The sequence below is a fragment of the Mus caroli genome, unplaced genomic scaffold (genome assembly GCF_978045245.1).
Source record: "Mus caroli unplaced genomic scaffold, Mus_caroli_1 scaffold_14, whole genome shotgun sequence".
NCBI classification, from domain to species: Eukaryota; Metazoa; Chordata; class Mammalia; order Rodentia; family Muridae; genus Mus; species Mus caroli.
Window position 1 is genome coordinate 26,259,076 of NW_028227269.1, and position 245,544 is coordinate 26,504,619.

General features: G+C 44.3%; 2 protein-coding genes across 2 annotated transcripts; both read right to left on the minus strand.

The window, feature by feature from the left end:
* Positions 1-87,886: 87,886 nt before the first annotated feature.
* Positions 87,887-186,448, minus strand: Dcdc2c (doublecortin domain containing 2C). The gene is given in 16 exon segments (XM_085830126.1): positions 87,887-88,855; positions 92,057-92,104; positions 98,808-98,953; positions 101,400-101,517; positions 103,094-103,157; positions 138,592-138,636; positions 139,125-139,166; positions 145,129-145,197; positions 159,382-159,482; positions 161,437-161,560; positions 163,351-163,393; positions 165,040-165,177; positions 170,090-170,218; positions 175,419-175,495; positions 180,942-180,993; positions 186,096-186,448. Coding segments are annotated over 16 exon segments (2,163 nt in total). The 5' UTR covers positions 186,383-186,448; the 3' UTR covers positions 87,887-88,175.
* A 7,389-nt stretch (positions 186,449-193,837) lies between these two features.
* Positions 193,838-236,003, minus strand: Allc (allantoicase). Its single transcript, XM_021179230.3, has 12 exons — positions 235,920-236,003; positions 225,845-226,052; positions 222,326-222,376; positions 219,754-219,841; positions 217,373-217,501; positions 216,213-216,292; positions 215,338-215,470; positions 201,681-201,836; positions 201,027-201,100; positions 199,145-199,253; positions 195,231-195,355; positions 193,838-194,120 (listed from the first exon to the last, which is right to left on the minus strand). Exons 2-12 carry the CDS (start codon positions 225,932-225,934, stop codon positions 193,911-193,913), a joined length of 1,245 nt encoding a protein of 414 aa, XP_021034889.1. The 5' UTR covers positions 225,935-226,052; positions 235,920-236,003; the 3' UTR covers positions 193,838-193,910.
* Positions 236,004-245,544: the final 9,541 nt, after the last annotated feature.

A 245,544-nucleotide genomic window follows, 5' to 3' on the forward strand; every position in this document is an offset into this window, starting at 1 on the left:
AACCTACTCTGGGGGGAAGATGAGAGAAGATAAGCATTCATGAACTGCCTCCTTGGGAGAACATCTAGCTGCCTAAACATGCCTGCCATAAGAGAGTTCATGGCAGATGGAAATTTTACAAAATAACATGATTCCACAGCTCTGTGTAAGGGCAACTGCCATAGGGCAGAACTGTGTCCCTCCATGCCTTTCTACCTGCCAGAGTCCCTGATCTCTGCAGTGTCCCAGGGAGTAGGACTGTTAGTGTCTCTTATTGATATCATTTTATTTTGATATTATAAACTCAATGCATATACATCTTGTTAATTTTTTGAACTTCTTTCAAAGTAAATCATGGTCAATATAAACAAAAAATTATTTATTCTAAGCACACACACATACACACACACACACACACACACACACTACTAAGCATTACATGGAAACAAAACGTGTTTTGTCAATAAGGATGTAGTCTACACAGGAATGGTTAACTTCCAAGTAGATAATTATATTTGGATTGCAAGTCAATTGGACATTTGTCTTCTGGAGAAAGGAAATCTTTTCTGGGAAATCTCAGCCAATTCTAAATTATACCTTGGTTCACAAAGTTTATAACTTACCGGATGATTAACAAAATGTAAAGCTGGATCTCGGGCCTTCTTTGTGGGATACAGATCTCTTGAGCTCCTGAGCTTGAGATTCGGCTCAGGAACATTATTTTCCAATGTTTTTTCTAGGCAACAATATTCTTTCTCACTGTGCATTCTGGAAATTTTGTTAAAGGTCCATTAGTCCCAGCAAAACCTAGAGTGTCAGTCACACATGCTGACAAAATTCCTAGTGGCATTTTATGATCCTAACATGGCATTTACCACAACCTTTCCATCTCTGATGTATTGCACACACACATCAATAAATGGCTATCACTGATAGAAACTTAATATGTAGAATCCCCCCCCCTGCAAAGTCCATCTTGTCACCCAGACTTCTCAGTACTTACCAAGTACTGAGGTGATGGTGTACAATGGGCTGTCTACCCTCCACTCACTTTCTAGAGGGTTCCGAGACATCTGATCACTCCTTCCCAAGTTCTCCAAAGCCATTGTCACTTGAATTTTCTTTCATCTCAACTGAAGCAATAAATAAACCTAGTTCCCAGGAAGGTTTAGAAGTTGAATAAATAATGTAGGAGCACTTATCAATAAGAAATTCTTTTAAAAACAAAGTGTCTGTAGATTTCCCTCCAACAAACAGGACTTCACTAGCACTGAGAGGTTAGCTAGGCTTCCAGCACTAGATGCAGTCTCCCTCTTGTTGAGTGGATCTTAAGTCTAATTAGACAGTGGTTGGTTTCTTCCAAGGTATGTGTGCCACTACTGCACCTGTGCTGTGCTGGTAGTTGGTTGGGTCCACAGATGTCATAGCTGGGTAGGACTGTTATTTGCCTCTCTCTTTTGGAAGTGTGCATGGCACCTTTGGACACGGTGAAAGTTAGTCCTCGGGGAGGGGACTGTCCTTGTTCAGCCCATGTTTGGCAGTCATGTTAGTGAAACTTTATAGGTGCAGTTTCAAATGTTACTAGCAGACAGAATATCACAGCAAAGTCTGGTCCTCTGGCTCTTCCAATCTTTTTACTCTCTCATTTCCAATGTTCCCTGAGCCTTAGGTACATAGCATTTTGTAGATATATCCATTTCAACTGGGCTTCATAACTCAGCATATTGATTGGTTGTAGGGGGTTTTTGTAGCAATCTCTATCTGTTGAAAAGAGAAGTTTCCTTGATGAGGAGTAAAGACTACATGTATCTGTGGATGTAAGGACAAATATTTACAGATTGCTGTTAGGAGTTACGATGAAAACAGAGGCCATGAATTTGAAGAGTGTGGGTGTGATGCATGGAACAGTTTGGAGAAAGGAAAGGGAAGGGAAGGGAAGGGAAGGGAAGGGAAGGGAAGGGAAGGGAAGGGAAGGGAAGGGAAGGGAAGGGAAGGGAAGGGAAGGGAAGGGAAGGGAAGGGAAGGGAAGGGAAGGGAAGGGAAGGGAAGGGAAGGGAAGGGAAGGGAAGGGAAGGGAAGGGAAGGGAAGGGAAGGGAAGGGAAAGAAGGGAGAAATGTTGTAATCAAAATACAATCTCAAAAATAAATAACAATAAAGTATCTGGACTGGCTTAGAATAAAACCTGCCTTCCTAAATCCCCTACCTTCTTGCTTGCCTTCAGCATTCATATGGGGCTCCTGACCACTTAGAATACTTATAATGTAGATTTTTGGAGGCCTTGAGGACAAGCCTAAAGCTTGACCATTTTTAGCCGCTTGTCACATCTCCCAGACTATAAAGTGAAGGCTGACACTTTTAAGACTTAGAGTTATGAGTTGCTAAGAATTGGAAATCTGAGAACTAATCTTTGAAATATATGTAATACTATAGGAATTGGTTGTTTTGCTTGTTGTAAAAAATCCAAAAGGAGCAATATAAGGTTCACAGCTCAAGGGTTCAGTCCATCATGACCGGGAAGGCAAGACAGCAGGAGTCTGAGGATACTGTTTGGCTCATCCTCAGTCAGGAACCAGAGAGACAGACGAATGCTGGTAATTAGTTCAGTCTCCTCTTTCTATAGAGCCTGCAACCCTAGTCCATAGAATGGACCCACCCAACTTTAGGGTGGGTCCTCCTACTTAAACTAACTCTCACTAGAAACTCCCTCATCGATGTCCCCCAAGACCTGTCTTCTAGGTGATTCTAGATCCTGTCAAATTAACAGTTTTCACTATCACACTTTTATCTCCTAATTCTCCAAAGAGTTAAGTGGGACGTTTCAGTAAAGAGTGATAAAGCAAGAGTTGTTGTTAGCAGTGAATTAGAAAGCATGCATCAAATATACTTTGCAAACTGTACAGCATTCTATAATGTAACTTATTTATATGATGTGACATCCCATGTGGTCAGCACAGTGGAGTAGATAAAGATCTGACCTTCTAAGACAGCGTAAGGAGTGTTGAGCAGTGTCTTCTGTATGTATTTCTCTTCTGAACACAATGCTTTTCCTGGTATTATAAAGAGAAAAGCATCCCTCCTATGGACTCTGACTTATTTCTACAATTAGTTGGTTCTGATTCTTATAGCCTGGCTAACAGGGAGGGGAGAGCCATGGATCTGGGCATGCTTTTCAATGCTCCAAACTATCTGGACCATTTAGACTCAGCCACCTTGCCTTTCAAATGAAGCCTGAGAATGGTGGATACCCTCTATGTGAGAGAGAGAGGAGAGAGACCAGCAGGTCAGTTGCACTTAAGGACATGTGTCACTGTGTGGAAGGGACATCGAGGCATTTGCTGAAGCTGAATGGAACAGTGATTAGAAAGAACTCCGATTCTCATGTATTCACAGCCTTGCTTGTGGCCGCTCTCCAGCCATTTAATCTGGCATTCAATCACAAATAATAGTTCTATTGAGTTGTGTAAAGTCGATAGTTCTTACGCTCTTTAATTCAGGCAAAGCTCCAGGACACAGCACTCTGTTTGTTTAATGCTTTCATGGGCTATTCAGGGAAATCAGATTTACAAGGTTCCACTATTCCCAAGCCACTTCCCAGCACGCTCTTATCTCGCATTCTCCCTCCACTGAGGAAATATGCCTGTCAACCTAAGTAGCATTTTCTTAGAGGAATAAAAAATTAATTGGGTACAACGCTTTCACTCTGGGACCTCCCAGGGCTATCACTAAACATCTACATCACTGGGCCACCCAGGAGTCAGGCCACAAGCTCCATATTCTAAGTCTTTGCAGAATCAAGGAATATTAAGAAAACGGCATTTTAGGATACCTCCATCATAAAATCAGCAAATAGGATACAAACGTTAGTTGTCAAGTTATATGAAGGCAAACATCAGTCTTTTTTGTTCCTGGGTGTTCAGACTTGGAGAGGAAATCTTATACTTATGATTCTTTTCACATTATTTTAAAAAGGGGGGTACATTCACATTATAGAAAAATATAAAGGCAAGCCAAGCAAAGTTAAATATACACCATACCAGATATGACCTATGTTGGCTGTTAGTGTGTGTCCTTTTGGATTCACACATAATATGTTCTTACCAAAGCAAGACTATAATGTAAATAGTAATTTATACTCCATTCTACCTTTGCTGAACATGTGAACAAACATATCAGTAAATGTTCGTCCATAAATTTTTCAGTGATTAGATAGTGTTTCAGCACAGAGGTGAATCTGTGTTTCAGCACAGATTTATTTAATCAGTTCCATGTCGCTGGATACCCAATTTCAAATATTGTATACAGAATGTTCCTGGATGTCCAGAATCGTCCAGAATGAGACAATGACTTCCCTTTAAGTGTTCCTTACTTCCCTGGGATATCACCTTAGTCATAACTCGGCACACACATCACTAACACTTCTGATAAGCATATTGTTCGCCAGCAGATTTGAACCTCTTGAGAGCCTGTCCGACAGAAAATGGGTCCTAGCAATCCACAGGAGATGATTCTGGCCACAGTTGCCAGTGTTGTGAGTGAGGAATGCCAACCCCACTGGCTTGATTTTCATTACTTTAATGAGTAACCGGGTTCAACCTTTCTTTCCTGTTTTTCTTAGCTGGTAGAATTGCAATGGAGCCCCATTGCCTTACATATGCAAGTTCAGGGAGCATGAAGCCTGAAAGGTATGTCGGTGATCTTTGCTACACGTGGAGAGTCACTGAAAGATAAGTTCAGAGTACTTGCAGGGCAGGTCACTGGATCCATCGCTTCCTAAAACAATGAAGGGAGTTAAAAATTTAGCTAAATATTTGAGGACTGTTGAATGAATAAGTGTCCTTAACCAGCTCTCTGGTCAGAAGCATATAATGCAACTGCTATGGGTTGACTTGTACTGCCCCCACCCCCAAAAATAATACATATACTGAGAAGGTCCCGAGCTCAGGGGTCAAGAGGACTTTTTAACCTGAACAAAAGGTGAAAGTTTTTGTTTTGTTTTGTTTTAACTTAGACACTGCACAGACATTAGCTGCTATTACTAACTTTCTGCTATTTATTTATCAGCTCTGTCATGATGCACCTATCAGCCTGCAATGAGACAGTGCGCCCTGCCTCTCCAGATCTTGATGACAGGATCCTTGCCTGTCCTTGCAGTCAGCCTACATTCAGTCTGGTTGGCACAGGTGCAAAGGTTGGCTTTTCTACAGAGGTAAAGGAAGCAGGTAGATAGGAGGGTCATGAATAGTCACGTGTGGAGCTCAACCCAAAGACAGCAAAGCCATTTGTGCTGTCAGGTTGTATGTGGAGGGAACTGCAGGGGAGCATGCATGTGGAGGCCAGAGGCCAACCTTGGGTGTCCTTCCTGAGAAGCTATCCATCTTGGATTTTTAAGGCAGGCTCTCACACTGGCCTGACCCCTCCAAGTGACTAGCCTGGGAACTCCAGGGACCTGCCTGTCTCCACCTCACCGGTGCTAAAACTGCAGATGTATTCCACAAGGCCTGCCTTGGTTTTGATTTTGTTATTTTTGATGATGAGTTTTAGAGGTTGAACTAATGTCCTTTTGTTGACAAAACAAGCATTTTAATATCTGCACCCCATTGTCAGTTTCAAAGAAGTCAAAAAAAGTTTGCTGTAGCTTTGCACACTCTCACTCCCTCTTAATTCTCTCTCATACACATGCATTCTCTCTCTCATAAACACACACACACCTGAATCCACCATCAGTGCATTGTAGAAACTTTAAATGCATAAATAAAATATATTATTATTAAGCATATTATAAAATATATTTAAATATATCACTATAGATGAAACACATTATCTATGTACTTTTAGATAAGGTCTCACTCTGTAGCCCAGGTTTGACTTGGAATTCCCTATGTAACTCAGGCTGGCCTCAAAATTTTAGAATTCTTTCTGCCTCAGCCTCCCAAGGGCTGAGATTACAGTTGTAAACCACTGAAGCTAACTACACACTTATGGTTTTAAATATATACCTCATTCTGTGCTTAATCTTCTTGAGTTTTCTGCTTTCCTGATTTTCTTTATAATAATTTTTTTCTGAATAACAAAACCAAGCAAGAATTATTTTTTTTAAAAAAAGTTCATTTAAACTAAATACTTGGTGGGTTCACATATTATTTTAGAATCAGACATCAAGTAGGCTTATTTCAGTCTCCACTTTCCTTCCTCCATCTGTTCCCCATATGCACTCATGTGCACGCATATGCACACACACATGTACACATACATGCACACACACACATATGTGTGACAGTCGCGTGCTCACCTCTGTTCCCACACCAGGTCATGTCACCTAGGATCTCTCCCATGCTTCAAACTCTATCAGAGCAGATGTTTTCCTTTCCCAAAATGGTCTCATTGTTCATGCTTTGAAGGTGAGTGTTTTGTCTAGTGGGAACCACTGCTTTCTTTCAAGGTAACCCCGGGCACATTGCCGTTGTCTGCAGTTTTATTTATTTGCTTTGGTTTTCATTAGCTGCTGCTGTTTAAGATATTCTTGACATCTGATTTGTACTATTTCAGCAGATCTTAGCTAGCCAAAAGAAAAATAATTCATGTATAGACCAGTCCAAAGAAAATGTGCAGAGCTCCAGCTCTGGGCACTTGGACCAGGATAACAGGGGAAGAGCTGTTTAGTCTGTGATGGGGTTTGGGTCTAACAGGTACGTAATGATGCTGAGAAGGGAGGCAGACACTGGTGATAGGGAAGGGCTAGCAGTGGGGGTTCAAAACGAAATGATGTAGTTGCTTTTACAGGAAGCCAGCCAATATGTGTGGGACAGACCACACAGGAAAAGCAAACAGTGGGTGATGGTCATCCGAAGAGGCAGGCATTAGAAATGCCCATGCAGGGCTGTGCTGGTGCTCAAGGATGAGGCCCTGGCATGCAGCTCAGTCTTCTCCTCTACTCCTTGCTAGAACACTGAAGAGCTTCTGCCTGGATGGAAGATTGTAAAACTTTGTGCTTCAGAGTCTCCCGTGGCAATTAGAAACCCCATAGGACCCTGAGAAGATATGGGGAAAGATAGGACGTTCTGACAAACTCTCTTGGCAAGGCCCTGTTGGCAATCACCACTGAGCACACTACTATTCCTTCTCATCAATATTTATGCATCGCTTTTTGTGTTGTCTATGATGACATCAATAGCATGTTGATGTATGACCTACACTAATGCTATACACTAATATAGTTTAGGTACTACATTGTTCATGATTTATATCTTTAATATCATGTGTATTGAAAGTATATATGAGTGTGTATAGGTACTGTGTTCTATATGTGCATATTATACATCTACTGATTTCACATATGCATATATAAAATCTCTGCTGTGTCTTAATGTATGATGCCACAGTCACACTGTGCTGGACATTGGAGGCTGCACACCTGACTCCAGTACACACCTGCCTCCAGTGTATACCTGCCTCCAGTGCACACCTGCCTCCAGTGCACACCTGCCTCCAGTGTACACCAGCCTCCAGTGCACACTTGCCTCCAGTGCACAGCTACTTCCAGTATGTACCTGCTTCCAGTGCACACCTAGTGTACACCTGCCTCAATATTTTGTCATACATACTGTTTTAGACAGTCTTGTGTCAACTTGATACAATCTGTAGTCATTGAGAAGAGGGAACCTCAATTAAGAAAATGCCTTTGTAAGACTATGCTATAGACAAGCCTATAGAGCATTTTCTTATTTAGTGATTGATGGGGAAGTGCCCAGCCCATTATGGGTGGTCTCATCCTGAGCTGTGATCCTTAGTTCTATAAGAAAACAGGCTAAGCAAGCTATGGGAGCAAGCCAATAAACAGCACCTCTCCATGGTTTCTGCATCAGCTCCTGCCTCCAGATTCATACCTGGAGTTCCTGTCCCAACATTCGTTGATGTTGAATAGTGATGTTGAAGTGTAAGCCAAGTAAACCCTTTCCTCCCTAAGTTGCTTTGGTCATGGTTTTCATCACAGCAATAAAAACCCTAAGACAAGCACTATTGTGACTAAGTAAGAATTATTGTTCATTGACGATTATTATGGTTATTGATATTATTGCAAATCATACTGTTTAATGTTTTGTCCCAATGTAAGGAAATGATACAGATGCTTATGAAAAAGGGCCAGTTTAAATATTTTTAACTCACTAAATGTCCCCCATGCTGTCTCAAAGAGCAGGCGACCCACTATGTTCCTTCCCCTGCAGACCTCTAGTGCTCACAAAAATGTCCAGGGGCATAAAGAACAATAAAATAAAGCAGTAAAATAAAGGCTACCAACCCAGTTACAGATAAGTCAGACAGTAAAAAATCATCCTTCAAATAAAAAACAAATCAATGTGAAAATTCAATTTCATTCATGAGGGAGACTGACACACATGTCTATTGTGTGTCCTGAAGCAGGCAGCTGGTCAGTGGAGATGCGGACACGGGGTTCAACATGGGTGGAGGGGGGGTAGAAAATATAACTCCGAATGTAACTAAAAAGAATTATACAACTAGAAACCTGGTAGAGACAGTGTCTGCTATCAATATATAGCAAATGAGTGATTGCTTAAGCACTTTCAGGCTGAAGGCCACTTCCTATAGACATGCCTGAGGCCACATGTGATATAGCCAGGAGAACAAAGGAAAGAAAATGGTCTCCAAACTCTCTTTCAACCTAAAGCCCAATCAGCAGATTTGGTTTAGGTTTGTAACTCTATTAAAGTGCATACCTGCCTCCAGTGAACACCAGTCTCTATGTCACACCTATTTCCAGTATTTACCTGCTTACAGTGCACATGCGGTACACACCTGCCTCCAAACCACTCATGCCTCCAATACACACCGGCCTTCAAATCACTTCTAACTCGAACACATACCTGTCTCTAGTGAACACCTGCCTACAGTGTACACCTGACTCCAGTGCACACCTGCCTCCAAGGTACATCTGCCTCCAGTGAGTCACAAAAGGGTTCTCAGAGTGTTCGGAATGCTGAGTATGGTTTCACATGATTTAGACATCATCAGAGTGACTAAGATCTGAGAGCAAAGCTAGACTGCCTTGTTGGCAGGTAGACAATCAGAAGATGAGCCAGCCTCCACAAGCTCCTGGCCTTCAACTCGTAGATTTGGGCCAGGCTACTCCTCCTGGCCCCTTGGGAGTGTTAGAGTCCATAGTCTGAGTCTCAGATTGATTCTTCACAGTTAGGTTTAAATTATCCTCATTTTAATAAAAACAACCATAATTCAACTTTATCTGCGTTTTTTTTTTCCCCACAATTAATAGAATTGATCCCATGGAATCATTTCTTCTCCCTTGGAACCAATTATTAACAATGAAGTCATGGGCCATAACTCTGAGCACCTCCTAAATCCTGCATTGTGAGTTGTGAAAAGTATTTGTGTGTACATGTATATGAGTATACATGTGTGCATTCATGCATGAGCACATGTATGCACGTATGTATGGAGGCCAGAGGTCAACTTGAGTTGTTTGTTTCAAGAGATCAAACTCAAGTTTCAAGTATGTCCAGAGAGTCAAGTATGATCAATTGGTCTAGAGTGTGTGGCAAACTAAGCATTGCGAAAGACACACTCAAGCCTGTGGATAAATGCTGCATTTCTTTGCATTCCAGCACATAGCTGTAATATAGAGAGCTTTAGGGACTAATCTAGCTGTGTGAGGTTTTTGTTTGTGATTTCAATACTATAAAGTAATTTTTTTAAAAAGCCTAGATTTGGTGAGAGTAAAAATATACCATTTTTAAGTCAGGACTCAGTATAAGCAGCCACACTGTGTTTAGTGCCTAAGGCAATGTGGCACCTGGTAGGATGGAGAAGGAGTGAACACTGGAGGACACGTTAACAGGATACCCATAGGGGAGTACCACTGAAGAGGACCAAAGCCATCAGTGTCAACTGAAGTGACAAGGAGAGGGTGACTGGAGAGAGGTCAAGGGTGAGCCTCTCTGGCTTAGATAGCCTGGGAGCTACTCAGAGCCCTGCTGTGGTGTCAGTCTCTTTTCCCTTCCTCTGGAAACTACTGTAATCTTGAGTAGAACCTGCTGGCCAATTACCACACTATCAAAACAGTTTCCGTAAGAGCAGAAGGCAAACAAATCAATAACTTCCAAACAAGTTTAATATGCAAATATTTGAAATGTGTTTATTAAAACTCGTAATTCAGTCTCTGGAATCTGCTGCGGCCTTTATTAAAGACGTTTCTCAAGGCCTTGGTGGTATATTGTGTGGAATATGAAGCGATGATGTTCACAGCCCTCTCTGAGAGCATGTCTCCTCATGGAAGGACACTGAATATTTATATTTTAAGGAAAGGGATGAGTTATGCAATATCACTTTTCAATAATTTTATATGAATCCAATAAACACATTATGAATATCATAAATCTCAGTTTATTAAAATAATGATATCTGTGGGGTAGAGTGGCAGGTTATTCAATCAAAGAAGGAAAACACCCCATTTGATAAATCAGTCCTTTTTCATTGACACTGGGTTTCCATTTGTTTTAGCATCTGTGGCCTTTTCCCTAAAGAAGGAATATTATAGCAAAGAGTGGGATTCCAACCTAAGAATTACAAGAAGAACAGCATAAGCCATTGCATTACTTAAAAAGGCACAAATGATAAAAACATCATTAAAAAGCATGTGGCTGACACACATCTAACTGTGATGCTGTTCTGGGGTAGCTGGAGTAGTATAGATGGAGCACAGACACCAAAGGAAGCAAGATCTTGCCCCTACATGATAGATATGCAGGCATTCTTTACAGTTAGTGCTTTATGTGAGCATAGACAGACAGACAGACAGGCAGGCAGAGAATGAATAGTCATTAAAGACATAGATAGTATTTGCTCAGTGTGCTCAGGTGACTTATGCTTGCTTAAGGGGTACATTTTACAGAAGAAGGTTAAGCCAGACACACAAAAGCATATAGAGATAAATGCATTAGATCCCCAGCAGAGCAAAGCTGTCAGAGAATAAAGTAATGTTAGAAGGAGAAGGGGAAAGAAAATGTGAGAGAAAGAAGAGGAGAAAAGGCAGAGTGTTGTGAGAGATCCCCATGAAACATCACTGGACCTTTACACACACTAAGTATTTTTTTAAAAAATCATCCAAGCAAGGGAGAAACCCAGGGAAAGCAGATGGTGCTGTGGAAGTGGCTTCCAGTCACTAAAAGAAGCACGTGAGATTATGAATGTGCTCAGGAAGGCTTGGTTCTGGCTCTCAGCTTCAGGGGTTCTGGTCCCGCATAGGCTCAGGCTGGTGCTTTGGGCTATGGCTAGCCAGAAGCATGGCCAGGAAGGACAAAGGACCAAGAGAGACTGCTCCCATTGTCCCCTTTCAGGCCACACCCCAGTGACCAAAGACTCCCCATAAGGCTCCACCTCCAAAAGGTGCCACCCTAGGGAGCAAGCCTTTAGCACATGAGTCTTTGCAACCTGCAGAACTCACAAAGATGTGTACCGCTCAAGACTGTAGTAAATAATATATGCACTTTCATTGGGAGAAAATCCCAACATGGGAAACAATGCTATTTTAGACACTGAGAAAGGACTGTGGCATCTCTTCGGGAGCTAGATTCCCATCTGTTGTGGCAAGACCCCAATGAGTTATGTTTACACTTAAGCAGCAAACACCTATGGCCTGCCTATTCTGCCTGCCCTGCCTGCCTGTTCTGCCTGCCACTCTCTGGTCTGTGGTTTCCTACCTATGTTTGTTCCAGTCTGGCCTCCTGACAGCCAACAAAGCTCTGCTTTAATTCAAACTCTTCTTTAAGCATCACTCCCTACTAGTTGGAAATTTTGATTCAATGACTCCAAGGACTTTCCGTCGAACTGTCCCCCTCCTGGGCCCTCCCTAGATGCAGCAGAGTGTCAGCCTCCTGCTGCAAACTCCACTGACACATCATCCTCATCTTTGTCTTCTCCTAGGAGTCAATATTTTTAAAGACTTTCATAAATATGTTTCTAAATATGTAGTGTTCCAGAGTTGGTACATTCCAATAATCAGATGATGCTAGTTCTCAGACCAGAATTCCCAGCAGTGCTGTCTACACTTGCAGAAGTTGAAATACAGTCCAGCCTTCAACTTCCAGTAAGTACTCCATACATCACCAACCAGCATGTGACTGTGTGGTTCCCCCACTGGGGGGAAGGAAGCCCCTGGATGTGCACAGACCTCACCCACCCAGTAATGGCAGCAGCAAGTCTAGGACTCAGGCTCCTGCTTTCAAGCACTCAAAAGCCAGGCTCAAGGCAAGGTGCTGGCAGCCCTCCTGCAGAGAGAGGATACAGCTCGGTTTCCACTCTGTTCCACTTAGGAAAATGAGAGGCTGAGATGCTGGTGAGATATTCCGGAACACTAATGAGGAAGGATAAAACAGGGGGCATTTGCTTTGCTCGTTTACTATGCAGCAACTGCTGGCACAAGGTTACCACTACACCCCAAAGGGAAAAAAAAGGTGTACCCTGTCAGCCCAGAGACAGCAGCTGCCTTCCTGGAAGGGTGGAAACGGACTCCCTGGGGAAATTAAACCAGCCAACTTCAGCAAATCTTCAGCAGTACATGCAATTAAAATGCCATTTTTAAGAAATGGCATTTCTACCTCTCAGCTTTGCAGAGATTTCTGGAATAGGCCCTCTAGGTAAATCTGCCCCCTTCTGCAGGCCCGAGCTTGCAGGGGAATCACAGCTCACTCCAGAGAGGGAATAAAAAGCCAGAGACATTTTCTACGGTCAGACCTTTGAACTCAGAAATAGCAAATGTCATTAAATCACCAATTAAAACAATAACTATTAACAAACTCATATTTTTCCCAGGATCAGAACCCGTCGAAGCCACAGAAAATGAACATTCCGATGTTTTGAGATGTTATGTAAAGATCTTCAGTCCTGAGGAACTTCAAGAGAGTGGTAATTACAGTGAATTGCCCTATTCAGGGAATCTGAAAGCTGGCAGTGACTTAGCTGAAGCCCAGAGACTCCAACGTGATACCATCTTGATGCCTGTCAGAGCATAAGGGAATAAGAATAGGGACAAGCTGGGACTGTGCATGTTCTACTCAAAGCTAGCTCACTCTCTAACCTGCTTCCTTCTCCTCTCTCTTTTCCTCTTTCATGTTTTTCCTTTAGTCAGATTTTAGCAAAATCATTAGTTTGACTCTCAGGATACAAAGGAAGTGGCTGATGCGTGTGTCAGTGAAAGTCTTAGAGATGGGCGCAAGGGGTTGAGAGCTGTCTTGCAAACTTTATCATTCTCATATCTGCCCTAGTTTCTTAATCCATTCATTTCGATTCAGATACTATGTATTTGCACAATTGCTATAATTAAGTCTAATTATATAATTAGCATAACATATGTGATCACGGAGTTAGAATGTGTAATTACATAATTACACTGTGTAATGGCATCGGGTGTAAATATCCTTCTGAAATGTCAAGAAGAAATATCCTCCATTTGCTCAAAAGGTAGATTTAAAGTTCAGTTTCACTTTTTTTGCCATGGTAGAAATTCAAATATTATTTCAATCAAGCACCTTAATTATGCTTGAGAAAAATAAGTTTTATTTTTCTCTTCTCATATCTTTTCTAACTGTGGTACAAAGAAAGAAACTTTGTAATGTACCAAGGTCACTTATTTAACAAATCAGGAAAATAAAATATTAGAGATCCTAACCAAACTAGCCAAACATGGTAGTTCACTTGTAATTCTAAGACTTGAAAGGCTGAGGCAGGAGAATTGACATATAGACTCTAGTTCAGACTTCACAGAAAGAAACCATATTAAAACAAGACAAATGAAGTGGGAAGGAGGGAGGCAGTAGGAGGAAAGGATAAAGAGGGAGGGAAGAATAAATTCTGGCCAAATGAGCACATCCATAATGGTAACAAATGTACACCTAAAACTGTCATATTTCCCATAATACACATGAAAATGACCGCCTGATTCTTCACATACAATCCGAATCCACAAATACACACTATCAAGCACATTGAATTTTCTTACCCGAAGTTGTTCTTTTACTCATATTTCCTAACTTGGAGGTATTGGGCTCCAGTATTAACCAAACTGTGCTGAAGATATGTGAACACAGAACCTCTGGAACTCACTCTGGGATCTCTGGGTAGACAGACCTGGAATAAGTCACCATGCATCTGCATGCATCTCCATGCAACTCCATTGCTGCTGTTCCAGGCAGAAGGCTGGAAAGACTGTCTCACGTATCCTCACTATCTCAAGTGAGATGCCCAATTCCACTCTTGACTCTTCTGCTCCACTTCTGGCATCTCATTTCAACATCACATCAATGGATTCTGCCCCAGGAAACTTACCTCCCAAGTTAACACTCTGCTTGTCCCCAGCTCCTCCAGATTAATTCAGTTCTCATCTGCCTGCGCTCTGCACTCACCACTGAGCTCTGCAGCCCTTGCACAGGTTTAAGAGTTCAAGGTTGAGCTCTCCCAGGAATCAAGAGGTTTGCAGATCAGGGTTTATAAGACAGCATACAGTTCAAAGCAAAGCAATGAAAGGATACAAAGAGAGGCAGTCATAAATATAAAAACTCAATTACTAGAATAGGGCCATCATTTGCACACTGGCTGTCCTGCAGCATGGAACCCCGGTTGTTGCAGCCCTGCTGCTTGCCATACTGGGAGAAGAAGAAGAGTGAAGGCACCCTCGCTGCCTGAAGGCAACAAGCACATCAGTCATTCCTGGTGAGCTGAGGGTGGCTGGCATGGAGGACGGGGAGGTGTGCAGTTACCTGGAGTTCTCAAGGATCCTGCCCACAGATTCTCTGCCTAGCTGCATGGCCACCCTGACTCTGGGAAACAGCAGGATATCTGAGACTACTCTTGGTGATCATCCAGTATTTATGGTGCTTCAGACACCAGAAACCTTGAACCAAACAAAGGTCTCATTGCAGTGAGTATTTGAATGTAAAGCTGCTGGAGCAACAAGTAAAGTGTAACACACTGTTGGGAACCACTTCTATGGTAGGTTGAAGTCTACCATGCCCAGATAGCTCCACTAAGCTCTCTTTTAAAATGGAGGACTCCCTGTCCCAGCAGGACTTCCTCTTCGCTACCTTAGCTGGAGAGACCCACACCCATACCCTCTACCTGAAGAATGTCAGGTAAACCTTGGCAAAATTACAGGTTCAACTTCTTGGAATGCCTGTCCAGGAAAATGATATATCCCCAGTGTCTTAAACCTCAGCCAAAGAAACTTCACCCTGAGAAGAACCCCTTCCCACTTTCCAAGGTTCATATAGTCCGTGTTCATCCCCAATAAAGAACACAAGCTGGTTTGTTGACTGTCATCTAAGAGAGCTATATTCTAAAAGAGCTGTAACACTGAACTCTTCAGAGAAGGTGGCCACCCCACCCCCACCAGCATTCACTTCTGGACCAGGATCCTGCTGACTCACCTGTTCCACACTCAGCTTCATCCTTTCCTGCCTGCTATACACAGGGTCCAGACACCTCAAGGGAGAACACAGACTATGAAATCCAGCTCTGCTCCATTCTTCCCAGCTTGGTGTGCAGCAGTGCCCGGACAGCACAAGAGAAGACACAGTAGATGGAACCACAACACACTCAGTTTGCGGTGCCACTTTGATGAGTGAATATGTGATGGAGAGATGGGAATGATGGAAGAAGGAAGCAGCCCTTGTGTGGTAGAGAGAGTTGCCACTGAAGGCAGTGACAGGTGTGATAGAAGTCTGCTTTGGATTGGGAAACATGGCATTGCCAAGTAAGGCTTGCAGGGTGGCGTACAGCACACTGGAACTGGCACAGGCTCTGACTCTGAACACACTACCTAGCCACATGATCACATTGGTTCTGAGAAATGACAGAGCATCCGAGATGGAAAACACTTCATTTTCTGGACTGGGCTTCCTCATAACATCTCCATGGTTCCCCCAGAGGCCATGTTGGCGTCTTTTATCCATGACACAGTAGGAGGACATGTCTGTGGTCTGTGCTGCCACCTGAGACAATGTTGATGCCTGTAGTTCATGTGGATGTCCATGGTCTGTGCTGCAGCTGGAGGCCATGTTGGCATCTGTGCCCTGTGCTGCCAATGGAAGCCATGTTGATGTCTGTGATCCATGCTGCTGACAGAGGGCCATGTTGATGTCTGTGGTCCAGGGGCCATTGTGATCTCTGTGATCCATGCTACTGGTGGAGGACATATAGATGTCCATGGTCCCTGTTGCCACCTGAAACCATACTGGTGTCTATGGACTGGGCTGCCACCTGAGGCCATGTTGATGTCTGTAGTCCATGCTGTCACCAAGACCATGTTGATATTTGCTGACGCTGAAGGCCAGGTGGGCATCCATGATTTGTACTACTGCTGGAGGCCATGTTGATGGCCATGGCCTGTGCTTTCACCACAGGCCATATTAGTGTCCATGGTCCATGCTGCAGCTGAGGGCTGTGTTAATGTCCATGGTCTGAACCATCACCAAGACTATACTGAGGTCCATGGTCTGTGCTGGTGCTGAAGGCTATGTGGATATCTGGTCCATCCTGCCACCAGAAACCGTTTAAAATCCACAGTCCATGCTGTTGCTGACTGTACAGGGAAAGGAGGTGTCTTTTGCAGTGGTATCAATAACTGCAGACTCATGAGAATGAGAGACATAGAAAGCTTCCAGGACAAACTCTCCTCCCAGCCCCAGGCCCTACCCACCTCCTTCCTCCCTAAAAAAAGAAAGAAACACTCTAGACATGAAGCCATTGAAGAGAACCAGCCAATGCAGCTGTAATGTGGAAGACATTTTCAAACACACTAAAATTGGGAGTGGCAACCTGCTTAGTTTACTAGAAGAATGTTTTTTTTTTTTAACAAGAAAAATAACCACAACAGGAAGAAGATATCCGAAGTGTATGTCTATAACACCGGCTGTGTTTGGAGGTTGAGGCAGGAGGATCATGAGTTTGAGGTGAGCCTGGTCTACAAAGATCCTGTCTCAACAACAAAACAAAACAAATCATAAAAAGCTTGAATGAGACCTTCATCTGAACCCCACTCATCAGGAGGCAGAAGATGGCTGAATGCAATGTCAGCCTGAACTACATAATGTCTCCAATTGTGAGCCCACAGCTTCATAACTTATAACCTACATGGCTTAAAAAATTAAATCTGTGTTTAAAGATACAATGTATAAATAATAATAACCAGTGTAATGGGGAGTGTACTTAATAAATAAAGCTATGTTCTTTGCATAATTTGGAAAGACTATAAAAACAATAAAAAAAACTTTAAAAATAGTTAATAAACTTAGATATTGTTAAATTGTAAGTTAAATGTAAAAGGCTAGAAATACATTTTAGAAAATATGGTTGAACTATGAAAAAAATTTAAACCTATAGCAAAAAATTGCAAAGTGAAAGGCTACACTGTAATGTGGTTAAAATGTATTTATGAAAAATAAAATCTTAGGACTGAGTCTACTGATGCCATTAATCACAACATAAATAGTAAAATCTGTAATTTTAAATTTTAAAAATGAATTTTACAATTCATTTCAACCTTCAATATGTTTACCCAACATGGTGGTTATTCTGACAGATACTGTGTCCTGAGATAGAGTTTAATGATATTTTGGATTAAATTTGATAAAGAGATGAATTTTAGGTATTTCTTAAATAGTTCAGATGGCCACCTGAGTGGCTCAATTTGAATCAGTCATAACATTTCCCACCAATTTCCCACCAAATATCAGCCCTAGCTCACTATATCCTTACTTATCCCTGGATTTCACCTAAAATATGAGGCTTTTTTTTAATTAGGAAAAAATAAAATAAAAGAAAGATGAAGTAGAAAATTCTAGAGTAACCAAAGTAGTCTAGGAAAGCCCCGGCACACCACTCTCCCTGTTGGAGGGCATATGGAAAGGCCAGCCCAGTGTGGCCTCACTCCAGGCTAGACGGGGCTCCGATTTGATACCCTGTACCCAACATCAAAGCCGCACAATGGTTACCTGGGAGTGATGGATGACATCACTTTAGGTATTTCACAACCCGGAGGCGGTGCCTCCCATGGCAAATACTCTACAGATGAAGCCCTGGAGAGTGAAGGAAGTCTTGTACAAGAACAAGGCTCTCCAGTCCTAGAGGTTATCGGCTCCAGATGTGCCCCATGGAACAGAATGAAGGGATAATTATTTGCATGTGTCAAATTGGATGTTGTGAGAGCAAACCTGGGGAGGCCTCTTTAGCCACAAAACTCTCAGCTCTGGATCATTATCCAATTTCTGATCTTATCCCTTGGTTACTAAGTCATAGCAATGAGGAAGGACTTGGAAGCCAGGTTCACAGTTGTGACAAACTGTGAAGAACCACACAGTTGCATGTTCACACTGACTTGCACTACCAACTCTGCAGAGAGAGGGTCATGCGAGACACTTAGGTTGTGAGGGAGGGCAGGCCACAGATGGCTGAGGGAGCTGAGGAAGTGGCCCTGCAATAGTGCCAGGAAGGAAGGGGTTGTGAGACAAGGAGAGTCTGTGTTAGAGGGTCAGCAGGGTCCCAGGCACTGCCTACAGTCCTGACTCTGCTAAAAGGCCTGCATTGTACTTGTGCCTGACCCTGTCTTGGATGGTCAAGGAGCCATTAAGAAAATTAAAGGGATTTCTACAAGTTACCCCAAGTTGGTCCCAGCAGTTAAGAAGGAATGGATATAGAGCATCCTGGGTGGCAGGCTGAACACCCACAATGGAAGCTTCAGGGTCCCAGAGATGCCCTGCCACTCCTTGGCAAATAAATATCCTCCCCCTCAGATCCCTCCCCTCCCCAATTCCATCTTTTTTTCTTGCAACCTCTTTCTTCCACCCTCTTTCCCCTCTTTGCTTTCCCTCTCCCTCTACCTGTGTCTTTCCTCTTTCCCTTCCTCCCCTTCTCTCCCCTTCCTCCCTCCCTCTCTCCATCCCTCTATACATGGGCACCCTCTCTTCATCCTAAACTCCTTCAGGCCCTCAAAACTAAGCCATAGCCTTGTAAAGCTGAAATACAGGCGAGGAAAATTATTCAATAACAGATGACTAAGAGAGTGAATGAGTGGATGGATGGATGGATGGATGGATAGATGGATGGATAGTAAGAAGTAAATATACTGATATAATCTTGCAACATGTTTTTTAGTGAAAATAAATGAGGCCCATGTGAATAAGCTGAGCACACATATGGGAATGACAAAAGAAAGAGCACAGATGGAAGGACTGAGAGGCAGAGAGAGGAGAGCCAGTGTGTCAAGCCTCCCTTCCTCTGCTGCCACCCACTTAGATCTCCTACAGCAAAGAGGCTGTGCCCCCAAGTAAGAGGACGAGTGCTGTGGGTGACAAACTGGAAAGGAAGGGGCCTCACCCACATCCCTGAGGAAGCATGAGGCCCAGCAGCATCCAAAACAGACAACGAGGCCCTGCCTAGTTAGTTCATAGGAAGTGCTCTGAGAGGACAGAAAGGACAATGTGTTAGTTGTTTATTTCATCCATGTGACCAACTAGCCTAAGGGAGGAAGCACTTATTTGAACTTGTTGTTTGAGTGGATTTGTTGTATCATGATGAAGAAAATAACAGAAACAGCTGTGTCCCTGCGGCAGGTACGTGAATCTGCTCACTCACACCTTGGGAGACCGAGAAGCAGACTCAAGCCTCTCCCCTCTGCCCAACCTAGTTTGACTGAAACTTCAACTTCTATCCCGCATCCCAGCACATAAGCTGGAGCTGGTCAGCAAGGGAAACCCAGGACTCTACAAGAGTTCTTGACCCTCATTTACTTCAAAGGCAGAGAGTGACTGCCCCTACTTCACCAAGGAGATCCTGAGAGGATGGAAGAACACTAGAACGGTACTGAAAGAAAGAAATAAGAACACTACCTACAAATTTTGACACAGTCAAGAGTTCTTATATATACTAAACCAGAAGAATTACCGTAATGTCAGGTAGATAGACATTGTAAGAAATGGAAGAAGAAGCCCTTCAGAAGAAGGAGAGCTATGTAATGTTTATGTGTGGACCAGCACAGAGAAATAAACAGAACTGGATATTTTAACATCTCATAAAACATTATAGGATGAAATTTCTTTGTACTTTAAGCCCCTTCAAGTAACTATTGCTTGATAAATGCAAAAATAATAGCAATGTGTCATGCAGTGTTTTGGTTACTTTACTCAGCACTGTGATAAAACACTTAGCAAAGACAGTTTCGAGAAGGGGATAATTTTGGCTCAGAGTATGAGGGTTCAGTTTTTCATGGTAGGAATTCAAGACAGCATGAGCTTGAAGCAGCTGGTCCCACTGTGTCTGCAGTCAGGAAACAAAGGGAAATGGATGCTCATATTTGACTGCATTCTTACTCTCATGCTGTCCAGAAGCCAAGCTCAGGGAAAGGTACCACCCTTCTATATGGAAGGTTTTCCTTCTTTATTTAACTGAATCAAGATAATCCCTCACAGGCATGAATCTAAATAACTCCCATAGGTGTCTCTGAAATCTAGCTGATTTCACATCCTGTCAAGTTGATAGTATTAGCCATCATGTGCAGCTTATAACATGTGAAGAAGAAGAATGCCTGAAAGATATAGCAAAAGTCAGGGGAAAGGTGGGAATACACCTTCAGAAAATTCTTTTACTATTTCTTGAAGTTAACTAATATGTGAAGCTATACTCAGTTAAAAGTGTATAATATAAACTCTAAATTAACCGCACAAAAATTCACCAAGTTCTAAGTAAGCAATAAACCAATAAAAGAGAACACATAGACTATAAAAAGAAATAATGAATTGTTCTAAAGCAGTTGAAATGGAGAAAAACTTTCAAAACCAATTTTAATAACAAAATGGTAAATTTAAATAAGACCATCAACAATCATCACCCTAAATATAACATAAAGACACAATTAAATGGTTATGATTATGAAGGTGGGTGAAAAAGCGAAACTCCAAGAAACCACACTGTAGGGACTTGAATGAGAAAAATCTTCCCCACTGTGTCTCACACAGCTGAGCACTTTGTCCCCAAGCTGGCAGCCAAACTTTTAGCACTGTTTGGGGAGGTTTGGGAGGTGTGGCCTTGCTGGAGGAAGTATATCACCAGGCGGGGGCAGGAGAGATTTTGGAATTTAAATACTTGAGCCACTTCTGGTTCATTGTCTCTGCTTGGTGTTTGCAGTTCAAGATGTGAACTCTCAGCTTCCTGCTGCCTTATGTGCGGATTGCTGCTGTGCTTCCTCGCCAAGAGGCTCTGGAAACACAATCCATATAGACCCTACAAGTTGCCTTGGTCGTGGTGTTATATCACAACAACATAAAAGTAAATAGTACAGAAGTTGGTAAGAGAGTGGTTATTGATGCGAAGAACCTGACCATGCTGTTTTCTGGGAAAAAAATGTAAAAAGACTAATTTGGACTCGTTTTGAAAATACTGGAACTCTATAAGCACAACTTAAAAGGCTACCCAATAAGAGCTTAGAAGGCAGTATTGAGAGCAATGTGGACTATGGAAGATATTTTGGCAAAGAATCTGACTTCTACCCTTGTCCTAAGAACTTGCCTCAGGAAAAATTAGAAAGTCATGTGCTAATTTCTCAGGCAGAGGAAATTTCAAGACATAATATTGTATTTGTTTTGTGACCACTCTTTTTTTGAACGGTGGGGTCTCTTTTCAGTTTATTTCAGGGGTTACACTAGTCCAAGTTTTTTTTAAAGGTACCCCAAATGGTTACATTATACAAGCTGTGAGTATCTCAGTCTTGTGACAGGGGACAGAATGGAAATTTTACCCATTGCTTAGAAATCTTCACTTAAGATCCAGAGACCTACTGAACTTTCAGCTGATCATCTTTGGCTCATCCAGTCTCTATCAGAACTGGCATGTTCTTTTGCACTGGTCAACCTGTAACTGAATTGCATCCCATATTCTGAATGCTCAATGATACTGCTGTTGCAGGAAAATTTCCCGCTCATTGCCTTCACTGGGTTCTTTTTTATAGTAATCATCAGCTATTTTGGAGAGTAGCAATAAGAGGCTCTTTATTAAATTCTTTTTTTTCAGTCTTTTTTTTAATTGTGTATTTATTTCATTTACATTTCCAATGCTATCCCAAAAGTCCCACTCGCTTCCCCACCCACTCCCACTTCTTGGCCCTGGCATTCCCCCGTACTAAGGCATATGAATTTTGCACGACCAATGGGCCTCTCTTTCCACTGATGGCAGACTAGGCCATCTTCTGATTCATATGCAGCTAGAGACACGACCTCCTGTGGGGTACTGGTAAGTTCATATTGTTGTTCCACCTATAGGATTGCAGATCCCTTTAGCTCCTTGGGTACTTTCTCTAGCTACTCCATTGGGGGCCCTGTGATCCATCCAATAGCTGACTGTGAGCATCCACCTATGTGTTTGCTAGGCCCTGGCATAGTCTCACAAGAGACAGCTCTATCTGGGTTCTTTCAGCAAAATCTTGCTAGTGTATGCAATGGTGTCAGCATTTGGAAGATGATTATGGAATGGATCCCCAGATATGGTAGTCTCGAGATGGTCCATCCTTTTGTCTCAGCTCCAAAATTTGTCTCTGTAACTCCTTCCATGGGTGTTTTGTTCCCAATTCTAAGAAGGGGCAAAGTGTCCATACTTTGGTCTTCGTTCTTCTTGAGTTTCATGCGTTTCGCAAATTGTATCTTATATCTTGGGTATTCTAAGTTTCTGGGCTAATATCCACTTATCAGTGAGTACATATTGTGTGAGTTCTTTTGTGATTGACTAACCTCACTCAGGATGATGCCCTCCAAGTCCATCCATTTGCCTAGGAATTTCATAAATTCATTCTTTTTAATAGCTGAGTAGTACTCCATTGTGTAAATGTACCACATTTTCTGTATCCATTCCTCTGTTGGGGGCATCTGGATTCTTTCCAGCTTCTGGCTATTACAAATAAGGCTGCATTGAACATAGTGGAGCATGTGTCCTTCTTACCGGTTGGAACATCTTCTGGATATATGCCCAGGAGAGGTTTTTTCGGGATCCTCCGGTACTCCTATGTCCAATTTTCTGAGGAACCACTAGACTGATTTCCAGAGTGGTTGTACAAGCTTGCAATCCCACGAACAGTAGAGGAGTGTTCCTCTTTCTCCACATCCTCGCCAGCATCTGCTGTCACCTGAATTTTTGATCTTAGCCATTCTACTAGTGTGAGGTGGAATCTCAGGGTTGTTTTGATTTGCATTTCTCTGATGATTAAGGATGCTGAACATTTTTTCAGGTGCTTCTCAGCCATTTGGTATTCCTCAGGTGAGAATTCTTTGTTTAGCTCTGAGCCCCATTTTTTAATGGGGTTATTTGATTTTCTGGAGTCCACCTTCTTGAGTTCTTTATATATATTGGATATTGGTCCCCTATTTGATTTAGGATAGGTAAAGATCCATTCCCAATCTGTTGATGGCCTTTTTGTCTTATTGATGGTATCTTTTGCCTTGCAGAAGCTTTGCAATTTTATGAGGTCCCATGTGTCGATTCTCAATCTTACAACACAAGCCATTGCTGTTCTATTCAGGAATTTTTCCCTTGTACCCATATCTTCGAGGCTTTTCCCTACTTTCTCCTCTATAAGTTTCAGTGTCTCTGATTTTATGTGGATTTCCTTAATCCACTTAGATTTGACCTTAGTATAAGGAGATAGGAATGGATCAATTCACATTCTTCTACATGATAACCACCAGTTGTGCCAGCACCATTTGTTGAAAATACTGTCTTTTTTCCACTGGATGTTTTTTGTTCCCTTGTCAAAGATCAAGTGACCATAGGTGTGTGGGTTCATTTCTGGGTCTGGGTCTTCAATTCTATTCCATTGGTATACTTGTCTGTCACTATACAAGTACTATTCAGGTTTTAACACAATTGCTCTGTAGTACAGCTTTAGGTCAGTTCATGGTGATTCCACCAGAAGTTCTTTTATCCTTGAGAAGAGTCTTGGCTATCCTAGGTTTTTTATTATTCCAGATAAATATGCAGATTGCCCTTTATATTTCGTTGAAGAATTGAGTTGGTATTTTTATGGGGATTGCATTGAATCTGTAGATTGCTTTTGGCAAGATAGCCATTTTTACAATGTTGATCCTGCCAATCCATGAGCATGGGAGATCTTTCCATCTTCTGAGATCTTCTTTAATTTCTTTCTTCAGAGACTTGAAGTTTTTATCATAGAGATCTTTCACTTCCTTAGTTAGAGTCACGCCAAGATATTTTATATTCTTTGTGACTATTAAGAAGGGTGTTGTTTCCCTAATTTCTTTCTCAGCCTGTTTATCCTTTGTGTACAGAAAGGCCATTGACTTGTTTGAGTTAATTTTATATCCAGCTACTTCATTGAAGCTGTTTATCAGGCTTATGGGTTCTCTGGTGGAATTTTTAGGGTCATTTGACTTCTTCCTTTCCAATTTGTATCCCCTTGATCTCCTTTTGTTGTCTAATTGCTCTGGCTAGGACTTCAAGTACAATGTTGAATACATAGGGAGAAAATGGGCAGCCTTGTCTAGTCCCTGATTTTAGTGGGATTGCTTCAAGCTTCTCACCATTTACTTTGATGTTGGCTACTGATGTGCTGTAGATTGCTTTTATCATGGTTAGGTATGGGCCTTGGATTCCTGATCTTGCCAAGACTTTTCTCATGAATGGGTGTTGGATTTTGTCAAATGCTTTCTCCGCATCTAACGAGATGATCATGTGGTTTTTGTCTTTGAGTTTGTTTATATAATGGATTACGTTGATGGATTTCCGTATATTGAACCATCCCTACATCCCTGGGATGAAACCTACTTGGTCAGGATGGATGATTGTTTTGATGTGTTCTTGAATTCGGTTAGCGAGAACTTTATTGAGGATTTTTGCATCGATATATATAAGGGAAATTGGTCTGAAGTTCTCTATCTTTGTTGGGTCTTTTTGAGGTTTAGGTATCAGAGTAATTGTGGCTTCATAGAATGAGTTGGGTAGAGTACCTTCTGTTTCTATTTTGTGGAATAGTTTGTGAAGAACTGGGATTAGATCTTCTTTGAAGGTCTGATAGAACTCTGCACTAAACCCATCTGGTCCTGGATTTTTTTAGTTGGGAGACTATTAATGACTGCTTCTATTTCTTTAGGGGATATAGGACTATTTAGATCATTAACCTGATCCTGATTTAACTTTGGTACCTGGTATCTGTCTAGAAACTTGTCCATTTCATCCAGGTTCTCTAGTTTTATTGAGTATAGCCTTTTGTAGAAGGATCTGATGGTGTTTTGGATTTCTTCAGGATCTGTTGTTATGTCTCACTTTTCATTTCTGAATTTGTTAATTATGATGATTTCCCTGTGCCCTCTAGTAAGTCTGGCTGAGGGTTTATCTATCATGTTGATTTTCTCAAAGAACCAGCACCTCATTTGTTTGATTCTTTGAATAGTTCTTCTTGTTTCCACTTGGTTGATTTCGCCCCTGATTGGATTATTTCCTGCTGTCTACTCCTCTTGGGTGAATTTGCTTCCTTTTGTTCTAGAGCTATTAGATGTGTTGTCAAGCTGCTAATGTGTGCTCTCTCTAGTTTCTTTTTGGAGGCACTCAGAGCTATGAGTTTTCCTCTTAGAAATGCTTTCATTGTGTCCCATAAGTTTGGGTATGTTGTGGCTTCATTTTCATTAAACTCTAAAATGTCCGTAATTTCTTTCTTTATTTTTTTCCTTGACCATGTTATCATTGAGAAGAGAGTTGTTCAGGTTCCATGTGAATGTTGGCGTTCTATTATTTATGTTGTTATTGAAGATCAGCCTTAGTCCATGGTGATCTGATAGGATGCATGGGACAATTTCAATATTTTTGTATCTGTTGAGGCCTGCTTTGTGACCAACTATGTGGTAAATTTTGGAGAAGGTACCATGAGGTGCTGAGAAAAAGGTACATCCTTTTGTTTTAGGATAAAATGTTCTCTAGATATCTGTTAAGTCCATTTGTTTCATAACTTCTGTTAGTTTCACTGTGTCCCCATTTAGTTTTTGTTTCCATGATCTGTCCATTGGTGAAAGTGGTGTGTTGAAGTCTCCCACTATTATTGTGTGAGGTGCAATGTGTGCTTTGAGCTTTACTAAAGTGTCTTTAATGAATGTGGCTGCCCTTGTATTTGGAGCATAGATATTCAGTATTGAGAGTTCCTCTTGGAAGATTTTACCTTTGATGAGTATGAAGTCCACCTCCTTGTCTTTTTTGATGACTTTGGGTTGGAAGTCGATTTTATTAGATATTAGAATGGCTACTCCGGCTTGTTTCTTCAGACCATTTACTTGGAAAATTATTTTCCAGCCTTTCATTCTGAGGCAGTGTCTGTCTTTTTCTCTGAGATGAGTTTCCTGTAAGCAGCAAAATGTTGGGTCCTGTTTGTGTAGCCAGTCTGTTAGTCTATGTCTTTTTATTGGGGAGTTGAGTCTATTGATATTAAGAGATATTAAGGAAAAGTAATTGTTGCTTCCTATTATTTTTGTTGTTAAAGTTGGCATTCTGTTCTTGTGGCTGTCTTCTTTTAGGTTTGTTGAAGGATTACCTTCTTGCTTTTTCTATGACGTGGTTTCTGTCCTGGTATTGGTGGTTTTCTGTTATTATCCTGTGAAGGGCGGGATTCGTGGAAAGATAATGGGTGAATTTGGTTCTGTCGTGGAATACTTTCGTTTCTCCATCTAAGGTAATTGAAAGTTTGGCTGGGTATAGTAGCCTGGGCGGGCATTTGTGTTCTCTTATTGTCTGTATAACATCTGTCCAGGCTCTTCTGGCTTTCATAGTCTCTGGTGAAAAATCTGGTGTAATTCTGATAGGCTTGCCTTTATATGTTACTTGACCTTTTTCCCTTACTGCTTTTAATATTCTATCTTTATTTAGTGCATTTGTTGTTCTGATTATTATGTGTCGGGAGGAATTTCTTTTCTGGTCCAGTCTATTTGGAGTTCTGTAGGCTTCTTGTATGTTCATGGGCATCTCTTTCTTTAGGTTTGGGAAGTTTTCTTCTATAATTTTGTTGAAGATATTTGCTGGCCCTTTGAGTTGAAAATCTTCATTCTAATCTACTCCTATTATCTGTAGGTTTGGTCTTCTCATTGTGTCCTGGATTTCCTGGATGTTTTGAGTTAGGATCTTTTTGCATTTTGTATTTTCTTTGTTGTGCCAATGTTCTCTATGGAATCTTCTGTACCTGAGATTCTCTCTTCCATCTCTTGTATTCTGTTGCTGATGCTCACATCTATGGTTCCAGATTTCTTTCTGAGGGTTTTTATCTCCAGCGTTGCCTCACTTTGGGTTTTCTTTATTGTGTCTACTTCCCTTTTTAGGTCTTGGATGGTTTTATTCAATTCCATCACCTGTTTGGTTGTGTTTTCCTGCAATTCTTTAAGGGATGTTTGTGCTTCCTCGTTAAGGTCTTCTACCTGTTTAGCAGTGTTCTCCTGTATTTCTTTAAATGCATTATTAAAGTCCTTCTTGATGTCCTCTACCATCATCTTCAGATATGCTTTTAAATCCGGGTCTAGCTTTTTGGGTGTTTTGAGGTGCCCTAGACTGGGTGAGGTGGGAGTGCTGGGTTCTGATGATGGTGAGTGGTCTTGGTTTCTGTTAGTAAGATTCTTACATTTACCTTTCGCCATCTGGTAATCTCTGGAGTTAGTTGTTATAGTTGTCTCTGGTTAGAGATTGTTCCTCTCGTGATTCTGTTAGCCTCTATCAGCAGACATGGGAGACTAGATCTCTCCTCTGAGTTTCAGTGGTCAGAGCACTCTCTGAAGGCAAGCTTTCCTCTTACAGGGAAAGTGCACAGATATCTGGCGTTCAGACCTCCTTCCTGGCCGACAATGAAGGCCCAAAACAGGACCTGTCCCAGATGCTGTGTTGCTTTGGCCTGTCACAGAAGCTGTTAGCTTCTGTAGTCCACACTCTCGCCTGCACAGACTAGTCTTGGAGGGATCCAGGAACCAAGATGTCTCCTGCTGATGCTCAGGCAAAGCCCTTCTGGGCCTGGTGGACAACTATCCTCTGGCCGGGAAGGTGCCAGGATGTCTGGAGCCTGAAAAGGGGGTTGCCTCAGAAGCTCTGTGGCTCCCGCCTGTCCAAGAAGCTGTTAGCTTCTGTAGTCCACACTTTCACCTGTGCAGACTACTTTCGGTGGAGTCCTGGAACCAACATGTCTCTCACCGATGCTCAGACAAAACCCTCCCAGGCCGTGCGGACACCTATCTTGTGATCACTCTTAATGGCTGTTATTTGGGTTTACAACAAAAAAGATTACATAGAGAAGAAAGAAACACAAAATGAACAGCTTGAAAAAAATAGCTAGAAGAAGCAATATGGCAGTCAAAGGTTGTGCTGAAAGAGACGAGATTCTCTTTCATAGTGTCATTATAATGGCAGAAGCCTCTAAATCCATACTGAAACAAAGGAAAGGGTGTCCTCAAGGCTGAGACTTCACACAGTTAAGCTTCCAACTCATGAAAGAGCAAAAAGTGTCTTCTATCATGTAAAAAGTGCTGCTAATGTGACTCGGGGGGCTAGGGGTCAGCCAAAGTTGATAGCCATACTTGGCAGTGTTGTCTACATGGAGCTGATTTTAGAGGCATGAAGGATTCGATGGTGAGGGGATCATGGGTTCTTCACTATGATTTCAGATACCTGGTGAGGCCAGTCAGCCTATAGCCAGGGAATCCTTGCATAAAAGCTCTGAGGGCAGAAGTTTCTGAGGGACCACTGCATGGGAACTGTGAAAGAAGACTTGGTTGCATTGTATGCCCCAAAAAGTTGGAAATGCCAGGGCCATGAGATATTTGCCAAGGAGAGTTGAATACTGGGAGTGGAACCAGCCCAAGAGAGACCAATGTTTCAAGCAGGAAAAATAGAAGGGCAGAATTATCCAAGGCCTTTGACATCAGTCATGACGCTACAGGATTTGATGATTGCTGTACTGGGTTTCATTCTTGCTTGGATCCAGTGTTTTCTCATTATGCCTCAATTCCTCCTTTTAGGAAGAATGTGTATTGTGTACCATTATACATTGTAAGTACATGATTTGGTTTTTGTGTGTGTGTGGTTTTTTTTGTTGTTGTTTTTTGTTTTATAGGAGATTAGAATTAAGAGATTGCATTGAGTCTCAGTAGAGATTCTGGAGTTTGAATTGGTAAACTGTGTAGACGCTGTAAAAGACAATAGAGGTGTCTAAGGTTGGACTAAGTACATATTCATTTTCACATTTATGCTGAGGCTGTGAACCTATGAGGACCAGGGAGTGGAATGTGGTGGTTTAAGTGAAAATGGCCCCCATAGGCTCAGATTCTTGAAAACTCTGTCCCCAGTTGGTGGTGCTGTTTGAGGAAGTTTAGGAGGTATGGACTTGCTGAAGGAAGTACATCACTGAGGGTGGGTTCTGACAGTTTAAATCCTTGCACCACTTTTAGTTTGCTCTCTGTGTTTGGTGTTTGTAGTTTAAGATGTGAACTCTAAGTTGCTGCTTCTGACACCACAATTTCTGCTTGGTGCCATAATTCCCTACCATAAACTTCTGGAACCATAAGCCTGAATAAACTCTTCCTTCTGTAAGGTGTATAAGGTGTCTTTGTTACAGTGTTTATCTCAGCAACAGAAAGGTAAAACTTCCCAGGGTTGCCGTGTGTGTGTGTGTGTGTGTGTGTGTGTGTGTGTAAAGACTGTGCTTTTTAAATTTATTTTTATCTAATATGTATCAGTGTTTTGCCTGCATGTATATGTCTACTTCAAGTGTGCAATCCCTGTGGAGGCCAGAAGGGGACATCAAATCCCCTAAGATTGAAGTTAGAGACAGTTGTGAGCTACCATGTAGGTGCAGGGAACCAAACCTTGGTTTGGAGAGCAGACAATCCTTTTAGCAGCTGAGCAATCTCTCCAGACCCTTTGATAAAGATGCATCAATATACTTTCTTATTAAAGTGAACCAACCCTACTACAGTCCCAAGAACTTTTATCCTGAGATTCCAATCATTATCAGCTGGTTAGTATTTCCTTTACTTTTTCTAGGCACAGAACCACTGTAGCATTTCTGCTTCTAAGAGATGAGCAGTTTTATGCACTACATATAAGATCATTCAGTTTCTGCCCCTTTTTGTCTAGCTGACTTCATGTCCTTGTCACCCAGGTTTACTTATGTTGAAATAGATGATAGGATCTTATTTTGTTGTTGTTGTTTTGTTTTGTTTTGCTTTTAAAAATAGCAGAATAATATTCAGTTGTCTATAAACACAAGTTTTCTTTATCCCATCTTCCACTGATGAATATTTAGGTGTTTTTATATCTTGGATATTGTTATTAATGGAATGGCCATAGGAATTCAAATATGTCTATAAGACCCTGACTTCCTTCTTTGCAGACAGAGAAGTGAGACTTCTAGATTGGATAGTTGTTCCTCTTTGTTCATTTGTTTCTTTGTCTCTTTCTTCCTTCCTTCCTTTTTCAATCTTAAAAGTGTCATTGTTTTCTACTATTGCTGTTATCAGTTTATAATGAGTAGTAATGAGTAGATTTCCTTTCCTTGTACTCTCTTAGACACTGGTTATTCTAATCTCTTAGGTGACAACCTTCCGACAGTTTGCAATGGCATCTCCTTGCATTATCCTGATGGTTTTCTATCTCTCTGCATTCTGTACTAGTCCCCAGGGAAGGGAGATCCCATCCATTCCTACTTTGCTTTCGGTCAATTTTAAATTATCTAAGTAGGCTAAAGTATCTCATTCTGTCCTGTTACTGGGTAGATGTTTATATGGGTATAAAAGTCTAAGTCATCATCTTCGTGTGTTGAAGCCAATGTCCTGATCCTCCCTGCTTCCTTCTGACACACTGCTGTGAATCTAATTGTCCATGTTTTGACTAGTCCAGAATTGCCTCTTTCTGCACTGACTCAAAAACTAACTTTTAAAAAGTAAAATAAAATTAACTGTGTTGTGAAAATAACAAAAATTTGTGAGGAAGGGTATCTTTCTGAATCATACTTTTTGTTGTTGTTGTTTTGTTTTGTTTTTTATTGCTTGGGACTCACTGAAATCATTGAATACAAGTCACCCTGGTCTCTGTATGCTGTATGTTCTATTATCTTCCTGTTCTGTTTGAATCCCATCAGAAATGCACTAAATCTCCACTCCCCCATCTATTCTATGATGCATTCTTTGTCATTTGCTTGGCTTTATTGTTCAGAGCACTGACCAATGTCCACATTAACAAACCTAACCTTAGTTTTTGTTTTATTAAGGTCACATTTCATGTATAGCCTTTTTCTTATCTGGGAGTTTTGTTTTCTTTTGTTTAGTTTTGGTTTTTTTGGTTTTTGGTTTTGGTTTTTGTTTTTGTTTTTGTTTTGTTTTGTTTTGTTTTTTGACACAGGGTTGCTCACTGAGCCTGGAACTCATGAACATTCTCGGCTAGCTAACCAGCAAGCCCTGGGGATACTCATGTCTCCTCCTCCCCAGTGCTGGGACTACACACCATATCCAGCCTTTTATGCACATTCTGAAGATCCAACTCAGGTTTTCATGGTTCCATATGACCAGCTGAGCCATATCCCCAAATCTCAGCATCCTCAGAATTTTTAACTGAGAACTGTGCTTTTGACTAGCCTTTATGGTCAATGCGGCGGGTGGGGGGACTGTTTGACCATACAATGTCTTCTCCTAACTCACACCTTCCCTCTTTACTTCCTTTCCATCATCTTTCCCTCTCTGCCAACCTTTCACCCCATCAGACTAGCTGTGGTGGAACTCACTTGCCCTCCCAGACATGAAGGGGAGGAAAGAGGATGAATAACTAAGAGGAGGAAAGTCTCGTGTGGGTGAGCGAGGAGAACACCCACTGACACGACTCATTCATGCAAGTCCCACCAGATTTCCAGAGCTGCACACGGGTGTGTGGGTGACACAGGCTGAGAACATAAGTGGAACCAAACACAGGCTGAAGGCAGTGTGATGACTCCAGCCTGCCAGCTGACAAAGTGTCTGACATGGTGCTGTCAAAATGAGGGTGGTGGTGAGCATGCCACAGGCGAGAGCGACATGGACTCTGGTTGGCACAGAAGAGCACACTTTTGCTCCTGAGTGTTTGGGTTCTTGCAGAGTTTGGACAGCTTCCAGGATAAATTCAAACTAATCGCTTTCTAAAACAACTTATTCTTATGGGTGACTATTTAATGGATTTGATATAATAACGTGAAATGTGAGCTGTTTGCTCAACTCCAATACTTGGCATATCAAAATTAAGAATTTAAAGCAGACAACTATGGTTTGTCAAACAGCCACTCTCCCAAGTTCTGTCATCATGGATACTCAAAGGCCCCACTGCACACTCATGGGTGGTACTGTCCAGGCTAACTCGGACAGACACACAGAAGTTCACAGGAGCCAAGAGGGTTTCACAATGTTTAGGTAAATAACCAGTAAGTAGGGGAGTCCAGTGTTACACAATATGCAGCCAAAATCTGCACTGCGCTGAGCCCATGCCTCCTTCCTTCATCAACCCTTTCTCAACAGCACTGAGATTCAGGCCTTGGATATCCTATTGTGCAACAAACCAGGAAACCCTTTTAGAGCCTCCGTTTGCTCCTCTGCAAATGAAAGAAAATGAACCCCTTCCCTAGCTCAACCATGGGTACCCTCAAGAAGCAAACACTATTGAAGTCTCAGAAATGTTAGACAGTACTTTCCTTGGGACTCTCTATAACATTGAAAGAAAAAAACAGCTAGTCAGAATGGCGTGATCCAGAGAAGGTAACAGGCCAGTCAGTGGACCCAGAAGAGGTGAATCACAGCCTAAAGGTCCAGCAAGGCAGCAGTTTCTATAGATGTTGGATTTACAAATCATTAGACGTAAGAGCAAATATTAAGCCGAAGTGTCTTGCCAAGATTGAAAAACCAGAGAAGGATGGCAGCATTGTACTGGCCTGAGTGCCCATTATCTTTGGCATTGTGTGGAAAGCTGGTATATGATGGCTCCTGCTGAGTATCCACCAACAACAGGTACAGCCGCTTACTGACTCAACATTGAAACATGGACACCTCTGGTAGTCAGAGCCAAAGAGATGCCAATAAAAGCCCAAAAAGCATAAAGAACACCAAATAGGATAAGAAAAGAAACTTGCCATAATGGTCAAAATAGCAAATGTGCAGAAGAAAGAAAGAATATTAAAAGCTGCAAGAGTGAAAAAAAAAAAAAAAAAAAAAAAACAAGTCACACACAAAGGCAGGCCCATCAGATTAACACCTGATTTTCCAACCATGAAAACGAGAAGAAACTGGGCTGATTTTCATTTTGTGTTAGCCATCCACTGCTAGGCATGGGGCCTACCCTTAAGAATGGTTTATTTCCTCAGTGAGATTCCCTTGGAGAAAACTAATTTTTCATTTGCAAGAAGCTTTCAATTGGAGACAGCTTCTGGGGTAGGAATGGGTGCATGAATCCAGTTCTCCTTTCAGCTTTGGGACCCCTCTGGTGCAGACCTACGCAGGCCCTGCTGAGACACAAATATTTTAACCCAACACAGCACATGGCAGTAAGCCACTTTGTGAAGCCCAGTGATGATTACAATCATATGAGGGAGACACTTGCTCAAGTGGATGCTACCTGCTGGCCACTTATCAGGGAATTTGATATTGTATACCAAGTTCTGTGTTCACAATGCTGACAGATTCGTCAATTTATCATGTTCTGTGTATTGGTCATCGGTTAATACGTGGACCCATCATCTTTCTACTTGCCTATCATTCATCCATCTAATATTCATCCTGTGCATAGGATAGTGTTATAGATAATATGGTATAACTAATGTTCAAAGATGAAATTTAGTCAACACCTCCCCCCTCTGGAATGTGAATACACTGACACCAAAGCTACTGTATTCATCATTTCACCACAAAGCACGGCACCTACCCTGCCCCTGAAGAGGCTCTCGGTATGTTTCCTGATTAGAAAGTGCTGGACAGAGTGTGGTAGCTCATCCGACAAGTTTCATCTCTGTGCAATGAAACATAAAGTTGCTTGCTGGGGCATCGTGACCTGTCTTTTCCTTGGAACAAGTCATAAAACCACTAGAAGTCGGCAGACCTGCAGAGTGTTCTGGCAGCTCCTGGGGATTATCCCTGGTGTCAGCGTTACAAAAGCGAATCAAAAACCCAGCAGACAGTACATCATTCATTACAATTATAATTACAAATGTCACACTTAGGAGGACATCTGACGTTCTAAGGTTCTGTGTCGGTGACCAAATGCTTCTTTATAAGGCTACTTACCCCTCATGTCTCTTCGCATGTAACAGCCAGCCTGAGTGGGGTTCTCACACAGCAAATACTGCACAAAAGTCCTCCTGTATCCTCCCAGCTCCTATACAGGAGAAGAAATAGCATACAAGCACACCGTATGTCTCTATTTAAATACCTGGGAAGCTAGATGATGACAGAATGAAAACTCAAGAAATTCAGACAGTTCCATCACCCAGGGAACACATGCAGACAGTTCCACATGCAGAAGCACCATCACATGATGAATGCATGCAGACAGCCTTGGAATGCACAGCCCACTCCACGAGCTGGATGAGCTGGAAATACTTCAAAGGAACAAGGCAAGAGTCACCTCATACCTGCCACCATGTCTCTGTCTCACATCTCGTCTCAGGCCTTAACTAAGAGATTCGCAGTCAGACACCCTTTTTTTATTCTTTAGGGGTTTTTTTTCTTCAAATAATTTTTATTAGGTATTTTCTTCATTTACATTTCAAATGCTATCCCAAAAGTCCCCCATCCCCTCTCTCCTACTTCCCTCCCCCTCCCCCTCCCACTTCTTGGCCCTGGTGTTCCCCTGTACTGAGGCATATAAAGTTTGCAAAACCGATGGGCCTTTCTTTCCAATGATGGCCAACTAGGCCATCTTCTGCTACATATGGAAAAACTTACACTGGGGAAAGGGGCAGATTGGCCAAGATTGCCAAGGTAGCAGACTGTCAGTGTAATTCTTACTCATGTCTTCTGGTTACAAAGCCTGTTATTTACTCTCCCCAACATCCACCACCCAAAGGACTGGTCAGCAAACTCTCAAAGGACTTAAGAGAACACAAGGCCAAGAATGAGGTGAGCTGCTGGTAAGAAACAGCCTTCCAAGAAGGACCTGGAGGACCTGGAGTGTACAAGGTGACCGAACCAGAAGTACCAGAGAAATATCAACCCAATTGGTCCTTCCAGAGTGTCCAGTCTCCTGACTAAGAGAAGCAATCCTGAAAACATTCTGTGAGGTCTCCAAAGGGATCCTGAAGATTCTGTGTGAATCAAAGCTCTGTGTTAACCTGTCTGAGAGGGAGCATTGGCCTCAACTTAAAGGTCAAGACACCATTTAGCCAAGGCTACTCAGAAGACACTCTGGTGGGATAGTAGGGTTTTCCTACACAAACAAAGGTCATATAAGGGTCAGAAGACACTTAGCCAAGGCTACTCAGAGGAAGCCCTAAAGGGATTTCAGGCCTTTCCCACACTAACAAAGGTAAACGAAAGGTCAGCTACCACTTAGCTAAGGCTTCTCAGGGGAGGCCCATTGCTGGGTTCAAGCTAGACAGTTCCCATAATCCTTCCTAACTAAGGAGGTTCAGGCACAGTACATTCAGTACCTGGCCCGCCCAAGGTCACAGGCAGAGAGGGACAGTGTCTGAATGCAGTCTAAGAAATCTGCTCAAAATGGCCAAGCCATCTATAAAACTCAAGCTCTGGCCAGAGATGCAACACCGGGCCCAGAAAGCCAGTGCATTCTTAAGTGGTTTAGGCTAGCTCTGCAGACCACACATGGTAGAAGTCAAACCAAGAAGAAGGAAGACCAAAGTGTGAATACTTTGCTCGTTCTTAGAATGGGGAACAAAATACCCATGGAAGGAGTTACAGAGACAAAGTTCAGAGCTGAGACGGAAGGAAGGACCATCTAGAGACTGCCCCACCCAGGGATCCATCCCATATACAACCACCAAACCCAGACTCTATTGCATATGCCAGAAAGATTTTGCTGACAAGACCCTGACATAGCTCTCTCTTGTGAGGCTATGCCAGTGCCTGGAAAATATAGAAGTGGATGCTCACAGTCATCTATTGGATGGAACACAGGGCCCCTAATGAAGGAGTTAGAGAAAGTACCCAAGGAGCTAAAGGGGTCTGCAACCCTATAGGAGGAACAACAATATGAACTAACCAGTACCCCACCCCCAGAGCTGTGTCTCTAGCTGCATATGTAGCAGAGAATGGCCTAGTCAGCCATCAATGGAAGGAGAAGCCCTTGGTCTTGTGAAGATCATATGCCCCAGTACAGGGTAATGGCAGGGCCAGGAAGCAGGAGTGGGTGGGTTGGGGAGCAGGGCTGGGGGAGGGTATAGGGGGCTTTGGGGATAGCATTTGAAATGTAAAGGAAGAAAATATCTAATAAAAAAAGAAAGAATAAAAAGAAGAAGTCAAACCATTGCCTCTGGAAAGTAGCAAGCCATATAAGAACACTGTGAAATTCAGACCAAAGTAGCCAGGACTTAAGCTGTAGCTCACAGCCACCTAGATCTTGCCCTTATTTCCAACCAAGAAGCTACTGAGTAACAACTATTGACTTATCCAGGACCGTGTGATGACTCTGTCCTAATAACCATCCTGACTCCACCAGGCTGACACCCTCCTTAAGGATGACCTAGAGCCTTTCTTACTCACTGGCTGTGAGTCTCTGGTAAACACAGGTGGCAATGGCTCTTGTTTCAGGTGACAGTGGCCAATCCTTTGTCTTTGGCAACTCCATATACACAGCTTCTGTCCATCCCACTCTGGGGTCCCCATTTATTTCTGTAAGTCTGAAACTGTTACCCTGCATTCCAGCCCTTTCATATGAAGGGTACACAGCCTAGCCCGCACTCACTTCACCAGGAGCTCCCAGAACACAGTCATCCACCTCCTAGTATCCAGCACATACAACTCTAAAGCTAGACTTCCGTTTAGCTACCTAGTCACCCACACAGCTTAGACATCACACCTATGCAGTATACCACTCATATACACACCACACAGGTACACCATACACGTGTGCATAAACATTCATGCATACTTCATATGCATGGCACTCTTAAACACACACCCTAAACATTTACACACTATCCCATGACCCCACCCATCCTATGACAGCCAGTTTGGAAATCACACATTTTGTCCACTTACCGACATTCCAACTTGCAGCATTTTCTGGAAAAAGCAGCTCCATGAGGAATCATATAGAAAAGAAGGGAGAACCTATAGCCATATAGTGAAACCTCTGACTATTTTCCCTGTTTAGATATGTGTTTACATTGCAGCACACAGCACGTAGCCTCCTCTGTGCTTACCCAGAGGCTCTGTGCCTGCAGGCTGGCCCGACATTCATCCACAACACAGCAGTCAACAGAAGGCCTGTGCAGAATCAATTTCTCAAGGATGTTTCAGACAATATGGCAAATTGGCCCAGCTTGAAAAGAAGATAGAAGTTAGATAAAATGCCTCATGTCTTTAATCCTAGGTAGAGGCAGGTGGATCTCTGAGTTTGAGGTCAGCTTGGTCTACAGAGCAGAGTTCCAGGATAGCCAGGGTTACACAGAGAAATCCTGTCTCCATAGATAGATAGATAGATAGATAGATAGATAGATAGATAGATAGATAGATAGATAGATAGACAAGAAACAAAATAATATCAAAAATCCAAACCTATTCTGCATGATATATAACCTCAGCAGACATGGGGGAAGGGCATCTTTAACTTCACATCTTTCTGGGAGATTTAAAAAGACCCTATTTGAAATGGATGTTTGTTTTCTTTTATTTATTAACTTGGAACATTGAAAACACCAGAGAGAGGTAAGATAAGGAACTTCCCCACCCTCACCTACACGTCAAGTACCAGATAACCCATTGAGGGCTATCCCCGTACCATCTGTAAGTTGTACTTTGTTGGTAGACGTTTCAAGGCCAAGTTCATGAACTATGACCCTTCCTCACATTAGAGAGCCCAGAAAGACGAGTATCTGAATAGACAGATCAATGCGTGTCAGAAAGACAGGGCCAATGTGATTGTCTACGTTAATGGAAAGAGCCACACAGATAAAGTCGGAACCACCAAGCACTCAAACACTGTTTTAAGGTTATGTGTCTCAACTTTCCTTCCATCAATGTTTTTCAGGAATTGCTTGAAGGGAGCAGGAGAAAACAGAAATCCTGCTGTCAATTTGTAAGATGCTCAGCTGCTCCCTTCAGCCCACCAGTACTGAGACATTCATTGACATTGTGGAGGCTCATGGGTCTGATTCTAGTCTCAGATGAGCCACTGATCTAAAAGCAAAGCCCTGAGTTCAGACTCTTTTTTCTTTCTCCAAATAAAAGAATAATTACCCCACCTTCCAAAACAGGGGTATCATCAGGCACAGGGGAGTTACGTATCTTAAGACAAACATGTGACCCTTACCCCATCCCACATGTGTGTAGCCAAAGGGGGCCAGCTAAGATTTGATCTAGTCAGACTAATAAAAATCAAATAAACTGCCTCCCTATAAGCCTGCATCCTCATCACAACCAAGTCCATCATGAGTAACAAGTTGGTATCTTCCCTCTCCTTCTTCAACAATCTCTGCTCTCTTAAGAATCTCTTGCATCCAGTTGTTCTTGCCTTGACTAGACTGAGCTTGAATGTAGACAGAAAGGCCCATTAGTTGCACTCTACCTGAGTCAGCTCATCATGGAAAGACTTCTTTGGAAATGATGATGATGATGACGATGATGACGACGACGACAACGACGACGATGATGATGATGATGTGGGTACAGAGGGTCAAGAGACCCTTGACCAAGTCCAGATGGTCTAATTCCTGCTAATTTCTGTTCACACTTGGAACTTCAGTTTCTCCTTCAGCCTGTGGGTGTTGATAATCTGCACTGTTAAGGGCATTTTAATTTATGTCACAGGCACTGAAGTCTGAACAATGTTGCTCTGTATCTTTTATGTAAAAGTCTATGAATCTCTTATCACATGTGCAAGCTTGGACAATATGTTCTACCTTCCTGAGCTTCAGTATCCCCACTGGGGATCCCCATTCATGATTACATTGCTATAAACACCAACCGGTCTGGTTGGGTGGTGATGAGGGCTCCTTGGTTGCTGGTTATCATTTGTGATGCCAGCTTCCATGATCACAGTGAGTAGATGAGACAACCCCACCGATTGTGCTGACCTGGGACATCATGGAGTCCAAGCCCAGAGTCTGAATGCAAACTCCAGATCAGTGTATCTATCAGCCCTTACCTGACCCTGGTGATATGGGTGCAGGAGAGCTTGCAGGCTGACCAACTCAGCTTCTACCGAGGCCCAGATCTGGGGCTTTGAGTTGGCCCACCCCAACATCTAACCAATCTATAAACTACTCACATGAAGGGACCTGTCCTGCAAATTTAAAGCAGCAGGGTTTCTGTGACACAGAGCATCAACAGGATATACAAGAGGACTTCTGGTGAGAATTCAATATTGATAGAGTAGCAGAAGCCAGACCAATAACTCATTGCAATGAACATTTGCAAATAAAGAAATCTAGACAAGAGGGTATTCTTTGTAACACACCACAGCTTCCATAATAAGGAGGGGTTTTGTTTTGTTTTTTATTTTGTGGGGAGAGGTTGCAAGGCCAGAAAGCAGATAAGAAGGGATGGGGAGATGAGTGGGATTGGGGTGCATTATGTGAAGTTCACAAAAATCTATTAAAAGTTTTAAAGAGAGAGATAAGTGCAGAGAGAGAGAATGGAGAATGGACACGAATTGTATAGACAGGATAAGAGGCTATGGGGGAAGATGAATATAATCAAAATACATTGTATGAAATTCTCAAAGAATTAATAAAAGTATTCTTTTAAAAAAAACGTAATTAAGCCATACAAGACAAGAAGAATCCACACTGCACCTGGCTCTGGGGTGGGTGGACAGTCTACTGCAGGCACCAGTCTCAGTGTTACCTTTCACTACTCCTGTCCAGAAGTAGCCACTGCAAAAATTGCATCGTGGTTTCTCCATCCCAGCACTCTCCTTCCAGGGAAGCTGCAACTGGGCTGAGGAAGTTCGGACCTCCAGACTAGGCAGCCACAGAGGGCAGGACAGCAGCCTATAGACCCCCTTCTTCTACCCAATGAAACTCAGAATGAGAGGGCCACTGTAATGCTGACAATCCCATCGGGTGTCCTCAAAACACTGCTGGTTTGAGTGTGGCCTGGCTCAGCAGCTGTGTGTTTCTCTTGTGCTTGCTATCCTCCTTGCACTCTTGCCTCTTCTCTGCACATGTGGTGAGCCTCTGCCCCTCACGGTCTTCCTCAGACTTTCTGTTACTAGTGTTCTTCCATAGCTCCTTGCCACCTACCACCACAGATCACCAATGCATTCTGGGACTTCACCTTCTCATACTTTGTGGCTCTTCTCTACCTAGTGTGGCACTGCCAGAAGGTAGAATATGGCCAGTCAGAAAAAGAACCACAACACAGGCAGAGGATGAACCTGAGGTTGCAGCTCTAACCTGAGGAAATCGGAGCTCTATCCTCTGCCACTTGGCCAAGTCAGGACTCATGGCTACAGCAGCCACGGGAATCAATAGGAAAAGTGTAGCTCTTTGTGTGGACAAAACTCTCTTAAGACTCCTAATCCTAGGGCTGCTTGGGGAAGGGAGAGATCCCTAGTGACCCATGGCCTTAAGAGGATGGAGATGAGCACCTCACCATTCCAGATTATCATGAGTAATGGCTCCTGCCAAGAAGTCTGGATCATTTCTTTAGGGACAAGAGTAAAGTAATGAGACTTCCCCAGTGGAAGGTGAAGGCATTGAAGTCATGGACTTAGCCCCAAAAGTCACCATATCTCACCACCTAATGGTACAAGGCCAGTCTCCCTGAGCCTTCAGAGACTTAGACTTTCACACTGAGAGAACGTTATTCAACTAGATAAGAATGTTTTCCAGGGAAGGGGGAAAACCAAAAATCAGTGCAGCCACTGAGTTTCGGTGAACACTAGCAGATCCAGATATCACCTATAACAGGTCGGATACTCTGGCCAATTAAATATCAGAAGAAAGGCTGAGGCAGTGGCTCAGTTGGTAAAGTGTTTGCTGAGGAAGCCTGAGGACCTGAGATCAATGCCCAAAAGTCACGTTTAAAAGCCAAGTGTAGTGGCACTAGTTTGTTATCTCAACACTGGGAGTCAGAAATAGATGGATCCCTGGGCCAGCCAGCCTAGCCCAGTGTAGCAACTTCTAGTCCAGTCAGAAACCCTGTTCCCCACCACCACCAAAAAAAAAAAAAAAATGAATGGTATTCCAAAGAATATACTCAAGACTGACTTCAGGCCTCCACGTGCATGGTATCCGTGTGAACCTGACCATCCACCACACTGTACTGCACAGTGAGGGACTGACCCGGAGGTTAGTAACTAGATTACTTCTGCAGCCAGACTTGTCCACAGTGACACAAAGGTGAGGGAAAAGAGGCCGCTCTAGGGTTTGACTCCCACATGCGGATGCTCTGCATGGGTACCAGCTTGCTCCTTAGGACTGTCTTCTTGGATTTGAGGAAATCTCATCTCTGCGTTGTGATTTGGCCCATGGAGCCTGCTGCTCTTAGTCTGGGCCAGACCATGGAATCATGATGTAAATATCAGCATCAGAGGAACACAGGGAAACCAGGCAGACCTTTACAACTGCCTTGTTCCCCCTAGAACACAAGGTCCCACCCAGATAGGTCAGCGCATGGCATACTTGTCTGTCAGCCTTCAGGTCTTCCCCAGCCTCCACTCACACATGGAATACACAGCTCTTTAGAATTCCGTTTCTAATTACTCTACTATACAGACCCCAGAATGATGGTGAATTGATAAAACATGCAAATGAGGCAATCATGGAATGTATTAAATTTTCCATTTAAACTGTTAGTTAAGCTGCCCACATTTGTGAATGTAAACATTAGCCCTCCAGAAAAATATTTTTTAAAACTACAGTATAATTGGAAACTCCACAACCATGTGCAACAGAAGAGGGATTGTCACACAAAAGGGTCTCCTCATCATCATAAAAAAAGAGCAAAAAAATCTGAAGCATGGGTGCTTCCTCTCAGCAACTCCAGGAAACCCCCAGTGGGTCTGTCCTACCACTTCCATCCTTCTGTCCTCCAAGAAAAGCACACACATCATCCCCCTTCATTAGATATCCATGCCCTTAAGGACAACTGTCCCACATCCCCCAGACTGCACAGTGCCCAGTCTTCCACCTCCACTGGGAGGAGCTTGCAGGAATCAGTTAAATTGATTGACACCAAGTGACACATAGATGGATAAAGTCAGACCATACTATGTTGTTGCATGGGATGCTGTGGAAGTCTCAGGATTTGGTCTTAGAAGCTGTCCATACATTTGTATATTCTCCACTTACACCCATCTTCAGATGGAGTCCTCAAGCCAGCACACATGAAAACTGGGGTTAGCGCAGGATGACAGTGCACAGACCACGTGAGCAAGGATGCTGGGAATGACATGTACTGACGTGGGCACCCTCTGCCCCCCTAGAATGTTCTCTTCTGGTGAGTGGGAATGTTCTTAGAGACACCCTTAGGTAAGACAGAGAAAATCAGAAGCCTGTCTGACGTGCTTACTGGAGTTTGCCTGAAGAGCTAGACACTTGCACTAAAGAGTACTCTTGTCAGGAATAGCAGGAAGACCTTGCCGAGACGGCTCCCAGTTGTGTGTCACTGGGGTTATCCCTGTGAGTATGCTTGCCCCTTCCTTATTCCCACTCCTTTTCCCTCTATTTCTCCATTCTTCTCCTTCTTCCCCTTCCCTCTCCCCCTCCTTCTCCCCATCTTCTTTCTTCTCCTCCTCCTCTTTACTCTCCTTCTTTTACTGTAATTTCTGCAGGTGATCCCTGGAAACAGCTTCAAGTTCTTTTGGAAGTATGGAAGCCATGGATAATAACTCATCAAAATAGAGTGTGTATCTGACTCTCATTAAAACCACAGAGCAAGAAAGCTGTGCCACACATCCACATACTGCAGTAAAGTCCATCATTCCTTTGCTTTTGCGGATACTAAACATATGCAAGGGGTTATATTAGGAAAATAACATTATGATTTAAGATGAAGAATGAGAAATGATTTGGAATGGGTTATCAGTGATGTCTCCAAAGGCTGATATATCAACAGCCTCCAAATGGGAGATGAATCTCCATGCATCACTGCGGACTCCCATCTCTCTCTTCAAGAGCCTGGCAGTTAGTAAGATCAGTAGGAAAGAAACTACATCAGGCTAACACAGACTGCGCCCCAAAGGCTTAATGTTCAGCATCTCACAGACAGTAACCCAGAGACTGTTTACAGAAGTTGGACAAGACTGCTTTTGTGCTAGCACAAGAATAAGTAACCCCAGTATATCACAAATCTGTGGGGAGTACTGAGAAATCCACTGAATGATGTCACAAGTATCTTGCTCTGGCAAGTTCTTGTGCCCATTAATAACTGTGTAATGCTTTCAAATATTCATTATCAAATTTCACTCTTCCATTAATCATTAGAAAGGGACCCTTTTTGAAAGTGTTGAAATTGGGGCTATAGGGCCACTCACTTCATTGAGTCACACTCAGGCTCTGATCTGTCACAACTGAACCATGATCAAGGCCCCTCCACCATGCCTGAACTCAGCTTTCTGACAGTGCCCTGTATGGGAGAATGTTGTGCCCCTGTTAGGTCCCTTGCAGCTTGTTACTGCAATACAATGGAAGGGGCAGAGATCCATTCTATGAGGCTTCAAGCATCCCTGTGAGGGTTCATGTTCTTTCTTCCACTGTAGAACAGCCCAACATTCATGAAAGAGCTCTGCTAAATCCCGGGGACAAATCCAGAAACATTCCCAGTGCCACAAACACAGCCCCAGTGATCAAATATGACATGATAACATTAAGATTCACACAGTAGCCTGCCTCTTGCCATTCATAAGAGAGTGGGGTTAAGAAAATACTAGCATTCATAGAAAGAAGTTAACTGGATATCTGTTGGCCTCTAAGAAGCAACTCAGACCTGAACACAGAGTCCAAGTCCACTGAATCAGTTCAAGCTCATTATTCCCCAAGTCCAGGAAAGCCTGTGATTCCTCCACCCCCAACACAGATGACATATTTCCAATGTGGACAGTGATAGATATTCGGTTGGGTAAATGCCATCAGCATTACCTCAATCAATATAAATGGAAACCCTAAGGCAATTGATACGCAGAGGGCGAACCTTTTGGGATGCGGCTGGCTATAAATGGCAGCAGCCCTCGATGGAGTTTCTGACATAGCCAGGGATTCATAAGCTCCCTTGCTGGACAAATGCAACATCTTCACACCACGTGCACAGGATGACTATCCCTGCATATGTATAACACTCTCTGAAACCGGTACACCTAGGCTTCAGTTCAGCAGTGAGCTTGGTTCAAGTCTTCCGAGTGGCACAAGCTATCAGGCTTCGTCTTTGGTTTAACTGACTAAGCAGCTCTGCTACCACTAATCCCACCTCATAGGGATAAGAATGTGAGGAATTGTAGTCTCCATGACACAGGATACTAAAGGAGTATTGAAGGATGGATGAGGGAGGGCTCCTTCAGCAAACTGCTCACTACACAGCCATGAGGACCTGCGATGGATCCCCAGTACCTGCATAAAAATAAACTGGGAATTTATGGTTTTGCTTCTTCCCTTGGGGTGGCCAGGCACTGCTACATACCAGGCAGGGATGGATGGAGTGGAGCTGAGTTCTGAGGTCTGCTTATGTCCAAGGCCCTGAAGCACACTGACAGGGAAAGGATGAAGCGAAGTGTGGAACGGGTGGGTCAGCAGGATCCCAGTCCAGCAGTGATTGCTGGTAGGGAGGTGGTCTCCTCTGAAGATTTCAGTGTTGCAGATCTTTTACAAAACAGTTTTCTTAGATGACAGTCAATGAAACAGCTTGTGTTCTTTATTCAGGGTGAACCCTGGAGAGGGGGAGGGGCTCTTCTTAGTGTGAAGCTTCATTGGCTGAGGTTCTGGGATACTCCATTTGCATGGAGAATGAACCTGTGATTTCACCAAGGATTACATGACATTCCTGAGGTAGTATGGGAGTCAGGCTCCCCAGAGAGAGTAGAGAAGAGAAAGCCCTGCTGAGAAAGGAAGCCCTCCATTTTGCACAGAACTTCGGGGAACTCTCCAGATATGGTAGACTATGACCTTTAAATAGCTGGATCTTCCACCAGGAGTTGTATGCACATTTGCTACCTCATAACTGAAGGGAATCGAGATAGGCAGAACCTTGGGGCTCACTGACCATCCAGTTTAGGCCAGCCAGTGAGGCCCAGATCCCAGTGGGCGAACCTGCCTGAGAGGACGTGATGTATGGCTCCTGAGAACAACATCTGAGACTGACCTCTTGCCTCCACACAGATTCACATAGGGATCTATACACATGTGTTGGGATGGACACTCAAACACACAAATGCACAGAGAAACACAAGCTATACCAGAGATAACTCCTCAAGTTTTGCAGCTGGTATTTAGGTCTGGTTCTGTGCAGCTCTGTACCAGTGCCAGGAGTGAGGTGTAGGGCTGGACCAAGCATCAACCCCACTATCCTAGTGAAACTATAACAGTTTAACCAACTGACTGAGTTGTAGACCCATTTAAGAGGCAGGGGAGTCAGGAAACTGCAGTTCAAATGGGCTTGGATGAGACTAAGTGGCTTCCACGCACTATTTAACCTCTCTTTGCTCCCCACTTTTCTTATCTGTAAATTAGGGATAACTCAGGGTGTCTTGCAGAGCAGAACTGAGGATTAAATGAAATTGTGAAGATAAATGGCTTAGCCCAGGCCCTGTCCAGGGAGAGGATTCTGCTAGAGGTGGCTTTCATTATTCACTAGTTTAAAATGTGTTTGATCCCAAGGGCTCAGCTGTGATCCTTCTCATCCCCATTAGAGGACAGGAGCTGTGGTGGGTAGCAGGTGGCCATATGTGGAGCAGGAATGGAAAGACTGGAGGGCAGCAAGCGGGTCTTCAAACTAGACTCCAATCACCAAGCCTGTAACACTCAGCCCGCAGATCTTATCCTGTAGTGAGGTGTTAAGAAAACCCTCCAAGTATGCCAGGTTTGCAGGCTGTCCTTGGGATGCCAAAAACATTTCAAAAGAAGATGGGTACAGGTGCTTTGCAGGCTGCATGGGGAGAGAAGCCGTCAACAGTCTTAACCATCTGTGCCATTCTGTGAGCTAACAAGAGCCAACCCCGGAAAGAAATGTCTATGACCGAAATAGTGGTACAGATGTTGTGGGGGTAACCAACATCTTTCCAATCCTAGTGGACTTAAATCTTGATCCACAGGCGTAAACTGATGCTTCCTGGTGTAAGCCTGGCCAGTAGCCTGTGGGGAGGTAGATCTTAAGCGCTACTGCTCTTTATTTTGCTAAAGGGACATCACACTGTTCTATAAATACTTTTACTTATTCATATAGACCAGGGCAAGTCTTCATCACAGAAACATCTTTATGCAGCCAATGACGTTTAATTCTGAGACTCATATCTGGTCAAAGAGTATATGTGACTGCGGAGAACTCAGTCCTGAATGGAAAATCTGTATCATACCTTCAGCCCCAAGGCTGAGGGAATATCATGGAAGAGGAAATGGAAAGATTTTAGGAGCCAGAAGTCAGGAATGATTTTTGTGAAATTTTGTCTCCTGGACATGACAAGACCACTCCACTCATGAACTCACAGCAGTTATGGTTACCTGTGTAAGACCAGTACAAGAGCAAGTCAACCAACATGGAGTGGGAGGGGCTTATGAGCTCCTCATCCTAATGGAGGAGCCGTAGGAAGGTGAAGGCCACTGTGGGAAGAAGAATCAGGTTTCTTCATCAGTGCAGCCATTGCTGGTAGTCCACACTCCAGTGGAAGGTACCCCATACTCTTAAGAATGTCAGCAGTATGTGACATGTAACTTGTCGTAAGCATGTGACAGTAATTGTACTCAGTGGGTGAAGAAGAGGGGAGGAAGGAGGAGAAGGCGAGAAGGAAAAAGAGGAGGAGGAGGAGAGGGGAGGAGATGAAGTTTGTAGGGACATTGGGAGATGATATCTAGAATGATTGGAGAGGGGAATGGGGGTATATATTGTTGCACAACATTGTTTAGTGTGTTAAATTGCCAAAGAATGAAGTTAAAATGTAAAACTCAAAGGACCTGGGGCTGGGAAATGGCTTGAGTAGGCTCCGTTGCTTCTGCAAGCACGAAGACCTGAGCAGAAATCCCAAAACCCAAGAAAACACTAGGCTTTGCTAAGTGCACCAGTAAAGCCAGCATTGTAGGATCCCAAGGATCCAAAAGAAGAGCTGTCAAGACAGCCTGAGCTTCTGATTCAGTGGGAGGCCCTGCCTTAATAAAAGGTGATAGCTATACAGAGAGACCCTGTCAGAAAGAAAGAAAGAAAGAAAGAAAGAAAGGAAGAAAGAAAGAAAAAAAGAAAGAAAGAAAGAAAGAAAGAAAGAAAGAAAGAAAGAAAGAAAGAAAGAAAGAAAGAGGAGGGAGGGAGGGAGGGAGGGAGGGAGGGAGGGAGGGAGGGAGGGAGGGAGGGAGGAAAAGGGAAAGGTGAGAGAGGAAAACAGCCAACTGTTCTGGCATCCATATGTGCCTGCACACACATTTACATACCCACATACATGCAGCACACACAATGGAGCTGAAGTGGCTAAACTCTCAAGCTCCTTCCAGTCTTTAGATTGTCCTTTTCTAGGTCCCAAGGCACTGCATGAAAACCACAAGGAACATGCACAAGCATAGGCAGTCAGAGCAAGGCTCGGCCCAACCCATCTTTAAGACCCCTCAAGCTACCTTAAGGTGCCCAAAGCACAAAGGGAGGAGCCGAGGGGAAGCCGCGTATTCCGGGCCATTTCATTAGCTCAGACTTCAGTTGAAAGCTCTGAGGCATTAAGGAATTTCGATTGTGACTTAGAATTCCCCAGCAACTCTACAATAAGGATGGGAAGATTGTCTGGGTGTCCACATGTCATCTGGAAATCTCAGAAGTAACCAGCAGTTTGGGCGGCTTTTAGTATCAGGGTTTTCACTGCCTCTTCCAGGAGCCTCCCACAGCACCGACCACAGGTAGGGATCCTCCCCAGTGCCTACCGTCGCTTCCTATTACAGAGGTGTCTGAAACCGTGCTCTCCTGTGGACCAGCGTCCAACAGAATGTTCTGTTTCTAAGGCGGAGTGAAAATAAATCTGTTGGTGTCAGTGAATAAAAACTTCTCTAGGCGAGATTTAAAAAAAAAAAAAAAAAAAAAAAAAAGGAAATAATAAAAAAGAAAGAAAACACAAAAGCTCTGCATGTAGATTACGGAAAGGAGAAAAATATTCTGAATTGTGAGACTTCTGGGTCTTCCCCTTCCCAGGAGGAAATGGGCTACTTAGGAGAAAGCTCCTCAGAATGGCAGCACCTGGACCACTTTCCAGCCGCTTTTGTCCTCAGTAGGAAGGGGGCGGGGAGAAGATGCGTTCGTGGGGAAACATTGCCATCCAGTGGTCAACTTGTGCATTGCCCGATAAAAAACGGGAAAGGAAAAAAAAAAAACAAAAACGCTTGGTGACATTTTGTCAGTCAACTGATAAGTGCTGAAAAGAATACTTGTCAGATGTCAGGCCAGATCATTGATACCACCCTTCAAACCTATAGGAATTCACACACACACACACACACACACACACACACACACGGCACTCTAAAGTGTGAATAAAAGAAGCAGAACTCAGAGCTGCTCTAGGACTCATTTGCCTGGCCATGTCCCAGAGACAACTGCTCCCAGTCACCCTGAAGGGTTGGTGCATTGTGATCCAGATGAGGTGTCTGCAAACAGCAGTTTCCACAGTACACAGAAATGGGTTTTCCTGATTTCTGTTTGTGCCATGTAGCCTCCCACCATCGTGAAGAATAAATATGCTTCCCTAGTTCCTTTATAGATAGACTTTGGGACAGAAGTCCAAGTAGAGGGATGGATAGACTCACTGTGCCTCTTGGGCGGCTGACCTCGAATCCTCAGCCAAGTCAATGACCTTACAGAGGACCGGAGACCCACCTAGCTTATCTTTTCTTCAAGCTCGGCATGAGGGCTGAATAAGACATTGACTTTACTCTTTTTCACTTGGGGTAACTGACCTCTCAGACCAGCCTCCAGGTTTGGATGTCTCATCTCTTGTAAGCGATGGGTTTTTGCCTCCCTCCCCCCAGCCCACTCTCTGCAGTTAGGACGGTACAGTTCCCCTTGATGACCTGGATGTAACTCCCCCATCTACACCTACAAGTTATCATATGGTCAGAAGTCAATCTTTAAGATCATATCAACCACCCAGACCCCCCAGAACTCCCAGGGACTAAGCCATCAACAAAGGAGTACACATGGCTCCAGCTGCATATGTAGCAGAGGATGGCCTTGTCATGCATCAATGGGAGGAGAGGTCTTGGTCCTATGAAGGCTCGATAGATGTCCCAGTGTAGGACAATCAAGGGTGAGGAACTGTGAATGGGTGGCTGGGTGGGTGGCTGGAGGAACACCCTCATAGAAGCAGGGAGAGGGAGGATGTGATAGGGGGTTTCCAAGAAGGAGAGAAACCAGGAAAGGGGATAACATTTGAAATGTAAATAAAGAAAATATCCAATAAAAAAAAAAGGATCATTTGTTCTCGCGTAATTAGTCAACAGCTTAATTTACAGTTTCTAAAGCTTTGGGGTGTGACCCCATGTGGGGTCACATGGGTGAACTAAAATGTTAGCAAGAGGTTTCTGAACACACAATGCCTAAAATTTAATTGAAAACCACATTCAGGTGTGGATGGCGGAGTTTCCCAGACAGCATCGGGAGACTTCACTTTTCCCTGCATGTGTGGTCCCAGCAGGCAATATTCATAAATACTGCGCAGGTGGGTGTGAGACAGGGTCTCACTCTTTCAACCAGGCTATCCTCCTGCCTCTGCCTCTGCCTCCCTAGTAGAGGGATTAAAGGCCTGTGCCACCACACCTGGCTCCGATTCAAGGCTGTATTGGTAATAGAGATTTGAATTGAGCTGCCATGTGTTTAACTGAACATACAAAGTTTCTTCTGCTTGTCAATACACAGTGCTTCCATTATGGAAAACAAAGATTGGTAACATCCCCTACCATTCTTTAGCATGCATCGAGTGACTGTATCTTCAGGTTGCGTTACATTAGAGAATTTTACCTGAAAAATTGCTTATCTGGGTTGCTGACTGTAGCTGTGAATTAGTTAAACTGCTTCTGCTCCCGGTGGGTCAGGCATGCGCTACACCCATGAAAGACACATACATACACACACTTGAGTGGGCCAGCTAATTTTGATATGCCTTAACTAGCTCAATAGCTGGGCAATTCTAAATTTCCCTGTGGCTAGCAAACACTCCTCTCCGGTATTCCTGTGTTAACATCTTTTAGAATCTATATTTATCTCTGCTAACCCACACCCTGTTGGGGAGTGGCCACTTTCCCAGATCCTTATATGCCAGCAGGCCTCTAAGTTCCATCTTCCTGCTTCCCCCATCCCTCCTGTCTCTCCTGGCCCCTCTCGCCAGTGCAATCTAAAAGTCCAGCCCATGCAATTCTAAAAGAATTGGCTGTATGGCAAATCTTTATTATCAAAGCCAGCTGGGACAGGGACCTCAGGTCTGGAAGTGTGGCTTTTAGGAGCTGAAATGAGACGAAGCATTAGAACCCATGCCCAGCAACTGACCTGAGTTTCTTTACCTTCTTACAAGTTATTCTTTGAATCTGGGCTTGCTAATAGAACAAAATTCCCAGCTATTTCCAAGAAGAGCCTCAGCACACTTCCACTCCTTCATACTGCATGTTTAGGCAAATCTGTGCTCACCATTGGTGACCACAAAAGCAAAACTTCCATCTACTCTGAAAACCATTGAAGATGCCCCATGTCCTGCAGCATCAAGTATTAAATTCTCTGTTTAAAAATAAATAAACACATCCACCTCTAATATGCAAGTTTGCTTTTGTCATCAATAAATGTTAAAGGTATATGTTCTCTAAACAATTATTTAAAAATAAACATATTATAATAGATGTTTTATTTTTACCTACTTTATATGGCTATATATCTAGCTTTGTGTAAAAACTTTTCAGTTAACAAGGGGAAGTCTGAGAAGCCTTTAGGGAACCGCCCTGGCTCTTGGAATGTCTCCCTGTCCTTCTGTAGTGTGGCTGCCCATGCAGGAGCTCAGTCTGACCTCTTCTCCCCATGGATGGGTGTTTCACTTATCAACTAGAGAAGCAGAGAAGAACACAAAAGATTGAATATGAATGATATTTGTTTATAATATAACCTCGCTATTAACTAAATAGAAACATCTGTGAATTAGTAGAATCGTCATCTTTGAAAATGTAGCAATACATTCTTAGAGGTCAGGGCCCACAGATGCTGGATTCCAACCTGTGTCTACTTAAACCTATACTCTGTTAAGACAAGCAGTTGTTGCTTTCAAATAAATTCCTTAACTAAAGTGAAAGTATTAAAGACTCATGCTATGTCTTATATTTACCAAATAGGAAAATCAAGTATGGTCCCTTCAGATTTCAATGAAAAGTGTAAAGAAAAAAATTTCTCTTTAGCCAATTACCCAAATCCATGATCAGGAATCCCACTGTTGAGGATGTCGCTGAAGGGGATGTGCAGGCCCATGCACTGCAGCTCTGCTGACAATAACTAACCCACATATCCATCAGCAGTGACGGCATAAAGAAACGGCGGTGTATCTACAAAGTAGAATAGTATTCAGCCCCACCAAAAAGAAAAAGCAACGAAAAAAGAAAAGAAAAATAAATATCTGTGACATCCTAAAAGGATTCAGAAGGTGAAATAAGCCAATCACAGAAAGGCAGCACAACATGGCCTCACTCCTAAGCTAAAGCTCCAGGTTCCAGATGAGAAAATAGAGGCCCAGGAGTCAAAAGCCAGAGTGGAGAGCTGGTCTCTGAACACACAGTCATCTCTCCTCATCGGGGGGGGGGGGGGGGGGGCGTGTCCCAAGAGTCCTGTTGATCCCTTAAACTGATGACAGTTACCAAGCAACCCCCACCCAAAGAGAGAGAAAGCGAGAGAAGAATATAGAGATAGAGGGAAAGAGGGGCAGGGGAGGAAGAGAGAATTTAAGAAGACTCCAGGGCATAAAACCTGTTTCTGTGTGGCAGTGTCTCAGAACATATAAGAACAAGTATCACACATGTACCCATGCACACGCACACATATGCATACACATAACACACACACATATGCACACACACATTGGTATATTTAGTTGATTTTTTAAGTAATTTCACTCAGCTGAAGATATTAAAACAACAGAAAGAAGGCATGTCCTCGGAGGACTTCTCTGAGGTTCCTTTACCACCACCGAGGTCTACTCAGCCTCTACTCACTTCTCCATATTTAAACAAAAGCCCTGGGCTGCCTGCTTGCAATATTCGCTCCCAGCCCGGCCCGGCCCAGCTGGTACCTTCAGTCCTGCAAAGCCACAAGCTGGCCTGACTCAGCCAATCAGGTGAGTAGAGCAGTCCATGATGGAATGCTCAGCAAATGCTGGGTGTCAGAGCAGAGCACAGCCCCATGCTGGCTGCTGCTGCCATGATCTGGGATATATGAAAAGTGGGCCCAGAAGTGTTCCACCCTCTTCTCTGTTTTTAAATCTAATTGACAAAAAGCCCACAGAAGCGCTGTAATATCTCCTTTCTAGTAAAAGGGTGGAAATGTTTTTGTTTTGTTTTTTTTTAATGTGAGAACTATCAGAAGGCTATAGACAGAAAGGAAGGGGAATGGCCTGGCAAGATCTCAATTTAAGAAAATGGTGGCGCTATTTATTGAAAAGGAAAGAGGAAAGGAAAGAGGAAGAGTGGTCTAGAGAGCGGAGAGGGGAGAGAAGGATGAGGTCGTCCACATTAGACTCTGAACTGGAGTAAGTCTGTCATGAATGGGTGTGATTACAGCTCTCAGTTGACTGCTGATTTCTGAAAAGCACTTTGAACGTGTGAGGGGTCACCTTGGTTGTTCAGTCTGTGCTTCCATGTCCACCTCTTCAGACATCCACTCAGCTCTTAAGATGTCCCCATGTCCATGAGGTAGACACGGGTCCTTCACAGGGTGATAAAAAGTTGACCACACAGAATTTAAAGACATACTGTTAGCTATTGAGGAGAATAAGGAAGTGTTCCTGTGTTCTCACAGTAAAAACAGGAGTCAGGAAATATTCTTGTCCAGCTCTGGGAGAGATAGTCTTAGGAAGCTCAAGAGAGGAGCTAGGGCAGATGACAGCTCAGCTCTACTGCCTAACATTCCTGTGGACATTGTTAACCTCTGCCCCAAACAGAAGCCGCTGTGGTGGTGGCGTACGTGTGTGAATGGGTATTTGTCTCACAAGGTAGATCTTGTGGCCCCTGGAACAGCCCAGCCCTCTACCCAACATGTACACAAGAAGCTTCAACGGCTCCAAATGGTAGTGCGTGCTTCCACACTGGAAGAAAGTTTCTCTTTCAAGTGCTTATTTGTAATAGAAGGGTCTTTATGATCAACCAACACTCTGAAATACATATCTCATTTTAAAAAGCCAATGTCAGCAGACGAATACTAAAATAAATCTGTCCTTTCAGCCCATGTAACACATTAGGAAGGAGTGCTACCCTCCAGCATCTCACTTGTGTGTAGATATGAATGAAGCTATGCTAAAGAAGGAGAAAAAGACAGAAAGAAACACTTGTGAGGCCGAAGCTCCAGGAGGTCTGGAAAGCCAGCTGGAGAAGACACTGTGAGCAGCCACAGGTATATGTTACATGCTATCTCACTGCAGGCGAAGGCATCCAAGGGCATATTTATATTACATTCCCAGAGGAACGGCTACATAACAGATTACACCACTGCTAACTCTGGGTCCTCCAGTGCCATGGTCCCCTGGATGCCTACTGCGAGCCTTTTTAGGACATTCAGAGTATCCAGAATGGCATCATGGTGGACAAACTTAATTGGCCTGTATGGCCTTCCTTCCCCCTCAATGTTTTATATTTTCTCAAACCAAAAGAGCATTTTCTTCTTGGTCTATGGTAGCTAGAAAATAAAGACATCACTGGGCCCCTGCAGCACCTAACTCCATGTTCACAAAGCTTGGCTTTGAAACTGAAGGAAGTTCAGGGGCTTCCTCAACATCTCTATTCCAGGCTCTATAGAACCTGCTGGGATGGTGGACAGCGCACTTTAGACTCTTCTACAGAGAGTGAAATTAACTCCCACCACTCTCTTCAGTGCTCCCACTGCTCACAACAGTGCTCACATCACTCATGGCAGTGCTCCCACCACTCATGGCAGTGCTCACCACTCACAACAGATACTCCCACCACTCATGACAATGCTCCCACCGCTCACGGCAGTGCTCACACCACTCATGGCAGTGCTCACACCACTCACAACAGATGCTCACACCACTCATGACAGTACTCCCACCGTTCACGGCAGTGCTCCCACCACTCATGGCAGTGTTCACACCACTCACAACAGATGCTCACACCACTCATGACAGTGCTCACACCACTCACGGCAGTGCTCCCACCACTCATGACAGTGCTCACACCACTCACAACAGATGCTCCCACCACTCATGACAGTGCTCACACCACTCATAGCCACTCGTTATATGCCACATTCCTCATGGTAATCTTTATGCCAACCCAGAACCAAATGGCAACTTCTGTTACAAAGTCTCTCTTGCATCGAATTCCCAAGAAGGAGAATGTCTCCTTGGGGATTGAGCCCTGCAAGGGGTGGATCTGACTCCGGATCAGAAGAATCCAGCAGCAGCATCTTCTTCTCTAAGTGAAGCACTCTTGGGACAGTGTGTAAACAGCTCCTGTAACAGCACAGCCATGGCCTGGAGTTAATGAGGTCAGGCCACACATCCAAGGAGGGGAAAAGTCTGCCCCAGCCAAAGTGTTCCATTGTCCGGGAAGTTTTTGCACATTTGTGGAGTAGCAGACCATGATAGCAGCCCAGCATGCCACATGCTGGCTAGAGAAGCCATGGGTACCATTAGGAGAAAGGAGATGCCTTGAGCTCATGGCTCTGGCCAGGAAAAACAATCTATTCTGTGTGAGGATTCTGCACTGCTGTTGGTTTAGAGAGCAGCATTTCTCAGGCGGAAAGTTTCAAATGGCTTAACCAAAGTGAATAGATACAAGAAAGGCAGAACAGAGGAAGTGTTCTTGTCTCCAGGGACACAGCCTCTGCTGTTCAGAACATGGGCCTTCTCACAGCTCTTTCCAAGAAACCTAGGAAATGCTGAGTGCCACTGGTGTTTGCTTTCCTGGATGGGAATGGATTGTTTCACTCCAGAGGAACAAAAGAATGAGTCCCAGGAGACAGCCAACAGAGTCAGGATCCAACCATTCCTGGGAGAGGAACCTCCATCCCAAAACTACACATAGGACCAATTCTCTTCTCAGCCCCAGGGTCTAGTCAACATGTGAGTCACCACTGTGGTATCACTGAGTTGAATTAGAACTGTAAATCTCAACTTTTGGCCTGGAAGATATTGTTACAATGTAATGGTAATGTCTGTCACCTATTGGCAGCTAACCCATGCCAGGCCTTGTCTCCTTTAGGCACATACCACAACCTAGATTTTACAGGTGACATGGGAACGTGCTGATACCCACAGGCCTTCAAATTGTCAGGCCTCTGTCCCTGTGCTGCATGCCACCAGCAGGCCACTCACCCCAAGAGTGTGTTGTCCTTGAATGGGTACTGTATGCCTTCCATCCAAACAAAATGATGCCTTTTTAAGTTGATATACAAACAGAATCATGTTTCCATCACAGAGTAAAATCCCAGTCAGATAAGAACAGACCTATAATTTCAATATGCAAGGTGATGAGATTCGGAATGAACTTACAGACAGGCCTCTGGGTATGCCTATTAGAGAGTAAATTGATAAAGTTAATTGATGTAAAAAGACCTGCCCACTTTGGGTAGCACCATTCCCTAGGCTTGAATGCTAGCCTACATAACTAGAAGAAAATGGTATGGTGAGATAACTTAGTAGGCAAAGATGCTTGTGTAAAAGGCTGATAACTCGATTCTGATCCTTGGATCCCACCAGAGGCAAGAGAGAAACAACTTCTAAGAGCTGTTCAGTAGGACACCTGTGTGCCCGTGCAATGAGTGCACACATACACATACACACACACACACACCAAATAAGTAAATACTTTCCAGGCATTTCCACAACTCATCTGGCAAGAACTCTGTACTGGCTATTTTTATGTCATCTTAACAGAAGCTAGAGTCATTGGAGAGGAGAAAGTCTTAACTGAGAAAATGTCTCCCTAAGATGAGGCTTTAGGCAGGCTTGTAGGACATTTTCTTTCTTTCTTTCTTTCTTTCTTTCTTTCTTTCTTTCTTTCTTCCTTCCTTCCTTCCTTTCTTTCTTTTTCTTTCTCTCTCTCTCTCTCTCTCTCTCTCTCTCTCTCTCTCTCTCTCTCTCTCTTTCTTTTGTTTGTTTTTTTGGTTTTTGGTTTTTGGTTTTTGGTTTTTGGTTTTGGTTGTTTTTGTCTTTTTTTCAAGACAGGGTGTCTCTGTGTAGCCCTAGCTGTCCTGGAACTCACTTTGTAGACCAGGCTGGCCTTGAACTCAGAAATCCACCTGCCTCTGCCTCCCAAGTGCTGGGATTAAAGGCATGCACCACCACACCCGGCATGTAGGACATTTTCCTAATTAGTGATTGATGTGGGAGGGCCCAGCCCCCAGCCTAGGCTGATAGTTCTGGGGTCTATAAAAAAAAAAAAAAAAACAGGCTGAGCATGACATGAGGAGCAAGCCATTCCTCTATGGTCTCTGCATTAGCTCCTGCCTTCAGGTCCTTGCTCTGTTTGGGTTCCTGTCCTGATGTACTTTGATGATGAAGAATGATATAGAAGTATAAGCCACGTAAATCTTTTCCTCCCTGCGTTTCTTTGGTCATGGTGTTTCATCACAGCAATAGTAACCCAACTGGAACAAACTCCAAGATGATAATTGCAGCTTCATGGGTAGACTTGGGAGTGTAAGACACTGGAATGAGGAACGGTCAAAGTCTCACGTCAGCCTCTACCTGGTGCTTATTTGGTAACCTCTGCTAAGAAAATGTTAAGAGCCCTTCCTCTTCTGCTCATACCATCATGATATTATCAGAAACTGGCAATGCATAAATGAAAGAACAGGCGCTTTGAGCCTCTGTGTTCATTCTGTTTATTCAAGGCACAGCTGTCTTTTAAAATAAATTTTATCACTTGACTCTGTCTGTTTAACAAAACTGAAGCAGAAAGTTAAGACCTTGAATGTGCTACTTTCTTGCTTACTAATAGTAAGCATGGGAGATAGCAGGGATGTGGCCCCATGTGGTCAGTGGCTGTGTTCCTCCAGCATTTACAAATGTCAAACACCACCAGGCCTCCATCAGAAAGTATCCTAAGGCTCTGGGAGTCTCTGGCCAGCATGTAATATAACAGAGCTGTGCTTCTAACTCCAGAAACTCAATGTCCCCTGAAGGAGGCAGCAGAAGAGTCACTGTGCACCAGTCAATGAGAGAAAGTGGCTTACCCAAGAGTTATTCAAATTCATCTTTGAACTTCTATGATTTTAAAGCATTGACTATTGATTAGTCAGCAACTCTGATCCAGGAGTCCAGAGGCAGAAGCAAGAATCAGCCTTTGCCACAAACACCTAATGATTCCCTATTGGCTTCACATGCCAGATTCTGACCACTGTGTACTGCCACGTGGGGTCTTAGACAAATGTGGGAGTTAAACCAAAGCATCTGACCTTCAGTTCCAATTTCCCAGAACCTACTGTCTCCATAGAACTATGCCCAATGTCATGCAAAGACACATACCTGGGGGGATGGGGCACGCAACACTTCCCATTGTTACTAACTAGAATCTAGCAAGGCAGATGTAACCATACACAAAGGAAGAAAAGGGGAGTGGAGATTAAAAGTCAAGGCAATGGTAAAATTGCTCAGACCACTAGGGTTAGGAGGGACTTTCATCACTTAGAACAGCTCTGCTCATCTCACTGCTTCAGCCCCATCTCCTTCCAACTCTTCCCGCTATGATGGATTCTCTGCATAAAACTTTCTCTAAATCTGTCATTCTCTTCCTCAAAGGCACCCATCATTTTCTGTCCCTTAGGAGACAAGGTAATGAGACTGTCGAAAGACTAACAGGCCTTCCTGTTTCCAGAACATCTGCTGGTCCTGAATATCAGTGCCTTCAAACCTGTTTCTGCTTATGCTGCTTCCTTCAGTCAATTCTGTACACTGTCCTCCTCCACCGGGGCCTTCTTGTCAACCTCAAACCCTTCTATTCATACCTCAAAGCCATGGCAATCTTTCTCTGGATTTTCTCATGAAAATCCTTCTCTGAAATCTTCTCTGTCTTTGAAAGCATGGTTGTACTATTTCCTTCCTGGCTTAGCACCATGCCATGGACACATGAACATCTAAACCACGGTGTGTCTGCTTCCCCTCTAGAGAGCATGTCTACTAAGGTGTAGTTTTTCACTTTGTTTTTCCAACATGATTGCAGGGCTGTGGGTGTGGGGGGAAGAGGGAAGTGGGAGAGAACCTGCGTCCTGCCAGAGTTCTGGTGCTCTGGGCAGCTGACGCGGGAGGAATGCCGCATGCTTTTCACGTGGCTCCTGGTGGGTGTCTGGCTGTGTGAAGGAATTGACCCCACTCGGTGGGTGGTGGACAAGGTCCTAGGCACCGGGTTCCCAACCTCCAGCATCCTATGGTGGATACTGTGGAGGAGCTGAGAACAGAATTGGGGCTCGGGGGGTGGGGCTCCTCAGCCCCAGAACTGGAGGAGGAAGGGGAAGGGGGGAGAAGGGGTGTTGTATGGTCCCCACGTGGGCAAGAGTCCTTGCTCAGGTCCATGGCTGGAACACAGGATGGCCTTCTGGTAGAAAGTTAGACGTGGCTTGTTAGGAAAAAGCTCATCAATCATTCAAGCATGGCGGGCCTTGATGATCAGAGACAGTCTATGGTTTTAGAGCTTTATTGTAGAAAGGCAGGGAGAAAGAGAGAAGGTAGAAAGAGAAAGAGACTGGCCATGGCCATGTGGAAAGAGGGGGTAAGGAAAAGAGAGAAGGAGGGCTAGAGAGTAAGAAAGGTGAGAGCTTAAAGAGAGCGAGGAGGGACCAAGCAGTCCTCTCTTATAGTGGGCTGGACTATCTTGATGTTACCAGGTAACAGTGGGGAGGAGCATACCTGGCTATAGTCAGGTAACTGTGGGGTGGAGTCTAACCAGAATGCCAGAAGCTTGAGACATTGTCTGTGTGACTTATAGTCACAGAATTATGGAGTTGGGGGCTCTGTGGTGTCAGGCACCTGTCTTTGGGGAATGTGGCTCGCGTTTCTGTCCCTTGTAGAATTCTCTACTGGGCCACTGGAGCAAGCCCCATTCAACCAAAATAGGCTGCCTATCACAGTCCCACACATGATATAAACTAGGGTCATCATGAAAGAGAAATCTCAATTAAGAGAAAGTGATTCCATCGTATTGGACTAGTGTGTGTGGCATTTTCTTGATTAATAATGTGGGAGGCCACAGATCACTGTGTGTGCAGTGCCACCCCTGGGTAGGTGGTCCTGAGCTGTAGAAGAAAGCAGGCTTAAAGATCTAGCAAGCAGCACCCTCCATGGCCTCTGCTTTAGCTCCTGCCTCCAGGTTCCTGCCTGTCTTGGTTAGTGTTTTACTGCTGTGAGCAGACACTGTGACCAAGGCAACTCTTATAAGGACAACATTGAAGTTGGCTTACTGGTTCATAGATTCAGTCCATTATCATCTAGGTGGGAGCATGGCAGCATCTACACAGGCATGGTATAGGAGGAACTGAGACTTCTATATCTTGTTCTGAAGGCAATCAGGAGAAGACTGGCTTCTAGACAGCTAGGGTCTTAAAGCCCACATTGACAGTGAGATACCTACTCCAACAAGGCCACACCTCCTAATAGCGCCACTTCCTAGGCCAAGCACATCCAAACTATCACATTCCACTCCCTGGCCCCCCATCAGCTTGTTCAGACATATGAGTCTATGGGGGTCATACCTAAAGATGACATAATGCAAGATACATTTAGTCCAAAAGTCCCCAAAGTTGATAGCAGTTCCAACAATGTTACAAGTCTAAAGTTCAAGGTCTCTCCTGAGATTCATCCAATCACTTAACTGTAATCCCAAAAGTAAGCCAGGAAACCAGCTGGGCAAGCTCCAAACTTTGCATCTCCACATCTGACGTCAAAGCAGTCTTCAGATCTCCAACTCCTTTTTCATCTTTGTTGACAGCAACGAACTTCTTTCTTCTGGACTAGATCTACTTCCTGTTAGCAGCTTTCTTCAGCAGATATCCCTCAGCTCTGGCATCTCAAGCATATTGGGATCTCCAAGGCAACTTCAGTGTTACAGCTTCTTGTTCCAATATCATCCAACTCATGATCTTCTGGGCTCCTCCAAAGGGTTTGGGTCACATCTCCAGCTCTGCCCTCTGTAGCACTGTAGGCTCTAGTTGAATCCACTCCACTGCTGCTGTTGTTCTGGGTGATCACCCCACAGTACTAGCATCTCTAGTACACTGGGGTCTTCAGCTGCAACTACATTTCATCAATAACCTCTCATAGGCTCTCTTTATGGTGCGGAGACTCAACTTCTTTGGATGACACCTTCAATCCTAGACCAGCAACTGCAACTGAGGTTGCACCTTCACCAGTGGCCTTCCATGGCCTTTCACAGTGCCAAGCCTCAGCTGTTCTCCATGACCCCTGCATACCTTCAAAACCAGTACCACCTGGGTAATTCTTACACATTACCAAGTCCATCACAAGGTACAACCCTAACTATCTCTGGAACACAGCTTCTTTATGTTCTCAGAAAACACTTCCCAGGAGATATAACCTCAGTACTGCTAATCTCTTCTTAATCACCACTAATTTCTTAGCTCCAGCATCAATTGTCCCAGTAGTCCTTTCTATTCTTGACTCTAAAGCCAGAGCCACATGGCCGAAGCTGCCAAGTTCTGCTACTTGTTGGGGCTGGAACATGCCCCTCCCCTCTTATTCTATTACCAGCTTTCTGTTTCCAACTCCCTCACTGCCTAAGCTTGGCTGTCCTGGAACTTGCTCTGTAGCTTTACCATGAACTCAGAGATCTGCATGGCTCTGTCTCCAGAATGCTGGGATTAAAGGTGTATAACACCACACCTGGATTTAAGCTTTTCTTTACCTAGAACCTGCTTTGTCATAGGCTGGCCTTAAACTCAGAGATCTGCTTACCTTTGTCTCCTGAGATTAAAGATGTGTACCACCATGCCTAGATCTAAATTTAGCTGGATAGGATCTTTCCCCAAGGTCACCACTCCCTTAATTCAATTTAATATCCTTGAACACAGAATTTAGCTCCATTTCACTTCCTGGTGCCCCTTTAATACCGTATACTTTATATTTTTCCTTTCTAAGCTTGCTATGCTTGTTCAAAATGCTCTTCATCACCTGAAAAAATGTTCAACATCCTTAATTATCAGGAAAATGCAAATCAAAACAACCCTGAGATTCCACCTCACACCAGTCAGAATGGCTAAGATCAAAAATTCAGGTGACAGCAGATGCTGGCGAGGATGTGGAGAAAGAGGAACACTCTTCCATTGTTGGTGGGATTGCAAACTTGTACAACCACTCTGGAAATCAGTCTGATGGTTCCTCAGAAAATTGGACATAGTACTACCGGAGGATCCAGCAATACCTCTCCTGGGCATATATCCAGAAGATGTCCCAACCGGTAAGAAGGACACATGCTCCACTATGTTCATAGCAGCCCTATTTATAATAGCCAGAAGCTGGAAAGAACCCAGATGTCCCTCAACAGAGGAATGGATACAGAAATTATGGTACATTTACACAATGGAGTACTACTCAGCTATTAAAAAGAATGAATTTATGAAATTCCTAGCCAAATGGATGGACCTGGAGGGCATCATCTTGAGTGAAATAACACAATCACAAAAGAACTCACACAATATGTATTCACTGATAAGTGGATATTAGCCCAAAACTTAGGATACCCAAGATATAAGATACAATTTGCTAAACGCATGAAACTCAAGAAGAATGAAGACCAAAGTGTGGACACTGTGCACCTTCTTAGAATTGGGAACAAAACACCCAGGGAAGGAGTTACAGAGACAAAGTTCGTAGCTGTGATGAAAGGATGGACCATTTAGAGACTGCCGTATCCAGGGATCCGTCCCATAATCAGCTTCTAAATGCTGACACCATTGCATACACTAGCAAGATTTTGCTGAAAGGACCCAAATATAGCTGTCTCTTGTGAGACGATGCCGGGGCCTAGCAAACACAGGAGTGGATGTTCACAGTCAGCTATTGGATGTATCACAGGGCTCCCAATGGAGAAGCTAGAGAAAGTACCCAAGGAGCTAAAGGGATCTGCAACCCTATTGTTGGAACAACATGATGTACTAACCAGAACCCCGGAGCTCTTGTCTCTAGCTGCATATGTATCGAAAGATGGCCTAGTCGGCCATCACTGGAAAGAGAGGCCCATTGGACTTGCAAACTTTATATGCCCCAATATAGGGGAATGCCAGGGCCAAAAGAATGGGAATGGGTGGGTAGGGAAGTGGGGTGCACTGTGGGGGACTTTTGGGATAGCATTGGAAATGTAACTGAGGAAAATATGTAATAAAAATATTCAAAATTAAAAAAACAACAACAACAAAAAAAAAAAAAACAAAATGCTCTTCATGAGACTTAACCAGAGAACAGAGTCTCTGCTGAGGGTTGTTTTGTTTGTTTGTTTGTTTGTTTGTTTGTTTGTTTTGGGGGGGTTGAGATTTTCTTTGTCAATGCAATTAATATAAATCTTTTTACCTTAGCCTCAGCTAGATTCTTCAGACAAGGGCAAAAATCAGCCACATTCTTCACCAAAATACCATAAAAAACAGTCTCTAGACCATATATTGAAATTCTCCAGTGAAACATTTTGGACCAGGTCTGCACAATTCAAATCACTCTCAGTAACAAAATCTTCCATATTCATACTAGGATGGCCCATTAAGCCCCATTTAAAGTGTTAGTCAAAAGACCCTCACTCACAAAGACCACAGAGATCACCATTGTTGCAAACTGCAAAAGGATTTTTATTGATTCAACATGTTGGGGGCCCTCCTCTCAGCACACAGGCCAGAGGAGAGACCCAGAACAAACAAAGAGCACATTTTTTATACCTTGTAAGGGGTAGATTTTAGGTAACATGGCTAACTGGCTTATTCTCATTGGTGCAATAAGTAACCTTTTCAGGCATTGGTTGCTTTGCATAGTGACTACCTCTGGCCTAGTGACTCACTCTGCCTACCCTTATGGTGGGTTATCAGCAAAGCAGCAGTACATTTTGAACTTATGGGTCAGCTATTAATGTCACAGCTATCAATGTCATGGGAATTCTAGCAAGGTCAGGGTGGTTTGTGGTTTTTCTCAGAATTCAATGTGGAATTTCTCTGGGAACTGCTATCTTGTTATGGTTATTTTTCTGAGAACAGCTCATTTTGTTTTGGCAGCTGTAGACTTAGTCATTTTGACTTCTATGTTTCTGAAAATCACTTCAGAGGGGAAGGGGCTAGGTGGTCTTGAACTTATTTTGGATTCTACAAAAGCATCCCACTGCTTTCCAAATCCAAAGTCCCAAAATCCAAATTCTTCCAAACAAATGCATGGTCAGGCCTATCACAACAATATCCCAGTCCCTGGTACCAACTTCTGTCTTAGGGTTTTACTGCTGGGAACAGACATAGGTAACTCTTATAAGAACATTTAATTCAGGCTGGCTTACAGGTTCATAGGTTCAGTCCATTATCATCAAGGTGGAAGCATGGCAGAGTCTAGGCAGGCATGATGTAGGAGGAGCTGGGAGTTCTACATCTTGTTCTGAAGGAAAACAGGAAAAGACTGACTTCTAGACAGCTAGGATGAGGGTATTAAAGCCCACACTCACAATGACACACCTATTCAACAAGGCCACACCAACTCCAAGAAGGCCACACCTCCTAATAGTGTCATTCCCTGGGACAAGCATATCCAAACTACCACACTGCCTTTCTTGAGTTTCTGGTTTGGCTCCACTCGATGATAGATTGTTCTTGGGACGTCTAAGCCAAATAACCCCTTTCTCTTCCTTGAGTTGCTTTTAGTCATGATCTTTATCACAACAACAGAAAACCAGTCAGGACAGCCAGGCACATCATTAATGTTCACCTGTTCAAGGTTGTTTCTTAATGGATTTTTACTAGAGGGAATCTCAGAGAGGTCTTGGAGTTTATGCCCATGCTAAGGGAAGAGGGAATGATGTACTGCCTACAGCTCAGTAAGGGTGTGGATCGCTAACTCCTCAGCTTGAGGTAGGTCAGCTAGGGGAGATCTCCTCCAGCACAGGGGGGCTAATAATAAGCTTGCAAAACTGTGTGTCCAGCTCTGAAAAGCCTATTCTGGGGTGGGGATAAAGCTTAGCATCAGACCGCTTACCCAGCATATGTAAACCCCAGGTTTGATCCACAGAACCAGAGGGGAGAGGGGGGAGAGAGGGGGGAGGGAAAAGGAGAAGGGAGAGAAAGAGAGAGAGGGAGAGAGAGAGAGAGAGAGAGAGCACTGTGGAAAGCCTGTCCTGAGGAAGATAAGAATGTCATCTTCTGGAAGGAAATGCCCACTAAGCATTTTGAGCAAAGGTGTAATAGTACAGCTCTACAGAGCACAGACTGTGTGGGGCATCACTGCCAGGACAGGAGCTGGAGATCCAGGGAAGAGAGACTTCAGGAAATTAGGTGGAGCTCCTAGCACTGGCCTTGAGAGCAGTGTTCAGCAAGGAGCATTTCTACCCACCTAGAACCCCTCGGTTGGCTGTGGTGAGATGCTGGCGACAGAGCCAACATAACATAGCACATGTTTTAAAGGAAAGAGGAAAAAATGTATCTATGATAAAAAAAAAAAATACGGTTGTTGCCACACTACTGTGGTTCCATTGATGAACCACTATCAGACAATTTCATTTTATTTTCTTTCCTGTATCATCAAACCCCTTCCTTATGTATCGGCCAGCCTTCTTGGTGTGCTATTGCAGTGCATACATTTCCATTCTGGACACTTTGATGTTGACGGGAATGGTGTTTGTGTTTGTTATTTAGAGAGGGATCTAACCATTGTGTGACAGAGGGATGGGGAGGGTCCTGTTGATAGGAGAATATTAGAAACAAGTGTGTTGCACATGGCAGTGACACATGCTGGGCTCTGACAAGGTGCTGGGCAGGCATTTTCTGCATGAAAAGTAATCACCATGAGCCAGCGACTGGATTCAGAAGACTAAAATATAAACATCAAATTTATGTTGTGTGTTTAAGGTTTCTCATAACAGAAATTATTTACATGTCAGGTACCATCGAGTGAAACACTGAACATTTAGAAAACTTCTTAGATGAATACTGGCCTCCTGGTAAAGACTACTTTTTAAATGAATGGCCTGTCTCACATGGCTGAGGCCCAGGTGTCTGGGGGGAAAAGCAGTGGGTGTCACCTGCAGGGACTAACAGAGTAGACGCTGAGATTTCCTGGTCTGTCCTGTTAGTCCCTGTAAATCCGTGTTTAGCCTCCGCCCCCTCATGAGGCATCATGACAAAGGCACTATGAAAATAGGATCCACTCTGTAACACAACTATCCATCATCAGCGGGGGCAGACACCACTTCACTTCCTGTTGCAAAATCATATAATGGGAGCCCAGCTTGTCAATTATAGCTTCCTTTTCAGAAAGTCCCCGAGAAGGCATCTGACCCACCACCCCCAGAAAGAAGATGCGGTTGCTCTTCATGTTGCTTGAGAAAACAAAGGACTTGAGAAGATGTGAAGGAACCTGTCAGAACAGAGAAGCAATCTTTTCTCGTGAACTTTGTGTCTGAAGATTCCTGCCTAGGGGTTCCCAGTGTGTCTGCACGAGGGAGCACTAGAAACACATTTTGGTTGTCTTCATTTATTCATTAGTTTAGACTTCCATAGGCAATGATAAAGACCTCTTGTCAGGTGACTAGAGCAGTGACCCAGTGGCCACAAGCATATACTGCGCTTGCAGAGGACCTGAGTTCAGTCCCTAGCACGTGCATTACGTGGTTCACAACTGCCTATAACTCAGACCCAGGGGTCTGATGTCATCCTCTGCCTCCCCGAGCCACTGAGGATACAGGCTGACTTTTTTCAATCCAGAATGTCTGACTGTCATAGGCCATAGGGGTTGGTGTGATAGCATGGATGTTAACATTGGATTCGTTCATGTATAGGAGCATTTAGAAGCAATGTCTTGGATTCTGCCCCCTTGGCTGTGACAGCTCCCAGGCAGTCAAGCTATAAATCTTGGCAGCTTCCCAGAGGAGAATGGAGAAGAGGAAGGGATGAGGCCATGCCACTGGAGAAGAGAATGGAGAAGAGGAAGAGAAAGGCCGTGCCACTGGAGTTAAGTCAGCACCGAGGTCAAGCAGAGTGGTGGCTAAGAAGCCACAAGGTGGGGAGGGGACTTTAAAGAACACATGAAGAAACCCAAAATATTAGGGAAAGCACACTTGGAGCAGAGATAGAAAGGAGAAAATGAAAAGACATGTGTTTCTGAGTAATTCCTAAAAAGCCAGCAGCCTATAAGCCACCACCCTGGAGCAGGAATTCTGTAGAGAGAGAAGGTTCTGTCCCTGGCAGGAAAAAAAAGACAGACACAGACTGGAGAAAGGCCTGAGACACCACCACCACCCCCCAGCTCCCAGTGGCTATTATCTGGGAGGCAGCACACTCTGCAAGCACAGTCACAGACATAAACAACAACAACAGCAAAAGACTAAAACTCTGAGGCGCTGGGGGTGTCAGACTCCTGAACCTCACATGCAGCAACCTGTCCATGTGCCAATGTCTCTGGAGAGTGGGCAGTGAAACAGATCATTCTAAGATGTGAGTCCTAGGAAGCTTCCAGAATCTCTCCTTGTCTACAGAGGCTCTTCTAAACCCCAACAAGACAGCCTTACTAGTTTTACCTCAAAACCATAAGAATGAAAACAAGAAACTTGTAGGCGATCTGTGCTAATAGCTCTTTATGTTAATAGCTCTTTGTTAGCATTAGGGAAATGAAGAGATTCATCTTCTACCATGTGTGGGATAAACAGATTGTTAGCAGCTGCCCAAGGGCCCAGGACCATGGGGATGATGGCAAGGGATCCTGTTTTTTTCTTCATTTGGCTACAAAAGAGGAAGACTCCTCAGAAGTACATAATCATAGTTCTATAATCAGTGACTACCCACTAGCGAATCACAAAATTCTGCAGAGGGATATCCATTTATATCATCTCCTATGCATCTTGGTAGCTGTGTTTAAGAGCCCATCAGGTATCAATATGAACAAGATGGCAATTTTCAGAGAGACTGGGGGCAGCAAGGAGCACAGAAGACAGAATTGGTATTTTTGTGTTCCTCTATCTTTCACACTACTATAAACACAGAAGCGAAAGTCTTTGGCAAGTTATTAAAACTAAAGGAAAAAAATAACTCATAAATTATTGAAAGCAGCAGCACATTTGATCAGCATTTTTTCCCCTTTGCAACAGCCAGAATGGTTCAACTATAAAATGACATCATCCATTAACCCTCCACCCTCAGCTTACCCATCATGCTTCAGGGGAAGTCCTGTCCTCTGACCTCACAGTAAAACCTTGCTGATCTCAAAGAGGCTAAGTCATGGGCCCTGTGCTTTGATGGGAGCCAAGACCTAAACCAGCAAACTCTAAAACTGTGTGGGAGGCACAAGCTGGAGGCAGGCACCTCTGTGAGCTGCCCACCCAGTGACAGGAAAGGCTGCCCTACACGCTGCCTCTGTCTGCCTTTCAAAACTGGCTTCTGAAGTCTCAGGTGATCTATCACTATGCAACAAATAGATACTCCTGATTTTCTTTTATTGTGCCATGCATCAGGATGTTCAGAAGTGTCCAAAAGGCATCGCAGGTGAACCATAAAACTTTGGTTACAGTGGAAGTCAGATCTTCTTCTGTACACTTGACCAGGCTTGGAAACTCGTCTCCCCTCACCCCAAAAATCTGGAATTTCCATTATAACACGCATGGAGAAACCAGACAGAGGACAGAATGAGACACTCAGTTCTCACCTGCCAGAACCACCCCAGACCCTACCTTGGTCCCCAGTGCAACTGTCCAGAAGGTAGGTAAAAAAATATCTGCCAGTGATTAGGTTTTCTTTTGGCCACAATTCAGAAATGCTAATAGAACCATGAGCTACAGTGGCCATCCTGAGGCTTGGAATGACCCCTATGTCACAGAATTAAATCATGACCCAGAATACAGAGTTACTGTGTAATATGATGTATTCTCTATGAAGACCCCAAAGAAATAAATATCCCAAGCCTCCTGGCCCAGGCTAACCTATTGATCGAGGAGAAAAGGGCATTTTTAAAAATTAACGCTGCCCAGAGGCACCATAATGCTTTCAAAAAAAAGTTTTCAGCAGATGGACCATCAATCTTGAGAGCTGGGTTGGGGAAAAACAGCTCATGATGGGGGGATGGGCATTTAGACATTTCACACCTTGCCATGCCTGAATACTGCCTCATAGGAAAAGAGGGAAAAGAAGAAAAGAGAGAACCCAGGCTTCCTTCAGGGATTACAAAGGTCCTGGGGTCCTGTGAATCCTCAAGTCCCACTGTGCTCTTAACACTGGAAGAGGACAAAGCCAGAGGTCAGCCATTATCTGGGAGGTCAATGCCTCCTGTATCAGCCCCTCCATAAATAACACAGGGGAGACAGGACCTGTTTGTATCTTGAGAAGTACAAACAGTCATATTACTGTGGGGGGAGCACAGGATACTTAGGGGGTGATCACAGCAGAGGGGCTGACAGGAGAGCCAGAGGGGCATCTCCAGAAAGACAGACCTCTCAGGATGTGGGGCAGACAGGCTGAGTTGGCTAAGGGTCACAGTAACAAAACCCTGCATCTCAGGAAGACAGGAAGAAAGAAAGGGGCAGACTTAAAGTTGGTTGGGTAGAGAAATGGGGGTTGAGTGGGTGAATCTTGACAGTTGGGGGTTGAATAATCAAAATACATTGCACAAAATTCTCAAAGATTCAATAAAACGATTTTATAAAAGGAGATAAAATACATGTAAATTTAAAAGCATGAAGGTTCAAGTCTCTGTGTCTTTTCTCTGTTATTGAATAGCGACCCAACCTATCACTGGGGGCAGGGGTATTTCCTGTTTATGAGTTCATTCTGCTAAGGCTCCACCTCCAGTGCAGAGGGATCAAGTTTGGAGGACATAAAAATCCCAGCTAATATCACTGTATCCACTCTGGGAGGATGAGTCCCTTGTAACATTCTCTGCCTCATGATGGCCCCTGGAACATTGCTGTGATTGTGTATAAAAGATATGTTATGGGCTCTCTCAGTTCTACAGGTGCTATCTGTATTGGAGAAGAGCATTGACCTTCACCAGGGGTCTTTGAGATACATGGCCTGTTTTCAGCATCAAACATTAGCCTCCGATACAGCACTGCTTTACAGTCAGCTCAGTTGGCTGCATCCATTCAGGAGACGAAGGCTGGATAGAAGATGAAACTTAATGACAGTTAAACCACCTATCCCTCATGCCACAACCAGCTAGGAGATGCTGGGGGCACCTCAGGCCTACCCTGAACTCACCCCTAAAAGACACAGAGTACCGAGAGCTACTCATGATAACTTGATGCTCAACCTTGTAAGTGCTGATTCTCAAGAATGTGGACATGAAACTTCTGCTTCTTCCAGGTTCCTGGCCCAGCACAGCAAGCAGGACTCCTTATCCTGTGGTTCCAGAACCTTCTGAACACAGTTACCTCAGCATGTACATAGGAGTAAGCTCACAGAACATTCTAGACCATACCTGTGCAAGGACTCCACCTTCAACTTCCTGATCTTTCTATCCCACCTTGAACATCACCCAACAGGGAGCTGTACTGTATAATTAGTACTTAGTGACTGAGTGAATGAGTCCATGATAAATTCTTCCCAGAGGTAAGGCAAAGAAGTCATTTCTGGTTTATGAAATAGAAGACTACTTAGGAACACTGCTTTCAAGATGAAAGAAAGAGGAGAGAGAAAAACACTGAGGAGAGAGAAAAACACTGAGGAGAGAGAAAAACACTGAGGAGAGAGGGGACTGCCACACAAGGTCCAGTCCAGAGGCACCAATCCAGTCCTCCATGTCAATCTCTCTTCCCCATCCCCCAGTCCTATCTCTCCCCCCACCCCCCACCCACCCTGTCTGTCCTTCTCTCTCATAATTTGCAAGGTACAGGGCAATGTTAAAGCCAAGCTGAGCTCAGATGGGCTCCCTCCCCACACTGCAATTCTCCATGGCTGTGAATGGATGACAGGGCTGAGGACAGACATCCAAAATGGATCACAGAAGAGGAGGAAGCAGGAACAAAGGAAGGAAGGAGGAAGCAGAGAGAGTCCTGTCTCAGAGAGCTTTTGGCTGCAGCCTCTAAGTTAGAGGAAACTATAAAAGTACCCTAAAATATTACTAACTAATCAAAATACAATGTAAACCACATGACAGAACTTTTAAATTATCTAATAGTTAAACTTTACAAAGCAAAAAAAATGTGAAATTAACTTTATTAATATATTTAATACTAGACACTACTTGAGTGTGTCATCAATATAAAACATTAACAAGACATTTTAAACATCTTCCCTTGGACTTATGATAATCCAGATAAAATCAAAGCAACATCTTAATCTTTTCCTTGTGCCTCTTGACTCTACAATTTTTGCTCAGCTCTCACTGGATCATAGATTATATTAGACTAGGGAGGTCACGGCTTTCTTCTTAATCATGTTAGATAGATTGCCACTCACTTCCACTGCGCTGTTGAAGGTGTGACTCTCACAACTGAGTGCCCCGTTTGGAGAGACCTCTGCACAGGGCTCACTCCTGTGACTACCGAGATGAAGTATGAAGAAGACGGTGGGTGCTCTCCTGCGTCCCTCCTTCTGCTTCTCAAATCTCTGGGCAATTTGGGGTTGGTGTGCTTCTTTCCCAATTCACAGCCTCAATTTCAGATATTATTGCCTCCCAGTGTGCTTACAAACACAGCAGTGGTGAATGGCTTTGCACCCAGCCTCTCAAGCTGCCTCTGAGGCAGGAGGGGCCTCTGGCCTATCAGAATCTCAAAGAGGGAATTCTGCACCACATCCACCTCTGTCTAATACCAGCCACTTGAGCTGTTGAGCTGAAAACCCTCTGCTAGGATTACCATCTACATTCCAACAGTGACCAAAGCGTTTACACTTCCATCAGATGCACATCTGCCGAGCTGTGTCACAGAGCTCTGTGAAGGCCACAAGAGCACAGGCTTTCAAGAGCGGAGAGCAATCTGAAGAGAAGCCCACCCCTGGCACCCACAGGGGGAGTGTCTTTCCCTACTTTGAACATGAGAAGCAAAGAGAAAACAACAGCACTGCTCTGATAATCCACTGTGGTGGTCACCCACAGCCCTCTCACTTCTATGACCTTAGCCCATGCAAGAAACTTGATGTTCATTAATTAAATGATTCTAATTGAACAGAGCACACCAGAACCTTCATTCTATCCCTTGGCTCTCCAGATACTGTCAAAATCAATGCCATTGTTTGGAGCTGCCTCTAAGGGTTGCCTTGTACATAAGCTTTACAACATTAAGAAGAATCCAAACAATTTTTGGTATCCCAGCTCTTCCATATCTTGAGCTAAGGTTTGAGTTTTCTTCTCTAATAGGTAGGTCAAATGCAAGGTCATGTTTCTAACATGAACGGACAGAGAGAGATAGGGAATCCAAATGCTGTCTTAACCAATTAACCTTGGTAGCATCTCTCAGCAGGTCAGTTGACCTTAAGAAGCCAAAAATCAAAGCCCATGAAGGTCAAAAATCACCCTATGAGCTGTATGTACTCTGTTTAAGGAGAGGCATCTAGTTTTACTTACATTCTGCTTCTTCGGTGGTGACTGTATAACCAGTGTGGTTTATGTGGTAGGGACTTGGATGTACTTCTGAACTTCCCCAGGAGAGTCAGATCTGTCATTCAGAGATGCTTGGTTTCCATAGAATACTCATTCAACATATTGTCATTGAACTTCACGTCCAAGGTGTCAACACACCTTCCATGAACACTCTCCACATGCCCAGGACTAGATACCAGATACATCTGGGTTGTCATAGAAGCACATCTTCTTTTTCTTTAATCCAGTCATATTTTAATTTATAATTGTATTCATACAGCATTATTATTATAAGTTCCAAATGGAACAAGGAGATAGTGGGAAGAGAAAACCATGTCTGATCATTATTCATTGGGATCCAAAGGCATTAGTCAGTTATTTGCCTTGTTCTTCGGAATACTTTAAACCAAGGTTGTTTGTTCAGCAACAGAGGTTTGTGTAGTGATGCAGTCTACTCTGTAAGCATTATCTCTGAGTGATAGGGTGTGTTTAAATCTGCCTTCATACGTTACTGAGATGCTAAACCGGGGGTGTGGATAAGTGATCATGATGGCCCTTGATCATGATCATGTGAATTCACAGACTCCCAGAATGCACTGCAATATGACCAGACTATTTGCTTTTCAGAATACTACATGACAAGCCAGTTCCTAAAGGACATGTAACATGTGACAAGAAATATTTGCAGCACAGGGCTCAACTCAGGGTCTCAGTATTATCCACCCACCCACCCTCCTGGGGTAGTGCTCCTTGCCCAGTGGCTCACATAGGGATAGTCCATCTCTGCATCTCTTGCAAAGGGACTGCTACTTCTGACCATCCTATGTCCCTCCCAGTTCCACTTGGATGAAAATGAAGATGAACTTCCTTCCCAAAAGCTATAATGAGAGCTCCAGGCTCTTGTGAAGCACCCCTCAGAATACTATACCCCTCCACACAAGAAGAAAGCAGCTATTGATGAACTAGAAAGGAAGATACTTCAGGAAGAACAGATCTTCATAAAGAGACTATTATAGACTTGGGCATTTTAGTGTACCTATAATTTAAGTGGGTAATGCCAGGTGACTTCCATTATTACTAATCACCTTCTGACAGGTATAAATGGTTTGCTAGCCAAGGCTCTTATGCTGTCTCACATTACCCAGGCTTCTGAACAACTGTTTCCCCTAAAAGAGTATGAGAGTCAGTCTTCCTAAGAATGTACCCTAGGAACTTACAGTCTTATTCTTGGCTATTATTATCCAAATTTGAGTTAATTTGCATAACCCACTTTCCTTTTAGGGTTTTCTTTAGCATTGTTTGAGATAGACAAATAGCAAAACCCACCATTTAAAAGTATACATTTACAACAACCTGCCAGACAGGATATACCCACTGGTGCAATGTTGACATAACTGTTATGGGGACAACCAACTGCTCTCTGATTTGAAGCCCCTTCCACAAGAGCAAATCCCCACCACTTTATGGGAAGTGGTATGCCCCGATACATGATGGTCCCCAAGGGTCTCAAACCAGCCAATCTATATGGAGAGGCTTCAGAAGACTAAGTAGAGTTCAACCTTGAAAAGGTGTTCATGAGTTCTCCCTGATATGCACAGTCTCTGGAATAGATTCCTCTAGAAGTTCACAATCAGCAGCATGTGGTAGAGACAGGAGCTTGGAGTTTTCCCTGACTAGGAACATGGAGTTCTGCTGCACATTATTCAGTAAGTGTGGTCCCTAGTATGTCAGTACCCACACACTGTCTTCTGAAAGTGTACAGCCTCCGCCACCCACTTCAGCACCATCCCCTAAGTGATGCAACTACTAGCCACTTGAGACAACACACAGCACATCCTCTCTGAGCCTGTCCTTAGTTCCCATCAGCCTCTGCATGAGTGGACATGACAGCCTGCCTCCCATGAGCTATGGACACTGTAAACCCAGAGTAGTTGTCTTTAAACATACTGAAATTTTCATGGGCTCAAATATAGATCTAAACCATTTACTACCTTCATATGTAGTTCAGACAGGAAAGGGAGAAATGTTGACTATGAGTTGTTCACACTTGCCTAGTTTCTAAAGAAAAAAAAATTGTAAAAGGAATATCTCTGGGCACTTGAAAACGATTACCATGTATGTCCAACCTCGTGACATGTATTACCACATAATTTATAAAGTTCACAGTTGAGAACCAGAATTTTTCAAATTAATTTTAATTTTTTATTTCTTTATAATTAATTTAGGGTTTTTTATTAGATATTTTCTTTATTTACATTTCAAATGTTATACCCTTTTATAATTATTTTTACTGAATACTTTATGTATTTACATTTCAAATGTTATCCCCTTTTCCATTTTCCCCTCCAGAATCCTCCTTCCTATCCTCTTCCCATTAATTTTTAAGTACAATTACATGATGTTTTAAATACAAAATTTTGTGTTGGGCCACATGCATAGCTGTTCTCAGCTGCATATGTCCCATGATCAGCAGGTTAAACATGCCTGAAGATGGCCATCCTCATTTTTCCAGACACAATGTGTACTTGTGTTCTATTTTAAAAGCTTCTAAAGATAATTTGAGTGCACTGCAGTGTGTTGCATAGCTTAAGAGATTTGAACACAGAGTAAAGTCTAGGGGCTGGAGAGATGGCTTCACAGTTAAGAGTGTGTACTGCTCTTAGCACTTGAGTTTTCTCACCAGCATTCACATCACCAGCTTATGGCTACTCAAACTTCAGCTCTAAGGGAATCTGATGACTTCCATCCCACACATACATATACACAATTAAAAATAACAAAAATAAATATTCTTAAAGTCCAATATCCTTTATTTTTATCAATCTGATCTTGCTCTTTGCATACCTTTTTTCTTTTCTTTTCTTTTTTGTCATGAAGTAAACAGAATGATCTAGTGCTGCTTTTGAGGAGCTGACCTTCCCTCTAGGTGGTCTGCATTTATTCAGTGGCATTTCATAAGGAAATAGTCTTTTCTTCCGAGATACTGTCTCTAACTGGGTCAAAAGAATTAACACTAAACATGCTTCAAAAATAACAAGACACTGGGCTAAACTCTGCTGTGAGATATATGGCTACGCCCTTTGCTGAAGCCAGCAGGAATGGCATCAGGTGTACAAGCAATAATCTCAGCCAGCAGGTGTCACCTCCATGGTCTGCACAGTGTCCTGGGGGTTGCATTAATCCAGGGGCAGCAATTGCTGTCAGACTTCAAAGAAGTTTCCTCACATTTCCACTATTCCTTTACCTAATATGCAATCATCCCTCATCCAGTCTAGAAACAAGTGACGCTGGGGCTTCCAAAAATGGACTCTGCCATTGATCTTTCGCTGGCAGCATTCTGGGTGCACAGAAAGCCCCTCCTGCTTAATTGCCTTTCCAGAACATGCGAATGTTGAAAGAATGAACACATCAACAAGCTCACCCTGTGCAACCTGCCCTGTCCAGGTCACACAGGGAAGAGGTGGGGACACGCAGAGGGCTGGCAGTCTCTCTGCAGCTGTGATCCTGTCTCTAATGAGGATGGTAGAGAGAAAACCTCATCAGCAGTTACCATGACCTAGCAAGGTAACACATCCCAGGAAAAAGGAGTCAGGCATACATCCCCAATCACTCAAGAAGTGATCTCTATTCTCTCTGAAGGAAGCCCTGGCTGCTTTCTTCCTCACACCGATGGCAGAAGCTTCCTTACCCTCATCTCATCAGGAGAGATCATCCAACAGCCCCGCTCCAGCTGGTAGGGCTCTCTGGGGTATCTCTACTCTCCCCTGAGCTGTTCATGATCACCTTCAGCATCATTAGCCGCCAGTGTCTCTCAGCCTCTGGGCTAATTTATCACTCATTTCTACACATTTTCCCTGAAGATAACAAGAAGACTCCCTGCTGAGCCTGAGCGTGTGAAGTCAGAAGCAGAATGATTCTTCACTGACCACAAATTGCCATGAGCCCATCAAACCCAAGATTTGTCATCCTCCGTGAATGTTTATAAGAAAAGTAAGAAAAGTCATATCTAATGTGGAAATTAGTATTTGTAAGTTAAAGGCAAGCATAGGATCACAGAAGGAAAGCCAATTCCGTGCAACTCTTGGAACTCATTATACACATTTTATTCGGAAGGGTCAGGACGCTGCAAATGGTTTCACACCACTTACAAGGAGGTCTAATACTGAAAATCATTAGCTTAAGATCAGAGAAGGTAAGACTTGAATCTTAAGATGTTAAGCAATTTATGTGAATAACCTCCACATCATTTGTGGGTATGTTGCATGTATGCATACACATAATTTCGTCTTCGGAAGCAATAATCATTGACAATAAAATGCCAAGCGGGACTTAGGAAGCATGAGATAACACGCCTCCACAGAAATTTCTCAACATATGGACTAGCAAAACAGCAGCTGTGGACAGGCTTTTAATAGACCTAAAATCCTGCAGGAAGTCCCTAACACAAACAATCTTGCATTTAACCACCCTTCCCTAAAGAAGCTCACAGAACTCAGTATCCTGTGGAAAGGATGGGTAAAAGTAAAGTTGTAAACACCAGTCAGAATTTTCATTTCAAAATAATTTGTAAAGAATAGTAACCATGGGGCTGGAGCAATTGTGCAACAGTTAGAAGCACATCCTGCTCTTGTGGAAACCAAAGTTACTTCCCGGCACCCACATCCAATGGCTCATAACTGCCTGTAACTCCAGTTAGAACAATCTGGTGCCATCTTCTGGCCTCCAAGTGTATCTGCACACACACACATGGTGCACATACCCACACAGAGATACCCATGTACACATAAAGCAAATTTTTAAATAAATAAAAATCGAGACTAGTAGCCCTTTGGCTAAAGATAGACCTCAGCAGCAGAGCATTTGTCTGGCTTGCTTGGGCCCTGTGTTCAATTCCTACACCAAAACTCTAGTCACACAAAAGACCAAAGAAGTGACAGACATCATGCTAGCTAGGTATGAAGATGACTTCTGAGCATCTTCTAGAATCTCCAGACCTATCTTGTGGATAGATTTCTTCATTTGATCCCAATGAAGGCCTGAGACCTGTACGCTATAATTGCTTCAACTTCCAGATAATTATGTCTATGGTCTGGAAAATCACCTCCTGTCTTTAACCCCCACAGCATCCTCTTTGTGCTCTCTACCAGACCCAGATTTACAGACAGATTTACTGTCATCCCCACACTCTTGGTAATCTGCAGTTTTCACATTCTCATGGGGAGGATAAAATGAGAGGACAGAAGACAAGTGGCCCCTGCGCTGATAACCACAACACAGGTGGACAGAAGAATTGAGATATGCCAGGCTATTCTCAATACCATCATCAGCTCACTTGGCCAGGATGGCCCTCTGACACAGAACTTTCTCACCCAATTCCTACCCAAAACCAAAGGCTGGCCCAGCTAGATTCAAAGATAAGATCTATGGTTCAGATCTCCTCTCTCCACCTCTGAACCATGTAGCCAAGTCCATGAAAGTCCCAGGATAAGACCCGTTTAGAAAATAAGAGAGCTGTTTCTGTCCTTTCCCATCAGGGCATGTTGCCTTTCAGACATGGTCTCAGTCAGGGTTTCTATTACTATGATAAAACACCATGACCAAAAACTGAGTTGAGGAGAAAAAGGTTTATTTAGCTTATATTTCCACTTTGTAGCCCATCATTAAACAAAGCCAGGACAAGAACTCAAAGCAGGGGAGGAACCTGGAGACAGGAGCTGATGCAAAGGTCACAGATAGTTACTGCTTATTGGCTTGCTCATCATGGCTTGCACACCATGGCTTGCTCAGCCTGTGTTCTTATAGAACTCAGGAGTGGTACCACCCACAATGGGCTAGGCCTTCCCCCCATCAATCACTAATTAAGAAAATGCCCTACACTCCTATAATCCAATCTTACGGGGGGCATTTTTTTTCCATTGAGGTTCCTTCCTCTCAGGTGACTTTAGCTTATGTCAAGTTGACATAAAACTATCACTACAGACCTGAAATACCCCTGAAATACTTCCCAGTGATTCCATGGAGCATCCAACTGCCAGACAGGCGTGATCCTCAGCAAGTTTTCTCTTTAGATTATCTTTACAAGCAGGTCCTGCAGTCGGATCTGAGTCTTCTCCTTGGGTGAATTACATCGTGCCTATCATCCCTGGGAGACAAGGCCAGAGGGATGATGTCTCAAATGTTACCCTTTTACAAACCACTTACACAATGAGCACGGCCACTTTAAAAATGTTTTAATTTCAGAGAAAAAGAAGAGTCCAGTATTTGAAAAGAATATCCTTTCTTCCTTTCTGTCACTTTCATTTCCTTCTTTGGGTTCACTCACTCAGCTGTGTGGTTTGTAAGGTCTTCAAAACCTTTTATACTTGACTGACCTTCAATGAAACCTAAATACAAAAGACTTTTTGGTGGGGTTTCCATGGAGACAGAACAAAGCTTCCCTCCATTCACAGCGTACGAGGCAGAGCTGTGGGTTTCTCCTGCGCTGAAAATGAGAGAGATGTGGATCAGATCCAACTTCTGAGAAGGCAGAGTATCTCTGCCCTCAGCCATATGGCTAACTCTGGCCATGGGTGGCTAGCAAATTTCAGTGTCTCCATCTTTTGCTCGATGACTGTACTGAAAGGAAGGGAGAAAATGGGAGGAGTGGCAGTAACAGGGAAGAAGGAGGAGTAAGTTACCCAGTCCAGACTCAGGCAGAGACTGGGCTAGGAGAAGGAGAGATCTGGGTAATGTGTGAAAAACAGCTCACAGCCAGGGCCTCCTCACTGCCAGGAGCTGAGCCTGCCCGTGACCTAAACTGCTCACCCTCCCCTGGAAAGCCAGGGTGTACCAATTCTCAAATTCTATGGAGCTACGCAAACCACATTAACTTTACTGATGTTGAAAGGAGGCTATGCCTACTCCTTCATAATGTCAAAACCTGTGGTTTTCCAGGCTGTGCCTTACTCTGAGAGACTCCACTTTACAAGCAAGTTTTTTTTTCCTTCAGTTTGAAGTAGGGGAATGACCGCCACCTCCTTGGTAGACCCACAGAACCACAGATACCACCTCCTGCTGAGCACAAGCCACATGGAGCAAAATGATGACCCGTTCCTGGGAGTAGAAAGGCTGCTGCCCTATAAATGGATCTGGAGAATTGAGACTGCAGGAGAACAGGGGCTATTAGAATTACATCAAGGGCTGAGCATCGTGGTCCACTCCTGTAATCCCAGCACTCAGGAGGCAGAGACAGGTGGATGGATATCTGTAAGTTCCAGGGCAGCCTGGTCTACAAAGAAAGTTCCAGGAGAGTCAAGGATGTTACACAGAGAAACCCTGTCTCAAAAAACAAAAACAAAGACAAAAGTAAAAATCAAGGGAACTTAGGACCAATAACTTAGCACTTTGTGTCATTCCCTTTTCTAGACCCCATACAGTGGTAGATACTTAGCATTGTAACAACAATGGCCCCAAACCAACCTATCACCTGATATTTGTTGATGTGTCAAGGGCTGACAAACAGAAGACACCTGTCTGTCACTGGCTGCAGCTTGGCTTGGTCCCTGAATGTTGGCACAGCCTGCTTCTGAATGTCTACTTGCTTGCTCATCTGGACCTGAACCAACTGTTCTCTGATCAGTACTAGCTTGGATTCATTTGTCCCTGCAGCTGCCTCCATCTTCCCTCTCAAAATGAGGCTTATCAATGCAGACTCTGTTAACATCTCTAACAGCCCACTTCTGAAACCTTGGGAACTCCAGGCTAGATCTATTTAACTTATATTCATGTAAACCACACATATGCAGATATCTAATAGATTTACTGTGTGCTGTGTGATATTAGAGTTAATATTAGTAATTAAGATTTGAATAAAAAGCTAGAGGTGGTGATGTAGGTCTTTAGTCCATGTACTTGGGAGGTAGAGCCATGCAGATCTCTGAGAGTTTGAGGCTAGCCTTGTCTACATAGTGAGTTCTAGGCATGGTAAGGCTACACAGTGAGACCTTTTTTATAAAACAAAAATCAAGCAAGAACTTCCATTTACCCCAGCCAGATTGCAAAGGTAGGAGGGATTACCTGGTAAATTGCAGACACTGAAAGGGTTGAAACTTAAGAATTTTTAGTTCAATAAATTCTGGCACTATGGAAAGACACATATCTGTTTATCTATGTTTGTTGGCATAGCATGGCCACGGAACATTATTTTCACTCTTAAACCTCTTGGTCCCAAAATATGTCTGTCCTTGAGTGTATTTCATCCTACAAATAAGCCTTCTACACAGACCAGGGGTTCTGAGTGCACAATTTTAGCCCAGTACCTAGCATGCATTTAATGATGGCAATGCTGCAAATGAACTACATGAAGAAATAATGCACTCGATATGGATGAGAAACCAGTGCTGTTTTTTTTTAATAAGTAAATGATGTGTTAGATCATTTAAATCAAACTCAAGAGTGGTAGTTGCTTTATCGGAATGCACTTACCTGGCTAGAGCACTGTCTTCAAACCACCTTCACACCCGATTTCCTAAGCAAAACTTAGAGGGCTCATATCCAGAGATCCATCCCATGATCAGCTTCCAAACGCTGACACCATTGCATACACTAGCAAGATTTTGCTGAAAGGACCCAGATATAGTTGTCTCTTGTGAGACTATGCCAGGGCCTAGCAAACACAGAAGTGGATGCTCACAGTCAGTCAGCTATGGAATGGATCACAGGGCACCCAATGGAGGAGCTAGAGAAAGCACCCAAGGAACTAAAGGGAACTGCAACCCTATAGGTGGAACAACATTATGAACTAACCAGTACCCCGGAGCTCTTGTCTCTAGCTGCATATGTATCAAAAGATGGCCTAATAGGCCATCACTTGAAAGAGAGGCCCATTGGACTTGCAAACTTTATATGCCCCAGTACAGGGGAACACCAGGGCCAAAAAGGGTAGGGGAGTGGGGGGGGGGTATGGGGGACTTTTGGAATAGCACTGGAAATGTAAATGAGCTAAATATCTAATTAAAAAATGGAAAAAAAAACTTGGAGGGCTCACAGTCCCAACACAAATGTCTTCAAAGGCATCCACACTCAGGTAGGTGTAGAGTTTGGGGGTCAGGGAAATTAAATATCAACTGTATTTGAGCTTCTGCATAATCAGAAAAGCCCACAAAGGGAACTAAAGAACCCTGATGGGAACAACCCATCAGTGAACTAAAGAATGTTTTCTCTACTGAACGCTGGGATAGAACTGACAGAAACGCAGCTCATCGTGTTGAAGCAACTGAGAAAAACACATTGAAGAGAAAGAAAACAACATCAAACATAGCTGGGACTTGGGGGAAGAGAAGCAGCTTATTTTCCTATCGCACCATATTGGATAGCAGAGGAGAATGGCATCATTATTTTATTATTTATAACTGCTGGGACTTAGCCATATGAGACTTGGCGGAGGTAATCTGGATGGCGGGCTACTTGTTTTATGCTTTTATCATTAGTCACTCCTGAAGCCAAACACCAAAGCTATGAGAAGGCAGAATCTAAGCTCACAGTCGCTGTGAGTGAGCTTGGAAGACTTCCTGCTAGATCTAACATCTCACGTGCACCACGGGGCCAAAGGTGATATAAACACCTACATCATAGTGTCAGAGTGGGCAAGAGCACCGGAAGTCATCTAGCTCTACCCCCACCTCATGTTTCAGGTGATGTGGGGCCATGAGCCTCTGTCCTGTCCTCATCACCTCCTTGAGGCATGATTTCAGGGGAGTAATCCAGATGTTTCTGATGGGTTTCCTCATTTGAAAACCTTTGTCCTTCACCCTTTCCCTGATCTTCACCATCACCAACAGAAATCTGGCCTGTAATGACTAATATGGTTTTCGATTTGAAATCTCAATTGAATCTGGGGCCAACTAAGAACACACCTCCATGCAGATATATGAGGATAGTTCTTGGAAGAATTTACTAAAGGGGAAAGACCCTCCACTAGAATGGGTAGCACCTTCTGTCTGGAGTCTACATACAAAGAGGTCTGAGGGGCAGAAATACTGCTTTTGCCTGCCAGCCTTTGCTCCCTGCTTGTCAGTGAATCTGCTCTATTGTTGTTGTTGCTGCTGCTGCTGCTGCTGCTTCTGTTTTTGCTGCTGCTGTTGCTGCTGCTAATGAGGATGGTGATGATGCCATCCATTCTTTGCTGACATCAGAACCACCTGATTCAGTCTTCCACCATGGTCTGGACACCTGAAGCTCTCCAGGCTCCATGCAAGCCTTCAGCACCAAATTGGAACTACTGAGACATAGAGCAACTACTGGGGTTCCAGCCTCTTTACCAAAAAAACACTGTTGAACTACCCATCCCAAAGTGTGTACCCCAATCTAATCAATCTCCCTTGTTGCCTATATTTATTCTGTAAGTTCCACTACCCCGGAGAATCTTGACTGAAGAGACCCTTTCAAGTGGTGCGTGATATGACAGACTCTGTGCTGCATGCTTTGCAAACCATACATCCTCATGAAGGCAGACTCAGCCACTCAGCTCTACCTCATTTGGAACCTGCAGCTGATGCCCAAACATGGCATTACCCAAGATCACAGAGGGCTGGTGTAACAAAGTATAGCCTACTATGCAGCCATTGACCATGTGGCTCCACAGTTAAAGTGAGTTGTGCTGTCAATGTAAAACCCATAACATATTTGAAGGCTTAGTACAGAGGGGAATCAGAGGAGATAACCTATATTTTTATTCTGTATGCACATCCAAATAATATTTTGGTCTGAGGAGTTTACAAAAATGTTATTAAAACTAATTTATCTGTTTCATTTTGGCTTCTTTTTTTTTTAACATGATTGTTGAATATTGACTGTTGCCCTCCCATATCCTCTTCCTTTTGGTCACTGTGACTTGTTAATGTCCCCATCTTAAAGTCTTTGGTATTACCCTATGGCAGGAGGTGGAGTCTTTAGGAGGTATGACCTAATGGGAAAAAGTGAAGGCACTGCAGTGTGTCCTTGAAGGGGTATTCCCTTCCTTCCTCTGTTTCATGAGGTGAGCAGTCACTCTCGGATGCACTCTTCCCATAATGCACCATGATGGCATAAGACCAAAGAAACAGGATCAAATCACAGACTGGATTCTCTGAAAGTGTGAGCCAGAATAGCCTTTCCTCTTTTCAGTGGATTAGCTTAGGTGTCCTGGAAGCAGCAGCAGGTGACCAGCATGTACACCCCACCTCTCAGACCTGCTCCATCTCTCACAGTGCTATATGACAAGGGAAAGTCAAGGAAAATGCCTGACTGTAAACAGTCGAAGCTGCACCAGATGCATTGTGGGTAAAGAAGGTGACCTCTCTGTAACGTAAGACCCTCTGTGAATCTTAGGAGGGTGAGGACAACAGGGGAAGAGGAGGATGGAAAATGGCGAGCAAACTTAACATACTCATCTGACTGCTAGCCTGTCAGAGAATGTTAATGGCCTAAACCTTTCTCCGTGAGAATGCCATGGTGGATGCAGAGCTGCTCAGACTTGGTGTGGTCATTCTCGGGTGATAGTTCTAAACACCAAAATGGTGGGGAGGAGTGTGTGTATGTGTGTGTCTGTCTGTGTGTCTGTTGTATATGTGTGTCTGTGTGTGAGTCTAGTGTGTGTGTGTCTGTGTGTGTCTGTGTGTGAGTCTAGTGTGTGTGTCTGTTGTGTATGCATATATGTCAGTGTGTCTCATGTTTATGTGTATATATATGTCTGTGTGTGTCTCATGTGTATGTGTCTGTGTATATATCTGTGCATGTGTCGTGTGTGTATGTGTCTCTGTGTGTCTCTGTGTGTGTCTATCTGTGTCTTTTGTGTGTGTCTGGTATATGACTATGTGTCTGTTTGTATGTCTGTGTATGTGTGTGTGTGTTGTGTATGTATGTCTGTGTGTGTCTGTGTGTGCATGCCTGTCTGTGTCTGTTGTGTGTGTCTATGTCTTGTGTTTGTGTCTGTTGTGTGTATATATGTCTATGTGTGTGTCTATGTGTTGTATGTGTGTATATGTCTATGTGTGTGTTTGGTGTGTATGTGTATGTGTCTGTGTCTGTCTATATGTGTGTCTGTGTATGTGTCTGTGTATGTGTAGTGTGCATGGGTCTTTTGTGTGTGTCTGTGTGTGTTGTGTGTGTTGTATGTATATGTGTCTATGTGTGTATCTGTTATGTATATATCTGTGTGTCTGTCTGCCTGTGTATCTCTGTGTGGTGTGTTTATGTGTTGGTATGGTATGTGTATGTGGTGTGTTTGTGTGGTGTGTGGTATCGTGTACACGTGTGTGATGTGGTGTATGTGTGGTGTGATGTGTGTTTGTGTGTGTGTGTGTGTGTGTATGCGCGCGCACACGTGCGTGATGTGTATGTGTGATGTTTTAGAAGGAGCTGAAGGGGTCTGCAACCCTATAGGTGGAACAACAATATGAACTAACCAGTACCCCCAGAGCTCATGTCTCTAGCTGCATATGTAGCAGAAGATGGCCTATTCGGCCATCACTGGGAAGAGAGGCCCCTTGGTATTGCAAACTTTATATGCCTCAGTACAGGGGAATGCCAGGGCCAAGAAATGGGAGTGGGTGGGTAGGTGAGCAGGGTGGGGGGAGGGTATAGGGAACTTTCGGGGACAGCATTTGAAATGTATATAAAGAAAATATCTAATTAAAAAAAAAAAAAGAATAAGAGCAACAACTGAAGCTCTCTTGCAACCCTGGAAAGATACTGCTTTAGTTTTACTGTAGTCATGTCATCTTAAGTGACACGTGTTTGAGCAACTTCACATTAGAGTTATCAATATTTTGATCAGCCAAGGGCCATCATACTTCCAAATTTCACCTAGGAGCTCACTGGCAGCTGTTCTCCTGAGTTATTTTTCCTAAGGTGTCACCATGCCTCTCCAGCATCATGCAGACAGTACTGCAGAGGGTTCAGCCAAACTCAAGAGGTTTGTCCTTCCCATACTCCAGGATTCTCATCTTTCTATCCTTTCTGAAACTGGCATGGCAATCTTGTCCACTCCCAACAGAGAATATTAATTCCAAGGGGAAATTTTATCATATTTTATAAAAGATCACTTTAGAATATATAGAGAGAGGGTGTGCAAAATGTCCATTTCTTTAAAGATTTTGGATCTTGTCAGGCATGGTGGGAGAATTACAAGTTCAAGACCAGCCTGGAAAACTCAGTGCAACTCTTTCAAAAACTTTAACTGGTTAGAAAGCAAGGTGGAGCCGAGGACTCACAACCTCAGGTGATGATGACAGAGCAGAGGCCAGGAGCCATGCAGAAATGCACCCTGAGAATCTGAATCCAGCTGTGGTGTGGTGACCTGCCCACCAGACTCCAGCTGCTCTGAAACCTGCCCCATGCCTCCGCTCTTTCCTTACTCTTCTCCCCTCTTGACCCTGGTTCTAGATTTGAAGTATGCTAAGACACTATGGCTCTTTCAACTTGTGCTTTTTGTTCATCTAAAAAGGAGTAACCCTCTTGAGCTTCTTCTCTGGACCCTCCCCCATACTCAGACCTCTCTAGAACTGAGCCCCAGCAGGACACAGTAGCTCTCAATTTTTTAAACAAAATATCCACTAAATTAAAATGACTATAACTGGCCTTCGTATGTGCTTCATTTCAGTAGACTTATTAAAGACTTGGCATTAGTACAAACCTGAGATGAAAACTTGAAGAAAAGCAAGATGTCCAGCTCAGTGACCGATGGGACTTCACACAAGCCCCATCCCTGACCCATGACCCTAAGGCACAATGACAACAGAGAACTATGTAGCATCTTGAGGGAAGGGAAAGGCTCTGGTCCACGTGGTCAGCTATGGTGGGGCACATGCACTCCCAGTCATTTTCTTTATGTACCTCCTTCCTTAGGCTCATATGCCAGTGTCTATCACAAGACAACTCTAGAGAATGGTCACTAACAAGAGCAGTCCTGAAATGGAGCTAGCTCAGATAAAACAGCTCTCTACCAGAAACTTAACTGTTAACCAAAGCCAGACAGCCATAGGATGAAGATGGTTTCCATTTAATTACTAACTTCCCCCTGAAGGAATATCAGATGTTACCATGGAGTCTAACACCAGGACACTGAATACGCTGAAGCAATAGCTTACACTATAGCTAATGCAGATGAAGGACTGACTATCCTTAAGTATCCTACAAGTGGGTTTCAGGGACAAAAAGATGGCTTGGTAAGTAAAAAGGCTTGCCACCAAGACCAATGGCCTGAATTCAGTGCCAGGAACCACATGGTAAAAGGAGAAAACTGACTCCAGCAAGTTGTCCTCTGGCTTCTAGAGTTATTTTTAAAGATATAATATAAAAGCTGTGTTTCCATATATATTCTACAGTAAAGAAGAAGAAGAAGAAGAAGAAGAAGAAGAAGAAGAAGAAGAAGAAGAAGAAGAAGGAGAGAAGAAAGAAAGAAAGAAAGAAAGAAAGAAAGAAAGAAAGAAAGAAAGAAAGAAAGAAAGAAAGAAAGAAAGAAAGAAAGAAAGAGGGGGGGAGGAAGGAAGGAAGGAAGGAAGGAAGGAAGAAAGGAAGGAAGGAAGGAAGGAAGGAAGGAAGGAAGGAAGGAAGGAAGGAAGGAAGGAAGGAAGGAAGGAAGGAAAAGAAACCCCTAGTTCACCAGAAGAACCAAATGTAGTAACTACATTAACTAGACAAAATCATCTGCTAATTTTCTCTAGTGAACTAACAAAAAAGACAACTACATGTTTGGTGTCTGTACTGGCTAGTTTTGTGTCAACTTGACACAGCTGGAGTTATCACGGAGAAAGGAGCTTCAGTTGAGGAAATGCCTCCATGAGATCCAACTGTAAGGCATTTTCTCAATTAGTGATCAAGGGGGAAAGGCCCCTTGTGGGTGGTGCCATCTCTGGGCTGGTAGTCTTGGGTTCTATAAGAAAGTAGACTGAGCAAGCCAGGGGAGGCAATCCAATAAAGAACATCTCTCCATGGCCTCTGCATCACCTCCTGCTTCCTGACCTGCTTGAGTTCCAGTCCTGACTTCTTTGGTGATGAACAGCAGCATGGAAGTGTAAGCCAAATAAACCCTTTCCTCCCCAACTTGCTTCTTGGTCGTGATGTTTGTTTAGGAATAGAAACCCTGACTAAGACAATGTCTTCCATGTGTCTGGAGTGAAGTATTTTCTGATAAGTCATTATTCCAACAACCTACAAGTCAGGTCCTCAGTTCGGGATGGAGTGGGGCACTAGCTAGTCCAAACATAGCAAGTGCAGAAGCCAAATCAGAACAATCTGACTTGAGAGTCCATTCTGAGCACCACATTCAACTGTCTACTCCTGACATGTACAAGGCACATGTGTATATGTAATACACTTGTATTTTTATATATAAATATATGTGTGTATGTGCTGGAATATGCTTTAAGTGGGGAGAATTAACTATGGATAGCTGTGTATTATGTGATCTAGACTCAATCTAGTGAATACTACTGAGACATGAGGTGTGGGCTGATGTTGAAAGGGAAAGCCTGCTCCAGACAGCTAGATACACTAAGTCTAGACACATACAGTCCCCTCTCCCCACCTTTCTAATCATGAAACAGAGAAAGGGATTCCAGATGAATTTAATCTTACTCATCTTTTAAACTTTAAAAGTCCGGCCATCAAAATATGAGGTTGACAATTGTAATACCCTACTAGCATACGTCAGCATAATATGAAAATAAATTGCCTAATTTTATTTTCATTTGACTATGGTCCTGTCCAGTTCCTGACTTGTTTCTCTTCACAACATGGCTGATGTTTTGTCATCATAGTATTTGTTTCATGTGCTGTCCCAGAGTCACCTGTTTCTGAAATTGTTATCTCAAGGATAACTGTCATTGGGATCTAGTTGCTTGGGTAGATATTCTTGGAATGGTGGTCCCAAAGATGACTATTTAAGAGATTCTCATTGCTTAGGTGGTTGTTCTAAGAACTGTCCCAAGGATGACTCTTTAGAGGACTCTCATTCAAATTGTTGTTCTGGAGATGGTGGTTTGAAAGATGAGTATACAGGTATCTCTTGCCGTTCGAGTTGCTGCTCTGGGGATGATGGTCCCAAGAATAACTGTCCAGGAGATTCTTGTTCAAGTTGTTTCTCTGGGTATGGTGGTTCCAAGGATGACTTTACAGAAACCTCATGTTGTTCAAGTTGTTGCTCTGGGGACGGTGGTCCCAAGGACAACTGTACAGGTACCATTTGTTGTTCAAATTTCTGCTCTAGGAATGGTAGTCCCAGGAATGACTGTATATGTACCTCTTGTTGTTCAGGTTGTTGCTCTGGAGATGGTGGTCCCAAGGACAACTGTACAGGTATCTTTTGCTGTTCAAGTTGATGCTTTGGAGGTATTGGACCCAAGGATGATTGCGTAGGGGATTCCTTTTTCTCGGGTCTTTGTTCTGGGGATGGTGCTCCCAAAGGTGACTTTACAAGGGATTCTTGTTGCTCATGTCTTTGGTCTTGAGTTAATGATGACTCTTCTAGTGATTCTTGTCCTATTGATGGCTCTCTTTGAACTTCTGCTTCTACTTGGGTTTCTATCAGTACAGGTGTGGATTTTTCTTCTAAAATGTCATGTTGTTTTTTTTCTTTTTTCCAGTAAACAAAATAAGACAAAATCACCAATAAATTGTCATCTAATCACAGAGAAACAAATGTTGCTATCATAATATTAAGGATTTAGTAATGACAGTGAAAATTTTTGCATGGAATATTAAACTTGAAATGCTCTTTTGATTATATCATCATGTTTGCTCTCATGTATAAACACTATCTCAAGCAAGTATTAGAAGAATAGAAGAGATGCCTAAGAGAAGGGGATGAAGGGAATGTCACCGGACAGTAACTATACACATATAGTTTGTTTTCATTGAAAATTAATGGTTAAGTTTCCTTACTTTTTCTATGAGTCGCTGAGACAGGGAAGGCACTTTTATTCAATGAAAAGGAAAGAAATGAAAACATAAGAGAGTCTGGAGCCTGTGCTCAACACAAACAAGACAGCCTATAAAGTACATAGAAAAGACCTATGTTCACCAGCTCCTTGTGAAAAACCACATACACCAGACAAAAACTAACCATTATTGATCTGAAAAAATCAAGACCATCATCCTCTGAAAGTAACACAAAAATGCCTCTTCCTAGCAGAGCTTCAAAGAACCTGGAGGATACCAGGTAGCCCGTGTGACATGCATAAAATGTGCTATGTTGACCTATGACCTTCTTATCAAGGTCTATTCTCCCTCTCATCTTCAGCTGCAACAGCCAAATCCCAAAGCAGAAAGTTAGTTTCATTCTAACCTTCTATTTCCACTGTGCCAAATCTAGACCATTTGGTCTATTCCCAGATACCTGTTGGTACCTGTATGCCCCCACTGTCTTGGCCTAGGTCACCTCATCTGATAGAATACTAGGGTTATACCCAAATACTCCTGTGTTCCCTTTGCTACTAAATAATACATAAATTTAGTCAACTATCTCTCTGGTTTAGCATTATCTACAAGACAAATGATGTTATAGCAAATAAGGGCCTGGCACCCATGATCACCTGACTACCAGATCTGCATCCCCAGCCACCTGCATCTTAGTAGGTCAATGAGTACTTTCAACCAAAGGAATGTGAGTCACATCTTGTCCCTTCTGTACTGAGAGGGTTAAGTTTTTAATGCAACTTATTCCTGTCTCTGACTTTCTCTTTGGCATCAAATTCAGAGGCCAGGTGCTGACGGGCAACCTCACAGCACCAGGGACACCTAGGTCCTGAAGGGAAGAGAGAAGCTCAGTAGAGATTCCACCCCACAGTGGGATTTCTGTGCTCATTAAAGAAAGCTCTGCCATGCAAAGTCATTGAGACTTGGGGTTGATATTTCTTACTGCAATTCAGTCTTCCTCCATCACTAACACAAAGGGCAAAAGAGTCAAGCCCTGCTTTACCATGTTATGTTCCTTTCCTTCCTCACACACCAGCCTTTGACTCCATGCACACCCAATGAGCCAAACCTCGAAAAATTCACTGTAGCTTTGCCACGATCCTTAATACTCCAAATCCCTCTGCCCACAGTCCCTTCTCCATAGTGTCTGACAGGCAAATTCCTGCTGACCATTAACAATTGTCCTTTATACAGATCTTGTATCTTAGCATCCTTCTTCCCAGTCTCTGGCAGTCCATCATTCTAAATATGGTCTGTCTCCAGGTATCTGCTAAATTTTTCTACCTTCCCACTTATCATTGGCAACTTTCTCTACCCCAGTTACACCTTGACACATATGAGCTCACTCAGAACAGCGGAATTGTGTTGTTCTCACACATATTCCCTCCTCAGTCAGCACACACCCAATCCACAATGAGCAGCTTATACTGGGCTTTGTGTTAATAATGACATTGGAGTCTTGCGTTCAAAATAACCTTGGACAATCCCCACTTCCTTCTCTTGGTTTCAGTGAATTCTCTCTTGTAAAATAGAAAATTTCATGCCTACAGGAACTATAGGAATATCATGATAAATAGCTGAAAGCTTGCTGAGAAAATTAAAAAAAAATCAATGCTTATATCATGCAATTTCCATTGTTATAAAAGCTTAAATAGTGAACATAAATAAATGCTTACATGATATAGTACCCATTGTTATAAAAGCTTAATAGTGAAATGCATACATATATACATACATACATACATACATACATACATACATACATACATAGTTATAAAAGCTTACTGAAAATAAATGTATGAACCAGAGGTATGGAAGAAAACCTAAAGACTGACATATGCCATGTATAATCCAGGTAAAGTCAGAGCCTAGGGTAATTGTTCCTGGCCTCTGGCTCCTCACTGCTCCCTAGTGAATGCAGTTAAGACTCCACATAGGGGTTGTGGCAGACCCCAGGCATGAGCAACTGAGGCAGGAGTTGTATCCTACTCATCATTTTTCTCAAGCACCCAAGCGACATGTGGAAGAAACTCAGCATATTCGATAAATTAATCATAAATCATGATTGAACCCAGAAATTCCCTCATCCCATCCACATAAACTCTTTTTGAAGACATGTGACATCAGAATGAGCAAAACTGAAAATACAATAAAGTTATAAAAATGTGTCTATATGGATAAAATATTAATATGACAAAAGGAAGATACAAAATAACAGTTTGGCAAAAAATGCCTGCTATGTGAAGATATATAGAAATCCATTTTCAAAGTCCTGGCATTCACCTTGTCTTTCAAATTCAACCATAAGTGAGATCAAGGAGTTGTTCTCAGAACTGCCTGTGGTCTATACAGCTTCCTTTCATAATTCGGCCTGTCATCTAATCAGCTTCTAACTGTGGCTAAGGCTATCACCTGCAGTACACCGGGGGCACATGCTTATCTGAGGTGGCCCACTTATCACCAGTCTTGGAAGATTTTCTCTAATCTTTTCTTTAATATAGTATCAGGATAAATGCAGTGAACTTTCAAAATAATTGCATAAAGCAATAAGAAGATGACCTAAACTGCACTGACTAGAATATAGTGCTAGCATATGTTAAGTCAAAGAATTCCCTTGTCAAATGACCTAGTGATCACCATTCAGAGCACAGCTTAGCAAACTGAACTCACAGCTAGGGGAGCCCAGTGCATCCAAAGCTGATCTCACACAGGAGGCAGAAAAACCCAGATATGGCTGGCAATAAAGTGATCTCACCACAGTCACTCAGATGGACAGAGTGACCCCAAATGCTCCTCTGCGCACTCCTTAGATCATGTGCAAGAGTCCTGCAAATGATCAATCATAGTGTATTCTCTTACCAGGCGTTGGAACCACCTCTTTATTCTTGCCGAAGTTCTTGAGAGATGCTAAAGTGAAAAGGAACATGGACGTTAGTGAACTGAGCAGAGGATTCAACATGAGCTGTCAGTGGGACACCTATGGCCAAGAGAACCAGTGGAACGCAACCTTTTGGATAGCTTGGAGAGAATTTTAGACTAATAAAAAATGACCCTATTGGGGCTGGAGAGATGATTCAGGAGTTAAGAACACCAACTGCTCTTCCAGAGATCCTGAGTTCAATTCCCAGCAACCACATGGTGACTCACAACCATCTGTAATGGGATCTGATGCATTCTTCTGGTGTGTATCTGAAGACAGCTATAGTGTACTCATATAAATAAATCTTTAAAAATGACCCTATTGAAAATATAACCATCCTTCTATTATGTAGAAATAGATGTTGACATCATTCTTTGGATAATTATTGGATGTTGATCTGCCCGCTTTCTTTCTCAAAGAGAAAAGCATATTTTGCTTGAATTTACTGGCTTTGCTCTCTCCTTCAGCTTCATAGTGCTCCCTCCTCCAGCTTCATAGTGCTCCCAGTGACTGGTGGTAGTGATTCCTGTGTTGTAGTTTTCTACACAGGAAACAGACCCTCTCTAGCAGGACTTTGACCAGAACACATAAAGCTCCTTTGTGGCTAACCTGGGAATCCTGGATCACAGATAACAATAAAAGAATAGTTTCTCTAATATGAAGAACACTAAAAGGAGCCTCACGAAACTGACACCAGCTCTCCCAGGAAAACACACTCACCCACACAGGTATGACATGAATCCAATACTACTTCTCTGAAGTCCAACCAACAAGCCTGCTTTAATTTCAAATATACCGTGAAGTTTGCAAGAGACTCTTGCCCCACCTCCCAGCTAAAATATGTGCTGTATTCCAGTGTTTCCACACCAGTGTCAGCACAACTAGCACAGAAACACTTTTGTTAATAAACGCTCCAGTTCTGAAGAACTAAGAATTAGACCCAGGCTGTTCTGAAGACCTGAACGTCATGGGCCTGCTCAGCTTCAGAGCTTTTTGTCACCGAAGGCAGGAACTATGAGAGCCCATGAAGGGACTGGCTGCTGAGATTGTAGTGCCCATAGCAGCAGCTAGGAGATCTGAGAATGGAAGCAGAGATGGGAAATCAAGAACTACAAGTCTGAAGAGAAGGCTAGTTTTCATTAGAGCCATGAGGTTTCAAAGGCCACTATGAGTCAGCTGGCAGGAGGTGAGCATAGCCCTCTGTCATAGTCAGGGTTTCTATTCCTGCACAAACATCATGACCAAGAAGCAGTTGGGGAGGAAAGGGTTTATTTGGCTTACACTTCCATACTGCTGTTCAGCACCAAAGGAAGTCAGGACTGGAACTCAAGCAGGTCAGGAAGCAGGAGCTGATGCAGAAGCCATGGAGGGATATTCTTACTGGCTTGCTTCCCCTGGCTTGCTCAGCCTGCTCTCTTATAGAACCAAGATTACCAGCCCAGAGATGGTCCCACCCACAAGGGGCCTTTCCCCCTTGATCACTAATTGAGAAAATGCCTTACAGTTGGATCTCATGGAGGCATTTCCTCAACTGAAGCTCCTTTTTCTGTGATAACTCCAGCTGTGTCAAGTTGACACAAAACTAGCCAGTACACCTTCATCCACAGAGAAGTCCAGATGCTGTACTCCTAGCTGTAAGCTCTGTGTTGAGGGGTGGCTTAATCTGTAGAGTGCTTGCTCAGCATACACCAAGGACTAGATCCGAAGCTTCACATGAACCAGGTGTGATGGTGCATATCTGTAATCCCAGCCCTGGAGAGGTGGAGGCTGGAGGAGCAGAGTTCAAAGTCACTTTCAGCTCTGGGTCAAGTTTAAGGCCAGCGTGGGACAGGTGAGACCGTGCCTCAAAAACAACAAAACTTGATCCTCTGTGCATTTAGCTTTGCGACACTAAAACATCAAAGGTGCAGCAGCTCATGATTCAAGATGTTAGCTCTCAATTTGTGAAAATAAATCCACTCTTTGATTTAAGATGTGACTAGTGTATGAAAAGAGAGACGCCCAAAGTTAGCATTTCATTTTTAGCTGTTGGAGCTGTTACCTAGGTAATTGATTCTCTGTACCCAGACTGGCCCTTAAATATTTCAGCAAAGGCATTTCCCAAGTCCTTCAGGAATCACAGTTAAGTCAGAAAGTATTTTGGACTCAGTAAATCTCTGTCAGTGTCAAGAAAGTATTCCCAATCTGTAAAAGCTAGCTCTGTAGTGACAAGTTCATCTTGTGGCTCTCGGGCAACCACCCCTGATTGTCTAAATACAAAATCCATTTATTGAGGGCCATCTCACACAGCTATAGTGCACGGGAGTCTTGACTATCACTATGAGAGGTCAGACATGGCTTCAGGTAGGGGTTCAAAAACTTTCAGAAGCACTTTGGATTTTGGGTTAAGGAATACTCAACATGTGTTCAGAAATTATTAGGCTTAAAGAGAAGTGAGAAGCAGGGAAAGGCAGGGGCTGGTGGGCACAATAGCATCAGCCTTCTTGACAAAGTCCTCCAGTCCTGCAGAGCTGCTCTCTCCACACAAGGTCCCTCCTGACACTCAGCTACCTTAAATCCTCTGTCAATAGAACAACAGTGGGGGGTTGGGGGAGGGAGAGAGAGCCATGATGCAGGATCCGGTTGTCCTGATGGGAAATGTTCAGCAAAAGCAAAGTCAAACTCTTCATTTCTCCAGACAGTGAATGCTCCTACACAATGCCACAGACCTGGAGTGACTAGCCTCCACCCTCCATGGTATACTGACAGCACACGGAGAAGTACTTCCTCTGCCTTGGGGGAGAAACACATGGATTCCTGAGAAGAAAATGTCTCTGGTTCATGTGGCTTTCAGAAAGTCATCCACCTGAATTGATGCAAACCCAAACTCAAAGAACCAATAACTGCCAAGACAGCTGCCACTCCAAGTGTGACTGTCACTGTTGTCATAGTGTACCACCCAGTATGAGCAGCCAGTCCCCCCTCCCAGTCACTTTCCCACCACTCAACATGTCCAGCCAGCTCCACCCCCTCCCAGCCCCTTCCTCACTGGTATTCTTCCTGTCCTATGCTATGGCCCTCCACTCGGCCCATATTACTTACTGCTCTAGGTGTCTCCAACACCCTCTCTCTCTTCCAACTACTCACTCATGTAATAGACTCAACACATAACCAAGCCTGGAACCTTAAAGATTTATCATTAATTTCTCAATTTTATGATGGGTAAAAAAACACAGAGAGCTAAGAGTGATGGCAGCCTCAGTTTCCCATACTTAGTACAAGAAGTTTGAGCAAGTGACTTTCTGGCAGCTTTCCACATTTCAGCCACAGAGATACACCAACAGACACCAGCACTAGGTAGTGTAAAAGATGGCTGTAGTAAGTCCTCTGTTCACATTTGCCAGAAGGGAATTTTAAGGAGACTGATTACCAAGTGGAAGGTGGCAGTCTAGAAAGGCTATGCATACTTCAGGATTCCAACCACATCGTAGCCTCACAAGCATATGTGCCAGAGTTCAGAGTCTCAGCACCGACATAAGCCAGCAATGTCAACATGCATCTGTTAATCCTTCACTGAGAAGTCAGAGGCAGGAAGATGCCTGGAACTCTGATCAGTCAGTCTAGCTAAATCAATGAGTTCCAGATTCAGGGGGAGAAGAGAAGATCTGGTAAGGTGGCTTGACAGATTAAGATGCTCACCACCAAATTTGAAGATCTGAGTTCAATCCTCAGGACCTAGTTGGTGGAAAGAAAGAACTGACTCCTGCAAGCTGTCCCTGACCTCTGCACACCCTGTGACACAGATGTGCCCACATACATACAACAGTCATACATGATAGATGGAGAATGACTTATAAAGACACCTGACATTGGCCTGTACTCTCCACACACTTGAGCATCCATATGTACATGTGCATTCACAAGACTCTGCTTAATTCACACAGGACTTGGTGGGACTGGAACTGAGAATCATGGTACCTGAAAGCTATCCACATTCTAGCCCCAGAACCTATGGGCATGGTAGCTTGTGTGGTAAAGGCACATTAGGGCTGCAGAGGGGATGGAGGCGGTGATAGACAGGGAACATTGCCCCAGAATATCCACGTGGGCTCAGCACAAGTCTATGGTCCCTTGAGATAGAAGAGAAGAATCAGGGGGTGGGGTGACCACAAAGGAAGCACTAGAGAATGGTGACTGGCTTTGAAAAAGGAGGAAGGATCTACAAACCAAAAATATGGGTGCCCCTGGGAACTGGAAAAGGCATGAAAATAGATTTTTCTGGGACAGAAATACAGGTTGTTAGCCCATGAGACCATGTCAAACTTCAGACCTACAGAACTATAAGATAGTTATTAAGTTTGTTTTCATTTGTTACAAAAACCACATAAACTAATTAAACACTGCAGCCATCTTTTCCCTCCCCCTCAGAACCTCAGCATATGGCTGTCCATAACTGCTCACTGGGAGAAAAGAACTGCCCAGGATCCTCCATCCTGACCTCTGCAGACAGATGCAGAGCCATGGAGCCAATAACGTGTGGATGGTGCAGACACCAAGGTTGCAAACAAATCTGAGGATGGTGTCCAAAATCCAGGCACACAATACATGTGAATTTAATGCAAATATAGACTATGAAATGTGAAGTTCTAACCAGAGATTAGCCTCACTGTGTGCTGCCGGGGGGAGGGGCTTTAGTTTGATATCCTAAGATGCTCGGAGTGTGCAAAGCCCTCTATCAGTAGAGACACAGTCTCAGGGATCACTTAAGGAAGTGCTTCCCATTAGGAGAGAAATTGTAAAGGAGTTGGAAGGCCTGGCTCCGGGATCTTGATGATCCTAATCTAAACCCCAGTCCTATCATAGGGTCCTTTCTCCAAGTAACAAAAAACATGCCAGAGTCCTCATTAGAAACACATGACAATTTATTGTGCTATAAATGCCGTTTCTATGAAACTTACTGCTAGAAAATTCAAGCAAAGAACACAGCAGGAGTGAACTCTAGTCTTTCAGCAGTGACAGAGTGTTGACTTCAGTGTTTGGTTGGCACACAGTAACCATCAAATGACCAAAAGGACCAGTCAAAAGCAGATACACAGAGTCAGCTGAAAATGAACGAGAACCTGAATAAAGGTCACCCCAGTACAAAAGAACCTCACCCAAGCCAACCCACGCACAGGTCCAAAAGGAGAAAGAAAAGAATGAAGGACCATACACCATGAAGATACTGACCACTGGGGCTCCCGTTGCACACAGATTATTTACACTAGTTAGGGACATTTAGGGTCCCAGTGCTTAGACTAACTTGCCACTTTCCTCTCTCAACTTCTGAGCACTTTTTAACTTAATTTCTTATGTGAGTACAGGTGGTTTTACCTGCAGGTATGTTTGATGTTGAGGCACCACCTGTGTTCCCAGAGCCCACAAAAGCCAGACAAGGGCATTGGACACCCTGAAATGGGAGTTATATGTGGTTGTAAGCCACCATATAAGTACTGGGAATAGAATCCTGATCCTCTTGAAGAACAGCCAGTGCTCTTAACTTCGAAGCCATCTCTCCAGCCCTTAATTCATAAGCATTTTAAGACTGTTTGTTGAGCCGGGCGTGGTGGCACACGCCTTTAATCCCAGCAATTGGGAGGCAGAGGCAGGCAGAATTGCTGAGTTCGAGGCCAGCCTGGTCTACACAGTGAGTTCCAGGTCAGCCAGGGCTATACAGAGAAACCCTGTCCCCACCCCCCAAAAAACGACTGTTAAATATTAACTTCCTCTTAGAGATTTTTAGCATATTCATTGACAACCCCTCTGTGTCCATTTGAAGGAAACTGTCTATAAATCAGAGGAAACCTACACTCCACTGCCCAAGGCAATGAAGGAGTCCCTCCATTAGACATATTGAGAAACAATTTAGAAAACACATACGTATTCAGGATTTCTCCAGAAGACTGACACAAGCTGCCTCAACATCAAACACCATACAGGAAATAAATTGGTCTCTTACCAAAAGGATAATTGGGAGTCTCAAAAAAAAAAAAAAAAAAAGAAAAAGAAAGAAAAGAAAGGAAGGGAGGGAGGGAGGGAGGAAGGAAGGAAGGAAGGAAGGAAGGAAGGAAGGAAGGAACGAAGGAACGAAGGAACGAAGGAAGGAAGGAAGGAAGGAAGGAAGGAAGGAAGGAAGGAAGGAAGGAAGGAAGGAAGGAAGGAAGGAAGGAAGACCCATCAGTGGGAAAGAAAATATCTAAAAAGAAGGTAAGAAAATACTTTTCTCTAAAAGTATTTTCTTTTGTTCTTTTCTCTTGTTCTTTCCATATGTAGTCTCTAGACCCAAAACTCAAACCTTCAGTGGTTCAAAGTCAATCCCACACCACAGCTCAGAACACATTCTGAGTCCTCGGCTGTGCCTGGGGACCAGAGCATAGCTCCATCCAACCCCACCTCTATCGAGCAGCAGTGACAAGGCTGAGCAGAGAGACTGCTTTGGTTCATGTGTCTCTAAGAAGGAAACCCATCCCTATGGCTCCCCTAAACTCAAACTTACAGAACAATTCCTGCCAACACCAATATAACACAGCCAAAAATTATTTCTGTAGCCAGGGAGCTACAGAAAACTTATGACTGCTCGGAATTGGTCTTCTGGGATTTGAAATTGCCTCATTCTCCTGGGGAAAAAGGACCCTTCAATAGGGAACATCTAATTCCTCAGCCTCATCTTACCAATGAAGACATGGGGCCCCTGCAACTGGCCTGTGTCGACATAGGCCCTCGACAGCAGGTCCAGGGCTACTATCAGTTCTTTGGGTTGCAGGCTCAGGACTCGCTCTCCTTTGCACCATGTTGCACTCCTAATCATCGTTTTACACCTAAGTAAAAGATCATAGAACATCACTGAAGGGATTTGCTAGAAATAATGATAATTAGCATGAACCACTCCACTAAAAGTGCTCAAAATTTACAGGGTCAAAATGAAGACCAACTGGCTAAATCTCTCCTGCCATATATCTGTGAAACTAAAGAAGCCATTTATACATGCTGATGGACATTTGGGTACATCAGCCAGGGCCCAAGTCCCCTGAAAATGGAATAAGTGCTTGTTTCCATTTCTAGTGTCCTTGGCTATTATGGAGTATGTTTTCAGTGAAGTCCCCCCCCCCCTTCTATGTGTTTAGCACTATTTCATTGAACCAATATGGCCTCACTAGCCTGGATGGTACTGGAGTTGAATAGCCTAACAATACTGAGTAGAAATGGCATGGTCTGACCTCGGTAGCTTGAGTGGAACTAGCACTGGGTGATCTCACTAGCCTGGGTGGTACTGGCGCTAAGTAGTCTCACTAGCCTGTATGGTACTGGCTATGGGTGGTACCTGCATTGCAGCCTCTACATCCAGTTGCTCTCACAGGCAGCTTCCCTTCAAAAATTGCAGCCTATGCTCTCTACCTGCAGCTAAAATGCAAAGCCACAAGGTTTAGGTGGAAGTTGAGATGTGGCCTTATTTTCACACTAGTATGTAAATCCCGGACTGAAGCTCTTGAAAACAGCAGTTTTACCCTCTGGCTACCTAATAGGAAAGGAAATGATTCAGAGAGATTCTCTTGTGGTAGATTAGGAGCTGGGAGCCTTGAAACCCAGAAATTCAACTGTCTCCATAGGATCACTCTAATAATAAATAAAAACATGGGGAAAGAGCAGACACCTGGCTGAGAGAGGTGAGCCTATGCGGCTTCATCCCAAGACGAAAAGAGAAACTGGGATGTCATTGTGATTCCTTCTGCTTGGAATGAGTCGTCACTACAAAGCAATGGAGACTGTCAAATTAGACACCTCAGAGGAAGTACCACAAAGCCAGCTGCTGGGCAGAGAGAGAAGCTGATCCTGACACATGCTCTGCCCTGCTTCACAAGGCCACTTGAGCTCCTGGACCCCAACCATGACCAACACTTGTAGTTCTTTTGAGGACAAATCACAAAAAGTCCTCAAAAAGCCAAGCTAATCCGTGATCATTAAAAACTCATTTCTAAACCATTTCTAGGTTGCCAGATTGACTTAATCACAGCAACTGCAAACCAGGTATCTAATGGAGAAGTAGCCCAAAGAGGCTCTGCCTGGGGATCCTGAAGTTTCAGTACACAAAGGGACTAGGTGAGAAAATGTGTTTGCATCTATGCTGCAAAGGAAAAGGTGTGTCTAGCCTGCATCGCACTGGGCCATGTCCTGATCCTTAGATCCAAGTGCTCTTGGAAGAAATGCCAAGCCAATTCAAGATTTCAATGGAAAAAAAAATGACCTTTCCTTTTTCTCATTTACGTCTGCTTTCTGTCTATCATTCTGCTTCCTAATTCCCCCCAAACAAGATAATTACAATAAAACACAACCACAAATTATTCCCAGTGAGCTAAGGAAAACTTATCACTGCCTTGGAAAAAACGGAACTTACATATCTCACAAAATGTGGGAGGGTACCATGATGCTTTGAAAGCAACTTAGGACAGAGAGAAAAACACAACCTCCCCAGGACCATGAGGCTCCAGCCTTCGGTATCTAAGAGAATGGATCGGCACTGACAGCTGCAGCCTTCCTGAGCAAGGACACATTTTTTCGGTCAAGTGTGAAATGGCTGATTCCCTACTCCCAAATAAATCTTAGTTCTAGGTCATAATTTCAAGAGGCGCCGTGTAGCTGATGGCCTTCAACAGCCCTGTGTAACGTGCCTGGGTGAAAAACCACTCCGGAGCTCTGAGGCTGTAATTGAACTTCAGAGATATTTGTGGTGCTGTCAGGGCAGCTGGGCACTTGGAAATCAGCGTGAGAATTCAGAGGACCCGGCCAACAGCTGCTCTGGCGGACAGAATGGAGCTACCCACGAAAGCTTGCATTCAAAGAGGCAGCCCCAGTGGACATAAGCCCACCAGCAAGCCAGCACACAGGGATACACTGACTATGGGGTCTGAAAGGGACAAACTCCTTTCTGCTCAGTAAAAACGAGAACCATCCTCAACCCAGCTGCCACTAAAACACCTTGGATTCTGCACCAATTTTCAGATCAGATTATTACAGCAGATAATTTGATGCATGATTGACAAGCCTAAGTCTCAAAAAAAAAAAAAAAAGCGTACAGGCCTTCAAGAGTGCTACAATAACTGGCAAAGAGCAGCAATGTGTGGAGGGGAGGCTACAGAAGATGCACCTTTAATTCTGATACAGAGAAACCTGGAAGCATCTCTCAATTAAAACTCAAATAAGGAAACAAGAACAAGAGGGCAGGTCAGACTTCAGTTCTCGGCTGCGTAGATGCCATCCAGGACTTACTTGGCGTGACACATGGGCTCAGTGCTGGAGACCAGGCGGTGGTACTTCTCCTCCAAGTGGGTATAAAGACCACCTTCATGTCTCAGAATCTGAGGGGTCCACTTTGTAAACCTCTTTTCTTTAAAACAGAAAAATGGCCTCTGATAATCGGGTTTGCACTTGTCTCTGACATTACCAAGCAGAGTAGAAAACCAAAGATGACCCAGGATTCAGTGCAAATTCTACTCACGATCAACGGAATGACAACAATTGTGGTGAAATGTTAACATTCAAAGTCAAAATAGTACACTGTAAGTATGATGCCCTGGGTCACGTAAGAGAGTCAGACTCCTCTCTTCTCTTCTCTTCTCTCTCTCTCTCTCCCTCCCTCCCTCCCTCCTCCTCTCTCTCTATCTCTCTCTCCCTTCTCTCCCTCTCCCCCATCTCTCTCCCTCTCCCTCCCCCTCTCTTCTTTCTCTCATTCTCCTGCCATGTTGCCTCTTGTACCCTCATGACCCGAGGGCTCCACCTCCACAGATAAGCTTCTTTCTGCTCTTTACCACTTCTTTCCCTTCAAGGCTCCCCTCCATTCTTATTCTAACTCTGACTACATCTTTATAAGGAAGCTCAGACCACACCATGCATCAGGTGGTAGCTGTCCACGTGCCTAAGAGTGCAGCTCACCCACTCCTGCACTCAGCACAGTCTGCACCTCCCTCCCTCGGTGACAGTCCTTCTATGTCTTTCCTCCATCCTCACACCAGCAGCCACCTAATAAATAAGTAAGGTGGAGAGGGACAGGAAGATGATGCCCCATGGTGTCTTGGAAGCTCTGCTAGGTGATCTTACAGCACACTGCTGCTTCCTGGCAATTCATTGCTCTGCCCTTGATTTTTAAAAAGAGCAACTGTAGGTCTTGACTTGGGGGAAATTACTTGCACAGAGAAAGCACAAATGCTGTGGCTGGAGAGCTTTGTACCACACACAACACCAGGCTGCTGAGTCTCATTTCTACCCACAGCAGGAATCTTGACATCTTGGATGATGCTGTGCATGAGCTCTGTCTAACTTTCAATTCAGTGATACAGGAAATAGCCTTGGGCTGAGTAGCCACCCTCTCTGCCTCAGTTTCCCCATCTGTAAATTATCAAATGCACCCAAAGCATTCTTACTAACCTCCCAAACATGGCCCCAAGTACAATGTCATTTAAAACTATCACATATCACTTTCCTGCTCTTGGTGTTACACCGAGAAAATCAGATGGTGGACCCTTCTATGAAACTGGTTTTCAACATCAATGCAAACTCAGCATGGTGCTGTAGGCCTGTGATACCAGCACTTAGAAGGTAGAGGCAATGAGTTTAGGAGCCCAAGGACAGCTTAGGTTACATTAGACCTTGTCTTAAAACACCAACAAATAAGCTAAAAATGCAAAAGGTATGGTAGAGAATAAAATTATGAAAAATAAGAAAAGGTATACATAATTTGGTGATATTACTGTGATGGTTTTATGGTAGAGAGAGGAAAGGTTAGGTGGGAAGTCAGACCTTTTCTTATGATGAGTTCTCTGCATGTTCTAATTATTTTTCAAGAGATGAGCTTAGTCTGCTGTATACTAGCTGTTCTCAGTAGGATCTTACACATACTCGCATGCAGCCACTGAGTTCTTACAGAGTGTACACATTTCTATTTCTTCAACATCTACATCACATACCTTTTCTCTTTCTGCGGTGTCTTAAGGGAAACCTTTTCTTAAAAGACATTCGTGAATGGTCTCCCTGAAATAGAAACCAGTTATGTTAGCAGCTGATACTTCCTCCTCTGCTTATAAGCAAGAAGTCCCTCTGAACTGGATTATTCAGCTATGGCAGAAACCTGCGCCACCAAGTTCAGTTCACAGAAGATAGCCAAGATGACCTACCAAGACTGGGGGCCAGCCACTAGGAGGTCAGCACCTCTTCTAGCCAGCCAAAGTTAGCATGATTCTGCACAAGTCTAGACTTCCAGACTGAGGCATAAGAAACCTGTGAGACCACTACCACCTACTGGCACCCTAGGGTCCTGACTGCTGGACTCTTAGAAGGACTCAGACACCTTAATGGGGCAAGCATGGAAGCACTCAATCCATACCTAGACCAAATCTGTCTCTCCAATCTTTCCACCACCAATATATCCTCCAAACACGTTCTGTATCAAAACTCACCCAGCTTCAGCTTGCAAGCTACAAAACTGGAGAGCCCCCCCTTACTCTAAGCAGCCAGATAAATCCATGAATTTTAACTTAAACACATCAGACAGCTGATACTTAAGTGAAGAAGGATTCATCCCTGGAGATATATAACTAGAGCCTGGGTTCCCAGAGACCAGTCAGCCCCAAGAGGATGGCAAGAGTACCCAACGGGATCGTCAGATGCTTTCCGCCAAGAGTGTCCAGGCAAGCACAAGGTAGGTTCACAGAATCTGGGGAAGCAAGGGAAGAACATGCCTTGACCTGGGCAAGCCTATGTGCCTTACTTGGACTCTCCCCTACTGGGCGCTGCCAGAGGATAGAAAAGGCCCTGCAATGGAAAAGAAGGGTAGGCACCGCTGCAAGAACCCTCCACACTAAGAGCAGGACAGTAAAGCCTGCCACCCTCTGGGCACTGCTGAAGGTTCACTAGGGTTGGAGAAGGAACAAAGCTCCCCTCCAGGACATGAACAGTTTTGTGCCCAGACCATGACATATCCCTAACCACTAGGATAGGCAGAACAACTGAGAAGTCCTACCTCTAGACCCAGGGACCAACCCACGTAGACAAGAATCTGAAACAAAAAAGAACCCACCACCTACCTATAACTGGCAGGCCATTAAACATAAGTGACAGCTAACAGTGTTCTACAGCAGTGGTGGGGCTAATGCCAGAATGCTAGAGCAGAAGATGGGCCCAGAAAATAGATAATGTATCTCCCTTAAACCCAGGCATGCACTAACTCCACATCTGATAGAGAGCTGATATCCAAAATATATAAAGAATTCAAGAAGTTAATCCCCCCAAAACCAAACAACCCAATCAAAAAAATGGGGTACAGAACTAAACCAAGAATTCACAACAGAGGAATCTCGAATGGCTGAGAAGCACCTAAAGAAATGTTCAAAGTCCTTAGTGATCAGAGAAATGCAAATCAAAATGACCCTGAGATTCCACCTTACACCAGTCAGAATGGCTAAGATCAAAACCTCAGGTGACAACACATGTTGGAGAAGATGTGGAGAAAGAGGAACACTCCTCCATTGCTGGTGGGATTGCAATCTGGTACAACCACTCTGGAAATCAATCTGGAGGTTCCTCAGAAAATTGAAAATAGATCTAACTGAAGACCCAGCTATACCACTCTTGGGAATATGCCCAAAAGATGCCCCACCATGCTACAGGAGCACATGTTCCACTATGTTCATATCGGCCTTATTTGTGATAGTTAGAAGCTGGAAACAACCCAGATGTCCCACAACAGAAGAATGGATACAAGAAATATGATTCATTTTCACAGGAGAATAGTACTCAGCTATTAAAAGCGAGGACATCCTGACTTTGGAGGCAAATGGGTGGAACTAGAAAATATCATCCTGAGAGAAGTAATTCAAACCCAAAAGAACATGCATGGTATATACTCACTAATGAGTGGATATTAGCCAAAAAAAAAAAAAAAAAAAGGAAAGAATACCCAAGAGACAGTCCACAGAATTCAAAAAGGTCAACAAGCTGAAGTGTTCAAGTGAGGATGCCTCAGTCCCACTTGGGAGAAAGAAGAAAGCAATCACAAGTTGGAAGGGAGGGAAGGACCTGGAAGGGAAAGTGGATGGGGGTAGGGAGAGGGGGAAAGGGAAACCTGATCTGGTATTGGGTGAGAGAAAAGGACTGAAGCCCTGAGGGCCAGCAGAAAGAATGTAAACAGGCAACCTCAGGAAATAGGAGGTTGGGGGGCCCCCCAGAATGCACCAGAGACTCTCCAGACTCAAATGAAATGCCCGACAGTAGGGAGAGGGGACTTATAGAGCCCATCTCCAGCAGGAAGACAGGACATCAAGTGAGGGACGGGGTTGCCATCCCACAGTCACAACTCTGATCCATAATTGTTCCTGTCTGAAAGAATTACAGGGATGGAAATGGAGAGGAGCCTAAGGCAAAGAAAGTCCAGCGATAATCCCAAAGTGGGATCCAGCTCAAGGGGAGGTCTCAAGGCCTGACAGTCTTACTGAGGCTGTGGAGCACTCACAAAAAGGGACCTATCATAACTGCCCTCTGAAAGACCCAAGCAGCTGAAAGAGTCAGATGCAGATATTTGTACCCAACCAATGGACAGAAGCAGCTGACCCCTGTTGTTGAATTAGGAAAGGCTGAAAGAAGATGAGGAGAAGGGCAATCCTGTAGGAGGACCAAAAGTCTTAATTAATCTGGACTCCTGAGATCTCTCAAAAACTGGACCACCTAGCTAGTGTGGACCACCACACTAGCTGATATGAGGTCCCCAACACACATACAGTAGAGGACTTCTGGGTCTGTGTTCATTCAGAGATGATGCACCTAACCCTCAAGAGACTGGAAGCCCCAGGGAGTTTAGAAGTCAGGTGGGGTGAGAAGTGGGGGCATCCACGTGGAGACAAGGGGGTGGGGAGAAAGTATGGGATATGGAACAGTTGGAGGGTGGATGGGGGTGGGGGGAGGAATAAAATATGGAGTGTGAAAAATAAATTAATTTTAAAAATGTTAACAAAGGGGAAAAAACAGGCATGCACTCCACACAAGGTAATAGCTCAGTAACCATAGCAACAAGAGCGCTGATCTAACCTCCTGTCTGGGCTGACTCAAGGCCCTTCTAGAGGATTAATGGAAGAGGAAGTGGCTGTCATGGTGGAGCCTCTGTATAGCCTGTGTGTGTCAAATCCAGCCCTATGTCTGCTTTTGCACACAAAGAGTTCTTAGGATACAAGCAGGCAGCATTCAAGCTCATGTGTTAGCCACAGCGAAATCTGCCGTGCTTAGGACATCTGAAATATTTCTTTTCTGGCATTTCACCAAAAGAAAGTTTGCCAAGATGTACTACATGTGAGTTTAAGAGTTTAAGCAAAGTTTCTCAAACACATGCAAACAGAAAAAAAGCTACCCAGCACAAAGTCATAAAGCCATCCATGGAACCAGACACTGATATGTCCCATATCCTGGAACCATCCAAGAGAGGATCTAGACAGCACTCTTCAAGTATTAGCTACCAATGCAAGAACAAGCAGAACAAGGCCTGTGCCCAGTCTAGCCTGCTGTCTGTTTGCCTCCACATTCTACCACAATATGCCACACCATCACTTCCCACTGCCCATGGGCATTTTCCCCTAACAGCAAAGGTAAAGAGTTAAAACAGAGATTATACAGCTCCCAGGATGAAATATTTACTCCCCATTTCTTTAGGTAAAATTCCCTATACCCTGCTTTAGTAGAAAAATAAATGTCATCCATTAATGAATGAGAAATATCACCAAAGAGAGTGAGCTATTAGGAAATATCCACTGGAGATGCTAGAAATCACTTGAGTGGTGATGGATAACAGATAGGTTCAGTTATAAAATAAAGTCAATAAAAGATCAGGTATTCAAAGATAGATGAGTGCTGGACAGCCAACTAGAAAAAGAAAGAGGGACAGAGTATCCAAGGGCAGTAGAATGATACCTTACATGGTAAACATGTGTGGGGTTGAAATTCCAGGTAGTGAATGCATACATAGGAACCAGAATCTCTGATGAGACTACAGCTAAGAGTTCTTTAAAATATTGAAATATATCAATCCATGGAGAGAAGATGTTCTAAGGACAACAGGACAAAGAGAAACACAGAGGAAGGAAGAAGGCGAGAGAAGCCCAAACACTGAGGCACGTCATAATTTGAACTGTTGAAAAACTGAATAGAGAACTGTAAAGGAAGCCAGATGGTCCAGAAACAGAATCCAGAAAGGGAACATGGAAGGATCTGCTCTAGCCTGAAACAGTGGAAATCCAGAGTTGGTGGAATGGCACCTTTAGAAACCGAAAAGGTTTTATAAGCAAGAGTTCCCTACTGGGTAAAAATGTCCTATAGAAATAAATGCATTTAGCAGCAGCATCCCAAGCCTATGGAATGAAAGCGAAGAGAACTGATAACTCACCAATGAGATATCACCAAGCTGGAATGTTCACTATCCCGCTTTCAGCTGTATAACATCTGGGCATCCCAACAAGGAAAACCTAAGATGTGTGTGGTGTGAAGACCCCAGCAGAGCACACCTCCCAGAAACCAACTGTGCATGTGCTCTGGTGCACACACACACACACACACACACACACACACAAAAAAAAAAAAAAAAAAAAAAAAAAAAAAAAAACTCTGCTCAGCATACCAACTGTTAGGCCACAAAGCAAGTCTCCACAAATGTGGGAAGATTGGAACGATGTGACATGTTTGCTTAAAACACAAGGATAAGATTAGACTCTGTGACAGAAGGAAACCTGGGAAACAGGAACGTTTTCAACCAAACGACTAATTCCTTAAAGTAGGTCAGACAAGAAACCACTGGGAAACAAGAAAATATTCTGAAATGAATGAAAACTAAAATATAACACAGTGCATGTGACACGGTGACAGAAGTGCTTGGAGAAAATCCATGGCTTTACATCCCAAGATGGGAGAATGGGCTCTAGAGAGTAACTGGAATGTCTGTCTCACAAAACTACAAAGAGGGGGCATCGAGGCGGGGGGATAGAGTAGGGAGGAGAGAGAGAGAGAGAGAGAGAGAGAGAGAGAGAGAGAGAGAGAGAGAAATACTAAGTCCAAAGCATTCTCAAGGGTTATCTCATGAGAGGAGGAGAGGGAGAGAGAGAACACTAAGTCCAAAGCAGTCACAAGGAAACCGTGATGAGGTTTAGAGTGGGACAAGGAGGAAAGCAGACAACCCAGGGAAAGAAATCCAAAGTCAGTTCTTTGAAAGGTCAGAAAAAAATAAATAAATAAATAAAACAGACCCTGAGTTATACTGACCAAGCAAAAAAAGAACCCACAGTTTAATAAAATTGAGAACATTTCAGAATACCACTATGGAACATTCAAAAGTAAAGTGGATTATGAAACAATATAATAAATAACTTGCTAGCAAATTAAATGTGCTATATAAAATGAATAAATCCTAATAAAGACACTATTGAAACTGACCCAAGAAGATTAGAAAATATCAAACTAGAACAAGAGATTAGTTTGGGAATAGCCCCTCCCCCCCTCCAAAACAACCGAAGCCCAAGTGTCTCCACTGATAAATTCTACCAAACACAAAAGACAAACCAACCAACACACAGTGGAATACATGTCCAAACCTACAATGAAATAATTCCTGATGCAAGCTAAAAAGTGGACAAGCCTCAGAAACCCATCAAAAATCTTGGAAATCTCAATGTTTCAGTATTCAGATCAATAGACAAAAATCTAATTTTTTTCTACACACTTGTAATAAATAATTAAACACCAATATTTTAGGTGCTGTGTTCAATAGCACCTAAAATAGAATAGCTGTACATAAATTCCACAAGCTGTATCTAAGATTGTTAATGCTAAATGGCACAAACATTTATTTGAAAGTTCACGTGTAGCCAGGTAGTGGTGGTGCACACCTTTAATTCCAGTACACTGGAGGCAGAAGCAGGCAGACCTCTGTAGTTCAAGGACACCCTGGTCTACAGAGCAAGTTCCAGAACAGCCAATGCTACACAGTCTAGTTCCTTATAGTGGCAAGAGACCACTGAGAGCCACTGAGTCCCATGGAAAGAGACACTCTGGATGTGAGAAAGCTGCCCGGGGGCTGACATCCAAAACCTAATTTCAGAGCATGACCAGCCCTTTCCAGAGTGCACATGTACTTATGCCAAACTCCTCAAGTCCCAGTGAAGGCAGACACAAGCTCTGCCTCAAGAATGCACAACGAAGAAGAGAAAAATCCCCAAGCTGTGACACTCTGGGGCTGGACTCCAATCTGCCTCTGGCTTAGCAGGTTGAGTGTGCACAAGGCTGTCCCCCCACAGCCATAGTTAGGAAACCAGAAAGCTGCAATGCACAAGGGGTTCCTTGGTACTCTTATTCCTCTGAAACAATAACATGTAAAATATTTACCGAGAACATAAGTGGAAAGCAAGAAAGAAACGGAAAACATGTCCTAAGCCAGTATACAGAATCTGTTTACCCAGGCCTGGAGTGGTCCAACCTGAGCCTCTGCCTGCTTCAGATCATGAAGTGTGTCTAGAAGGCAAGAAACTGAATTCTGGAAGCACACCTATAGCAACAGGGAGGAACTGAAGTGACAGAGAGAAGCCAAAGTATGCTCTCATCGAGGGGAGGGTAAAGCCATACTCCAGGCTGGGGCCACCTCAGGCCGAGACAAAACCTACACCACGCCTTATCCTCTAAAATACCCCAGCACCACAGGCCCAGCAGACACTAACGGGTGTCAAGGAAGCTAGCTCACCAAGAAACAGTCTCTGAAGAAATGGGGAAACTATACCGTGCCCACAGAGGCACCAGACAACTAGAATATTCACTTTTACAAAACCCCAGCGCACCAATATATCCATAATCCATGATTTATGCTGCATAGGCTTGTGCCTGCTAACACTGTTCTGCTTGGTGTGAGGCATCACAAACCACATGCTCTAAAGAACCAGTAGGTCCTCTCCCCCACCTCCAAACTTAAACACCAAAAGTTTGTTTGCAATAAACCTAGTCACTTCCCTTAAAATATCATAAAATGTGTTTGGCAAGGTTCACAGCATCACTGGGCCAGGAATGAAGGCACACGATGTCACGTTTGATCTTGCAACATTGCCAGGGTCACCACCTTGACCCTAACATTGAAATAATTCTCTGGTCTGGCCAAATCAGACATGGGAAGGAAATGTCGCTCACAGTTTAGCGGAGGTGCCTATCATTCGACCTATATTGGTTCTTTGAGAGACCAGGGTGGAGGGACGAGACAGTGGCCATAAAGCTCTACAGTGCAGACTTCAGCTCCAAGCACTGCCTGTGTCGACAGACGAGAGTTCATGTTCAGTGGCTCTTTCGCATCTATTTCAGCAATGAGTCACCTCCACAGTAAGAGAGCATCATCTCCTTTTCCATATAATAAAAGGAAATAAGGAATAAAAGGAAAAGAGCCTTTAAAAATCAAAGTCCTTACCTTTGCTATCAATATTCATACTGGGAAAAAACCTTCCACTCAATACTAGTGATAATCCAATAACTGCTGCCTGTTGAGTTCAGTTATAGACATGATAGCACAAACACTTAAAAACTAGGCCTGCTCCCACTACAGAGCCTTTCCTTGGTCGTTAAAGTGAAGTTTTTAAGACTCTGAAGCCACCCTTGTCTGGCCTCAGTGAGAGAGGAAGCACCTAGGCTCACAGAGACTTGAAGTGCCATGGTGGAGCGATACCCAGGGAAACCCCCCCCCCTGCTCAGAAGGGAAGGGGAGGGGGAAGGATTAGAGAAGGGGTGACTAGGAGGGGGGCAATGAGTGAGGTGAAAAGTGAAAAGGTAAAAAATAAAATAAAATTTAAAAAGCACAAAGAAACAAAACACCAAACCCAAAGAAAAAAAGAAAAAAGAAAAAAAAGGAAAATAATCTGAAGCCAGAGAGGCAAACAAAAGCAATGTACAAAACTGAAGCAAGGGAAGAAACAGTTCATCAGCAGACTAGTCACAAAGGAGGATGGTGACAAGCAGCTAAAAAGCTGCTGATCTTTGTCTAAAACACCCATCTCCTGCAAATGTCAAAATGAACTAACTACTAGTTGTCTCCAATCACCTGCCCAGGATCTGCCATGTCCTGGGTGGCCAGGGAAATGTCAACTGTGCCCACTGTCCTCTGTGAATTCAAAGTCACATGGACGGATCAATTTGTCCTGCTTGGTAGGACTTCCGAAAGTGCAGGTGTTTGAAACAGTCAGGCGAGGCACTACAGAAGAGATGGGTTTGGGCAGGGGCTGTGAAGCATGCGTCAGAATGGAGCTACCTGTGAAGCAATGGGAGAGGGCACATGGAGTGACTGTGGAAGGATGGAACAGTGCAGTGAGAGGAGGAGATATGACCTCTCAGGTGCGGCTGATGGGAGTCCAGGGAGCCACTGAGAGAGGAGTGCAGCTGTAATGGAGTTTAGGGTGCTTTAATAGTATCACAGAGTGGAATTGCCGGGCTCCCAACACCTATGAGGCAGGTGGGGAGACTTCTTGCTGCCAGTTGGCAAGAATCAACCCAGCAGAGTTTCCATTAAGAATAGGAGCTGGAAAGGGGTAGCGGTTGGGGATGGGGCTGAGAAGTGGAGTGGAACAAAGGCAGTTGGTCCCCACAACTGTGGTCCAAACACTGAACTTGATGTCCCACTCTTGGAGAGATCAACTGAGCTGGGAAGTACAAAGTGAACCAAGAGAGTTGAGTAAGGTGCTGTCCAGTGGGGTGGGGACAGCAGAAAAATCCTCAGGCCACGATGAGAATCAGAGTGTCCTGCCATGGAACAGACCCAGTCATGAATGAGAGGTTGGTGAACAGTGTCCACAAAATATTCTCGGGGAATTTGAGGAGGAGCTAGTCTCCCTGAATTCAGCTCTTATGAGCCAAGCTATTCTGGAGAACAGTGAAGATGGCGGAAACAGTGTGCACAGACTTGAGAAGCAACTGCAGTCATGTGTACACACCACTGCTCACACTACACATGGCAGCAAATGATTTAGGCTGGTGAGTGAACGCAAGTAACTGGAAGTACCCAGAACAACATCTCAAAGGGGATGACATCCGATGACTGTGGAGCCAAATGAAACCTCCAGAGAAGGAAAAGTTTACGGTTCCAGAAGAAATAGGCACAGAGACCCACGAGAGTTGAACGATGAAGATGCTTGAGGCTAGGGGAGTGAGAAAAGGTATATTCTCTGACCTGAATGTTTGTGTCACCCAGAAGTCAGATACTGAAACCTCAGCCTGAGAGGGAGGATTAGGAGGTGGGGCTATTAGAAAGTAATTAGTACATGACAGTGGAGCCTGCATAAGATCAGCATCTCCATAAGAAAGAAACCCATGTGCTTTCCTTCACACAAAGATGTGGCAAGAAGGTACCATCTATCAATCAAGAAGCCCCACCAGCCACTGGAACCACAGTATTGGCCTAGAACTTTCTCAGCCTTAAAGATGCTGAGAAATGAGCATCTACTCCTGCTACACTCCCTAAGCCTGAAGTATTCTACTCTATCGATCCAGACAAGGAAACTCTTAAGGCAGTCTAAGGAGCTGGCAGCACTTGCTATGCTTGGCATTAGTCTAGCCAGACCTGGAGGAGTTCTGTCCACAGCAGATATATCATATCTATACCACTTACATTTAAAAATACAGAGTGTGGGGGCTGGAGAGATGGCTCACCAGTTAAGAGCACTGGCTCCTCTTCCAGAGGACCAGGGTTCAATTCCCAGTACCTACATGGCAGCTCACAACTGTCTGTTCCATGGACAAACATGTTCAGTCATACATGCAGGCAAACTACCAATGCACATAAAATAAAGATAAGTAAACTCTAAAAAAAAATACAAAATGTGCCTTTTTGTCCTAGCATTCAGATAAATTACCAGTAACCATTGAAAATCATCTTCATTTACAACTGGAAGAGGTAGGGTTGGATTTGGGTGAACAGGTAGGCAGAATTGCAGCCCACCAGGGTAAGAGAGAAAGTTCCGTCCTAGTTGCCTCCAAAAGAGGCAAAAGCAGTTCCTGGGACCAGGGTAAGGGGTCCAGAATCCCTCTGGAAGTCTCTCACTCAACCCTGAAGAGCACTAAAAAGTAAGGAATGCTCCTCTTGCAAAGATAAGGGGCTGGGACAGGAGAGGCTGTTCTGGAAGTGAGTAGCTCACGCCACCACATCCAGGAAGGTTACACAATGTCCTTCAAGTTTATGCAGCGAGTGACAAGGAAGGTTCTGAAGGAGACAGCTGCTTCTGGGGGGTGAACGTGTGCCTGGCAAATGGGTCGGTGTGCACACACTGGGAAGGAACAGTGCTCTGAGATACAGAGAGCCTCCTGTGAAGAAGGCAAGTCAGAAGTTAACAAGAAGCAAGGAGCTGACTGAACCATTAGCCACCAAAAACAGGGTTTACATAGAAGCAACTCTCTGGAGAACTTGATCCTTTTGTTCCAAATATAGTATAATAGCTGCCATTTCCAGGTGAAGTTTTAAACGACTGGAGATGGTTTCTGACTTGAAAACACTAAACCTTCCTATTGAATAGTAAATGAATAGTAATAACAGCGGTCAGTGAATGTCTCATGGGTGCCCAGTGTCAGGCAAAAAATGCTCACTCTCTAATGAAGTTTTATCATCAATATGGATGAAGCGAGAAAGTGTAGGCTAAGGAGCCTTCAGAGAGCCCTGACCTCCGGCTCAGCTCTACACAGCTTCATCAGGACCGAGTCATCCATACACAGAAGCTTGACAACCTCTTACTACTGCCATCACCACAAACACTGCTTCTTAGAGTGGTTCACGGCTCTCAGAACCACATAGAGGGTTGGCTAGGTCAAACTCTGTTCATAACAGTAGGAATGCTCTCTTGAGCTGATGGTGGAACACAGAGAGAGACTCATTAGCATCAGGGCAGATCAAGACATAGCTCCAAGCTTCACAGTTCAGTCCCACAGATCCATTATGGTTGTGCATAGGAAGTTTGGGAATAAAACTATTTTTTTCATTAAATATTGACCTCCAATCCTTTGCTATTAGTATTCTGTGTAAGGAAACAAAAAAATGCATGCAAAGCAGTCCTGCTATACCTCCTCCATGGTCACACACAACCCCAAAAAGCACATAAGCTAACCACATAGCTTGTGGGGTGGTATTCTAACTGAAAAGCATAAATAGCAAGCTCTGCCTATCCACTGGAGGACTTGGCAGGCATTTTAACAAATGGGGGCCTCACTGTCGATGAAAACAACTGACAGCGTTTGCACGCAGTAATAAAATTTGAGTGTTCAAAACAGAAAAGAAGTTTTATATCATGCATGTGTGTTTGACATCTCTCTCAATGCTAAAAGTCTTTTCTCCAGATATTGGCAGAAATACTAATGTGTGTGACTTTTCAATGCTGTATAATTAATGTGTTATCATCTGTGTGGCTCCACTGAACCATATTTTCCAAATGACCAATGCACTGTGGTACAAAATCATACATAAGTAATAATCCACTCAAACCATAACATTTAATAATGGATTTTAATGATAGGAGAAAATGATGGAGCAAAAGTTCACAGGTGTGGTTCATACTGCAACTAACCTTTAAAAGACCATGTGTATCAAGCCTAGGTGTAGCACCCACGAATGTCCACAGCATCTAAAAGGCTACTTAAGCATTTCTCCTCTCAAGGACATAACTTATGACGGCTGAATGCTCTTAGGCTATTTTAGTTGACTGATGCAGATGGACATGTGAAACCGCTGCTTTCTGTGAACCAAAGACACTGCCAAAAATGAAAGACAGGATTAGTTAGGGAAGCAGAAACTGGCCTGAGTAGGGCCACAGGCCTCACCCGGCCGGATCAGCGCCAGGGTAGCGGGAGCGCAGGGTTGCCTGACACCCGCCAGCTACCCACGACCCCCGCTGCAGGATTTTGGGACTGCTGGTGAGTGGAACACAGCTTCTGCTCCAATCCAATTGCGCGGGACCTGAGACTGCATTAGTTAGGGAAGCAGAAACTGGCCTGAGTAGGGCCACAGGCCTCACCCGGCCGGATCAGCGCCAGGGTAGCGGGAGCGCAGGGTTGCCTGACACCCGCCAGCTACCCACGACCCCCGCTGCAGGATTTTGGGACTGCTGGTGAGTGGAACACAGCTTCTGCTCCAGTCCAATCACGCGGGACCTGAGACTGCTCGGGTTGGGGAGAGAGAAATCCGGCCTACATAGGGCCACAACCCTCTTCCGGTCAGAAAAGCACCTGAGCAGCTGGGGCGCAGGGTCTGCTGACACTCACCAACCGCCCACAACACCCGCCACAGGATCTTAAGACTTCTGGTGAGTGGAGCACAGCTTCTGCTCCAATCCAATTGCGCGGGACCTGAGACTGCATTAGTTAGGGAAGCAGAAACCGGCCTGAGTAGGACCACAGGCCTCATCCGGCTGGATCAGCGCCGGGGTAGCGGGAGCGCAGGGTTGCCTGACACCCGCCAGCTACCCACGACCCCCGCTGCAGGATTTTGGGACTGCTGGTGAGTGGAACACAGCTTCTGCTCCAATCCAATTGCGCGGGACCTGAGACTGCATTAGTTAGGGAAGCAGAAACTGGCCTGAGTAGGGCCACAGGCCTCACCCAGCCGGATCAGCGCCAGGGTAGCGGGAGCGCAGGGTTGCCTGACACCCGCCAGTTACCCACGACCCCCGCAGCAGGATTTTGGGACTGCTGGTGAGTGGAACACAGCTTCTGCTCCAGTCCAATCACGCGGGACCTGAGACTGCTCTGGTTGGGGAGAGAGAAATCCGGCCTACATAGGGCCACAACCCTCTTCCGGTCAGAAAAGCACCCGGGCAGCTGGGGCGCAGGGTCGGCTGACACTCACCAGCTACCCACAACACCCACCACAGGATCTTAAGACTTCTGGAGAGTGGAACACAGCTTCTGCTCCAATCCAATTGCACGAGGGACTAGAGACTGCATTAGTTAGGGAAGCAGAAAAACGGCCTGAGTAGGACCACAGGCCTCTTCCGGCTGGACCAGCACCGGGGTACCGTCAGCTACCCACGACCCCCGCCGCAGGATTTAGAGACTGCTGGTGAGTGGAACACAGCTTCTGCTCCAATCTTTAAATAGTGACAACGATAACAACTAACCCCAGAGATTACCAGATGGCGAAAGGTAAACGTAATAATCTTACTAACAGAAACCAAGACCAATCACCATCATCAGAATCCAGCACCCCCACTTCACCCAGTCCAGGGCACCCCAACACACCGGAAAAGTTAGACACGGATTTAAAAGCATATCTCCTGATGATGATAGAGGACTTCAAGAAGGACGTTAATAACACACTTAAAGAAATGCAGGAGAACACTGCTAAAAAGGAAGAAGACAATAAAGAGGAAGCACAAAAATCCCTTAAAGAATTGCAGGAGAACACTGCTAAAGAGTTACAAATCCTTAAAGAAAAACATGATAACATAATCAAACAGGTAGAAGTCCTTACAGAAAAACAGGAAAACACATCCAAACAGATGATGGAAATGAACAAAACCATACTAGACCTAAAAAGGGAAGTAGACACAATAAAGAAAACCCAAAATGAGGCAACACTGGAGATAGAAACCCTAGGAAAGAAATCTGGAACCATAGATACGAGCATCAGCAACAGAATACAAGAGATGGAAGAGAGAATCTCAGGTGCAGAAGATTCCATAGAGAACATCGGCACAACAATCAAGGAAAATGGAAAATGCAAAAAGATCCTAACTCAAAACATCCAAGAAATACAGGACATAATGAGAAGACCAAACCTACGGATAATAGGAGTGGATGAGAATGAAGATTTTCAACTCAAAGGACCAGCAAACATCTTCAACAAAATTATAGAAGAAAACTTCCCAAATCTAAAGAAAGAGATGCCCATGAACATACAAGAAGCCTACAGAACTCCAAATAGACTAGATCAGAAAAGAAATACCTCCCGACACATAATAATCAGAGCAACAAATGCTCTAAATAAAGATAGAATACTAAAAGCAGTAAGAGAAAAAGGCCAAGTAACATATAAAGGCGAGACAGCTTCTGGGACAGGCAGGAGCCACAGAGCCGCTGAGGCAGCACCCTTTTGGGGCCGCAGACATCCGGCACCCTCCCAGTCGGAGGACAGTGACCTGCCCTGCAGGGAGCGCCATCTTGGCTCCGGGACTCCACCGAGCTTAGTCTCTACAGGTCAGAGTGGGGACCACGGGGGCAGACGGCTTCTGGGACAGGCAGGAGCCACAGAGCCGCTGAGGCAGCACCCTTTTGGGGCCGCAGACTTCCGGCACCCTCCCAGCCGGAGGACAGAGACCTGCCCTGCAGAGAGCGCCATCTTGGCTCAGGGACTCCGCCGAACTTAGTCTACAGGTTAGAGTGAGGACCACAGAGGCAGACAGCTTCTGGGACAGGCGGGAGCCACAGAGCCGCTGAGGCAGCACCCTTTTGGGGCCGCAGACATCCGGCACCCTCCCAGTCGGAGGACAGTGACCTGCCCTGCAGGGAGCACCATCTTGGCTCCGGGACTCCGCCGAACTTAGTCTACAGGTTAGAGTGAGGACCACAGAGGCAGACAGCTTCTGGGACAGGCAGGAGCCACAGAGCCGCTGAGGCAGCACCCTTTTGGGGCCGCAGACATCCGGCACCCTCCCAGTCGGAGGACAGTGACCTGCCCTGCAGGGAGCGCCATCTTGGCTCCGGGACTCCACCGAGCTTAGTCTCTACAGGTCAGAGTGGGGACCACGGGGGCAGACGGCTTCTGGGACAGGCAGGAGCCACAGAGCCGCTGAGGCAGCACCCTTTTGGGGCCGCAGACTTCCGGCACCCTCCCAGCCGGAGGACAGAGACCTGCCCTGCAGAGAGCGCCATCTTGGCTCAGGGACTCCGCCGAACTTAGTCTACAGGTTAGAGTGAGGACCACAGAGGCAGACAGCTTCTGGGACAGGCGGGAGCCACAGAGCCGCTGAGGCAGCACCCTTTTGGGGCCGCAGACATCCGGCACCCTCCCAGTCGGAGGACAGTGACCTGCCCTGCAGGGAGCGCCATCTTGGCTCCGGGATTCGGCCGAGCTTAGTCTCTACAGGTCAGAGTGGGGACCACGGGGGCAGACGGCTTCTGGGACAGGCAGGAGCCACAGAGCCGCTGAGGCAGCACCCTTTTGGGGCCGCAGACTTCCGGCACCCTCCCAGCCGGAGGACAGAGACCTGCCCTGCAGAGAGTGCCATCTTGGCTCCGGGACTCCGCCGAACTTAGTCTACAGGTTAGAGTGGGGACCACGGGGGCAGACGGCTTCTGGGACAGGCAGGAGCCACAGAGCCGCTGAGGCAGCACCCTTTTGGGGCCGCAGACATCCGGCACCCTCCCAGTCGGAGGACAGTGACCTGCCCTGCAGGGAACTCCATCTTGGCTCCGGGACTCCGCCGAGCTTAGTCTCTACAGTTCAGAGTGGGGACCACGGGGGCAGACGGCTTCTGGGACAGGCGGGAGCCACAGAGCTGCTGAGGCAGCACCCTTTAGGGGCCGCAGACATCCGGCACCCTCCCAGTCGGAGGACAGTGACCTGCACTGCAGGGAGCGCCATCTTGGCTCCGGGACTCCGCCGAACTTAGTCTGTACAGGTCAGAGTGAGGACCACAGAGGCAGACAGCTTCTGGGACAGGCGGGAGCCACAGAACCGCTGAGGCAGCACCCTTTTGGGGCCGCAGACATCCGACACCCTCCCAGCCGGAGAACAGTGACCTGCCCTGCAGGGAGCGCCATCTTGGCTCCGGGACTCCGCCGAACTTAGTCTGTACAGGTCTGCTGACAGAGGATACTCAGAATCCCCAGAAGAACAACCTCTGAACAGAGACAACTATAACAACTCCAGAGATTACCAGATGGCGAGAGGTAAAGGTAAGAATCTTACTAACAGAAACCAAGACCACTCACCATCATCAGGACCCAGCACTCCCACTTCGCCCAGTCCAGGGCACCCCAACACACCTGAAAAACTAGACCTGGATTTAAAAGCATATCTCATGATGATGGTAGAGGACATCAAGAAGGACTTTAAAGAACTACAGGAGAACATGGCTAAAGAGTTACAAGTCCTTAAAGAAAAACAGGAAAACACAACCAAACTGGTAGAAGTCCTTAAAGAGAAACAGGAAAACACATCCAATCAGATGATGGAAATGAACAAAACCATACTAGACCTAAAAAGGGAAGTAGACACAATAAAGAAAACCCAAAATGAGGCAACACTGGAGATAGAAACCCTAGGAAAGAAATCTGGAACCATAGATGCAAGCATCAGCAACAGAATACAAGAGATGGAAGAGAGAATCTCAGGTGCAGAAGATTCCATAGAGAACATGGGCACAACAATCAAGGAAAATGGAAAATGCAAAAAGATCCTAACTCAAAACATCCAGGAAATACAGGACACAATGAGAAGACCAAACCTACGGATAATAGGAGTGGATGAGAATGAAGATTTTCAACTCAAAGGACCAGCAAACATCTTCAACAAAATTATAGAAGAAAACTTCCCAAATCTAAAGAAAGAGATGCCCATGAACATACAAGAAGCCTACAGAACTCCAAATAGGCTGGACCAGAAAAGAAATACCTCCCGACACATAATAATCAGAACAACAAATGCACTAAATAAAGATAGAATACTAAAAGCAGTAAGAGAAAAAGGCCAAGTAACATATAAAGGCAAGCCTATCAGAATTACACCAGATTTTTCACCAGAGACTATGAAAGCTAGAAGATCCTGGACAGATGTTATACAGACACTAAAAGAATACAAATTCCAGCCCAAACTACTATACCCAGCCAAACTCTCAATTAACATAGATGGAGAAACCAAAGTATTCCACGACAAAGCCAAATTCACACATTATCTCGCCACGAATCCAGCCCTTCAAAGGATAATAACAGAAAAAAACCAATACAAGGACAGGAACCACGCCCTAGAAACAACAAGAAGGTAATCCCTCAACAAACCTAAAAGAAGACAGCCACAAGAACAGAATGCCAACTTTAACAACAAAAATAACAGGAAACAACAATTACTTTTCCTTAATATCTCTTAATATCAATGGACTCAACTCCCCGATAAAAAGACATAGACTAACAAACTGGCTACACAAACAAGACCCAACATTTTGCTGCTTACAAGAAACTCATCTCAGAGAAAAAGATAGACACTACCTCAGAATGAAAGGCTGGAAAACAATTTTCCAAGCAAATGGTCTGAAGAAACAAGCTGGAGTAGCCATTCTAATATCAGATAAGATTGACTTCCAACCCAAAGTCATCAAAAAAGACAGGGAGGGGCACTTCATACTCATCAAAGGTAAAATCCTCCAAGAGGAACTATCAATCCTGAATATCTATGCTCCAAATACAAAGGCAGCCTCATTCATTAAAGAAACTTTAGTAAATCTCAAAGCACACATTGCACCTCATACAATAATAGTGGGAGACTTCAACACACCACTTTCACCAATGGACAGATCATGGAAACAGAAACTAAACAGGGACACAGTGAAACTAACAGAAGTTATGAATCAAATGGATCTGGCAGATATCTACAGAACATTTTACCCTAAAACAAAAGGATACACCTTCTTCTCAGCACCTCATGGTACCTTCTCCAAAATTGACCACATAATTGGGCACAAAACAGGACTCAACAGATACAAAAACATTGAAATTGTCCCATGCATCCTATCAGATCACCATGGACTAAGGCTGATCTTCAATAACAAAATAAATAATAGAAAGCCAACCTTCACGTGGAAACTGAACAACACTCTTCTCAATGATACCTTGGTCAAGGAAGGAATAAAGAAAGAAATTAAGGACTTTTTAGAGTTCAATGAAAATGAAGCCACAACATACCCAAACTTATGGGACGCAATGAAAGCATTTCTAAGAGGAAAACTCATAGCTCTGAGTGCCTCCAAAAGGAAACTAGAAAGAGCACACATTAGCAGCTTGACAACACACCTAAAAGCACTAGAACAAAAGGAAGCAAATTCACCCAAGAGGAGTAGACGGCAGGAAATAATCAAACTCAGGGGTGAAATCAACCAAGTGGAAACAAGAAAAACTATTCAAAGAATCAACCAATCAAGGAGCTGGTTCTTTGAGAAAATCAACAAGATAGATAAACCCTTAGCCAGACTCACTAGAGGGCACAGGGAAAGCATCCTAATTAACGAAATCAGAAATGAAAAAGGAGACATAACAACAGATCCTGAAGACATCCAAAACACCATCAGATCCTTCTACCAAAGGCTATACTCAACAAAACTGGAGAACCTGGATGAAATGGAGAAGTTCCTAGACAGATACCAGGTACCAAAGTTGAATCAAGATCAGGTTAATGATCTAAACAGCCCTATATCCCCCAAAGAAATAGAAGCAGTCATTAATAGTCTCCCAACCAAAAAAAGCCCAGGACCAGATGGGTTTAGTGCAGAGTTCTATCAGACCTTCAAAGAAGATCTAATCCCAGTTCTTCACAAACTATTCCACAAAATAGAAACAGAAGGTACTCTACCCAACTCATTCTATGAAGCCACAATTACTCTGATACCTAAACCACAAAAAGACCCAACAAAGATAGAAAACTTCAGACCAATATCCCTTATGAATATTGATGCAAAAATCCTCAATAAAATTCTTGCTAACCGAATCCAAGAACACATCAAAACAATCATCCAACCTGACCAAGTAGGTTTCATCCCAGGGATGCAGGGATGGTTCAATATACGGAAATCCATCAACGTAATCCAGTATATAAACAAACTCAAAGACAAAAACCACATGGTCATCTCGTTAGATGCGGAAAAAGCATTTGACAAGATCCAACACCCATTCATGATAAAAGTCTTGGAAAGATCAGGAATTCAAGGCCCATACCTAAACATGATAAAAGCAATCTACAGCAAACCAGTAGCCAACATCAAAGTAAATGGTGAGAAGCTTGAAGCAATCCCTCTAAAATCAGGGACTAGACAAGGCTGTCCACTTTCTCCATACCTATTCAACATTGTACTTGAAGTCCTAGCCAGAGCAATTCGACAACAAAAGGAGATCAAAGGGATACAAATTGGAAAAGATGAAGTCAAAATATCACTTTTTGCAGATGATATGATAGTATATATAAGTGACCCTAAAAATTCCACCAGAGAACTCCTAAGCCTGATAAACAGCTTCGGTGAAGTAGCTGGATATAAAATTAACTCAAACAAATCAATGGCCTTTCTCTACACAAAGAATAAACAGGCTGAGAAAGAAATTAGGGAAACAACACCCTTCTCAATAGTCACAAATAATATAAAATATCTTGGCGTGACTCTAACTAAGGAAGTGAAAGATCTGTATAATAAAAACTTCAAGTCTCTGAAGAAAGAAATTCTAGAAGATCTCAGAAGATGGAAAGATCTCCCATGCTCATGGATTGGCAGGATCAACATTGTAAAAATGGCTATCTTGCCAAAAGCAATCTACAGATTCAATGCAATCCCCATCAAAATTCCAAATGAATTCTTCAACGAATTAGAAAGTGCAATCTGCAAATTCATCTGGAATAACAAAAAACCTAGGATAGCAAAAACTCTTCTCAAGGATAAAAGAACCTCTGGTGGAATCACCATGCCGGACCTAAAGCTCTACTACAGAGCAATTGTGATAAAAACTGCATGGTACTGGTATAGTGACAGACAAATAGACCAATGGAATAGAATTGAAGACCCAGAAATGAACCCACACACCTACGGTCACTTGATCTTCGACAAGGGAGCTAAAAACATCCAGTGGAAGAAAGACAGCATTTTCAACAAATGGTGCTGGCACAACTGGTTGTTAACATGTAGAAGAATGCGAATCGATCCATTCCTATCTCCTTGTTCTAAGGTCAAGTCTAAGTGGATCAAGGAACTTCACATAAAACCAGAGACACTGAAACTTATAGAGGAGAAAGTGGGGAAAAGCCTTGAAGATATGGGCACAGGGGAAAAATTCCTGAATAGAACAGTAATGGCTTGTGCTGTAAGATCGAGAATTGACAAGTGGGACCTCATGAAACTACAAAGCTTCTGCAAGGCTAAAGACACCATCAATAAGACAAAAAAACCACCAACAGATTGGGAAAGGATCTTCACCTATCCTAAATCAGATAAGGGACTAATATCCAATATATATAAAGAACTCAAGAAGGTGGACTCCAGAAAGTCAAATAACCCCATTAAAAAATGGGGCTCAGAACTGAACAAAGAATTCTCGCCTGAGGAATACCGAATGGCAGAGAAGCACCTGAAAAAATGTTCAACATCCTTAATCATCAGGGAAATGCAAATCAAAACAACCCTGAGATTCCACCTCACACCAGTCAGAATGGCTAAGATCAAAAATTCAGGTGACAGCAGTTGCTGGCGAGGATGTGGAGAAAGAGGAACACTCCTCCATTGTTGGTGGGATTGCAAGCTTGTACAACCACTCTGGAAATCAGTCTGGCGGTTCCTCAGAAAATTGGACATAGTACTACCGGAGGATCCAGCAATACCTCTCCTGGGCATATATCCAGAAGATGTCCCAACCGGTAAAAAGGACACATGTTCCACTATGTTCATAGCAGCCCTATTTATAATAGCCAGAAGCTGGAAAGAACCCAGATGTCCCTCAACAGAGGAATGGATACAGAAATTATGGTACATTTACACAATGGAGTACTACTCAGCTATTAAAAAGAATGAATTTATGAAATTCCTAGCCAAATGGATGGACCTGGAGGGCATCATCTTGAGTGAAGTAACACAATCACAAAAGAACTCACACAATATGTATTCACTGATAAGTGGATATTAGCCCAAAACTTAGGATACCCAAGATTTAAGATACAATTTGCTAAACGCATGAAACTCAAGAAGAATGAAGACCAAAGTGTGGACACTGTGCACCTTCTCAGAATTGGGAACAAAACACCCAGGGAAGGAGTTACAGAGACAAAGTTCATAGCGGTGATGAAAGGATGGACCATTTAGAGACTGCCGTATCCAGGGATCCATCCCATAATCAACTTCTAAACGCTGACACCATTGCATACACTAGCAAGATTTTGCTGAAAGGACCCAAATATAGCTGTCTCTTGTGAGACGATGCTGGGGCCTAGCAAACACAGGAGTGGATGTTCACAGTCAGCTATTGGATGTATCACAGGGCTCCCAATGGAGAAGCTAGAGTAAGTACCCAAGGAGGTAAAGGGATCTGCAACCCTATTGTTGGAACAACATGATGTACAAACTAGAACCCCGGAGCTCTTGTCTCTAGCTGCATATGTATCGAAAGATGGCCTAGTCAGCCATCAATGGAAAGAGAGGCCCATTGGACTTGCAAACTTTATATGCCCCAATATAGGGGAATGCCAGGGCCAAAAGAATGGGAATGGGTGGGTAGGGAAGTGGGGGGCGCTATGGGGGACTTTTGGGATAGTATTGGAAATGTAATTGAGGAAAATATGTAATAAAAATATAAAAAAAAAAAAGAAAAAAAAAAAAAAAAAAAAAAAAAAAAAAAAAAAAAAACATATAAAGGCAAGCCTATCAGAATTACACCAGACTTTTCACCAGAGACTATGAAAGCCAGAAGATCCTGGACAGATGTTATACAGACACTAAAAGAACACAAATTCCAGCCCAGGCTACTATACCCAGCCAAACTCTCAATTAACATAGATGGAGAAACCAAAGTATTCCACGACAAAACCAAATTCACACATTATCTCTCCACGAATCCAGCCCTTCAAAGGATAATAACAGAAAAAAACCATTACAAGGACAGGAACCACGCCCTAGAAACAACAAGAAGGTAATCCCTCAACAAACCTAAAAGAAGACAGCCACAAGAACAAAATGCCAACTTTAACATCAAAAATAACAGGAAACACCAATTTCTTTTCCTTAATATCTCTTAATATCAATGGACTCAACTCCCCGATAAAAAGACATAGACTAACAAACTGGCTACACAAACAAGACCCAACATTTTGCTGCTTACAGGAAACTCATCTCAGAGAAAAGGATAGACACTACCTCAGAATGAAAGGCTGGAAAACAATTCTCCAAGCAAATGGCATGAAGAAACAAGCTGGAGTAGCCATTCTAATATCTGATAAGATTGACTTCCAACCCAAAGTCATTAAAAAAGACAGGGAGGGACACTTCATACTCATCAAAGGTAAAATCCTCCAAGAGGAACTATCAATCCTGAATATCTATGCTCCAAATACAAAGGCAGCCACATTCATTAAAGAAACTTTAGTAAATCTCAAAGCACACATTGCACCTCATACAATAATAGTGGGAGACTTCAACACACCACTTTCACCAATGGACAGATCATGGAAACAGAAACTAAACAGGGACACAGTGAAACTAAGAGAAATTATGAATCAAATGGATCTGGCAGATATCTACAGAACATTCTATCCTAAAACAAAAGGATATACCTTCTTCTCAGCACCTCATGGTACCTTCTCCAAAATTGACCACATAATTGGTCACAAAACAGGCCTCAACAGATATAAAAATATTGAAATTGTCCCATGCATCCTATCAGATCACCATGGACTAAGGCTGATCTTCAATAACAAAATAAATAATAGAAAGCCAACCTTCACGTGGAAACTGAACAACACTCTTCTCAATGATACCTTGGTCAAGGAAGGAATAAAGAAAGAAATTAAGGACTTTTTAGAGTTCAATGAAAATGAAGCCACAACATACCCAAACTTATGGGACGCAATGAAAGCATTTTTAAGAGGAAAACTCATAGCTCTGAGTGCCTCCAAAAGGAAACTAGAGAGAGCACACATTAGCAGCTTGACAACACACCTAAAAGCACTAGAACAAAAGGAAGCAAATTCACCCAAGAGGAGTAGACGGCAGGAAATAATCAAACTCAGGGGTGAAATCAACCAAGTGGAAACAAGAAAAACTATTCAAAGAATCAACCAATCAAGGAGCTGGTTCTTTGAGAAAATCAACAAGATAGATAAACCCTTAGCCAGACTCACTAGAGGGCACAGGGAAAGCATCCTAATTAACAAAATCAGAAATGAAAAAGGAGACATAACAACAGATCCTGAAGACATCCAAAACACCATCAGATCCTTCTACCAAAGGCTATACTCAACAAAACTGGAGAACCTGGATGAAATGGAGAAGTTCCTAGACAGATACCAGGTACCAAAGTTGAATCAAGATCAGGTTAATGATCTAAACAGCCCTATATCCCCCAAAGAAATTGAAGCAGTCATTAATAGTCTCCCAACTAAAAAAAGCCCAGGACCAGATGGGTTTAGTGCAGAGTTCTATCAGACCTTCAAAGAAGATCTAATCCCAGTTCTTCACAAACTATTCCACAAAATAGAAACAGAAGGTACTCTACCCAACTCATTCTATGAAGCCACAATTACTCTGATACCTAAACCACAAAAAGACCCAACAAAGATAGAAAACTTCAGACCAATATCCCTTATGAATATTGATGCAAAAATCCTCAATAAAGTTCTTGCTAACCGAATCCAAGAACACATCAAAACAATCATCCATCCTGACCAAGTAGGTTTCATCCCAGGGATGCAGGGATGGTTCAATATAAGGAAATCCATCAACGTAATCCAGTATATAAACAAACTCAAAGACAAAAACCACATGGTCATCTCCTTAGATGCGGAAAAAGCATTTGACAAGATCCAACACCCATTCATGATAAAAGTCTTGGAAAGATCAGGAATTCAAGGCCCATACCTAAACATGATAAAAGCAATCTACAGCAAACCAGTAGCCAACATCAAAGTAAATGGTGAGAAGCTTGAAGCAATCCCTCTAAAATCAGGGACTAGACAAGGCTGTCCACTTTCTCCATACCTATTCAACATTGTACTTGAAGTCCTAGCCAGAGCAATTCGACAACAAAAGGAGATCAAAGGGATACAAATTGGAAAAGATGAAGTCAAAATATCACTTTTTGCAGATGATATGATAGTATATATAAGTGACCCTAAAAATTCCACCAGAGAACTCCTAAGCCTGATAAACAGCTTCGGTGAAGTAGCTGGATATAAAATTAACTCAAACAAATCAATGGCCTTTCTCTACACAAAGAATAAACAGGCTGAGAAAGAAATTAGGGAAACAACACCCTTCTCAATAGTCACAAATAATATAAAATATCTTGGCGTGACTCTAACTAAGGAAGTGAAAGATCTGTATAATAAAAACTTCAAGTCTCTGAAGAAAGAAATTATAGAAGATCTCAGAAGATGGAAAGATCTCCCATGCTCATGGATTGGCAGGATCAACATTGTAAAAATGGCTATCTTGCCAAAAGCAATCTACAGATTCAATGCAATCCCCATCAAAATTCCAAATCAATTCTTCAACGAATTAGAAAGTGCAATCTGCAAATTCATCTGGAATAACAAAAAACCTAGGATAGCAAAAACTCTTCTCAAGGATAAAAGAACCTCTGGTGGAATCACCATGCCGGACCTAAAGCTCTACTACAGAGCAATTGTGATAAAAACTGCATGGTACTGGTATAGTGACAGACAAATAGACCAATGGAATAGAATTGAAGACCCAGAAATGAACCCACACACCTATGGTCACTTGATCTTCGACAAGGGAGCTAAAAACATCCAGTGGAAGAAAGACAGCATTTTCAACAAATGGTGCTGGCACAACTGGTTGTTAACATGTAGAAGAATGCGAATCGATCCATTCCTATCTCCTTGTACTAAGGTCAAATCTAAGTGGATCAAGGAACTTCACATAAAACCAGAGACACTGAAACTTATAGAGGAGAAAGTGGGGAAAAGCCTTGAAGATATGGGCACAGGGGAAAAATTCCTGAATAGAACAGTAATGGCTTGTGCTGTAAGATCGAGAATTGACAAGTGGGACCTCATGAAACTACAAAGCTTCTGCAAGGCTAAAGACACCATCAATAAGACAAAAAAACCACCAACAGATTGGGAAAGGATCTTCACCTATCCTAAATCAGATAAGGGACTAATATCCAATATATATAAAGAACTCAAGAAGGTGGACTCCAGAAAATCAAATAACCCCATTAAAAAATGGGGCTCAGAACTGAACAAAGAATTCTCACCTGAGGAATACCGAATGGCAGAGAAGCACCTGAAAAAATGTTCAACATCCTTAATCATCAGGGAAATGCAAATCAAAACAACCCTGAGATTCCACCTCACACCAGTCAGAATGGCTAAGATCAAAAATTCAGGTGACAGCAGATGCTGGCGAGGATGTGGAGAAAGAGGAACACTCCTCCATTGTTGGTGGGATTGCAAGCTTGTACAACCACTCTGGAAATCAGTCTGGCGGTTCCTCAGAAAATTGGACATAGTACTACCGGAGGATCCAGCAATACCTCTCCTGGGCATATATCCAGAAGATGTCCCAACCGGTAAAAGGACACATGCTCCACTATGTTCATAGCAGCCCTATTTATAATAGCCAGAAGCTGGAAAGAACCCAGATGTCCCTCAACAGAGGAATGGATACAGAAATTATGGTACATTTACACAATGGAGTACTGCTCAGCTATTAAAAAGAATGAATTTATGAAATTCCTAGCCAAATGGATGGACCTGGAGGGCATCATCTTGAGTGAAGTAACACAATCACAAAAGAACTCACACAATATGTATTCACTGATAAGTGGATATTAGCCCAAAACTTAGGATACCCAAGATATAAGATACAATTTGCTAAACGCATGAAACTCAAGAAGAATGAAGACCAAAGTGTGGACACTGTGCCCCTTCTTAGAATTGGGAACAAAACACCCAGGGAAGGAGCTACAGAGACAAAGTTCGTAGCTGTGATGAAAGGATGGACCATTTAGAGACTGCTGTATCCAGGGATCCGTCCCATAATCAGCTTCTAAACGCTGACACCATTGCATACACTAGCAAGATCTTGCTGAAAGGACCCAAATATAGCTGTCTCTTGTGAGACGATGCCGGGGCCTAGCAAACACAGGAGTGGATGTTCACAGTCAGCTATTGGATGTATCACAGGGCTCCCAATGGAGAAGCTAGAGAAAGTACCCAAGGAGCTAAAGGGATCTGCAACCCTATTGTTGGAACAACATGATGTACTAACCGGAACCCTGGAGCTCTTGTCTCTAGCTGCATATGTATCGAAAGATGGCCTAGTCGGCCATCAATGGAAAGAGAGGCCCATTGGACTTGCAAACTTTATATGCCCCAATATAGGGGAATGCCAGGGCCAAAAGAATGGGAATGGGTGGGTAGGGAAGTGGGGGGCGCTATGGGGGACTTTTGGGATAGTATTGGAAATGTAATTGAGGAAATTATGTAATAAAAATATATTAAAAAAAAAAAAAAAAATGAAAGACAGTATCTGTTCTTACTGACCCTTCTTTATGGGAAACAAAACTGTTTTTCATCAAAACTATGGTAACTTTAGTAAATCTGGTTATAATTTGAAATGAGTCAATGAATATAGTATGTTAAAGTCCTTAGCTTCTGGATTATTGTTTCTGTGATATGGTATGGTGTGTTGTGTTGAGGTGTGGTGTGGTAATTTTTTGTTGTTGTTGAGGTTTAAACCCAGGGCCTCTCACAGGCCAGGCAAGTAGTTTACCACTAAATTACACAACCAGACATACTTAAATATTTCTCATTTAGGATTTTAACTTCCTGATCTCTCACCTCAGCCTTCTGAATAGCTGAATTTCTCAGTTTTAATTCCTAACATGGTAGCTACTGAAAGATACAACTCACAAAACTATGTGAATCCTTACCAGTGTTTATACAGACAAAGAGTCCTGATGGCCATGTCTGGGGAGAGCTACTTGGGCATGTTTACCACGGAGGCTGCTATGGTAACTCAGGAAATGACTTACAACGTAAGAATGAGAACCTGAGTTGCACAGGCACAGCCACAGAAAACGAGAGGCATGGTACACACTTGTAATCCCAATACCAGGAAGGTAGCAAAGGGTAGATTACCAGGGATCTGTGGTGATGCAATCTAAACGGTTTGATGGGTTCTCAGCCAATGAAAAGCATTGTCTCAAAATCTCCTCCTTTTTCTATAAACCCCTCTCACACAGGCTGGCCAGCATCCCCACGGCATGCCATGACTTGTGGCCTGTTCTTTGATTCCCAGGAGCAACGACAGGGAAGTCAGGTGATCAAGCCCACAGCCGACTTTCCTACGCTGTCTGACCTGGCACAGGATCCAGTTCCCCCGGATGAACCCAGAACATACACTAGGCAATTGGAATTATTTTAAGATATTTCAATTGTACAATCATTTTACTAAGGACTTTTTCACTGAAGTGTTTAAATTAGCAAAAAGATATTTCCATGGGGATTCTGGCTCACAAGCTTTCTTGGTTGGTTTGGTTTGGTTTGGTTTGGTTTGGTTTGGTTTGGTTTGGTTTGGTTTGGTTGACTGGTTCCTTGGTCAGCTATTTTGATTTGGTTATAGTTATAAGAGGGACATTATTAGATTGGTTTATGTAAAATAGATCACTTAGTCTCACAGTGCCTCTGGGCCTGAGAACTAGAGAACTCTGTAGCTGTTCAATCCATGAAGCTGGCCTCTCAGCACAAGAAGAGCTAATGGAAAGCCTCGACTCATAACGGCTGGGGTTCAGGGGTCCTGGAAAGTAGATGGCTCATACTAGTGTGAAAAGGCTGACAGATCTGGACTCTGAAGTCCAGATGTGATGGGGACAGCAGTAAAACAATTTACCGACTTTGAGTTCAGTTTAGATGGCTGTGTGAAAGCCTCCTCCTTCTTTTGATCTTTGTTTCCATTCTGGACCCCACCCCCTGAGCCCCTAGCTATAAAGGGTCTTATGTAGCCCAGGGGGGGCCTCAAAGTCTATGTGTGTCTGAGGATAACCTTGATTTGACTCAGGAGTTTTAAGACCCCTGACACCCTGTATGCTCTCCTGGCATGCTGAGGTTTAGTCAGTAGCTTTCATACATGGAGTAGGTGACACACATGTGTATAGGAGTGACAGGTATGTTGAGAGACAGTTGCTCAGGTTCCAAGTGTTCATGGAAATAGGGAAATTCAATAGCATTTTACCTCTGGCCCCAAATACAGCTGCAAGCTAGGAGAATGCTGGTGTGCTGTCTGTGCCTAAAGTATTTACCAATCTATGGAATGAACTGTTGAGCACAGCAAAATGAAAAATTATTTTTCACATGTTTTGGTTGTGAGTCTCACCTTGTAACAACTGAGTTATCTCTCCAGCCTCACAATTATCTCTTGATGGTTCAAAACTTGTTTTTAAAGCCTCACTTTTCAGCTTCTTCTGTTCTGAAGCAGGAAATGTGGGCTGTTTCTGTCAGTATCTCCTCTACACTGCCGTGGGCTTCCCTCCTCAAAAACCATGCAGACAGACAAACAAGCCAGAAATGCCTGGGCTGGGTGGACACCACACAGAGCCCCTACGCAGCCATAATAATAAGCTGAGCAGACCTCCTGCCTCTCATCTCTGCCTCCTCTTGGAGAAAAATTTCCAGCTTCCAGAAAAAAAAAAAAAAAAAAAAAAAAAAACACGGAGTGGAGAAAAAGAGGCTCCCACAAGAACACAACGTCATTTGTCAATCAAAGCACCTTTGACCTTCCAACATCTTTTCTCATCTCTTTCCTCTAAACTATTCATGGGAAAGGGTATTTTCCTTCAAAACTGGCTGTCAACTTAGTATATCTACCTTATAAATACTCCTAAAATTAGTTCCTCATGGGGTAGCACGGACAGCCAATCAAGATCTCTCCTTACACCTTCCCCAAAGTCAGTGTGGAAGTGTTACCTTTGGTGTCCAAAAATTATATTTGTGACATCTAAGTCATACACACCTAAACCACAGCTCATTCAGTGCTTTACAAAACATCATAAGAAAACCAAGTATAAAGGACCCAGATATAGCTGTCTCTTGTGAGACTATGCCGGGGCCTAGCAAACACAGAAGTGGATGCTCACAGTCAGCTATAGGATGGAACACAGGGCCCCCAATGGAGGAGCTAGAGAAAGTATCCAAGGAGCTAAAGGGATCTGCAACCCTATAGGTGGAACAACAATATGAACTAACCAGTACCCCCAGAGCTCATGTCTCTAGCAGCATATGTATCAGAAGATGGCCTAGTCGGCCATCAGTGGAAAGAGAGGCCCATTGGTCCTGTAAACTTTATATGCCTCAATATAGGGGAACGCCAGGGCCAAGAGGTGGGAGTGGGTGGGTGGGGGAGTGGGTGGGGTAGTGTGGGAGGGGGGACTTTTGGGATAGCATTGGAAATGTAAATGAAATAAATACCTAATTAAAAAAAGAGAGAGATGAAAGTGATAGAGATGGGAAGATAGCAAGTTGTTGGGCATATACTAAAATCTCCCTGTCAACCAACAATCTTAACCCTGTATTAGCTCTTTTTTAATAAAGTAATTTGATTTTGAATTAAAAAAAGAAAACCAAGTATATTCTTATCATTTAAATAGATCTGTACATTTTATAATTCATACAGCTAGAGAAAGCATCTCTCTGAGTCATACAGAAAGCAAAGTAAATACAAATTACCCTTTCCTGCTAGAGCTACAGTGGCTGTGCCCTGAGTGGCTACATTTGAATAAGTGCCTCTGTCACTCCGGGGCAGAAGTATGATAGGATGACCATCCATTCTCATAAGAACAAGAGTGTGGTGCCAGAGATGAATGGACACAGAGGGGACCACTTCTATCACCTGCCTCCTACTCCTGCTACTGAGATATCCCAGTTATGAAATTCTACAAGATTCTTCAACCTACTCAACATTCTCAGAGAGGTACCACTCTGAAATGTTCCTCACCACAAAATGCCAATCCTGTTCTATGTCCTAGTAGATGGCCTGAAGTAAATATAAATTTATTCATCAATTTTAAATCAACTTTTTGTAGCAGAAAGCTCTGGTGATGAGAGAATGCAAAGGCAGGTGATGAGTAGGTGCCTATCTGGGCACTCCACTCAGTCTTATCTCCTTTACTTTTCCAATGTCAAGGTCAGCAAACACCGGGGGAATATATCTAAGAGCCAGAAAGAGCCAAGAGCAGCCTTCCCTAAAAGCATTGTCTCCACCAGCCCTGAGCCAAGTGGTAATGGCTGGGAGAGGAAGATGGTTCTAAGAATAACAGAGGGTGAGCCCTGGGCCAGGGCTTGGGATGGAGCCACTCTTCCAACCACAGAATGTAAATATCTACAGGGATGGAAGATACACTAAGACCATCAGACTCCATGGTATTCGGAAGGGAATCCAGTTCCACTGAAGATTGGAAAACAGGATGAGAATTTAAATCCCTGCTAGAAACCAGGAACAAAGCACAGAGCTTCCAGGTGACAAATAAGATACTGAGACTCAAGCTACAGTCAGGGGTCTTCCACCAGCTATTTCTCTGCACCAGACCAGAGACACTGTATCTATCTCCTCCTCTACCACTCTGTGATTTCTAACATTTCCGTAGGCACGAGATTGTTTCCATATTGCTCACCACGGGACAAGACAGACTATTCAAAGACATCAACCTCATCCCTTGGCTTTGCTGCCCAATACCACCCATGTCACAACACATGACCGAGACAAGAGTAAAGCATTCTCTTCAGATGAAAGTGAATATCTCCTCTGCTTACTTCCATCCAAGTGGATCTTCTCAGGACAGAGGAATCTACACCTCATTTTTCTAGAACCATGTGTTTCTCTAAAAGTTCCAGCACTTAGTATCTAATTCATCATCATCCCACTTAGCATTATTGATGACCTACACTTAGCTTTCCAGACCCAGGATCAATCAATATTGACCCTGTCTCTTAGAGAAGCAATAAAATAGCTAGCTGTGGTGACAGAGTAGCATCAGGATAATGAAGAGGGAAAAGCAGAAAGGATGGTGGGTAGGTAATGAATTTTAGAAGTCAATTAAAGCATCAATGCCATGCTCATTTTATCACAAAAAAACCCTGAGTCAGAAACAATGCTGGATCAGAAAACAACACTGGTCTTATTGGTGCTGTTGGCAGTGTCAATTAAATGAGTCTTCTGCTGACTAAGTGTTCAAGGGTAGATCACTGTTAGGGATTTGTACACAGGTTGTATTTACTCCAGTAAGATGCCTAAGTGATTATTTGCAACAGTAGCTGCAGGGGAAGGAACTTGTCAAATGTCCTTAGCTTACCATTCATTAAAAAATATTAAATCATTTAAATATCATTCACATTGATGTATATATACTGTGAAAGCTGTGGCCAAGTCATCCAACTAAGTGTGTGTGTGTGTGTGTGGTGTGTATGTGATGTATTGTATGGTGTGTGTGTGTGTGTGTGTGTGTGTGTGTGTGTGTATGTGTGTGTGTATGTGTGTGTGTGTGTAGACAACACACATATTTGGAGGCACCTGGAAGAGGCAAGAAGGAGGAGTCAGATCCCCTGGCGCTGGAGTTAAGGCTGTTCTGAGCATATATCTCAAGTGCTAACTCAGGTCTCTGCAAGAGCAGCAGCCCCTCAATTGCTGAGCCATTCCCTCCAGCCCCATCACCACAGCTCCTAAATTTGTAATTTTCTTGTCATTGCAGCAAAGACTTTGAGTCAAATTGTGGCTCTGAAGATTCCTAGATGCCTATAGCATCAAACAGATAAGAAGCTATGAAAGATCGAAGCCCTCTGACCCTCACTCCTAAATCTTAGAGGCCCCGCCCATTTTATCATTCAGAAGGTTTTATTTTTTAATTGTTCTAGAAAACTGCTATTGACTGGAAATGTAAATGAAGAAAATACCTAACTAAAAAAAATGAAAAAAAAAAAAGAAAGAAAAGAAAACTGTTATTGGCAAGGAAAATGATGAATCTGAGCAAATGGTTGTCCTGGGAGAAATGTCTAGCCTTGCTAGACAAGAGGGACTGTTCCACAAAGCTGCTAAAACTCACAGACAAGACAGCAAGGCAGTGGCGAGAGCCTGAGAGCGCTGAGCTTAAAACCATGGGAATTAAGGTTCAGAATGCTGAGTGAATCAAAGTTCACACATCTCCTCAGGCGGTGCTTGAAACAAACACATAGGACGGGAGAATGCTTCAAGATCAGTCTAGAACTAAACTTAAGTCAGGTGAGCATGAGAACTGGCAGCAGCATACGGGCAAGGCATTTATTTCTTCAAGAGAACTATGTGAGCCAGCACTCCCTTCGTAGAAGTCGGGAAATCCGGATGTAAAGGGACAGGTGGCACTCTGTAAGAAATCACACACAGCTGCACAGCAGGGCCATCCCTCCAGTGACACACCTGTCCCACTGCTCACCTGGCACCGCTTCTCTACATCAGCAGCCCAGCAGAACTAGCCAGAGCTGGAACACTAGCTGATGAACTTGCCAAGACACACTAACCACTTAACGAAAAGAAGGCGCAACCCTGCCTCTGAGGAAAACTCTCTCTCCTTGAATCCTGAGAAGTAACCAGACACTCAACACGCCACTGCCAGGCCAGACCAGGGAAGATTCTAGACGTACATGACAGTCTAAATATTTCAATGTGGACATCAAGATTTCAAACAATTGCACACACATGTTTTAGGTATACAAGTATACCAAAGGGCATATTTGATACCAGCCATGTACCCACATGTTGCTTGGTGATTTTCCACATTTGTTTCCAGAGGCACCAAGATACAAAGGCTTAAAGGGAGGGGAAAAAAAAAACTACTTTTCCAGAAAACTAAAAATACCCTGCCCATGATGTTCAACCAGCTTTGGCATTAGCCTAAGCATATGCATTTGAAGAGGCTCAGCCTTGTCATCAAACTTACAAAATATATCTCTAAAGGGAGTTTATGTGGATGCTAATAATCTCATGTTAGGCACTCTCTTTCAGCCAGCAAAACTTATTTTAATCGTAATTATTTATAATAGATTTTAAAGCCTCATAAAAAACATGCACAATTATCTTTCCATCTCCTTTGTTCTTTGTACCTGAACTTGTCACTATGGCAACCATGGATGCTCAGACATCAAAAAGAATCCAGTAGTCATATTGTATGATAAAAACAAGAACCTTTATGCCCAGGGCCCTCCAGTGTTTGGCAGTGTGCTCTAGAAAGTTCTTAGCAGACAAAACATAGGACAGGCTAGCCGTAGAAGGACCTAATACCTAGACTGGTGATATAGAACGTCACCTCCTGTTGTCATGTCTGTTTCCTTTTTCCTTTATAGCTTTCTCTCTTGGTTTTAATTGTAACTACAAAAATATGCCATGTAAGGAATCAAATTGAGTGTTTGTTCAGTACAAAAACTGAAACTGCCCCTTTTAATCTTCATCTAAAATGTCAAAACAGATGACACCCACAGAACAACACTTGTAAGGTGCCCTGAAGGAGCTCGGCAGGCACAAGGTCCACTGTAAGTCTGTCACAGATGCTGATCTTTCTGACATGAACTGAGCCTCCCTCAGTTTAGCAAACCTAAGCCCATCTCAAACCAGTAAGAACATTGCAAAGTATATCAGGAACAAAATTCTAAACACTGCAAATTGGCTCAATATTAATTCACAGAATTAATTTGCCTTATTTGTATTGAGTATTAATTAGGGAGGGATGTCTTCTTTGGTTTCTCAAATTTTTTTGTGGAGGGAGGGGTGTTTTGTTTAGTTGTTTGGTCCAGGTTTTTGTTGTTGAAGTATCTTCACTATGCCGCCTATTCTGGCATGGAAGTCCCTGCCTCAGCCTTCCAAGTGTTAGGATTAAAGGCGTGTACTTCCAATTCCAGCCCCCATTTGTTAAAATAGCTTTTGGGGGATCTTTTATAAAACACCACATTAAAACCAGAAAGAAAGAGAGGGGGGAGAGGGAGGGAGAGAGGTGGAGAAGGAAGGGAAAGTAAAGGAAAAGAAAAGGAAAGGAAAGGAAGGAAGGAAGGAAGGAAGGAAGGAAGGAAGGAAGGAAGGAAGGAAGGGGAGAGAGGAGGGGAGGGGAGGGGAGGAGAGGAGACAATGGGCACCAATCTTAAAGCACATGTGGAAACAAAAACAGCTTCTAGATGGAGGGAAACAGGTTATGGGTGGAAGAAACAGGTGCCAGACACATGACACCTCACTTTCTTTGTCTGTTTTCCTCCTGGAGGTCCTGTGGCATGCATCAATTACTCACAAGTTGTCACTGTTAGGAAATGTGGACTGCCTTCATTATTTGGGAGTCATCCCACTGTTGTAGACAGAGGAACTAAAGCTCAAAATAATACGACTACCCACTATCCACACGCAATGCTACTCCGAATCTAAAACCATGTGTTGTTTTGTTTTTGAGTCAGGGTCTCACCAAATACCTCTGATTGCCCTGGAACTCACCATGTAAATCAATCTGTCCTTGAACTCACAGAGTTCCAACATCTGCCTCTGCCTCCTGAGTGCTGAATCTTTTCATTACATAATTTTTGGCTTTTTTTTCCCCCTGAGCAAAAAAGCAAATAACAGCCGGGCAGTGGTGGCACACAACTTTAATCTCAGCACACAGGAGGCAGAGACAAGCAGATCTCTGTGATGAGTTCACAGAGTAGAACCTTGAGTAGGCCAGCCTACCTGGTCTACAGAGTGAGTTCCAGATAGCCAGGACTACACAGAGAGACTCTGTCTTGGCTTGGGGAGCAAATCACACATGTGCCAGACAAGGGATGAATTTTCCAAAGGCTTGCTTGACACTTAAACCATTTACCCAGATGAGGAATCACTGTGTACACACTTGTCTCTCCAGCCCTGTTGGAAAGACTGACGGCCACTGTTCCCCAGACAGGATGACAGATAGCAGAACTGACAGCCTGCTTTTTAACTCAGGGTTTAACGGCCACCAGCCAGACTTCAAGCTGAGGTACGCAAACCCTCATTGTGCGTCTTAACAGTAGCGTAAGTACCATCACACCCTCACCCTCTTACACAGAGAGGCCATGTTTATTAGGACTTTCAGGTCTGTGTCTCCCTGACCCTTGATCCTGCAAACATGGAAAACGGTGGTTAAAGTACAAAGTACAGATAGGGCAAATCACTTCACTGTGACACCTAGAGAGGAGCTGACCCAACACACCAGTGCTACCTAGCATGGTTGTCCACACGTTGTAGACTAAGGAGCCTGGAGCTCACAGAGCCACCCACCCCCAGTTAACACAAAGAAAGCAACAACCCTAAGCAGGTTTTATGGACGCTCTAGACTTGGACTTTGTTACAGTTAAGGAATGAAACTTTAACAGAGGAGAAAGCAGAGCCTGAGGTTTTCAGGTGAATTCCCACAGCCACTATCCTGGTAACTGTGGACCCAACATATGGCTCTAGGCTCAGCCACCCACGATAGCTTTGATTATGTAACTGACCTTCACATCCCCACGAATGTCCCATGTTCTCGATGAAGCAATGAACTGCCCAAGTGAACCAAAGGGTAAGTGGAATAAATTAGGCATACTCAACCAAAAGTCATTATCAACATTCACATAGCAACCATAACAATTAATCCTACTTCACACTGAGCTGATGCAGGGCTGAAGGTGAGGGGGACACTGTCTGGGGCTTCCACACACACCCAGGGGAAGTAGCATGCCCCCTCATAGCACATGGCTGCAATGAAAACATGACATTGTTACCACGGCCTAGGAAAATGTACCTCCCCAGGGAGAGCTCCTTGGAAGTGCTGCCTAAGGCTGTCTTTACAGTAGAGCATCTGCCCATCCGAAATGCTATGAGGGCGTTTCTTTACCTCTGACTTTGTTTTCTAACCCCAAGAACTGGGCCAGGGTTTCTGACCGGTAAGGAACTTGCATTCCTAAGAGGCACCTGATAGATCTGAGGGTCCAGGGAGCACCTTGTCTTCGGCATGTGAAACACAAAGCTACAGTTTGTTGATACAAACCTTTCTGTCAATATCTTCATAAAGCCTTTCCACTTCCTTTTCCTATTATTAAAAAAAATATATATTATCATCAAGTATCTGCAAGAAAGGTGCCATAAATAAACTCTTAGCCTCCCCCGTCTTTTCTCCCCTCCTTGGTTAGTTCAGATTCTTCCTTATCAAAAATACAAGCTTTTGTGCTAAGTCCCTCTCCCACTCCAGGCTGCTCTCGGCTTGCCCTGTTCCTCCTGATTCCTCCCCCCTTTTCCCTCAGTATATACTTTTCCCTTTCTAAACACTTCTTATGTTCAGCTTGTTCAGTGTTTATGGGGTGTGAGTATGAAGTGTCTCCACAGGCTCATGTTTTGAAGACATGCTCCCCAGCTGGCATGGCTGCCTGGAGAGGCCATGACAGCTTCAGCAGATTGGACGCAGAGGAACTGGACCTCTTGAGAAGTGTCCCCTGGTTCCAGCTTTATCTCTTCTTCCTGATATCCCATGTGCTCCCACCACCATGAACTGTGCTATGCATTTGTGGCCATAACAGACTGAGAGTCTCTGAAAGCAGAATCCACCAACATCTTCCTTCCGTGTGTTATTCTACCAGTGTGTGCTCACGGCCACAAGAAGTTAACAAACAGCCTTCTATTCTGTTACACTTTGGTTTGATTTTTGCTTAATCAACCTCTGAGAACTTTCGCCCTTCCATATGTTCAGTTCAACCCACAGTTTTCACTGTCAACTGCTCTTCCGCTCATTCTACGGTAAGATTACAAATTAGCCAACTCCCATGGGTGAATGTCACATTTGTCTCTACAAATTAACAATTAATATACTGTGGGCAATTCCTAGTTATTATTTTGGCAGCTTGGAAAGACTGTGTGGATTTAATTCTAATAAAAAGCAAAGTTCTACTTCTGAAAGGCTACACCTAGGGGCTGGAGAGATGTCTCAGGGCTTAAGAGTGCTTGCTGCTCATGTAAAGAACCAGAATTTGGTTCCCAGCACCTAAGCTGGGATACTCACAACTGTGTGTAAATCCAGCTCCAGAGGATCTGATGCCCTCTTCTGCTCTTCGTGAGCACTGTATTCATGTGTGCAAACTCATATATGGATATGCACATAAACACAATTTAACTTTTAAAAATATAATCTTTAAAAGACTGCACCAATTCATAAGCCAACCTAAGAAGTACTACAGCTTTTCTGCATCTATATTTACATACATGTTGTCAGCTATCTGCAAGGACACTTTATAAGAAATCAATAATTAAATTTATTAAGCACTGGGCATCACCGACCTGAGTTAAGTGGCAAACACTACATTGCTTATTCACTCTTCCTTAAATAGGACTGAGACATGGAGTTTAGAATTTGGAGAGCTGTCATGTCAGTGAGTTTCCTGCTTTTGTCATCTGCCTTCTATTATTGGGCTATCACTGTATTCATGACATTAGGAGCTCTTTCAAATTAAGGAACATCGACTCGCATTGTAAGTGTTTTCTTCTTTGCTTTGGTTGACTTTTAACCTCATTAATTTTTTTCAAAGACAAAAGCCTGGCTTTCCATTTAGAAAACCATTATGTCTTTGGAGGTGATCATTTCTTACACATGAGAGAGAACTTTGAGACTAACACCTGATTCTAGCATTCTGTGCCTTTAACTGGCCCCATGCTGCTTTCCTGGCTGCTCAACATTTACTTGGTGTCTGCCAAGTTCGCCATCACATTCAAGATCAGTTAATTCTGTGTGCCTGGGAATGGGTGGAGGAGCTCAAAGGATGACAAGGATATGAATGGATCCCAGGCTTAGGGACACAGATAACCCTAGTAAGGACTAGACTGGCCAGATAGTGGGAGAAGAGTAAATGGCTGGAGAGCTGTGGAGAAGACACACAGGGAATCCAGGGAGCTGAGAAAAGAAGGCAGCATCTGCAAGGAGCCATGGAGGGTGTCAAAGCTGGACTGACAGAGGACAGGACAGACAGCTTGTGTGGCCCAACAGGAGCAAGAAGTTACAAAGTCTGTTCTTGGAGAGAGAAAAAAAAAATCTCTCATCACCTAAAATTTAAAGTCAGTTCCTCCTGTGCCCCTTCTCAGAGAGCAGGGTGTGTGTGTGTGGTGTTGTTATTGTTGTTGTTGTAATGTGTGCATGTGTTTGTGGGTATGTGCAGGTATATATGCATATGTGCTCATGCATTTAAATACCAGGGCCAATAGGTCAACATAAGGTGTCTTCCTGGTTTTCTCTCAACCTTATTTTCTAAGACAAGATCTCACCAAACCTGAGGCTCATCTATTTTGATAGGCTGGCTCATCTTCAGGACTCTGCCTGGCTCCACACCCTACACACTCACTACACTCACTGAGGACATTGTGCACACTACCATTCTCTGTGTTTGTGTGGATGCTGGGGATCTAAACTCAAGTCCTTGTGCTTATAGATCAGGCACCTTGAGTTATCCCTCCAGCCCCTGAAGTTTTTATATAGGATCTCCAAGGTTAGGAAAACTTTTTTTAAAAAAAAATGTTAAATATTGGAGTCAAGAACCCTTGTAGCCCCGTGAAATTTGGCATTTCCAAGTGAAAGGCTTCTCTATTGCACCCTACAGAGCTGGCCTGCAGACCCCACTGGAGAGGCATGGGAAATGCAGGCTATCTATACAGAGTCCTCATCATGTTGTTTGGGCATACTCTGCCAATCAGACTTTTCTCCTATATTCTGAAAAGTAAATTCATGTTTCCAAAAACTTTACACCTGGTTTTACAAAATGATCAGATAGTATAGAATTGCAGAGCATTGCTTCTCTATAAATCATTTACAACCAATGGTACCACACAGGGCCATTGGGAACTGAAGAACAGGACTGGTGCAGTGGTACAGCTGTTAAAGGTGCCTCCCACCAACCTGATGGTCTGAGTTCTAGTCCCAGGGTCTACATGGTAGGAGGAGAGAACTGATTCATGCAAGCTGTCCCAGGACTTCTACATGTACAACACAGTGCCCGCATAGCAAATAAGTATATAGAAGCATAAATAAATGTAAGTCTTAAAGCTGGAGCTTATTCCAGTCTACCTGAGTGCACCAGTACTCACCCAGTGTAATTAAAGTCACCTTCAATGAAGACAAGTTGGAGTATGAGAAAGGACAAAGTACACATTTCATTTTCACTTCACAGAAGGGCTTTTCCCATGCATCAATGTTAGTAATGTTCCACTTTGATGATGGCGACAGTATTGAATATGGTTATTGCCAGGGCTGCACATTACACCTATTCCAGGGTCCTCAGGAGGAAGAACTCTCACACGAACGCATGGCTCTATTTTTTTTTTAATTTTTATTTTGCACATATAATAACAAAATGAACGCACTTGTCCACAACTCCTGGGCCTAAGGAGAGTCTCAATCCTAACAAATTCATCTGAAAAGCTCCTTCAGGCTGAGGCTGTCAAGGGCTTAGCGCTGATCCTCGGAACTGGGGGAGTCAGAGGAGAGGGAGTCTGCTTCCAGGACGGACTGTGTGGTGGTTGAAACTGTCTTAAGCATAGACTGTGTGTAGAGCATGAATGTAAGCAATGGCGCTGGATTCAGTGCTTAAAAACTATCAAAACAGCAAAGTTTATATACCACCAAAAAAAAATTAGAAAATCTGTGACCAAATGTCAGAAATATATTTTCATGCTAACAATGTTTCTCACAGCTTCACAAGGCAACTTGCATTTTATTTTTGAATTATATATTTAAATTTGAATGACCCTGTCACAAATAACTCAAAGCTTTTAAAGAAGTCTGGAAGACATGTAAAATGATGAAACCATTTCAGCTGCTTAGGGATGTCACAGTCCATCTTCACAGTGGCCAGCCAGCACTAACATGTCTAAGAAACTTAATACAGTCCATCTCAAATGCCCTAAAAATAGACTTAACAATGAATGTACAAACGACTCATTAAGAGTGGGCATACAGCACAGTGGCCTGCTGGCCAGGAAAACCAGTGGGGTGTGGCTTCTCTCTCGGGGCCACTGCTTGCTGTGATAATGCACACACGTGCTGGATCACTCAGAACCTTCCAGGACAAGGCTTGGAAGATTCTAGGGACAAACTATTTCAAATTCATGGAGTGTTTCACACCAATAGAGAGATAATGCACACAGCAGAGACGCTTGTGCAGGGCAAGACAGAAAGCAAGGAGAGGGCACAGACTTGGAAGAACCAAACACTCTCAGACAAAACACCAGGCAGTTGGTTCTCCCGTTTGTAAGAACTGGACTGGGAAAACCAATAGCAAATATCTATTAAGAAAACCAGTAACTGGCTTGGCTCACTGCCGGGAATACTCAGACTTTGGTGTGGTTCAAATCCAGGTTGAAATCCAGAGTCCCATCCATTGATTTCAGACTGAAATGTTAGTAAGTTGTTTTTCCATTGAGTTTTCCCTCTTTTTCATCTGTTTTTGATGTCTACTTTAAAGAGCTGGGCCAGCATTCGTGTGTGTCCGCAGGGTACTCAGGGTATCCCAAACATGTTCCCCCTGCTCAGATCTGCTCTGACTTGCCCACATAACATCCCCAGTAATTGTCAACAGAAGAAAGAGTGCCTGCCCTCTGCCACCTTCCACCCCAAAGCTTAGCCCTTGGCCCCTTCTCTAAAAATGGGATACAGCTATTCCTGCAATGTTGTTCTCATTAAGGGAGATATTTTGAATCATTCTATAAAATTAGATCTGTCATAGTCTAGTACCAAGTTACCAATGCATAAAACCCTTCCTAGGGCCCCGTACAGATTTCCCTCAGTGAGTCAGGGTGATAGGGTGGACTTGGTGCAAATGCCCTGTAAAGAGAAGTTTGGAATGTATGGGCACCCCTGCCATGAACCCATGAGCATCATCTCCTCTCTTCTTATGATCCCTGTGAGCACAAGTAGCCCTTTCACCCTTAACTCTTCTTCCTCTGGAGCAGCCTCCTTCATTGTTATTCCTGTTCCCAGAACAGTCTTACTTCGTGACACCAGAGAAATTAAAATCAACCCTTGTTCTTCATTAGAAAGTATTCTCATAGTATTAGACATAGCCAGTAACCACTCTCACTAAAAACCACCCCCAAACCCAAGCCCTTCAGGGCTGTACAGACAAGAAGGATGGATTCTGTGAGGGTGCCATTTTCTCTGACTCCCAAAATTCCCAAGCTCCTCTAGTGTGCCTATAAAAACCTAACAAATGTCCTGTGGCCCCTTCACCTTCCTTCAAAGGCCACTTGCCAAAGTAGGCCAAAAATAATAATAATAATAATAAACCCTTCCATCATCCTTAAAGCCCATATTTGTTTGCAGCTGTAAAGAGTACCATGTCAGCCTGACCAAATGCCTGAAATGTAAGCCCCTTTGAAAAACACCTGGAGATAGAACGTTGAAGACGACAAACCACGGCAATTCATTCCTTAGCGACATAATGGTGATCGCATATGTAAAGTATATTTTGTTTTCCCAGTGTGTACATATTATGTAGACTTGTCACCACCTGGACTCAAGAGACCCCGGAACACCTGCCTCCCCAGACGATGTTTCCAAGACACCTGGACAGGAAGAACAAGCAGGAAGCTATAGCCCTGTGTCCTGCACCAACCTGAGCTGCCATCTGCAGGTAGCCACACACAGCCTGACCTCCTAAACTGGTGCTATAGACATAGCACTGGCTGGTAAGTGTAGATGGCTGTCTCATAATAGAAAGCTACCCTCAAAGAGGCTGCTGTACTTCCCCACCCCGACCTGGCTATAGCCTAAAACCAGGTGGAAGAAAGCTTACATCATTGTGTTGGGAAGTGCACTGAAGAAGAGTTAAGTACAGAGGTGATTAGAATTACCCCTGAGCCTTCCTGAAATACATAGTGCTTCCACTCTGATATGCAATTGTGATCTGGGACCAGCCTGTGTTCCCAGATCCTTGACCATCAACCATGAACTCTGCCAAACCTATCACAAGAAGGTGGATTGGAATGCTACTATCAAAGGTAAAATGAACTTCACTCACCATGCCGCTCTCCAGGCCAGGGCTGCTATCGCCTATCTCGTCAATTTCTTTAACAATTTCAGCTGGTGCCTGGGGAGAAAATGCATGGTCACGCTGAGCCACGGTCAGTGCCAAACTCCTCTGAAAAAGCAGAGAGCCTGGGAACCATTGTGCCAGACCAGTTCTACCGACAGAACTGGAAGTGGGAAGTGCAGCTTTTCCAAATACAGGATCGCTTGCTCCATTTATACCAGTAGTTCCACCAAGGAAATGGAGACATCTTTAGAGAGGGGGCTCTGTCACTTCTTTTCATGTAAACAGGAATACCAGGAGATGGGCATGTAACCCCATACCTGTAATCCCAGATCTTAAGAGGGTAAGGCAGGAAAATCCTGCATTTGAGGATAGTCAGGGCTATAGGGAAATTCAAGGCCACCTGGACTATATAGCAAGTCCCTGTCTCAGAAAGAAAGAAAGAAAGAGAGAAAGAAAGAAAGAGAGAGAGAGAGAGAGAGAGAGAGAGAGAGAGAGAGAGAAAGAAAGAAAGAAAGAAAGAAAGAAAGAAAGAAAGAAAGAAAGAAAGAAAGAAAGAAAGAAAGAAAGAAAGAAAGGATCCAGTGAGATAAAGCGTGCCTGGATCTCCCCCATAACCCATGCAAAAACTGGACACCTATATCTATGTGCGTATCTATACCCCAAGTGCTCCTACTGTGTAACAGGAGACGGAGGCAGGAGATGCCCCAACTAGCCTGGGCTACAGAAGGGATGCTCTATAAGCAATGTGAAAGATGACAACTGACACCCAAAGTTGTCCAGACCTCTGGACTCATGCTGTGGCAAGCACACACCCTCATGCATAAATGCAAACATATAGACAAATACTTGTAATTATTTCGTTAATTTAAAATGCTATGGCCATGCCAGGTGCCTCCGGTTAGCAGTCATTCCCTCTTCATTCTTGCTGTACCCACAAGACCCCAGCTAAAAGGTTGTTCCCCGTTCTATAGGTAACATCTGCAGCCTGGTTGCTCTCAACCCCTCAGAGCAGTGTGCCCTCCCTTGGCTTCTTATCCTTCCCAGGTCCCGGGGATGTGTGAGAAACAGGCAGTGAGCCAACTCTATCGGTCCTCCGCACCCTCTCCCTCTCCCCACTCTCTTTTGAGCAGTTCTGTCAGTGGGCCACTTGCATTTCAGTGTCGCATCTGCTGAGACAAGCTGACTCGACAGCAGCAAGCCTCATGTATGCACCACATGTCCTCGGGGGCAGGGGCTGCTAGAACTCTACTGCTTCATCACATTGCCCAGGACACCCAACGGGGGAAGATCCTCTCTACAGTCCTGATCCCAAGGACACTGAGTCAAGGCAAGAGGCTGGAGCTGCCCCCACTGGCCACGGAAGGCAGGACACACAGCACACCTGAGCTAAATCAGTAAAGAACTGACAACAGGCTATCTGGGGCTGTCTGTTAGCGTAGAAGAGCATCAAGTAAAGATGTGTGGGCTAGTGGCCAATGCCCCAATCTCATTAGCTCACTATTAGTCAGACCAGGGTGGCATGGCTGTTACATCCCTATAGTCTCATAGACAAGTCACCCTAATCCTATGTGCAAGGACTGTGCAAACTACATAAAAACAGATTTTTTCAAAACTCTTCAAAGGGTACCTGATGTGACAGCCAACGCTGTATCACTCATTCATCCAATAAACAGAAAAAGGACACCCACTGCCGTGAGTCCCGCTCTGTTAGAGATGCCAGAGATCTTGAGTGCAAACAAACACATCCTTCAGCTTCTTGAGGATGTGTTTGTTTGCACTCAAGATCTTAAAACGTGAAGGATGTAGGACACTAACAAGCACAAAAGGAACCGGAAGTGCATGCCGGCAGCCCAGAAGGCATTGTAAAACTTGCTGCAAGTGAGGCACAGTGCTCTCAGACTGCAGGATGGTCAAGCAGGGAGCAGAAGAAATGCAAAGACCCTGCCATGAGATGCTGCCAGGTGAGAGGAGTGATGGACTCAGGAAGAGGGTGGGTAGGCTCTGGGCAATAGCACAATGTAGATATGGAACAGTTCGAAGATGAGACTCGGGAGCCTACCAGGTGAGAAAAGAAGTCCCAGCACAGACCCTTCACTGAACCCTAGAAAGATGTGACCAGAGACAGAAGGCAAGTTGGGTGCTGGTCCAGCAAGGTGCTTGCTGGAAGAGGGGAAAGAGTGGCTGGAGGTACCAGGTGGAGGGAAAGGCCACCGTGTAGCGCTTCTGAGCATACTGAGTGTGGAAGTAGGCTCAGGAGTAGCATCAGCAGATGGCATGATGGGAAGGGGGAGGAAGATAGGAGAAGCCACTCCCTGGAAAAGCCATCTCTGCACCTGCTGGATAGGGGGTTGTTGCTCCTGGCATAGAGCCCAAGCAGGATCCATGCTCGCCTGTAACGGGAGGGCTTTGACATTCTAGACAGGTGGGATCCTAAAGGCAATAGAAGTTTGATATTGGGGTTAGGGATGATGCACCTTATTAACCTAAAGCACCAGGCTTCTGAGCAGCTCTTAGGGGGTCAGTGCCCCGTTTAAAGCCTGGAGAAGCTGCAGAAGGACAGACATCTTCCTCGATGTTGAGAAGGGTGCATGAGTCCAGATAAACACTCGTGACCTGGTATGATACACTACCAGTCTCAGAGCTATCTTTACTTTGCTCTTTGTTTACAAACTAAGTTGCAACTATTTTTTCAAGGGTCAGTCACAAACTTCAGGGAAGCCAGACCCCAGAAGTGAACCTTCCTGCCCATCAGGGCTCAGATGCCTCTGACTGGATATGAGGGGAGCCAGATACAGACTAGATAAAGACTAGAAAGATCTTTCGGAAGCCCCTCAGGAAATGTGTCTCTACTGAAATGAGGAAGCCTCTAACCTCCACAATAGCACTCCTGCCTTATACTTGGCACGTAACTGAGCTAACAAGCCTAAGACCAAAATCAGTGTGTAGAGGAAGGCAGGAGGGGTCATGGGAGAACGGGAATACTCATGACACCTGATGAGCTGAATCTGCTGCCTCTAGAATCTTCCATCTCACTGAGGCCCCTGCATGGACCTCAGGTGCTCTGTGACGGTTACATGTTCCATGTTTAATCTGCTCTGTGTGCTCTGTGACAGTGACAGTTACATGTTCCATGCTTAATCTGCTCTGTGAGATTTCCATCCTTTACGGTGTGCCTGGATGCAGAAGCTAATTGTGTTTTAAATCTATTCATTAAAACAAATACATTCAGGGCCTGCCTCAGCTTCCTCTGAGCCACTCTCCATACCTAGAGACCCCAAAGCTCTAAGGCTCCATTACTCCACACAAGTCTTCTAATTAGGCAATCCACAGAGAACAGGAGCCTGCCCTGACCTCCTGATGAGACCATCATCTTAGCTTAGCCAGCAACTTGTTCTTGACTCTATGGGAGGAAACTCGGTAAGCCTAGGAGATGCAGTCAGTTGGTCAAAGCAAAGACTCAACTTTTGCTGTAACTCTTTGTGACTCCAGAGGTACTAGCACAGTGACTTAAGTGCTCATCCCTCCCCATCTTCCTGATGCACAGTCACCCTCACAACAGTAGTGGGAGGCGCTGAGTGTCCCAGCACAAGCCGATGTTGTGTGAAAGCAGTTTCACCATCTCATCACGTGATGACATGGCAGGAAGTCACTCACTGATGCCTCAACACTGGACTTCCCAGCCTTCAGAATGAGGAGCTAACAAGCCTCTGTTCATTACAAATGGCCTAGAGTCGGGTACACAGAACAGGTATCAGGTTCCGTCCCTCACAGTTTCCGTCAGTCTACCCTCCCCAAGTCTCACTTGGAGGACGTATCACCTAGGAACAGCACAAACTCCTGTCTTTGGAAATAGAACTATGTGCAGATCAAATTTAAAACCATTTCTGCACAGAGGGAAGCAAAAGGTCATGTGCTGGGCTAACCAGAGCCTGCAAATGCAGAAGCCTGTCTATCCTTAAACATATTTAAACAAATATAATTAGATCCATGAAAGATATCATTACGCATCACTTGAGAGCTGTGCTGGCTAATTTTATATCAACTTTTAACACATCCTAGAGTTATCTGAAAGGAAGGAACCTCAATTGAAAGAATGCCTGGCTGTAGGGCATTTTCCTAATGAGTTATTGATGGGAGAAGGCACAGCTCATTGTGGGTGGTGCCACCCCTGGGCTAGTGGTCCTGGGTACTGTGAAAAAGCAGGTTGAGCAAGCCATGAGGAGCAAGCCAGTAAGCAGCACCCCTCCATCATCTGTGCTTCAACTCTCATCAGGTTGCAGCCCTGTTTGATCTCCTGTCCTGACTTCCTTCAGTGATGGACTACAATGTAGAAGTCTAGAAGGACAAATAAGACCTTTTCTCCCCAAGTTGCTTTGGTCAGAATGTTTCATTACAGCATTAGAGAAGCTCATTAAGACAACATCTTTAAATGATGCAATATTTCAACATTGGTGTTTAGAAATGAGTGCCAAAGCACTTATCTCCTTGGTGCATATAAAATGTGACTGCCTCCTCACGACCCACCATCACACTTCCTAACCAAGATTGCTTGGTTAACTTCGTTCTTGTTGCCTCTCACTGCCTCACAGCACTGAGAATAGTAACTAATGAAGACAACTGTACCAAAGAGCCAGGCTATTGCTGTGGTAAACCTAACCATGAGGGTCATAGTTTTCTGCAACTGACTTGTGGGAGGAATAAGGAAGAACTGAAGAAGCTACAGGCTAGAGATGCCATAGAATGCAATAAGCACAGCTTATTGGAACATTATGGTAGGAGTTTGGAAAAACAGAACTTCAAGAGAACTCAGACAAAGGAAACCTTTCTAATGAGGTTTCAAAGTGGAACAAAGAGCCTACAGGCAATAGGACTACAGGTCACTCTTGTTACTTCCTGGCACATAATTTAGCTAGTTTGACTGTTGTTAAAAATTTTTGTGAGTGTGAGCTGGATGGTGGTAGTGCACACCTTTAATCCTAGCACTTGGGGGAGTAGAAACAGGTGGATCTCTGAGTTCAAGACCAGCCTGGTCTACAGAGTGAGTTCTAGGACAGCCAAGGCTACACACACACACACACACACACACACACACACACTGTCTTGAAAAATAAATTGAGTTCAAAAGTAATAAAGTAAGTTATTTGGTAATTTCAAACCAGGAGAGCATCCAGGCTATGGCATGGTTACTGCTCACTGCTCTGAGCACTTTCTCAAGTCTTTCCAAAGATCAGAACCCAGGGGGGAGGGCACTAGTCTGTCTATGTGAACTGAGTGTCCCTCTGCCTGACTGTACTTTGTGTCTACTGACCACATCACACAGGGTTTCTTGTGCCCATTTCAACTGCATTTCATAAACACTGGAAGAATAAGGCCATGGTGCTGGTGGTGTTGGTGGGGTACACTAAGTCAAGTAACTTAACCAGTATGCTTTGCAGAACACAAGCCTCCCATAACCGCTCTCTCCAACACTCCATCTGGGCAACAAGCCCTGATCCCCAGCCTCTTCCTTCAGTTCCACAGGTCACTCAGGTAAGCACAGATGAAGTTCAGCTGATTAGTTCACCCTTAGGAGGTCTCCTTTTCACACTTCCTCACTGCTGCAAAGCCAGCACTCACATTGTCACTGATCACTAGAATGTCTGGGTTCACTGCAGCACCCCTACCCCTTCCCAGAGGAGAGAGGAATCAGTAGATATTCTTGTTTCCAAGCATCTCTTACTGTGACCTGATGCTATGCAGGTAGAGTACAGGGAGAGGCCACCTCCCTCGCCTGCCTGACTCTTCTTCCTCCAAAGTAGCTCGTTCCAGAAAAAAGCCTAAGTTACCACCTGACCCTTTCCTTCCTCTCAGACCACACTATACTACAGTGAGAAAAACCACACCACAGCGTCAAACACAATGGACATCAAGTGCACAGGAAACTGAAGGGCACTGTACACAAATTACAGTGGGTTTGGCCAGGCATGGCAGTAGACACCTTTAAGCCCAGCACTTAGGAGGCAGAGGCAGAGGGATCTCTGTGAGTTCACAGCCATCTGGTCTACATAACCAATTCCAGGATAGCCAGGGCTACACAGTGAAACCCTGTATCAAAAAGAAATAAAAAGGATATAAATAGTAAAATTCATGCTGGAAATGTTGATTTATAATGCAGAACACATGAAAGAATGTATCAGTAACAAGGACCAACATCACATAAAAGTGACTGTAGAGAGAGCAACAATTTTCTCGTTATGAGGGTCTAAAAGGCACAAAAATATTTCAATTGATAGAAGTTTTAAGAAAAATGGAGCTCTTCCGGCCGGACCAGCACCGGGGTAGCTAAAGCGCAGGGTCGGCTGACACCCGCCAGCTACCCAGGACCCCCGCCACAGGATTTTGAGACTGCTGGTGAGTGGAACACAGCTTCTGCTCCAGTCCAATCACGCGGGACCTGAGACTGCTTTGGTTGGGGAGGCAGAAATCCGGCCTCAGTAGGGCCACAAGCCTCTCCGGTCAGAAAAGCGCTGGGGTAGCTAGGGCGCAGGGTCGGCTGACACTCGCCAGCTACCCACAACACCCGCCACAGGATCTTAAGACTTCTAGTGAGTGGAACACAGCTTCTGCTCCAATCCAATTGCGCGCGGGACCTGAGACTGCATTAGTTAGGGAAGCAGAAAACCGGCCTGAGTAGGACCACAGGCCTCTTCCGGCCGGACCAGCACCGAGATAGCTAGAGCGCAGGGTCGGCTGACACCCACCATCTACCCAGGACCCCCGCCACAGGACTTTGAGACTGCTGATGAGTGGAGCACAGCTTCTGCTCCAATCTTTAAACAGTGACAACGACAACAACTAACCCCAGAGATTACCAGATGGCAAAAGGTAAACGTAATAATCTTACTAACAGAAACCAAGACCACTCACCATCATCAGAACCCAGCACTCCCACTTCGCCCAGTCCAGGGAACCCCAACACACCGGAAAAGCTAGACATGGATCTAGAAGCATATCTCATGATGATGGTAGAGGACTTCAAGAAGGACTTTAATAACAGACTTAAAGAAATACAAAGGAACACTGATAAACAGGTAGAAGACAGTAAAGAGGAAGCACAAAAATCCCTTAAAGAATTGCAGGAGAACACTGCTAAAGAGTTACAAATCCTTAAAGAAAAACAGGATAACATAATCAAACGGGTAGAAGTCCTTACAGGAAAACACATCCAAACAGATGATGGAATTGAACAAAACCATACTAGACCTAAAAAGGGAAGTAGACACAATAAAGAAAACCCAAAATGAGGCATCACTGGAGATAGAAACCCTAGGAAAGAAATCTGGAACCATAGATGCGAGCATCAGCAACAGAATACAAGAGATGGAAGAGAGAATCTCAGGTGCAGAAGATTCCATAGAGAACATCGGCACAACAATCAAGGAAAATGGAAAATGCAAAAAGATCCTAACTCAAAACATCCAGGAAATACAGGACACAATGAGAAGACCAAACCTACGGATAATAGGAGTAGATGAGAATGAAGATTTTCAACTCAAAGGACCAGCAAACATCTTCAACAAAATTATAGAAGAAAACTTCCCAAATCTAAAGAAAGAGATGCCCATGAACATACAAGAAGCCTACAGAACTCCAAATAGACTGGACCAGAAAAGAAATACCTCCCAACACATAATAATCAGAACAACAAATGCTCTAAATAAAGACAGAATACTAAAAGCAGTAAGAGAAAAAGGCCAAGTAACATATAAAGGCAAGCCTATCAGAATTACACCAGATTTCTCACCAGAGACTATGAAAGCCAGAAGATCCTGGACGGATGTTATACAGACACTAAAAGAACACAAACTCCAGCCCAGGCTACTATACCCAGCCAAACTCTCAATTAACAGAGATGGAGAAACCAAAGTATTCCATGACAAAACCAAATTCACACATTATCTCTCCACGAATCCAGCCCTTCAAAGGATAATAACAGAAAAAAAACAATACAAGGACAGGAACCACGCCCTAGAAACTACAAGAAGGTAATCCCTCAACAAACCTAAAAGAAGACAGCCACAAGAACAGAATGCCAACTTTAACAACAAAAATAACAGGAAACAACAATTACTTTTCCTTAATATCTCTTAATATCAATGGACTCAACTCCCCGATAAAAAGACATAGACTAACAAACTGGCTACACAAACAAGACCCAACATTTTGCTGCTTACAGGAAACTCATCTCAGAGAAAAAGATAGACACTACCTCAGAATGAAAGGCTGGAAAACAATTTTTCAAGCAAATGGTATGAAGAAACAAGCTGGAGTAGCCATTCTAATATCTGATAAGATTGACTTCCAACCCAAAGTCATTAAAAAAGACAGGAAGGGACACTTCATACTCATCAAAGGTAAAATCCTCCAAGAGGAACTATCAATCCTGAATATCTATGCTCCAAATACAAAGGCAGCCACATTCATTAAAGAAACTTTAGTAAATCTCAAAGCACACATTGCACCTCATACAATAATAGTGGGAGACTTCAACACACCACTTTCACCAATGGACAGATCATGGAAACAGAAACTAAACAGGGACACAGAGAAACTAAGAGAAATTATGAATCAAATGGATCTGGCAGATATCTACAGAACATTCTATCCTAAAACAAAAGGATATACCTTCTTCTCAGCACCTCATGGTACATTCTCCAAAATTGACCACATAATTGGTCACAAAACAGGCCTCAACAGATACAAAAATATTGAAATTGTCCCATGCATCCTATCAGATCACCATGGACTAAGGCTGATCTTCAATAACAAAATAAATAATAGAAAACCAACCTTCACGTGGAAACTGAACAACACTCTTCTCAATGATACCTTGGTCAAGGAAGGAATAAAGAAAGAAATTAAGGACTTTTTAGAGTTCAATGAAAATGAAGCCACAACATACCCAAACTTATGGGATGCAATGAAAGCATTTCTAAGAGGAAAACTCATAGCTCTGAGTGCCTCCAAAAGGAAACTAGAGAGAGCACACATTAGCAGCTTGACAACATACCTAAAAGCACTAGAACAAAAGGAAGCAAATTCACCCAAGAGGAGTAGACGGCAGGAAATAATCAAACTCCGGGGCGAAATCAACCAAGTGGAAACAAGAAGAACTATTCAAAGAATCAACCAATCAAGGAGCTGGTTCTTTGAGAAAATCAACAAGATAGATAAACCCTTAGCCAGACTCACTAGAGGGCACAGGGAAAGCATCCTAATTAACAAAATCAGAAATGAAAAAGGAGACATAACAACAGATCCTGAAGACATCCAAAACACCATAAGATCCTTCTACCAAAGGCTATACTCAACAAAACTGGAGAACCTGGATGAAATGGAGAAGTTCCTAGACAGATACCAGGTACCAAAGTTGAATCAAGATCAGGTTAATGATCTAAACAGCCCTATATCCCCCAAAGAAATAGAAGCAGTCATTAATAGTCTCCCAACCAAAAAAAGCCCAGGACCAGATGGGTTTAGTGCAGAGTTCTATCAGACCTTCAAAGAAGATCTAATCCCAGTTCTTCACAAATATTCCACAAAATAGAAACAGAAGGTACTCTACCCTACTCATTCTATGAAGCCACAATTACTCTGATACCTAAACCACAAAAAGACCCAACAAAGATAGAAAACTTCAGACCAATATCCCTTATGAATATTGATGCAAAAATCCTCAATAAAGTTCTTGCTAACCGAATCCAAGAACACATCAAAACAATCATCCATCCTGACCAAGTAGGTTTCATCCCAGGGATGCAGGGATGGTTCAATATACGGAAATCCATCAACGTAATCCAGTATATAAACAAACTCAAAGACAAAAACCACATGGTCATCTCGTTAGATGCGGAAAAAGCATTTGACAAGATCCAACACCCATTCATGATAAAAGTCTTGGAAAGATCAGGAATTCAAGGCCCATACCTAAACATGATAAAAGAAATCTACAGCAAACCAGTAGCCAACATCAAAGTAAATGGTGAGAAGCTTGAAGCAATCCCTCTAAAATCAGGGACTAGACAAGGCTGTCCACTTTCTCCATACCTATTCAACATCGTACTTGAAGTCCTAGCCAGAGCAATTCGACAACAAAAGGAGATCAAAGGGATACAAATTGGAAAAGATGAAGTCAAAATATCACTTTTTGCAGATGATATGATAGTATATATAAGTGACCCTAAAAATTCCACCAGAGAACTCCTAAGCCTGATAAACAGCTTCGGTGAAGTAGCTGGATATAAAATTAACTCAAACAAATCAATGACCTTTCTCTACACAAAGAATAAACAGGCTGAGAAAGAAATTAGGGAAACAACACCCTTCTCAATAGTCACAAATAATATAAAATATCTTGGCATGACTCTAACTAAGGAAGTGAAAGATCTGTATAATAAAAACTTCAAGTCTCTGAAGAAAGAAATTATAGAAGATCTCAGAAGATGGAAAGATCTCCCATGCTCATGGATTGGCAGGATCAACATTGTAAAAATGGCTATCTTGCCAAAAGCAATCTACATATTCAATGCAATCCCCATCAAAATTCCAAATCAATTCTTCAACGAATTAGAAAGTGCAATCTGAAAATTCATCTGGAATAACAAAAAACCTAGGATAGCAAAAATTCTTCTCAAGGATAAAAGAACCTCTGGTGGAATCACCATGCCGGACCTAAAGCTTTACTACAGAGCAATTGTGATAAAAACTGCATGGTACTGGTATAGTGACAGACAAATAGACCAATGGAATAGAATTGAAGACCCAGAAATGAACCCACACACCTACAGTCACTTGATCTTCGACAAGGGAGCTAAAAACATCCAGTGGAAGAAAGACAGCATTTTCAACAAATGGTGCTGGCACAACTGGTTGTTAACATGTAGAAGAATGCGAATCGATCCATTCCTATCTCCTTGTACTAAGGTCAAGTCTAAGTGGATCAAGGAACTTCACATAAAACCAGAGACACTGAAACTTATAGAGGAGAAAGTGGGCAAAAGCCTTGAAGATATGGGCACAGGGGAAAAATTCTTGAATAGAACAGTAATGGCTTGTGCTGTAAGATCGAGAATTGACAAGTGGGACCTCATGAAACTGCAAAGCTTCTGCAAGGCTAAAGACACCATCAATAAGACAAAAAAACCACCAACAGATTGGGAAAGGATCTTCACCTATCCTAAATCAGATAAGGGACTAATATCCAATATATATAAAGAACTCAAGAAGGTGGACTCCAGAAAGTCAAATAACCCCATTAAAAAATGGGGCTCAGAACTGAACAAAGAATTCTCACTTGAGGAATACCGAATGGCAGAGAAGCACCTGAAAAAATGTTCAACATCCTTAATCATCAGGGAAATGCAAATCAAAACAACCCTGAGATTCCACCTCACACCAGTCAGAATGGCTAAGATCAAAAATTCAGGTGACAGCAGATGCTGGCGAGGATGTGGAGAAAGAGGAACACTCCTCCATTGTTGGTGGGATTGTACAACCACTCTGGAAATCAGTCTGGCAGTTCCTCAGAAAATTGGACATAGTACTACCGGAGGATCCAGCAATACCTCTCCTGGGCATATATCCAGAAGATGTCCCAACCGGTAAAAAGGACACATGCTCCACTATGTTCATAGCAGCCCTATTTATAATAGCCAGAAGCTGGAAAGAACCCAGATGTCCCTCAACAGAGGAATGGATACAGAAATTATGGTACATTTACACAATGGAGTACTACTCAGCTATTAAAAAGAATGAATTTATGAAATTCCTAGCCAAATGGATGGACCTGGAGGGCATCATCTTGAGTGAAGTAACACAATCACAAAAGAACTCACACAATATGTATTCACTGATAAGTGGATATTAGCCCAAAACTTAGGATACCCAAGATATAAGATACAATTTGCTAAACGCATGAAACTCAAGAAGAATGAAGACCAAAGTGTGGACACTGTGCCCCTTCTTAGAATTGGGAACAAAACACCCAGGGAAGGAGTTACAGAGACAAAGTTCGTAGCTGTGATGAAAGGATGGACCATTTAGAGACTGCCGTATCCAGGGATCCTTCCCATAAGCAGCTTCTAAACGCTGACACCATTGCATACACTAGCAAGATTTTGCTGAAAGGACCCAAATATAGCTGTCTCTTGTGAGACGATGCCGGGGCCTAGCAAACACAGGAGTGGATGCTCACAGTCAGCTATTGGATGGATCACAGGGCTCCCAATGGAGAAGCTAGAGAAAGTACCCAAGGAGCTAAAAGGATCTGCAACCCTATTGTTGGAACAACATGATGTACTAACCAGAACCCCGGAGCTCTTGTCTCTAGCTGCATATGTATCGAAAGATGGCCTACTCGGCCATCATTGGAAAGAGAGGCCCATTGGACTTGCAAACTTTATATGCCCCAATATAGGGGAATGCCAGGGCCAAAAGAATGGGAATGGGTGGGTAGGGAAGTGGGGGGCGCTATGGGGGACTTTTGGGATAGCATTGGAAATGTAACTGAGGAAAATATGTAATAAAAATATTTAAAATTAAAAAAAAAAGAAAAATGGCTTTCTGTCCAACATCCTAGTGAAATTACAGTGGCTGACACTGCTCTCTGAGCTTGATTCTGACCCCCAAGGATGTTAAGAAGACAGACAATGAGCCTATAAATCAGTGTAGAAGCAAGGCTTAAAAGAAGTCTAAAGACAAAGTTAAGGATAAACTCAGACACTTCGCCCTGTGTGGAAGTCCCCAGCTGCAGTCTTTAAAAGACTAAAGATCTGGGGTTTCCTGGCCTGGGCACCCTTCAGGAGCTGCCTAGAAAAGCACTTATAAAGCTGATTTCAAAGCACAGAGCCCAAGTAAATTACACCAGGGACCCAAGGGAGAGAAGCCCAGCTGCTGGTGACGATGCGTGACGAGTTCAAGTGACTGTACATTTGTAAATAAATAAATAATGAAGGAGACTTTGTTGAATAAAAAGAGAGAGAGAGAAAGAAGCCTGCTCGGTTTTGTCGTGTCAAAGAGAAGAGTAAATAGCATCACTGTGACTTGGAAGCTGCAGCCGGACGCAAGGGGAAAGACCGATTGATGCCCAAGAAGTAGGGAGCCAGCAAATGGCTGGACTATGCTAAAACCATGCTTTAAGAAAGGGATAGCAGAGAAAGAAGCAAAGTTCAAGTGCTGGATTATCCAAAGAGGGATGGGAGGACTCAGTGGTTCCCCGGGTGGTGCCCTGGATTCCAAGAGCACCTCTACCTGTCTGGCTCAGAGCAGTGTAAAAGGGACTCACATGCTAATACCTACCTTTCCCAGATTATAAATTTTCTCCCCCAAGGCTAACAGCAGGAGGTGGTGTCTGCTTTGTGGTGGACAATTAGGATGAAGTCATACAATTTTGGATTACCTAAAATAATCCTCCACAAGAGAATGAGAGGGGCCCAGGTGTGGGTTATCCGAATGAATGGGGTGGGGGGCTCTTATGGAACAAGCGAGGCCAGAGCTCGCCAGCACACAGCCTGTTCATACCCATCCCTCCCTGCACCTTGCCAGCTCCCTGAGGTCCACACCTGCAGCCCTCACCTGGCCCCCTTTCACACTGGTTTTCCCCCTGTCTAGTCATCAGTGCAGAGGTCCTGAGGTCATCATCCCTTCCCTTCTCCCTGCTTCCCTCCTCTTCCCTGAGACTATCTTGACACTCTCTATTTGCCATTCCTCCTGTAGAGGAGACAGTAACTAGATGATGCCAGACCTAGGGCACTACACCAGGTACCCAATGCACAACCCTTCCTTGGCCATCCTCATGAGTCACCCCCATCTGTGCGTACGTACATGGAGAGCATTCTTTCTCATTCCATTCTCCCACAGATGAAGCTGAATTGTTTTGTGCACACCAGGAGCCTTCATAGGCACTGGGGTATTAATCTTGAGCAAAGCAGACGGCTACCCCTACTCTGTGGTATTCACAACTTAGACAGGGGCAGAGACAATAACAGGTGGCAGTTGTCCATGGCTCTTTCAGCACAAGTGTTTGAGGAGGAAAGAAGAGACCAAAAACTGTCTGGCATGGGGCCTCTAAGGACGGGTAAGTAGCTAACTGGACGTACACAGAACCTTCTAGAGGCCAAGAACTTGGGGTGAGGCTGAAGTAGGGATAGAAGTCAGGGCTGACACAATTGAGTCAAAATGGTGCCAGCCCTTGCTACCAACCTGATCGACTGGCACCTCCACCTTCACCTCTGGGTCCTCTTTAACTTCCAGGGCTTCTTGGACCTCCTTAGCCGGAGTCTGGGCTTTATAAACATCACCTTCTGAGGGAGAGTAACAGACAATCCTTTCAAACCAGTAGAGAACTGATCCCCAGTTTATATTTTCTGACCCAAAATCAAAGTTTCAATTCAGCAGCTCCCAAGCTTCTTATACCATCAGACAGAAGCCTAGATAGGGTAAGTCCCCCAGTCCACATGCCCCCTGCATATCTGTTCTCTCTCCTCTCTCTGTCCCTCCCTGTGTCTTTGCTTCTGTAAAGGCCTCAGCTCAGTGGGCCCCACTTTTTGCAGTGCCTGTCTAGTCTCTACTTCCACAAAGGTCCTAGACCAACTTGAGCATCTCTGTGTCCAGAGGCTTCCCAAATCGTCCAATCTCTCACCTGCTTCCTGTCTATAGAGCAATGTGGGAGGGACATCTCCCACCTGTTTCCTGTCTGTAGAGCAATGTGGGAGGGACATCTCCCACCTGTTTCCTGTCTGTAGAGCAATGTGGGAGGGTCTTCTCCCACCTGCTTTTGTCAGTACAGCTGTGTAGGAGGGACACCTCTCACACATCTCGCCTGCTTCCTGACTGAGCTCATAACCAGACACTAAGAAGTCCCTCCCACTGCATCTATCAGACTGGAAATGGAGACATACCTGAGGAAGGGCCTCATTAGACCTAAGCACCTAAAAGGGTGCAGCAGAGGAAACAGTACAGCAATAAGAATAAGAGTAGGTGTGGCAAAAGCTATCATAATTATTTCATGTTACAGTGAGGGCTGGATCCCTCTTCTAAAGGTACACAGGAACAAGCTAAATGGCTTCTATGTTCAAGGTTCCCTCAAAAGATGGGTTTAGTTAACACAGCAAGAGTATCTATGGTCCTCATGTGGATGAAAATGTGGAATTTATTATATATATGAAATTTTTAAGGCTTCCAAATTAAACTCCCATTGCCCTCAGCTGTGAAATGTTACTGATCTTGTCAGTAGCCTACTGTTCCTCCTCAAGCTGAGATTATCAAGCTTGATAATCAAGTACCTCTAAGAAAGGAGGTTGCAGAATAAACTTCGTCTGAAGTGCATACCATACATATATACTCTATGCACACACATATACCACATACGCCATACATATATACACTATAATACACACACATACATGCCATACATAAATATACACACTAGGGCTGGCAAGATGTCTCAGCAGGTAAGAGCACTGAGTGCTCTTCCAAAGGTCCTGAGTTCAAATCCCAGCAACCACATGGTGGCTCACAGCCACCCACAGTGAGATTTGACACCTTCTTCTGGTGTGTCTGAAATCAGCTACAGTGTACTTATGTACAATAATAAATAAATCTTTGGACCAGAGCAAGCAGGGACTGAGTGAGTAGAGTTGACTGGAGCAAGAGGGGCCAACCGGAGTGAGCAGAGGTCCTAAAAAAAATTCAATTCCTAACAACCACATGAAGGCTCACAACCATCTGTACAGCTACAGTGTACTCACATACATTAAATAAATAAATAAATATTTTAAAACACACACTACATATATACTCAAATACATACATACAATGTACCCCATACATATACACACTACACACATACATAGACCACACATATCAAACATACACCATGTACACCACATATATATATATACAAACAATACACACATGTATACTATACATATCATACATATATATAGACAATACACAAATGTATACCTCACACCCCTTACATACATACACTATACATACACCATACATAAACACATACATACACCTTATATGGCATGTATAAACCACCTACCCCATACACATACACTAACATACACTACACACAACAAACATATACACACATCCCATGCACACTATACACATACATAATATATCACACATGTGAAACATATACACATGATACACACATGTACACTATATGCAACATGCATACCACATATGAACACACACAGAGAAAGCACGTTTTTGTAGCCTGCAGGAGATGAAGCACCCCATTACCTGCACCACTTCGAACTAAAAGTTCTGTATCCATCTGCTTTTTCTCTTTGGCATAATAAACAGAATCCTGACTTCTAGGTGGTACACTGTCATTTTGAAGAGGTTCTTTTACTTTGGACTCCACCTAATATGCAGATTAAGAACAAAAGGTGTCAGGGGTAGAGGCCACATTGGTCCTTGGGGTGGACAAGGACAAGAAACCCAGGAACCCAAGAAGCCTCTCTGGGTCTCACCACTCTCCTCCATTCCCCTTCTGAAGGAATAGTTCTGCCTCCTTCCCAGATCCACTGCTGGAGGCCATTTGGCTTCCAAGCCTAGGATCGGCTTGGGTACTGCACGAGAGGTGACACAAAAGGGACTCCTCCAGTCTTTAGAGTACATACTTTGAAGCCTACCAAAAGCTACTGCTCAGGGGCACTCTCCAAATCTGCCCCAAGTAGACACTGTGTACACAAAACAAGGCTCAAAAATCAACCACGCCACAGCACAGCAAGGGAAAGCTGAAAATTTTTATACAATCTATAGACAATAACAATAAAGTACATGGTCATCACAAAACCAAAGGTTCTTAAGACCCTGCCAATCTTTGTACTGAAAATAATTTCTTCTCCTATTTTTTTTCTTTTCCCCCCCCTGTCTTAATTCAAGTATTTGGAAGCAAATTCAGACAAATATATAAATGTTCACCTCACACAAGAGATCAAGTGAAATGCCCCTGATGGTTTTAAAGGATGTTGCAGTAAGTCAAAGTGTGTTATAAATACAGAAAGCAGGATCTCAGCAGATCTAATTTTAGTAGCAGCATTTCAACACACTGCAATGTACCCCATTTAACACTGACAGTATGTGTGTCCAAAGCTCTATACTGTTCTTCTGAAATGCTCACTGAGTGCCCAATAGCCTCTGCTTTATAGTATAAGTACATTTTAAAAGACAAATTTCAAATTTAAAAGATGCTCTACGCCCAATCCTCAGTGCTGATCTGACTGTCTGAGCTTTGAGAGCAGATTGCAGTGCCAGCTCTGTGTGCCTCCCTAGGATCCAAGCTCCAAAAAAATGCCACTGAAGTGGAAACTTGTGGTTTCTTTGGCGACTTAGTTGTGTCATGGGTTGTTTTTCTGGAAACTGTCTTCTGAAAGGATGTTTTTGCTGAATAAGATACATGGTGTTTTTCTGGGAGCTACCTAGAAAAGGGGCATGTAATGTTTTACTAGAGCAGACACTTGAGAGAACATGTGATGTTTGGAAAAGGTATAAATATAACCCAACAGACAGTGAAGGACACTGCGTGGCATTGGTTCGCCTTGCCACTCTTTGCTGGTCTTCCTTGGGCTTTGCTGATACTGGTCATCGCTGATGATGCTGTGGTACTGGTTCACCTTGCCTTCTTTGCTGATCATCATTTGCCCTGACTTCATAGAGAGAGACACACCAAAGAATTTCTGGTGGTGTTCTAGCAGCTTCTTGCTGCTTCTGCAATTCTGGGCCAATTGGCAGAGCCTTGTGGTTTCTTCTGGATAGAACTGCTGTTGCTGATTCCTGAATAGTGTTTCTGAGTGGATAGTGCCACTGCTGCTAATTCATGAAAACTAAACTGCTGCTATCCTGACAGTGAAGATTAGTGTAGGCCCAAAGAACTATTTCTAAAGAGGTCCACATTGTCCTTTGCTCTATTAACTTTCCTTTCCACTGCCTCTAGTGAGTGGTGGGCTAGAAGGGAGGTTAAAATGTTTTAAAATCCTTATTAAAGTTCGTTTTGAAAAATCTAAGCCAACACTCCATCCTCCTCCCCCCTTTCACGTGGGTAGGTATAGCTCTTCACAGTTCCATTAAAGTTATTTGCCACCCAAGGTTCTCAGAAGCCCAGGAAACAACAGAATCAATAACAGGGGTCATTCTCCTTTCAGAACTTACTCTTTTCTTTGTTTGCGTGTATTTATCATTGCCTCCAAACCTCCTGAAAGGCAAAAGGCAGACAGTTAATACATTCAAGCTCAGCTCAGATGCCCCTCATATTTATAAACTACAGAAGCATCTTTGACTGAGAAAGAAGACCTGCTTTCTACCAAAGACCTAGCCAATGACAGCAGCCATTTCCTGGCTTAGGAGAAAAGGCCAGAGGTTTACTATGGTAGGGTAGTGCCTGGTCTAGAGTGGCATGATAGCAGGTTCTGTCTAATCCTAGAGGAAGCCTGACATTTTAATGGTTTGGATGCTTTCCAAAGTATGGATTATGCACATAGCTATCACTTATTTGTGCAGCTCTCACCATTACCCAGTGAAGTAAGAACTGGTTGGCTGCTCTGTAAGGAACCAAGACCCAAGAGATGCAAGTTCACCCCAATCTCAGAGCTGGTTAGTGGCAGATCTGAGATTCAAACCCGCCTGTCCCCTAAACACCACTAGACATAAAACCCTGGTCTGAGTGACCATTTTGCATGCTTCTATACCCCCTCCCTATCTCATGGACACTAGAGGCCTGCACCAGCACCTGCCATACACACACACACACACACACACACACACACACACACAAAACATTGGGTCCTGCACCAATACCTCCAATACCATTCTCAGAGAACCACTGGCCGGGCCTGTCTATGTGCCCAGTGTAGACTCTGGGCTCTCAGAGATTGTGTAGCCCATCACTCCATGACTTATTTTAGAAATGCAAGGTTCAACAATGTCTATCTATATACATGCATATGTAAGCACATGTAGTGAGAGAATGTATAAGTATAAATAGGTAGATGATAAATAAATGATTGATTGATAGCTTGATAGATGATAGATAATACATGATAGATGGATAGATAGATAGATAGATAGATAGATAGATAGATAGATAGATAGATGTTTTACTACTGAAAAGTAACCAGTAACTGAACTCAATATATTTTGGAAAGGACATAGAAAAAAAGGTAAATGTTAACAACACTCAAAATGAAAAGGCACAGAGGCCAGGAAGATGACTCAGTGGGTAAAGACCCAACCAGTGGGGGGGGGGGGGGGCGCGTGGGGGGGGCAGCTGATGGTGCAGGACTCTAGTGTCCATGAGATAGGGAGGGAGTATAGAAGCATGCAAAATGGTCACTCAGACCAGGGTTTTATGTCTGGTGGTGTTTAGGGGACAGGCGGGTTTGAATCTCAGATCTGCCACTAACCAGCTCTGAGATTGGGGTGAACTTGCATCTCTTAGGTCTTGGTTCCTTCCAGAGCAGCCAACCAGTTCTTACTTCACTTGACACTAAGTCTAACAACCTGAGTAAGATCCCCAGGACCCACAATGAAGAAGGAGAAAACCAACTCCTACAAGTTATCCTCTGATCTCCCCATGGATAACATGGCATGCACCCCCTAGGTATATAAGTAAAGAAACAGGGAGACACAGAGAGACAGACAGAGACAGAGACAGAGACAGAGACAGAGACAGAGACAGAGAGACAGAGAGACAGAGAGAGAGCGAGGATGGATGGATGGATGGATGGATGGATGGATGGATGGATGGATGGGCAAGCAGGTGGATGGATGGACAGATGGACAGACAGACAGACAGACAGATTTTTTTTTTAAATTTAAAAGAAAGGTATAAATTATACTCACTGCTGGACCTCACTGGGGACCCATGAGGACTTCCAGTAAGGAATGGATTTAAAAGTCTCCAGTCCTGCAGCAACATAAAAATAATTGTCTTGCAAATTCTTTGAGTCATCCAAAAGATGTCCATCCATTGTAAACAACCTGTGAACACAGGAGAGAGAATGGTGTGGGGTTTTGGACATGGGAGTATAGGGTGAAGGGTACTGCTTCACCTGTAACAACAACCAGCATATGAAATGCCTGAGAAACTACACTGCCCAGCAAGTATACGAAACAAGGCAGGAAGCCTTTGGAAGCTGTTCTTCCTGGACTGCACACTTTCCGCTTAGAGCTTTTTAATTAAAGTGTATTTTTCATTATGCACAAGTCCTCAGAGGATTTCAAGAACATGATCAGCTCTTAGTTGGTATTGAATTAATTTTAACTAGTAGCAGCTAAAATTAATACAAATTGGCTTACATTGTTGTAACAATACTTTGGAAAGAAATCAGCATTTGTTAGCAAATAATGGGCCTTTTTATCATGACCAATTGACTGCCTTTGGTACTCTTTAGCAACTCATCACTGTCTGGTTAATTTAAGAAAAGACTCAATTCATTCGATTGTCGGTCTATTACACATAAGACAATAAGGAGGTGCAACATAAATGGAGATGACTGCTCCTCAAAGTCAAGGGTCAGAGCAACCTATGAAGATACGTACAAGGTGCTCAATCTGCTGTCTCCTGCAAGCCTGAGCACAGATGACATGGTTCCCAGCCCATTGTGCTACTGGGAGGTGATGGGGTCTTTAGGAGGTAGAGCTGATGTAAAGAAGCTGAGATAATGGAGTGAAGCCCTTGATGGTGTTAGGACCCCAGCCCCTTCTCTGCTGCTTCATGAGGCTAACAGCTTCCTCAGCTGTGTACTTTCACCATGATGTGGTGCCTCACCACAGAGCAAAAGCAGTGGGCAGGACAACTGCATGGTGAAATCAATGAACCGCAGCAAACCTTTTCCCATATCAAGGTGATTTTCACAGGTGTTTTGTTATAGCAATAGAGAGCTCACATACCTCAGCTCTCTGTTTCAAGAGGAGGAAGATATAATTCAACCATGGGTCTCACAAAGCAGAAGAATCCATTTGTCTTGAAGAGTGGTAGCAGGCTACCCATCATGTAAGAATGAGTGACACATTCTGGAGTAGCCAGAGAGACCTATACAAAAGCCCAAAGCACAGACATCTACCTATCACTAAGGTCAAATGCCAATAAGACACACAAAAATGTATCTGAAGGGCAGTTTACATAAAGAGCTTGCTTCCTGGAAAGGGATTCCATCATTGACTTATACAAAGGACTGAAGACTTTCAAGGAGTAGAGAACAGACTGGCTGTTGTGGGCAAACTAAGACAGAAAGAAACGGCCCACTCCATCTGCACAAGTCCAGAAGAGTGAAAGGTGGGTGGCTATGGGACCCTAGAAGCAGATAGAACCCACAAAAATAGCCTTCTCTCCAGGGTGGACTCGATCCCTGGGTGCTCAGACTGACTCATCCCTGAACCTGATTCCTGCTGAAGCTCAGTCTGACTCATAGGTCTGATTCAAGGCCTGGGAATTTCACACTGGGCATTTCATTTCTATCAAGAGCAGGATGCTGTTGATGCTGTTCCTGGGGCCTCTCCAGAGAGCCTCTTGCCTTGGCTCAACTCTAGAAGAAACACCAGAGAGCATGGAGGAGGAGAACAGAGTGGAGACCCACAGGAACAGAGCAGGTTCTGTGACACAGCAGAGGCTTTGGCAGGAAACTCAAGCCTGGGAGTCTGTTCTCATCCTGCCACAGACTTATGACAATGGAGGTTCATCCAGATATTGCTGGAACGAGTATATGGTGGTTAGATGGGGAAGGTAGAGGCCAATGCAGTGAGGACAGAGGAACCACTTCTCCAGGTGTTTAGGTAAGAGGGCATAATGAAGCATCCTTGAACTAAAAAGACCCAGAAGAGGCAGGGCGGCCTGATACCACAGCAAGGAAATGTCTTGATTAAGAAGTGGCAAGTCCAGGAAACCCAGAGCAAGCTCAGAAGGAAGGCCCTGTGCCCCTGGCAGAGGTGGTATTTCAAAGGCTAAGACCAGAGAAACATAGCTTTGTGATGATGATGTTCACTGCTGAAACTGAGAGAGGGCTCACCCAAAGCCATCTTCAGTCTTGTGGGGCAGACAGCAGAGTGGCAAAGAGGATGTCCCACCTGAACCAGAAATGTTAGAATAGCCAGGCAATGGGATGGGGAAGATTTCCAATGGTAAATAAGTGTGGGGGCAGGGGACAAACAGGAGAAATGCAGATTTGAAATAGAGTCATGAGAACAGAATTGTAAGGTAGGTGGTAGAAAGGATAAAGGGACAGACCTCTGTATGGAAGACTCCAGAACTCTCTTCAAGGAAACTATGGAAATAAATATGATGTACAAGAAAAGCTAAGACATGGAGGTGAGAAAACATGCTAATACCCATATTAAAAGTATTTAAAACTCAGTTAAAATAAGACAAGGAGGAAATGTATGACGACAAAAGACTAAATTTAAGAATTAAAAAGGGGAGCTTGGGATGGAAGGAATCTAGAGATGCTCAAGAGCAGAGAAAGCTCACCTCTGGGCCCCCTTTGCATGACGCTGAGTATGAGCCCTGCACAGAATAAGTGTGCAATGCACAGAGCAGCTCAACTAGTTCTAGAGTAATAATTTCACAGATGAAAAATCCATGAGCAGGTGAGGTTGTGTAACTAAATAATATACCTTATAGCACAAAATACCAGCTCAGCATTAGGCACGGAAGTGGAAAGCAGTCTACATACGTTAATGACGCTTACTGTCTTAGTCAGGGTTTCTATTCCTGCACAAATATCATGACCAAGAAGCAGTTGGGGAGAAAAGGGTTTATTCAGCTTACACTTTACATACTGCTGTTGAGCACCAAAGGATGTCAGGACTGGAACTCAAGCAGGTCAGGAAGCAGGAGCTGATGCAGAGGCCATGGAAGGATGTTCTTTACTGGCTTGCTTCTCCTGGCTTGCTCAGCCTGCTCTCTTATAGAACCAAGACTACCAGCCCAGAGATGGCACCACCCACAAGGGAACCTCCCCCCCCCCATCACTAATTGAGAAAATGCCTTGCAGCTGGATCTCATGGAGGAATTTCCCTAACTGAAACTCCTTTCTCTGTGATAACTCCAACCTGTGTCAAGTTGACACAAAACTAGCCAGTACAGTTACTAATTGGGGGATATAGGGTATGGGGAGATGGCTCAGTTGGCAATGTGTTTGCCTTGCAACATGAGGACCTAAGATCAGTCCTTGGAGCCACAGGAGAAAGCCAAGCATGACTATGCATAGTTGTAATTCCTGTGGTGGAGGAGAAATGAGCGGAGGTGCGAGGATCCCAGAGGTGTGATGGACAGGCAGCCCTGCTTACTTAGCGGTTCCCCTGATGAAAGACTCTACCTAATAAACAAAGTGATGGGTCCCAAGAATAAAACCTGAGGGGGTCCTCTGGCTTACACACATGCACACAGAGAGGGAGGGAAGGAGGGAGAGAGAGAGAGAGAGAGAGATAAATATCTCTAGATGTCTCCAATCTTTTGCTTTAACAATAAACAGCCAATGCAAGGACTTTCCCAAAATAAAGGTATAGTTCAACTCCCAAGGGACTCAGACTCTTGGTGATGAGCCCAGGACCCACCTAGTTCATTCCCATGATCCCCTTCAGCCTGTCCTCTGAGCCCATCTCCAGTCCTTTGTGATTCCACTGATCTATAGAACTTCTTTCTAGCAGGTATACACAGCAGCCACACTAGGCTGGGACTCAGGAAGGGGACATTCATCCTCCTTCCTGCACTCCATTCCAGCATCTCCAGACTTACCCTTAGTCCTGCTGCAGCCTGCCTGTAGGAGCCACTATTCCAAGCCCACCTCCATCCCCTAGTCCCACCTCCCCTCTCAACCTCTCCTTCTAGCCCATCTCCATTTCCTTGTGACTCTCCTTCCTCAGTGTACAGAACAGCTCTCTACCAGAACCCCACACCCACCACACTTGTCTGGGACCCAGGGACCCCACAGTCACCATACTTGACTAGGATCCAGACTGGGCAACACCAACCAAAAAAGGGAACACCCATCTAACAAAGCTGGTAGCTGGACGGCTACACCAAGAATTCTCTCAAACATCATAATTCTAGATGCCTAGATCACAGCCCAAAAACACAAAGATGAACAACCAAGACAATATGGCTCTTACACTGACAGGTGATGTCCTTCCCCCAGGCACATACCTATCCGGGCTTTACCAATCACCACCACTGCTCCTCTGTTAGCACATACAACATGCTACATGCTGGATGAAGCACTGAGCACTCGGGTAAATTTTTACAAATAGTTAACATCACCACTTTCCAACTGAGGAACTGGGTATCAAAAAGTGAGTGTTCCTATGGTCACAAAGTTCAGATGGTAAAAAACAGATTTGACCCTGAAGCCCTGGCTAGAGGCTGTGGTGCTGACCTGACTCCTTTGAACTCTTCTGCCCTGTATAAGGAAAACTTCCTCATTCTTCTTCTATGTCTTGTCTAGAAGACTGACTCCTGACATGGTCCCCCAACTTCTGCAGACCACCACAGACCACAGCACCTCCTCTAACTGCTGCTCACTGAGGAAGAGGTTCTGGGAATCATGGTTCCTTATTGCCGTTGCTGCTGCTGCTGCTGCTCTTGTTGTTGTTGTATGCACAATGAGGGGTGCATGTGTGCTACCATGCAAGTGTGAAGGCAGAGGAGAACTTTGTGGGGTCAGTTCTCTCCTCCCACCCTCAGAAGGGCACCAGTGATCAAACTCAGATCATCAAACATGTACGGCAAGCACTTTTCCCACTGAGCCATCTTACCTGAGGCCCTTCCTTGCAATGCCGTGCCTTCTGCACAGCTCAATGTTTGTTGAATAGATTGACTGATGAAACCAGCTTAAAATAAAGGTAGAACACCCAGAACACCCCTCCAACCCCTAACCCCCATGTGAGAGCACCTTACTTTCGAACTCCTCCTAGAGGGAAGACTTTTTCTCCAATCATGGCCAGCACGCTATTCCAATCTGACAGGCTGAATTTGGGTATAATAATTTTTATAGGAGGGATAAATAATCTTCCATTTGTGAAAACGCTGTAAGGGTAAGAAGAAAAAGCATCATTACTGCCTTAAAATTGAGAGGGAACATTGTATTCAAAAAAAAAAAAAACAGATGTACTTACAGAAATGCAAAAACCCTGATTAACCTGATACCCTGATTAACCCTTAACAGTGCGTGGAGTCCTACAGAGCAGTCTTCATGTCCACTGACACAACAATGGCTTTAGGACAGTACTGGTTCATTTTGCACTGCACTGCATTGGATTGGGGTCTCATATAGCCCAGACTGGTCTCAAGCTCACTGTGCAACCACGAATGACCTTGAACTTCCAGCGCTCCTGTCTTCACCTCCAAGCATATAGACGTATAGACGTATAGACATACGCCACCACTTCTGGCTTATGAATCACTAGGGATGGAGCCTGGGGCTTCCTGCATGTGAGGCCACATGGTTAACAACTGAGCTCTGTGCACAGCTTGGAAAGCATCTTTTTATATAGCTAAAGGTGCCAAAATGAATGTGACATAATTATACTTCCCAAAAATACGTTTCCTATGGTGGGTAAATTAGAAAAGAAATCATATCCAGATAGAAAATGAAAAAGAGAAATTATATGTGCGAGATGCAGTCATGTCCCTTGTTATAGAGGCTAGACAGACACGCAATAGAAGTGCTGTATGATCCTCTCTAACAGTCAACAAAATGCCTGACCTCACTCCCAGTCTTCAGCAATAAAACCCCAGTGAGCTTCATTTATGATTGCCGTGTGGGGAGGGGCTACTAAGAAGCTCGTCAAAGCTCAACCAGCATTTCTATTTCATTTGCTTTGCCCAGCAAATCACTCCTTGGGAATCGTTTCAAAGTCTCATAATTTGCCTTAAAATAAGGTAACACATAGACCATGTGTGGTGGTACACACTTGTAATCCCAGAACATGTGAAGCTGAGGCAGGAAGATCCTAGGTTCTAGGCCAACCTGGACCACATAGAACCAAATTGTGTGTGTGTGTGTGTGTGTGTGTGTGTGTGTGTGTGTGTGTGTTTAAGGTATAATATACAAGACTGGTTTCTATAGCAGTGTGTGAGCTCAACTTTATGACTCAGACTTGGAAACTTCTAGAAGTTTGTTGGGGGGGGGGGGCTTTTAAATGACTTACACTATGATAAAGCAACCCAAACACTTTTACTCAACCAATTCAAGTTGCAAGCTGAGTTGAATTGGAAAGTCCACAATACTAAAGTCAAAACCATGGTCTCTAAAGCTGATTCGAGAACAATACAACTCCATCTCCCACCACCCATCCCTGCTGGATAGTGAGCTCTTTAGTACAGGTCTCCATTGGTCTCTTGGTCTTCTCTGACCTGGCACATATAGCAAAGACTCCAGCAGAATACAGGGGTCAGATGATGCACAGGAGGACAGCTGAACTTCCTGCTCTCTTTGGGTCTCAGCTTCCCCACTTCCAACACTGGAAAACTAGTGCATCCTGAAGAATTCACAACAGCTGCTGATAAGCCAGCCACAAATGGACCCCAGTTTGTGGAAGCTCAGCTATTGTCTGAGAAAAGTGGTGTAATTAAAAGGGGAGAGGGAGCCTCAGTGAACAAAGCACAGGCTGAACAAACGTGAGTGCCAAATCTGGGTCCCTAGTATCTGCATGAAAGCTGAGAAGACATAGCAACACTCGTAATCCAACACTTGGAAAGTGGATATGGTGATAAGAATCAGCATGCTCAAAGCTCAGTGAGTGACCCTGATTCCATGTGACTGAGGAAGATACCCAGTGCCCGTCTCAACATATGTGAACATGTATGAACATGCATGCATACATGCACAAATACCAAACATACACAAAAAAGGTAGGAAAGGCTAGAAAGATGGTTCCATCACCAAGTACTTGCCTTGCAAGCATGAGAACCTCTGTTTGGACCCCAGAACCCACATAAATGAAAGGGATGAGCTAGGTATGATGGCTAGCACTGGGGAAAAGGAGAGATGCAAATCCCTGGGACTTGTTGGCCAGCCAGGCTCGCCTACTTGGCAAGTTCCATGCCAGTGAGAGACTATCTCAAAAACAAAGGAGGATGGCATCTGAATGACAACAGAAGCTGTCCTTTGTCCTCCACACGCATGTGCACATGCACCTACACACATGAGAACACACACACATACACAGTAGGACACATAGTACAAAGAACTCAAGAGACACTCATAAATGATCTGACTGATGGATATGTCAAACCAGCACCATCTTCCCCAATTCATGAGGACTCCAAGTGGCTTCCAAACACAGGACTAACCTCTGGGCCCCACTTCAAGCATGGTGAGACTTCTCTTCTCCCTTGGGAGAGACCCCTTTGTTATGCTTCCTAAGGAGGCACAAAAGCACATAGCCCAAGTAACAATCTCACACTTGAGAGGAATTGGACAGGGAAAAACCAGAGGTTAGTCTAGTCAGATGACCACTGGGTAGAGCCCAAGCCTATCACAAGAGTCATTTACACATGTCATTTATACAATGAGTCCTCACTGCAGAAAGGACAAATGACAGATACTGTACACTAGTGAGAGTTTGGGACTCCAACCATCTTTTATCTTGACCATCAGTTATCTTCACTTCTTCTACCACAAATACAACCTCAACAAACCCTGTGATGTGGTACAGGCAAAGAGGAGCTGTCTCTAGCCTCCTCTTCCACAGGAACAGACAGATTTTATTCTATGACCAACAGCAAAGGCCACTTTTTCCTCACTCTGACACGTGTAACTTCTAAGTGTTTCCCAAATGCTTCTTCTGCCAAAATCCCTTCTCCAAGACCAAAGTCATCAAAGTTGTCTACTTGTGTAAGCCACCACCACCACTCCTAGAGGGGACACCAACCACATTGACCAAGCAACTCAACTCACATGGGATTCCACATGCTTCCACTCTGTCTTAATTAGGATTTTATTGCTGTGAACAGATACTGTGACCAAGACAACTCTTATAAAGACCACATTGAACTTGGCTTACCAGTTCAGAGGTTGAGTCCATTATCATCAAGGCAGGAGCATGGCAGCACCCGGCATTCACAGCATAGGAGGAGCTGAGAGTTCAACATTTTTCTTCTGAAGGTAAACAGGAGCAAACTGACTTCCAGAGAGCTAGGATAAAGGTCTTAAAGCCCAAACCCACAATGGCACACTTCCTCCAACAAAACCACACCTCCTAATAGTGCCACTCCCTGGTCCAAGCATATTCAAATCATCACATCCTCATTGCATACACTGATGTTAAACTTCAGGTCCAAGCCTCACAACTAAAAATTGAAGGACTGCTGAGACAGGCAGAGCTTCCAAATGGATCTTTCAACCTGAAGCTCTACCAAGAGCCTTGGGCAGCTAGCAATGGACCAAGCAGACAGCTGCCCTGAGAGCTATACAGCAGACATGATGCTGACACAGTCAACCTCTACCCATGATCAGGAGCACGATCTTAACTGTCACCTTTTGTCCCTGCCTTCTTCTGCTCACCAACAGATCAAATATCTGCCTGTTATCCCTGAGTTCTAATGACCTCACCTCCTTGGCTTAAAACATTCTCCTATGCAGAGCAGGGAGTCCCTGGGAAACCATGCACAGGATTTAGAAACATTTTGGCCAGCTCACTTCTAAGAAAGTTTTTTACTTCTCCATATAAAGTGAACTGAGAGTGAGGGCCCACCACAGAGCAGCAGAGGTGGGGGAATGTCCTTTCAGACTGGTGACCTCAGAGGTCAGAACCAATTCTCCTGACTCTGAGCCTCAACCTCCAATCCCAATATAGAAGACTTTACACTTCTATGGTCACAGCTATCTAGGTGGTACCCTGTGTCCCACCAAGGAGCTCCAGGCTTTCCCATCACAGAACAAAAACCACATTCCACAAGCCATGCAAACCTTGTCAACTCCATTGCAAGGAAAGCTCAGAGTCCTTCCTATCTTGGTTGCCTGACACAGAATCCCTAACTTCCACGTGCTTTCACAGTCTCAAGTTCCCCGGGCCAACGTGATCAGCCTTTTCTGTAGTGGAAGGACGCTGCATTTAGATGGTTATTTGGGTCCATCTAGTGGAACTTCCCAGCACTCCAATCAGGAGGTGAAACACATCTTCTGCAAGAGCCCCTGATGGACTGGGCCATGACCCCAAGCTGTAGCTACAGAAATGTGTATCTTCATCAACCAGGACTCACAAGCAAGTTACATTTCCTAAAGGTGTGACTGACTCATGATCTCCAAACATCGTGTCTGTGAAATTTAGAACCACCAGGACTTTTATTATTTTAGAGAAGCCTGGATAGTTTTCAAGCACTTTTAAATTGCATTTAGTGTGTGTGTGTGTGTGTGTGTGTGTGCATGTGCGCACACACAAATATGTGTGCACATGTACCTGTGCATACATGTGTCTGCTTGCACACGCCACAGATTTTGTGTGCAGATCAGAAAGCAGCATGCAGAAGTCAATTCTCTCCTTCCACCACGGGAGTCCAAAGGATAGAACTGAGGTTATCAGGTTCGGTAGCAAGCACCTTCACTCACTGAAGCAATGCTCCAACACTTTTTTAAAAATTTATTTTGCATTTGCACATGTGTGTATGAATGTGTGAGTATAGAACCAATGTGGAAATCTGGGAACAACCTCTCAGAAGTCAATTCTTTCTTGGCACCTTTTGAGTACTCAGGAGTTGAACTCAGGTTGTCAGACCTGGGGCCAGGTGTCTCTCTATCCACTGAACCATCTTGCCAGGCTTCTGGTTTTTATGTTTTAAACACTGTATTTACCCCTTTTATGCACATCACTGCTCCCAGAAAAGCTCCCGGTGCTGAGCTTCTGGTTCTCTGGGGGTTTGTGCCTTTCAAGGGGTACTATGGGAACCCCTGGCCTGTGCTTCTAAATGATCATTTCTAGAAACTGAAGGTGAGGGACTTCCAAGGCACAGTCCTTGAGACTTTGAAGCTAGGAGGGAGAAGCAAAGCTCTAAGTGTGTCTCTGTTTTTTCTCCTCAGGGAAGCTACTGCAGATGGTGGCACCCTGACTGCACAGCATCCTCAGAGAAGGATACTTGAGGGCTGACCACAGAGAAGGTGGTGTGTGGTCAGACAGAGAAAGAGAGGAAGCAGAAGATGATGTGAGAACAGGTAGCCCAGCTGGAGAGCACTGCCTCTAAGGAGCCAGGACATGCTCTGGTTCTGCAGTCACGACACTGAACTCACTTTATGTATCGGGATGTCCTGCTCTGTATTTGCCATCTGGAAGGCACGTTGATATCACAATGGACCACCGGCTTGATCTGCAAAACAAACCACAGGGCTCAGAGGTCAGTTCAGATGCACAAACACTCGTCAGTACCAACCATAAAGACAACCCCCAAACCACCAAGATTATAGACCACCAAGGATGGGTTCCCAGGGACTCAAGGTGGGTGTGTACCAGGGGTCCAACATCATTATCCATTAAGTACCAGTAGGTGCCATGTGGAAGTGATGTAGGCTAAAAGTCATGTACTCCAAATGCTGGGGAGCTGGAGGGAGACACAAAGAGTGTCAGGGGTGAGGGTTACAAAGTTGAGGAGGGTACGTGGCTCATATTAGGGGCAGACCAGTGATGCACCATGGGTAGCCATGGTGTCCCTATGGTCTGCTGGACAAATTACAGGATGGGACGTGGAGGAGGTGGCTTCCATTTTTCAGACCACAGAGTGGAGTATGGCCACCAAGTGGGACATCCACAAAGTCTACAGGGCTCTTTCCTAAGAATAAATATACAGAGGCAAGTGTAAGACCTACTCAAGACTTCACCACAAGATTTTCAAGTAGGAAGCAATTGGGGGGACCCTGTCACAGGAGAACAAAAGTTCTCTTCTTTCAGCCTGTTGGCCAGGAATGCACAGAGAAGCCAAAGGACAGGATGTGAAGAATCAAGGCTACCCCTGTGCTGGGCAAAAGACTAACCCAGCACCCTAGGCCGGCAGAGACCCTGTGGACCACTCCATGCTATCAAGAGTTGCCAACACCACTGGTCTCTGTTCCTCAGTCCACCATGTGAACAGCATAGAGACCTTCCTTACATCTCACCCCTTGTCCCTGTATCCACCCTCTAGGGTCATACCTTCTGCTTCTCTTCCCACCTCACAACTGTTCTGTCGCCTTCCACTTCCTTCACTTGGTAATAGGGTCAATCCTGCCTGAGTCTCACTTCCCTGTCACCATCACCACTGGCCAGCATCCAGCATGGTAGGTCCCACCTGGGGTGTAAGGCCTCTAACATTGCACCTCCCTGACACATCTCATACTCTGTCAGTTGGTAACCCTATCTCCTGTCCACATAGACTGCAAGCTTGGCAAGGTATGAGGGCCTGTGGCTCAGCATAATCGGGGCTCTCCTCTCCCTCATACTAACTACCCTCCAAAGTTCAAAGTTATCTCTAGAGTGACACTGAAGAACCATCCCTCATAAACACCTCGTGAAGCCTGGTGGGCTTTCCTGTCTCACACTATATACTGTATGGGGTGCTGTCTCTGTAGGGTTGTCCTGTTGTACCTCAGACCTCACACAATGCCAGATGGTCTCTTTCTGCTCCTTAATCTGCTAAGCCCCCTACTTCCCAGGCTGCTAAGCCCCCACTTTCCAATCCACATCTATCTAGAGGCACCAAAGAACTTTGGTCTGGCAAGCACCTCCCTCCCACACTTTCTATCTGGGTCTTGAGACCAGGCTGGAGGTCTTGCTTCTACTGAGACCTTTGCTCTACCGGTTCCCAAGTCCTGCTTTACTCTGCCTATCCAGCAGGCCTGTCCCATCCTCACATCTCTCCCTCCCAAACTGTCCCCACCTCAGCACTCGATAGCACATAGTCTGTTAATTTAGGGAGCTTGTCTGGACATCTAAATAAGAATAAAAAGTCGCCAATAAATTTACTTTAAAGACAGTGATAGACAGACTAGGAAATAAGGGACAGCCCATCACACAACACAGAGGCAAGAATTACTGACCCTGAACACCGGGAACCACATTTAGAAGAAGGGAGGGAGTATGGCGTGTCAGGCCTGGAAGAGCACACAGGTTTTGACATTTACTGTACCCATTGACTACCAGTAGCCAGAACAGACACATGACCAGGAGACAGAAGTGGGACACATTTCACAGACTCACAGGTAGGGAGCTGTGTGACCCAGGTTAGATCTCAGCTCCAGAGCTGAGTAACCTCTCTGAATAGCAGTTCGCTAATTCTTACAGTGGAGACAACAGACCTCACAGAATTCTTATAATTAAATGAATGTTTTATAAAAGGCATTATGTAGTACCTATCATATTGTAATAAGTACTTCAGATTAATATAAGAGTCCCTAACATGCACAGGGGAGGAGAGGTGAGTCCATTTACATATCTCAGTCTTATTTTGGATCTAGGAGAATTACTGACCACTTCCTAGTCACTCTGTCCACATCTAGCTCTCCCTAACTCATCTCTTGCTGCCCCAACCTCGTGTGTGTGTGTGTGTGTGTGTGTGTGTGTGTGTGTGTGTTCTGCTCAAGTTTGCAGGTATATATTACATACATGTGGAAGCATGTGGTTAACCTCAAGTGACATTCCTCAGGACCACCCCCAATGATTGGATTATTAAAGTAGGGTCTCTGGTGGGACCCGGAGCCCTTCAACTAATGAGTCATAGACTACCTAGCCACCATGCCTCAGGGATCCTCCTGTCTCTGTAAAGGGGGCGGAAAGAGTGAAAAAGCCAAAAGTCAAATAACATTGCTGCAAAATAATATCTTCCAGACAAATACATTTCATTTATAAATCTACAGTAGCTGTGGTTGCCAGCATATGACCTGCACAAGATCAGGCCACCATAGGGGAGGGAGGGACTTAAGAGGCCCCACCCCAAGCTGGGGAGATATTGCCAGTTTCTGACTGCTGGGAAAGGCAAGGTGGCACATAACCTGTTGCCCATATTCCAGTGGGAGGCGTTCCATGCCCATGTGGACAGCACTAATTAGTTTACAATTGTGCACTACCAGACCCAGATTTTATTGTTTTGTTGTTTTTCTTCTTTTTTAACTTTTTATTGATTCTTTGTGTTTCATATCATACACCCCAGTTCTGCTCATCTCCCCATCCCCTTTGATCTTGTAGCCCCCCCTAAATAAAAAACACACACACACAAACAGAAAGCATAGAAGACATCCCATCATGAAAGCTGTGGTATGTTACAGTATGTCCCACGGTACATCCCTCTGTCCACACATTTTCACTTCCAAATGTTCATTGCAATGAGTCATTGGCCTGGCTTTTATGACACTATTAATACTGGAACCTCATCTAGACTCCTCCCAGTCATCCTGTTGTTGCTCCGTGCCATGGAGATCCTGCAGCTTTGGATAAGCAGGACTGGCCCTTTCACACATCCCAGCTGCTTGCAGATGATGTAGGTTTTGAGGTGGGCCATCTCAGAGCCTGGGTAGTAGTTGAGCTGCTCAGCCCACTGGCTCTCCCTTTTGGGCACCACAGGGTGAGCTTTCTAGCACTGCTCTTGCTAGGCCACCAATGCCACCATCAGCAGTAGGCAGGATTAGCCAGGTCTGCTGCTCTCATGCCTTCAAGGCCAGCTCATCCACACCCATGCCTCCAGAGCCAGCTGCATTGCACTACCCAGTCAAAGTATGGGGGCTTACTCCCCCAAGGCCTTCAAGTGCTCTAAGTGCTGCAGCCAATGAAGGCCAGGGCCAGCTCACTGCTCTCATGACCCCAAGGCCAGCTCACTGCTCTCATGACCCCAGGGCCAGCTCTCCCAACTGCCACAGGCGGTGAGGGGCAAGTGCGAGGAGGCATCGCCCCTGAACCCACACCACCTCAACAGAGATGAGTGGCAAGGCTGGCTCTCTAGCAATCAAGGCTATCCAGAACAAGGTTTAGGACTCGCTCTCATAAATGCTGTAGCTGGCAGAGGGGTAGGGCTAATTTTCCTGAGCTCACAACCCTGTGGACAGCTTTGCCAACTGTCAAACACACTTCGTAGCTGAGGACAGCTTAGAGCCCAGATCCTCCAGCTTCCACCTTCAGAATACTGGGATTACAGTGCCAAACCACTACTGATAGCTCTAATTCCTTCATTCCAAGCAAGTTTTCTACCAAGTGAACTTTATCAGTTGGCCCTCTTATTTCATTTGTAAAGAAGGAAGGTCATCTATAGGTACCAAGCACACTCTGGTGCACGTACATACATCCAAGCAAAGCATTCATATACATAAAATAAATCTTTTTTTTAAGTATACTGGTCACCCTGGGTCACTCCAAGATCACTTTGTATATTAAATACGCAGTTCTGTGCAATCAAACTGTGTCTTTCTTTCCCAGAAGACTACACAGAGAAGTCTCACAAGGTCAGCCACTCTGAAGCATGAGGTCTGGAAACTGAAACAAGTCAAAACTCACTTGTAGCATGGCATCTCCTGAGGAGAAAGGCAGCTCTTGGAAAACATTGGTTTTTTTCAGCCCGGTCCCTGACTCTGCATGGCACTGTGGCTCCTGGTGTGCACATAGACAAGTGTGGCTGAGGTTCATGTGGGGTCAGTCTATGTGAGCTTCAGTGTTCATCTCTTAGGACGTGTTGCAATTCTTTTACATTAAAAATGACAAGGCATGGGACTGCAGAGGTGGCTCAGTCAGTAAAGCACTTACCATGCAAGTGTGAGAATCTAAGTTCGAACCCCTGGAACCCACAGAAAAGCTAGATGCAGTAGCATGCACACTGGTAACCTCAGTGCTCCTGCAGGTATATGGGAAGCAGAGACGAGAAAACCTTTAGAATCCCTAAAGCCAGCCATCCAGGCTCATTCAGAAGCTAAGAGACCATACTTGAAACAAGGTAGAAAGAGAGATCACCGGAGGTCATCAGATAACCTCTACATAAGTGCTGTCACTCCTGCCATGGCATGTACATGACCCCACTAACACACACAAATATACACGCACATAGACAATTTTTTAATGGTGAATTATATGACTGAGCCTATTTAGTGTGCTTTGTACAGTCTTCTCTGGGAGGCTAGGAAGGAAGCAGGAGTATATTGCTCATCCTAGCTGTACCCACAAAGGCATCTTCACCACCAAATACCTGAAGCCTCTCTTTCACCAACAGTAGGAACGTGCATGCTGGAGGTCTCTCTCCCCCTCTCCCCCTCTCCCCCTCTTCCCCTCTCCTTCACACACACACACACACACACACACACACACACACACACACTACCAACAATGTTCTTGGAGGAATTTTACCCTTCTGATCCTCTTCAATTATGCCCTTTTAAAGTGGTGGAGGGGGTAGCAGATAAGACCCAGCCATTCCTGGGTTGGTGATAATCCCCTCCCTTGTGAGAAGAATAAGTGTGGGGTGGGGATAGAAACTGACAACCTCCAGAACAGCAAGGCTAGAGGGAGTTGGAGGGATTCAACCTAGGTCTGAGCAGAGGGGTGTTCATGGTTCCCCAGCCCTTTCCCTATGAGGTTCAATCAAATGCTTGATTAACAACAGTGCAAATCATAGCAGCCTCTGTGCCAGCCTGAGGGAAGGCAGTCAGGTCTTCAAATTAGAACAGACATAACGAAACAGGAAACAGGAAATGGGAAAACCAGTAAAGCCAAATGACAGTTCATGAAAAGCTTAGAGTTGATAAAAAAAACCTGTTCCCAAAGTGGCCTAATTCAGTTTGTCTTATTAGTTAGTCTCAAATACTTACTTCCTTCAACTTTCTCATCTTTGAAGGTTTTCTGGGAACTATATGAATATAGCTGCAAAAAAGGAAAGAAATCATAGTTAGAAAGGCAATGTTCACGCTGAACCATGTACCCTCCACCCCATGAAGCCAATGTCAGCAATGAAACAGACAACCCCACAGATCAGAAATGAATCCACATTAGCATCATGACGGGGGACACCTCTAGGTGTGTTAATTGGCCTTGCCTTGTGGAACTCTCTCCAGTGACACGACTCTTCCCTCATATGAATGTACTCATCAGAGTAACTTAGAAATAATGATCTAAGGATGGAGAAGTGGCTTGGTGGTTAAGGGCATTGACTGTCCTTCCAGAGGAGCAAAGTTCAGTTCTCAGCACCCACATGGTAGCTCACAACCATCTGTAACTCCATTTCCACGGGATCCAAGAGCCCTATTCTGCCCTTCACAGGCACATGGCATGCACATGGTATACAGATAAAATGCAGGCAAAACATGCATAAACATTTTTTAAAGAGTAAATAAGTTCTTTTTAATATCTTAAAGAAAAGTAATTACCTAATTCATCAGCCTTCTGATTTTCTGAAGGGAGTAATATTTAGTTGACTGGGTGGGTGGTTAGCTGGTTGGTTGGCTTGGTTTTAGGTTATTTTGAAACAGTCTGACTCTGTAATTCAAGCTGTGCTAGAACTTGTCACTCTCATGCCACTGGCTCCCAAGGACTGGGATGGCCAGCACACAAGCTCAGTAGTCATCTCTACTCATCGAGGAGCAAACTCAGAGCAGGTGACAAGACTGTGCTGCTGAGTGGGCATCCTCACATCCACCCTCCCTGAAGTGCAGCCCTGAAGCTGGAAACCTGTCCTAACAAGTGACTGTTTAAGGAAACCATTTCAAACAGGTCACTAAAGGAGTGGGATCCTGAGCTCCTTAATGTTCCTACCTGTCTTAGTTAGGGTCACCATGGCTGTGACGAAACACCATGAGGGAAATGAAGTTGAGGGAGAAAGGATTTGCTTCACTCACAGTTTCCATACAACATTCATCATCAAAAACAGTGATGACAGGAGCTCAAGCAGAACAGGAACTTGGAGGCAGGGGCTGCTGTAGAGGCCACAAAAGGGCACTGCTTACTGGCTTGCTCAGTCTGCTTTCTTATAGAACCCAGGACCATCAGTCCAGGGATGGTACCACCCACAATGGGCTGGGCCCTCTGCCCTCTGTCACTAAGAAAAGGCCCTACAAGTTTGCCTGCAGCTTGATTTCACAGAAGAGGTATTTTTCTCAGTTGAGGCTCCCTCCTCTCTGATGACTCTAGTTTGGGCCAAGTTGACATAAAACTAGCACAACTGATCCCTTGTCAACTTGACATACAAACACATGCCTTTTTAATTAGAACCTCCTTTGAATTTATCCCTAAGTTAATACTAATATCACAATAAAGATAAAGAACTTCAAAAGTCCCACAGTCTTTACTTCAATAACATTAAAAAGTTCAGTCTCTTTAAAATATTCAATGTATTAAAAAAAAAACAAAATATGTCTTAAAAATTCAAAGTCTCTCAAACTGTGGGCTCCTATAAAAATCAAAATTAAGTTCAATACTTTCTTCCATCAAGAGGGAAGAACTGGGGCATAGTTACAATCAGATCAAAGCAAAACCTAACTCCCACAGTATAAATTGGTCACTCAATGACAAGTGTCTGGGATTTACTCCTGAGCTTCTTACTCCTCCAAAGGGCCTGGGTCACATCTCAGGCTCTGTCCTCTGTAACACCCACAGCCTGTCTTTTAGGCTCCAGCAGGCTCCAGTCCACCACAGCTACTGCTATTCTTGGCAATCATCTGCTGATAGTAGCATTTCCAGAACTGCTGGGATCTGAGCAGCATCAATCATCCCAATAAAGCCAAGATTTTATTTCAGTGCTTCTAGTCTAACCACAACCAGATTCTCAATTCAAAATAACAAGCAGCCTTGGTAGAGTCTTTAAGTGACTCTCAAACATCCCTCTGGAACTTCACAGGGCAGGTCTCCATCATCTGTACTGCTCTCCACATTATCTTCCAAGCTCCCACAGAACAGTTCAGTAAGCTTTGCACACTCGATGCCTTTCCTGCCCCAAGCCCCCAAATCCTCCCACAATCCTTCCAAAGACACAGGCCATGGTCTGTCACAGCAACACCCCATGATCCTGTTTATCTTAGGGTTACTGTTACTGTGATGAAACCCCACTGCAGGCCAGCACAGAGCAGAAGCCAGACTCTGAAACGAGAACCCTACACTCATGCACAGGACTTCAGAGATGCTCTCATTTTCCCAGAACTTTTGACCCTCAGGATTTTCAAAGTGCCTTCTATGTCCCCACAGAATAAAGCACATTTTAAATGGTAATACAGAGTAGCTGAAGATTTGTATCTTAAGGCTCCTTTGTTTTAAAAAATAAAATATGCTATGCATTTTTTTTACTGTTTCCAATCTTTATAGTTTTAACCACATGCAGAGAGGGATTAACCTGGAGTTGGAGGAAAAAAAAATATGTGTTCCTTACAGAGTCAAGTCACAAAGCCCAACCCCCACAGGCAAGGCAGAGAAAAGATGGCTCTCCACAAGGAAGCAATTGGGGAGCCACGGCTATGGTCACCAACAGGATGGCACATCCTTGCCTAGGATAGACAGGACCTCAGTCCTTCTGGTGGCTGTTTTAATTTATGCTTATTTTATGTGTACGCATGAGTACTTGCATGCATGCATGTATGTATGTATGTGTACCACATGCATGCCCGGTGCCCTCAGAGGCCAGAATTGGAGTTACAGGTAGTTGTGAGCTACCATGTAAGTTCTGGGAAATGAACCAGGGCCTTCTGCAAGAGCGAGTATTCTTAACCTCTGAGCCAGCTCTCCAGATCCTAAACCCTCCTTTTATTTTTTTAAACAAACAAGAAACTGGGCATGTTTAGTCTATACCTTTAATCCCAGGATTCAGGAGGCAGAGGTAGGCAGATCTCTATGAGTTCAAGGCCAACCTAGTCTACAAAGCAAGTTCCAGGACAGCTAGCTGTTACACAGAGAAACTCTGTCTCCAAAAACCTAATTAATTAATTTTACTTAAATAATTAAAACTTTAATTAATTTAGTTAATTTAATTTTAATTGAATCGATTTAATTTTTTAAAAAAAGAAAATGTAAAGGTCATGTTCCCCTCTTTAAAACCAGTGTGGACTGCCCCTCACCTCATCCATCCACAGGCCTGTCCGTCAACCTTCCTAAGAGTCTCTCTCATACTCTCCATTTTTCCAAGCGAGTGTTGCTAGTCAGTTCTAAGATCTTTGTGGTAGTTTGAATATGCTTGGCCCTGGGAGGTGTGGCCTTGTTGAAGGAAGTGTGTCATTGTGGGGGTGGGCTTTGAGATCCTCCTCCTAGCTGCCTGGGAGACAGTCTTCCTCTAGCTGCCTTCTGAACAAGATGTAGAACTCTCAGCTCCTCCAGCACCATACCTGCTGGGTCTCTGTCATGTTTCCTGCCATAATGATAATGGACTGAACCTATGAACCAATAAGCCAGCCCCAATTATATATTGTCCTTTATAAGAGTTGCCATGACTCTGCTGCAGGACATTAATGGAGTTGCTTTATTCAGGCTAGTGTGTTGTGACGCTGTAATCAGAACATGCTCCCTGTTATTCCAGCTTGAGATGCAAATTCATCATCGGGCTCATTTCTAATAATCGCAGTGTCTCCTGCTTTGGGCCAGCAAAGAAACCTGCTGACTGCATACGGTTTGCTTAGGCAGTACTTTAGACTCACCTTATTTGTGATTACTATAGCAATTACCATAGCTACAAGATGAGATTTTACTGTCTTATTTAAATTTTATGAATCTGTCTGTTTTTTACACTAATTTTCCCAATAAAGTCCATTAAGAACCAAAAAAAAAAAAAAAGAGTTACCATGGTCATGGTGTCTGTTCACAGCAATGGAAACCCTATCGAAGACAATCCTGGTTTTCATACGTTCTCATAAACAGTAGTCCCCCTGAAGGAGACAACCGATTACCATTATATTTTCCAACGATGCAAAATTTAATTCCAAAACTTAAGACACAAAAACACAAAGCACTATGTGTTCTTCAGTGTTGCAGAGAACACAGAAACAGACCAGAGATAGCATAGTCCCTCAAGATAGCAAGCCAGGGGTTCGTGAAGCTTGCTGGGGCTGGATGATCACTGAGTAACGTCCTTGGGGTCTCCAGGGGGAGAGGAAGATGTAAAGTCATCCCGGGTACAGGTGCCCCTCTATGGGGCTGTGAGGTGGGCTTTCACCAGCCTTCTTTACTTATGAGAACGTGAACTCTGAGCCCAGGACCTTGTTTGCCCAAAGTTCCTCAGGAGGGGATGCCTGCATTCAGTCCCACTCAGAGGGGGTCTTTGCTCTCTCACCCACCCTTAATGTCATCTCTCCCATCTCCTGTCACATCCTCTCCCCACCCCCTGGCCTTACCAGGACAAGACTGAAGAAAAGGACAGACGCTGTGAAAGCCCCAAAAGATTTGACTCTCACAGCGCATTCATACTGTATCTCTTAGCAAGCTGCTCTGTGAAGACAGAACTTTTATTCATGTGGGGGGGGGGAACCCCAGGACTGCTAGCATCACTTACAACTGCTTGCTAGCCACGCAATTAGAATCTTCTAATCTGGTGAATATTATTTTTAACTGCTCAGTGGTTCAGCAGTTACAGAAAGAACCCAAGGCACCTTACCCGTGCCGGTGGAGAAGCATTTCCTAGTTTTGTTCAGCAGACAGGGGCCCAATTTCACATGTCATTAACTTAGAGGTGAAGAAAATAGTGCCTAAATGCTTCTCTGTGTTGAACTCACCCGCAAATACCATGCATCTATTTCATCGCCATAAAAGTGCCTGGATAATGCAAACGTTATCTGTACCCCTTTGACGCTCCCTTGGATTCTCTGAACCCCACATTCTGTGTGTGGCCTAGAGACAATGGCTCCTGCTGCCAGATGCCCTGGATGAGACCCCAAGTGGGGTTTGCTGGCTCCTGAGAGCAGGGTGAGGCCCTGGGTGAGGTGTACTGTGTGCAGAGGGCAGAGGGTGCTGCTGCATTGGCCTGCATAGGAAGAGATCTCAGAGGCTGCACTTACTCCAGCTTCTTGAAGCGCTCCCGGCCTGCAGCCACGTACTTGCCACCGGTCTGCAGCGCGTCCAGTCCGAGCACCGGGTGGCCGCGCGTGGGCGTGTAGAGCCGCCGCACACCGAAGGGCACCTCCACCTGCTCGGTCAGCTGCTCCAGCAGAGCCTCGAAGTTGGCTACGCGACGCCGGGAGAACACGAACTTGCGGCCCACATAGAACTGGTCCCCGTTGCGGTACACCAAGATGGTCTTGGCCGGTGTGGTGTCCACCAGCGCATAGGGCCCGCGCGTGCCCATGGCCACTGCTCGCTCGCCTCGGGACACGCAGAACTGTGCAAGGAGGCGCCCAGCACACCCACGGACTCCCTCGGGCTGCGGGCCACAGGCGGGACTGGGCTGCCTGGCTAATGGGTCCTGAGCCTGCAGCACACGCTGACGTTCAGGGGCGATTGTGACTGGGCGGGCAGGAGAGGGATGACAGAAAGACAGGCAGGACAGGGGTGACTGATCAGGGACATGAAGGATGCAAAGAAGGTTCAGAATGCAGCCTGGTGAGAACAGAGAAATAGGTCGGGAGCAGCAGGAAACTCAGAGAGTTGACTGGTCCAAAACAGAGAACCCCCACAAGTGAGGGCATAAATCTGGGAGAAGTGTGAAACAGAGAACCAGGGCCGGGAGGATGCAGGAGAGCTCAGTCAGGTGAGGACCCACAAAGAGAAAAGGAAAAGCCGAGTGATATGGTGCTTGCCACTAATGCCAATATTTGGGAGGCAGAGCCAGGAAGATCTCTGAGAGTCCTAGGCCAGAATGGTCTATAGAGAGAGTTCCAGGCCAGCCAGTAAGATAGTAAGATGCTGGAGGGTGAGAGAGCGAGAGAAGGAGAGCACGAGCGAGAGCACGCGCACGCACACACACACACACACACACACACACACACACACGAGAGAGAGAGAGGGGGGGGAGATAGGGGGAGGGAGAGAACAGCGCTAGAGAGGTGAAGCATGAAGCATAAATAAAGCACTAGAGAGGTGAAGTGATGGAGCCCAGGGAAGAGAAGAAAGGGTAAGGAGGCGCTGGGCCAAGAGTACCCATCCTGACCTCCCAGCATGCTGCTGCCTCCCACTGTAGAGAAAGGGAGCAGAGCCATCTGACACTCACACTGGGGATTGCTGGAAGCCTATCACCTTCTGAGCCTCTGTTTCTTACCTTCATCACATACTGAGATAAGATTCCAGCTCAGCACCACATAGGGTATGTAAGGGACTGTCTGCTGTGGCCACTAGTAGCCACCACCAACCACTCCAAAGGTGACATTTCAGGAAGGGGGCCTTTGGAAAAGTCACCCCCGCACAAGCCTCTTCCGGTCAGAAAAGCACCGGGGTAGCTAGGGCGCAGGGTCGGCTGACACTCGCCAGCTACCCACAACACCCGCCACAGGATCTTAAGACTTCTGGTGAGTGGAACACAGCTTCTGCTCCAATCCAATTGCGCGCGAGACCTGAGACTGCATTAGTTAGGGAAGCAGAAACCGGCCTGAGTAGGGCCACAGGCCTCATCCTGCCAGAACAGCACCTGTGTAGCTAGAGCACAGGGTCGGCTGACACCCGCCAGCTACCCACGACCCCCGCCACAGGATTTTGATACTGCTGGTGAGTGGAACACAGCTTCTGCTCCAATCTTTAAACAGTGACAACGACAACAACTAACCCCAGAGATTACCAGATGGCGAAAGGTAAACGTAATAATCTTACTAACAGAAACCAAGACCACTCACCATCATCAGAACCCAGCACTCCCACTTCGCCCAGTCCAGGGCACCCCAACACACCAGAAAAGCTAGACACGGATCTAAAAGCATATCTCATGATGATGGTAGAGGACTTCAAGAAGGACTTTAATAACACACTTAAAGAAATACAGGAGAACACTGCTAAACAGGTAGAAGACATTAAAGAGGAAGCACAAAAATCCCTTAAAGAATTGCAGGAAAACACTGCTAAAGAGTTACAAATCCTTAAAGAAAAACAGGATAACCTAATCAAACATGTAGAAGTCCTTAATGAAAAACAGGAAAACACATCCAAACAGATGAGGGAAATGAACAAAACCATACTAGACCTAAAAAGGGAAGTAGACACAATAAAGAAAACCCAAAATGAAGCAACACTGGAGATAGAAACCCTAGGAAAGAAATCTGGAACCATAGATACCAGCATCAGAAACAGAATACAAGAGATGGACGAGAGAATCTCAGGTGCAGAAGATTCCATAGAGAACATCGGCACAACAATCAAGGAAAATGTAAAATGCAAAAAGATCCTAACTCAAAACATCCAAGAAATACAGGACACAATGAGAAGACCAAACCTACGGATAATAGGAGTGGATGAGAATGAAGATTTTCAACTCAAAGGACCAGCAAACATCTTCAACAAAATTATAGAAGAAAACTTCCCAAATCTAAAGAAAGAGATGCCCATGAACATACAAGAATCCTACAGAACTCCAAATAGACTGGACCAGAAAAGAAATACCTCCCGACACATAATAATCAGAACAACAAATGCTCTAAATAAAGACAGAATACTAAAAGCAGCAAGAGAAAAAGGCCAAGTAACATATAAAGGCAAGCCTATCAGAATTACACCAGATTTTTCACCAGAGACTATGAAAGCCAGAAGATCCTGGACGGATGTTATACAGACACTAAAAGAACACAAATTCCAGCCCAAGCTACTATACCCAGCCAAACTCTCAATTAACATAGATGGAGAAACCAAAGTATTCCACGACAAAACCAAATTCACACATTATCTCTCCACGAATCCAGCCCTTCAAAGGATAATAACAGAAAAAAAACAATACAAGGACAGGAACCACGCCCTAGAAACTACAAGAGGTAATCCCTCAACAAACCTAAAAGAAGACAGCCACAAGAACAGAATGCCAACTTTAACAACAAAAATAACAGGAAACAACAATTACTTTTCCTTAATATCTCTTAATATCAATGGACTCAACTCCCCGATAAAAAGACATAGACTAACAAACTGGCTACACAAACAAGACCCAACATTTTGCTGCTTACAGGAAACTCATCTCAGAGAAAAAGATAGACACTACCTCAGAATGAAAGGCTGGAAAACAATTTTCCAAGCAAATGGTATGAAGAAACAAGCTGGAGTAGCCATTCTAATATCTGATAAGATTGACTTCCAACCCAAAGTCATTAAAAAAGACAGGGAGGGACACTTCATACTCATCAAAGGTAAAATCCTCCAAGAGGAACTATCAATCCTGAATATCTATGCTCCAAATACAAAGGCAGCCACATTCATTAAAGAAACTTTAAATCTCAAAGCACACATTGCACCTCATACAATAATAGTGGGAGACTTCAACACACCACTTTCACCAATGAACAGATCGTGGAAACAGAAACTAAACAGGGACACAGTGAAACTAACAGAAGTTATGAATCAAATGGATCTGGCAGATATCTACAGAACATTCTATCCTAAAACAAAAGGATATACCTTCTTCTCAGCACCTCATGGTACTTTCTCCAAAATTGACCACATAATTGGTCACAAAACAGGCCTCAACAGATACAAAAATATTGAAATTGTCCCATGCATCCTATCAGATCACCATGGACTAAGGCTGATCTTCAATAACAAAATAAATAATAGAAAGCCAACCTTCACGTGGAAACTGAACAACACTCTTCTCAATGATACCTTGGTCAAGGAAGGAATAAAGAAAGAAATTAAGGACTTTTTAGAGTTCAATGAAAATGAAGCCACAACATACCTACACTTATGGGACACAATGAAAGCATTTCTAAGAGGAAAACTCATAGCTCTGAGTGCCTCCAAAAGGAAACTAGAGAGAGCACACATTAGCAGCTTGACAACATACCTAAAAGCACTAGAACAAAAGGAAGCAAATTCACCCAAGAGGAGTAGACAGCAGGAAATAATCAAACTCAGGGGCGAAATCAACCAAGTGGAAACAAGAAGAACTATTCAAAGAATCAACCAATCAAGGAGCTGGTTCTTTGAGAAAATCAACAAGATAGATAAACCCTTAGCCAGACTCACTAGAGGGCACAGGGAAAGCATCCTAATTAACAAAATCAGAAATGAAAAAGGAGACATAACAACAGATCCTGAAGACATCCAAAACACCATCAGATCCTTCTACCAAAGGCTATACTCAACAAAACTGGAGAACCTGGATGAAATGGAGAAGTTCCTAGACAGATACCAGGTACCAAAGTTGAATCAAGATCAGGTTAATGATCTAAACGGCCCTATATCCCCCAAAGAAATAGAAGCAGTCATTAATAGTCTCCCAACTAAAAAAAGCCCAGAACCAGATGGGTTTACTGCAGAGTTCTATCAGACCTTCAAAGAAGATCTAATCCCAGTTCTTCACAAACTATTCCACAAAATAGAAACAGAAGGTACTCTACCCAACTCATTCTATGAAGCCACAATTACTCTGATACCTAAACCACAAAAAGACCCAACAAAGATAGAAAACTTCAGACCAATATCCCTTATGAATATTGATGCAAAAATCCTCAATAAAGTTCTTGCTAACCGAATCCAAGAACACATCAAAACAATCATCCATCCTGACCAAGTAGGTTTCATCCCAGGGATGCAGGGATGGTTCAATATACGGAAATCCATCAATGTAATCCAGTATATAAACAAACTCAAAGACAAAAACCACATGGTCATCTCGTTAGATGCGGAAAAATCATTTGACAAGATCCAACACCCATTCATGATAAAAGTCTTGGAAAGATCAGGAATTCAAGGCCCATACCTAAACATGATAAAAGCAATCTACAGCAAACCAGTAGGCAACATCAAAGTAAATGGTGAGAAGCTTGAAGCAATCCCTCTAAAATCAGGGACTAGACAAGGCTGTCCACTTTCTCCATACCTATTCAACATTGTACTTGAAGTCCTAGCCAGAGCAATTCGACAACAAAAGGAGATCAAAGGGATACAAATTGGAAAAGATGAAGTCAAAATATCACTTTTTGCAGATGATATGATAGTATATATAAGTGACCCTAAAAATTCCACCAGAGAACTCCTAAGCCTGATAAACAGCTTCGGTGAAGTAGCTGGATATAAAATTAACTCAAACAAATCAATGGCCTTTCTCTACACAAAGAATAAACAGGCTGAGAAAGAAATTAGGGAAACAACACCCTTCTCAATAGTCACAAATAATATAAAATATCTTGGCGTGACTCTAACTAAGGAAGTGAAAGATCTGTATAATAAAAACTTCAAGTCTCTGAAGAAAGAAATTATAGAAGATCTCAGAAGATGGAAAGATCTCCCATGCTCATGGATTGGCAGGATCAACATTGTAAAAATGGCTATCTTGCCAAAAGCAATCTACAGAGTCAATGCAATCCCCATCAAAATTCCAACTCAATTCTTCAATGAATTAGAAAGTGCAATCTGCAAATTCATCTGGAATAACAAAAAACCTAGGATAGCAAAAACTCTTCTCAAGGATAAAAGAACCTCTGGTGGAATCACCATGCCTGACCTAAAGCTTTACTACAGAGCAATTGTGATAAAAACTGCATGGTACTGGTATAGTGACAGACAAATAGACCAATGGAATAGAATTGAAGACCCAGAAATGAACCCACACACCTACGGTCACTTGATCTTCGACAAGGGAGCTAAAAACATCCAGTGGAAGAAAGACAGCATTTTCAACAAATGGTGCTGGCACAACTGGTTGTTAACATGTAGAAGAATGCGAATCGATCCATTCCTATCTCCTTGTACTAAGGTCAAGTCTAAGTGGATCAAGGAACTACACATAAAACCAGAGACACTGAAACTTATAGAGGAGAAAGTGGGGAAAAGCCTTGAAGATATGGGCACAGGGGAAAAATTCCTGAATAGAACAGTAATGGCTTGTGCTGTAAGATCGAGAATTGACAAGTGGGACCTCATGAAACTGCAAAGCTTCTGCAAGACTAAAGACACCATCAATAAGACAAAAAAACCACCAACAGATTGGGAAAGGATCTTCACCTATCCTAAATCAGATAAGGGACTAATATCCAATATATATAAAGAACTCAAGAAGGTGGACTCCAGAAAGTCAAATAAACCCATTAAAAAATGGGGCTCAGAACTGAACAAAGAATTCTCACTTGAGGAATACCGAATGGCAGAGAAGCACCTGAAAAAATGTTCAACATCCTTAATCATCAGGGAAATGCAAATCAAAACAACCCTGAGATTCCACCTCACACCAGTCAGAATGGCTAAGATCAAAAATTCAGGTGACAGCAGATGCTGGCGAGGATGTGGAGAAAGAGGAACACTCCTCCATTGTTGGTGGGATTGCAAGCTTGTACAACCACTCTGGAAATCAGTTTGGCGGTTCCTCAGAAAATTGGACATAGTACTACCGGAGGATCCAGCAATACCTCTCCTGGGCATATATCCAGAAGATGTCCCAACCGGTAAAAAGGACACATGCTCCACTATGTTCATAGCAGCCCTATTTATAATAGCCAGAAGCTGGAAAGAACCCAGATGTCCCTCAACAGAGGAATGGATACAGAAATTATGGTACATTTACACAATGGAGTACTACTCAGCTATTTAAAAGAATGAATTTATGAAATTCCTAGCCAAATGGATGGACCTGGAGGGCATCATCTTGAGTGAAGTAACACAATCACAAAAGAACTCACACAATATGTATTCACTGATAAGTGGATATTAGCCCAAAACTTAGGATACCCAAGATATGAGATACAATTTGCTAAACGCATGAAACTCAAGAAGAATGAAGACCAAAGTGTGGACACTGTGCCCCTTCTTAGAATTGGGAACAAAACACCCAGGGAAGGAGTTACAGAGACAAAGTTCGTAGCTGTGATGAAAGGATGGACCATTTAGAGACTGCCGTATCCAGGGATCCATCCCATAAGCAGCTTCTAAATGCTGACACCATTGCATACACTAGCAAGATTTTGCTGAAAGGACCCAAATATAGCTGTCTCTTGTGAGACGATGCCGGGGCCTAGCAAACACATGAGTGGATGTTCACAGTCAGCTATTGGATGTATCACAGGGCTCCCAATGGAGAAGCTAGAGAAAGTACCCAAGGAGCTAAAGGGATCTGCAACCCTATAGTTGGAACAACATGATGTACTAACCAGAACCCCGGAGCTCTTGTCTCTAGCTGCATATGTATCGAAAGATGGTCTAGTCGGCCATCAATGGAAAGAGAGGCCCATTGGACTTGCAAACTTTATATGCCCCAATATAGGGGAATGCCAGGGCCAAAAGAATGGGAATGGGTGGGTAGGGAAGTGGGGGGCGCTATGGGGGACTTTTGGGATAACATTGGAAATGTAATTGAGGAAAATATGTAATAAAAATATTAAAAATTAAAAAAAAAAAGAAAAGTCACCCCCTTTCAGGATAAAGACAAGCCAATTGTTTCTTGAGTGGATAATTCTAGAAATACTTCCCCAAAAGTTTTAACATGCTTAAACAGGATCTCAGGTTAAGTATTATCTGTTGAGTCTACAAGCAAATGGTACAGAAAGCTGATACTATCAGTGTTTTGTAGTGTTTTTCCAAAAAGTGCTTCTTCAGGAGGCTATCCCACTATTTATAGCTATGGCCAGTTTTTAGGATGCCAACCAGGTGGTGACAGGAGACCAAGACCAGTTTGTGGGGTGATCATTTTATTGGAGCCACCAGGTGTTCAGAACACTGAAGACAGTGGGTATGTACTATGGTGGATGAGCTCTTTAAAGGTTCGCCCTGAATCCTGCTTTAAGAGAGAACCGCAGCAAGGGCTTCTCCCGGAGGGGCCGCAGCAAACAGATGGAACTAGGGAAACCCTTGAGCCGAAGGCGGCTGACACCGCCATCAGGGGCAATGGTAATCCTGGCATGAGTGATGACATCCTGAAGCTCCAGGGTCAGGCTGTCCAACAAGTGATTTTGGTTGGGAATTAGCTGGGGGAAAAAAAAGACAGATGCAAGGTGTTTGTGGAAGGGTTTCATGGGGCTCCCCAGTGCTTGCCGGTCAGGCTTGGTCTTAGGGGGCTTTAAGAAATGCTCTGGCCTAACAGAAATCAGCTAGTGGGGAAAGGGACAATGGCATGTGTGTTCAAGTGTATTTCTTGACAAACAGATGAATTAATCAAATGGAAGAGAAGGCCTTCATGGTTACACAGAACCTCACCCCACCACAGTGACTACTTTGCTAGTCCAAGACACTCTAACACATATGAGGGTATCCATCCTATACATGGGCACAGCATGATAACTGTTAGTGTGCCAGGCATCCTTCTAATAAGTTAAATATACTATAAAGAAACATATGTCTGTGTATGTATTCTTAGCACATTCTTAGCATGATGGGTTTCTGTTTTATCTTAGCAAAATTTGACTAAGGCATGCAAAAGTCACAGAGTCCACCGTCTCCCGTGGAAAACACAGCTGTGGCTTTTTACAGTGTATTAATTTTACTGTTAAACTGAGCAAAGGTTTTATAGGAAAGTGTATCTGAAGAGCTATAACTCCAGCTCCTTGGGAGGCAGAGACAGGAGGATTATAAGTTCCAGGCTAGCCTGTGAAACTCACAGAAACCCTGTCTCTAAAAGTGAAAAAGAGGGCTAGGAGTGGAGTTTAGTGGTAAGGAGACAATATATAGGAGTGGAGCTCAGTGGTAGGGAGATGTGTAGGGGTGGATCTCAGTGGTAGGGAGATGTGTAGGGGTGGAACTCGGTGGTAGGGAGATGTGTAGGGGTGGAGCTCAGTCAGTGGTAGGGAGATGTGTAGGGGTGGAGCTCAGAGGTAGGGAGATGTGTAGGGGTGGAGCTCAGTGGTAGGGAGATGTGTAGGGGTGGAACTCAGTGGTAGGGAGATGTGTAGGAGTGGAGCTCAGTGGGAAGGAAATGTGTAGGGGTGGAGCTCAGTCAGTGGTAGGGAGATGTGTAGGGGTGGAGCTCAGTCAGTGGTAAGGAGATGTGTAGGGGTGGAGCTTGGTGGTAGGGAGATGCATAGCATGTGTAAGATCCCAGGTTCCTCCACAGACTGAGTGTCAACCTGCACCTCACAAACCTTGGTGACTGGAAGCAACGACTTCCACTTATGGGCAGGAAGATTCCAATTATGCCTGATCATGTCTTCCTCTTCCAGTGTGGTCAGGATGCACCCATCCACTTTGCAGCTGTTGGGACAATTGCCTGTTGGGGGAAATAGAAGCATGAACACTGTTTCCTTCAACATACCTCAGCTTCTAGGATACAAGTAATTCAATCAGACCAAACCCCAGAAATGGGCTGGGAAGACAGCTCAGTGGTAGAACACTTGCCTGGTGTGTATGAGGTCCTAGGTTCAAGTTCCAGAACCACAAAACAGGAAGAACTACTAAAATCAAGGAAAAGCCTTCTTTCTAAAGAAAAAAGTATAGTGAAGGAGAAAGGAAGGAATGGGGTTGGGCTGCTTTGTGGGGTACAGGAAAGTGCAGTTCAGGTGAATGAGAAGCAGCCAGCCATGTGTTAGATGTATTCATACTTCAAAAGCTGGAGATACTTGATAAGCATCATACACTGTAAACTAAATCTCTTACTTACTGCTACATCGCATCTAACGTCATGATGGACCTGGGCACAATGTCATTTTGTAATGTGACAATAAAAAGAAATTCTGGAATGGGAGAGGTGGTCCAGCAGTTAAGAGTGCTTCACACTCTTCCAGAGCACCTGAATTCAGCTTCCAGAACATACATTACATGACTCACAACTGCCTTTAGCTCCAGCTCCAGGGGATCTGACCCCCAGCCAGCCACCATGGTTACCGGCACTGTCACACCTCCTACACATAAATAAATAAAAATTGTTTAAGATATATTGAGCACACTGTCACTATCTTCAGACACACTAGAAGAGGGCATCAGTTCCTATTACAGATGGTTGTGAGCAATCATGTGGTTGCTGGGAATTGAATTCAGGAGCAGTCCTTGACTGGTGAGCCATCTTTCCTGCCCAAAAAAATAAATTTTATTTTGTTTTGGTTTTGTTTTTGTTTTTGAAGTTTTTTTTTTATTTATTTTTTTAATTAGGTATTTTCTTCATTTACATTTCAAATGCTATCCCAAGAGAATAAATAAATTTTTAATGTGAAGACAACGACAAAGAAAAAGAGGGGTGGTGATAATTGTAAGCTACACTAGTGGGTGCTGAGCCCAAATCAAACATTCCGTGCTCCAGGAATGCTAAGGTGTCTCTAGGTGAAAAGAATATGGCTTTGAGTCTCTCTTCTCTTTGGAACTTCATTCAATCGTGTGCAAGGGTCAGAAGCCCTAGGAGAAGGGTCGCATACTCCTATGGGGAGTACTCTAAGATGGAGATTTGGAATTCTGGCAGAAGCCTCTTACTGCCTGCATGCACCATATGTGGTTCATCTCTTAGGAGAGTAGCCTTGCATGTGGGTCATTAGTGATCCCAGAATGGAGGGTGTACTGGCTAGTTTTGTGTCAACTTGACACAGTTGGAGTTATCACAGAGAAAGGAGCTTCAGTTGAGGAAATGCCTCCATGAGATACAACTGTAAGGCATTTTCTCAATTAGTGATCAAGGGGGAGAGGACCCTTGTGGGTGGTGCCATCTCTGGGCTGGTAGTCTTGGTTCGATAAGAGAGCAGGCAGAGCAAGCCAGTAATGAATATTCCTCCAGGCCTCTGCATCAGCTCCTGCTTCCTGACCTGTTTGAGTTCCAGTCCTGACTTCCTTTGGTGATGAACAGCAGCATAGAAGTGTAAGCCGAATAAACCCTTTCCTCCCCAACTTGCTTCTTGGTCATGATGTTTGTGCAGGAATAGAAACCCCGACTAAGATCAGAAGTGGGGTATTCCTGTGACAACCTGACCATGTTTTGGGGAGGACTGTGGAAGGACTTTGGACCTTTGGGCTTGAAGATCCATTTGTTGTTAAGAACTCTGTCAGATGTTGTGTAGGAGCTTGGAAGATAATGGTGAGAACAGTGCAGAAGATGGAGATCTGGCTTGTGAAATTTCAGAGGGAAAATTAAAGACTTTTCAGGGCCATTGATTTTGATTGTGAAAATTCTGTAGTTCTGGTTAGCTGGGGCTGAAGAATCAGCTGTGATTAACAAGATACCAGAACTACTAAAGCAAAAACTTTGCATTACTGGGACTATTGATGCTGGTTAGCTGGAGCTAAGAAATTAGTGGTGATTAGGAAGAGACCAGCATCGTTGAGGTGACATCTTCTGGGAAGTTTTCTGAAAGCACAAAGAGGCTGTGTTCCAGAGATAGCCAAGGTTGTACTCCTGCTGCAGCGGGACTTGGTGATGTGTAAGGGTCACCCAGGTGGTACTGGTTTTGAAGGCATGAAGGGGTCACACAGAGAAGCTGAGGCTTGGCACTGTGAGAGGCCATGGAAGGCCATTGGTGAAGGTGCAGCCTCAGTTGCAATTGACGGCCCAGGACTGAAGGGGTCATGCAGTGTTTTGGAGATGCCAGTACCATGAGATGACCACCAAGAGCAGCAGCAGCAGTGGAGTACAGGCATCTGGAACCTAGAGGACGACGCGTGTGCTACAAAGGTCATGGCTAGAGAAGTGACCCAAGCCCTTGGAGGAGCCCAGAAGATCATGAGTTGGATCCCAGACATTGGATGGTTGGAGATTGATTTTTGCTTTTGATTGTGGCTGTGCCCTGATATTTTCCCTCTTGAAGGAAGAAACTATTTTAGTGAAGCCCACAGTTAAGAGACTTTTAATTGTAAAAAGACTTTGGATTTTAAAAGAGATGGATATTTTAAAGAGATTGAAATTTTAAGAATATGTAAAGACTGTGGGATGTTTAAAGTTATTTAGACCTTGGGGATGAATAAGAATGTAAGGGTTGAGGCTTACTAGTGATGTGTTTGTGTGTCAACTTGACAAGGGGTCAATTGTACTGGCTAGTTTTGTGTCAACTTGACACAGCTGGAGTTATCACAGAGAAAGGAGCTTCAGTTGAGGAAATGCCTCCATGAGATCCAACTGTAAGGCATTTTCCCAATTAGTGTTCAAGGGGGAGAGGACCCTTGTGGGTGGTGCCATCTCTGGGCTGGTAGTCTTGGTTCGATAAGAGAGCAGGCTGAGCAAGCCAGGAAAGGCAAGCAAGTAAAGAATATCCCTCCATGGCCTCTGCATCAGCTCCTGCTCCCTGACCTGCTTGAGTTCCAGTCCTGACTTCCTTTGGTGATGAACAGCAGCATGGAAGTGTAAGCCCAATAAACCCTTTCCTCCCCAACTTGCTTCTTGGTCATAATGTTTGTGCAGGAATAGAAACCCCGACTAAGACAGAGGGTAAACATTAAAACTGTCCTATCTGTCTCTGATGTGTGCATATGTGTGTCCACTAAGCTATGTATCTTTGAGTCAACTGACTATAGCTTATTATATTATTGATACCAAGGGTACTGTCATGCTCCCTCCTTCCTGAATCCTACGAAAGATCCAAGGGTCTGGCAGCTTATATTTATGACCTATTTGGAGCACAAATTACTAGGATTTACTGCTGTTGCCTTTGACTAAACTCCCTCACAGACACACACACACACAGGATACACACGCACAAAACAGGTTATCCTGTTACTACTGCATCAACCTCTCTGCTTTTCTCACAAGATTTTTGTACCTTCCAAGAGGAACCTCACATCAACCTGGAATCTCATGTGGGTCATGGCCTGTCTCTGTAAGTCTCTAGATCACAGCCTGGTAAGTCAGAATAGGCTCTGCCCTAGAGTTGCAGTCTTCTTCCTTTCATAGCTTTCTAACCCTCAGAGCTATGTAGCCAACGGCAAGGGCCTCTCAAGAGATAACGAATGATAGATTGAAGGGACCCTCCTCAAAGCCACACAGCTGACTGGGAAGAGCAACACTCCAACTGACTCCCACAGCACCTGGTACCTGTACAGGGATCCCGCCAGCTGTGTGGTGCTGCCTGCCTTGCCAAGAGCTTACCTTTAAAGTACTTCGTATCAATTTCAATTTGAGTGATGACTCCAGGATGTGCCAATCGGAACACTGCCCACTCACAACCCGGGACCAGGAGAAGGCCATTCTCAGTACCCTGGAATTCAAAATAAACAATAAATCAAAAGCTAACTTGGGCTTGGGAAAGCCAACCTAAACACCGGCAGGAGAAGCTCACATAACATATTGTGTTTACCATAAACAAACCAAGTGTGGTGGCATGGTACACATCTGTAACCTCAGCACTTGGGAAAAAAGAAACAGGAGGGTCAGGAGGTCAAGGCCAGCCTGTCAAACTGGGATTCAACACATATGCACACACACACATAAAGACATAAGTGCACGTGTACACACACATGCACATACACACACACACACTATAACTAATTCATGTGTGAATTGTCCCCTTGCCTCTTTGATGGTCATGTCACCTCCTGAGTTCATTGTACTCAGCAAATTTTTATAAGTTTCTGATACAATTTCTACGTCAATGTCAAGTTCAAGAAGAAAGTTATAAGCACAGGGATGCTGATCTACTTCAGCCTGTAGGTTCTCTAAATTCTTTGACCGTCCAAAGCAAGTACTTTCCTAGTCAGCATCTATCATCATGGCCACTGGTCTCCAAACCTTGCTTCTCAAAGAGAGGTCCATTTGTATCTAGAAGGACCCGGTGACAGAAAATCAGACCCCAGAGAGAGGAGCAGTTATAAGTTTTAAATGGGATTTGCAAACCGAATGGGGTTTGGTTTGGTTTGGTCAAGGTCTCATTAAACTGTTGCATTGGCTCTAACACCCTCTACAATGTTTGGTGAGTCACAGACTCACCAAAGCCATCTCACCCTAGGGACCTTAAAAGGGCATCTAGACCAGCCCTTCCAACAAAATTTATTCATCTCTGTTGGGCTCATTAAACTTTAAATTCTGAGGGACCAGCAAAATGGCTCAGCTGATAGAGGCACTTGCTACCAGGCCTGAGTTCACAGATTCACATAGTAGAGGGAAGAACCCAAGGCTGACAATTAACTAATCAATTAATTAATTAATTAAAGATTATTTAGATTATTTTCTTTAGTAAATAAATAGAATACTCAAAAAAATTGACTAGAGCAGCCAAGAAGGCGGGTTTAGTCTTCTGGTAAAAATTTAGTACAACACTGTACCATACAGACTAGTGGAAAAGCAATAGGAAATTTGAAAAAAAAAATGCAGAGTCTAATGCAGGTGTGTGGGTCTTTGGTTTGGTTTGGTTTGGTTTCAGGGATTCTGTTGGCTTGTGTTTTGAGACATGGTCTCATGTAGCACAGGCTAGCCTAGAGCTTCCTGTGCTTTCCCTGGTTTCATCCCTGTTGTTAGAATGTCCTAACAGAGAGAGCAGCCCGAGGAAGACAGGGTTTATCAGATGACCATTCCCTGTCAGCAGCAGCATACCAGGAAGTCAAATCAGGAACACTAGCAGCTGGCCACATCATGTTAATAGCATGTTGCCGGTTTGATCAGATAGCCTTCTCTAATTCAGTCCAGGGCCCCAAACCAAGCAATGATGCACATGATCTGGATCCTACATCAATTGACAGTCAAAGCTATCTCTCCCCTAGACATGCTCATAGGCCAGTCCCCTTTAGATAATTCCTAAGATTCTCTTCTCAAGTGATTCTAGGTTGTGTCAAGTTAACAGTTAAAACTAATGCTCAAAGTAACTGAGGATGGCTTTGAACCCCTGATCCCCCTGCCTCTGTCTCTCCAGAGAGCCAAGACGCCCAGCTCAAGCAGATCCCTCAGGAAGTGCACTTCTCCATGATGTAACGTGAAAGAAGTATTGTTTAAACATTTTCTACAAAAGAATCGAAACTACAGTTGTTGCTGGTCTTACTTCTAACACCGGGGGTCTGTCCAGTCTTCTTGCAGTTTCCCAACCATCTGCTATGGACTTGGGTTCACCGACACCTACAGGAAATAGCTGGGGTTAATGGATTGACCTTTGATTTAATTTGAATGTGGGAATGGGTTGGCTGTCATTAAATTTCACATCCCACAATCCCAAGTATAACTACATAAATTAATTTTAGTAGAGTTGGTATTTTATTAATTCACAGCACAAGACTGATTTAATTAATTTTTCCCTTACAGCAGCTATTTGGGCTAAAATTAAGGACTGTGACTTTTTTTTTCTTTTTTTTTTTATTTTTGATTTTTGAGATAGGGTTTTTCTGTGTAACAGGCCTGGCATTCTGGGTCTTGCTCTGCACACCAGGCCAGCCTCAAACTCACAGAGATCCACCTGTCACTGACTTCCAAGGGCTGGGATTAAAGGCATGCACCACTACTGCCCAACAGTACCATGACTCTTGCTGACCCACTCCATGTCATAAAGGCATTGCGTTACTCTCATTCTCTGAAAGAGCACACACACACACACACACACACACACACACACACACCTGGGGCATCATTCTGGCCATGCTCAGCTTGCAATGCTGGAGCCCACACTGCTACATGAAATCTGGCTCCTGGAATTCCCACTCACCTATCATATTATTTGGATGTCCAAAGTGTGCATTACTAAATCCCACACAGACACCCCCAAAAGCAATGGCTACCAGGTCTACAGGTTCTGTGGAATCCAATGCAGCCCAGTCCCTCTGTCCAGTACCGTATACTCGAAGGCGTGCAACACCACCATCTGAGAAAGGAAAGTGCCTGTGTTAGTATTGGAAAAGCTAGCTGTTGGTGTGTCATGGACCCTAGGGGCATGTCGGCCTTCTCCCATCTCCTCTCCCTCTAGGCTTACAACACAGCAAGGCCCTTGCAGAGGACACTGCCCCAGGCCCCTACAGTGGACACTGCCCCAGATCCCTGCAGCAGACACTGCCCACTTGATTTTTGACAAAAAAGAAAAAATTAAAAAACAGACAATGTAAAAATCTTCTTCAATAAACGGAGCTGAAAACACTTGATATACATATATAGAAAAAATTAGGGCACTGGTGACACACACCTTTGATCCCAGCACTTGGGAGACAGGAGGGAGGTGGATGTCTGTAAGTCCGAGGCCAGCCTGCTCTACAAAACAAATCCAGGACAACAAGAACCCTTATATAGAGAGACCCTACCTTACCAAAAAGAAAAAGGAGAGAAGAAAAATAAAATTATCTCCATATCTCTCACCCTGAGCAAAAAAGTCAAATCTAAGTGGATAAGACCTAAAACTGTTGGGAGAAAATATTTCTCAATGTGGAGATAGGGATAGATTTCTGAGAAGACCTCCATTGGTACAAGCATTAACCTAGAACTGATGGAATCGCGTGAAAGTAAAAAGCAGCTGTTGAACAAAGGAAGAATGAAGACATGGCCTCTAGACTTGAGGGCAGGGAGACATCAACTCATATACATCAGATGAGAGATCAATGTCTAGACTATACAAGAAAAAAAATGAACAAATAAACCAAACCATCTGATCAGTGAATGGACTGAGCTAAACAGCTTCCTAAAGAAGGAACACAAACGGCCACTATTTGAAGTGCCCCTCATCCTCAGCTATCAGAGGGATGCAAATTACGACTGCTTTGAGATCCCATCTTACCACCAGTCAGATTGTCAATCATCAAGAAAACAAATGGCTGCAAAGACAGTTTTCCAAAGAAAATATGCCAATAACCAGTAAACACACAACAAGTCACCATCGTTAGTCACCAAGGAAATGAAAATCAAAACGACAGCAAGACATCATCTCACACCAACCAGGTGACAAGACACTGAGAGGGAGCTGAAGAAGGCAAAGACCTTAAGCATGGCTGCCATTTGGGAAACTTCTCAAATCCTCAAATGCAGAGTTATTACATGATCCAGAAATGTCAATCTTAGGTATAAGCTAAAGACAGAAATATACACACAGAGAGAGAAAAACATATGTATAAGCTGTAGTTTAAGAGATAACTCAGTGGTTACAAACACTGGCTACTCTTCTAGAGGACCTGAATTGGATTCTTGGTACCCACATAGTGGCTCACAACCATCTGTAACTCCAGTTCTAGAGAATCTGATGCCGTTATAAGGCCTCTACAGGCAAACAAGACATACAAGTAGGCAAAACATTGGTGTGGGTGTGTGTGTGTGTGTGTGTGTGTGTGTGTGTGTGTGTATTAAAATATTTTTAATTCTTATAAGTGAACATTAATAACATAGTTTATTATACCCAGCAGGTAGAAATGTCTACCAATGAATGAACAGATATATAAAAGTCTCTAACCATAAAATAAAATGTCATGTGGAAAAAAGAGGAATGAAGTACCCATACATGGCACAACCAGGATGATTCTTGACAGCATCACCCTAGGTAAAGGAAGCCAGAGACAAAAGACCAATAAAACATAGCTCTGTACCTTTGATGTGTAAAGTAGTCATACAAGGAGTATATTGATGGCTAGGGCTAGTGATGGTGAAGTGTAGTCTCTAGAGAAACAGAACCAGGAGCCTTGTATATACTAGCCATGAGTTCTGCCACTGGGCATTGCACTTCTTCCAGAGTTAATGCCCTAACATTAACAATGTTGCATTTATCTGTGCCTACACCTTAATTGTACACATCAAATGGGTGAGTCCTATGTCACTGTGACATATTGCACTAAAGCTCCTACATAAGAAAAAATAAAATAGACAGGTGAAAGTGTGCACCACAGAGGCAGACAGCTTCTGGGACAGGCGGAAGCCGCAGAGCCACTGAGGCAGCACACTTTTGGGGCCGCAGACATCCGGCACCCTCCCAGCCTGAGGACAGTGGTCCCGCCCTGCACGGGAGCCCTCTGCCTCAGGAGCAGGGAGCGCCATCTTGGATCCGGGACTCCACCGAACTTAGGAACTTAGTCTGCACAGGTGAGAGTGTGCACCACAGAAGCTGACAGCTTCTGTGACCTGCCAAAGCAACACAGCATCTGGGAAAGGTCCTGTCTTGGGCCTTCTTCTTCGGCCAGGAGGAGGTCCAAACACCAGATATCTGTGCACCTTCCCTGTAAGAGAAGAGCTTGCCAGCAGAGAGTGCTCTAACCACTGAAACTCAGAGGAGAGAGCCTGTCTCCCAGGTCTGCTGATAGACGGTAATCAAAATCACCAGAAGAACAATCTCTAAACAGAGACAACTATAACGACTCCAGAGATTACCAGATGGCGAAAGGTAAACATAAGAATCTTACTAACAGAAATGAAGACCATGCACCATCATCAGAACCCAGCACTCCCACTTCGCCCAGTCCAGGGCACCCCAACACACCTGAAAAGCTAGACCTGGATTTAAAAGCATATCTCATGATGATGGTAGAGGACATCAAGAAGGACTTTAATAACTCACTTAAAGAATGACAGGAGAACATTGGTAAAGAGTTACAAGTCCTTAAAGAAAAACAGGATAACACAATCAAACATGTAGAAGTCCTTAAAGAAAAACAGGAAAAGACAACCAAACAGGTAGAAGTCCTTAAAGAAAAACTGGAAAACACATCCAAACAGATGATGGAAATGAACAAAACCATACTCGACCTAAAAAGGGAAGTAGACACAATAAAGAAAACCCAAAATGAAGCAACACTGGAGATAGAAACCCTAGGAAAGAAATCTGGAACCATAGATGCCAGCATCAGCAACAGAATACAAGAGATGGAAGAGAGAATCTCAGGTGCAGAAGATTCCATAGAGAACATCAGCACAACAATCAAAAAAATGGAAAATGCAAAAAGATCCTAACTCAAAACATCCAGGAAATCCAGGACACAATGAGAAGACCAAACCTACAGATAATAGGAGTGGATGAGAATGAAGATTTTCAACTCAAAGAACCAGCAAACATCTTCAACAAAATTATAGAAAAAAACTTCCCAAATCTAAAGAAAGAGATGCCCATGAACATACAAGAAGCCTACAGAACTCCAAATAGACTGGACCAGAAAAGAAATACCTCCCGACACATAATAATCAGAACAACAAATGCACTAAATAAAGATAGAATACTAAAAGCAGCAAGAGAAAAAGGCCAAGTAACATATAAAGGCAAGCCTATCAGAATTACACCAGATTTTTCACCAGAGACTATGAAAGCCAGAAGATCCTGGACAGATGTTATACAGACACAAAAAGAACACAAATTCCAGCCCAGGCTACTATACCCAGCCAAACTCTCAATTAACAGAGATGGAGAAACCAAAGTATTCCACGACAAAACCAAATTCACACATTATCTCTCCAGGAATCCAGCCCTTCAAAGGATAATAACAGAAAAAAACCAATACAAGGACAGGAACCACACCCTAGAAAAAACAAGAAGGTAATCCCTCAACAAACCTAAAAGAAGACAGCCACAAGAACAGAATGCCAACTTTAACAACAAAAATAACAGGAAGCAACAATTACTTTTCCTTAATATCTCTTAATATCAATGGACTCAACTCCCCGATAAAAAGACATAGACTAACAAACTGGCTACACAAACAAGACCCAACATTTTGCTGCTTACAGGAAACTCATCTCAGAGAAAAAGATAGACACTACCTCAGAATGAAAGGCTGGAAAACAATTTTCCAAGCAAATGGTATGAAGAAACAAGCTGGAGTAGCCATTCTAATATCTGATAAGATTGACTTCCAACCCAAAGTCATCAAAAAAGACAGGGAGGGGCACTTCATACTCATCAAAGGTAAAATCCTCCAAGAGGACTATCAATTCTGAATATCTATGCTCCAAATACAAAGGCAGCCACATTCATTAAAGAAACTTTAGTAAATCTCAAAGCACACATTGCACCTCGTACAATAATAGTGGGAGACTTCAACACACCACTTTCACCAATGAACAGATCGTGGAAACAGAAACTAAACAGGGACACAGTGAAACTAACAGAAGTTATGAATCAAATGGATCTGGCAGATATCTACAGAACATTCTATCCTAAAACAAAAGGATATACCTTCTTCTCAGCACCTCATGGTACTTTCTCCAAAATTGACCACATAATTGGTCACAAAACAGGCCTCAACAGATACAAAAATATTGAAATTGTCCCATGCATCCTATTAGATCACCATGGACTAAGGCTGATCTTCAATAACAAAATAAATAATAGAAAGCCAACCTTCACGTGGAAACTGAACAACACTCTTCTCAATGATACCTTGGTCAAGGAAGGAATAAAGAAAGAAATTAAGGACTTTTTAGAGTTCAATGAAAATGAAGCCACAACATACCCAAACTTATGGGATGCAATGAAAGCATTTCTAAGAGGAAAACTCGTAGCTCTGAGTGCCTCCAAAAAGAAACTAGAGAGAGCACACATTAGCAGCTTGACAACATACCTAAAAGCACTAGAACAAAAGGAAGCAAATTCACCCAAGAGGAGTAGACGGCAGGAAATAATCAAACTCAGGGGTGAAATCAACCAAGTGGAAACAAGAAGAACTATTCAAAGAATCAAAAAATCAAGGAGCTGGTTCTTTGAGAAAATCAACAAGATAGATAAACCCTTAGCCAGACTCACTAGAGAGCACAGGGAAAGCATTCTAAGTAACAAAATCAGAAATGAAAAAGGAGACATAACAACAGATCCTGAAGAAATCCAAAACACCATCAGATCCTTCTACAAAAAGCTATACTCAACAAAACTGGAGAACCTGGATGAAATGGAGAAGTTTCTAGACAGATACCAGGTACCAAAGTTGAATGAAGATCAGGTTAATGATCTAAACAGCCCTATATCCCCCAAAGAAATAGAAGCAGTCATTAATAGTTTCCCAACCAAAAAAAGCCCAGGACCAGATGGGTTTAGTGCAGAGTTCTATCAGACCTTCAAAGAAGACCTAATCCCAGTTCTTCACAAACTATTCCACAAAATAGAAACAGAAGGTACTCTACCCAACTCATTCTATGAAGCCACAATTACTCTGATACCTAAACCACAAAAAGAACCAACAAAGATAGAAAACTTCAGACCAATATCCCTTATGAATATTGATGCAAAAATCCTCAATAAAGTTCTCGCTAACCGAATCCAAGAACACATCAAAACAATCATCCATCCTGACCAAGTAGGTTTCATCCCAGGGATGCAGGGATGGTTCAATATATGGAAATCCATCAACGTAATCCAGTATATAAACAAACTCAAAAAAAAAACCACATGATCATCTCGTTAGATGCGGAAAAAGCATTTGACAAGATCCAACACCCATTCATGATAAAAGTCTTGGAAAGATCAGGAATTCAAGGCCCATACCTAAACACGATAAAAACAATCTACAGCAAACCAGTAGCCAACATCAAAGTAAATAGTGAGAAGCTTGAAGCAATCCCTCTAAAATCAGAAACTAGACAAGGCTGTCCACTTTCTCCATACCTATTCAACATTGTACTTGAAGTCCTAGCCAGAGCAATTCGACAACACAAGGAGATCAAAGGGATACAAATTGGAAAAGATGACGTCAAAATATCACTTTTTGCAGATGATATGATAGTATATATAAGTGACCCTAAAAATTCCACCAGAGAGCTCCTAAGCCTGATAAACAGCTTCGGTGAAGTAGCTGGATGTAAAATTAACTCAAACGAATCAATGGTCTTTCTCTACACAAAGAATAAACAGGCTGAGAAAGTAATTAGGGAAACAACACCCTTCTCAATAGTCACAAATAATATAAAATATCTTGGCGTGTCTCTAACTAAGGAAGTGAAAGATTTGTATGACAAGAACTTCAAGTACCTGAAGAAAGAAATTATATAAGATCTCAGAAGATGGAAAGACCTCCCATGCTCATGGATTGGCAGGATCAACATTGTAAAAATGGCTATCTTACCAAAAGCAATCTACAGATTCAATGCAATCCCCATCAAAATTCCAACTCAATTCTTCAACGAATTAGAAAGGGCAATCTGCAAATTCATCTGGAACAACAAAAAACCTAGGATAGCAAAAACTCTTCTCAAGGATAAAAGAACCTCTGGTGGAATCACCATGCCTGACCTAAAGCTGTACTACAGAGCAATTGTGATAAAAACTGCATGGTACTGGTATAACGACAGACAAGTAGACCAATGGAACAGAATTGAAGACCCTGAGATCAACCCACATACCTATGGTCACGTGATCTTTGACAAGGGAGCAAAAACCATCCAGTGGAAAAAAGACAGCATTTTCAACAAATGGTGCTGGCACAATGGCGGTTATCATGTAGAAGAATGCGAATTGATCCATTCCTATCTCCTTGTACTAAGGTCAAATCTAAGTGGATTAAGGAACTCCACATAAAACCAGAGACACTGAAACTTATAGAGGAGAAAGTAGGGAAAAGCCTCGAAGATATGGGTACAGGGGAAAAATTCCTGAATAGAACAGCAAAGGCTTGTGCTGTAAGATCGAGAATCGATAAATGGGACCTCATAAAGTTGCAAAGCTTCTGCAAGGCAAAAGACACCGTCAATAAGACAAAAAGACCACAAACAGATTGGGAAAGGATCTTTACCTATCCTAAATCAGATAGGGGACTAATATCCAATATATATAAAGAACTCAAGAAGGTGGACTCCAGAAAATCAAATAACCCCGTTAAAAAATGGGGCTCAGAACTGAACAAAGAATTCTCACCTGAGGAATACCGAATGGCAGAGAAGCACCTGAAAAAATGTTCAACATCCTTAATCATCAGGGAAATGCATTCAAAACAACCCTGAGATTCCACCTCACACCAGTCAGAATGGCTAAGATCAAAAATTCAGGTGACAGCAGATGCTGGCGGGGATGTGGAGAAAGAGGAACACTCCTTCATTGTTGGTGGGATTGCAAGCTGGTACAACCACTCTGGAAATCAGTTTGGCGGTTCCTCAGAAAATTGGACATAATACTACCAGAGGATCCAGCAATACCTCTCCTGGGCATATATCCAGAAGATGTTCCAACCGGTAAGAAGGACACATGCTCCACTATGTTCATAGCAGCTTTATTTATAATAGCCAGAAGCTGGAAAGAACCCAGATGCCCCTCAACAGAGGAATGGATACAGAAAATGTGGTACATTTACACAATGGAGTACTACTCAGCTACTAAAAGGAATGAATTTATGAAATTCCTAGGCAAATGGATGGATCTGGAGGGCATCATCCTGAGTGAGGTAACATATTCACAAAGGAACTCACACAATATGTACTCACTGATAAGTGGATATTAGCCCAAAATCTTAGGATACCCAAGATATAAGATACAATTTGTTAAACGCATGAAACTCAAGAAGAACGCAGACCAAAGTGTGGACACTGTGCCCCTTCTTGGAATTGGGAACAAAACACCCATGGAAAGAGTTACAGAGATAAAGTTTGGAGCTGTGAAGAAAGGATGGACCATCTAAAGACTGCCATATCCAGGGATCCATCCCATAATCAGCTTCCAAACACTGACACCATTGCATACACTAGCAAGATTTTGCTGAAAGGACCCAGATATAGCTTTCTCTTGTGAGACAATGCCGGGGCCTAGCAAACACAGAAGTGGATGCTCACAGTCAGCTATTGGATGGATCACAGGGCCCCCAATGGAGGAGCTAGAGAAAGTACCCAAGGAGCTAAAGGGAACTGCAACCCCATAGGTGGAACATTATTATGAACTAACCAGTACCCCAGAGCTCTTGACTCTAGCTGCATTTGTATCAAAAGATGGCCTAGTCAGCCATCACTGGAAAGAGAGGCCCATTGGACTTGCCAACTTTATATGCCCCAATATAGAGGAATGCCAGGGCCAAGAGGTGGGGGTGGGTGGGTGGGGGACTGGGGGGGGAGTGTATTGGGGACTTTTTGAATAGCATTGGAAATGTAATTGAGGAAAATACCTAATTAAAAAAAAAAAACTTCAAGTCTCTGAAGAAAGAAATTATAGAAGATCTCAGAAGATGGAAAGATCTCCCATGCTCATGGATTGGCAGGATCAACATTGTAAAAATGGCTATCTTGCCAAAAGCAATCTACAGAGTCAATGCAATCCCCATCAAAATTCCAACTCAATTCTTCAACGAATTAGAAAGTGCAATCTGCAAATTCATCTGGAATAACAAAAAACCTAGGATAGCAAAAACTCTTCTCAAGGATAAAAGAACCTCTGGTGGAATCACCATGCCTGACCTAAAGCTTTACTACAGAGCAATTGTGATAAAAACTGCATGGTACTGGTATAGTGACAGACAAGTAGACCAATGGAATAGAATTGAAGACCCAGAAATGAACCCACACACCTACGGTCACTTGATCTTCGACAAGGGAGCTAAAACCATCCAGTGGAAGAAAGACAGCATTTTCAACAAATGGTGCTGGCACAACTGGTTGTTATCATGTAGAAGAATGCGAATTGATCCATTCCTATCTCCTTGTACTAAGGTCAAATCTAAGTGGATCAAGGAACTTCACATAAAACCAGAGACACTGAAACTTATAGAGGAGAAAGTGGGGAAAAGCCTTGAAGATATGGGCACAGGGGAAAAATTCTTGAATAGAACAGCAATGGCTTGTGCTGTAAGATCGAGAATTGACAAGTGGGACCTCATGAAACTGCAAAGCTTCTGCAAGGCAAAAGACACCATCAATAAGACAAAAAAACCACCAACAGATTGGGAAAGGATCTTCACCTATCCTAAATCAGATAAGGGTCTAATATCCAATATATATAAGGAACTCAAGAAGGTGGACTCCAGAAAGTCAAATAACCCCATTAAAAAATGGGGCTCAGAACTGAACAAAGAATTCTCACCTGAAGAATACCAAATGGCAGAGAAGCACCTGAAAAAATGTTCAACATCCTTAATCATCAGGGAAATGCAAATCAAAACAACCCTGAGATTCCACCTCACACCAGTCAGAATGGCTAAGATCAAAAATTCAGGTGACAGCAGATGCTGGCGGGGATGTGGAGAAAGAGGAACACTCCTCCATTGTTGGTGGGATTGCAAGCTTGTACAACCACTCTGGAAATCAGTTTGGCGGTTCCTCAGAAAATTGGACATAGTACTACCGGAGGATCCAGCAATACCTCTTCTGGGCATATATCCAGAAGATGTCCCAACCGGTAAGAAGGACACATGCTCCACTATGTTCATAGCAACCCTATTTATAATAGCCAGAAGCTGGAAAGAACCCAGATGTCCCTCAACAGAGGAATGGATACAGAAATTATGGTACATTTACACAATGGAGTACTACTCAGCTATTAAAAAGAATGAATTTATGAAATTCCTAGCCAAATGGATGGACCTGGAGGGCATCATCTTGAGTGAGGTAACACAATCACAAAGGGACTCACACAATATGTATTCACTGATAAGTGGATATTAGCCCAAAACTTAGGATACCCAAGATATAAGATACAATTTGCTAAACGCATGAAACTCAAGAAGAATGAAGACCAAAATGTGGACACTGTGCCCCTTCTTAGAATTGGGAACAAAACACCCAGGGAAGGAGTTACAGAGACAAAGTTCAGAGCTGTGATGAAAGGATGGACCATCTAGAGACTGCTGTATCCAGGGATCCATCCCATAATCAGCTTCTAAACGCTGACACCATTGCATACACTAGCAAGATTTTGCTGAAAGGACCCAAAGATAGCTGTCTCTTGTGAGACTATGCAGGGGCCTAGCAAACAGAGGAGTGGATGCTCACAGTCAGCTATTGGATGGATCACAGGGCTCCCAATGGAGAAGCTAGAGAAAGTACCCAAGGAGCTAAAGGGATCTGCAACCCTATAGCTGGAACAACATGATGAACTAACCAGTACCCCGGAGCTCTTGTCTCTAGCTGCATATGTATCAAAAGATGGCCTAGTCGGCCATCACTGGAAAGAGAGGCCCATTGGACTTGCAAACTTTATATGCCCCAATATAGGGGAATGCCAGGGCCAAAAGAATGGGAATGGGAGGGTAGGGAAGTGGGGGGCGGTATGGGGGACTTTTGGGATAGCATTGGAAATGTAATTGAGGAAAATATGTAATAAAAAAAAAAAAACAGTGAAAAAAAAAAAGAAATATCCATCCTACTCTGAAAGAAAAAAAAAAAAAAAAACCAGAGACACTGAAACTTATAGAGGAGAAAGTGGGGAAAAGCCTTGAAGATATGGGCACAGGGGAAAAATTCTTGAATAGAACAGCAATGGCTTGTGCTGTAAGATTGAGAATTGACAAGTGGGACCTCATGAAACTGCAAAGCTTCTGCAAGGCAAAAGACACCATCAATAAGACAAAAAAACCACCAACAGATTGGGAAAGGATCTTTACCTATCCTAAATCAGATAAGGGACTAATATCCAATATATATAAAGAACTCAAGAAGGTGGACTCCAGAAAGTCAAATAAACCCATTAAAAAATGGGGCTCAGTACTGAACAAAGAATTCTCACCTGAGGAATACCGAATGGCAGAGAAGCACCTGAAAAAATGTTCAACATCCTTAATCATCAGGGAAATGCAAATCAAAACAACCCTGAGATTCCACCTCACACCAGTCAGAATGGCTAAGATCAAAAAATCAGGTGATAGCAGATGCTGGCGAGGATGTGGAGAAAGAGGAACACTCCTCCATTGTTGGTGGGATTGCAAGCTTGTACAACCACTCTGGAAATCAGTCTGGCAGTTCCTCAGAAAATTGGACATAGTACTACCAGAGGATCCAGCAATACCTCTCCTGGGCATATATCCAGAAGATGTCCCAACCGGTAAAAAGGACACATGCTCCACTATGTTCATAGCAGCTTTATTTATAATAGCCAGAAGCTGTAAAGAACCCAGATGTCCCTCAACAGAGGAATAGATACAGAAATTATGGTACATTTACACAATGGATTACTACTCAGCTATTAAAAAGAATGAATTTATGAAATTCCTAGGCAAATGGATGGACCTGGAGGGCATCATCTTGAGTGAGGTAACACAATCACAAAAGAACTCACACAATATGTATTCACTGATAAGTGGATATTAGCCCAAAACTTAGGATACCCAAGATATGATACAATTTGCTAAACGCATGAAACTCAAGAAGAATGAAGACCAAAGTGTGAACACTGTGCCCCTTCTTAGAACTGGGAACAAAACACCCATGGAAGGAGTTACACAGACAAAGTTTGGAGCTGTGATGAAAGGATGGACCATCTAGAGACTGCCGTATCCAGGGATCCATCCCATAATCAGCTTCCAAAGGCTGACACCATTGCATACACTAGCAAGATTTTGCTGAAAGGACCCAAATATAGCTGTCTCTTGTGAGACTATGCCGGGGCCTAGCAAACACAGAAGTGGATGCTCACAGTCAGCCATTGGATGGATCACAGGACTCCCAATGGAGAAGCTAGAGAAAGTACCCAAGGAGTTAAAGGGATATGCAACCCTATAGGGGGAACAACATGATGAACTAACCAGTACCCTGGAGCTCGTCTCTAGCTGCATATGTATCGAAAGATGGCCTAGTCGGCCATCACTGGAAAGAGAGGCCCATTGGACTTGCAAACTTTATATGCCCCAATACAGGGGAATGCCAGGGCCAAAAGAATGGGAATGGGTGGGTAGGGAAGTGGGGGGGGGGGATATGGGGGACTTTTGGGATAGCATTGGGAATGTAATTGAGGAAAATACGTAATAAAAAAATATTTAAAAAATGATAATGTGATATCACTCATATTTTACATGGTAATGAAATTTACTTTAAAGACAGTTATCCATTTAAAATCATTTACAGTATATAATGAACTTACCAAAGGAATTGCCATTTGTAAATTTATTGAAATCTCTATTCTATTTTTCTTAATTTTGGAAATAAAATGCATTCTCTCTTTAAAAGCTAAAAAATAAAAAATAAAATAAAATAAGGACTGGAGAGATGGGCTAGTGAATGGTTAAAAGCGCTTGCTGCTCTTTGAGAGGACCAGAGTTCAGTTCCCAGCACTCACATGGAAGCTCACAACTGCCTGTAACTCCAGCTCCAAGAGATCTGACCCCTTCTTCTAAACCCACCAGGCACCTGTGCTCACACGTGTATACTCGGAGATACACACACATAATCAGAAAAAAATTAAAGTAGAATCGTGTGTATACTACCTCAACTGTTAGCATACTTTTGAAATAAAAGTCAGTAGGAGCCTGCAGTCAAGAGAGCTGGCCCTGAAGGCATACGGGTGGAACTAGCCCTGCCCCCTCACTGGCTATAGCATTCAGGGGAGAGGGCCCTTTGGTTTGCCCAAACAGCACAATAGAGCTGGCCCTGGAGGCAAGGGCGTGGGTCAGCCATCCCTGAGGGCATGAGAGCAAGAGAGCTGATCCTTGTGGCATTGTGTGGCCCAGCCAGAGCAGTGCTGGAGAGCTTGCCTAGCTACCACCCAGCCCCAGGTCCAAGGCTCTGAGTTAGCCCAACCCCAAATCTGTATCATCTACAAACAGTTGGGACATGTGGAAGGGCCAGTCCTGCTGACCCAAAGCTGCAGGATCTCCATGGCACAGGGAAACAACCAGGTAACCAGGAGGCGGCCCAGGGAAGATCCAATATTGATGCTGTCACAGAAGCCAGAGATCTTGAGCCAGGCCTATGACTCATTGCAATGAACATTTGTAAGTGAAGATGCGTGGGCAGAGGGATGTGCCGTGGGACATACTGGGACATCCTACAGCATCCACCATGAGATGTTTCTATGCTTTGTTTGTTTTTATTTTGGAGGGGTTGCAAGGTTGAAGGGCAGATATGAGAGGATGGGGAGATGAGCAGGACTGGGGTACATGATGGGAAACTCATAAAGAATTGATTAAAAGGATCTTTTTTAATCAAAAAACAAAAAACAAGTCAGTAGGAGTCATGGAATCCCAGCACAGCTCAGCTCCAACACATCTTAAGTTGATACATTTTCTTTTCTGGATTTTCAGACTGGGTTTCTCTGTAGCTCTGGCTGTACCGGACCTTGCTCTACAGACCAGTCTGGCCTCAAACTCAGAAATCTGCCTGCCTCTGCCTCCGAGACAGTGGGATTAAAGGCGCCAGACATTTCCGTTAGCTACCTATTGGTGAGTAGAATATCTGTTTCTTAAATCACAAGAGAAATCACAACCCTAAAATACACCAAACTCGAGCTGCCAAACATGGCGATGTAAAATGAAAAGTCCCGCACACCTGCCAAAGGTCCTTGTCACATGTACCTGGGAAGATGTTGAGTCTTATATGAGTCCATCTCTGCTGGGAATTAACAAAATAATAGTTGTGGCTGGAGTCAGGATCCCCTAGCTTAAGCTCCGACATGGGAACCAGGTAATCCCAGGAGTGTGATTTCAGCTAGTAATAAATACAGAAATGTTAGCATTGGCTCTTGAGAATAGCACCCTCGTATCCTGTTCAAGCATTAAGGAAGGGGATTGTAACAGTTGCTGAATGACACAATTCAGGCACAATGACACAGTTTAATAATAAACAAAGTAAACTTCCCATTGGGGATTTTCCCCCTATATTGATAACATAGGTAATGGTGACACTTGTAAACTGACGAGCTTTCAAATGTCACTTTCTTGATTCTTAAGAGAAACCAGAGCTTATGGTAATGTGAGCATTCAGCTAAAACCCAGGGCTTCAAGGCCAAGGAGACAGTTGGCTGAAAGCTAGCTTCTCAGAAAGCTGGCTCATTCGCTGTTCCCAGTCAGCCATCAACACATTTGTAACAGCACAAATTAATTACCAGACAAACTTAACACAAGAAGGTGCCAAGCCCCATTGTTTATCTTAAATTCATCAGACACAAAGTTACTTCATCAAGTCACTGTAGGAGGTAAATGTGACATGCTTTCTAGTAGGGCCAGTAGCAGTGTACAGCCACAGGGAGTGCCCAATGACCCTTCAAAGTTGTGGACAGCCAGGTCATTCTCCCACACAGAGAGAGACGAACCACTGAGGAAACCTTTGTACTGTCATACTGTGTAGATGCAAGAGATACAGCATGCCATGTGGTACATCCATCCTACCTCACACACCCAGGCCTGCAACAGTCTCTTTATAGTCCTGGCACAAAGAACCAGTGTCTTACCTCAGTAACGGCTTCAAACTCCTCAGGCGTCGCTGCAGTTCCCATCCTAACTCCCCTTGGTGGGATGTTTGACATTGTATCTGAAGGCAAAACAGCCACGCAGGATCAGGATTGGAAAGCAAAGAGAACAAACTCTCTCGCAGGAGGTGTGTGGCAATTGTCCTCTATTCAACAGCCCCAGTGACATCCTTGCTTTAGTCATAGAATTACTGATTAGACTTTAGCAGGCCACCTGGGGTCCCTCACTGTGTAATTTGCTTACTTACTTCTCAGCGGGCAGTAGAGTAGTATATCGGTACCACATTTGCACATCATTTCAAGTTAGGCCAGATCCCAGAAATGGATCACTCTGAGTTCAAAATACTGCAAGGTTAGTTCCACAAGCTCTGCCTCCCTGAGGATCGTCTCAGGCTCAGAACTTGCCAGCTCGGAAGCAGCAGCGCCCACAAACAGTCAAAGCAGTTCTGACTTGACTCTCACGCATCATTCGCCATGTCTTGCCTGTGGAGTCCCATCTCTCAGACCATCATTAACTTCCCTGGGAGCCTGGCCATCTGAGTATAGTGGGGCCGGCTCACCTGTGCAGAGCCTGTCACGGTACTGTGCACATGGCACTTTGTCAGTATCAGTGTGTCCAGAGACACAAATGTATACTCCCTAAAAATGTGTATGCACTCATATGGCCATGTATTAACTAATTCAAATGTCAACAACAGATGACGCAAATAAATTATGAAACCTGAATGATTTACAATATCCAGTGTTCCCAGGAGTAGAAAGGGGCTCTGCCTAAGAACCCCAGGGCTGCGGCGCAGTGGTGACCCCTAGGTAGCTAGAAGTGGGGCTGGAGCCCCAGAGCTGATGCACTGTGGTGCTGCCTAGGTAGCTGGGAGTGGACTGGAGCTTCTAGCCTAGAGCTACCCTAGCTCTGATTCCTCTGAGGTATAGCCCACTGGACTCACGTTCCCCAGCAACCAGCTCAGTCCTCACACACAGAGTGGGCACAAGGATGCACCTCTGCAGACACAAGCATTGTGGGGATGATGGCTGCTACCTCAAAGCATTGGCACATTTGTTTCTTACAGAAAGATGAGCACCAGGCTGAGTCAGAGGAGCCTCCCATCCCACAGTCCTCTCTGAGGTCAGTGGCTCCCACATACCTTCTTCACTCAGGTTCGCTGCTTGGATTGACATGCGAGGAGCATGGTTCCCTGAGAAGTAAGAAATGTCCACGTCGATACCACGAATAATGCCCTGTATCCCCAATTGGATGACACACCAGTCATGACCTGTACAACAGGACCACAAAAACACCCAAAATGTTCAGTAGAGGACAAGAGCGTCCATGAGGTCCTACAGAGAGAACAAGAACACCTGTGAGGTCCCATGGGGCATGACAGGAACACTAATGGGGGCCCATGAGGATAAGGAGAGTGTCTTTGAAATCCCATGGGGATGAGGTAAACACCCATGAAGTCCCTCTGGAGAATGACAGCAGTGATGAGACCCCATCTCCCACCACAGAAGCACATGTTCGGGGTAATTATCATAACATGACCACCAAAGACCACTATGACCCACAGGGTCCTCAATTCTAATTTAAAACTAAAAAAGGATTCAGAGAGACCAACTCAATTTCCAAGCCTCTCCTTTCCCATTACTGTACTAGGCAAATTAAGAATCTCTCTAAGGCTCCTTTCTCCAATGCTAAGCCAGGGAAGACATTTGCATCTGAAAGCTTCAGTGTGGCCACTGTAGTGTAGAATTCTGCCAGCCTAGCTCTTCTACACAGTTACTCACTACTACTTCAGAGTTCCCTACAGTCTCCATTCCACCCATGCCCCAGTAGGCCTACTGTGATGGTTTGTATATGCTTTGGCCCAGGGGGATGGCACTATTAGGAGGTGTGACCCTGTTGGAGTAGACATGTCACTGTGAGTGTGAGCTATAAGACCCTCATGCTAGCTGCCCGGAAACCAGTATTCTGCTAGCAGCCTTCAGATGAAGATGTAGTACTCTCAGCTCCTCCTGCACCATGCCTGTCTGGATGCTGCCATGCTTCCTGCCTTACTGATAATGGACTGAACCTCTGAACCTGTAAGCCAGCCCCAATTAAATGTTGTCCTTATAAGAGGTGCCTTAGGGACTGGCGAGATGGCTCGAGGATAAGAGCACTGACTGCTCTTCCAAAGGTCCTGAGTTCAAATCCCAGCAACCACATGGTGGCTCACTCACAACCACCCGTAATGAGATCTGAAATCAGCTACAGTGTACCTATGTGTAATAATAAATAAATCTTTGGGCCAGAGCAAGCAAGGCCAACCTAAAATTCAATTCCCAACAACCACATGAAGGCTCACAACCATCTGTACAGCTACAGTGTACTAACATACATAAAACTAATCTTTAAAAAAAAAAAAAAGAGTTGCCTTGGTCATGGAATCTGTTCATGTTGGTAAAGCCCTAAGACACCTACCTACCAAGCCTTCAAGACACTGGCTTCACAGTACAACCCACCACCACCACTCTAGAGTCTCACCTAGTCCAGGCTCAAAGTAGCAAGTTTTCTCTCTATTGAGATAATCCAAGATTTACCTCGAGCCTGGTCTTCCTGCCTCTACCTCCGGGGCTGGAATTATAGCTGTGCCCCACCACACATGGTTTATATGATGCTAAGGATCAAAGCCAAGGTTTCCTGGATGCTAGGTGTGGTGGTTTGAGTGGGAAGTGTCCTCTATAGGCTTATGCATTTTAACACTTAGTTCCCAATTAGCAGGGATATTTGGAGAGACATAGGAGGTGGGACCCAGCTAGGGGAATAATGTCCCTGGAGACAGACTTTGAGGGTTTGAAGCTACTTCAAGTTTCCCTCTCTGCTTTGTGCATGCTGTTACATGTAACCTCCCCTCAGCCTGAAGCAGGCTGAGCCAGACCTTGACTTTGCGGCCACTACCTAGGGAGATTACCTAGGGTGGAGCCTTCCTCCCTAGACCACAGTCACTGTTCCTCTTCAAGATACTGCTACCTGCTGAGAGGCCCCCCGAAGCTATCCCCTATCCTGCAAGGTCGTCACCTGCAGCTGGTTCCAGGCTCCAAGGATGAATTGGCGGGAATGGGCCTACCCCCAACCCCCTTCATAAGCGCATTTGCCATTAAACATTTGAACTTTGATCAGGAACCTTGACTTAGCTCCATTTTTCTCTCGTCCGCCTAGTTTCCCTCTCTTTCAGCTCCGGCCTGCCACTCAGATGTACCCTGTCCATGTGAGCCGCTGGCTGGCTCACAACAGTTACAGATGTGACCTTTCAGTCCCTTGCCCCTGCCACCCACTGCCTCTTGCTGCCATGCCTTCCCACCACAGACAGACTCTAGCCCCCTGAAACTAAGTGCAAAATTAACTTTCTCTATGAGTTTCCCTGGTCATATTGTCTTATGTGAAGACTAATACATTAGGCAAGCGCTCTAGCAATTGGACCTCAGCCCAAGCAGCCACCAAGAACAGTGTGGAATGAAACACACACACACACACACCTCTCCTTACCTGGAATTCGCTTACGTCTGGTCTCCCATCCATCCACCCATTTGCCAAACTCAGTGTATTCATGTTCCTTAAAACTCGGACTGTTGCTCTAAGAAGATAGACAAGGGATGTTAGCATTCATGAAGAGCTTGGGTTGCCAGCTTATCAGGTTATGTCCCAAAAAGATAGACAGAGAAAGCAAACAAGGACTCACTGGGAGTGTCTGCCCACCCTCATGCCCAGCTCTACCTCCAGACCAGAGGGTGTCTCCATAGTTTGTATCATCTGCAAATAGAACTCTTCTTGTCTGTGAGCCTTGGTCCACAGAATGAACCACTATCAGAAACAAGGGAGACCACATGCAGGTCCCACGATTGCTGCCTGTCCGCTGTATGTAGGTAGATAGACACTGAGCAAAATGGAACACTTCCAAGGTCACCAAGCCTGATCATGGGAGAGGCCACTGGAAGCCTGAGGTCAGGATAGACACTGGTGACCTTGTGTTGTAGGTGCTGTGCCACCATGGTGGGAAAGAAAGGACTCCTGGTGGCAACAATGCCAGCTCAGGCCCTTAGAATGAACCAGGATGACTGCACAGCCTCAATGGTGTATGGTGACATCGAAATGATACATGGACAACCTCTCACCAAGCATCCCATGAGCTCCCAGCCAAGAGCCTGTGGGCAGGCTCACCGCCCGTAAACCTCCGTTTCCTTCATCGGTCAAAGGCAGATGGTATTAGTGTTGTCTCCCAACAAAGGAACCATGCCAGGCTGCATAAGAAGTCCCCATGTTTACTAGAGTTGGAAGCTGGCAGCATTTTTGCTTTTACTATGGATCATCCTTTATCTAATCATCTAAAATATTCCAAAGTCCTCACGGTGCAGGCTGGGTGACAGGAGGGACAAGAACTCTGTGGAAAGGGTGACAATTACATATTTGAATAAAGAACCTAAGCTGGCCCTGGGGCCCTGGGGCTCCCTCACAACACAGAGCCTGCTCTACAGTGAAGGGCACAGAGTTAAATGTGATACACTCACATGTGCATGGACAGGGAGAGGGGACTGACAACCATCCAGCAGTGAAGAGAGCAGCCTGGGTCTGCAAGGACCATGGCAGATGCTCAGTCAGCGAAGAGAGCATAGTTCCAGGATGCTAGGTACTTAAGACATGAAAACATTTTTTAAAAAAAAACTATCAAGCCGGGGTTGGAGAGATGGCTCAGTGGTTAAGAGCACTGACTGCTCTTCTGAAAGTCCTGAGTTCAAATCCCAGCAACCACATGGTGACTCACAACCATCCATAATGAGATCTGATGCCCTCTTCTGGTGTGTCTGAAGACAGCTACAGTGTATTTACATAAATAAATCTTTGGGCTGGAGCGAGTGGGGCTGGAGCGAGCAGAGGAATTCCCAGTAACCACATGAAGACTCACAACCATCTGTACAGCTACAGTGTATTCATATACATAAAATAAACAAATGTTTTTTAAAAAATATATAAGTAAATCTTTGGGCCAGAGTGAGAAGGAAAAAGAAAACTACAAAGTGTATTATATACTTATAGATATAATATAAAGTATAAGATACATCAGACTTTTCTACTATGGACTGAATGTCTATGCCCTCAGATTATTGTGTTTAGAACAGGATTTCTCATGAAACCTGGAACTCACCAATTAAACTACAATGGCTGATCAACAAGCCACAGGGACCCTCCTGTCTCCACGTTCCCTATACAAGCACCTCTGTGACTGGTTTCTTTGTGCACTGTGGGTATCCAAACTTGGCAAGTACCTTATCCACTGAGCCATCTCCCCAGATCTATCTGTCCATGGTTTAATTTTTTTTAAAGATTTATTCATTTATTTTATGTGAGTATATACTGTCACTCTCTTCAGACACACCAAAAGAGGCCATCGGATCCCATTACAGATGGTTGTGAGCCACCATGTGGTTGCTGGGAATTGAACTCAGGACCTCTGGAAGAGCAGTCAGTGTTCTTAACTGCTGAGCCATCTCTCCAGCCCCCACAGTTTAATTTTAATTTTTATTATTAATGGTGTGTGTGTGTTTGTGTGTGTGTGTGTGTGTGTGTGTGAATGCGGTAGAGGTGTGCCATCATGGCATGTGTGTGGAGTCAGAAAATAGCTTTCAGGAGTCAGTTCTCCAGTTCTATTGTGGGTTACGGGTATTGAACTCAGGTCCTTGGGCCTGTGAATCGAGTCAGCCCACTCGCTGACTGTTTAACCAAGGATGTCCTACCCACTGTAATCAGGCAGCTGTTCGCAAATTTCAAGATGTGTCTGTTCTCTTCCGAGCCCAGGGTATGGAATCCACATGAATCAAAGGGCATACTCAATGAGTGTTTTCTCCTCTGGTACCCTGGCCCCTCCCTTCCTCTCCCGGCTCCCCCAGTCCCTGTGTGTTCCCTGGGAGCTGGTGCTGATTTGGGTGTTTCCAGTGGTCTGACCCTTCCTGCCCAGGACACAGCACAAGCTTCTGTCCCAGACAAGCCAGTCGGTTTCAGTGTGCACGGCCGCAGAGCTTCAGCTAAGCCGATCATTCTCCACACAGGACGCCTGTAGCCATACCTTTATGAGATTCTCTGCAGGACCGAAAAAGTCATCTGTCGCAAACAAAACCTGAGCAAAGAGAAGAAAAAGGAATCAAGACGAAATTACCATAAATTAAAACACACTTTATTCCACCCTCTAGCGAAACATTGGGGGATGCAGAAAGAGAGGGAAAAAAAAAAAAAACAGTGTGGCATGAACTAAGGGAAGAGACCGTGGCTTTCCCCTGCAATGCTTTGTGAACATCTGGGCCTCAAGCCTGCCTCCTCCTCAATCATTTCTTCCCAGTCTTTCCTTCTGAATCCCTCTTACAGTCTGGATGGAAATGTTAATGTCCCACCATTGCAAAGCAAATAAACCCGCTTCCTTCTCTCAGGCTCAGGGCTTTTTTTTTTTTTCTATTTTATTTTTATTCTTTTCTCATATATTACATCCTGAATGCAGTTTCCCTCTCTTCCCTCCCTCCACTACCCCCAGTTTCTTCAGGACCTTCCCTTCTCCACCAGTTCAACCTCCCTGTCTTCCCCTCAGAAAAGACCAGACCTCTCATGGACATCAACCAAACACTGCATAACAAGCTACATAAGACCAGGCATACAATACCACATCAAGGCTAGAACAGGGAATCCTATAGCAGGAAAAGGGTTCCAGAAGAAGACAAAAGAGTCACAGACAGCTCCCACTCTGACTGTTAGGATTCCAACAAGAACACCATCCTACTCAGTCATCATTTTTTTTAATATATTTTATTACGTATTTTCCTCAATTACATTTCCAATGCTATCCCAGAAGTCCCCCATACCCTCCCCCCTCTCCCCCATTTCCCTACCCACCCATTCCCTTTTTTTTTTTTTTTTTTTTTTTGGCCCTGGCATTCCCCTGTACTGGGGCATATAAAGTTTGTGTGTACAATGGGCCTCTCTTTCCAGTGATGGCCGACTAGGCCATCTTCTGATACATATGCAGCTAGAGTCAAGAGCTCCGGGGTACTGGTTAGTTCATAATGTTGTTCCACCTATAGGGTTGCAGGTCCCTTTAGCTCCTTGGGTACTTTCTCCAGCTCCTCCATTGGGAGCCCTGTGATCCATCCACTAGCTGACTGTGAGCATCCACTTCTGTGTTTGCTAGGCCCCGGCATAGTCTCACAAGAGACAGCTATATCAGGGTCCTTTCAGCAAAATCTTGCTAGTGTATGCAATGGTGTCAGAGTTTGGAAGCTGATTATGGGATGGAAGGCTCAGGGCTCTTATAAAGTTCTTCAAGATTCTTGTGCAAATATGTTCTGATCATATTCTCTCCCTCCCTCTACTCTTCCCAGATCCACCCCTCCCTACCTACCCACCAAACCTGTATGTCCTTTTTTAACCTTGGGGTTCTTTTATAGAAAGATCAATGGGTGGAGCAGGGTGGCTTGGTGGTTAAGAGCAAGAAAGAACAGGTATAAGGGCATGAGAACCTGAGTCTAGATTCCCAGCACATTAAAAAAAAAAAAAAAGTACGGCCTGACCATGCACATACACCTGTCACCCCAGCACTGGAAGCAGCGTGGAGACAGGAGGATCACTGGGGTCACTGGCCATCAGCCTAGCCAAAGAAAAAACAGCAAGCTCCAGGTTCAATAAGAGATCTGTTTCAAGGGAAATGAGGTTAAAGAAGGATAGAGGAAGAAATCCAATTTCCTCCTCCTCCAGCCCCTGTGCACACCGGAGGATACACGCTCCTGCACACAGACACATTATATACATACAACACATGTGAAACACAGACACATGTCCATACATACATACAACACACATGAAACATAGACCCATACATACAAACACATATGAAAAAGAGAGAGGGGGAAGAAAGAGAGAGAGAAGAGAGAGAAAGAAAAAGAAAGAGAGAGAGAGAAAGAGAGAGAGAGGGAGGGAGGGAGGGAAAGGGAAAGGGAAAGGGAAAGGGAAGGAAAGGAAAGGGAAAGGGAAGGAAAAGGAAGGAAAAGGAAAGGGAAAGGGAAAGGGAAAGGGAAAGGGAAAGGGAAAGGGAAAGGGAAAGGGAAAGGGAAAGGGAAAGGGAAAGGGAAAGGGAAAGGGAAAGGGAAAGGGAAAGGGAAAGGGAAAGGGAAAGGGAAAGGGAAAGGGAAAGGGAAAGGGAAAGGGAAAGGGAAAGGGAAAGGGAAAGGGAAGGAAGAAGAGAGGAAAGAGGAGGAGGGGAAAGGCAGGCAGGGAGGGAGGGAAGAAAACAAGGCTCACTAGGTCACACCTCAGCTTTGGAGGCCACCATTCTTCCTACAAAATGGTTCCTTTGGCTCCAGGAAGACAGTGCTGCAGCACACTGTCCTGGTGATGTCCCCACTAAAGCAGCACACTTGTGAGTGAGGCCTAGTACTGCTCCATTGCACACCAGTGAAGCACTTTCTCCCTGAGTAAAGCACACTGTGGACAACTGGGTGAAAATGCACCAGCTAACTGGGTACCTGCTCTACTCCTTCACTGTAAGTGCAACGGGAACAGCTTGCTCCCACTCCTGCTGCCCTCATACCCTGCTGTAACAGACTACATGCCCTGGAGTCCTCCCTGGCATCATGGACAAACCACCCCCACCCTCATTGCTTCTTGTCGGGTATTTTATCATAGCAAGTTGAAAAGTAACTAATAAAAAATATCAACTCATAGAAGTAAGGCTGTTGCTATGGTGACCATGGCCATGTGGTTCATAGGCCTTTAGAACCTGCTTGTGGTAGGAATGTGGAGACTTTGGAAACTGTGTTCCACTCTAGAAATAAGAATACCACAGAGGAATAGTGAACTTTGCACAAGTGCAAAGCAAACATCTTTAAAAACAAATAGGGGATAGGAAAAATGATTCAGTGGGTAAGAGCCCTCACTACAGACATAAAGGCTTAGTTCAAATTCTCAATGATATAAAAAGCCAGGTGTGGCCCATATGGCCCTGCAACCCGGTGCAGGGGTGAAGAGACAGGAGGATTTCTGTGGCTCACTGGCTGCCGGGGTATCTGAAAAATGGTAATCTCTAGGTTCAGTGAGAGACCCTGTCTCAAAGAAATAAGGTAAGAAGTGACAGGATACCTGGGGTCCTCCTATGGCCTCTGTATATGTATATTATTAACACACATGCAGTATGTACACATACATATACACATATGCACATACATGCATGCAAACACTTGTGTTATACACACACAACACACATGCACATACGTGCATGCAAACACATATGTTATACACACAATACACATGCACACACATACATTATGTACATATGCACACACGAATATGCACATACATGTACACACACCCACACAAATGCGCGCACACACACATATCCACATCACACATATGAGCACTTCTGCCCTAGCCCAGAATTGCCCGGGATTCAGTTCATCACTTGAGAACTCTGGCAGTGCTGGGCCTCCTCCACAGCTGATTGCTTCAGGCTGATTATAATTTACTTTGGGTCAAGGTAGCCTGAGTGGGCCACTCAGTGTTTGAACCTAACTAACATCCACTTCCTGCCCTGGAGAGCCTTGCTTACCTTTCCTCCTACACACTCAGAGGCCAAATCAATCAGCTGCGTGAAGTCCAGAAATCTGGTCAGTTTTCCCTCCTTTGGAGTATCAGCCATGCTTCCTAGAGTTGAGAAGGGCAGGAATAGCCAGGACGTTTCAAGAGTGAGGAGGTCTCAGAAACCATGCCTGGGGGCCCTCAGGGGTGAGGCAATGAAGGGCTGGACTGTTCTTCACCTTGGTGAGAGTTAAGCAACCAAAACAGACAGGAGGTTAGAGATAGGTAAGAATAAACACCACTTAACGCACAGATCCCAACCAAGTCCACACTAGGCCATGTTGCGTCTTGACTACTGTCATGGTCACCATTCTATTGTTGTGAAGAGGCACTAAGACCAAAGTGACGCCTATAAAATAAAATACTTGATTAGGGCTTCCTTGCAGTTTCAGAGGTTCAGTCCATTATTATCACGATGGGAGCATGGCAGCATGCAGGCAGACATGGTGCTGGAGAACTGGTGAGAGCTCTGCATCCAGATCCACAGGCAGCAGGGGGAGAAATGTAACGGGCCAGGCTTGGGCTTTGAAAATCTCAAAGCCTACCCTCTCTCCCCTCCCCCATCCCCCACCCCACCCCCCACCCCCCGTGACAAACTTCCTTTCACAAAGCCACGCCTATTCCTAAAAGGCCACACCTCCTAATCCTTCTCAAGCAGTGCTGCTCTCTGATGAGTCAGTGGTCAGATACATGAGCCTATGGGGCAGGGAGTGGGGAGGTGGCACGTGGGGGGAGGGGGAGGGGGCATTCTTATTCAAACCTAAAGGAGAAACATTAATTTTAAACAAGAACAATTTGCTTTTAATTGTCTTTGAGTGCATTCTAATAATACCCTAGAGCAACCAGGCAGCAGGCACAACACGAGGCATGCTGACTGTGCGAGCCATGCTGACTGTGGGAGCCATGCACAGTTGGGCAGATGCTGCCTCAGTCACAGACCAGGCCACAGGCCTGGATGATTCAGGTCACCAGGAAAACAAGGAGCCTAACGCATCTCTTATTTTGAGGTTGAAAAAGCGTGGTAAAATGGAGAGAGGGTCCAAAGGTACTCAAGGGCCTCCCTAGCCCTAAACTAGTGGGTGATCTTTGTAACCCCATTTTTCTGCTCCTGGTGAGAACAGAGAAAACGATATAAAAATCCACACATTAGTGACTTTGTACCACTGCGGCAACAATATGAGACCTGATAGAAACAGTTTAAGGTTTGGTTTGCCTCCAGGTGTCACTCAGACCAAGGCACATGAGCAGGTGACAGAGTTTATGTCATGATGACTCAAGATGCACAAAACTATGACAGGAAGTGGGGGCACCATTCCCTGAGGACGCTCCTCCAGTGTCCTATTTCCTCTAGCTAGGCTCCATACCTCAGTTTCCAGAACCTCACAAAGTCACACCATAGCTGGGAACCAAGTGACCAAAGCATGGCGCTTGGAGGGAACACTTCACCTTCAAACCACATCTAAGGTCTTGGTATGAAATCAGTCACAGAAGTGCATTGAATGGGTGAGAGGTCAACCCTGCCTCAACATTACAAAAACATGACTAATATTAAGCAGCACTTTTTCCAGTGAAACAGACACATTTTTTTTTAAGGCACTCCTGGAGTCTACACTGGAGAGCTGGAGAGATGATTCTGTTATTAATGTACTTACTGTGCAAGCAGGGGGGACTGAGTTCAATTCCTAGAACCCAAATTGAGAGAGAGAAAGAGAGAGAGAGAGAGAGAGAGAGAGAGAGAGAGAGAGAGAGAGAGAGCAAGAGAAGAGAGAGACAGAGAGAGAGGGAGGGAGGGAGGGAGGGAGGGAGGGAGGGAGGGAGGGAGGGAGAGAGAGAGAGAGAGAGAGAAGGAAAGGAAGGAAGGAAGGAAGGAAGGAAGGAAGGAAGGAAGGAAGGAAGGAAGGAAGGAAGGAAGGAAGGGGATGATACATGAAGATTGACACCCAAAGTTGGCATGCACATGTGCGTGCACACACACACACACATATATGCTCAGACTCTACAGAGAAAGCAAGAATAGCCAATCAGCGAGCACCTCACCTATGATCTTCCAAGGCTGGCTCGTTCCTCACTCTGCATGAAGGGCAACCCATCACCAAGAGTGTCCATGTGAGGCCCTATCTCCTCTTGTTCCCTGGCAACCCTACCCAGGCTCACCCAAGAGTGTCCATGTGAGGCCCTATCATCCTCTCGTTCCCAGGCAATCCTACTCAGGCTCAGGGCTTATGATCAGCCACATCCACCCATCTCCATGCCACCGCTCTCCTAAGCAGTAGGTTACCAGCTCAAAATATCTTCCCCTTGGAGATCTACAACCCAGAGCCTGTGCATCCTAAACCGCCCACACCCACCCTGATCAGGGGCATGCTGTCCTCCCAGTGACTTGAGCGGAACTTAAAATGCCTCCACCCCCCTCCTCTTCCTTCAAGCCAAATCCAGCCTGAGGAAGAAAGAGATGAGGAAGCATGGGGTCTTTGCGAGTGGATCCTGACTCAGGGGGAGGAGCTCGACCCAGAACCGCCCCCAACATAAGAGGAAGGGAAATGAGCAAAAGCAGGTAAGACTTATCAACCATGAGCGGATACAGATGGAGGATTCATGGAGGGTCCACACTGCAATGTGTTTCCCCACTTTTGTGGGTGCTAGAATGCTCTCAGACACACCCAAAGTTGTACAGATTGTTACACCACATAGAGACATGGAGAAGAGACAGAGAAGAGAAGCCAGTGTCACATTTCTGCCCTGGTGATATTCCCCATTATGCACCCGTGGGTGTGGTGCCTCAAGCCATTATCCCTAGCCGTCAAGGGGCTGGGGTAGAAAGATTGCTGCAAGATCAAGCACAGCTCAGGCTATGTAAGTTCAATGCCAACCTAGGTTACAACATGACATCCTAAAGACAAACAACCACCACCAGAAATAGAGAAACCACCCAGCAAGTTTTACTGCGCAAAGCACTGCCCTGCACTCTGCAGCTAGTACATCAGCAGACACACCCTTCCCAGCCCTGTAGGTATGTGCATGTGTGTGCATGTGTGCACGTTTGCATTTATGTGTATGCATGTGCATGTATATGCAAGTGTATGTGATTGTGTGTATACACAGAAAAAAACATGCCAAAAGCCACTGCAGAAATTCTCAAAGATATTGTAAAAATGTGTTTTAAGTGGGTAGCAATAAATTAAACAGAGGGAGCAGTTTCTCCTGTCTTTCATCTGAGATTTGTCGTCTGCTCGCTTACTCCAGCCTACAAGCTTCACTAGAGATGAGAAGCTATAAAGAGACCCTTATGGTCACTTCTGGGAAATACACAGCCCTTCATCATTCCCCTGGCAAAGCTCCACCTGCAGCAGAAGTCCTGCTACTCGTGCATGTTTCAAATGTGTCACATGGAGAAAAAGCAACGCAAAGGAGGCTCTGGAATAGCACTGTTAGTAGAATGTTCGCCTGGTGCTCACAAAGCCCTGGGTTCGATCGCAGCACCACATAAACCAAGCAGACACCTGCAATCCCAGCAGAGGCAGGAGAATAAGTAGTTAGGACTATCCCCTACTACATAGTGCCTTTAAGGCCAGCCTGGGCTACATACGATCCTATGCCAAAAAAAGAAGAAAAGGAGAAACTAACAGGCCCTTGTAAAATTTGCCAATGGCTCCCTGTGGGGGGTAAGTTTCCAAAGAATGTTGAACTCCAGAAGCAAGCTGCCAGTCACAGCGGTGGGGACAAGTGGTAAGAAGGGCAAAACTTACACTTTCCTCTGTGGGAAACCAGATGGCTCATGGAGCATTGAAAATCAAATCCAGCATCATTTAAAATTCAGCTTCTTCGCTGTATTTATAACATGTCACATGTCTAGAACACACCGGTGGCTGGTAACTACTGTTCTGGGTATCAAGGTAGGTCTGCACACCGCAAGCATAGGTGTGTTTATCATTTCCATGTGTGTTATCAGAGAGCAACCATTATGCCAGTTCCCTTTCACCAATGACCTCAGCAAGTATCAGACTTGACTAATGGATTTCCAAAGCCTTTAAAAACATTTCCAACACCAGATACCCTTGACCAAGCCAAGGATGGGGAGGCACATTCTAGGCATGAGCAGAAAGTGAACTGGAGTCTGAGGTAGCAGAGGTGAATGCTGGGGACCTGAATATATTTCCACAGTGAACACTATTTCATTAGATGCCTTTTAGCTGTGGAAGAACAGTCAGATGTGCGCTATAGACTGGTCATTGGCCAGTGAGGGGAAGCTGGACTAGATGCAATCAGAAATTATAGAATACTATAGGAATTCAGGCAAGAAATGCTTGGGTGAGGAGATGTGGCTAAGTTGATAGAGGACTCAGTAGTGTGTGTATGAAACCCTGGGTATGGGCACCAGCACCTCAAAACAGGAATGGTGGTGTATGAGTACAACCCTAGCACTTAACATAAAAAGTTCATGATTATCCTTGGCTACACAGTAGGTATAGGGCAAGCCTGGGCTACATATGATCCTGGAAAGGGGAGGGAATAGAGGAAATGGAAGGGGGAAGTCTTGGCAAAGGGCACCCTGTTCACAGGATTTAGGAACTAAGTGGAGAGCAAACAGTGAAGAGCAGGCAATGAGTGTCCCTCAGTTGGTGTCCTGCAGGGACACCGTTGGGAAGGAGGAGAGGTGAGAGGTACTGTACTTATCAGAAAGGAGGTGTCCTACACTGTGAGGAGTGGGTGAGCACATCCAGAGAGATGGATGCAAACCTAAGACCAGACCCAAGATCTGCCAGCGAGGAGGCAAAAGGAGAGTTCCCAGGAGAGACAACCTCATCCCGGAGCTCTGAATGCCCAGACTAAAGGCAGCTCACAAGGAAAGGTGTGGGGGTGATTTCCACAAAAAAGAAGCAGATGCCCCAGGCCTCTTATCCAACCACACTGTGAGAGCCATTTATTCTATTTCTAGAGTAAGACAGCAGTTTTGAAACAGGTTAAGAAATGACACTCACACCAGAGCCCATGCCAGAAGCTGGAGCCTTGCACTGTGGCAATCTTCCCAGATAATACAAGTAACAAGCCAGCATGCCTGCCACACTTTGGTGTCAGGGCGATCCCTCTTTACAGCCCCACATGAGGGGGCTCCATCTGCTGTGACTGATAAGCTCGTGTGTCTGTGTTTATGATATGGCTTGAATATTTTCAGGTTTATTTATCGGCACAAATGAATCATTTATCAGTTTGTGCTTCCTGGTGTTCTGGCAGATGGTAGCTGTTAACTTCGGTAAGGTGTACAGTCTCTTTGTTGGCACTTCTATTCAAAATGGAGTAACCCGGACCAAGGTTATTGCTTATTAAATGGAGGCTAGGCTCAACCTGATATTCCATACAATACAGAGTAAGCCACAGCAGTCCCTGCCTGTCCTCAGCGCCCCATGCTGGCATCAGGGTGAGGTGAACTCTGATCAGGGTAAGCGCTGAGCGGGGTAAGCGCTGATGCTGTTGGATTCCCCTCTTGGTCTCTTCAGATCACCTCTGAGCTTTTAAAGCCTCAGAGCCCAAGCCCCGCTCCACATGTATACTCAGAATCCACAGGGTAGCCCACTCGGGCAATCATTACAGGGACATCATCCGCTTTCCTCTTGTGTTTGGAGCTCACAGGACTGAAGTGATGTCTGGTATTCTAAACCTGTCAAAAGTCCAAGGCTGGGGAGGCCCCAGGCCCTGGAGGGAAGCTATTGTTTTGCTAGTGAATAAGATGTGTCCATCAAATTGCCTTCTAAATCATTGAGTCTAGAGATTAATGCTGCTATCAGCTTTGGCCAAAAAGCTTCCTTTTTTGTTTATTTGGGGTTTTTTTCTTGTCTGTTTTTCTTTTTTTTTTTTTTCTTCCTAAGCCTTGGGATTAGCGGGCTGAGGATCAATATCCCTCCCCAGATCCATCACTATACAGGTGGGAAAACTGAAGCCTAGAACAAGGGGAGCTGCTGAGGTTCTGATATTAGACTGCCAGGAATCTGCCTGTACAGAGGGATTTTTAAGATTTGTTCATTTAATGTACGTGAGTACATTGTCACTCTCTTAAGACACACCAGAAGAGGGTATCAGATCCCATACCAGGTGATAGTGAGCCACCATGTAGTTGCTGGGAATTGAACTCAGGACCTCTGGAAGAGCAGTCAGTGCTCTTAACCACTGAGCCATCTCTCCAGCCCACCAAAAGAAAGCTTCTTTTGTAGTGAGTGATGGTTACTGCAGGCTCATAACTGGTCAGAGACAAGTGACCTGTTGAGTGTAAATGTGCCACCTCCAAGGCTCAAGGTACACCATGAAAGAGGAGGGAAGAATTTAAGAGCCAGAGAAAGGAGGGAAGAGGGGCTGCCTCTGGCGTAGCCCTTGTACTTCTGAACTCACAGCAGCTGCACGGGAATGGGCCCCTCAACGTGCTGACATGTAATGGGGATGGATTGTGAGGCCCACCCTTCTCTGGGGTTCTATTAGGTAGTTATCGGTTCTGGGATGGTGAGAGACATTTTCTTCAGTTGTGTATATAGTCACTGGTACAGTGACCATGCTCCTGTAAATAACCACTAGTGAAATTCCCTGGAAAACACTCACACACACACACACACATGGCAAGGCTGGTGTTGATGAGCCTTGGGATTAGCGGGCTGAGAATCAATATCCGTCCCCAGATCTGTCACTATACAGGTGGGAAAACTGAAGCCCAGAACAAGGGGACCTGCTGAGGCTCTGATATTTGATATATAGACTGCCAGGAATGTCCCTGGCCTGAGGGAATCCAAGGCATACAGTCTGAAAAGCATTTGCCAGGAGTCCTGTCCCGACCAGGCCACCAGGTGGTGCTGTTCACTGCAGCATTCCTGGATCCTCCAGGGACCCTGAGTTCAAGGTGAGCCCAGCCATCTGAGCCCTGGGATTGATCCATCCGGCTCTTTATGAGAATGAAGAATGCAGTCTACTTTGAATCTTGCATGCGCCCATTCATTTTTTTTTCTTTCAAAGAGTAACATGTTACCCAAAACTAGAAGAGAAAATGCACCACGGAGTTGTGAGCCTCCCTCCTCCAAACCATGGCCACAGATGGCATGTTATTGCCACCAAAAAAGGTGGCACATGCCTTTAATCCCAGCACTCGAGACAGAGGCAGAGGCAGGCATATCTCTGAATTCAAAGCCAGCCTGAGCTAAAAAGAGAGTTCTAGAACAGCCAGGACTACACAGAGAAACCCTGTCTCGGGGTGGGGTACGGGGATATAGGTGTTATTACATTACAGACAGGATCTTTAAGACTTTTCACATTTATGTTTCATTTTCTTTTATCTCTGTCTATATAGAATGCTAAAAGGAAAATTAAAAGAAATATTAAAAAGACATTGGAATTTCTAAAAAACACCCTCAAAATTAACACTCACTCAGACTCCCCAACCAAGAAAAGTTGTTACCAAAATAAAGATCTGCAAACATGCAGAGCTTCAGGATGCGAGGAGAGTTTCCAAACCTTGTCAGCTCCCTTAACCAAAAAGTCCTGTCTTCCATGTTTATCTTAGGAGTACTGATGTCCTTCTGGGCCTGGACCCCACCCATTGAGGGCTGGGCTGTTTAAGGCTTTCCCTGAAGCCCTGATGTATGGAGAAGAAATACAGCCAATAGTAGTAGCCTGGGGCCAGGGCCTTGGGGAAGCTGTGGCTTCAGACCCTGAGACCCCATCTCTTCTCTGTAAGGGGCTATGATATCAGTCCCAAGGCCACTGGCCACAGTATTCTCTCTCTGTAATAGTCTAGAAATAAGCCATGTTTCCCTTGTGATTATCTTCCTGCTGACCTGGCCCCACTGTGTGATAATTTCTGTTGACTGTCCCATTTCTCCCCTGGAAAGATCTTCTGATACCATAGTTACCTGTCTTCTTATCATCTGGTCTCCTGGTTCTCTCTCTCTCTCTCTCTCTCTCTCTCTCTCTCTCTCTCTCTCTCCCTCTCCCTCTCCCTCTCCCTCTCCCTCTCTCTCTCTCTCTCTCTCTCTCTCTCTCTCTCTCTCTCTCTTTCTCTCTCTCTGGACCTGTCACTGAAGAATGGCCCACTGGCCCAGGTCGCCCACCCGTGCCTCAAGGAGCTAGTCATAATGGTCTGCAGAAGAGAGGGAGTTACATTCCTCAGTGTAGCCACCAGTTTTTCCCTTCCTCAAGAAAATAATACACATACATTCACACACACTTACACGTACATGCAGACATATTTGTGTATCCACACACATATACATGCACACACACATTCTCACACACATATACATGCTCACTCAAATATACATACATACTCACACATACACATTCACACAGAAAAACACACACACACTTTTATACACATAAACATGCATACTTCCACATTTTCACACATACACATGCTCACTCACACACATACACATACTCATTTACATGTGCATATACACACTCATTCACACACACATATACATGCTCACACATACATACAGTCACATGTACACTTCACACACGTACATACACACACAAATACACACACACATGCGCATGCAAGTGTTCATGCCAACAATCTTAATTAAATGCATTAGCCATTCTTAAAGACATGAAAACAGGAGGGAGACTTCTGGAGAAGTCATTCAGTGAGGAGGAGGAGACAGGAGAGGATTCTGTGGGGAGGAATATGACCAAAGAATGGATAAAAGAATCAGCTAAGGTCCAAGAGAGAGGGAGACATCTATAGTTCCTCCAGCCCTTCCAAATTCCATCCTCCTCCACTCTCCCTCTCTCAGAAAAGCCCGAATGGCAGTCTACAGTCACAGTAGTGACCCTCCCTGACATCTGTTTAAATACCATGCTGCTACTGAAACCAGGCAGCAGCCACCCCTAAGCCCAGCGGCATGCTGAAGTGGGTCCTGATTGCTGCCCACGTACACTCCCAGCCATCAAGAGTAAGACACAGGCCAGTAACTAAGGCAGTTCCTCTGCTGAGGGAAGGGTCACAGGCAGAGCTGCTACATGTGAGTCTGGGAAGCTGGGGAGGGACTGCCCCACCCACCCACCCCCAAGAAGAGGAGGCTCTCCTGGCCTTAGAATCATCCCAGGTTAAAAAAGAAATCCAGAGGATGTTACTGTCGGGTTCTAAGAAGCTTTGCAAGAATGAACTTTGGGGTGATCTGAAGAAGGGCATTGCTCATTTGAGACAAAGCTTGAGAGAGCTGAGGCGGAGTCTGAGGAGCCACAGGCAACAGAGCAGAGTTCTGGCCATAGACCAGCAGAGTTGCATAGGTGTGGTAGTGCGTACCTGTGACCCCAACACTCAGCAGACTGAGGCAAGAGGATCATGATGAGTTCAAGACCAGTCTGCACTACATAGTGAGTGATTGCCTCTGCTCTTACCTGTGTCTCTTTGAATTCAGTATAGCCCTGCATCCATCACTTAAGCCCTAGATCCCAAGGTTATATAACCTCCTAAAACAGTGTGGCTGGCTGGGACAAGTATGCAGATTCAGGACTTGGGGGGGGGGGAAGGGGGCAGGGTGAGATGGAACTGGGCGGGGCATATTTCTGTTTAAACCATAGCATTGGGCTTGCTTCACATCAATGTTGAGATGTCGTTGTTGTTGTTGTTGTTGAAGTTGTCATCATCGACATTTAAGACAGAGTCCCTCTGTGTAGCCTTGATGGCCTGGAACTTACTTTGGAGACTGGCTGGCCATGTACTCACAGAGATCTGCCTGTCTCTGCCCTCTGAGTGCTGGAATTAAAGGTGTACACCACCAAGCCTGACCCATGTTTAGATGTTTTAAAAGACAAAAGTCATATGACTTAAACCCCAGTAGGACAAGGACCAGAGCCAGAATATGAAACCTCCCTCAGTCCTTCTTAGCTGGGCCCTAGAACCCCATACTGATAATAGTGCCTAGGGCCACCTCCCTATTTTCTCCCAACCAAGGGTCTGCTGTTCTTGGAGACGGGACTTCTTCCTCCCTTCTCCCACTTCATTCCCTTGGCAACACCAACGTCAGACATAACAAATTATTCAACATGATAAACAGATCTCCAACCTCACTCAAGAGTCCAGATCCCAGTGTTCAGGATTGAAGGTCTCTCCCCACAGTCCAGTGCTTTCAAGTGTTAGCACCAGCAACGTTAGAATTTATGGAGGACAGAGAGAACCTTCCTTTGTGATGTCACAAGGGGCATAGGAAATAGAGCCGAGGGAACACCTTGTCCCTGGAGAGACCAAGGGACCATGACTGGAGCAGGCCTCTTCCCTTCTGCATGTGTAATCCTACTGATCCCAGGGCCTTAAGCCAATCCTACCGTACTCCCTCCCTGATGGCTGAAACTCTCACCGTCCCACCCAGCTGCGGCTGTTGTCTACAATTTGAATTTGCGTTGTATTTCTTCAAGACAGATGTTTATTTATTCAGAAAATACAGATACACCCTGCAACTGCCTCAGACATCTAGAAAACACAAGGGCTTGGGAGCTGGAGAGATGGCTCCGTGGTTAAGAGCACTCACTGTTTGTTCTCCCAGAGGTCCTGACTTCAATTCCCAGTAACCACATGGTGGCTCACAACTATCTGTAATGGGATCTGACGCCTTTTTTTTGAAGGCAGCTACAGTGTACTCCTATACATAAAATAAAAATAAATTCTTTTTCTAAAAAAGGGTGAGGAGTGGCTAGAGAGATGACTCAGTGGTTAAGAGCACTGGCTGCTCTTCCAGAGGTCCTGAGTTCAATTCCCAGCAACCACTTAGTGGCTCATAACCATCTGTAATGAGATCTGATGACAGCTACAGTGTACTCACTCATATACATAAAATAAATAAATAAATCTCTAAAAAAAAAAACACAAGTGGGGGGGCTGTTGAGAGAATTTGTTATAAACCAAGGACCCAATGTGCAAGGAAATGCATATGTACACAGAAGTTACTGCAGTGTGAAAAACTGCAGGGACCTTTGAGAAGAATGTCTATCCCTGTAACGTTCTGTGTCACTTCCCAGCCCAGCTCAGTGCATCCCACCCCCACCCAGAGCCACATCCAGAGAGGGAGGTACCTGGTGGCTGCTCAGAGACACAGCAGGCAGGTGGAACACCCTGGGAGCAGATGCTCCCCACCCCCCAACCTCCACCCCCTGCAGTTAAGAAACCCAGACACAGAGGCACAAGGACTTCTGAAATCTCAAGAGCCAGCTCTGCTCCAGAATATTCCATCCCAGACCCCTCCATCTTTTCCTTGACTCCCTTTCCAGGGGCCAACCTGCCCTTTCCCACATATGCACCCGACCTGTATTTGCCAAGGTTCTTTGGTGGAACAGAGCCAATAAAGTTAATATACATTAAATTAGATTGGCTGACACAGTATGGTCTGAGTCGTTCAATAATGGCTGTCTCACACCAGAGAGACTTGAGAATCTTGTAGCTATTTGTTTCACTACAGGGACTCAGAAGTCCCTACCTGGCACCAACAGCCTGGAGGGTGCTGGAAAGTTCCTGGAGGATGCTGGAAGAAGCTAGTTCAGCTATCCGTGATAGCAGCAGCAGCAGCAATAAAAGGGCAGATGAATTTACCAATAGGAGTGAAGGCCCAGCCAGGAGATGAGCTAGGCTGTCCTTTCTCCATGTCCTTATCCCCACAGCTATCAGCAGGTGCTTCCCACACTTAGGGTAGGTTTCCCCACAACAATTAAAGCAAAGCAATCCCCCACAGACATGCCCACGGGGCATTCTGTAGTAAACATTCCTTCAGTGAAAATCACTAGGCCCCCCAGGTGATTGCAGACTGTCAAGTTGGCACAGAAAGCAGAAGCATCCCGATTACTGTGTTTGAAGAGACAAAAAACAGCTCATGTGAAAGAAAGTCTGGCCTGCTGTCCCTGCTGTCCCTGCGGAGCCTGCACACACTCAGCCCATTTCTCTGCACTCAGTTCCTCCAATGGCCTGAAGGCTCCACGTGGTCCTCCTCCGTCTCCCTTCTCAGCTGGAATTCATTAAGAACACAAGCCGAAGCATCTAGCTGTAATAAACTACCTAATGTGACTTTATTCTCCCAGTACCTGTGTTCTAAGGCTTTCCCTGCTGTGTTAGTCAGCTTCACGTTGCTGTGACCAAATATTGGGATAAACAAGAGAGAAATGATTTGCATTGGGTCAGAGCTTCAGAAGTTCTTATTTTTTAAGATTTATTTATTTATTTTATGTATATGAGTACACTGTAGCTGTACAGATGGTTGTGAGTCTTCATGTGGTTGTTGGGAATTGAATTTAGGACTTCTGCTCGCTCCGGTCAACCCTGCTTGTTCCGGGCAACCCCATTTGCTCAGTCTCTGCTTGCTCTGACCCAAAGATTTATTTATTATTATAAATAAGTACACTGTAGCTGTCTTCAGATCCACAGGAAGAGGGCATCAGATCTCATTATGGGTGGTTGTGAGCCACCATGTGGTTGCTGGGATTTGAACACAGGACCTTCGGAAGAGCAGTCAGTGCTCTTAACTGCTGAGCCATCTCACCAGCCCCAGAAGTGAATTCTTTATGAGAGAAGGTACCATGGAGCAGAGCAGAGAGAGCCTGCCTATACCTGGAGGTCGTTTTCCCTTTCATTCCATCTAGGACCTCATCCCGAGAGATGATGTCCCCCACATTCAGCATGGGTCTCCCCCTTAGTCAACCCTCCCTGGCAATGCCTTCACAAACATACTCACATATCGAGCATCACACCCAGCTAGTAGCTAGTTTCACTAAGTCTGAGCAGCCCTGACATGCAGGAAGCCACAGAAGAATGCTCAGCACTAGGCAAGACCACCAGAACTCCACAGAGCACACCAGAGCTGATCGTGTAATCAAATGTACATTCAGGCAATGGGTTGCTAGACACTGCAGCAGCTGCTGACTGGAGATCATGCCTTGAAATAGGTTCTAGAAGCCATTCAGTGCAGTAGCTACTGGGCATTTAAAATTGAATATCTATCTAAAATTAAATAATTAATAAAATTAATATAGTTCAATTCAACTTAGAGTTAATCCAAGCCCTCTGTCTCCTGAGCTGAGTCTCGTGTAGGTGGCCGCATGTAGCCAATGGCCTTGTGCTCAACCACAAGCATCCATCCTCCTCCATCTATAGGGAGGAAAGGAGAAAAACAGCAGGTGAAGTGGTGAATCCCAGAGGAGTGGCCCCAGGCAGACAGGATTCTTCTGGAACCCCATAGGATACCCACACTCTCAGTTCCATTCTATCAAGAGACAAGGATTTCTGGAGTCAGACTAGAGCAGCCAAGGAACAGTCACAATGTCCCTCTGTGGTTTCCCACTTCCCAGGAGGCAACAGTTCTGCTGCCTGCACTGGAGGAACAAGGATCCTTGGGTAAGCTCCTCCCAATAGCTGTACATCCCCGTCTGGAGGACACGACCCTCTCACTGGTGGATCCAATGCTGGCAAAAGTCTACTTTTCAAATTAACTACCTGTCACATGCCCCACTGTGGAGGCACCTGCTAGAAGACACTTCTCTTCTAGCAGGCTGCAGACTTCACTGCCCAGAGAGAGAGCCTGGACTCAGTGCTTAGGCAATATGCACCATCATCTTCTGGGGCTCCTGTGAGAGGCTAGATATTTCATGGATCGTGTCCCTGTGGCTAAGCAATTCTAGGAGCCTCCTCTTCCTCTGATTGTCTTATGAACCTTCCATTCTGCACCTCAACCTGCATGATTGAAATGCAAAGCCAAGGAAAGCAGGCAGACCCTAAGAGGACCCAGTGCTGTGTGGCACTTCCTGGGGAGATGGGAACAAAAGTCTGATACCTGGTATGAATGACAGACAAAAGAAACAACTCCACTCAAGTCTTAGTGATCCAGTGAGTTTATTGGGGTCACTTACAAAGCATGAATGAAGGGCTTCTCCCAGGAACACAGGGGACTCAAATGCAGCTACATCACTGGAAGCTTACCCCAAAATGGAGACGACCTATATAAGTTGCATTCCTAGAGCCCACTGTATGACTTGCAGAGAGCTCCATCCAATTGCAGAGTCTCCACTCCCCAGGAGTTATCACTGCTTGGTGTGTGTTGGGGCCAGGGGGTGTGGGAGATGTGGGGTCGGGGGCAGGGGGTGATTCTGAATCCTGTAAGCTTCAGGAACTTCCTGAGAATTATGAGTGGGTTTTGCCTGGATATGTGTAAATATACCATGTTTGTGCCTGGTGCCTGTGGAGATCAGAAGAGGGTATCAGATCCCCTGAAACTGGAGTCACAGATGTTTGTGAGCCACTGTGTGTCCTAGGTCCTTATGATGGTTTGTATATGCTCTGTCCAGGGTTAGAAGGTGTGGTCCTGTTGGAGTAGGTGTGTCACTGTAGGTGTGAGACTTAAGACCCTCATCCTAGCTGCCTGGAAGTCAGTATTCTGTTAGCAGCCTTCAGATGAATATGTAGAACTCTCAGCTCCTCCTGCACCAGGCCTGCCTGAATGCTGCCATGTACCCACTTTGATGAAAATGAACTGAATCTCTGAACCTGTAAGCCAGCTCCAACTAAATGTTGTCCTTATAAGAGTTGCCTTGGTCATGGTGTCTGTTCACAGCAGTAAAACCCTAACTAAGACAATCACTGCTGACCTCCATCCCAACCCTTGGCCCACAAAAAAAAATCGCTATTTAGACGGTTCACAATTTAAATGGTTCATGTTTAAAGTCACTACAGGGACCCAAGCAATGACTCGTTAAGTAAAATCCTTGCTTTGCAAGCATGAGGACATGGGTTCAAGCCCCCAGAACCTCCTTGCTTTTTAATCCAATAACTAGAGAGATGCCTCATTGGCTAAGAGTCCTGGCTCCTCTTGCAGAGGACCCAGGTTTGGTTCTAGAATCCATATCAAACAGCTCACAACCACCTATACTCCCAGTTCTAGAGGATCTGGCATGCTCTTCTGGTTTCCATAGACACCTGCACACATGTGGTGCTGCACACAATCGGGCACACATCCATATACATGAACTCTTTAAATCTTTTTTTTTCAAAGCCAAGTGTGGTGGTACTTGTAATCAGACTAGCCAACTCTAGGCAAATGAGAGACGCCTCAAAAACCAAGGTAAACAGCACCTAGGGAATAACACCTGAGGTTACTTTACACACACACACACACACACACAAGGAAGGAAGGAAGGAAGGAAGGAAGGAAGGAAGGAAGGAAGGAAGGAAGGAAGGAAGGAAGGAAGGATGTGGGAGTGATGTTACACAGTAAAATCTATACATGATTATTCGGTATATAGATGCCACCATCCCACTTAGGGACTTTCCTACCAAAACAGAAACTGGATAAATGCATGCTTTTTCCAGGACCTCTGTCTCCAGAGCAGAGCACAGATGCACACAGGCTGACGGGGTTTTTTTGTTTTGTTTTGTTTTGTTTTGTTTTGGACTTGTGCGGTGCACAATCTGTGCATCAAACGAGGCCCTGACCCCAGGTACCAAGACACACAGATTTGCCTGCAGGCTCTGTGTGGGAAAGCAGTGATGTACAGGCACATCAGTAAGCCAGCTTCCATGGCAACAGCCTCAGCAGCCTGGCAACAGCATCCGCAGCCACAGTAGCCAAGGAACCCACACAGATCTGCATGCAATCTATACAATGTGATTCATGGGTTTTGTTCCTTCCATAACCGGTGCTTCAGGTTGTTCCTGTGGCTTCCCAGCAATTTATTTCTGTGTGAATTTACCAAACTGATCTTTCTACTTACAGCTTAAGTAGCATCCGCTTTGGAATAGGTCTATTGAAGTGAGTTAGGTTGAACCTGTTGACTGGGTCAGTGGTTAGCTGTCTGCTTGTGTTTTTAACTGGACCCCAGCTAGGATTTCCTGAGATCTCAATTGAGGAGTTGTCCCTATCACATTTGCACATAGGTAAGTCTGTGGGGTATTTTCTTGATGTGTGATTGATGTGGAAGGGACCCGCACACTGTGGGTAGTGCCACCCTGAGCAGGCGGTCTTGCGTTCTGTAAGGAAGCAGGCTGAGCAAGTCACGGGGCAAGCTAGGAAACAGCATCCCTCCATGGCTTCTGCTTCAGTCCCAGCCTCCAGGTTCCTGCTTGAGCCCTATCTCCCCTTCATGATGAACTGTGGCCTGTGAGCCAAATAAACCCTTTCTCCCTCAAGCTGATTCTGGTGGTGGTGTTATCACAGCCACAGAGAAGCAAACTAGGAGAGCGCAGGGCTCAGCTTCCTCCCAGCCACATTCCCCCTTGGGCACACAATAACAGAATTTGCTCTCAGGGTTCCCAGACATCCTTCAGTCACTGTGTGACATGTAGGCTAGAGAGGAGAGTGACTGTCCAAGCCTGATCAGCTGGAACGGCCAGGTGAATGGCTGCCCATGAGAGAACTGATAGAGCTGAGCCAAACAGAGAAGTACCCTACATCCATCTCTCCCAGGATCTCTTCCACCAGCCTGGGTGAAAGTTTGCCAGCCTGGGACTTCAAGGTGCTGGCCATGGAATCTAGACATGCCACATCCCTCCACCTACAGCCATGGCCAGTGCGTTCCTAACTAGCTTTACATTCGCTCTGCCTAAATGGCCACTAGGCTTGTGCAAACACACTCCAGTGGTCCCTTGAGGGTGGAAAACCACAGAGATAGGTATGGATGGAGCCATTTTCTGAAGAAGGGCACCATGGCCTTGGCCTCCCCTCCTAGCCTAGAGTTCTCCTTCCCCACTGCTCTGCCCCCCCCCTTTGTTCTGCCTCTCTCTCTCTCTCTCTCTCTCTCTCTCTCTCTCTCTCTCTCTCTCTCTCTCCCTTTCCTCTCCCTTTCTCTCTTACTGACTCTCCCTCTCCCTCCTTTTTTCCCTGTCATACTCCCTCGTTCTTGAACACATGCACAAGAGAGAGAAAGAGAGACAGACAGGCGGACAGATTGACCTACCGACCGACCAGAGAATATTTGCTAGTGCCCCAGCACTCCTCCTGCTGGGCAAACCTCTCTGGCTTTCTCTATCTTTCCCACTGGGTGGCAGTGTGGCACCATGCATTGACATCCCTGACCCACGGCCCGAGGCTGTCTCTTTGCTCATCTTATCTCAGCCTGTGCTCCTCAGAGGATTCTAAAGAGGACACCCACGCCAGCTTTCCGGTCACGCCTCACTGCGGCACCTAATGAATCTCAGCTCTCGCCTGAGCCGCCACAGCCCTGCTGCGCAGCCAGCCCCGCCCCCACCCGCCCCCGGTCTGAACTGAGGTTCCCTCCTGAACCTCGGGAAGGGAATTCAGGACGGAGGTCTGGCTCCGCGCCCAGGTGTTTATACCCAACCTGATCTGCTTCAAAACAGTCACCGTAATGTAAATGTACCAGGTATAAACAATGGCTAGAACGCTGTTGCTATGTTTTATATTAACACAAATTTGCCTAAATGGAGCTTAACAGAGGAAACTACAAGGTGCCTGGTACTTCTAATCTCCCATAAGGTAGGAGGCAGTGTGCAGAGCAGAGCTCTAGTTCACCTTCCGTTCCAGTTAGGTATTAATGTGGATGCAAGCCTAGGTATGTAAGAGTAAGTTTGTAAGACATCCTAGAGCAATTGGTTCTCAGCCTTCCTAGTGCTGCAACCCTTTAATTCAGTTCCTCATGTTGTGGTGACTTACAATCGTAAAATTATTTTGTTGTTACTTCATAACTGTAATTTTGTTACTGTTATGAATTGTAATGCAAAATATTTGTGTAAATGTCTCATCCCAGCTTGGGGCGTGACTGGGTCAGTTGCTGTGAACATACAGCTGCTCGCTCAAGTTGACTTCAAGAGGTCAAGGCATTCATGTTGGAGAAGGAAAGGGTAGGAGAGAAGGGAGGGCAGACAGATCCCACTGTACAGGAAGATAAAAATTCCCTTAGGCAGCCCCCGGAGCACTGAGAACTAGGCTAGAGGGTGTCTCTGATGACTCTATACCCGGTTATATGGCAGCACTCTCACATAGAAGACTCCAAGGCTCACCCTCGCCTCCAGGATAAGTGGACACGAGACAAGGGAGAGATTCCATGGGCAGCAGATGCCCCGGGTGAGCAGGGAGATGTAGACACCTTTTCAGTACTCTCCAGGGTCATCTGGGTCAGAAAACATGCCCATCCCCCACCTCGACCTGGAGAAGAGCAAGCTCACACACTCACTGTGAATGCTTAACTGAACCCGGGTAGAGTCTCTTTCCCATTTGACTGGCATATATGTCAAGACGTTACTCAAGCACGTTGAAGGCAGCCCAGCCACTCAACGGCTAACTCCACCCCTAAGAGGGAAGATGGAGAAGGATGCTGTTAGCCACACTGACCGCTGAGAGGCAGACTTGTAAGGGATGAGGCTAGACCACCCATGAATGCTCCCTGGCACCCTCACCCTGAGTTGCTCCTCCTTCAGTAGACCCTCTCTTGCCTCCCCTGCAGAAAGCTTCCAGGCTTGAACTGAGAGCTGACAATCAAAATCATAACGGTGGAGCCCAACTTCCTGGTTGGTTTCTCCTTCAGATAATGTCCGGCGTGGTATCATCCCCCAGTTCATGGCTCACTCTAAAAGGATGGAGCGGTGATGCTGAACAGCCATAGTGAGAACATGCATTGAAGAAATGCCAAGTAACAACCCCAGATCAACAGAACTGGTGTGGGTGGCACCAAGGGAAGGACCACCAGGGAGAAAGGCAGGCAGGCCTCTCCAGGTCAAAAATTAGACAGAAGCAGCAGCAGACTGGCTCAGATAAGCACCTGGGCACCTTTTGCTTTATTCTGCTTTCCCACGTACAAAGACAGGAACCTCCTCTCCCAAACAAACCAGGAACCTCTCAGCTCACGTTACAAGAATTTTCTCCCTGGTATGAAGGGGAAGCTAGGGAATATATCTAAGCCCTGCCCACCCACCCCCCACCCCCGCACCTCCTCCCTGTCTAAAATCTCAATGGCAAAGTTCAGCTCCACCCACGTTCATGCTGGGGAAATAATGGGTTTAGTGGGTGAGGGGTTATGTGCCAGAGTGTAGGTGGCCCTAAAACAGCCAAACTGGACAGTGTACACCCGGCATGGATGGCGGAACCCCCTTTTCCTAGTCCTTTCTCAGACCACACAATTTAGCTCTTCCCAGAGACCCTAAGATACTTGCAGTTAGAACAGAATTATATATAACTGGCCAGAGAGGAGTGGCTGGATATTCAGGCCAATGACCTTCCATGCCTGCTGTAAGGGAATGTCAACAGTCAACCAGCCTAACTGTGATGCGCTTTGCCAATCAGACACTATATTTATGATGGCGTAGTTTGTTCTACTTAGAAGACAAGGCTGCATAAAATCACGGTGCCTGAAGAGTTTCAAAGAGAAACTTTGAAAAAAAAACCTACGTCAAGAACTGTGAAACAGAATCAAGTAACCTGGGCTCCCAGGGGCTCCCAGGGGCTCCCAGGGGCTCCCAGGGGCTCCCAGGGGCTCCCAGGGGCTCCCAGGGGCTCCCAGGGGCTCCCAGGGGCTCCCAGGGGCTCCCAGGGGCTCCCGCAGTCTGAGCCACCAGCCAGGGGCCTGCATGAATCTGACCTAGGCCTTTTGCACATACGTTACATTACAGTTGTGTAGCTTGGTCTTCTTGTGGGACTCCTAACAGTGGGAGTAAGGGCTATCTCTAACCCTTTTGCCTGCCTCTGAAATGCTCTTCTGCTGGGTTGC

What these genes read in the sequence shown, in the direction of transcription:
- Allc (XM_021179230.3), bottom strand. Translation starts at nt 225,934, where the DNA reads ATGGCTGATACTCCAAAGGAGGGAAAACTGACCAGATTTCTGGACTTC. An exon ending in ACAGACCCCCGGTGTTAGAA is followed by an intron (nt 199,254 to 201,026) that starts GTAAGACCAGCA and finishes TTTGAATTCCAG; the next exon opens with GGTACTGAGAATGGCCTTCT. An exon ending in TGATACGAAGTACTTTAAAG is followed by an intron (nt 195,356 to 199,144) that starts GTAAGCTCTTGG and finishes TTCCCCCAACAG; the next exon opens with GCAATTGTCCCAACAGCTGC.